This window comes from Drosophila gunungcola (assembly GCF_025200985.1).
Source record: "Drosophila gunungcola strain Sukarami chromosome 3L unlocalized genomic scaffold, Dgunungcola_SK_2 000003F, whole genome shotgun sequence".
In the NCBI taxonomy this organism is placed as follows: domain Eukaryota; kingdom Metazoa; phylum Arthropoda; class Insecta; order Diptera; family Drosophilidae; genus Drosophila; species Drosophila gunungcola.
The window spans coordinates 1,468,452-1,693,960 of record NW_026453179.1 but is presented as its reverse complement, the minus strand read 5'-3'; the positions used below and the strand labels follow the sequence as shown (position 1 = coordinate 1,693,960).

General features: G+C 38.6%; 12 protein-coding genes and 1 long non-coding RNA gene across 20 annotated transcripts; 6 read left to right on the top strand and 7 right to left on the bottom strand.

The window, feature by feature from the left end:
* Nucleotides 1–16,276: 16,276 nt before the first annotated feature.
* On the top strand, nt 16,277–28,412 carry LOC128258355 (WAG22 antigen-like). The gene is made up of 3 exons (XM_052989940.1): nt 16,277–16,291; nt 27,593–28,171; nt 28,239–28,412. Exons 1-3 carry the CDS (start codon nt 16,277–16,279, stop codon nt 28,410–28,412), a joined length of 768 nt encoding a protein of 255 aa, XP_052845900.1.
* On the top strand, nt 28,102–51,574 carry LOC128258792 (SCY1-like protein 2). The gene is given in 20 exon segments (XM_052990671.1): nt 28,102–28,603; nt 29,225–29,350; nt 29,438–29,536; nt 31,954–32,109; nt 32,176–32,296; nt 32,382–32,477; nt 33,107–33,252; nt 33,689–33,819; nt 36,530–36,644; nt 36,985–37,130; nt 38,148–38,247; nt 38,249–38,302; nt 39,128–39,304; nt 39,367–39,439; nt 40,140–40,276; nt 40,358–40,571; nt 43,043–43,296; nt 44,048–44,107; nt 47,038–47,217; nt 50,436–51,574. Coding segments are annotated over 20 exon segments (2,595 nt in total). The 5' UTR covers nt 28,102–28,420; the 3' UTR covers nt 50,463–51,574.
* Nucleotides 51,575–52,189: 615 nt separating this feature from the next.
* Nucleotides 52,190–53,971, bottom strand: LOC128258809 (uncharacterized). 4 transcript variants are annotated; one of them, XM_052990708.1, is made up of 6 exons: nt 53,740–53,971; nt 53,470–53,677; nt 53,059–53,152; nt 52,841–53,002; nt 52,673–52,700; nt 52,190–52,281 (listed from the first exon to the last, which is right to left on the bottom strand). In XM_052990708.1, the coding sequence occupies exons 1-4, from the start codon at nt 53,924–53,926 to the stop codon at nt 52,853–52,855; spliced, it is 639 nt and encodes a 212-aa protein (XP_052846668.1). In that variant the 5' UTR covers nt 53,927–53,971; the 3' UTR covers nt 52,190–52,281; nt 52,673–52,700; nt 52,841–52,852. The 4 variants fall into 4 exon arrangements, with proteins under 4 accessions (XP_052846668.1, XP_052846667.1, XP_052846670.1 ...); XM_052990707.1 differs by having other exon boundaries at nt 52,190–52,700; XM_052990710.1 differs by lacking the exon at nt 52,673–52,700.
* A 600-nt stretch (nt 53,972–54,571) lies between these two features.
* Nucleotides 54,572–57,725, top strand: LOC128258800 (caspase Dronc). The gene is made up of 2 exons (XM_052990691.1): nt 54,572–55,448; nt 56,347–57,725. The coding sequence occupies exons 1-2, from the start codon at nt 54,999–55,001 to the stop codon at nt 57,253–57,255; spliced, it is 1,359 nt and encodes a 452-aa protein (XP_052846651.1). The 5' UTR covers nt 54,572–54,998; the 3' UTR covers nt 57,256–57,725.
* A 34-nt stretch (nt 57,726–57,759) lies between these two features.
* LOC128258808 (protein TSSC4) lies at nt 57,760–58,780 on the bottom strand. Its single transcript, XM_052990705.1, has 2 exons — nt 58,301–58,780; nt 57,760–58,239 (listed from the first exon to the last, which is right to left on the bottom strand). The coding sequence occupies exons 1-2, from the start codon at nt 58,613–58,615 to the stop codon at nt 57,847–57,849; spliced, it is 708 nt and encodes a 235-aa protein (XP_052846665.1). The 5' UTR covers nt 58,616–58,780; the 3' UTR covers nt 57,760–57,846.
* A 769-nt stretch (nt 58,781–59,549) lies between these two features.
* Nucleotides 59,550–60,069, top strand: LOC128258819 (small integral membrane protein 13). The gene is made up of 2 exons (XM_052990721.1): nt 59,550–59,809; nt 59,903–60,069. The coding sequence occupies exons 1-2, from the start codon at nt 59,731–59,733 to the stop codon at nt 60,067–60,069; spliced, it is 246 nt and encodes an 81-aa protein (XP_052846681.1). The 5' UTR covers nt 59,550–59,730.
* A 44-nt stretch (nt 60,070–60,113) lies between these two features.
* Nucleotides 60,114–60,826, top strand: LOC128258810 (N-alpha-acetyltransferase daf-31). Its single transcript, XM_052990711.1, has one exon. The coding sequence runs from the start codon at nt 60,114–60,116 to the stop codon at nt 60,702–60,704; it is 591 nt and encodes a 196-aa protein (XP_052846671.1). The 3' UTR covers nt 60,705–60,826.
* An 803-nt stretch (nt 60,827–61,629) lies between these two features.
* On the top strand, nt 61,630–162,758 carry LOC128258802 (junctional adhesion molecule A). 3 transcript variants are annotated; one of them, XM_052990694.1, is made up of 7 exons: nt 61,630–62,755; nt 93,073–93,550; nt 126,453–126,700; nt 130,525–130,735; nt 131,113–131,240; nt 135,152–135,320; nt 162,168–162,758. In XM_052990694.1, the coding sequence occupies exons 2-7, from the start codon at nt 93,481–93,483 to the stop codon at nt 162,527–162,529; spliced, it is 1,188 nt and encodes a 395-aa protein (XP_052846654.1). In that variant the 5' UTR covers nt 61,630–62,755; nt 93,073–93,480; the 3' UTR covers nt 162,530–162,758. The 3 variants fall into 3 exon arrangements, with proteins under 3 accessions (XP_052846654.1, XP_052846652.1, XP_052846653.1); XM_052990692.1 differs by having other exon boundaries at nt 162,150–162,758; XM_052990693.1 differs by lacking the exon at nt 61,630–62,755 and adding an exon at nt 80,251–80,537 and having other exon boundaries at nt 162,150–162,758.
* A 17,234-nt stretch (nt 162,759–179,992) lies between these two features.
* Nucleotides 179,993–182,809, bottom strand: LOC128258643 (uncharacterized). Its single transcript, XM_052990361.1, has 3 exons — nt 182,469–182,809; nt 182,225–182,406; nt 179,993–181,554 (listed from the first exon to the last, which is right to left on the bottom strand). The coding sequence occupies exons 1-3, from the start codon at nt 182,560–182,562 to the stop codon at nt 180,379–180,381; spliced, it is 1,452 nt and encodes a 483-aa protein (XP_052846321.1). The 5' UTR covers nt 182,563–182,809; the 3' UTR covers nt 179,993–180,378.
* Nucleotides 182,810–183,710: 901 nt separating this feature from the next.
* Nucleotides 183,711–186,424, bottom strand: LOC128258648 (uncharacterized). Its single transcript, XM_052990367.1, has 3 exons — nt 186,010–186,424; nt 185,030–185,205; nt 183,711–184,916 (listed from the first exon to the last, which is right to left on the bottom strand). Exons 1-3 carry the CDS (start codon nt 186,188–186,190, stop codon nt 183,795–183,797), a joined length of 1,479 nt encoding a protein of 492 aa, XP_052846327.1. The 5' UTR covers nt 186,191–186,424; the 3' UTR covers nt 183,711–183,794.
* A 219-nt stretch (nt 186,425–186,643) lies between these two features.
* Nucleotides 186,644–199,767, bottom strand: LOC128258354 (uncharacterized). The gene is made up of 8 exons (XM_052989939.1): nt 199,494–199,767; nt 197,697–198,809; nt 195,518–195,749; nt 194,619–194,791; nt 193,428–194,553; nt 188,198–188,749; nt 187,911–188,083; nt 186,644–187,851 (listed from the first exon to the last, which is right to left on the bottom strand). The coding sequence occupies exons 1-8, from the start codon at nt 199,650–199,652 to the stop codon at nt 186,718–186,720; spliced, it is 4,662 nt and encodes a 1,553-aa protein (XP_052845899.1). The 5' UTR covers nt 199,653–199,767; the 3' UTR covers nt 186,644–186,717.
* LOC128258478 (solute carrier family 2, facilitated glucose transporter member 7) lies at nt 193,220–195,835 on the bottom strand. Its single transcript, XM_052990109.1, has 3 exons — nt 195,518–195,835; nt 194,619–194,791; nt 193,220–194,553 (listed from the first exon to the last, which is right to left on the bottom strand). The coding sequence occupies exons 1-3, from the start codon at nt 195,753–195,755 to the stop codon at nt 193,417–193,419; spliced, it is 1,548 nt and encodes a 515-aa protein (XP_052846069.1). The 5' UTR covers nt 195,756–195,835; the 3' UTR covers nt 193,220–193,416.
* LOC128258479 (uncharacterized) lies at nt 196,624–197,288 on the bottom strand. 3 transcript variants are annotated; one of them, XR_008267963.1, is made up of 3 exons: nt 197,068–197,279; nt 196,830–197,023; nt 196,624–196,767 (listed from the first exon to the last, which is right to left on the bottom strand). It is a non-coding gene; the product is annotated as an uncharacterized LOC128258479 (long non-coding RNA). The 3 variants fall into 3 exon arrangements; XR_008267964.1 differs by having other exon boundaries at nt 196,830–196,940; nt 197,068–197,268; XR_008267962.1 differs by having other exon boundaries at nt 196,830–197,288.
* Nucleotides 199,768–225,509: the final 25,742 nt, after the last annotated feature.

Here is a 225,509-nt window from a genome sequence, read left to right as displayed (position 1 = left end):
ATTGTATTGGATGGAGATGAGCCCGAAAAGTCCCTTAATGCCAAAAACACAGACAGGCGAAACGGGAGTGTTGCGCGGAAGTTAAGGGTCCAAAAACTGAACTGAACTGAACTGAGCTGGAGACCCGGGATCTCCAGAAGGGACAGGCGGCCAACCGTGCTGTCATTTTTTTTCCCTGCCGCCTTTCCTGTTGCCGCTTTCGGGACCTTCGCTTTTGGGTCGTTTTCGTTTAACGGTCTTATACCTGCAGCTGTTTATCATAATTTTGTTGATTTGCTGTCTGCTAACAGTAACAATAATAATCATAACAGCAACAAAAACAACAGCCATGGCGGCAAAATCAAAATAAAATAAAAAGGGAAAAAGTATGGCTAACAAAAAGTTCCACTTACCAAGGCGCGCCCAAAAAAAAAAAAAGGGAAAAAGGAGGCAAAAAAAAATGAAAAACTTTGGCAAGTAAATTTGAATGTTGAAAACTTGTTTTAGTCAACAGCTTCAACAAAAAGGAATGAGTGAAAAAATTCAGTTTCAATTTTACTTCAGGCTTCCGATGACCTTAAAGAGGAAAATTATAATAATATTTTTTTGAATTTTTTTGACGAAAGAACTTTGGAATTTTTTTTCCATAAATATAGAGTTTAACATTCTTCTACAATAAATTTCATGTTTATAAAAACCAACACATTGCGTTAAAAAAATAAATAAAAATATATATTTTTGTAAATCCGTTTTAACAAAAAATTGAATCCAAATATAAGCCACAATTGTGGGGCTGCCTAAATACTTAATGATTGTTGTGTATATTTGAGCTTAAATTAATATAAAGAGTTCTTAAAATTGCAAACACACCTAATTCCAAAGAGTTAACAAAGAAATTAAAGATTCAAAGTGTCAAAACTTGTAGTTTTAAGCCCTGCTAATCCTGTAATTCTTTTCCCAACAAGAGTGTTTGAATATATAAACAGATATTTATATACACATATATATGTATGAAACAGGGCGAAAAGTTTGTTTTTGTTTGACGACCAACGCGGCGTATGCGTCATGTCAAATGGGTCGCAAAGCTTTTCATAACTTTTCGGCAATGGCCCTCTGTCGTCCTTGGTGCCATTTTATAATGAATTGTTGTCACAATATAAAGTGGCCATTGTTGTTGCTATAGGTGCTTTTGCCTGCGTGTGCGAGTGCCTTTGTGCGTGAGTGCGAGTGGAAATTTAATGAAATATTCAATTGCCTTTTGGATGGTGTAGCATCGGTCCCCCAGGGACGCAAATGACCAGACTTGGGCTGCCAATTAAAAACATGGCGTCATGGCAACATCAACTGCCAACGGCCAGCACGCAAATGTTTATTAGCCGCAAAACGTTGCTCATTAAAAAAGTTCGTCACGGCGCCAAGGCCTCGGGCTTTAACCTGGCTGACAGACAGTTCGGTCCGCTGGATCTCTCTGCCTGATTAAAACTTTTACCAATGTTTACACTCGAAAATATATTTAGCTGAAAGTTATGTTATCCCATACTTTGTAATTTTTATTTATTAACGATTTTAAACAATTAAAATGGTATGAACAATTTTTATAAGAAAAGAATTTTTTTATTATCAAAATATTTTTTTTTTGTATAATTAATTAATAATTTATAATTTATATTTAAAATTTTTTAATGGTTTTTTAAAAAGTTAAAAAAATGTCTAAATATTTAACTTAAATAATTCACTCTTAGTTTCATGTTTTTCGTAATGTAATGTAAGATCATATATTCGTACAAAAATATTTATAAAAACGTTTTAATATTAAAATAAATTAAAGTTTATTTTCTAAACATGCTTTTTACGCTAAAATAAAAAAAAATTAATAGTGTATTATTAATAAAATTCTTAACATATCCTTTTTTGTGTGTCGGTACTTTTTTCGTGAAATTTCCAACTTGGCTTTAAAGTTCCGCTAGTGGCCGGCTTGTCTGGGTCTTTGCTTAAACTCGTTTGCCGACAGGCGATAGCCTAATTACGGCTGCCCGTCATCATGGGCATTATCCTTAACATCGTTTACATCGTTATGAATGTCGCCTGATTTTGTTTCTTTTTTCGTGTTTCTGGTGGCCAGATGTTTCAGTCTTGCCCGCCGGCCTTCGCTTTGATCTACTCGTCCTGATTATATGGCAACGATTTGAGTCCTTTTTTATTTGTTTTCGGTGTGTGTCTACGGATTGTATCCTTTTGCACAGGCCAATGCCTTTTATGACTTCATTCATCTTCTGGCTGGAGCATAAAAGGAAACAGGAGAGGTGTGTGAAAAGTTTCTCGAGAAGCCATCCCACATGACATACTATCCCCGCCGTATCATAACCAATGGCCATGTGCAACGCGGCTAAATTGACCGAGTATCTGCTGGTTGTCGCTCATCACTTGACACTGCTCCCTAATCAACAAGTGGAAAAGGGGATGGAAAATGGACAGGGAAAAGAAGGGTTGAGACAGGGATCGACTGAAGCCAAGTGCGTGGACGTGTGAAACTACAATCTAGTCATGTCCGACACTTCTTGTCTCTGTGCGGAAATGTCGAGTGGAATAGATTACCATAATCCCACTACATGTTGGTATCAATACCTTAGTTCAGAAATACAAAACATTTCAAGGATCTTTATTACTTTCATGGACAAGAGAAAAGCTGTGTTATAGCTTACTCACTTGCAAGCTTAGATAAATGTAGGCTTACTTCGAAAAATTTGTGTAAGGAACAATAACGTTGACATGTAATGTTGAATATATAGACATTCTATAATATATTTTGTATAAAACGTATTTAAATTACTACTTTATATAGTGAAATCAAGACTACATATTTATATTAAATTTTTAAAAACCTTTAGCTTAAATAAATATATAAGTAACCAACAAATTAAAAAATGGTAGTTTTGTATGTATTTGTATTGTATTTTATTATCTAATTTGTATATTATTTGTATGACACGCAAAAATATTTCTTAAAAAGTATAGAAATAATGAATTTATAAAAAAGGGAATAACATTGCTTTCTCTGATGCCAAATAGTATCGCAAAATGCCAAATAGTCTTGCAAGATCCGACTTAAGTAAACATTTTTCGTGTTTACCCTAGGGCACATTTCGTTAAAATCATTAAGAGACCAAACATAACCAGTCTTTGGGGAGGCAAAGAATATCTGAAACAATAACGACGTCAACGGTGATGTTAATCTCCAGATATGCGAGGCATCCGAGCACAACATACAATTATATAGACCGAGGCAGACACACGCCAGCTGAGTCGGAATACGAAGGCTATATCGCTTGTGCCTGTTGCAATGTTCCATTTAAATAATGCGTTCGTATAAGTAAAAGTGTCTGTGAGCCTGGAAAATGCATGGGAACATCCACATGGGACAGGAAAATGAGGGCGGAATGGGGCAAAGGAACACGACTTCTTGGCTGCGAAAGTTAAGCATGCTGTCACACGTTTCATTTATTATAAAATATGCAAACGTGCTGCCTTATAAATGATCAACATCTTCAATTTAATAATGTCATCGTCATCGTGAGCAGCGGCAAAGGCAATCAGTGGCGTTCGCATTCAGGGCCATGTAATGGCTCATCAATTGCAATTACCAGCCAAATGACGAACGAAATCACAGACCAACGGCGGATTAAAGCTCGCTTTTCCGCAATTAAGGAAAATTCGATTCCGGAAAATACCATTAATTGCCTGCATTGCATGCAGAAATATTTTGCAAATATGGATTTAAAAAGTTTGCAAATTTGCCAACATTTTTTATACCAAACTTCCTTTGGCTGAAAATTTAATAAAGCTCATTTAACAGGAGCTGAAAATATATTAAAATTTTAAAAATTTATATATGCTATTTCAAATAGCGAAGGGATTTTCAGCTAGTTTGAGTTGCATTTTAAATTAAAAAAGGATGTTATAAATACAATTTTTGTGCTACCTCCGTTTGCATTAAAGTTATTTTAGAAAAAACGTTCTGAACATTTTTTCCCCAGGCAATGGCATAACCAACAGTGGACATTCGGACTGACGGACAGCTTTGTACAGCTCAGTGTTGACAAATCATTTCAGTTGCACTGTCGACAGTCGGAGTGTGACAAAGATAAAAAGTGACAGATGAAGGAAAACGGGGGGGAATGCGAGTATATCCGCGTGATGACTGTCAACGCCATTTTGATAGACACCCAGTTGCAGTTGTGCCGCCATATCCGGCGCTTACATATACTTTACAGTGTGTGTGCACGAGTGTCGCCCTAAATGGTGTGCAAATTAGATACATCATATTCATACAGACAGTCAGCTAACAGATTATTTATGTAGCCTCTCAAAAACCATCGTCCTCCAATTGGACTATGAATCTTTCAGCATTGAGTTCCGTTCCACGCTGAAAAATATGCAAATTGTTGTGTCCTTGTGTACATAAAAAAATTGTGTGTAAAATAACATACTCGCACATTTCTCACTTTTTAAAGCTAAAACTATAATTTTTTGTTGTATTTTTTTTACATATTAATATATTTTAAAAGCTTTAATATTTAAAACTGAGGAGATATAAAAATCTCTTTATCTTAGTATAAAATATTCTTAATACTACAAAAAACATTTTTGGGGATTTCTAAGCGATATACTTTTTCTCAATAATCATAAGCAAAAGCAATGTTTTTTAATGATGAATACTTTTTGGTGGCAGTTGAATGCTTTAATAGAAGTTTAAATACTTAAAACTTAAAGGTGGCAAGATTTTATATATATTTTCATTTAATCGAAAAATATCTCAGATAGTACATTTTTGTTGCTTCCACTACTTTAATTTTTAGCACATACGTGCTTATATATTACTGTGTATATGGTGCCTGCAAAGCTTGTTGCTTATTGAAAAAGTTTTGAGCATTTGTCGTTATATTATGCAGGTCTCTGGTGCCGTGAACCCTTGCCCTCGACCGGCACCCAAATGGGCTTCATCGCAGTGTGAACTCTGCCATTGTCCTTTGGCCCACTCGACGGCTACGTAACGAGAGGGCCGAACACCTTTACTTTGCATTTGTTGGGTGTGTTTGTGTGTTCGTGTGTTCGTGTGACAGGGCGCAGGACAACAAAGCAAATGCTCCTGGTCCGGGTCCGGGTCCGGATCTGGGTTCCAACAGTTTCAGTGGATTTCTGGGTCGAGGGAAGCTCTTCAGGGGACCCTCGACGCGTTGATTGATTGCGTCAGGGAGGAGCGCTAAAACTGGGAGCAAAGGAGGCAGAGAAAGAGGATGTAAAGCGCACAGCAATTGCACATTGGTTGGGGAGGTGAAAATTTAACTTTAACTTATAAACAAATGCTGTAAAATTCCCTTAAATATACAAAACATACTTGTATGTAAATAAATAACTCATACTTTGAAAATTTATTATGTATATTTCATTAAATCTCATATTTTAATAAATTAATTCATTTTTCATTTCAAAATTATGCCGTAATGGTAAGACACTCGCCAGGCAACGCAACTATTAATCAATTAAATTTTAAAATCGCAAGGCAGCTTATACAAAATCAATCTTATTTGCCCTTAAATCGTTTGGGGATTTTTATTTTATGGCCCCATCCGGCATTGTGACAACCTTTCAGTCAGTGTAATTTCGATTTCCCTTTATTGTCCGCCTTCTTTGTACTAAACGGGATACGGGAAAACGACCTTAGATGGAATGGCGAGCGGTGTAAATTGGTTGTGTGTGTGTATACAAATCGAGAGGGCAATGGCAATGTAAATTGTTGACGCGCATTGAAAGGCTTTGGCTGCTCGAGTGACTGTGGCCTGTTTGCATAAGCCAGCCGAGCGGCCAAGTCAAATGAATCGAATGCCGAAGTGAGTGGCTTTAAATAATTGTTTTTTGCGAAAATGTGTAATGGTGGCTGAATAAACAGGCGCGACCCCGAAGGCGACGTGTCGGGCATGTTAAAGTTGCGACCGCATATTAAATTACGGCCCACAAAAATGGCAGCGGGTGATTGGTTGTGGAGGCGTGTGGAGGCGTGTCAACTGGGGGCCATGGCAGGTGGATTTGGATAGGACTTGTCTGTTGCCCCTAGAGTTTAAGCCCGGTCAACCGCAACAAGTGAACGCCCCTTGCAAATTGTTGCGCATACGCCATGTTGCCACAGATCGCGGGCTCCGCTGTTAACGCAAAAGTTTCCTTTTTTGTGGGTCATAAACGTAAAATATCTTTATTGTGAATGACGCTTTGAGGTTAAAAATAAATCAGTGCCCGACCACACGGCGTATGCGTAATGCGTAAATTTATATGCCGCAGTCTGCGCGGAGCATCTGTGTGTGTCTGTGTGTGTATTTGGCTTGGGTGGTTTTTGGTGGTGGCTTTTATGGCACTGTTGTGTCTTTGCTTTAATTTTTCGAGCCTCCTTTTCTTTTGTTTTTGTAGTCATTTGTGAAAATATTGCCTAACAATGCGTTAATAAATGAGGCGTTTAATTAATTGCCAGGCCAGCGCTGAAATTTAATTATGTAACCTTAGCACCTAGGGCATTCCAAGGATCTTTAACAGAATTTAAAGTGACTTATTGCAAAAATCTTTTATCAGCAGATGTACCTAAGAAATTACCTAACATTGTCTACCATTTTAACTAGCAATATATATTAGAAAGTACTATATATAAACGGAACATTTTTTCATAATAGTCTGCCCACTAATGGATTTGCTAGTTAAAATTTGTAAAATGTGTGGTCCCATTAGTGAAGGTTTAATAAAACTTAAAGGTATACTTATACTTATACTATTTAATAGTTGTCACGAGCAGAAAATGTAGCTAATTAAGTAACGACTTACTATGAATGTCGAAAGGTAATTAAGTTGTTAAGTATCTTTGTCTTTTAAAACAAAATTAAGTAAACTATATATAAAAATGAATAAACAAAAAAATTTCTATTTAAATAAATTTAAATTTAAATTTAATATAGATTTTAATAAATGGCTTAAGTTCCATATGTGGTAATTAACTCCATCCATTTCTTTGGCAAGTGTATGGCTTTGCAAATATGAGCGACACAAAAATAAATTGAATTGCATATAGAGATTAAGAGAAAAGAGATATAGAGAAAAGGCGTGCTGAACGAGGTAAGCTCCTCTTGACAGCTGGTCACAAAAGTTAAGCAAACAGAAGGTTTCAGGGCCTGGGGTCTTTTCTGGACTAGGGGTAGACTAAGGGTTGGGGTAATAAATGCAGACGTCAACACTCGACTCGATTGTTGTTTCTGGCTTTGCTTCGGCAAGGAAGTGAGCGAGTTTGCTGCCGCAATAAAGAGCAATAGAGCTGCTACCAAACAGCAATGTTTATTCTCAATTGCACACATAACGGAGCACAGAAAGAAACCATAAAATATTAAGCTTGGGGACTTAAAAAAAGGTTTTTAAACTAGGGCTCATATTTTGCATATATATTGAAGAAATAAAGTTAATGTTTTTTATTGTATTCAAATTTTTTTTTCAAATTTGATTCAAGAAAATACAAATTTAAATTTCAAATTTAAGAAGATCATTTGATTTATTAAAAAACTTTATAACTTCTCTGTAAAATTAAAAAAAATAGTTTAAAATTTAAAAGAGACATTTTTGCCACTCAGAAATATTTTTACGTGCAAAAGTGATTATTCAGGATGTTTAAAAGGTTTTTTCAGACTCAGTTTTAGGTTGTTTTAAAAAAAAAATATATATTTCAGACAAACGAAAAATAGAATACAAAAATTATAGATCGTGATATTAAGAAAAATATAGAATATAGCTAATTTGGTTCGCTCTATTTTTTTCTGACTTCTTTAATACAAATTTTTTTATATAAACTTGGTTTTTATTTAAATTAGTTTTCATAAAAATAATAAGAAATTAAATAATAATTTCATAAAACGACAGGATATAATATAAAGAATAAAGATCGTGATATAAAACGAAACATAACATGTGAGAACTTGGTTCGCTTTATTTTATCCAGTGAAGTTTTCACTCGCCAGCCAGTGAAATGGTTTTCACCAAAATCGCATACTAACACAGCAGGAGCAACAACCATGTTGACACCAACACCAATATAGAAGCTCTGCGGCAAGGAGTCGAATCGACCCGGGCTTAATGCTTAAGCCCGCTGCGACAGGACATTTAATCTCGTTGTATTAGAGGTGGTGTGAGGCTGAGCGGCACGGACGCCACACGACACGGGACTTAGGGGCAGGAAGACCCCAAATCGGATAGTGGGTGGGACCGGGACCGGGAACTCGTACTCAAACTCGAACTCGAACTGGGACTTAAAGTGCCTCGAGTGGAAGTCAACCGTGGCGCAGGACTCCAAAGGGTAATGCCTATACTTAGCCTGTTGCTGTTGCCTTTGCTTTTGCCACTTTTATTGTAATTCTAGGAATTGTTATTTCTACTTTAACAAGCCAAAACCGAATCTCGGTCCTCCATTTACGTGGTCTCCCATTGTTTGCCTGTGCGCCGGATTGAGAGATGTCATGGGGCTAATGTGAAATCCATCCCGACCCCTTTCATCTCCATCTTCCGGCGTCGTGTTTTTGAGGTCTGACGCAAATTGCCACTGCTCGTGTCTCAAGAAGAAGTCGAAAGGCCAATGTAAAATTCCGACAAACTCTCGATGGTTTTGTGCTCCATTTTCAAATGGAAAAATTTCGAGGGCCTGCCTTTAGTTGCCATCTGAGGAGCAACTGAAATTTAAATGCCTCTTGACTGCTGAGAAATTTACTTTTGGCTACGCATGTAAGTCAACTTTCTGTGCAAAATTTCAGCAAACATAGTTGCTTTATTCTTCGTCTTTTGTGTGATTTTCATTACCCTGAGTGCTCCTCTGCTGGCAAATGAAATATGAGCAGCTGTTCCGGCCATTGGTCACATATCAGTTGGCCAAAAGTGGCTTCGGTTTTAACACAAAGAAAAAAATATGATTTTTTGTTGAAAATTACTAAGGCGATTTAAAATTATGTATCTTTTTTCAAACAATTCTTTGAGTTTAACAAACAAATTTCTTTAAAGGGTTAACACAAAAGTTCTTACCTTTTGTGAATGATAAACATTCTGATTAAGTATTTGATTAAAATACTTATGTTATTTTTTTAATTGTGGCTTAACTTTTTAAAAACCTTTACATTTTGTTTCAATATCAATTCTATGATTCCTAATAGTACATGTTTTATCATATATTATTACTTAATTTAATTTAATTTTCTAATTAGTTATGGCTTAACTGTGAAAAATCTTTACTTAAAATTAAAGACTTTTTAAATTTTTAAAATATCAATTCAAATTTTTCAAAATAAAACCTATGTGCTTTTTATGCCAAACCTCAGCAGCAGGATGCTGGAATTTTCCTAAATTATTAAATTGTACGTTTTTCAATCAATTTTATTTATATATTTGACTTGTACATGCACATGTATGAATTGATGACCCATTTTGATTGAAATTTTTTCGTCTGTGAAGAAATTGATTGCAAGTTGGGCAAACAAATTTCAAGTCCAACTACTGGCAATGCAAATAGTCAAGGCTGGTGGACCAAATCAAATAAGAATTAAGCCAGCACACGCACACATCCGCAAACGAAAAAACCCGATCGCAAATAATGGCGTGAAGGAGAGAAGCAAAGGACAAACGAAACTAATTTCCGGTCACCGGCACATACAAAAGCGCAACGAACCGGAAATCGGGTTATCCCGCCAGATAAAAGCCCCAAAAGACGCAGTGCGTGAGTCTAATTAGAGACAAGGTGGTCGAAAAAGCGTCGAGGGGAAAACATCGGCATGATTTTGTGGGCGGGAAAGGTCCTGCATGATACTCTGCATATTATGCAGTGAAGTTTTTACAACCGCCTCCGCGCGAAGCTCCGCTTCATGGCTGCCAGCAAGTTTGTAAATAATGCAGTTGTTCGTTGCACGCCCACGTTACGTGGAGGGAATAGGACACAGATACGCACACACACTGGCAAACAGGCGAACCCCATGTGGCCAACATCCAAGTGCGAAACTAACGACGTGGCCGAAACAACCCAAAATGTTGCCGGAGTGCAGCTCAAACTGCGATTACGCTTTTTCCGTCCGCCGTTTGGTTGCACTCCATTTCCCTCGGCCCCCATTTCACTACTCTCTCTCTGTCTACTTTCTCCTTATTTACCTCGCCTTTTTTCCTTCCCTTTTTCCTTTCCTTTTTTTTGCCCAGTTTCCAGCCATGAAATATGCATATTGTTGTTATTGCTGGCTTACTGGTTGCACCTGGGAAAAGGAGGTTGTATTCGTTTGCATCGTGACGCCAACTGACTTAAGAATTTGTGGGCAAAGTGGTGGTTGCTAAATAAACATCATTTGAATTTACCTAACTGCAAAAGTTAATACCTGGTTACTGGCGAGCACAGGCATTTCTAGAGAGTTATTTCAAGTAATTTCATAGAATTTCTACTTTGTATTACAGCAATCCAAACAATTTGCTGCAATTTGCTTTTAATTTCTTTTCCTGAATTACTTACAGGTTATTTTTTTAATATAATTTTAAAGTTATTATTTAAAGCACATTTTTTATACATTTTTTAATTGTCCTCTACATAAACAAACTTCAAGCTTTTTAAAAGCAAAAAAAAACAAAATACTTAAGGATTTCTATATGTAGGGAACCAAAAAAAGTAAACAATTGTTTGTTTTTTCTTTTTAAATGCAATTGACTCATTCACGATACTAAAACATTCATCTTCAAACTTAATTTTAAATTTATTTCGATTTAATTTAATTCGAATGCCAAAAAAACTCTAATTACTACTCAAATTTATTTGCAGTTTAAAGGTTCGCTCTTTTTTATTGCCAAAAATTTAAAAAGAAAAGTGAAAAAAACGCGAGCTTTTAGTCAGCGAAGATTGATTGTTTTCAATTTTTATTCTCCGTATTTTCACTTAATCCCGGTAAATTGCCGTGCCCAAGCAAAAAAAGCTGTATCGCATTACACCGCATCGCGATGTCGAGTGGATCGAATTGTGTGCCGCAGTTACAAGAGCATTCTGGATGCAACTGCATTTGCATACACTTCGCACTCTTTTATGCATTTTGCAGCGGATAAACATCCATTTGGCCAGTGGGAAGAAATGTGATGTTAAAAATGCATTTCAATTTGGTGCCGTGCTTTAAAACAAAGGCTAATTAATGGTCGGTTCACGTCCCTATGGGCGTGGCTAGTATGCAACCCGCCCACAGCCACTCCCACATGCACTCATCCAAATGAAGAGTGGTCCGTTTTGAGCCAAGGTCCGGTGTAGCTAGGCATTTGCTCCCGCCGCTCCGGTCACCGAGTCCTTTATTAAAGTGTTTCCTGCATGAAAAGGACATCGGTGGGCGGGTCAGCCCACCCGTGAGTGGCTCTAAGTGTGTGTGAAGAGCCTGGAAAAACATAGCACACACGCCCACAAAATGTTCAGTGGCTTAATTTCCGGTCTGTTGTTCAGCCAGTGAACTAATTAAAAGTTCAGACTGCCTAAGATATTGAAGGTCTCCAGACGAAATTCAAGGCTCCAAACGAAATGTGTCCCTCAAATTAAATTTAATTCGCTTTCTGTATTCTGTATTGATTTAGATAAAAGTAATTATTTGGAATAATTAGATTACTTTTTGAAAATTAATTATTATATATAAATTTATACTTTTATTTTGTCATTAATTTTTTTAGAAGCACATATGTGGATACCAACTTACCCTACCTTTTATTAAATTTGTGAAGTCAGTATATGTAAAGTGCTATTGATTTAAGATATAGTTTGGCATATCCCTCATTATTGTGACTATTCAAAAAGTTTGTTTATAAGATGTTCATATATGATGATTTAGATTTACTTCATTCTGAAATATTTAACCATTACTATATCTCGAAGAACTAAAAAAAAAATTAGAAAACAGAAAAGTTATAATTTTTTTTCATTTATTTTTCCGATTGTTCCTATGGAAGCTATATGCTATAGTCGTCCGATCCGGCTCGTTCCGACTTATATACTACCTGCAATAGAAAGGACGGCCAGACGGACATGGCTAGATCGACTCGCCTAGTGATGCTGATCAAGAATATATATACTTTATAGGGTCGGAGATGTCTCCTTCACTGCGTTGCAAACTTCTGACTGAAATTATATTACCCTCTGCAAGTGTATAAAAATGCGAACCTTTTTGTGGGTAAACATTTTGTGGGTAAACATTTTTCCAATATCACTGTCAGCACTGAAAGTCTAGAACCCCCACCCTGACGCAATTGCCTGAGGCTGTTTTCCCCATCTAGTTTCCATAAACATTTCCACATTTTTCACAGACAAGGTAGAAGGGAGTGGCGGTTGGTAAAAGCCAGTTAAAACAACCGAAAACTCAATAGAATATGCTGGTGTTTGGTTTGGTTTGCTGCGGAGCCAGCTGAACATTTCTGCAGCTGCAGCAACGACAACCACAAAAACCTCGACATGGCAACCAAAAGTTTCGACACTGCCACACACGAACTCGTACATATTTTCATGTGGCCGTGGCAGCGGAAAAAAGTTAAATTATGAAAACGGAGAGGTATGCCATAAGGTTAGCTTAAGCCGATTAGCGAAAATTGAATTTTCAATTTGCAATTGATTGCACTCGCCACAAGGGCAGCGATATTGAGGGACTGAAAAAAGGTCCCTTACAATCCTTTTCAAGTCGGTCGGCCAAAACAAAAGTTATTGATTTAATAAGGTTAAGTGGGTTTATATATATTGATTGTCCTCGATTGGAGCTAGGTTTGCCCTAGTTCTTAATACTCTTGTAAATCCCATATAATATATTAGTTTAAATTTAATTGTGGGATTTCTTTCAAGAACCTTTTGTCAGAAATTTTATAGAAATATTAATATTTATTAGATGTATTATTATTATTAGTTGTCAATAAGATTGGTTGCTATTCGACAGCAAAAAAATAATAAAAATTGAAAAAAGAAAACCTTGTTAGGCAATGAGAAAATAATAAACCTAAGCTTAAACTATTTAAAACGAAATTATTTATATAAATTGTAAAATGTTTAGCACTCTTTAATATAATCGACATTTATTATTTATATTGGCAAAATCTTTTTTTGTCTCGTCAAATCTTGCAAAAAACTAAGATTTTCAGCATTTTTAAGGCAAATGCGAGTCACAGCTGCGTAATAATACTGTATATTTCAGAAAGGCTTTTATCACCGATGCGAATTTTGCACAATTTTTCAACTTTACCTGCCTCGCCCGCCTCGCAATAAAATCCTTCGCTTTGCTGCTAAAGTCGAGGGCTGTGTTTAGTTTGGTTTTAGTTTTAAAATGAGGACGAAAGAAAAACTTTTGTGCCGCAAATACTTTGACAACTGTGCTGACCGCCATAAGAAGCTGACAAGCTGACCGGAAAATCTGGGAGCGGTCGTCGTGCGGGGAAATTGTCAATTTGCTTTATCGCCTTAGAAAAACCTGAAACCACAAATTTATATGTATAGTATTTATTTGCGAAGTTTTCTTTGCCAGTGGCCGCATTCGGTCCGTCTGATTGTCTTATTATGCGTTATAAATCGCTTGACGGCTGTTATTAAACTGACTTTGAATGCTATCAAAATCAGAGTGTATGCAAACGAGCATAAAAAAGCTTTTTAAAAAGTCGCCAAGTCACTGGGATATACAGGCACATACATATTTTGGGCACTTTCTCTGTTCTTCTTTTCTCTGCTTTACGCGTCTGTCCCCTTTGAGCATATTTCCTTAATGCGTACATAAATATACATTTTTTCCACATTTCTTTTCCTTTTCTTAGAAATCAAATTAAAGGTATCCCATGTGTGCGTGTGTGTGTGTGGGTTTATTATGAAAATGCCATGAATTACTCGCGTATAAAAGTCATCATTAATTTCTCTGTGACGCTTTTTTGACAACCATTTTGGAATTTATTCACTCAGTCATGAAGAGACATCAGAAACAGACTTGTTATGATGTGGGCGGTATCCGCTTCTATTTCCGTTGCGTTTTTTTTTTGAGGATTTATTATCAGATTTTATTTGAATGTTTTAGTGTTATACCCCAAAGCCTTTAAATTGACGAATATTTATGCATACAATTTATAATTCGCAATAAATCGCATTATTTTTTAAAGTAACAAGTAAGTTTAAATATGACAACAAAATTGAAAAAAGAAAAGTCGGTCAGAATTATGAAAAATTATTTAATTATAATATATTGTTATACCATTATGTAAAGTCTTTGAAAATATAAAAAATATATTATAACCTGAGATCTAATAAACAATTTTATTTAAAATTGTATAAATTTAAAAGTTATTAAAGATAAATTTGTTTTTAAACAAAGTAAACTCCAAAATATTTGTCTACCTTTTATATGTTCTAAGTGCACATGGACCATTGAAAACATCTATAGCTCTTAATCGTATATCTTGTTTCACTCTTTTTAAACGCACTTGAGATTCAAACCAGTAATAACTGAGTAACTACTGTTCGACCCTCTACGCTAATTCATTTCCACTTATTCGTTATACTTTTTTACGAGTTCATCAAAGTTGTGGTTGGTTGTTAAAGACTTTGGGCCATGTGACAAGGATAAACAAGGTCATAAAATGGCGTTGGCATATAAAAATGCGCCGAAGATTGCCGCAAACGGCGCACAGATTCGTCCTGTGAGCCAGCAGCTGTTGTTGCAGTAAAAACGGAAACAATGCCTCGAACGGTGTCTGGAATTTATTATGCATACGCCCTGTAGTGCATATTTGTAGCGTGATAAAATCAGTTAATAGCTGCATGAATAAAACATCGCCGAAAGCGAAAGCAAAAAGCTCAAGCTCAAGCTGAGAATCGCCGTCAAAAAAAAAAATAAAAGACTACCGGAAACTCAAAGCCATATCGGTTCCGGCGGATCGCTGCGGCTAATAAAAAATTAGCAAGCAACATCCCACTCACTCGTTTTGCAATCAGTTGACGGCTGAAACTAATTTACTTGTCACTTTTAATTATTGTTTGCTATTTAGCGAAGCGTAAAGCCCGAGTAGAATGGGATGCCCACGAAGCGAAAGGGGATGCTGTTGCTTTTGCCTTTCAGCTGGAGGCATATTATTAGACCATATAAATTCCTGTCAGTCTACTTTCGGTTTAATTAACTTTCATGTTTGTATTAGCCGGGTCCGTGTTGGCTGGTCTAAAGTGTTGTTGCTGCCCGGCAACCAACCAACCAGCCAACCAGCCTGCTGATTGTTATTAGGCCATAGTAATAGTTGGCTTCTGTGGTCGCCCGTTGTCGTACGAAACCATGTCCGCAGCCTAATTGTCAGTACCCACAATTGTGCGACCGACGTTGGTCAATTAAGCCAGTGTACGTTTGCATAAACTTACCAGAATTTTGAATTGTTAAGCAAACATAGCTATGCACCTTAGGCCAAGACTGGATAATACTGTTTACTTCATATTTAAGCCAGGTCAGCAAATTGAACAGTATACATTTTGGGTGGCTTTGATTAAGTTATAGTTTGTAGCAGCTCTTCATGACACAAATACTAAGCCAACGTGCTGGAATGTGTGCACAATGATTGAATAGGTTACCTGTTGCTTGTTTCTGTGATTTTTTTGTTTTCAAATTATTAAAACAATGGGAATCATTTTCTTTTAATTTATTTTAGGTAGCATCAAAAAAGGAAGAAAGTAATTTTAATACGATTTTTAATCACTTAGATATTTTATTATAGTTATTAATGTATATTTTTGCGTTTAGCGTAGTATATTTTTGTATTAAAAATATAATATATAATATATGCTTTAAACATATGTATATGTTTGTACATGTTTGACATTTTGCCTCCAAACGAAAAATGTGACATTTTCGTATAAAAAAGATTGTTTAATAACTTTAAATTTTTGTAAAAATGGAATAACACGCCGTCATGATTTTTTTACAGCTCGGAGAATTACAACTACAGTTTCAGCATAGCGACAGGTCGAGTTGGCATACAGACAAAATATTATTGAAATATTTCAGGCTTGACTTGCTTTTATATAGGCGGAACACAACCGGATATGATTTGTTATTCGTTTTACATTGTGGCCGCCAACAGGAGCTTTCAGTTTTGATTTCCGTATTTTACTTATTTTGAATATTTTTGTGTGAGTTGTGGGCAGCCATTAAATATTCACATCAAAGCAGAGGAGAAGCCCTCAAAATTAAATCTGAAATCGGCACTTGAATTGCTGTGCTCCGCAAAAATGATTCCGACAAAGGTAGGTTTTATTTCATGGTTATTCCATCTGGTGAACTGTGCATCGATGCAGGCCATTAGCCAGTGCGATTTGCAATCGGAATCTGGGCTTTACGCCGGATTTATATATATTTATTCGCATGTGCATATGGCATGGCGGATGCCTTGGATCGGCCCGCTGAATGAACAAATGTTTCTCTTGCCGATTGTACGTGCGTGTAAGCAAAGCAAACAGACTAGGAAAAACATTGAAGGCAAACAGACTAGAATGGGAAAACGTGTGTGCTTTAGCCTGAATGGTTGCACCCCCCTTTTCCCATTTTCCGACCCACATTTTCCACCTCCGAGCTAACATTTTATACTGCATACTTGCCGGCGTTATTTATAAAGAAACAGAATAAAGTGCAGCAAGGATATCGCCAGAATGGAGAGCGACATAAGGGCAAGGGAAAGTGATTTTCCCAGCTCGTCTGCCTTCCCTGATGACCTTACCATTTAGCCATGTCATTCCTTTTTTGGTGCCTCTGCAAGTGTCTTATTAATAGCCAGCTCAATTATTAATTTTGATTATGACAACCCGCAACAAGGTTGCGAAAGTTATCGATTTATTATAAAATTATAACTTGGAGGGCGACCAACGAAAAAGCTTCGAGCTAAACGCAAATTAAACACAAACGAAAGGCTGATTAGGTTGGAGTGTCCTTGAACCTAGCTATTTTTGTTGTTAGCTGAAGCTATGAATGCTCTTAGAACATTTAGGAAAAATAGGGTAAACTCTTAGCTGAAACCTTTGCAAACTATTTGGTATATTAATCTAAAATCTGAGTTAAAATAAAATAATAATTAATTACTTCGAAAATTTATTAGAATCTCCATATTAGGAAAAAGTTTTTTAGCATGAAAAAATAAAAACAAATTTGCTTCGATTTGTAATAATAATTTTTAAAGCTCAATTAATTATAACTGCTAAACAATATCCCTTGTGTCTTTTTTTGGTTATAAATAATTAAAATATTGTTTCCGCCTTGCGAAAAAAACAAAAAATCAATATCTAAAAATAAATGCAAAATCTTAAATAAGACAAAGATTATTTATATATCGAACAAAATGCCTATTGCCATGATTTATAAAATCGAAAAATGGTATAAGCATTGAAATTTGAATGCCATTCAGAGGGATCGATTTGCAGCTGCCCATTGATCGCGTATTTATAGCCGATGCTTTGTCATCGAATTCAAAGGGCAGACGGTAATCAGTGCTGACTAATGGCAAACAATGGCCGCAAACTTTGGCGACACAGGACGCAGGGTATAGAGGGAGAGTGGTCTGGTCTGGAGGATATCAGATGCCCAAGGGCGCGGCAGTTCATGTGTGGCATAAAAATTGCCAACTAATTAAATACACAAGATATATGTGCGTCACGTGCGCGACGTAGTCTGGCCAGGTGGCGTTCGGGTCACCTGTTTAATGTGCAAATAAAATGAGGCGTCAGTGTGGAATACTAATTGCAGTAGACTCGTCCCGAAAATTCCCAGCCGTTAATTGCCCATTTTCTTGTTGAAGGGGCGCAACAAGCTTGAAAGTCTGAAATCAGCTGCCAAGAAAGTAGAAAATCCCCTTGCCCGAGCCCCACATTTGCATACCGAAAAACTCCATGAGTGTGACATTGACTGAGAGACCCACTTCTGCCAACCGGCAGCCCGTCCTTCACCCACTTTCCCCCTCTGGTCCCGCCACAACAAACTGTTGCTTCTCAGCTGTGTTTTTAGTCCTGTTATTACCCCTACTCGGCGTCTGCGCATTGGCCGCATCCTTTTTAGTTCCAATTTCTGTGGAATTTCTCCTGTTTTGCGCAACAGTTTGGGCCATTTTCTTATGTTGATTGGGACTTTTTCGAGCTGTTGCTTCGCGGCACGGAGCATTCGACTTTCCGGCGGAGTCGCAGCGGATTCAGTCTGTTTGGGGACTTTACGGTGTGCGAACGTGTACGCGCGAGTACTCTAAGGTCACAGCGATACTAAGAGCCAGCGGTGCGGATACGCAACGGACGGTCAGCGCACAAGCACCCTCGTACTCATACTCACACACACACGCACAAGCACACAGTCTCAGGTAAAGCACTCGCATGCTGTACACACCTGTTCTGTGTGTATGTGTATATGTGCTGCATATAAACGCGTTTAATTAATGTGAAAGTGTCGTCTGCACAGTCGTTTTTCTTTGTACTTTCGACGTACTCGCTTTTCTGAATCGCCTTGGTGTTAATCGTTAAATGTGCCGTTAATTTTCCTTTGCGCGATTATTAAGTGCTAAAAACTCTGAATTGATTTCACAAGTTTTTCCTTGCAATTTTGTGAAAATATTCAAGCAAGTGGTAAACCGAATAATATAAAATGAAACATAAACTTTTTTTAAATATCAGTGAAAATACTTTCTTTTCGATTAAGATAAATAAAAAAATTGTATTCTCTTTGTTAATATGAACACGAGAGAATTCATAAATGTATTAAAATTTGAACAGAACTTTTTTTTAATTTAGTTTTCATATACAATGTACATTTGCTTACAAAGTTTGTACATAGTTTGACATTCAAATAAGTTATTGATATATTTAAACAATTAAAGTTATAAAATGTTGTATATATAACAGGACTTTAAAAATAAACTTGTAGTTAGGAAAGCCACAACTGTGTTTAAGAACAAACCTTACAATTAAAATGGCAAAAACTTTAGACAGCAAATCGCAAAACCATTAAAAAAAATGTTTAAAATTCAAAGTTAAAGTTTATTTATGTTATACGCATTATTGTTAAACAACTAAATAAAATTGTTTTAATTTGGATTTGTACAAAAAAGGTAGCAACCTCGAAGCCAGGTTTAGTTTTGCACAAAAAAGTTTTATTTAAATCCTCCCTCTATATATGGCAGTCACAAAAGTGAAAATGTATTTTTTATTTGCCACAGCTCGGCGGTCTTGGTTTTGCATTGTGATCCGTGCGGCATACCTGGTCATTTCAGGTGAGTGAACAACTCGCATTTGGGGGAAAACTTCTAAAAAAACAAACCCTGAAAGATACACTTAAAATTTTTTCAACTTTCAAAGAGCTTTGAACATATAATTTTGATGTTGTCCTTTGCTTTACGCTGTCAAAATGCCATAAATGTAACTAATTAAAAAGTATTCGCAGGAATGTGTGGGTCTGCTTCTGATACGAGTCGTGTGCTGTGAGCATATAAAAGTGCAGGCAACTAATTAAATTGTGATTATTTCTGGAATTTCGAGTGAATTTAATGCTCGAACTAAAATATGTTTAATAGAAAATTTTGAAAATGTGTGAAGGGAAAATTGATTAACCTTGTGTGTGCCAGATTTCACCAGTCAATTAACTGGCCACAATTTAAGGTTGTTAAAATAAGTAAGAAGTGGTGTTTCTTTTGTGATTTAAGAATGGGAGTTCATATTACTTATAATATTATTTGTATTTCTCTTGCTGTTGCCCTGGACTCCAAGAACTCAACTTTGATTACAAAAATAGATTCAATGGAAATATCAATTGAAGTTGCCATTGATAGCAATCAAAAAAAATTAATAACAATTGAATTGTATAGTCAAGTAATATACTGAGTGGTTCTGAATATGCTTTTAGCGAGCATAATAAACTTTCCTTTTCTATTTTTTAAATTCAAATTTAAGCCAGCTTTTTAATATTAAATATCATAGTCTGTAATTAATTGGAAAGGAATTATAACCAACAAATTTCTACGTAATAGGTATACATTTAAAAACATTTAACTTATTAATGAACTTCAATGGAAGTCTGGTTTTTTTCAAGCACTTTTCCAGTGTATTTATGCAGCTCAATAATTTTTCTAAAAGGAAAACAATTTGCTTGAAATTTGCTCCAATTGCAGACAACCCTGTTGCAATTTTCCACCTCATTGCAATATTTTGTGCAACAACTTTAGCCACTTGTGTACTGGTCGGTTGTAGTTGATTTTTCTTTTCTTTTCCCCTGCATAAAATTTCACTTCAAACTTATGCAAATTTCTGACTTATAATTTCGCCTGAAACGCAATTCAAAAGTTATAAGTAGAAGGGAAAGCTGCGTGGAGAGGGCAAGGGAGAAACTTGAGCATGTTGCCAATTTTAAGTGATTTTAAATAACTGCAGGCAACTCAAAGTAAGGCAGGGGAAGTGAACTTATGAAAAACAAAAAAAAAACCGTGTAATGACATAATTTGTAATGCCTTTTGCCCGTCAACAAAGGACAATAACTCAACATCCGCGACAGCTACAAGGACGTCCTCCGAGTTCAGGCTTTGCAATTTAAAATATAATTTCCACCGTGCCCCCTAAATGCCATTAAGTATTAAGTCAACTGAGGAGGGGAAAAACTTTCTGCGTTGAGTGTATGTTTTTTTTTTGTGTGTGTGTGTGTGTCTCCATGGCTGCAGGCTTTGTTTGCTTTTTGTTTGTTTTGTTTATTTTTTTCTATGTATTTTTTGCTGCATTTATGCACATAATTGAGTGTTGAAAGTAATGGTAGAGACAGCAACGTTTTTGCTGACTTATGTTTCCTAGCAGAGATTTTACCCTTCTTATTTCACAGAGTTTCAAAACCAAGCTAATCTTTTTTTTTTACTCAAAAAATGGTCAAAGTTACAGATTAAATTGCAAGCATGTAAGAAAAAGAGTTATGATTTCAACCAAATATAACGATTCACTAAAGTGTTAACCATTTTAAAAGAAAACATAAACATATATATTTTTGTGTTTATTTTTAAGAAGTTGTTTCACACTTTTTTTATAGCAAGGCATTAGAAGTGACAGCAAACAGAAAACATAATTCAAATACAACAGTACAAATAAATGGTCTTGATTTAAATTTTTCTTAGCCATAAAACCTTTTTTTTTTGTGTATAAGTCTTGCGACAACATGCCAGGACACACCCTGCATTTATGTGTGCTTTTTTGTTGAGTAAATAACACAATTTTGAGCCACAATTCTGCTCGATTAGTTTTTGGCACACCCGCTCTCCAAACGCCCACGCATTTTGATTGCAAAAATTTATTTGCCACAATTGACAGTACGGAAATTTGCAACTCATTGTCGCCTGGCAAACTGAATCTCATCATTTTGCATTGAAATTTTTGGCAAGTATTTGCAATTTATTTTGCTGTGCTCACATAATTAATAAGGATGGTTTGTCGGTGAGGCTGTCAGTCATAAAATTAATTTGGCAAATTGTTGGGCCATTTGCAGCTCCAAAGGTATACGCCTAAGATTCATCAAATGATTTGTGGCTTTTTATTACGGTTTTGGCGATGTTTGTTACGGAAATTTGAAAGTGTGGTCGATTCAAATCACCTTTTTGTTAAGAACCTAGGACTGTTCCTGTTTTCTGGCCTAAATGTCAATTTGGTCATACTGGTAATAGAAACATTTATAAAAAATGCGTAGGTTATTTTACAAATTTTTAGGTACATTTAAAATGTGGGTTCAGATGAATTTTCTGTAATTTTCAGCGTTGTTTGTAATACAAAAATTGTTTCGCCCTTTATAAAAACTGAATTTTGTTCTCTGTTTTAAATAATAAATTTTATACATATTTGCTTAAATTTAGATACTCCAAAAATTTTGGATAATATAATATTTCCAACTTGAACTCCATACACTTTAACTCGCAGAAACTTCACCCCATTAAAAATGTTGTTAAAGGCTGCTTTATTGATATCAAATTAATATCGAATAAATGCGATTTCTGGCAAATGCGCAGTCACATTAAAATTCATATTGCGTGAGCAATCAAACTGGATTTCCTCAGCATATCCTTTCCCACTGAGTGCTTGTAAGCACGACTGTTGCTCTGGCCTAAGCCGTTAAATACCCAAACACAGCAGCTTTATTGAAAACTGATTACTCAAGCGAGGCTGGAACCTGGATAGCCGTGCCCAAAACAAACATATTAACGCACCGAGGCCTGACTTTGACGCATATTGGCCTGGAAATTAATCCGCCTAGCCAAACATGGAAACATATTGTGCTCACGCACGCATAAGAATAACAAAAACATCTGAGGAGCAACTCATGCCCGAACTAATTGCCCATTCCTCGGAATTTGATACTTTCTTTTCGGGGGTTTCCTCTATCTGCTGGGCATTAATTAGGTTTCCTTGTGGCGATAACTTCGTTTCGGTCGGTGGAAAACAGTTTACAATCCTTGGTGGTCACTGTGTAATTATGCCACGATTGTGTCTCTACTGCTGGCGTTGCATTTAGCATTTGCCCGCAATTCAATTATGAACGCACTTAAACGGGGGTCTTAAGCCGCTTTTGTTTGCCACACTCGATTCCATTCAATTTTCAAGTGGATACTGTGTAGAGGATAACTAAACAAATTACGCAAAAGATTTAATTAAGCAGCCCTAATGCCTCGGCGACAGCTCTGCTCCCTGGGCACGTTCACGTGCCGTATACGTAATATGCAAATGTGCGCACTCTGGCCGAGGGCAATGCCAACAGGGGTGTATCTGTCCGTCCGTGTATTGAAGTCTCCTCATTTTTTCTTGCGGGGCATGAACCCTTCCTAATGGACCGAGATTATTGCACTATCCCAACAGATCCTCCTCATCATCGCCGGGGGTAGGTAATTAGCATTGTAGCAGGTGCAACCGCACCAGTAGTAGTTGTCGCTGGTCGGCAAGGAATGCGAATGGAAATTTGCTGGAAAGTATGCAATGAATATTCCTTCTGGTCCTGTCTAGAAACGGAGCAAAAGTAGATGACTTGCACCGGGGTGCCAATTCTCCTGGTTTCCAGCCCGAAAACGAGTTTGCTTTTTCCTGGTAAAAACTAAACTCCGTTACACTTAGGGAAACACACAGATATTGAATCGAGAATATTTGAAAAAGAGTTTTTATACTTTAAAGCCAAAAACTAATTTTAAACAGAGATTCAGTACGCAGTAGAACACATTCTAGTTGATTTTGTTTACTCAAGAAACTTTTCGCATATACAAAGCCTTTTTATATACATTCAAAATATTTGTAGGTTTACTTTTTAAAATTCAAGATGAGATTATGTTATAAAAATGTATACAAAATATTTATTCTATTACTTATATATCCACTTTCATCAGTACAATGCAGTGTAAGCCCATATGAATAGCCACTTTATAAATATCTTTAATAATATATCTAAAATAGTTTTTCCCAAGACACCGGTTTGTTTGATTGAGTTTCAAATAAAACATTTTTCTCTTTTCGAAGTTTATTTGTTAGCCTAACTCGCTAAACTTGCTAAACATTTGATTTGTATTTTAAAAAAGTGATTAATGCATGGTCAATAAATTAATTCTATGAAGCTAGAAAAATAAATAAATAAATCATTTAAAGGGTATGTTCATACATTATGAGAATTTTGTAATAAATCTCTTGGAAATCAACTTTAAAATATTTTTCGTAAGACAGCAGAGCGTTTTATTAAGTTTGCACAAAAACTTTTTTGTATGCATTATATTATTTTTTATATAACCTAATCAAAAATGTTTAAACAATGAGTTCGCTGTTCATGGCGCAAGTTGAAAAAAAAAGAAATAAATCTTAGCAAAAAAAATAATTGATAAAATCAAGTTATTATTGTAAATAACATACAATCTCTGTTGTTTTTCGACGTAAAGCTTTAAAAATATCCCTGAGCCAGGAGCGAATTGTCGTGCTGTGCATGGCTTTTGTCCTGCTCGGCAGGCGAACAATAAATGAGGCAAGAGCAAACAAAACGATGGGCCGCATTGCCTTAACTACACACAGTTGTGCCATTGTCATTGCCATTGCCATTGGTGTGCCTATGTACGTGTGTGTTGGTGCGGCCAAAGGACCATCATATCTGTTCTTCTTTTTTTCTAATTGAGACATCTGTGTGCGTGCGTCTGCCATCGTTTGTTTTGGCCGCTGTGCGTGCTGTGCTGTGCTTGTATTGTGTGTCTGTGTTTGTGTGTTTGTCTTCAATCAGCGCTCGAGTTGGCAACATGTTGTTGTTTCTACAGCCTACTTTGTTGGTCGCTTGTTGCCCATCTTCGTCTGACTTTAGGCTAAAAATATTTAACTCACATTGCTCGTTGGGCGTAACATTTAATACACACGCACATACAGGCTCAATGTGTCTCCGTTTCTCGGGCGGTCCAAAAATAATTCCTGGAGTTTCAGAAGCCGTTGTGTTTGCGTTCCGCTTTTATCATTTAATTTTGGCTGCTTTAGTCGGCGTACGTGCCAAAGACGAAATCAATAAAACCGGCAAGAGTCCACGTGTCGAGGCCACGAGCGGTTCGCATTAACGGATTTCCACTGCCCCGGCAAAATGCCCCTATAGCATTTAGAAAATTCGAATCGAATGACATTTATTAGAAACCCGATGGCCGATCAATGGATTAGATATCGCCCCATTATTACTCCCATTAAATAGCTGATTAACGCTGATTAAAGCGGCCGGTCGCAGACTGAATAATGATGGGAAAATATTGCCTTTAAAACGATACCCACACTTCAGAGCCTGCATATTTTATGAAACACATTAAATTAAATTTATTCATAATGCTTACATCAGGCAGGCATATGATTTGATTTATTCCTGGTTTTAATGAACCTGATTTTGTTTTCGATTTAATTGCTTCGTGTAATTTCACAAACCATAATTAAATGGAAAAACAAATACGGCCTATTTCACTTGCGGTCTATTTATTTGTTTAATTGTATGCATTTTAAATTCGATTTTTGTATTTGTTTGCAAAGCAATTCATTCTGTACTTCCATACACAAACAAATTTAAACGTTTTAACCAAACAATGGTTGGTTGCCTACCTAATCAATCTCGCTGTGCTCAGTTTATTGATTCGGAAATATATATATTGGTATGGTTCTTATTAGATTAAATATAATTTCCAATAATTGAAGTACGTTTAATTTCAACGTTTTTAGTTAAAATACAAAGTAAGTTTAATTGCTTATTGCTGTAGTAAAAAAATGCAAAATGAAAAACTTTTAAAAATGTACAATAAAGTAATAAAGTTTGCTATTAGCACTTAAAGTACCGAAGGGTACTTTATCATACTCAATATTTAAAGAGAACAAACTTATTAAAATTTACCAATAGATTGTCTTTTGCAAATTGATAATTGTACTAAAAAAATCAAAAAATATTGATCTACCTGCGGTTGTTTTTAGAAGTTAGTTCAAAACGGAGCTATAACAAAATTCCATTAAAATAAACTCTAATTTACCCTCTGGGAGAATATCTTTTGGAATAAATTTGTATCTGTAAATTTTCGTAAGCTGACTTAACCCACTAGAAAATTCCAAGGCTCGTAGATTGCAAATAGAATGCCGTAAAAGCAAACCGCATTCATTCGGCACGCTTAACCGTCTTAAATATTAAAGCTTGTTTGCCCTCAATTGCAAAATGCTGACCTAGAAAGTTTCCTCAGCTCAACCGGCCGCCAATCGCCTTCCGGCGGACTTCTCTGACAGCCGTCATCAGTCCGTGTCCGGTGTCGCTAGTCCTTCGTTTGTCCATCTGTCCGTTTGTCCATTTGACCATTTGTCCGTTGGTCCATCTGTTGTTGGTGGATACTTTGTTCTCGGTGGCATAGTCTATATAGCCAACGTTAAGCACACAATGCGGTCTGGCTACTGGGCACTGATACTTTATTTATTTACCATCAACACAATTTATTTAACGAAAAAATTTCACGCAACACTGCAAAGGCAAAGGTCTGGCCGAGCGAACGTTTTGCACTAAATAGTTTTACGTTCGCTGGAAATTTATGTAGCCTCGTTGGATCTCAAAGTCCTTCTGCCACGAAAGTAAGATGTCTCAAGTCAATTTGTTGGCTTCACCCTGAGCTCCTGGGGCAAGTATCTTGCCAAAATGTTTACTTGCATTGAATAATTCAGTCGGCAAAGAATGTACACTCAAGAGCAGACAGGCCCCGGGGGGAAAAGTCGACGGAAAAGCCGGAAAAGTCGGGCAGGCAGCCCAGTGAGTGCAGTCGGTATGCTAGAAATGAGATGTGCCAGACACTTTGACACATGTTTGCCAAGTCAAATTGCATTAGGCTTCCATTTGGGCGATTGCCAAATAGTGAAGCAAAAATGCTTTGCGCGGCTGTCGCTATTTCCAGCAATTAGTAAAGAGATTATGCCTTAAGCGCATTTTCATGAATTTGCAAAAAAGTTGTCGCCAACAATCACAGGCTCTTCTACGTATTCATCCAGAATGAATGGCCGAGGCCAAGCTCATTTAACTTTTTAATTGTGCAGTTTTGTGTGAAGCAGCCAAAAGAGTGCCACCAACAGTAATTCCCCCAACTTTCGTCGCTATCACCGAAACTTAAGTGCTCTTTTAAAATAGAAGTTTAATTTAAAATGCTGTTAAGTCAACTAAAATAGTTTGGTAATTATATTTGATTTATTGCCATTTTATTCAACTAATTGGTTGACTTATTTGTATACTGATTTGGCTTACTTAATGGATGCCGTCAATTAAAGTTTAATATATTTATTTATATATTTAAAAATAAATAACGTTTCGACTAGCACATCAGACAGAGTTTATTTTTTTGCCATTTAATTTTCATTTCAATCAATCCGATTATGGTCGGCTTATGGTGTAGTAAATACAAGCATTTGGCACCACCATTTTTATATATCTCATAAAAATGCAAAATTGAAAATTGGCAGAAATTTAAATAACATAAAGAACAAATAAAGTAGAGCTTAAAAATGTTATGTCAATCACTATAATGTATTAAAATTGGCTGAATAAATTTTGTTTAATTCAATTTGTTATTGATGGATAGTCTTCATCGCTCACAAATGCACTCAATGCTTCGTTGAATTATGCGTAAAAATAGACCTTGCTAATTAGATACGATTAGGAGTATATTTTGCATTCATAGAGCTTGGCTACAATCCAGTGGTGCACATAAATTGCGAATACAGCCAAACGCTCTTATGAATAGAATTAGCCCACCACCTTGACTCTGACTTACCTGCAAATTTAAGCTCTCCCTTTTTGCCGGTGGTTAATGAGTGTATAAATTGAGCACAAAAGCCAAGCCAAGCCGAGCAATAAGCGCATTAATTGCCAGTGCCTTGGTCTCTTGGTCGCCAGGGCAACGGGTTAACGGGGCGTATGAGCGATGTGAAGTGGCCGCAATTAAAATGAAATTTACTTTCATTCTCTGGTGCTGTTTTTTTTCTCTCTCCTTGCAGAAAGCTAATAGCTATAAGCACCGTCTGAGGAGAGCACTCCTGGCCCCTTTTTAGACATCAAAGACGGCAACAACGGCGGCCAGAATTTTCTCACGTTTGGGTAGTGTTGAGGAGGTGCAACGCGGTCGCAGTGGCAGCGCTGTGGGAATAACGCCCCCGGGCGGACAGGGAGTGTTAGCTGGCGGAGTCGGAGTGGGAGGAGCGGGATCTGGAGCAGGAACGGTGGCAGCGGCAGTGGTGGCAACGGGTTCACCGGCCAGGAGTGGCCAGCAGCAGTTCGTCGGAGGAGGAGGAGGTGTCAGCATCGGCATCGGCGGAGTGGCGGGAGCGGCTGCTGTGGGCGTGGCAGGTGCGGGAGGAGTGGCAGCGGTACGACAGCGCAGCGCCAGCACAGTGCTCGACATTAATTTGCCGCAGCAGCGCAAGGTGTCCGTGGGCGGAGTAGGCGTGGGAGGGGGCGTCTTGGCAGGACCTCCGTCTCCAGTTATACGCACCATCAGCGGATCGAATGGCTTCAGTGGCTATGATCCGCCCTTGTCAGTGATTGCCAGTCGGCACGCCAACTTTAATGGCCAGGAAGTTGGCGGGGGCGTTTCGTCAGCAGGAGCACGAGGAGCACCCTCCGGCGCGGCAGTAGCGACCACCAATCGCGGACGACTGTCCATCAGCGCAGCAGGTGGACCACTCATCCCACAATCAGCATCGCCATCGACATCGTCATCCCAGCCAGCAGGAACTGGTGCACTTGCGACCGGCTCGACCCTCGGCGAACCAGTGGGCGGCAGTGGATCGGCGCCCACCATTGGCGGCACTGCACCGGTGCAGCCGGGCCCCAAGCGACAGGGCAGCTTCTCGAATGTCTTCTCAAAGCTAATCGATGGTATGCCCGCTGGCACAATGTTCGCAAAATTCAAGAGCACCAATGTGGCCGCCGCCACAGCCACACAGAGTGTTGCCGATGGCAATCCCATTACGCAGTACTTCGAAATCGGTAAGCCGGTGGCCTGTGCCGGCCCAGAATTGGTATGGCGCATCCACGACGCCTACCGCAAAAGTGACAACAAGGTGAGTGGAAGTAAGCTGAGGCCGAGGTAGAGAAAACATTATCTTTAAGGTCGATGAACATTTGTAAATATCTTTTAATTGCATTGGAACGTTCTCCTACTATACTTCTATTAATTACATTTAGGAGGGTTTTTTAAAAAAGTATTCATTCAAATTCCCAAAAATATTTAAGAAACAATATATATATATATATTTCTAAATTATAATTTTAATAAGCATCTAGAATCAAGTAACTCTTTCCTAAATTCAAATAATTTTGACGGTTAGAAAAAGTTTTTAATAATTTTAGACTATGGTAAACCGCAAAGAATGAAATCTTTAAAAAAAGTTAGTTTATAGTGTTTTTGGCTCTTTAGTGAATTAAGTTGTGCAAATGTTTGACTTGCAGAACAACAAATAAGAATCTTCATAAGAAATTTAAATTCAAATTCATCAAAAAGTTTTAAATCGGTTTATAAAATCTTTATTTTAGAATAGACATTAAAAAAAAGTACAAGACGTGAAAATCCCCATGACTTTAAACTACTTTTTTAATAAAATTTAAATTCATTCTTAGCAAGCTCTCAAAAAGCTTGATTCTTTCAACTCTTTTGTTAACGTAATTGCATCTCCGTTTTGCAGGAATGCTCCGTATTTATATTCGAGAAGAAAATTGCGGAGAAGCTGCACAAGCCGCGACGCAAGGAGACCATAACTGAGCTGCTGAAAAGTTCGGTGAAGACACTGGAACGTTTCCGCCATCCGCGGGTGAGTATGGTCCTGTGGCCCCCAGTCGATAATTACTTTTCCGTAAGACCATCCACCCTCTTTGTGCTCCGTTCTCTTGCCCCCCAGATACTCCAAATCTATCACACGGTCGAGGAGAGTGCTGATACACTGGCCTTCGCCTCCGAGCCCATCTTCGCCAGCCTCTCGAATGTGTTGGCCTTTCACGTGAGTTTTGGCCACAGTTTTAGTTACCAGTCGACAGTTGCTAGTTTGAGTTGCTGACAGCGACACGGACATGCAATTTGTGTTGTCGCCTGGTTGCCTTTCAGTTCATCATTGGTTGCGGCCTTTTTTCCGCTCTTTGACGCTTTTCATTTCTTTGGCACCGCAAAAAATAATTGAAAATTTGATTAAACTACCAATCAGCACATAAAAACAGATTTTTATTTTTGTTGTTCCCTTTTTTTTCAACGAGATTCCTATTTAAATGTTCGATTCCACAAAAAACCGAAAATCATAAAGACTCGAATAGCGAAGATAGAGATAGATTTTTAAATTTTCACCTATTTGCAATTTTTTATTATTTTTTTTTTTTTGTGAAATAGCTGGAGGGTTTAGTGACTAACAATAGCCTAAGATTCTTTAATGAATAATAAGGTCTAAAATATTTACCACGATACTTTTCTAAATATGTTTTCTGAAATACAAAAATTTTGTCATAAAGATCCACAAAAGTTTCATAAAAGCTAAGCTTGTTATTTTAAATTTAAAGTATATGTTAAAATTATTTGTCATTTTAGTCTAAAACAAATATAAAACTGATTAGTAAGGAAACATATACATTTTTTTGTTTTGTACTAAAAATTACAACACTAAAATTCATATATTTAGATACTTTAAAATATTAATTACAAACCTAGTAATAATTGGATGCTTAAACTATAAACTGAATAGATTAATTTGTTTGTCCAACTTTATCGAATTTCTTACACTTCTATAATTTTTTTTAAAGTTTTCTGATATTTGATATTTTTTGTTGTGCAACATGTCGTCCAGTATCGTCGTCTACCATTTGCCAGGTGTAGGCAAAACAATGTTTATACTGTTGGGTTGATTGTGGCACTGTTTTTGGTGTTGCTGCTGCAGTAGATGTTTCTGGTTGCTTGTTGCTGCTGTGTTTTGTTAAAGTTTTTGCAGGCCAGCCAAGTGCATAGTTTGACTTTGAGTACAATGCCAAGTGGGCGGGCAGGCGGCGTGGCTGTGGGCTAGTAGGAACTTGCGACTGCTGGATATGCATGACAGAAACACAAACGCCAGTCCTCGCACACAACAAAATAGAATTACACAGTGCGTGTCTGTGTGTGCTTGAGGATGTGTGTGTTTGGTGTGTGGGGATATGGGAAAGTTTACGCTACCAAGATTGAGTCAATAAAGAGCTCAGTTGGTCCGCACAGCTCAGAAATTGATACGCACACACACACACACACACACACACACACACACAGTGCGTGTCACAACTTAAAGGTGGTTTAAGCCAGGATATTGGATTATATTAGTTGGTGAACTCTAATTAATTTTGGCTATAGCGAAACGCACTGTTCTTCTTCTGCTTAAGGCTACACAACAGCAGCACTCATACCCACGAAAAAAGCTCAACAATAACCCATGGAACCTGAATTGTTTTTAGTTTCCAGAAAAGTCGATTCGAGTTAAATTACATTGAAAATTGCAGAAAAGGTAAAACTCAAAGCAATCACATGCACACACAAGGCAAACGAAAAATTGGAAAGGAAAAGCCATGGGAAAAACAAAAAACCCAGGGTCGAACAAATAGCAGAAACACGATAGATTCAAATGGCTTATCATCAAATGCAATGCTTTGAATGGTAGTTTTAAAGCCCTGAGCTGAATGTTGCCGAGGATGAAACAAATTTAAGGCCACCCGACCAGCTCAGTCCGGGATTAGCCCCCAACTCTTTATTACCTGGTCGCATTATGCACAGAACAAATTCGGCACGGTTTTTCTTATATTTTATTTGTAGGTTTAATTGATATCTTTTTGTCCGACACACTGAACTGTTTAAGTAATAAGGGCATGTGCAAAGCTTTTCATTGAACATTTGTTTTTAATCACAACAGGTTTTTTGAGCATTGTAATGATTTTAAGCCATTTGCTTCCGGTGATTATAAATTTTGAATTTGGGAAGCTACCCAAACCTTTAGAAACGCTGTAGATTTGTATCACGGCGGCCAGCGAAATGTGTGCTTATTTTTATCCTGAGACATTGTGCACTTTTAAGTGAAATTAATTAATAATAATAAAAATATACTGCATTTTAACCAAAAAAAGTGCTGAAAGCACTCTTTACAGGAGACTTTTATTTTTATGGAACTTCTGTTTTTGTTTATATACGTTCATAAGAAAAAAGATATGTCAAATTGTTGATTCCACAAATATACAAATTTAGGGTTTTAAATTTTTTTAAATACAAGTTACAAAAAAAGATTTATTTTTTTGGGACCGGTTATAAACTTACTTTTTTGAACTGATTTCCCACATGTATACCTTTTGCGGGAATAGATTTAAATGAAAACTCAAGGAACGGACGATGAAAAAATAAAAAAATGTTCTTTCTGTGTAGGAGTCGAAGACGTACGAGACCACCAATGTGACGCCGGCGGCGGGCGGAGCGGCAGCGGCCCAAGCGCAGGCGGCGGCGAACACTTTGCCCCAGCGACCGGCCCATGCCAAGGAATACAATTTCTTGGACATGGAGCTGAAGTACGGCTTTCTCCAGGTGAGTGGCAAACTGGCAGGTGGCAGTTTTCAGGACAGGCAGACATGTGACCCCCGTATTTTGCAGCTGACCGAGGCCCTGGCGTATCTTCACTATTCCGGTCACGTAATTCATCGCAATGTGTGTCCATCCTCTATACTAATAACCAAGCGCGGTATCTGGAAGCTGGCCGGCATGGAATATGTGGGTGAGTGCGGTCCGGGGGCCTCCAAATTGAAATGGATTGGCCGGGGTCGGCCATTTGTATTCATATTCGCATATTCGGATTGCAGAGCGAATGAACGAGAACGATTTGAACAGCTCCATTCCGTGCCCGCCGTGGAGCAACCGGGTGTCCAAGATGGCCCAGCCAAATCTCGACTTTATGGGTGAGTAAATCCAGATTGGTCATGTCCTTTTTCCTCTTCACTTCTTTCGCTATATCATCAATTCTGGAGCTTTCTTGTGCTAAAATTAATGATATATCATCAGAAAAATAGGAATTTAATAGTAGTTAATTATTGATAGTAAGTGCTTAGTATCTAATGCTTTTATTTAATGTTCATAATAATATTTCCAAACAGATAGAGATAACAAATTTAGAAAAACATCGAGAGCAAACAAAATTGAAAGGGATCTAAAGTACATATGCGGTTTAATAAAACAACCCTTATTATTTTTATAATCTAGTTCAATAAATTTAAATAGATCACAGTTAAACATATAGCATGTTTATAATTTTATAACTTGTTTAATGTATAATATTGCAAGACAAATTGATATTAGTTCTTGTAAATTATTGTGATTTTTAAATTAAAGAAAACATATTTATTTTCGAATTTAAACATAAATAGTAAATAAATAGTCTATTTATTTCTGCCTATCCTAGAAAATAAAAGCTTAATGAACTTTTATTTCATTGTTTTGATTAAATAGTCTATTTATTTCTGCCTATCCTAGAAAATAAAAGCTTAATGAACTTTTATCTCATTGTTTTGATTTAATCAACCTGGATTAGCTCCCGAAACTCAGTCAACGTCCAAATGCAGCCTGCTCAGCGACATGTTCTCGCTGGGAATGGTGATCTGTGCGGTGTTTAACAACGGCAGGCCGCTGATTCAGGCCGGGAACTCCACCTCCAACTATGCGAAGCAAATGGAATCGGTGGGTAAACAATTTCTAATTTCTGAACGGCCAGGAAACGGCGGACTGGGAGCGACAAGTGCCAATTGGATGGATGAAAAGTTTTGAGCCGAGCCACAACGCTTGGATGGGCTTGTTTGCGCTCCGTAATTAGATTCGCAGCTTTGTCAAACGCAAATGTAATCAAAAAGTCCACTTGAAACTCTAATTATTTTGCCACTTGTGCGGACAGGTGACGGAGCAGGAACAGCATCAGCAGCAGCAGCAGCAGCAGCAGCCATCCCGCGGGCGCTTGTCATTAAAACTTTTCGTCCAGTCCGGGGCATTTGGCCGTTTGGCCGTTTGCTTCCGACGTCGAAATCCCCAAGTGGTTTCTAATGTTGTGGCAAAGTTTGTTTCGTTTATGCTTATGGAGAGTTTAACCCCCCCCCCCCCCACTTTTTGCCCCCCATTCCAGCTGGATGATCTAGTCCACAAACTGATGCCCAGGCTACCAATCGCCCTGCAGGAGGCCACTTCACGGATGGCCAGTCGGGATGCAACGGCCAGACCCACCGCCCAACTGCTTCAGCTCATCAAGTACTTCATGTGAGTGGGCAAATTAATTAACTTCCAGCTAAGACGCAACAGGAAGCGCTACAAACATGGGCTATTTGCACAGCCACGCTCAAAGTTTCTGTTTGAGTTTCAAACGAAATTGACACCTGTTGGAAACACAAATAGCACACCACTGCGACACGCAATCTCTAAGCCAATTTGTACCTGTAGCTGAAATTCAATTGAAGGTTTCATTTTTTTTTTTTTTTGCACCCCAGTCAACCATCTATCCAACCACCTTTCCTCAACCAACACACGCACACTTTAATTACGTCTGTTTGCTAAATGAAAGCGGTAATCAGACCTGAAAGACATACACAATGCAAAGTGAATGGTAAAATTACTGCTCAGATCGTGAAAGTCGAAGAAAAAATTTAGTTCTTAAGAACTCAATTTTGCTAAAATACTGAACATATGAGGAACACCTGGAACTCGTCTCTACAATATTGCTCTTTTTCCTATTTCTAAAAATTAAAATTCTTATTTTCGCGATTCGTTTTTATTTTGATTTTTAAATTTTATATGCGTTGTGGAAATGTTTTGAAAAGGAAAAATATATTCTGGGAAAGCTGAACAACTCGTGTTTTTGTTCAAATACTAAAAATGGTTCATATTATTGAAAAAATACATTAATATAGAATTCGTGATTCAATTTTTGTATCATGACTTTATTTTTATGCATATGAGTCAGATAACATGTCTTTAAAAGAAAATATACTGGAACTCATATAAAGCTGAAGAATTCGCGTATTACAATATTTTAAGGCTACTTAGGCTAAAATTAATTAAAGTCAGGACTCTACAACTTTAAAACAATGGATTAATCTGAACAATTCCCAATTTATGATTGTCACCACATCAGTTACTTTCCCAGTGTAAGAAGTCGGTGCTTTTCAGCTGATTGCGCTGTGGTAGTTGAGCTGGAGTGGCACTGCTTCCCCAGCCCGGCTGCCTGAATCTGGGATTTATGACGACAGCAGCTGTTCGCCTGCCTCCCGTTGAGATCTGAAAAGAAGGACGAGGGAAAAGCTGGTGAAGGACGACGTGCCGCGTTTAGACAAACAAAGAAAATGACGATGGAAATGGCGATGGCAATGGCATTGGAGAAGTGGCGCCTGAAGTGGCTGCACAACCCAGGCATAAACTACATCGTTGCTCAGCTGGGGAATACCACTGCCTGTCTCTAGAATATATGCCCCATAGGTGAATTGCATGTAAAGTAGCGCAAAACGTTGCCAATTGTGTGGTAATGCTGCTGCTGCTGCTGGTGCTTTGTGAATTGAATTGAAATTGGCTTTTCATGGGGGCAATTTTTTAGAGTAATCGTTGGCGGGTCAAGCTAGTTATTGTTTATTTACTTACAAATTGTTATTGCTTGTTCTGTAAAATCCTACTTGAGCAGAATTATTTGTTGTATTGCCTCCAATCGTTTCTTTTTTAATTATTGAACAATTTCTCAGTTGATATTCGAAAATTCTAGCTACTCATTGCTAAAAAATCCAAAAATTACTTGTATTTTCTTAAAATTTATTTTTAAAATTATTTTAAAACTTGAACTCGATTTTAGCATATAACATTGTTTATTATCAAGGTATTTATATTTTAAAACATTATTTTATGTTTTATATATACTTCAGGATATATGTACATGTATTTACTTTTTTATTATACTATTATTGTTATTATCGGTTCTTACACCTTTTGAAAATATTTTTTAAAATTGTTTTTCCTAGTGATTAAGATTAACATCAAACTCATATACCTCCTGCTACCATTTACGCATCTAAACGCGCTGACAGCAGCGCAGCAGCTGCAAAACAGTGAAAGCAACAGCATGCTGTTGCTTCTGCTCCTCCAGTACGATCTGCTCCACCGGAAAAGCACCACTTTGACATCCCTCCTTTGCCGTTGTTAGCCAGACAGTCTGTTAGTCATTCAGTCAGGTTGGTTGGTGGCAGCACTTTGAAGTTAATTTAAATGTTGTCAACATTTTCCGCGTTTTTAGCAGCGTATGCAAATGGCTCGAGTGTCTTGGCAATCAGTGGAAAGCTAACTTTCCTCCTTTTAAGCTCAAGTAGCAGATTTGAAATAAGATTTTCCGCTTGGTCGATTGCCCTGATTAAGTCGAGAAGAGCGGAAATCAACTGGACTACGCGGCGAATACGCAATGTGATTTGGTTTCATTGCTTAACTAAGCGAAACTAAAACAGCATGGCATAGCTCACATTTATTTCCCATTTGTGGTCTGCTCGGTGCCAGATAACCGGGAACCACCACACCAAAAAAAAAAAAATACAAAATGGGGCGGGATACGGGTCGAAAGTAAACACTTTTGGCAATTGAATTTCAACAATTTGATTTACATAACAATGAAAAGATTTTAGAATTCCATTATAGAAAGTTGCGGAGCACTGTGGGGACTTTAAATTTTAATTGCTGTGCCACCTAGATAAATATTGCCTTTAGCTAATTTTTGCGGCTTTCCTGTGGCATTTTCATTTGATGTTGTTTAATTTTGTTCATTCGCACTTGCAGCTTATTATTTAATTGATGCCATTTACCAACTAATCCAGCTACAATTATACACAAAAAAAAATGGAATTAAGCACTTAAAGCGTTTAGACAATTTTAATACATTTCATAAAAATAAACGCGTGGCAGTAAGGAGATTTAATTTGCTGTCATTTATCGTTTTTCACAGCGATACGCCCATAAACGCTCTCAAATTCTTGGACGTGGTCAACATGAAGGACACGCAGCAGAAGTCCCAGTTCTACAAGACCACCTTGATAGAGGCCATGCCGTTGATACCACGGGTAAGTCCCAGTTCCCTCGTCCACCGGAAACGGATGCAGTCTGGTGGACAAATCTTTGGGCCAACGAACTGACAGAGCATTAATCATTAACGGCGCCAAGTTGTGCGCTTTACGGCCAAACAATTTGTGAATTACGAGCCGTTTTATGTCAGTTACAAAATTGTTGCGACTCTCCTTTGTTTTCTGTCACGGAAGGAGTCCCTTCCTCCATTTTCCTTTTTTTTTATTTGGCCATTGTCTGATGCCGTTAATGACGGCTCAGCATTGGCAATTGAAATGACATAGACTGGTTAATGACTTCCCCACAATCGTGCACCTTTTTCTCATTTTTTTTCTGTAGAAACTCTGGTGGCAGAACATCTGGCCCATGCTCAAGTCGGAGATCAACAATAACGAGGTCCTCGCCGCGGTCCTGCAGCCGGTCATGCTCTTTGTCCAGGAAGCCACGCACACGGAGTACGACAACCTCATGTCGGCCACCATGAAGTAAGTGGACCTATTTATAGCGTATTTGTTAAAGAATACAATGGAATTGAAAGCCAATCAGGTGACCACAAATGGAAACCGGGCTATAAGTCTTCACAGAACTAAAAGGGGCTTTATAGAAATAATGGTATGGCATTAATTCTAATTAGGTGATTAATAGTAAGGTATTTAAATCAATAGGAAGAGGAACAAATACAAATATATATAGTTGTTTGAAGGCCTCCTAGGTAACAATTAAAGACTGGATAAAAATTAACTAAGGAGGTATTTCAAATAAATTGTACATAAACTAACAACTAAAGGATCTAAATAATTTAACACTCATAAAACAAAACAAAAATCAGTAATCTACTTAAGATGGTTAGGCACTTATGAATAGCAATTAACAGGCAAATTTAAAATCATATTTCTGCGAAGTTTAAAAAGAAAAAAATCAAGTGTCGAAGTAATTTTTGTATTTTAAAATATTTATATATCTAAGGACAGTTATATAAATAAAAGTTTTTCAATCGTGTCATTGTTCATCCAGCATCCATTCTGTTCTTCTCTAGCGATCCGAACTTTATGTTTGAACAATTGAAAAACTTTCGCGACACTTCTTTCCCTGTTATTCAATTTTCATTACATTTTATTGCGCCACTGCGACAGGCGACAGTTCGTATTGTAATTTATAGAGCTCGCCCGGTTGGCAAACTTTCCCAGGACCCTGGAGAAAGGGGGCGTGGCGGGAAAGTGGGCGGCATTTGGGGGCCGGAGTGCTCACCTTTGGTGGTAGCCGTGCATAAATTAGTAAGACACACAAAGCCTGCGTGAGAGCTCACTACTTTGCCGAAACTTGGCGACAAACTTTGTGGCCACTTGTAAGATGCTTATTGACACCCGGCCCTGAAATAAAAGAAAACTTGGCCCTTCAAACTTTTCACACACACACCTATTTTTAGTAATTTCTCCGTGATACATATCGGCATGGAAAGTTTTCACTAATCAAATATCAAATCTGTGATACATCTCACTTAGAATCATCTACAATACACCGAAATCCATTCAGGCCAGCGTTACGATACTTGAGAATTTGCATTTGATTATCGAGAAGACGAAGCCGGAGGACGTCACCACAGGACATTATGCCGATGTTGTTCTACTCCTTCGACGGTTCCACGATACAAGTGCAGGTGAGTGCTCCACTCGGATATGCAAATCAGTCCAGACACCGCCGAATGGCAATGTCAATGCAAAGGAAACGGAAAATGGTAATGGAAACAGGAATGGGAATGGAAATGGGAATGGGTTGACTGTCGACGAAGCTGATTGTGTAATTACAGCAGCAATTTCTTAATTAACTGCGACTCAAGTGCTGACTCAGAGCACAAAAGTGCCCGACCAACTGAATTTGCATTTTCTTTCCGCAATTTTGACTGCTTAGAGATGGAGAAGAAAATTTAAATTCAATAAATGAAAACAAAATAAAAGCGAATTGAAAAGAAACTAATTATTCTTAAAGGTTATGGGGCAACATTCCTAAAAGAAAATATTTTTCATTTAAATTAATAACTTATATTTGCCAGTTACGATATTTTACAAGATCTTATAAAGACATCAATACCAATATGATAGGCCCAACATATTTTTAGAGAAATTCCAAATATAGTAGTGTTTTTTTTCTTAAATATATTTTAGAACTATTTATCATAAAAATATAAACTTGTAACTGGGAACCTTTGATTCAATTTTTCGTATTTTTTCGTAACAGTAGAGTTAAAAATACAACAAATTATAATAAAAGAACCTTATAATTTCTTTTAAAAATAAATGAACTCAAAATTAAGTAATAAAATACCGCCAATACAACATTTTTTCATATATTTGCTATTTATTTTCCAAATTCCAAAATTATGCTTTCTAAAATCATTCTAAATTTGTGCTAATCAAATTTTATATATGCCTCATACTGTCAACTATAATATAAATAAACTCATTAATAATTCAACCAAACATAGAGTGCTGCCGTTGTGGCTGTGGCCAATGTATTTGATAGCATCGACGAGCTCTCCATTCGCCGCATGGTCCTGCCCAAGGTGAAAATGGTGTTCGAGAAGAACATAACCGATCCGAAGATAGTGCAGAATGTGCTTATGTGCATCGAGCGAGTCATGGACCGCATGGAGCGGGCTCAGGTGGGTAATCTGGGTTCCATTCCTCGCCTCTAAGAACCACATTTATCACACTTGTATGCCAGGTCATGGATGAGGTTCTGCCGCTTCTGGCCAACATTCGCATTCCCGATCCCGATATCATCATGCGTACTGTTCGTAAGTTGAACCACAATGCCTACAGCAATTACACACGCCTTCAATCGCCATTGTTTTCATAGACCATTATCGAAAACTAATTAAACTGCACGAAACACATTTGAACAGCACAGATTTACTGCTGTAAAAGCTGACAACTTGATTATAATACCATTAAAAGAATGAGTTAAATTGTGAACAAATAGTTTGACTTATTTTACAAGCTAACCATTTTCTTTGTTTACGCTTTTAAGGGAAAACACTTGTGTGTCTTTAATTATGTTTTGGCTTGGAAATTTAGGTTAATGCTTTGAATTTACTTATTAAAACGGTACAAGAAAATTAAATGATATGTTTAAAAGCACCTTAAGATTGTGATATGCTTACTTATACTTCATTTAAAGCTAGGGGGGATAATAAGACTATAGAATGCTTTTACATATTTTGTTATCATATTTAATAGTTTTTAAAAATATCCAAATTAAATTTAAATTCACTTTGATTTGGTGTAATAAATTCATGTTTATGTGACGTATATATTAAATTTGCAACTATATGTATGCTTTAAAAAATACATAATATTTTGCAAAAGTTGTTCTCCTTTATTTGCTATTAAACCTGGAGCTTTTATTGAAATCCAATTGAAAACTTTAGTGCTTGAAAGCTAGTGCATTGTTACGAGCGGAGCAAGAAATACGATTTTATTAATTAAATTTCTCAGGCATCTATCATAAACTGTTCCTGGACAAAACGTACGGACTGACTGTGGAGACGATGGCCACCAATGTGCTGCCCCTGCTGATTCCGCACACCGTCAATCCGGCACTCAATTTCGAGCATTATTGCTACCTGCTGGAGGTGAGTGTTCCACCGAGAAGGGCTGCTATTTCAGGTGGGGAGTTCCGCGCTAAACTGCTGCTGTTGCTGCTATTTTTGCAGGTGTTGCAGCAAATGCTGGAGGCCATTGATCGGCAGCAGAGGAACAAGTTGAAGCTGGACAACCTGTCGATGGCCTCGCCGGAACGCCACCGAACCCTGCGCCACCAGTTCTCGACGGACAACATGAACGCACCGCCCTTCAACATCCCCAACTTGCGCATAGATCAACGCAAAACTTCCAGCGCCGAAGACATGGCCCGCAAGAATTCTGGCGGTAAGTGGATCCCAACAGCTCATTGTATATATATTTATTTAATGACAAATGCCGAAAAGCCAAAAATCAGTGATAAAAATATGAAAATTATATAGCCCAGAAGAAAAATGCCATAATTCATAAGATCTTAAATTTTTAACTGCTTAAGGTGTATTTTTTGAAAACTATTTAAAATCGCTTTTAAAAAGTAATTTAAAAAAGTTTAATTTTGACCAAGCTTTAATATTCTTTTAATACTCTTTTAAAATAATTTAATTTTTTTACTTAGAGCTTTAAAATACTAGGCTTTATGGTGGCTAAATATATACATGAAAAATAACGACCGCGTTTTGGGACCAACAACTTGCGAAGCGCTTTAAAATAAGTCAATTAATTTAGTAATAGGATAAAAGTAATTTTAACAATAGCAAAAATAAAAGGTGTATTTTCAGAAAACGACAATAAAAGGAAATTTTACGTATTCATAATATATTATATAATGCATACCTTTTGACTTGAACTATTTAACATCTTAGCAGCCAAATGGCTTGTTATTAATGTATGAAATAGTGAAAAGTAAACAGAATGATAAGACTTAGCATTTCGGATTACCTAAGAACATACTGAATCTGTATTTATGGGACTGGGATTATCTGTCCACTTGATTGGCAGTAAAGTGGCCGCCTGTGGCCATGTATAATTAAAATTTCGTTGTGATTTCAATTTGATATTCATCGCACGTGACAGGAGCCCTTTTGTCCTGGTCACTAATCAGAAGGCTTCTTCTAAATCGGGCCATTGTGCCGAGCATTTAATTGTATTATCCTCGCAATGATAATTTTATAATGACGAACATGAAAATCAAAAGCACCGCCCGGAGCCGAGTATTATCAGCCGTGGAAACACAGGCTGCAGTGCATAATGAACTTTCGCCCTAATGATGATTTATTATGATGGCCCTAATCGCCCGCAGACACGAGTCAGCTCAGCTCAGCGTGGCCATCTGTGCCACTGACAATTTGCCACAGCCGAGGTCAGAGCCACCTTGAACCCACCGACCCACTTGTTAATTTCCACCTTGCCACCTGTCTGCAGTCGCTTCTGCATATTGCCACTTGAAAGTTGCAAACAAACGAGGCCAAACCATTTTCAGGCATTCAGAAACATGCCAACCGAACCGAATACTCTTAAAAGTCTCAGCAAGCAGAAAAATTAAAGGTTTTTTAAAGAACCTATTGTTTTTTTATATAAATATTTAATAGTGTGTAGAAATTATGGGAGAAAAGTCGATCTATATAAGAAAATATATATAACTATTAGGCGGTTTAAACACTTAATAAATCACTTTAACCGCTTTGGCTTTCTTAAGTGAATATTTATCTACTTATGTTACTTATACGACACGTGGTAAAGCAAAACTCTTGTAAAAAAACCGTACAACATTTAAATTCTGAGTTAAATCCAAATTTAGTTACTTTTTTTCGAATCAATTTAAAGTGCTTCTTCATTAAAAATCTCTATCTTCAAAATTGCATAGTTGTTCAGCATTTGACTGAAAGCTACAAACGAAATTCTAGTTTTCATAAAGGCTGTTTGTGAAATTCGACTTTAACCGAATGGCGAATGCAAAATGGCTAAAGCAACCTTGACAATTTCCACGAATCGAAGTTAATAACTTTCGTCATAAATTGCCTTTGAATGGGAATGAAAATCGGGGCGGCGGGGGAAAGTCAGGTGCAGCGGCCGCAACCGCAAAATGTGCGAATGTCCTTGGCAGTGACAGAATCGCAGGCGAGAGAATCCTTGGGTAGCTGGTATTGGGTTTTCGGTTTGTCGGTTGTCGGCATTTGGCACTCACTGCGGTCCCTATGCCGCCGAAGGCTACGTGCCTGTGTTTTCGGTCCTGACCGCGACCATTATTAGACTTAATTAGCTTCACAACACACTACTGATGTGGCAGTTATTCGGGAAATAACAGCAAATGTATGTACTTATAACAATTAAACCAAATTATAAAAAACAATGCCTGAGAAATATGAAATCTTTTCCGAACTCTCATGTTAAAATCAAATTCTTAAATCAAATCAAAAATACTTATACTTAAATAGACTTATAGCATATTATACAGAGCAGTTATATTTTATTAATCCTGAAAATCATTGAAGAAGTAAGGCAAACTAATTGAAAAACACTAATTTGGATTCTTTGGCTTTTAGCAAATAATATTTAACGTATGTAAAAATAAGAAAGATGGGTAAATAAATTCGAAAATAAGGAAGTGATGAAAATATACTAATATCTAAAATGCTTATATTATTATTATTTTTTTTTTTTAGTTTGAAAAGTACTTTGTCTTAAGTCTGCGACAGTTGTTTATTAAGAGAATGCATTAGACAACTTCAGCTTAATTTAAATAATAAATTTTTAATTTTTTTGTGTATCTGTATCATTAATTTGCGACTTTTTTCTCTGTGTAATGTGGCTTTTCGTAGGCTCTGGCATGCTAGGCGGCTGGTGGTTCGGCTGCTCTCCCTCGTCGCCGGACAGCAATTTCCTGCGCGTGGGCAACGTGTTCCCCAACCGGCGGCTGTCGGACAACACACTGATGACTCCCAAGATCCGGATAGCGCCCTCATGCGCCTCCTCGCCAGGCGGAACTCCTGGCAGCGGGCTGCCGACGAGGCGCCACTCGAGCATTGGGCCACAGGAGCGGCGGGGCTCCACCATCAATTTGTCACCGCCAACTGTAAGTTGTTTGTGTCTGGCCCGGCACAGGGTTTCAGTTTCAGTTTCATTTTCAGTTTCGATTTGGTTTCCCTTTAATTTTCCATTGGCTTTTATTTTGTGGCCGCCATTGTTTGTTGTGGTTTCTCCCAGTGCCTCCCCTCTGTTTATTTTACTTTTCGCGCTGCCACTCAATTGGCCCACTCGACGGCCACCAAAAAGGCTTGCCATTATTTGATTTTTATTAATATTTAATTTGAGCGCGCCCTGTCGCTTCTTTGTTTCCTTGGTTTGGCTTTTCCAGCAGCTCATGTGCCATGTTTAACCCGCCGAACTACTCTGTATACTACTATATAGCCATCTAGCTATAGCGCCTAGCGTAGCGTTTATCGTGTTAACTACAGTCTACAGTTACAGTTACAGTTACAGTTCACAGTTAACAGTTCTCAGTTCTCAAGCAAGAACATTGCCTACATGACTACGAACAAAACCAAACAAGAAACATTCCGTTCTGGGTTAATTTCTCTATTTCTTTGGTATTTTGATTTCCGATCTAATAAGTTATGAATGCAATTATGTATTAGCTCATTTCCCCTCAACCCCGCAGCGAAGTCTACATACCACAGATGCTCTAACACACACTCTCTTATATCTTATCTCCCCGATCTAAACTGATCACACACTTTACAAAAAATATTTAAACAAAACAACCAAATCTGCGTTGTTTTCGGGGTCTCTCGATCGCCATGCATTTTCTCTATCCTTCAATATAGTACGGTGCTCGCGGTAGCTCTGGATCGAGTCTATCGGTGCCATCCACTTCGGTCTATGTTGTAAGTCTAAAAAACAAAGCAATCCCAGTTATGTGAATGCAGATTTACAGTGAACACTGCAAACTTCGACCGAGTCGAAGATATTGTTCCCTTGGAGGCGAAAGTTTAATTTACAAAATCTTTTTCTGAACTTCAGAATAATAAAAAAGTTATATGAAACAGAAGCGAGAAAATTAAAATAATCCTTTAAAGAATCTTCTGTTTTAAATAATTCAAATAAATATCTGTTAACCAATTTCTTAGAATTAGCAAATAATTTTTTGAAATCAAATGTATAAATCATATTCCATATAATATGCAATAATTACAATAATTTAAAAAGTTAAAACAATTAAAAATTAAAAAAGTATTGTTTAAAAAATATAAAATTAACATTACTATAATAACAAACATATATTAAAATTAATATTGCTGCACTATCAGAGATTGTAAACTCCATAATAGTTGTATTCAGAAAATTCTATTTTAAATGTTGAAATTATATTTCTAAAATTTCGAAAGCCTCTTAAAGGGTATAATACCACTCAAAACATAGCTAGGCCTATCTGAACGGATTCGTTTGCCATTTGTGTGCGAGTTGTCGGCAGCACCATAAGCCAACATCAAAATGGACTTTGTCTTGCCAAGTTGTTAATTGTCGTTTCATTGTTATCGCTGTCGTCTCGAAAAGCACTCCAAAGCTAACTTTCTGTCCTGTTTACCCACACACGAACATCACTTGAACAAAGCAACGATTGCCAGGCAAAATGGCGAAAGGAAGTCAGAGGATGCGCTTCCGTTTCAGCTTCTATTGCTCGCTCGCTCGCACCCGTCTCTCGCTGCCGTTTTTCAATATGTACTCGTTATTTGAGACTGCAACTGCAACTGCGTTTGAATATGAATTTGACTTGCTGCCTAAATCTCTCGTTCTCGTTCTCGTACTCGTACTTGTGCTGTTATTTGGATGGAAAATCTGTTGCAAGATTATTTGACATTTTAATTTAATGGTTATGTTTTGTATATTTTATTTACGTATTTCCGATTTCTTTTGTGCATTTGCTGCGCTGCTGCTTTTTGTTCCTGTACATGTACTCATCTCTGTTTGTTCTCGTTCTGTGGTTCCTCGTTCAGTTTGAAGTTTCAAGAGTGCTGTTCTTGAACTGTGTCTGCCTGTTCTTCCGTTCTCTGTCTCCTTTCTCTTGGGATTGGGCCAAAAAAAATCCTATGCTAATATCCAGTACGATGTATATATAATGCAGTCGACTCTGTCCCGTTTTTGTTGTCTTTGGTGTTCATGTTATTTTCATTACCTATCTACGTATCTATTATTTCTAAGTATATACAAAGTGCCTTCAGTGGGTAAGAGTACCGAGATAATGAAGTTCAGCGATGTAAATTTTGAGGAATGGAGGACTTTTCAGCGGAATAATCGAATTGATGGAGGCAAAATCAATCATAGCATACTTTTAAGGGCTTCAAGGAAATCATGTTTTTAAAACCAAAGAGAGAGTTTGTGGTCAAAGACGTCAAAAATGTAATGTTATCTTAGATAGTAAAGTATTTTACGGTCCACAACTCATGCAAAAAGTAGTAAATCATTTTTTAAAATGATAAAAACAAAAAATAACTACCACAGGCAAAGGAAGCTTCGAATTAACATCGTACTTTTAGGAAACATTTTTTTAAATTAATTTTATTCTAATAAAATAAAAGCTATAGACTTCCTAATTAAGAAAAAACAAGCCAATATTATAGCTAGTTTCAACAAGTCATTGGAAAGGCCATAAACTCTCTTAAAGTCAATGTTTAATACAACAGATACTACAACAATTTAAATTTATTATTCTGTACTATACCTATACTATATAAACCTGACTACTTCTTCATTAAATGTCCTGATCGTGCTCAGTGTTAATTTGATTTCGTTTCCATTTAACTCTGTTCATGTTGCGTTCGTATCAGAAAGAAACTAATAAAAAACCAAATACCACACACATCTGAACACGAACACTGCCACTATATGTATTTTAGAATGGCTGACAAAAAAAATAAATAAACACAAATGGAAAGCCAGATTTTTGTGTATTTTTGCTGTTAAATATTTGAACAACAGCGCTGAGAATTGATGTTGATTCAGAAGAAAACCAAAGAACACAAAACACAAGACTGCGTTTATTTCATGTGTGTATATTTCCGTTCTTCGTTTCATGTACGAACAAAAAATTATTGATACAAAAATCGAATATACGTATAAATAAAAAAAAATTCGCAGCTTGCACGGAGCATGATCGTGAGTACACGTTTCATAATTTCGGATTTTCCATTTAATTTTCTCTTTCAGTCTCTTCAGCTTACCCCCCTTTTTTCCGCTTCTCAACTATTTAAGGTCTAGACACGCACACACACTCAAGCACACAACCGAACTCACACACACACACACACGCACACGCACACGCAGTATGCTGATATTAAATTTTATGTTAATGTAATTTGATTTCATTTGCCCCGCCCCCAACGTTCCCACGCCCTCCTGCCTTTCATGTCTGCGAGGCCAAATTTGGTTTGGAATATATGCATAAATACCCAAGCGCATTCAGCCTCATGTGTACAGAACACACCTCTATCCGTATATATCCTATATATTCATATTCAGTTGGACTTTCTGTGTTCAGTAATTCGTTTATATCAATGTTTTGGCTTTGACCTTCTCCTGTCTGTTGATTGATTGAGTTCAAGTCGGTTGGTTTGTTTGATTGTTTGTTTGTTGCACCATCAGCTTAATGTATTATATCCGTCGGTAAGGCTTGGGTTCAACCAATACATATCACACATACTCACATCGCAGACCCTGTACATAGCACAAAACCAAACGAAAAACTATAATTCCGAAAGCATCCGTCTTAACGAACGAATCGCACTGCCAACAACTAGCCCCGACTAATCTTCCAAAGAAATCTCCTTTATTGTACTCCCAAAAACAGGGTGGCTCCATGCCGAACACCTCGAGCAGTGTTCCGTTCCTGCTGTCGTCCAGTATGCAGTCGATAAGGTCGCGCCGCCAGTCCACCGTCCTGTCATCGGGTCCACTCGGCTCCGGATCGGGACTGCTGCAGCAGCTGGGATCCGGCATGGTAAGACAATTAACTTCCGTATCCGGCACGGTTAGCCCGGTGCCGCTGTTGCGGGTCAATGGCACGCGCAACAGCCTCAGTCACAGCCACAGCAGCGTCCGAAAGTGTCCGTCACTCAATATCACATTCAGTCAATAATACGATCTGAACGAAATCGGCGAGGCTCCGGCCAACGCCGATTCCAGCAGATACGGTTCAGCCAGCACCAGCAATTACAATTCCGGCTGTCAGTTCAGTTCCGGCTACAATTACAATTACGGCCCCAGTTATGGCCTCAATTTCAATCAGAGCCTCAACAATGTGCGTTACAAGGCCAAGCTGCGGAGCATGAATCTCAATCTCAATCCGCCAAGGAATTAAAAGGCAGCTTTGAAAACAATCAGATCGAACTAAATGCGATGTACTGTATAGTATAACCTCCAATCGAATGGAAACAAATCCAAAGGAATATTTTGCAACAGGGGCAGAGGGTAAAATGTAGCAAACAAAAAAGTGAAAAATCAAAAGAATACATTCCAAATCAATGAATGAACGTACCTATTTGAGAACTACTATAGCATACTTACACAAAGTTGATACTAAACTAAAACCAATAACGAATTACTAATATTTATATGCATACCTACTAATAGATCGAATACACAACTGTTGTTTTTTGGAGAATTTATTCAAGTCTTATATTTGTATGTACCATAAGTGTTAATGTTTAAACATATCCGAAATCGTAACGAAGTTATCCATTCATAGCCCAAAATTGGATACTACTATTTACTATTTATCTTTATTATTGATTGATATTATTAATTATCTTAGTTGTTGCCACCCCAATCGATTTTAAGTCCCTGCCCCAAAAAAAACAAAAAAAAAAACAAAACGAAACTAAAGGCCATGTTAATTCTTAAATTCAATTCGCCATTGAAAAATCAAATATCAGAGAAAAGCCAGAATTTTTCAACCACACACAAACACTATTGCCACCGCTGCATGTGTGTGTATGTGTGTTTTTGTGCGGAACGTGATGTTAACTTAATTTGAATCCTTAATCATTGTCGTCGTGGTAATCGTGCTCGTAATCCCACGATAGTATTTTTATTGTTAAAGCCCACATTACCAGCTAGATTAGCTTAAGCACCTGCACTTTGAATTAATCGGTTTAATGTCGGATTAAAGGACTTTTTCCCGCTCACACTCTCATGAGTTAGTTAGTTCAACCTGGAGTTATATGATATGATAGGATAGTTATTATTATAGAAGTACATTAAGTTAATATAATTAAGTTTCTGTTTATTGCGGTAATCAAGGTACATTGTTTGTAAATTATTATTAAAATAATTTATTTTAGTTTAGTGTACAAATATTTTAAATTGTGATTTAAAAGTTGAAAATCAAATACTTGTGCATGGTTTCTTAGATTTGATTTCTGTTAATGTAATCTTGTTGGCAAGTAAGCAATTTTAAATTTATTTTCCCAATGTTTGCAAGTGTTCTACAAATCCTTAACATTTTACTGAGCCTACAGAAAACTCCTAAGCTATTTTTGAGCAGTTTTGTAAAAGGAAATTAATTAAAACTCTTAAAAACGTAATTTAAAATGTATATATTCAAATGTAAATGCCAAAATCTTTTTCCGTGTATATCCAACCTGAATTAATGAACAAAATATGCATGATACCTCGGATTGCCACCCTTTTTATGTTCCAATTTAGGTTTCACTGAACTTTAAAAATATCCAAATGCTGAAACAAAGGTGAAACAGATGCTTTTTCTGTAATCTAAACTCTAAGAAATAAAAGAACATAATCAACTTAAAACCAAAGCCCGTTGAAATGCATGCGCCTGCAAATTTTTGGTTTAAAAAAATTACAAATAGAATTCTTGTGGTGTATTTAAATGTTTTTGGAATTGACATTTCCCATGGCATTGTGATTGTGTCTCTCTAATTGACTTGCCATTTTACTTTCTGCCCATCTGAACTGCACTATATATTCAGGAAATACGACAAACGAAAATTGAGATAAACAAAATGAGAAAACTCAAGCTGAAAACCAATCGAATTACGCTGCTGATCATGGAGATAATGTAAAATAAACAACATATAATATGTGTAAACTTGATTGATTGACTGACACTGAAGGCTTCAGAAGGCTGCTTTACCTGCTATCTTGCTATCTATACCTATATCGATCTGAACTATATGAATCTGTTAACCGACTTACCAGATGTTGCTATGCATTTGTATTGTACTTTACTCCACTACGATTAAGTCATTGCGAATTTATTGTAATTGTTAAATGTATACTTGGCTATTGCACAATCAGTGTTGCTTTGACCTTCAACCCAATTAAACCCCCGCCCGCTTTTGCATTTTAAATTATAATTTGCTTTCGCCGTACCTATGATTATGATTATACTTCGAAATGTGCCTTAAGAGTTCAAAGGTTCTCGCATTCCAAGTGCGTAGTGCGTAGATTGTGCGACAAATCTGTAAGAATATACATACTATTTAGTAACTTGATGAGATCGAAAAGAGTAGCTACCGATACCTAGACAAGCAAAGCTCCGCTTGAACGTAAGTCAACCTACCAACCAACCAACCGGAGGTGAGAGGTCACCGGAAACTCCCGATAATACCCACACTCATCCACAACTGTACCTTAGTAGTAGTTTTGTAGTCACCCACATCCGGTGCAAATCCAACACAGACACGTACATTTAGCCGTAAGTTGACCCATAGATAAATGTTCGTAGTTTGCATTGCGTAACCAGTTGAACCCAAAAAAAACTCGTACAACCGATCCCAGATAATCCAGATAAACCGCCGCAAGAACCGGAAATAGGAAGCAAGCCCGAGAACCGAATTGATGCATGACAACCGAACCCGATGTTTGTCCCCCTCCTTTTTTTGCTGATACATACCTATATACTCTTTAAACTAAATAAAAAAAAAACAATATTGTGTGTGCCCCTTTCTCTCTTCTTGTCTCCAAGTATTTGGTGTTTTCCCGTATTCGTAATTCCCGTAATATACGTAATTTCCGTAAAGGAGTGCGAGATACCACGAATCCCGAGTAGCTGCAGCAGTTCCCAACGTAGCTAGATAATACCTACTTACCATATCTAACAGTACCACCCACCAATAGCTTTATGTATTTTGAAAACCGTTTGAAACCGAACAACCAGATTGATGGCCTAATTATCTTGCAACAACTCTATTACAGTATCAACTATTCTCCGGACGTAACTAAAGATACAGAAACGCAAACAGATAAATTCATTCAAAAGAATCCAATTACTTTTCAATGCAATTTCGGTCCATTTATGAAACACCAGTAATCAACTTATCTTAGCGGTACATAAATATATAACATTGTAAACGTATACCAAGAGCAAGCTTAACTAAGTATTTTCAGTCGAAACTCTAAATGTTGTTAGCCAATCCAATTCGATGTGACCAAAGCAACATAATAATCACAAATGAATTGTAATTTATCCAAAACAAACGTGTCAAACACATCCAACAATCAAAAAAGGAATTGCACGATCCAGAGATAAACAAAACCACTATGCAAAGTGCAATCAATTCATAGAAACCCCAACTATTCTTGAATATACATATTTATATTATAAATGTTTACGTTAGGCCAAAACACATGTCAAAAATATTCACTCACATATACATAGCATTAGAATGTTGTTTTAATTTAAACCATAACTGACCGAACATATCATAATACATCAGCAAGAGAAGAAAATATATAAATATTTGAATTATTTTGCCACCATCAATTACACGCTATCTCAGATAAAAATAAGCAAGCAAATAAGAGAAAATCGTGTACCTACTTCGTACCTAGCACCACAAAAAATCAAACTAATCACAGAGCTTTACAGCAAACGCAATCAAAATGAATATAAATAACCACGAATATAAAGAGAAGTTTATTTTTAGCCAAGAACCTCGAGGGTTCCCGCCTGCGCTTTACAGTGATGAATCACATATATGTTCCCCATCATTCAATCCATTAAATATACACTCTCTGTCCAAAGGGAATATCTCCAAGCACACCCAAAACTACTACTAAGGTAAATACACGAATGCAACCCAATGCAATCCACCGATCCAATATCTACCAATCCGCAATAGAACCAGAACAATTAATGAAGCCGATGTTCCTGAAGGCAATCTCAATCTCAAATTTATAGTCAATTTGTATAGTGTGGTATATGGTAAATGGTAAACTCTTGAAACTTTATAGTGAAGAAGTCATTAATGTTTTCATTACGTAAACTGCAATTAAAGCGATTATCGTTGTTGTGGTATATTTAGCGGAATAGAAGTGAAAAAACCAAAAACAAATATGAATTTATATATGTATACAAGCAAGAAGCAAGACGAACTCTACCTAGGACACGCTAAAATCTACTTTATAACATATACACGTATGGTCTATGCTCTGAATAATACGAACGGGAACGGGACAATCAAAATTCTACCGACGCTACTAATTCTTAATCAATTACGGAATTACGAATTTCCAAATACCAACTACCAATTACCAACTACAGTTTTTTGTTACGTTGTTGTCGTTGTGTTTGCTCGATCCCTTGGATCTGCGTTTAGTTGATGCCAGCTCATGATCTTGAAACTCCAGCATATCCTTGCCATGCACCTGAATTTGCTTTGCATTTTGTTCAGTCTGAGTTTTCCGTTTATTTCTGTTACACATTGCGATCTAAGACAAGGCATATCTGTATGGTTTTCTAGCGTTTAATCGTATGTATACATAATTAGATTTACTTAATTTTAATTAAAGTTTACGTGAAGACACACAACTAAACAAACCAAACAAAAAATATAAAAAGGGGAAAACCAAAAGCTCAAACTGGACTGAACATTTAATAATTATATTATGTACATTATTGAATTGCATTTGATTGTGTGAAAAGATCGTTTTAAATGAGAGTACTACGGTTAATATTAAAAGGTATTATATTTGTATTCGAATTTGTATGTAACTCTGATCGTATGTACGTTATGTTATCGTAAGTGTGACATCCTAGAACCTGTAATGAAATTGAAAAAAAAATAAAGCCAACTCTGTCTCTTGTGATTCTATTGTGATGCTGTGGGAGTCAAGCAGCACTCAACTGTTTTATGCCTCCTAAAGTTTAAAACAAAGCTAATCAAAGCAAAACCAAAACTAAACTACCTATCTCTACTCTAGTCTATGCAATGCAAATTGGCAACCACAACTATTGAAAACAATCATGCACAATAAATGTTATGCAATTGAGAGAATCCAAGGCCAAAGACCCTAAACTTTTTCTTATACTCGTACTTACACTACTTGAAGTAATTGTGTACAACTAAAGGAATTCTAGATTTTAAATGTGCTAAAACTGTTTATAGTCAAGTACTTAATTATGAATGTAATTATCGAATATTAATACGTACAAAGGTTGGGGCATTCGGCATAGTAATACTAATGTATAAATGTGGGATCGATGGTTGATTGAAGATGGAAAAGTGCAAATGCATGTGACAATGTACGTATATAACAAAAATTGAATTTAAATGTTTAATAAATGTGTGGAAATGAATAAATCATCTAATTATAATTACTCTTCACGTTCTCTACGTTCGCTTTTCGTCCAGGAAAAGTGGGTCCAAGCTGCATTTGTGGGGCTGTTCCATATAGTCCACGATCTGATGGTTAAATAGGCACTGTCCCATGCTGCGAGCCATATCATCTGACTCGTCGGTGTTGGCCTCCTGTATAAGGAGCTATAGAGTACAGATTTAAGATATTTATTTTTGGTTTGGGAGTTCCTTGTGCTCACCTCGATTTCCTTGGACAGAAATGCCTTGGTGGGCTCGCTCAGCTTCCGTTGGGGCTGGCCCATTAGAGCATTTTCCAAAAATTTATACGCTTCGCTAAAATACATTTAATAAACTTAATTTGATGTTGCGCGTTGATTACGCGCTTTGCAGCCCAAGGCCTTTTAAATTCACAATAAATTGTTTTAGAATTTAGCAGAATAGAAACAGGGCTAACGAATAGTCTAGTAACTAATAGCATAAAAACCTGTATACTATAATACTTAGTATAATAGTATACAGTTATTACAGTTTCGGAAAAATATAGGTTTTTGTATGTAAGTTATAATGAAATTAAAGGTAATAAACGGAATGGACGTTTTGAATGTATGATTTCAGGACCATTGTAGTCTGAATTTCTTGTTAGTTCTTACTTCAAGTCAATGCCATTCAGTTCATCTGGGAATGGCTTTTCCTCGTTATGGATTATGAAGTTCACAGCCGCAGCTGCCTCGAATTCGCAGAGTTCCGTGAGTTGGGCTTTTTTCATCAGTTCCAGCCACTGGCTGATGTTGTTCAGACTGACGGAGTCGCAATTTCTGACCATTTCCTGGCCCCTTTTAATCGTGGTGGACACATAGTCTGGGGAGGATTTATTCATTTATTTATCAAGTTCGTTAGTTATAGTAATGTTTGAGACTTACGGAAAGCGGCGTTCGTATGGTTTTGCTTGCCGTATTTGGATGCTTCCACCAGGTTTTTCTGCGAGTAGCCATGCTTGTTCAGATGTCTTTGAACCTTCAGTTTGACTTCCCTGGGAAGGTTGGGCGCCTTGGGCACGGTTTCCTCAACAGAATCCTTCGGTTTCGGCTGGAATTGGCTTTCCTCCATGACTTTTGTTTATGTTTTGCGAATGGCGCGTTTTGTTGTTGGACAAGTTGGTATTAGGGTGACCATTTTGTATTTAGTATGTTTTCCTCAGCGAAATGACGGTAATTTTTTATAATGAATAATTATAGTTTTAAAATGGATAAACTATAGTAAAATATTATTTAGTCTTTAAGTAAATATATCAAACTTTTTATACTTTGTAAACATTAATTTTCTATCTTTTGTCTAATTAGAAGAAATTTTATTTTTAAAATATTATTCGGTGGTATAATGTTTCATTATTTTATCAGCTTATTAACCTACATAAACATACAGTCGATCTTTCATAAGTCGAAACAATTGTCATAGAACATAATTCACCTGCCTCTTAACTCTCTATTGACAATAAAATAAGTTTTTAGGATTTGACTTGTGGAAGTTTAAATGTATATGTTATTCTGATTATTTTACAGTGCATTAAATACTTCAACTTAAGTTAAAGTCTTTTATCCCAAAAAGCATCAGCATAACATAAAACATTTACCTGGGTAGCAGTTTATGGTTTATATGATTATAAAAATATTAGCGGTATAATTTCGGTATATTTTTCGAGTTGCGCTTTGTGGGTTATTCAGCCCAGCTCGCCGTGGTCACACCAATCGCGCAGTTAGAACATAGAGTAGTGCGAGAGAGAACGGAGCGAACGCGTTGGCTGGCAGCGAAAGAGAGCCCGAACATCCTTTTGTTTCAAAAGAAATCTTATTCGAATATCCCTGATCCGCAACAGGATCGTCTAGTGCAATATATAGACTAGGTAATTTGCTTTTGGAAAAATAAGGACACTGCGCCGAGGCCGTCGATTGTTGTTTCCCCGCTATCGAGACAAAAACAGAACACCACAACAAAGCCGCAGACAAAGAAACGAAACGAAACCAGCGCCAAGCGAAGTCAGTCACGGAAAAACCTTGAAGTGACTCACTGCCAATATCACTGCCAATTGGAGATTGATCACTGCCAGTGCGAAACATTTATCCTTGGAGCCCCAAATAAGCGGAGTCCCCCACCCCCCCCCGAATTCAAAACCACATCCGGAATGCAGGCGTCGGAGCGCGAGATTGGAATGCTGAGAAAGCATCGCGAGCACATCAACAAGAATCTGGACTTCCTGGTGAAAGCGACCGACTATGATGAAGTCGCCAGGGAGTGCGTCCGCCAGGGCATCATGTCCAGCCAGATGCTGCGCAACACGGAGGACCTCAAGGGCAAGCGGTTCAACATGCTCGCGGAGGATGTGCTACTGGAGCAGCATCGTCGGCTGTTCTTAAAGGTCACCCAGCGGGGTCCAGCCGCCTACAACCAGCTCATAGCGGTCCTGAAGAATGTCAATTGCTTGGATGCCGCCCAGTTGCTGGAGTCGGTGGACGAGTCCAGTTCGCGGCCACCTTTCATCTCGCTGAACGAACGGAAAAGCAGCCGTCCCAAATCGGCAGATATCGTGGACACGCGATCGCCAGATGCCTGCGAAGGTGCCTGTGTCAGCAAGGTAAGCTCTTTAATATCCCCAACTGAAAACAAGGCTTTTCTGTCGTTGAAAAGATTGCAATTGTACAGGCTAAGAATGTTCTAATAATCATGGTTTTGTAGGTCAATGACCCAATGAGTCACAGAAAATCATGGTTTTTATACTAATTGTGGTCATAAGAAGCTTTTATCTTTAACTTAAAAGTACAGGCGAATGATAATATACACCGATTAGAACCAGTAATAATAGGTAGTCACTTTCTCTTATAACAATTGTATTGACAGTTTACAAATAACTCTTGCAGCGATCAATGCCCCAATGAATCATGCAATTGATCCACGTCACAAATCATTCATGTTTACCTTTCCCTTAAAACTGGTACCATTTATAGCTTGAGCACCTCAAACTTAAGTGACAGAATTTGTATGCGCAGATATTAGCAGTACGTTTTGATATGCTTATGTCATGGTTCCAAGTAATATAAACTTTGTTGAAAACAAATACCTCAGCTGTAGATGATTCAGTTTGGCATCTTTATGTTGTACATACCATTAATTGTTTCAAGATCACATTTTTCGTCTTTATATATATTTTTTAGCTATCTGTTCGTTTGTTCTGTGGAGTAGGGTTACTTACCTATCCCATTAATTTTCCCAGTGGTATAGGTTCTTTAACCTTGGGGGATTTAAATAACACATCGTCATTGCCAAAACCTTATCAACATTTTTTCATGTCGAATTTTATATGCGAACATAAAATAAAAGTAGTCCGATGCATTCCTTAATTGAGTGCATTAATTGAATTTCACCATAAGATGTAAGTTAGAAGCCATGTTTATTGAACCGAAGTCGGTAAACTGGAATATTAATCATGCAGCTGTCTAGAAGCTTATCTATTTTTATTTCCTCCTGCATTTCAGAGGCCCTTAAGCAAACCACTCGGACCACCTACGCCTTATCTGGAGCCCGTCGTTGGGAAACAGCGCGAAGTGAGGAAGTCAAACAAGATTCACACAGATGATATGGTGGGCACATACAAAATGCAATCGCGCCACAATCGCGGCGTTTTGCTTATGATAAACATCATCGACTTCCCAGATCCCAAGCGCAAACGAAATGGAGCCGAGTTGGACAGTAACTCGCTGATTCATCTGTACCGCGAACTGGGCTTTACGATTTTCGCCTATGGCAATATGAACCAGGAGCAGTTCTTCGACGTGCTGGGCCAGGTCACCTCGTCATCGTATGTGCAGAACACCGAGTGCTTCATGATGATCCTGATGACGCATGGTAATCGGGTGGATGAGAAGGACAAGGTGGAGTTCTGCGATGGATCCGTGGTGGATATGCACAAGATCAAGAACCACTTCCAAGCGAACATCAGTCCCTATTTGGTGCACAAGCCAAAGGTGCTATTCTTCCCATTTTGCCGTGGTGACCATGCCGATATGGGGCAGCCGAAGAATCGCTACGCCTCCAGGGAGCCTGTGTGCATGATCCCACAGCAGGCGGACACTCAGATCGAGACGGAGGGCACGTCCTCCGTCATCGCAAATGTGCCAACTCTGGCGGACACGCTGGTCTGCTATGCCAACACGCCGGGCTTTGTGACCCACAGGGACACCGAGACCGGCAGCTGGTACATCCAAAAGTTCTGCGACGTGATGGCCGAGCATGCCCACAACACGAACGTCGAGGACATCCTGAAGAAGACGAACGCCTCGGTGGGCAACATGCGCACCAAAAACGGCTCGATGCAGACCGGAGCCTTCGACAATCTCGGCTTTAACAAGAAACTCTACCTTAACCCGGGCTTCTACAGCGAGTAGCCGCAGCCACTGCCCATGATGAAAGCATTCCCGACTGAATATTTGCATTTCTAAACCGTATTTATGTTTGTATCGTCGCATTTATGTATGTCCTTTAGATTATGTGTTTTGTGCTCGCGTGCTATATATGACTATTTTGTACCCAATACTCCTCTACTTCTTCTTCAAGTACCTTTTTTGAAGGTACACAAATTAGGTCTTTCTATTTGATAAAAGCCAGAAGTGTTAAGATCAAATTAAGCAAACAATTATTTAAAATTAAGCAAATCCACCATCAACGGATATTAAAAATCGAAAAATTTAAGTAAAATGTAAAACAATTTTCCAGTCTGATCTTAAAGTTTGTACATTTACAGTATAAAAGATATCATTCTAAATGAAACAAAAAAGTACAATGTAACAATATTTTCCAGTCTGATTTTAGAGTTGATTTGTACATTTATAAATAAACTATGGCATTTTTTGACAAACCACTAACTTTTTCTAAAAGGTGAAGTCCAATGATTGTGTAGTAAAAGTCTATTTACATGCTTAAATCATTAGGGGAACGCTAAATGTTTAATGTGTAAGCCTAAGACAATGAGTTGTAACCTACTCATCCTGTTCATCTTCCTCTGCCAAGTGGGAAAGTTGAAGTTTTCCAGAGGCACGACTCTGGTTCGACTGGGTCTTGGATTTCTTCTGCTTCTGGGCCTTCTGACCAATAACATACTCGGGCATCACCAGCTTGGAGCCTCTCAACTTTGGTTTGTCCAGCTCCACATCCTCTACCTCCTGCTGTTGAAGCTTCTTGAGATTGCGGTTGAGTTTGCTGGTCTTCTTGAACTCTATTTTGCCATCCGAACTGGGGGATTCAATGTCATCTCCCTCAGCTTCGCGTTGTGCATCCATTTGCCGGAGGAATGACAAGGCGGCGGCGGAGTTGCTCTGATCGGAGATGTCCACATCGGACAGGGAGTACTTCTTCCATTTGTGGGGGTTTACCTTAGACGGAAATCAGGGGTTTTAAAGGAGACTTCATTGTAAGGAATAGGGCATCTCCTACCTGGTAATCTGGGGTCTTCCTGGGCTTCAAACAGCGACCAATGGGCAGTTCCGGCTTCTTGAAGATGCTCTCCTTGCCCCGCATCCGCCGTAATCGCCCATCCTCCGGATCGAGGTTGACATCAATGCTGCGGCCGTGGCGGTAGTTCATCACCTGTCCGGATCCGGATGAGTTTCCGGATCTGTTGCCCCGATCGAGAGCGTTGATGGATAACGACTTGGCCTTGCTCTGATCCAGGGCCGTTCCCCTCAATTCTTTGCTTGCATCGTCGAGACATGCAAACAACGCATCGCGTTTGGCCGAAAACTCTTGCATTTTGTTTAGTTTTAATGCACAAATCGCATTTGTTTAATCGGTTTGTGTTTGCCCAGGTAAATTAAAACCAACCAACAGCTGTTTTGGCATACATACAAACATACTTTTTGGTATTTCTGTAACTGATATAATTTAGTATTTCCTGATTGCAAAAATAAACAAATACCTTTGATAGACAAACAACAAAAATATTTTCATTAAAAAGCACAACAAACAAAATAGATAATACGTGTCTGTAATCGCTGTACAATATTTAAAGGCGTTTCAATACATTTTTATATTTAATAACATAATAATTTACAAAACCCTGTGTTCAGACCAAAAACAAGTTTAAATTTCGTTTTGAATGAGTAATTTGAAAAATTTTAAAGTAAACAATTTTGTTTGGTTAATTTGTGATCATAAAGTATATATATATTGTGTATATTCCAATTAGATTTTTACAACTATTGTAGTATTTTTTATTTTTGAATTTGGATAGGTATGTTTTGGTATATTTGGCTTTACCAGCCCTGGTCATACTGGTGCCGGTGTAAAAGTGTGCAAGAAGTGTGCTCTTTCGCGAATATAAATAAGTTGAACAGCCAGGTGGATATTAAATAAAACTAACCCAAATGCGGGACAATATGTATCGTTTGCTTACCTCAAAATGTATCTCAACGTGATCCAGCCCTCAAAGACAGTTTCATTAGATGTCTTAGTGAATTTTCTAACCCCATGTGGTTTTTTGGTGGCAACAAAAGTTACGAGTGCTGAACACCCTTCAAACAAAAGCTTAGCCGACAAAATAGTTGATGGGGCCCAAGAATGTTGTTTTAATAACTGGTTTTAAAGTTAAAAATTTGTATTTATTTCTTAATTTTTTATCATTTTCCAATTTGGCATATTATAGTAGAACCAAATTTCGCACCCCTGGTAATCTGCAAAGTTGCAAAACGGTCACACTTGAGTTACAGCTGTTTTTTATTGTGATAGTCTGCAATTCACAAAAAGGGGGAGAAAACATTTAATTCGCTGCCAGAGAAACCATTTACGAGCACTTTTACATTATAATTTTGCAATTCGAATTATAGTTTAATGTTTATAGTTTCCTAGTTTCGAGCTACCCCGTTAGAATGTCCCTGCAAACGGGCTTGGTTTTCATTTTCACCATATTAGCCTCTGTTAGTATCGTCGCAGCAATTATTTTGTTGGGTAAGCAGGCGCCCGCTGACGAACATAATGTCTTGGAGTCAAATTTCAATACTTCGAGCTGTAACTCATTCACAAAATTGACTCCCATTGCAGGCTGGTTCCTCATCTGGAAGGCGTTCCTATCGAAGTTTCGTCTGGTTCGGGAATTGTTGGGTCAAGAGGAGCCGGAGGAGCAGCAGCCACTCGCTTGGGATCACCAGCATCAGCAGCAGCATCTTCAGCAACAGCACGGAAGAGCCAGGAAAGCTCGCCGAGATTAGCAGTCAGTAAATCAACAAGGATATCCTAAAACTACAGCCCCACCATGAACATCCGCTGCGCCAAACCGGAGGACCTTATGACCATGCAGCACTGCAACCTGCTGTGCCTGCCCGAGAACTACCAGATGAAGTACTACTTTTACCACGGGCTCACCTGGCCTCAGCTCAGCTACGTGGCCGAGGACGACAAGGGCGGCATTGTCGGCTATGTCCTGGCCAAAATGGAGGAGCCGGAGCCCAATGAAGAGAGCCGCCATGGCCACATCACCTCGCTGGCCGTAAAACGTTCCTATCGGCGTTTGGGCCTGGCCCAGAAGCTCATGAACCAGGCCTCCCAGGCCATGGTCGAGTGCTTCAATGCCCAGTACGTGTCGCTGCATGTGAGAAAGAGCAACCGGGCTGCCCTGAACCTCTACACCAATGCCCTCAAGTTCAAGATCATCGAGGTGGAGCCCAAGTACTATGCCGATGGCGAGGATGCCTATGCCATGCGGCGCGACCTCAGCGAGTTCGCCGACGAGGATCAGGCCAAGTCCTCGAAGCAGGCGGGCGAGGAGGAGGACAAGGTAGCCCACAGAGCCAGCGGTCATGGTCACTCGCACAACCACAGCGGTCACGACGGCCACTGTTGCTGAACCAATTCGCTGCCGGCGCAGGCGGGTTTCGACGTTTTTTTTGCATTTTTGTGCATTAGGGTTTTGTAATTAATTAACTGATAAAACGTAACTACAATTAAAACAGAAGTAATGACAAAGAAGGTTGGTTTTTGCAACAGTTATGGGGCTTTTAGTTTTTAGCAATAGATGACTCCTCTCCGTTGCTTCATATTCTACTCTGTAATTTAAAATCCTTATTATTCAAAACTAATTTTTAAATCAAGCTACTTTTCGGCAAGACACATCAACTTTAAATATAACAATGGTAGAAAAAAACTTTTTAAATCTTATTTTACTTGGCAACTTAAGGGTTTTTGAACGTTTTATGTGTTGCTTACTCTCTTTAATATTATTCGTAACCAAAATCAAAACATTTACATACAGTGATATATTTATATTTTTAAAACTCGTAATTCACATACTGCAAATTAATTTCGAATTCTAGGAATGTTTCTCTTCTAAGAATTAGAGTTTCCTTAACCCATTGTAATGGGTCAAAGTAAATGTATGCGAAATTTGGGTTAAAAAATGTCGGCTTTTGGTAATGCGAAAAGTTTGTTGGCCCCAAAAGTTGGCCAAGCGGAAAGATGTCTTTATGTGTAAAGTGTTGACTTTCGCGCCAACTTTTGGCTTTCATTTTGGTGTGTTGACAACTTATATGGTGGAATAACTTTTATGGTTACGAAAAACTGTTCCCACACAGGCTATTTTCCAGTGGCGCAGCTTTTTGTTTCCCATTTTTTCCCAGAGAGCTCCTTTGCGCATGATCGGTGGGACATGTGAGGCAACAGCTGTTCGTTCGCCACGTGGAGAACGGTACTTTTCCGGATGGCGCCAAAAAGAGAGCGCTCGAGAGAGAAAGTACCATAATCACAGCTGAGCCGAGATGCTGGCATTTCGCGTATTTTCGCAGTTTTTAAGTTCAGTTCGTGAGTCGTTGGCTGAGAAAAAACGACATGTTCACGGGTGTTATATCCATTTTCTTTCAGCTACGTAAAACGTGCGCAAAACTTAAGCTATAATAGTGAAAAGTGCTAGAAACCTTAACGGTAATTCCGCTCTATTAAGTAGAAAGGAAAAAGAAAGCTTTTTAAAAAGTGACCCAGCTAACGGGAAATGACAATTTATGATTATTGTGTCGATAACGCCCTGCTAAATCAATAAACAAGCTGGAAAACACATAAATTCAAACAATTGGTTAAGCCCCATAAAGACTAACTGTAAAAGTATTCAGTGTTGCAAAGCTAAAAGTGCAAAGTGCTTAAACTACGGTAAATCCATTCTTTTTAGGGAAATGAAAATATTTTATATAAGCGTTACAGCTAATTGGTAAAAACAAATCAAAGTAAAAATGGTTGAATTTTATTATCATTGTGGCAATGCTAGATCAATAAAGCCTTAAGTTAAACAATTCGTGGTACCCCAAAAACAGTCACGGACATAACAGTAAACGCATTCAGTTTAAAAGCCAAAAAGCCGGCCACCAGTGCAAAAAGCCGGAGAACAGAAGCCTCTTCTATTCTCGTGTTGTTATTGTCGAAACGGGGTCAAAAGTTCGTGTCTCACTCGCAAATTCAACCACACAAAACACTCACACACACACACACACACACACATACGGTTCCTCAAGTGCAAGCGAAGACACTAAGTCGCCTGTCTGGCTGAAAAGCATGAAAAAAGCATAAGAAAAGCAGACAAAAGCATTAGACAAGTGCCAAGTAACTCAAAACTGCAGCCGGAGAGGAGTCTTAGGCCTACGAAACACACGGAAAACCCAACCCCGAGACGAAAAGCTACACCAAATACTAGACAAACTAGGCCAATTCGCGTGGACGCGGGGAAAACGTTGCAAAAGTGTTCTGGAAACGTAGAAAAATAAAATAAAATAAAAAAAAATAAAACAATAGCAGTTGAGCTCCCTGGCCATTTGTCAATGACTGGGCCACTCGCGTGACTGCCGATTCTTGGGAAAAGTGGAATTACTCTAGCCGAAACAGACTCCGGCCCAAGGACTACATCGGAAACATACAGTAAGTAGTCCACAAAAGCGGAATCAGACCAATGTGTTCTCTACTACATTGTATTTTTATCGCTTTTTTAAATTTTAAAACTCTTTAAAAAATATATGTATGGCAAACTTTTAGTTTTTCAAACATGATCTTTGGTTTCATAAAAATCTCTAGATATTTTTGGGAATGTTTACAATTACAATTTTGTTATCAATATCCTCTTTATTGTAAAACAAGGCAATTGATCGAGTAATAATAAGATTGCTAAAAATATTACAATTAATCTTTCAAATATTTTAAAGTGGTTCTGAGTAATACAACTACGAAAGTAACATTGATGATAATTGAGTTGTAGGAATAACTTAAAATATTTGGTGTTATTTTATCGTAAAAGTATCAATCATAAACATTAAAGTAAAATACTTAGTAAGCCCTAGCAACTAGCTTCTAAATCAAGAGTATAGTTTATTGTAAACTCTTAATTTTTATTTTGTTTAAATAAAATGTATGGATAACAATATTAATTGAAATGCCTAGTTTAAATGCGACTGTAATTTGCGCAAATATGTACATCTTGAAAACTAATTTTCACATAACATGGAAATACCCTGACTTCGCACAACTTTTTGAGTCAGCGGGAAGCGTATTTATTTATTTAAGCTTGCAGTGCCCCCTCCCCTGCTTGGAAAACTTCAAAAGGCAACTTCACTATGTAGATGTTGTAATGACATTTTGTCAGCAGGATTATGCCAAATGCTGGCCTCCATCTCCACATTCCCACAGCAGCATGATGAGCCCCAACATAACCATCGTCGTCATCATTGTCTTTGTCACTGTCAACGCGTCTTGCATCTGTCAGGAGCAGAAGAAGCATCCTTCCCATCCGAAAGCCATCCTTTTCCGCTCCGAAATTCTTCTTTTCGTGGGGCTCGCATCATTTTTAAGCAAACATTTGCTGTAGCTCCGGTCTTGCCATCTCTTTGGCACTAGTGTCGTCTGTCTGTTCGTGTTGTTTTTGCTGCTTCCGTCAAGTGTTTACTGCTTTTTGTGTGTTTTTGTTGGTGCCGGCGGTACGTGTTGGCTCAGAAGATGTCAACAACTTTGCCTGGCGCTCACTGCAAGCGCCAGCTCCTCCGCTCGCCACATCTGCTCTCCTTTTTTTGAAATGCTGATGAAATTTGCAATTTGATTAATTCCCTGCTTTCTCGAATTTCGTTAAGTTTTGTACACATCTCCGTGCACGAAAATATTTCCTGTCAAATAAAAGAAAAAATAAAAATCTTTCAATAAATAAGAAAGTATTTATTCAACTATCACATTAACAAAAAAAAATGTTATTTGAAAGTTTAAAACAGAGCAAATTTAAAATATGGTGTATTGTTTATACCAATGTTTGATTAGTCTAATTTCTCCACAAAATAAATAAGTATAATATTATTTGAGGATTTCAAAATAAAATAAATTTTTGTCAGTATTAATTTAAATTCTTAATTTGGGTTTAGATTAGTTTTCCTTACTGAAATTAAGTTTAAAGTCTTGCCTTAAATACAAAATTAATTCTAATCTGACAGCTTTTCGTATGTCATTCTGTTAATTCCATCATCAAAGAAATAATTGAATGGATTTCAAATAATTTACTTATTTCTTAAAAAGATTTAATTTAATCAAAAATAAATTCATTTAGCCATGTTTACAAATTTTAAATTTTGTTCAAAAATGATTTTTTTTTTGTAATTTTTTAGTCAAGAACTTTATCCCAAAATTTAGAACGATACTTTTCCTCGCAGTGCATGGGTTGTGTGTGCTTTGTTGCAAAAGCGACAGGCGCAGCTGTCAAAATGCTAAGCAATGGCCACGTGGCATCCGCTTTCGCTTCCGCTTGCCATTTCCGTTTCCTCTGGCTCTCTCGCTCTTTCTCTCGCAAAGGTGATTGATGGCCGCATTCGCACTACTAATTAAAGTTATTTAGCGAGTGCTCCTGGCCGGGGCAATTTTTCATTCCCAACGCGCTCACTCCCGTTTTGTTGGCTGCGGTCGTCCTACTCCCAGTGTTTATGGCTTCAATTCAATTAAACAACTGGGTCAGTTGTGGTCGCATTGGCACAAGGGCTTCCGGGTCCGGGTCCGCATCCGCATCCGCATCCTCATCCTCATCCTCATCCGCATCCGCATCCGCGTCCCCATCTATGGCAGGCATCAACTTTCAGCGGCGTAATTAATTCTCTGCCAGGGCCATCGGAGGACAAAGACGCATCATAAGTGAGGCGGAAGCAAAACAAGAAATAGAGCTGCCTGCAAATTGCATTTATAATTCATTTTCTCGAAATTAAATATTTCTTAAATGAGCACCAGAAAGGCGACTCGTAAAGGACAGCATGGAATGCCTTTTCGAGAAGGGAAAAAACTGGCATTCTCATTGTGAATATTAAATATTAAATACCTCTTGAATGGAAGGATTGCAAAGACGATTCCACTGAAACTCATCCAATTGATTTATTGCATCTCGCTCGTTCAGCTCCATAAGCAAGCTGTCAATAGTTTTCGTGAGGTACTTTAAAAGAAAATCAGCGATTTTCATTACTCTTTTCTGCCCCATTTATAAAGTTCTTAAACCAATTCCGCAATCGAAGCTCCAGAATGCACATGTGCTGCGCCCAAGGAACGATTGCCACAATCGAAAAGTTTTGCATTCTGCGCAAACATTTTCTCAGAACTTATTTACAGGAACAAACGAGGATGCTGCTCTGGCACAACATGAAAAGTTATTAACGAGTGGAAATGTGTGAGCCATGGAAATTGTGCTGCAAAAGACCACGGAACGGGGCATGTTCGTTGAAAGTTGACCTATACTTGAAGACGAATGAGGTTCTTATTTTATTAATAGGTGTATATGCTGTAAAAATAAATTACAACCAGTTTCTTTTTATACCATATAATTAAGTATTTAATTAGTTGTAAGCATTAATGAGATATTATCAATTATTAATAGGATTGGCGACTCAAATTTTTTGTCAGCTAATAATCATTTGTATTTAATTATGATGCAAAAATATTTGATTGTCGTTGAGTTAATTAAATACTCTGCTAGGAACTTTAAGGAATGAAAATGTTTTAATGGCTCACATGTTTTATGAAAACCTTGTAAGTAATACAACACCAAATTTATAAAAAAAAACGAATACCTAACAAAACCAATTTACCGACTTTGCCGCACTTACTTTAACTTCACAAGTAACTTACTTGTTTGGGTAGACCGCATGCCCCATTAATTTTTTCAATCACTGTCCTATTTTGTTCCAATTTATAAGCTTCCTTATCGGGTCCGAAGGAGCGAAAACTATACCCAATTGCCATTTATCCATTGTTTATTCGATGGCATTTATTTATTTTTCGGTTCCGCCATGTTTGTTCTTTGTACCCCCTGCGGCCATTGAAGATGTTGTTCACCATTAAATATGATTTTTTGTTGCTGCTCCGTCATGCGAAAAAAAGCGGGCAGCAGCTCTCGACCAACACATAATTTTGCAGCAATGAATTGGAAGTTTAAGTTTAATATTTATCTGCCATCGATTTAAATGTCAGGCAAAATATGTCCTAAGGGAGTCGAGTGCGAAACTTTCCTTGGGGCAAGCAAAAGTTTTGCCGGCCAAAGTTGATCAATGAAATTAAAAAGATTTATGATTTTTGGCCGCCCAAAGTTCCCGTTGAACGAATCCCCATACGAAGCCCGAAAATCCCGGGCGCCAATCAGAATCTTGGCAAAACAATCAGCGGCAATGTCCTGCTGGGAGCGAAAGTTTCTGGTTTCCGTTGAAAGTGTCATCCCAGTTGGATCCTTGGATATTATTTTGAATTGCACTCATTTCGGTTAATGGACGGACCCAGGTTGAGCAATAAAAAGGGCGGCCAAAGCGAAACTTATAATAATCATCATCGGGTCGAAACACAAAGCGCGTTACTTTCTATTACGATCGAAGGGTCTCCTTTTTGAAAAAAAATACTCTAAAATAGAAAAGGAGAAATTATGTTAATTTAAAGTGAAGTCTCAATAACGGGGGCAAACTCAAGTGTCCGAAAGTGTTTAAATCTGACAAAGGTCCCTTTTCGAGCAAGAGGCTGCAACAAAGGCCTTAACCCCTTGATGCCCCCGAATATTCGAGCGGTGTGAGCAGACTTCCGGCTGCCCCCTGACATGCTGCCTGTTTACACTGAATCTCAAGCGGATTGGGAGGCCCAAGTTGGCCAACAAAGACACCCAATCTTCGGCCTACAATTAAGGCTTGGTCACGCTAATTTCTGCTGCCGATGCTGTGTCAATGCCGCTCCAGCCACGCCCATAAATAGAGCCTACGCCCTATTTTAATTCTCTTGGCACTTGTTTGTCCGGCTTGAGCCTTTAAATTAAATTTAAGCAGGCTGAGGAAAAAGGCGTTGCCCCGGGCCAAAAAAAGGGCGGTCTGCCAGATGTTTCTTTAATACACTTCCACTCCCACTTTTGGGGACACACATCCGAAGCCACCCATTCCACCCACCGATAGCTGGAAGTGACAAAAAAAAGAAAGAAAATGGGAGCAGGAGTGGGTCTGAGGTGAAAAAAATAAACACGCAACTCTCTCGATGCTTCTGGGTTGAGCGCAAAACAAGCAAGGACTTCGGTTATCGCTGGTGTCACAGTTAACGTCAGCCACGCTGAGAAAAGTTTTGGAAAAAAAAAAATGGTTTGAGACATTCAAAACAATTAAAAAAATCAATTCTCAAAAATAGACTCTGAATTTTTACATTGGAAAGTTTTACTTAATTTTAAAATAACATTTTCAGGTTAAATTTTATGATATCTTGTTACTCATAAATTTAGTTTTCCGTTAAGACTTCAAATTCTTTTCTTGTAAAATAAAAAATGTATAATTTTTAGCCTCAGTTATTTTATTATATAAATATTTATGTATTTAAGTGATTTAATTTTACGGTGATCTAAAAGAAAATGGATAGATATATTTATACTTATTATACAAATATTTTTGTACTTCAATTGTAATTTATTTCTTAAATTTAAATCGATGTTAGATAAAAACAATTTTCATTTTTTAAAACTATCAATTTAAATCCATTTTTTTTTAAGTGCACATTTATCATATCTCTCAAACGAATCGTACCGTACAAACTTAATTTAAGCTATTTTCCAGACTAAGAGTCCCTAAGATGTGTCTGATTCAATGAATGGTTTAACCCACCCATGCAGGTCGGCTAAGTCTCCGGTTGACTTTATCTGCCACTGCTCATCCAGGGTGGGATGGATTTTCTCGCTGTGCATTATCTAGGCCCACCTATGCAACATGGCCGTGGCCATTACATGACCCGCATCGCATCCCATCGAGCGGCGGGTGTCGTTTGCCTTTTGGCAGCAAAAAACACGCCTTGGCAAAATGTAAACAACGTAAATGGAAATGGCGTTGAGCAAGAAAAAAAAGTGTCACATTGAAGCCTTTTTTCGCCCCTCTTTTATTCAGCTTTTACCCCCAAAACCTTTCCCTGCTTTCCCTGCTTTCTACTTCCTACTCTGCAATGCCTTATTCGATTCCTCTCGAGCTTGATGCCTTCTGTCAAAGGCAGTTCAGTTGGCGGCTACGTTTGCCAGTCAAATCAAATGCTCAATTTGAGCGAATATTGCTTATACGCCGCGTTGCCGGCCGGCTACAAATAACGGTTGGCGGAAAATGAGTGGAAAATTCGCAGCTTGGGTGGAGCAATTCCACATCCATCGACGAACCCAAATTAGTTGGTAACTTTTTGCCAAAAGTAATTGCGAAAATCAGTGTGAAAGTGATGACTCTGTAAGCTGAAACACCGAGAATTTGTTTGCGGTTCGTTCCGGTTGGGAATGTGTATTCGATTTATTGACACTTACCTGTCCGACATGTTGGAAAATTGTTTTGGCGGCAACCGCTTTGCAATTTCACCTTCTCTGACAGCAGTTAATTAAAATTTAGTTTTCGTTTCGCTTCTACCCCAGGCAAATATTGATTCGGCACTCGCCAAATATGCATGCAAATGCCTTGTCAATAGGTTTTATCTGGCCATTGAATGGAATTTGATTATGACCAAACATAGATAGAAATGCATTACCACCAGCACCTTTCACATCGCAGCAGGCAAAATATTTACATTAATTAAAAGAAGGCAGGCCACATGAGAAAAGTCAAATGTCAACTGGGCCACAAATTAATTTTGAAAATATATTTTAGTATGTGTTGGGTAAGGGCATTAATACCCTGGAAGCAGCGAATGAAAGTGTTTAATTAGGTTGATTAAGCTTTCAATTAAAATGGAAATTAAATCATAATTTCTTAACTAATTTAAAGTAATAGAAAATTAATTAATTAATTAATTAAAATTAAAATTATTTCAAATTAAATAATTACAAGTTTGAACTAATATAGTAAAGATAGATGAAAATTAGGTTCCAACCAAAACAGGGCCTAAGCTGTTTATTATTTAATATTGCCTAGCATTGAAAATTCTGTCTTATGTTGTAACTTGCCAAATTTGCAATCTCGAGTTTCGCCAATTAATGATGATGATGATTATAATGTCATAAAGGAAGTCTTATTTGCACATGAACGATAATCCAATTTAATTTGGCTCAATTCTCTCTGCCTTCAATGAATTAAGCTGGGCAACAATTTCAAATATACTGAGAAATATGTAATAAGATTTAAGTCCAGGAAATGTGCGGCGGTATCAAATATTCGAGACGTTCTCTAAGGGCCAAAATAATACGAACTTGTTTTATTTTATTCCTTTTGCCTTTTGTGTCTGCTTTATGCTAATGCCATGCTGGCTGTTGGCTGCGGACGCTGCCATAAAATGTGCTAATACACAGGAGAAGGGGGCGGGGCCGTAGGAAAGGGGCGTGGCAGCGGGCAACAAGCGAGTGTTTGTAACTTTGCATTTAAAAAAGCATTATGTTAAAATCAGCCTACGGCCTTACAGCCAGCATCCCAAAAGGCAAAGAGGAAAAATCGGGAAAGCGAGGAAAATCTGGGGAAATGCGGGAGTAGGAGATGATGTGCAATTAGATTTCCGCTAAAGCGGATTTCGCGATATCGCGTGACTTTGGCCACCCAACAATTCACAGTTAAATACATTGCCAGAAATGTCGGAAATGTAGTTTTTAATTGAAAAAATATTTACCAAAAATTAGTGCTTGAAAATTGAAAGTATTTAATAATATTATTTTGCAATTTCGAGTTCGAAATTAAATTTTGTAAAAAAAGGAAGGAATACATTTTAATAAATTCAAAAATCTTTGCTGTTTTAAAAAATAAGGAATCCAACCTTCAAAACTGCATTTTAAACTTGCTAGAATTATAATTCTAGATAGGATGAACTGCATTAAACATTTAAATTATAAATTCTTTTAGTGTATAGATGCAGATACAGAGCCCGCAGTAGCGTTGCTTTTGGATTATATTTAAAAATCAGAGCGCAAAATTGTACAAAATGACAACGGCAGCTGGTGGGTCGCTTAGAGGGGGCGTGGCAGGGCAGGTCCAGGGGGGAACGGCTGAAAGGCGGCAGGCAAGCGTAAAATGAAAACAAGTTGCTGGGCGCGCATGTAGGACGACGGCTGAAACCAGAATGGCAACAACAATTACAGCGACGACGACAATAGGAAATGACGACATGAATAACAAGAGCAGAGGAAAGGGGCGTGGTGCGGGTGCTTTCAGGGGGTAACTGGTGGGCGGGGCAGGCTAACAACTAGACACAGCAGGAGGCCCACAGGCGGCATCGCATCCATCGAATGATAACAGGCGCAAGTATCAGGGATATTAAAAAAAGTCAAGCTGGGTGCAAATGCCTCACCAAATGCGGAGTGACAAGTTAGATGCACTGAAGAAAAGTGGAAATACTAATTAATATTTAAGTTATATACTTTATACCATTTAGGTAATTAAAAATCTATTTAAGGCTCGTTATAAGGCTATAAATACAAACTAAATAATTCTAATAACTAGGAATTAATTTTTTCGAATTTTTATAAATACATATTTAAACACATTTAAATTTATCTAAATCAAATTTTCGATCAAAAAGAAAACCAAACCACTTCGAATGACTTTTTTAATACTCGTTTGAACGTTTACAATTTTAAATAAAATGAATTAAAACACAAGTTTTTTTCAAAAGTTAAAAGCAATAAAAGTATAAAATGAATAACATTTTGTAAGAATAATATATTTTTTAATTCTGACCATACAAATTTATGCTTTAAAGAACATTTAGATGAAAATCAAATTTAATAAAATATTAAATAAAGCTCAGATTTAAAATTAATTAATAGCCAAAAGTTTGAAATACTTTTAAACTTTGGGGGGTTCTGTTATAAGTATCGATTTCCAAGATTTTCGCTGCTAATTTTTTTGAGTGCCCCTGGTGTTAGAGAAGCCTGGTGTGAGAAACGAGAAACGAGAAACATAAGCAAACACTAAGGCTCCTTTTGTCTTAGCCAAGTGGGCGAGCGTGCCCTCCTTATTATGCCTTGTTGATGCGCGATAACATCGAGGCGGAGGATTGATGGTGGACCAGGAGCAGGACGAGATGAGGCAGGATCAGGATCAGAGGGGCCACAAGCACCAGAAGGGGCGACACTGTAAGCAACACTTTGCGTGACAATGCAAAACAAAGCGCGTCGAAACATAGGAGCACTGTCGAAGATACTGGCGCCCTACGCCATTCGCACAATGAGCGTAAATTAATGCGGATTCGAGATGAGACCGATGCTGATGCTGAAATCCAGCCAGCACTCCCAGCACCAAGGGTGCCGGCAAGTGCCTCCTTCAGATACGTTGACATGGACATAATGGCGCTCGAGGCACAACCCTCCTCTGCCGCAACACCAGAGATTTTTAATGGGCCGGGCCATTGGGTCAAGCAGCTATTTGAATGGCCCGGGGCATAAAGTTTGCCTAATCTGTCTTTCAGATGGATCAAAGATGGACTACGGGTAATGAGGCGGTGTGGGATATCGCCCGAGTGCCAACTAGTTTAAGGCTTGAACTGAGCTGATTTGAATTTTGAGATTTAATTAGGCCGGCTTTGGAAAATTCAACTTAAACGTGTAGGAAGGGAAATGGCTTTATAATTTACGACCTCTTATTTGAATGATTTACTTACCAGTCGTATACCGCTTTTTAAGCAAAGTTTTTTGACCTTACAGCGCCCTAGGGTGCTTTAAAATGTTCTTTTTTGTTAATACGCTTTTCTTATAATCCTCTTTCAGGGGTTCAATCACATTAAACCTTTAAATCAAAAATGGACCTAGGGCGCAGACACTAATACATATTTAAATAAAAAAAAATATCTTAAATTGATTGATTATCATGTTTTTTTTTTATAAATTTACCTATTTACCAAATGCATACCAAGCTTTTTGAGGAGTGATAAATATTTGTTTAACTTTTTATATCGATATTTAATTAATTTAAATTCTACAAACATCACAAAAACATTTATAATGTTTTTGTTTTTCAATATCTAATATTCTTTAAATATTTTTTTTGACTTATAAAACCGTAGGTTGGATTACCAGTGATGCCTTTAAGCAGTAAAAATGCTATAATTAGTTACCTCAAATGTCCTAATGCTCTCAAATTAGGCCTTGTCCGCTAATGAAATGTTTGGCAGTAAAGACCACGTAGATTGAGGACCGTTTGGAACATTCATCGCGTTGAATCGTTTAGGCTGCCGCAATTAACCCGCAAGTTGCACACGGCGTATGCGTGATGTGTGCAGGCGTCAATTGCAGCGCGAAAATTCACTTAGGCTGGAGTTAAAACGCGACGGTAAATGGCAACTGGAAGCTGAAAGCGGAAAACTGGTGAAATGTCGAATGGCGGAACCATCTGCGGATGGCAGTTGCCAATTTTTGTGGCGGTCGAGCGGTTCAAATGTCAAATGGGATGCATTGCGGGCGCCTTAATTTATGCAACACCAGGTCAGCAGCACATGTCCACGAATTTGTCTTTGTGTGGGTTGGTGTGTATGTGTTTCCCAATGTGTATGTGAGCGTGTGTGATGGTGTGTCTGTGTTAGGGACTCTGTAAATAAAGCATTCCGCGGCAGTCGCCAGTGAGCAATATTTTCGTATGCCATTGCCGAAAGTTTGTAACTGAATTTTATTAGCACACTTTCATTTGCATTTTATTTGCGTTCAAATTTGTTCGCTCTATTATAAATTGCTGCGAAAATACCCGACCAAGTCAAAACTAAAGACAAACAACCGTATTTGGCCAACAAAAAAAAATAGCCAACACAAGAAATAATGCAATTTTATCAGCTGGTTTTTGTCTTGTTTGCCAATTTTTTCCATAACTTTTTTAATGCAGTTTGTGTGGCTCTGATTTAATCATACTCTAACCCAGAGGGATCGCACTGAATATATATATATATTGTCACTCCGGGAACGTGCCAGTTTCAAAACTTTGACAAACCAAACGTCAAAGTTCCGCTGGCCAAAAGGGAATGGATGGACGGAAGGAGCCGGAGGTCCTCTGTCCGCACCAAATTGGCCATGTTGAAGACTGTTGCCAAGCGAAGGGGCCAGCGTGAAAATACAAATCGTTTCTGCTTTGCTCTCTTATAATGCCATAAAAGTAGAGCAAATGTTTTGACCGAAATTAAACAGTTCTTGTTGTTAACACAAACGAAAAGGCCAGCGAAAGCGGACTTCGGGACGTATAATTGAACTTATAATTGGGGAAAGTTTAAATATTGTGCGGTATTTCAAAGTTTCTGGCTCGAAGGCTAAGCGAACGCATAAAAACTTGTTCACTGAAATGAGGCTTAAAGGAAATGAAATAATATTATACTGAAGTGTTTGGATTGTGTTGGGGACAGAAGTTGGTTAACTTGGTTTTGTAAAAAATGTTGCATCATTTCAACACTGATAAAGCTAAAAAAAAAACTTGTTTGGCTGAAAATACAGAAAAAAATGGTTTACTTTTAATGATAATTTGTTATAATCGCTTACTAGTAAAGAAAGTTTTAAATATTCTGGTATTTAAAGTCAATCTGTAATCAAATCAATAAGTCTATTTGATTACCTTAACCATTGTTAGTCAAATTAAAATTAAATACTGCCTTAGCCCACAGAATGTAATCAAATCCCTGGCTGCGCTGGCTGGCTATAATTTATAAGGATTTTTATGACTAAATCTGGTTGATCCCCTACTTGATTCCACCTCCACTCCACTTTTGACCATATCCTGGTTGCGTGTTTGAGCAGGAAATTTACGAGGTCCCTTCGACCCCCCGTCAAAAGTCATAGAGTTTTATGCCCGAGTCATTAAGTCGGGCGCTTAAATTAGCAGCTGGTGTGAATTATATGTCGAGAAGTTTGCTCGATAAAAAGCCAAGGGGTCGTGAATGCCCATCTGCATACCTATAAATACACTAACACTTATATTATACACATTTATTTATTTATATGCATGCAAACAGTGAGGTATGCAGACCCTCGTGTGTGCATATAAATGCGAGCTGTTGTCGCGTACCTTATTTTATTGTCGTAATTTTATGCCATTTTCGGATTTTGTGTTGGCAAAACTAAGAGGTTTTTCCGACACTTCCTTTTTTGGTTGGAGCTTATCAACGTTCTATAAAAATTCGAATTGACATTTAACAACTGCTTCTGTGTACATTTACATTTAATTTGTATACGATTTTTGATGTTTCCACATTTTTATTTTACAATTCTCAAGATTGTAACTTAATTTTACGAATTCCTTTTTTATATTTCCCACTTGAAAGTGGGCGGATATCGGACGAATGTTGCGCGCTGTCGCTTAGCCAGCGTAAAGTCATTAAAACTTTTTGACTATTTTAAGCACAGCGCGGAAAAATAAATAAAACTGTCATTTCATGTTGTTTGAGTTTGAGTTTGTGCCGAGGATCATAGGGGGGATTTGCCCCAACCCAAATGAACAGGCTGCTCCTCTCGAGTTTAAGCTTGAATTGCTAAGCCACTGCACAGTTGCTTTAATTGCGCGGACAGTCGCCGTTGTTGGCCATTTTTTTGTGGCGTTTTTCTATGGGGTTTATGACTGCGGAACGAGTGGGCGAACGTAAAGCAAAACTTTCAGATTTGAGTTCCGCTTTTAATTGGGTCAAGGGGGAATCGCCGTGGTTGGGGGAGTGCTTTTGACACATAATGAGTTATTTTTTGCCCGATAAATTTCTATGCATTTTACAAGCTACAAGAAAAAGTTTTGGTGTTGGGCAAAGAGGTAAATGAATTAGGTAATCAAAAGACGTAGAATACCCGCCAAGATCAAAGGCTCTGCGGGGAGGGTATTAAAATTATGGCCGCAAGACGTGGTCAGAACACGAGCAAGAACAAAAACGAGGCAAACGAACATCAACCCGACTAATTACGGGCTAATTAATAATTCAAATTATATTCTGTCCCCAAGCAGCAAAGAAACAACATAAACGGAAATAAGACGAATGCCAATGATACAAACTGAAAGATTAAGACTACTTGATACCTTTCAAAGGGATTCTTAATTCAAAGAAATCCTTTAAGTTTGAATAGCGTTTCATTATGCTAAGGGTGCAGCTGAGCTCAAAATTATTAAAGAGAGTCTAAGAAAAATAGCTTGAAAACATTCTTTAAATATTCGTACGTATTATTTTTATAAAAATAGTTTACAAGAAAATCTAGAATGAAAATCAATTTTAAAAAAATTTTAAACAGGTAAACTGATCTATTTTAACATTTTTTTAAAATAGATTTTTCTGTTCATTTTAGCATAATTATTATTTGTGCAGAATTTAAAATGTTTTAGCTGCACAAATGTCAAAATGTTTACAAAATAAAATTTCTTTAACGTTCTTTAATTCAAATAATAGAATTGTATTAAAACAAAAAATAATAAAATATAGACAATATTATATTTTGGTTGGCATTATTAAAAATACTTAAATAGTATTGTTCTCTTAAACACATCTGTGTACTTTACTACTGTTTATCTTGATTAGAGATGGCGGAAAAAAGGGTTACATATTTTTTAATTTTCCTTTTCGGATCCAAATGAAAATGAATTAGTGAAGGAGTTTGATTTCCCGCTCTCTGCCTCCAGCAAGGTTGAGTTCTCGAAAATTCTACAATTTATCATCGGAGTAAACTTTGCTTTGGCTCCTAATGAATGAATGCAAAATGTTAATGCTGCTGCTAGCAAAGTGAAACTTTTCGCGCTTTGTTATTAATTGAAGTAACAGCAACGGATACAAAAGATACAGAAACACTTTCTTGGGGAAAAGGGGTTACGAGCGTCTCGGCTTCATCAATCAGTTTCAGCGTTCATTAGCCCGAAAGATTTAATATGCGCGCTGAGTGCAGGTTTTATGATTTATACAGCTCGAGAAGGAGCATCGCATCGCATCGCATAGCATCGCATCGTATCGTACCGGGCAACACTGCGTATGTGTAATATTAATTATTTAAGTCCTCGTTATGGCGCTTCTCACAGCCAGTGGGTCATGTGCCGTCCGTCCGTCTGTCGGTCTCTCCGTCTGTCTGTTTGTGGCACCCCAGTGCATTTGTCTGCCGGTGTCCGTTCCGGATTGGGCCATTTGTTAGCCACTGCCAGTGGCCATTGGCCTGCTTTTTGGCCCGTCCGGGGCTTCATAAAAAGCCATACATGTTCCTGGCCCCGAAAAAAAATTGTTTACATTTTTACTCAGCTCCGTTTCAATGCGCATAAATGTTCTCCACACATACATATATATATATATATATATATATATATATATAAATATATACTCTATATAGTTATGATATTTTTTTATAAGCCCGCAAATGTGCAGCTCCTCAGGCGAGTTCATTTCGGTTCTCATCCATGGCAGCACACGAAAAACAAATTAAAGTCGACTTGCCATTGCTTACCTTCTGTTGCCTCCTCTATATCTCTTTGGTATCATTCTCCAGCTTTTTATTTCTGGCCCGGTTATTGTTGTGCAGTTACAAACGCTCACTGGGGAGCCATTGGGGGCATAAAGAGCACTAAGCTGCTCTTGGCCATGAATTATGTTTTAATTGGGCGCGTATTTGGGCGAGTAAAGCCCGGGATGATAATAATGAAAAGTGCGATTGTTTCAAATTATATTTGTGTACCATTAGCTTTTTGTGCCTTCGTAATGAATTATTCAAGTTTATATTTCTCTCGCTTTTTGACCATGTTTAAATAGTTCAGGCTTATACCAAGTTTGCCATTATTAATTTATTTTTTTAATAACTGATTAAGTCAAAAAATTATTAGGTAATGGGTAACCGATTTAAATTTAGTAGCAAAAATTTAGAAAAGTTTTCCAGCCTCTGTCTACAACTCAATTTAAAAATTTTTCGCTTTGATTTTTTTTAAATATTTAAATATTCAAATTTGTGTAAATTTTTTTTTTGAATATTTTCGAAATTGACTTTAATATCTGAAAATTTAATTCAAATTTAAACCATATTCAACTTAAATAAAATGCCTTTAAATCAAAAATGTACTTATTTAGATCCTAAAATTAAAAATTAAAATATTTAAATATTAATTCATGTAATGTAATATGCTTTGTATTCAATATTATGATTTAATATTTAATTAAATATACAATTTTGAATTCAATAGTCAGATATTTGTTTTTATTGTTTCGTTTAAATAATTTATTAAATTTGAATATTCGCCAGGAACAGATTGTTATATTTTTCTTAGAAAAACTGACATTATGTATTACAATTTTGTATGTGAATTTCATCTTAAAAGAATACGACACACTTTCTCATTGTTTCACCGACTTTAGTCCTTTTGCCCTTCAGTAGTTAGCTACTGATAAATTTTTCGCCAAATGCGCTTTTTCGCTTAGCAGTTCGAGGGAATTGAAATTGGAATTCCTTTGTGCTTGGCTCAGACTTTCGGTTTTTTGCACAGGTTATGGGGGCGTGGCACGTGTTCAGTGTTAATATATGTAGGCTGAAGTCATTCACCTAATGAATGCGGCAAGGTGAAGTGAACAGTATTGGAACTGGAGGTGAGTCATAATAAAAAGGAGCAATGACAGGCAACAGGCGCAAATGCTGAATAAATAATGTTAAAAATCAGCAAACTCAGTGGCAAGGGGCGAAATATTGAAATGTTAATGAAGTTTACTTTCCGTTGATTTGTTCTGCTCCAGCCTGCAGAGTTTTTCAGCTTCTTTGCTTCCTGTTGATTCATCTCTCCGCAATCAACAAAAGATTTCAAGCCTCCCAAGAGGAGTTTTTGCCTCAATCAAATCAAATATTGATTTTAGCCAAGATTGTGTGCCATGTATTAGGAAAAATTTTAATTACATTACTGACAACATCTTGGTCTTATTAAATTCTTGGTCTTGGATTAAATTCTATACTTAGAGACAAGAAAATTATTCTTTATATGCTGTGATCAAAACTAATTTAATGGGTATTTAATTTTATTAAAATTAAATAAGATTTTAGCTTTACAGTTTTCAAAAATATGCATTAAAAAATATTTTTATGGGTTTTTACTTATCCTTTTCATATCTTAAATTTGTATTGAAAAAATAAGAAATAATTTCAATAGTTTGTTCTTAGTGAATTTCCATTTTTGGTAAATGAAGTATTCTTGCTATCTTGTCGAGTGTGCAGAATATATTGTGAAAAATTTTAATTACATTTTTGGCCCGAAAGTGGAAACATCTTGGTCTCATTAACCGTGTTCTTTGATGATCTTGCGTCTGTGTTTGTGTTGGAAAACGTGTTGCTTTGATATCTGATTTGATGGGTAAAACTTTGCCCCCCCCACTCCCCATGAAAGTGCCCTTTGTGGAAGTCAAACAAAAAGAAAGTTTTTGCATGTAAATCAAATGAATATTGATGTGTGTGTAGGTTCGCTTTTTGCCGCCTGGCCTGGGTGAGTGAGCAATTATAGTAATTGCTTTGACTGGAAGTCGAGGGAAAATGAATGGCCTCGTCCAGGGGCCGCTGTCGTCGGTTCATTAGCATAAATATCAGCTTACTTCTGGCCATAATGTGCATATTTTAAAATGTATGAATATATCTCCGGAGCGCGGCGAGTCTTGTCCTGCCTTGGCTTGTTGATTCAAATGAAATACATTATTATGGCAAACACGCAGGACATTGAACAGGATCCCTGGGGGCCTCTCGCCGCTCGCGCCTGCCAGCTTTATTAATTTATATTGTTGACTTTTATCAGCGGAGCGTCATGTCAATGTTGTTGTTGTTCTTTGTTGTTGTTCTTCGTTGTTGTTTGTTGGTCGTGGTCTTGTGTCCTTGTTTGTGGGAGGTCCTTCCACCCACCTGGCGGCTCTACGCCTTATCAGCAACACGTGTAATGAATGCCTAAACTGTCATTATCACCTTCTGTGTGCCAAGAGTATGTTTTTCGGTTGTCATGTCAGCAAATATTGTACCAAGAAAACCCCGGCTCTGTGCAAGATTTATGGCAGTGTTGGGATAAGGCCGTGTGGTAGCAGCCGCGGGCATCTGGCTCCTCCTCGGAATCGCATAATGTGACACATATCAACATTTATGTTGTTCTTAGCCCGGGTAGTTATGAATGTATTTGCGTTGAATGTTGTTTATCCTTCGCTGGCTGCAGCACTTCGCGATGGAGTTCTCTCTCTCTCTTTCTCTCTCTCTCTCTCTCTCTCTCTCTCTCGTCCGATTCTCATTCATTTTCCATTTGTATGCTGAAGTTGTTGGCGGTTTTCATGACGTACCTATGAGTGTGCTGGAAGAAAAACCACCTGACAGGCTACTTTCGATTCGCATAACTCATACGCTCTGTGGGCGTTGGCGCGGTTGGCGAATTTTAAGTTCCTATTTATATTTATGTCCAGGCACCGCTAGAATGGAAGCAGCAACAAACACAACTACAACTGCAGCGAGAATAATGATAATAAAAGTTCACGCTTAGGATCTCGCTGTATTCACTTCCTACACTTCGAAAAAATAATTTTAGCTTTATAGACTTACAATAAAACTTTTTAAAGAATAATTTTACTATAAATAACGACAAAAAAGACTTTGAAAAATCTAACTGCTTTATATAAATTTTCCACTTAATTGAAATTATTTATATATTAGCCATATTTTTTCTAAATTGTTTGGTTTTAGCTTTTTAAACTTTTAAAAAATAAATACAAATAATTCAACATGAAAAAACCAATTTGTGTTTAGCATTGGTTAGGTATAACAAATTTATAGAAATTCCAAAAACTTTAAAGACCAAAAATTTAATTTTCCTAAATGGTTTTCAAAAATAAATATTAATTTATTAAGAAAAACCTGTCATTTTTTTTCAATTTTCTAGTATTATAAAAATAATGTTAAAATGCATTTCATTGCATAATATAATTTGATAAAATAAGTTTAGCTATTTTGAATTGAAAGGGATCTGTATTAGTGACAAAATTTTTCTGCAAGTGCACCCTGTAGTCGCCTTCAAGAGCGCAATAAGTCATAAAAACGGAAGAAAGAAAGTTTTAAAGGGCTCTTAACTTTCACTTTCATCTCGAGCTCCTCATTGACTCACTGACTGACAGGCCGGCTGGCTGACGGTTCGACCGTCCCTATTGTGTGCCCACTGTACAGCGTTCGCCACTCACTGGCCGGCGCTTAACTTTTACGATTCCGGCCGGAGAATGGGCCAAGTGCGGTTGCAGAGCCAGAACGGAATATCATCGGGAAAGTCGAGAACGTCGACGGGCGGTCGGTCGCATAAATAAAAAGGCGACTGTAAGTGATGGACTTTATTTTTAATATTGGCCGCGAAGGCGAACGCAAGAGATAAGTTTATGCCATCGACGGACTGAATATTAAGAATTCGCGTCCTCCCTTCGGCAGCTTTATTTTTTAAATGAAATGAAATGATGGCCGGGAAGAGAGAATATCTTCAGGGCGCTAATGAAAATATGTTCGAAATGTAAATTGAGACATTCGGCCGGCTTTGGGGATCCAGCTTTTACGATATCCGGCGCCTAATGAATTTGTCCAGTGCTCCGTTGACCCACATCCCCATGCCGACAGTCGGTCATCTTATCGCTCGTCCTGTGCCAGTGTCCATCTATATCTAGTATATCTGGCATATCTGGGGGAGGATTGGCGTGGTCGCCTGAAAGTGGAGTGGACATTCTTACCCTTTTCAATTTGCTGATATTGTGGGAAATGGGTCCCAGTGTGATAATCACAAGGAATGCGGAAATGGAAAGTGGAAGGAGGTCGGACACGAGCAGATAGCTGGGTCCCTTGTTAACTTAGTGTCTCCCTTATACCGCTGTCTGACCAAGCTAAATACCCTGTAAAGCATCCGGACGGGGGTTTTATGGGTGGACATCAAATAAGTTAATTAATTACATTGTCTGCGGTTCTTGGATAGGGATTTTCGGTTTGTGGTGAGACAGATCTTAAACCGTTTTGGCACTTAACCAAATGGATTTCTGGTGCTTACGTGACTCGAACTATTTGATTGACGTAATGATGTCGTAAACCAATAAATTTATTAATTTATTTACGGTATATTTACATTGTACACGGCTATTAGCTTCGGGTATTAAAGTTATACATCCTAGGTAAAAGATTTATATTATTGTGCATGCTTTATGATTTGTTCATTCTACTATACTCTTTTCTGTTTTTAATATACTTTATTCTATTAAATTATAAATTAAATCCTTTCAAGCTGTTTTTATTTTTTTTTCCACAGGTCTACGTCAGGTAATTTAGTGATTTTATTATTCTTAGAAAATATCAAATAAATTTATACACTTGATGCAGTTAATGAACGAATTAATGAATTGTTTTTTTTTTTGTCCACTGGTCTTATTACGAGGTATTTATGATTTACATGACGTTTAATTAAGTTTTATATTTAATTATTTTCAGTAACGTCATAACTAAATCAAATAACAAATAGTAATGTCATAAAAATTTACTTTACTAACCTGCAAGGTATCCCGTAGCCTATAATTTGGCCAAGTGGCTTTTACTCATTATGAACTATGCTGGCTATGTCAGCCCGAGAGCAACAGTCGTTCCCGGATCAAGCCGCCTTGGTCGCATTCTTTGGGTCTTTATCGCGAACGCCAACTTGCGCAAATCGCCATAAATCTCTGGGCTGATTTATGTCGCCGCCCGGCATTGGCCTCCAAAATTTATCGCATCGTGATGACAGCTGCGCCCAAGTTAGCCCACGGCCACAGGCAACTCTCGGTCGAATGTCCGTTGTACGTTGTCCGCTGCCCGTTGTCCTCTGTCCTTTGGCCAGTGTCCTTTGTCGGTTAGCCGTGAGTTGGGAGGCCGGCGTTTGTCAGCGGCTACAATTTCTGGCTGTGGGTCTGGTGCGGATGGCTTTTCGCGGCAGACATCCTTTCGGCGGCCATGAGTGGCCGTCTTGAAGGCAAACAGCCAGTCAGACGTGTGGCCAGGATATGGATATGGAGGCGAGTGTGTGTGCGGGCTTAATTATCCTGGCTGCGCGTCTCGATGCCTTTGCTGTGTGACTTCTGTCGGAAATTAATTTCCTCGCGGCACGTTTGCACTCACAGACCGACATTCACTCACTGCTCTGGTTCTGCCCATTGTTTGCCGAGTGTGAGTGTCTGTGCAAACGCTCTTTGCGTTGTATTTGCGTTTAATTTTATATGAATAACGGAAATTTGCGGCTTTCCGACGTTTTAAATTGCCATTAAAGCCGCTGCAAATGCGGCGCGTTCTGGCCATTAAACAAACGGATACATGAAGGAGTTGCAGTTGTGGTTAGTGCGAACAGATACAATTGCGCTACCCGTTAAAGCTGAAACATAAATAAACCATTGGCAAATTGCACAAATGGCTGAGCTTGATTGATTTAAACGCGCGAAGGACTTTCGCTGTTGACCCACAGCTGTAGGCTACAGAAATTAATTTAAGGGGAAATGCACGCGATTTGTGCAAACGATTAATTGGCTCGGCTCACTTTTGGGTCGTGGAAATCATAAAGTTTTCCCATTGAGGAGCGTACTTCAGGGCTAATTAAATTGCGACTTAATCAGGCCTTTAAATGTTTATTTAAAGTAGTAGCAGCATATCAAACTTAAATTGTATGCAATTATATGAATTTGGCCTAAAGAAATAAATAAAGATTTACTGTGTAGTTAACAAAATATAAATATGAAATTTTTTTTTATTTAAATTTTTGTTAATCAGCATTAAAATAATTTGATATTGAAACTAATTATTAATTTATCAAAGTGCTTCGCTTATAAGCAGATTGACTAATTTAATGATTCAAAGTAAGATTCGAAATAATTTTACAAATTTAAACTTATATACATAAAACTAATGGTTTAATGAGACAACTAAAATTTTCTTTAAATTAAAGTTGTCTTATGATCTCTTAATTGGCTGTACTTTGCATTTTAGAAATGGATAACCAAATAATTGTTGGTAATTTAAAATTAATCTGAAATTACCACTTTCCTTATTGGGTTTCGCTTAGAAGTGGCTATTCAGCAATAATTTCGCATTCCACACTGAACCGGTAATCGTGTAAGCCATATAAATTTGGTTTTCCTGTTAAATATACGCACAGCGTTAGCCATTTGCTGGCATAAATCAGACTCAAGTCGAGGCAGAGAACAAAGACCAAATCTCTAGTGAATTATACCAACAATCCCGAGTCTGCCGCTTCAATTTAACTCTCGAGCAAATTGAGCTTGACTCCCAGTATATCCGACCATGCAAATGAAAGCAAAAACCACACATAAACGAAGTCCGATTCAGAATCAGAATATATAGTTGCAGAGTCGGAGGGTTTTATTATACGCAAAGTCGAGACACGACGACAGCTGTACGACTCTTATTGGCAATTATTGTCCATAAACTGCACATTTATGAGGGCGGGCAGGCACACATATGTGTGGGCGTTAGTTTACCTTTTTGTGAATGCCGCAAATGTGCTCGTATTTTGCGTCTAATGTGGTCCATTAAGAACCAGGCCTGACTTGCCATCTTCCCACCGATCCGGGCAAATATTTGGCCAACGGTTAGCCACTCATCCAGGAACTTGACTTTGTGGCCTGTGGCCAAGTTAGAGAGCAGGAGAAAACCAAACCAAACCAAACCAAACCAAATTCAGACTCGAAGGCGTTGGCTTAATTGCATTTCATAGCAGCTTTGTGTCGGCTTAAAGTCAACCAGGCCCCCGTCTTGATTTGTTTTTGCAACCCAACGCCGGGTCAAAGGGCATCAGGCAACTAAATCAATATGGCAAGTGTGCGAGTGGATGCCAACAAATCTACTTGGGGCACATTCTCGAAAGGGGAGTGAAAAAATCTATGCATGAATGCGATTTTCAACACATTTTTCACATTAACTGCCAGCAGCCTCGGATGTCGACAGCGTCGTCTGTAATTTTGTATGCACAGTCTGGTGGCGGGACAACAAATCACCATCACCATCACCAACACCATCCCCATCCGGCACCACAGTGGGTTATATCACTGGGTTGGATCCCTGCCCCACTGCAGTGTTATATAAATAAGCCAACACCCGCAGTTGCAATTGCAGTTTCGATCGGCACTCGATTGTCAGAGTTAAGCGAGAGCGATTGCCAAGTGGGGAGGGATATATATGATAATGCCAGGACACGCCCCGTCATCCAGCCGAGGTCGGAATAAAACAAAATAGTGATTTGGTACAAACAACAATGAATCTAGCTTATCCTTACTGTAAACGAAATACTTTTGATTTTAAATTGAAATTATGTGAAATTAAAAACCTGAAGAAATTTTAGAGATCGTAGAAATGGTTAAAACAAAGATTGTACTTGTTAATAAATATAGTATCTGTTTATAATTCTTTTATTTTTTAAGAACTATGTTTTGCTTACCAGTTTATTGGTTGTATTCGGTTCTTGTAAAGTATATATCTTGAAATAATTTTAAGTCAAGTGGTATGGAAACAACATTAAAATTCAATACAAAATTATGACTAGATTTAAACTTAACTTACTAAATTATAGCCCAGCTGATTTTAGTAATTAAACATTATTATAAAGTACTTAAGCAAGAACCGGCAATTTAAGTTTATATATCCCTGCAGCTATTGCATAATTAAATATTCTTTAAAACAAATATTTTTCGGTTTTTATGCGTATATGTTGATAATAAAATTAAAACCGTAATTCTGAAATTCCAAACCATTTGACTGAAATTGTAAAACCCTCTGTAAAGATCTATTTACATTTTTTTTAATATTCAGCTTTAAAACTTCTTTGTTCTCGTTTTATAGTAAACAAAATAAATTCAACTTTGAGAGATTTGAAACTTGACAATTGACATTTCCTTTTCTACAGTTTTTATTTGAAGTATTTGCCAAACAACTACATATCTATGTAACCCCGATTTTACCCAATATGCAGCCACAATAGCTCAGCACTTGACAATGCAGATGCTTCCCCTTGTGGAAAGGGTCTTTTCGTGTAAATAGGAAAAAAATTGACACGCATTTTTCACCTTTGCCATTTGACAGAATGAGGCACTGAGATTGAAAGGGGGGGCAGAACAGTAGGAGGATGGACTTGGCCAAGCCAACACAGACGCTTCCTGTTGTTCAAGTTGATTTCCTTCTTAGATAGAGCTCAACTTTCGATTTTCTGCTTTGTGTTTTGCATCGCAATCCTGCGGAGAAGGGGGGAAAAAAAAGAGGGAAGCTCGAAGGAAAAACGTTGCAACGACTCGCTTCTTCGATTTTTTCCCACAACGCTCAACTTTTATGCACTGTTTTTCCTTATCATTTTTGATTTATGTAACTGTTTTTATTATTTTCATATTGTTCACGAGCTGCGCGGTGGGTGGGCGGCGTCTGATTGCTGAAATCACAAGAGTTTTTCCTCACATCTCCGACTTTTTCCCATACCCAATTCGTATCATTTTTGTGTGCGTTGTGCCAAAAACTCGTATTCCATGGCTGAAAAGTTTACGGCAGTAAGAAGATGAGAAAGTGCCGAAGAAATGAGGGAAGTGAGGGAAAATGAGGGGGGTGTGGTGGTGGTGGTGGTGGCTATGTGCATGGCGTGCAAGATTTCTTGCGAGTTTTGGAAATTTGATTTCTGCTGTTTGTTGTGGAATTTGAAATGATTATGGGTGGCAGAGAGGCGTTTCTTTATAGGAAAGTTGCATTATGCGCATTGTTGGTCAACAAGAATTTTCTTTTGGCCAGCATTGCAAAAGTTCTTGCCCAACTCACACAAACACATAGCCTCCATGTATGAATTATGCATGGTTTGGGCCGACACTAAAACATTTTCGGGAGAAAAGTCGGGAGCGATCCACTTCCGGAGCGGAGATTGCTCCCGGGCTTTTTCGAGTACATGTTGGCCCGAATGCCAGAATGTCAGTCAGTCGGAAAATGTATTGTTAATGTCCCTTGGCAGCAGCAATTAGGCAAATCAGCCGTAAACACACGCTCCCCCTGAGTAATTGCCCTTTTACATTGATAAATACTCAGTCGGAAATGGGACCATCACTTTCGTTACCAATTTGTTTTTGTTGCAGTTTGATACTTTCGATTCTAGTTCAAGTCGATAATTACACAAGGGAAATGTAATGAAATATGATTTCGCCGTTTAGGTTCAAAAAGCCAATTGCTTTTGGTAGCTAAAAAGCTTTTTTGTATAAAAAGTATATTTATTTGTTTCTGCTTAAAAGGTAGTGACAAATCATAGCTTTTTTTCAAATCATTAGATAAAGAATACCAAATTTCTGAACATTTGCAGAATAGATAATCAATGACCAATATTCGTGACATATTTTCGCTCCGCAGGCAAAGTTTTCCGATTCATAACGGAAACCTCAAAAAGTACTTAACCGATGGAGTGAAAGCTACTTTTTTTTAGGGAACATTTCGACAGAAGTGAAGAGCGTCCGGGATGAATGGTTGAAGCATTCCAAGTGCTGGCAATTGTTGACATTCCTTAAAGTCAGCCACAAACTCGTGGGGAACCCAAGCTCGTTTCACTCCTCCTGCTGCGACTTTCACGGGCCCACACAATGAAATATTAATAAATTCCATTACTAAAGAAAACACACTCGAGTGCGCAGGAAAACATCAATGGTATCGGCATAGAGTTTGGGAATCTGGGGAGCGGGTTGGAGGAGGATCTGGAATCACCAGCGGAGACGCCGATTCGATTCTCCTACTCTACGCTGAAGCATTTCACTTTTGCCACGCAGACAATTTTCAATTGAAGTGGGATCGAAACACGGCCAGGGAATGGCAATGCGAACGGGAATGGGAATACGGTGGCTTTTCAATTCAATCTAGAAAATACATACAAAGTGTATAGCATATAGACATTTAGATGGCATTCGCTGCACACTTACAATATTTTCTGTGTCGCATTTTGTTATTTGCAAAGGCTTTATTGACAATAAATACTGTCGAGATGACGATGATGAGTATAGTTGGCGGTTTGAGTGTCTTCAGTTGGCCTTAAAGCCGCACTCATTGAAATGTCTGAAGCTTTAATGCCCATTATGGCCAAATTGGCACTTATCGACCGGAGTCCCCGGAGACTGGAACAACTGCAAATAGTCGAAATGGTATTAACAATAATATTTGATTTGCCAAATGAAATCCGAACTCACACTGTGTACGCAGTTTTAGGCAAATGCGCTTGTTAACAAGGCCAACATGGCAGGAATGTCGTAACCGATTTTCCCTTTCAGCTCTCGGCAGCTCGGCAACTTGGCAATTAAATGCAAATGGCGTGTGAAAGCCAATTTTGAAAAGTACACAGACAAAAACTAAGTGCAAGGCACTCGCACAGCTAATTTGTAAGGACTTGGTGGCGAAAAAGGGGGATCTCGAGAGCAGGATGGAAGGAACAATGACATTCAGACTCCACTCGACTGCCTTTCATTGCTGGCCAAAAGCCGTGGCACATTTTGTCCCGAATTGAGTTCGAGGGCTCGTCTGATTACTTTCGGAAGGCAGTGTGTCCATTTAGCATTCCCCCTTTCTTGCAAAGGTTTGAAATTCTTTAAGCTTCTTTTAATTGGGGATTAATTGTTAATTATTGAATGTTATACACCCAGGAACATACTTTCAAACTAAGTTAATATACATTCACATTTAATGGGTATACAAACTAAAACCAAACTAAAAAATTAAAAGTGTAATTTATTGTAATTGTAATAATACTCCCAACCAAAAATTGCTGTAAATAGTTATTACTAAGAAATGTCTTCAATAAATTCATAAATTTTGAGGTTCACTAATTTATTTGTATTTTTTTAACTTTTTAAGAAAACTGAAAATGAGAAAGCCCTTTAAGGAAAATTTAACAAACGTTTCAATTTATTTAAAAGCGTTTAAATGTTCCTTAAAGATATAGTAACTTCAATATAATTATAATATCTAGAAGTAAATATTAAAACGTTGCTAAACTGCATTGAATCAGAGATTATTTTACAAGTAGGTATTCCCACTATATGTAAATCGCTTAGAAATCTAAAGCCTCCAATGCAGATTTTCCTTTTAAATTGTCTGTGAATTATCCTTCAAATTTAACGATTTCTACTCACTGCCGTACCAACAATACAAGCCAGTGGTTTTTTGTCTATTCTTCTGACTTTAATTGCTCAAAGTGCTGAAGCGATATGCTAGTGGTCGCGATGGAAACCTTTTATTGTAATGTGGCCAAGACATGCGGCCAGTTGGATGAGCTGGAGCGGATGTTGGTTGACTGGTGCGTGCCTCTATTCATCGACGTTGACCCAAACTAAAAACCCAAAAAAACGCAAAACACAAACAATCAGTTACGATCCAGCAGCACGCCATGGCCAAAAATAAGAGGGTGGCGGAGTGGTCATGTCAAAATCCAAAGCCACAAACAATTAAACAAAATTGCAAATTAGACGTTATTTAGACCAGAAATACCGCCCGAAAAGTTGACAGCCACCGCAGAACTCAACCGAACCGACCTACTGTGTTTGTGCTGCACAGTGAAACGTGGAAAGGAAGGAAGTGTAGGAAATTGCCTATTTGCAATTGTAATTTATTCATTTTGCTTAATATGCCGTGAAGCGCAAGTCTTTCACTGCTGAACACTGCCCCCCACAAACAAAACAATAATTTTGTCATATTTTTTTTGTGTCGTGTTTCCAGCAGACTTGCCCGTCCGCCCACTTTTTTGGGGGTCACTGGCTGCTTGTCAATTGCAATGGTTTGACTAATGACTCGGTGCCAAGGTCATAGAGAACCCATTGTTGTCGATTTCAATTAGGAGCTGCGCCTAATTTGCATAATTATCATAAAGTTTGACAAGGGATAACGAGCCAGTCGAGTGGGAAATTGTCGTAGTCCAACTAGGATTTTATCTGATGGATGGATGTCGTACTCCTCGAGCATTCAAATTAGGTCTTGATTTGTCCCAAAATGAGCCCTTTTATGGATGGACCAAGTTTTTGCCCTGATAGATTGTGATTGCTGAAAGTGATTGAGTTCTGAGAAAATAAGTCCAATGATAAACCCATGACAAAACGTATTAAATAAAATAATCTGTAAAATAAAGATAATAACCATTTAAAATTCATTCATATATTAAATAATCGTGATTAGGGTTGGTAAACAATCAATGAAGGTAGGAGAAGTTACAAATTATTATCAATTTATTGTTTATTTAAACTTATTTTAGCACTTTCCTGTTTTGTGCAATTTAAAACGTTTTTGAATGCTTCACTATCGGTACTAGCCATTTTCTTTTCATATTTTATTATTTATCATCGGCAAAATCTTGTTTCAAGCGATTACAAGGCCTATATATATCAAAGCAACCAGGCCCATGTGGTCTTTGTTCTTTTTGTTCTGCCTTTCAAGTCCTTGCCGAACTTTCAATCCCCTTTTAACTTAATCCTTAAGCTGTTACTCTCCATTTGCGCAAGATCTTTGATTATTGAGCCACTGTCATCCACCCCGAGGTTCCTTTCATTAGGATACTTTGGCAAATAGACTGCAGAATCGGCTTGTTGCTGGTCGATGGAGCTATTTAGACAGATTTTCCTGGCCCGCTCACCTGGATCTCCCTCAGGAATGAGCCATAGATTGCAGTTTAATGTCGCAACATTCAAACAAATCGCCGGCCATTTAAAACGGTTTAAAAGCCATTGCTGCAGCCCGTAACAGCCGGTGTCGGTGTCCTGACTTTTCCAGCAGACACAACAGACAACCGCTGGGCTGAATGGGTTTTCCCCATTCCAGAGTTTTCCTTTTCCGGGGACGGCAATAAATGAGCGCCCATTTGCTTATGGGTATTTGGGGTATGGGCTATAGAGTCCTGGGAAATTGTTTTGGCTGTCGAATTACGTAAACATTGTCATAAATGAAAAATTTAGCAGTCGTAGCTGAGTCAAGCATTTCATTTGCTGTGGCAAATTTGTCAATCACGTCGAGCGTTTTTTGCCATCTCGACTTTGGCCCAATTCTCGTTTTCGGCCCAGACGCCGCAGGGACTCGTATGAGCCTCTCTTTTTGTTGGTCTGCCAACTTTGTTTTGTTTTCGGCCTCACAGGGCTTTCTTCTCTCATGATGGAAGTCGCAAGATGGAAGACTTTCTTCGTCTGCGGCAGGCGCGACATATTAATTATTCATTTCGATTTTGGTTGGTTGGCCAAAGTAGCAGCGGGATACCCGACTAATAAAACAAAAAAAAAAAAAACAGCGAGGCTCTTGGGCTGCTTGTGATTTATAAACACGCGCGTCGCTTTGGGTGATTTACTGCAAATTGCTTTATAATGTTATATACATTTTGTAGACGATTTTGCTGCTTTGCTCGGTGGCTTGCCTGCTTGCGAGTAATTATAAGGGGAAACGGAAAGAAAAATGAGCCACGATTTGGTGGGATTTGTTATCCAACGGTTTAGGCTCACGACCCATAGGCTTAGGCTTAAGGTTGTTAACAATTCAAAGATCAAAATATTACCAGGCTTGGAGTACAAATGCAGATTACCATATTTTAACACTCTTTATTGTACTTCGAATTGTTATAATTATATGATAATTGTAGCAAATAAATAAAATAAACTTTGTAAGATTCTAATCTAAAATTTATTTAAATAAAACATGACTGATTTGAACATGTAGTAAAAACAATTTAATTAAAAAAATAATAATTTTAAAAATAGTTTAAAAATTGTATTCTATTTGAAATGCTACACTGAAATAATAAAATAGTTAAATTAAATATCTAACTGCTTAATTCCAAATTAAATACACTTAATTAAATTGTCAAAAACTCTTAAACGAATTATTTCATGTATATGACCATGCATGTCCTTTTTAAATAACCAAAAAGGCAGTTCATCTTAATCAATTATTTAAAAACCATTTCTGTTCATTTGCATTAGTAATTTTAAAGCGGAGCTCTGCGTACCCGCAAAAAATTTTAATGATAATGGAAACGGAAGGAGGAATAATACTTTCACGAGATACGTAAAAGTAAAAGCAAGTCTTTGTACGATTCAATTTGCATTGCGCATCTGTGAGTGTAGTCCTGCTAATGTGTATCTGTGTGAATATGTGTATTTATGTAAATTTTGGCAGCTCGCTGTTTTTTTTTTTTGGTTGGCCAGCGCTTTTTGTTGTATACATTTTTCGTAGCTGAAAATTAGAATTGTTCCACTGCGTTCAACTTCACTGACAGTGCGTGGCAAATTGCTTTCCAAAGTCTGAAGTCTGCCATGTCTGTAGAATAGCAAGAACACACACGTTGCTGCACAGAAAAAAATGTTAAATAATTCAATACATATTTAGAAGTGTACACAAAAGTGAAAAAGTATTCATGATGTGGGCTCTTACAGTGTAAAATACTAAACATTAATTGTTGTCCTTATCATTTAAGTGGCAACATGTCTTTACATTTTTCTCCGTGCATAACCAATAACTAACAATAATGGTAAAAATGTTTTTTTTTTTGCTTTTTTGCCGTCTTTCCGTTTCCTAACAATAAGTGCGGCGTAGGGGAAAAGTTAGAAGTGAGTGGGATGATATAGGACCCTATATGGCTGTTCGTTGTAGCGGTATAGCACATAATATCCATGCATTAGAATTATGAAGCTCTACTTTCCCCTCGTTTCGAATAATGGTAACGAGTGCCGGAAAAATTTTAGTCTAGATAAATGCGCAAAAATCGAAATTCCCCTTGCATAATGCGGCGTGTGCACACGGCGTATGCGTAATAAATGTGCCTGATACTGCTATTATTATGACTTTAATGCCCACGAATCGATCATCCCCAATGGCAGGCAATAATTATAGTGTGTTTGAATCGTAATAGTAGTAAATAGTGACTCTAGTTCATTCCTAACTTAAATAAAGCAATCTAAGCAGAGCGGGACACAAGTAAGCTGCCTGGCAAACGGTCAATTAAGTTAATTACTGTTTAAACTTTCCAGCACTGCCTGTCGGCAGTCTGGGGGAGCAGAAAAAAAAAAGGAAAAAATTATATTTAGCAAATTAAATTCCCAAGTTGCTGCCAGAGATTGAGCACGTGGCCTGTCCGAAATTTTAAGTAGCCGAAAAATGAAAAGCAAAATGTACCTCCGACTGCAAGAATTGTGGGAGGAATAGTCAATTCTTTGGGAAAAAACGGAGGTGGCTTTCTCAAAAAGTGCATTTAGCTTGGAATGGCTTTAAGACTTAAAAAAGCTCCCTTAAACCTTTGCTGTAATATAATATAAAATTGATTTACGAAATATGTGAACTTCAAAAAATTTAAATTCGAAAAGCCAAGATAAACAGTTTTTTGTTTTTTAAATAGTAAACTTGTTTTAAGATTTTTCCTTCAAAACATTTCTGATCAAAACAATATGTATTTACTTTCAAACTTACAAACCTTAAGTGTAGTTTAATCATGTAAACCTCTTTAATTCAGGTCCAATTAGTCGATAGTCGATAGCTAGTTATTCAATAAACGCCAGTTTTGTCTTTAAATTTATGTTTTACCCCACTGTACTCCCCCTGCGCAGCCATCATTATGCAGGCGGCATGCTCCATTATCATTTTGCTCATTTCCGTTGTCGTTTTTGAATTTGTTGGAGTGGCAAGGCAGGAGCAGAAGAAGCTGCTCGAGAGTCTACCAATGAGTGCATTTGAGTTTGGGCTGATGGAGGTTTCGTGAGCCCTCAAAGTCCCCCTTTTACCATTTAGCCAGCTTTGTCAGTTGCAATAACTTTCGCGTCAGTCCAACCAACAGATCGTAATCCTCTGCTCCGCTCTGCTCTGCTCTTTACAGGCCACATTTCGTGTACGACGGCATAAAACAGAAGCGGCAAATAGAAAAGCCAAACGGCGGCTAAGTTGCTTTTGTCTGCCTGCGGAGGAGGAGGAGGAGGAGGAGGAGGAGTCCTGGCAATTGGCCAAGTTAATAGAGAGCCGGGAGGCTCGATAATGACGTTGCTGCTGCCGGAGCTGTTGCCGCCCATGCTGATGATGAGGCTGCTAACTTGGTTATTGCTGCCAGCCTAGACACACAGGACGAAAGACCAGCATCCAGCATTCAGCTTTCAGCTTGCAGCATCCCACATCCTCTGCCCAGACAGACAACAAAAACAAGGTCTGTTGGGGCTGCAACGCGGGGGCTTACTGCATTTCCGCATCTTGTTCCTGTCGCCGCCCAGTCATTTCCACAGCCTGAGTCACCATGACCATTGCCCACCCACTGCCGCTCTGCGTGGCCTGGCTGCTGCTCCTCGTCGTGATTGTGATGAGCGGTAAGTACCCATTCTAGCCAGCCATCTCCATAACCCATCTAGATCCTCAGGCGTTCCGCTTTCCACCATATTGTTGCCGCAGTTAATTGTTGGCATTTGTTTGGCGGCCCCTTAATTGTCCGCTCCAGCTGGGCACTTTTTTTTTGTTTCAATTAACAATTAGTTTTGCCAACTGCTGCACAAAGTTATGACCTGGCGGTTTTTGACAAAAACTCACAATGAAAGTTTACTCTTGCATACATCACAACAAAAGTGGTCTAAATAAATGAACAAATGTGTACACTCACCAAAGAGGAAAAATCCAATAAACTGCAGAAAGTTTTGGAGAAACTTAAATCGGCTTTGACTTGGCTAACCAAAGAAGTAGTTTAAGCTTTTCTTTTTGGAGAATCCCTAAGCTAGCTTTTGGTCTTAGCCCTTGCCCCTGGGAAAGTCTCAACAAGTTGTCTTGTCAACAATTAGTTTTTCTTTGGGTACTTTAAAATTGCAGCACTTATGGCTATACCTAAAAGTTCTCATTTGTCTAGGGACTTTCGCCAAATTGAATGTAACTGAGCAGCGATGCAATGTGGCCTGAAGCCAGGCTTAAAATGCTGCCCAAATATTATGCAAAAATATTTTTCCATAACTGCCAAAATTATGTTGCTAAACATTTCAACAGCAAGCGGTCATATCAACGGGAAAATTCGACAAATTAGGTAAAAGGCACGTGCCTACAGCATTTGAAAATAGTTTTCATTACAGGATTAATACAGTTTAAACGTAAATTTATTCAATTTCAATTGGCAAAACCATAAAACTGATTTAATTAACAATTGTCAAATAGCAGTGAGAAGGCGAGCAGAAGCCCTTAATGCATTTGATTTATTTTTAAAGCATCGGGAATTTATTGCAGAAATGGCAACAAATAACTCCCGCGGAGAAGGGTCATTGGAACAATTCAAAAAGTGCTCGAATTAATTGCATTTTTGGTGCAGCAAGTGAAACGGGAAAACGGAAAAAAACAAGTAAATCGACATAAAGTAAGCGACGGACGTGGACATATTTCAAAATTCAATTAAAATAAAACAAAAAGGCGGCAACAGCGCCAGCGACACTATGCAATTTCCGCTTAGGGCGTGGCACCAGTCAGGTGGGCGTAAAAATAATTAAAGTGCGACCAAATAAACATCGGACGTCGAGCCTTTGGTTATTTGGCCCAACAACCGAAATGCCAACACCAACACCAACCAACAATGGCGGCAATTTTTTGTGCGATTTTGCACTGACTTCTGCATCCGACATGCACAACATTTTCAATTGAATTACGCCAATATGTCGAAAGAGTTTAAAAATAGCCAGCGATCATTTGGTAAAATCCCATTCTAAAATTGCAGAAATAACACAAGATGAATTAGCATCGCTCTTACTTCGAGCTTAGCTAATAGTGATCAATCCATCCGTCAGTCAATCAATTTGCTCTTAGTGCATTTCCCTGTTCAACGGCGGTCAAATTAAAAAGGAAAACGAGAAAATGCCACCTGCCAATGGCCAGAATTTCATTACAGTGCTCACAAACAAATTATTTTCAGGCGCTTTGGTGCGCTTTCTAACAAAAAATTTTCCCATTTCCCCAATTTAAATATTGATTATGATTGATTTAGCGGAAAGGCCGCAACTAAATATTGGTTTTTGTTTGCCACTGCCAAACTTCAATTCAGTTAGCATTGCCCAATTGTAATTGCGATTGCAATTCGCTGCTATGTAAATTACACAAAGTAAAATTTACGAGTTGCTGCCACTTCATAGGAGTAATTTTAATATGAATATTTTTAAGTCTCGTGTGCATAGAAATTGCATATTTGAGTAGAACTTTTGGCCAGTGTTTGGGCAACGCAAAATAAAATCAAATAAATAATTGCACCTCCCGAGGGATGGGTCTGGCCACTGGTCAAATATTTGCAGCAAACTTTCGGCACTGGCCAAGTCATTGAACGTTGTTGTTGGCCTGGCCAGAAACTCAAACACACAGCGAAAAGCTGGCTGGCAGTGTACAAAAAAAAAAAAAGAAATAAAATTAAGGAGGAGCCAAGTGAAGTGGAGTGAAGCGGACTACCGCGCTGGGCCAACACTCCATGGCCAAAAAATCTTGGCCACGTGCAACTGGCTCGCCACCCACGTACGTAATTGAGTATGAATGGGGAATGTGTTGAAAGCGTTTTGTGATGTTTGCCAAACAAAACGCTGCAGGTTCAGCAGGCTCTACTCCTCCAGACACTGGCAAGCAAAGTAACTGGAAAACGAATTCGATACATTATCATGACGTGAAGTCGTGCGTGGTGGCGACTGGCGAAAAGTATAAATTACATCTAATGCTATCGACGGCAGCCGAGCAGGCCATTTCTTATGCGATACACCTGCAGCGGCAAAAGGACCTGGTCGTAGACCCAAGTCACCCATAACCACCCACATTTAACCACCCTTATCGAAGAAAAGGAGGTCTGAGTCGGTGGTATCCTGGCAAATGTGCGCATAAATGAATTACCAATGAACCGCATGGTTCACGTTTTCAATTTGAAAGGCTGGGCGCTAATTTTCGGGGAGGAGTCGGTCGACGGAAGAGGCCAGTCTAGAACAAAGACTGCATAACCATTTGACAGATGTGCTTCTCGGGCTTTGGCCCCAAGGATCTACAGTGCGGACTAGCTATGTAAAATGTCCTCATTAATAAATTAATAATATATTTTGGTCTTTCTTCGCAGTAATGATTTTAAAAAATATTTTAATAATATTGAATCTATTACCATTGCTAATTTTTTGGTAATTTGTTTTAGATGTATGTGATCTTCTTTAAGATTATTTTATTCAAAAAGCTTAGTCATTTTGTTGCTTTGGTATACCTTTAGTTATTGATCCCTAATTCTTATAAAACGGCACCTTCGAACCTTTTGCCCAAAGAAGGTAATCGAATAAGTTCTTAAATTATAACCTTTCTCATTTAAACCATTTTAAAATTGCTGAACATCTACTTGAGTACCCATTTTCATTTATTTGACAGTGTTTCTTCCGCAATAAAGTTAAGCCTGAAGCCAATTTAATTAATGCTCACCCAAAACGCACTTTTAGTGTGAAGGAGAAGTCCTTCTAGACAAAAGTAAACATTCGCTTTTGAAGGCTCCACTGTAGAGCCAAGGGTGAGAGAGTGAAAAAGTGAAGACGTGTGTGCGTGAAAGGGAACAAATCGACAGCCTACATAAAATCGCAATTTGCGCAATTCCAACGTCAAGTTCCATTTGATTACAACACGTTGACGAGGACATACGCACTTCTACAGGATTGGGTGGTGGATGTGCGTATACGTAATGTGTCTGCACCCGGTAAAAGCAATTTCAGCAAATCTGCAATTGTTATGTCCCCTGCTAAACAACTCACTTTGGAGGCAGGCGTTCTCGCACGTCAAATATTTATATTGCATTGCTATTCCTGTACCTATTCCTTGATAAATATATATAGATATCTCATGTTGCTCTCATTTCGGTTATTTCGGGTATTTCGGGTATTGATTAAGCGCCATCGGGGAGTTGGAACAATGGCCCGCCTCAATTACTGCAGCAGTTTATGTCCCCGTACGGACCCACATGTCGGTCTTGTTTTTTACTGCCTTTTTAGTATACTCTGTATAGATTGTTAACGTCACGAAGGGGTGGTAACAAAAAAAGGAACACCGGAAAGCATAAATCATGCAAACGACTTGATGGCCTCTATTAGTCTGTTTATAGACCTAGTTAAAATGTTTATAGAGCAAACTTTACGGTGAGCAGCAATTAAACATAACGATGGGATCCTGTTGATCGCATTTCGCAACCCACAACAAAAAGGCTGGGCCACATAAAAACAAAAGGACTCAGTTTACAATGTTGCAACCGCTATAAGATATATAAGAATACATTAAAACCCAATCAATTGTATGAGTAAGCCGAAGAAACTTTTAAAAATTATATAATGAAATTTAATATTATTTTTACCAATTTTGTAAACTACAAATTATTTTGAATAAGGGAGAAAAATAAATGGTACAAAAATTATATTTAAGTTATATATCCTTTTTTAAGTTATTTAGTTTTACAAACACGTGTTATCCGCTTTTATATGTCCTCTGTAAAAAATCTTTTACTTTGCTACATTTCTTTTTCAAAACCGGACATTATTTTAAAAGAGACCAGGGCGAAATAAAAACAAAGGCTGTTCGAGTTGCTGCAAACCAAAAGGCATATTCTCCTGAGGAAACAAACAGAAAAGCATTTAAAATACAATCAATTTGCTCAATAAGAGCATTGATAGCTGCTCGTATTTCCCCCCAGTGTAAACTTGATGAGCAGTGATTACACATACTCACATTTCTCGGCTACGTGAGGAAAACACGGGGCAAATAAGTAGGGATTCGTGGGATCCTTTGGCTTCGGCTGCTGTCAGGACTCCCAGGAGTGCACTTTACGCGCCACTTGTGCGGAATCCTCCACAAGAATCCTACGAAGGCGCAGCGGCAACAATTGAGAATTTATTCATTGAATTTTTCTCCTACCCTTTTTGCAGGCTTTTACAACCTCTCATTTAGACCTATTAAACGAGAAATTTCCGTGGCAATACAAATAATTTCCGCAACTAAAAACACCCCATGATGTGGCTCTCTGCGTCACGGTATATTTATGGCTCCGTACCTGGCCATTTATTGATGAATTTCATTTTATTTAATTTCATTCGATGCCCGGGCGAGCAGCTCTTCAAATTGCTTTATTTCCAGCGAGCTGGCCAGCTGAAACACAATTCCCAACTTTGTTGTTGTTTACTTTTAATTCTCCCGCTTTCGCTGCCACGCCCACCTTGGACTGAACGCCCAATCCGCATGCACATCCACATCCACATCCACCTATACCTCCACATCCAAAGAACCTGAAACGTTGCTGGCATCTAAAGTGGCTGCGATTAGTTTGCTAATGTTGTAATTTCATCATTGCCGGGCAGCGGCTCTCAGCCACGGAAAAGCTACGGCTACGGGCGAGATTACGGGTGAGACTACGGGTGAGACTACGGGTGGGACTACGGGTGAGACTACGGTTGGGGCCACGGTGAACCACTCAACGCAACGTACGCCGGGCGCTTAGCTAAACATTATCAGGTACTTGACAGCCGGTAGACCGCATTATGCTGACCATTGTGCCACCGAGCCCCTACGCACCGCAGCACAATGGCCGCAGTGCTGAAAATATCTGAGATAAACAGGATAATTTAGCGGGTGGAGAACTTAAGGGATGTATAACTTGAAAAGCTAGTTTTTTCATACAACCAATAGGGCGAATGGTTAATTTTCTAATTTATTTAATTGAAATATTGGAATCTTCATGTTTAACCAACAAATTAATATTTGTCATCAGTGAATAGTTTCAGCATGCTATTATTTTAAGTTGTAAAAATTCAAGATTTTATAAAAGTTCTAACAAGTAAACATTATTTATTTATACACAATAGTAAATTTATTTATTTTTTTGATTTTTCTACAAAATTTAATTAATGTAAATTACATTTGTTTTTTTAAGGCCCCTTTACACATTCCTTAATTCTAGAATATAAGATCTGGTCTGATTCTAAACTTTTTTGTAGTAAAATCTAAAAACTATACAGGTTTTAATACCTAATACCTTTTATAAAGGCCTCTAAGCAATTACACGTACAACTTTGGAAAAACACTCAAACACTATTCCAATAATGTTTATATTGATTTTTGTAAGAAAAAAAAATTGTAAAAATCATTCGACGTTTAGATTTTTATATGTATTATGTATTTTATATATAAAAGTTTTTCAAAGTCTTGCTTATTTTGCGACCTTTCTAGTAAGTAGTGAGAACTCGAAATAAAACTTGATGATTTTTTTTTACCATTTTCCTTTTATTTTTGCAGTACTTTATAAAGTAACAGGACTAAGAAAACGTGTACAAGTAATTGCTTACAGAGTTTCTTTAAACGAACACAAATCTATCCACCGTGCTCGGACGTCATCCACTCGGCCAACATTTGCTGAATTGTGTTGGCCGCTTTGCCTCAAGTTTTGTCGATTCATTGAAGTGAGTGGCTTTTTATTTGCGAGAAAATGGCAAACATTTTTTGCCATTTTTTTTTTCGTGTGCCGCTGCTATTGAATGCCGACTGCTGGCTCATTCTCTCTTATTTCCAATATTCCGGCTAGGTTTTCGACGTTTTTCGTGGCGGATTTTCGTATTGAAAAGGAAATGAACTCATAAAAAGTAATTTGGCCATAATGCTTTGGCCGAGTTAGTTACTTAATTTGCAGTTGCAAATAAAGTTTCGCTTTATTAATTTTGATGTCGAGTGGTGTTGTTGTTCCCGTTGCCGGGCACTTGATAAACTTGCCCTGGTCCAAAAGTTCTGGCAATAAAGCAGAAAAGTTACGCAGAAAAATTGTTTATTACAACGCAGCCAGAGCAAATTCTATTTTGAATTGAATTATTTTTGGTTTTTATAGCAGGTTTTTTTCCAGCCTTGAGCTTGGCATTAAAATAAAACGTGCCACGGCTTTGCAACGAAAACAAGAGCCGCAGGATACGCACACAAACACAAAAAAGCCAAATGGAAAAATAAAAATTGAAACCGAAAAACATAGATATGAGCAGACACATGGAAAGAAATTATATTTTCTGTTTTTAGATGCCCGCAGCGTTTCCAATTGAGTTTCTCAACTTGATATTTTTATATTCGAGAATTCAATTAGAAGGCAGACTTTGCACAGGTGTCCATATCGGATCCTTTTCCATCTAACAATCCCATACGCACATAGCAACGCCAATTGTGATAGACAGTGGAAAGTCGGAAAACTTTATTGTTTCTCCTTGGCTTCTGACTTCTGGCCCTGTTTCAGCGCGAGACAAAATTGCGAGTATAATGAAATTTCTTCCGTTCCGTCGGTTGTAATTGTAATTGGTCTGCAGCACCTGCAGCAGCAGCGGCAGCGGCAAATTGTTAGCTGGATTTTCCCCCAGGCGTAACTTTCAATGAGTGGAAATTTATAAAGCGGGAGATTCGGATATAAAAAAAAGAAGTGAGGGCACAGAAATAGAATTTCCCGAAAACTGAAAGCCTTTGAGCAACAACCGGACTTTGCAGCCGCCGCTTCGTTTGAGTTATTTATGGCAAAGTCCTTTCAAATTGATAGAAAAACACTCCAAGAACCTGGTGACATTTTCCCGTCTACCGCCTCATTGTTCTGTGTGAGAAAAGTGACGGGGAAATCGCTGCCAAGTCAACAGAAGCCAGCAGTGTGAACTCAACTGCGTTGGCCTGACAGGATGGTGCCCTTTGTGCCAAAAGTTTTTTGCACCCCAGCAGATTCATACTTTTTTTCTTACACATTCAAACATAAGCAGACAATGCATTTTCGCTAATGGCAGTCGACAGAAAAAACTTGCCAAGAATTTGAGACTGTTTAAAATTACATTTTTTTATTTTTGGGCAAACAATACCAAGATTTAAAAGAAAGGTTAAAAGGTTAACAAAATTAACAATTTTTGTATAATTTCTGATTAAAAAACACCTATCTGCTTACCACAATTATGTTTTTTGTCAGTAAAAATATTATTACATTATTGTGACTCTCAAACATAAAAAAAAAGTTGTTATAAACAGTTAGTGTGTATGGACATTTTGAATAAGCAAAATCACAAAACAGGTGTTTGACACGTAGCGTAAATATATTTAAGTGAAAAGCACTCTAGAATATTTCTGAATTATTTATTAATTCAGCTTGAGCTTGTTAAAGAACCCGCGTATCTATCCTGCCTTTAAATTAACTCTGCAGGCAAACAGATCTTTAAAACTTTCCTATTCCATCTGAGCTGGGTGGCATCCATTTGGATTTTCCGCTGTTTTAGCTTCCACTTGAGATCTGATTTCAATTTGTCCTGCCATCCTTCCTTCGCCTGATGCCGTTTGTTGTTGCCACACGTTCTGCTTTATTGCATTAGTTTCCCTTTGAGAAATTATTTTCTTTACCTTAATGATTTCCCGCTGCAGCTTTCCCGAGGATGAAGATAAGGTTTCCCGTTGCCGTTGACGTTGACGTTGCCGTTGCCAGTGCCATTGCAGTTGCAAATGTCCTTGCAGTCCGCTGAGTGGCTATGGAAATATTTATGTTAACTTGCAGTCGCCGCTGCTGATTGTTGACCTGCCTTTATTTCGTTGTTTTGCAACTGTTTGTCATTTGAGTCTTGGAATAAATTGAGAAATGCACGAAATGCCTGTGTTGTTGTCGCAAACTCGAACGCAAAAGCAGAAAAAAATAAAATCAATTCTCATTTTTGGTTTTTCCATTTAGCTTCTGTCTGTCTGGCTGTTTTTCATGCGGATTCAATGAACTATAAATTTGAAAGTGCCGGCACAGCCAGACGCGACGGCGTCTTTTCAGACTTTTCTGACATCCAAAAGAGCGCAGCAAAAAAAAGCACAAAATAAGAAACTAGTTAAGCTGGGCCAAGAGGAGGCAAAGTTTAAAGTTCCCCAAAGTATTTGGCTTTGCGGTAATCGCTTACCTGCTCAGAGCAATCGTACTCCGATTAGTTGGATGGCCACTTTCGTCCTTGCACACAAATAGCAACAATTCGAACGTGATTATCCCGAAGGCACAATAAAAATAAGTTTTCGAGCGGACGAAAAAAGAAAACAGCAAGGATAATACAATATTCAACATTGCACAAGAGGACGAAACGAAGAAAAGCGTTTTACTCGATGATATCTCTGTCTCGGTCGCTCATTTTCCGACTGTCTCACTCTTATCTAGCAAACAATTTTATGCTTCCGCCTGAGCGACAAACAATGGAGCGTAAATATCCCAAAAGCGGGACCAAGGCAAACGAAAGAATGAAAATGCTTCACATACAGCACAAATAAATGTGCAAATGAATGAGTGAAGGACTGAGTGTAAGCACGGGAAAAAAGGAGAACTAACCATAAGATTACTAAAATATTGTTATTTGTTCACAAAACTATTTGGCCCTTACTAAATTGCCTACCAACAAGTGATGGTACAAATAAATTAGTTTAAAAATTTATAAAATATTTTTAAACTTGGAAATCTATATTTTTCGTGCTTATTATCAAAAAATACAATTGGAAAAATACAATCGATAAAGATTTGAATTTTTAAATGTATTATTTTCTGAAAAGCTGAAAATTGTCTTTCAAATGTTATGTGCTAAAAGAAAATGAAAACAAAATTCACAAAGAAATCGTAATTTTTCAGCTTTATAATATCAATCCTAGAAGAATTATATTAACGTTTTTTTAAACCAAAAAATGGTACTTGACACCAAAGAAAATAATAAAATTCTACAAAATTTAATGTGTTGAGTTTGATAATTTTTTAAAAAAATATATTTTGTTTCAACTAAAACGAAAACTTTACCTAGCTAAGGTCCAGCTAAAAACTGTAATTGTATTAATCCAAGTCACTTTAAATTTGTTTATATAAACCAATTATTTTTAAATTATATAGAATTACCTTCAATTATAGTCAGTTCACAACGATTGGAAATTGGTCTGTTTTTTTCCTGTGCACATGAGTAAGTGACTGAGTGAAGGCCAGTTCTGATGCAAGCATGTCCGTTGCAGGGAATCCGGAGGTGGAGGAATCCAATGGCCAGGCCTCCGCATTGTTCCGACATGCATAATATACGAAGTGGAAATGGCAGCTCGAGTAGGGGATTAGACCAGCTGCTACCCTGTACCCTCCTGAGTCCCTCGATTGAAACCCGATGAAATGAAAGTGAAACGAAGGGGATTTACCAGCCGAAACAGGGCTATTCGCCTGATATCCCTACTCAAAGTGGGCTTACAGAATGGGAATTAGAAAGAAAAGGGTCCAAAGCAACAACAAACTGCCAGTGTAGTTGATAAGATTCGGATTTGTCTACAACATTTATTGTCCTCCAATGTTGTTGAGCAATTTTTCTTTTGGTTTTCCACTTTGTGTGGCCAGTAAAATGTGCTTTCTGCACAATTGTCATCATGACCCTCACGCAAATGTGTTTCTGTGTGGGTGACTCGACAGATACACACGCACAGACGCAGCAGTGTCAACAGCAATGGGCCCAATGTGTAGGTGTTAGTCAAAGCTATTTTGCATACTTTGCGGCGCTCTGACATTGGCAAATATTTGTCCCTTTTTTCGGTTCATGTTCTGGGCCAGAGCAAGAAAATAAGCGATAAATAAATACAATTTGCTTGGTCTCTTTATTTGCATTTAAGATCGTCCAGATAGAGCACGCAAATGATGGGCCCAATCCCTGGTCGAACCCATAGCGAAATAAACGACCAAACTACTGAAAAATTATGAGCGGTGAGACGATTTTTTATGGCCATAACGAAATTTAAAAGCCGCAGAAATCGGAAAACGGCTGAGGCACTGGTCCGGTGCCCTAAGAGTTCCGTCCGCTCTCTAATTTGCTTTGACATCCGACATGTGTTGAAGGCTTTGTCTTTGTGCGTTCGCGATTCGCAAACGCGCGCCAACTGCAAAAACCAGACCCAAATCCATCAGGGCGCAAACCTGAAGAGCCGGGCGAGGAGGAGCAGAGCCGGATAGGAGCTATGCTGATGACGAGCACTGTCGCAGGAGGCTTAGACATGCTCTTAATTAATTTGAACTCGCGATGGCTGCATTTGCTTTGTGACAGCCTGGATGTCAGCGTCTGTGAGCTCACCCCTTTCTTTCCAGACATTTTCCGACTGTCAAGTTCTGGGAAAGTAAATTAAACCAGAAGCTGGAGCAACTGTTGCCCGCCGAATCGTAGAAATTTGTGCCTCAGCCTATTGCTTTCGGGCAGAGAAAGAAAAATGTTCTCTTGCAATCTGCGACTGAATTAAAACACAGAAAATTTTAAATCATGGAAAATACAAATTTTAATAACCATTTATATTAAAAGCGAAATGTTTTAGTGATTTGTCATTGCTATGCAAGCATGCAGATCAAAGAGATTCTAATTGTAAGCTCCCTTAGAATGAATCAGTTACCATTTATTAACAATATAAAAATCGAAATATTGTTTCAAAAAAGCCCTGAAATTACTTATTTTCAGCTAGAATACTAGTTGATAAAATTGCTTTACTAATAGCTTAAGAAAATAGCCTGCAATCTTTACAAATAAATGCTTTCACTTGAACGGGTAAAATGCTCTTTTGTAAAGCCGCAACCTATAGTACAAATAATTAATTATAAATTAAGAGTTCTTAAAATGCTCTCACAAAATTTTGAATTTTTAAAATTGTATTTTATTGGACTCAAACAAAAAAAAATATATATATTTAAGAGCCCTTAAATGTAGTTTATTTTTATTTAGGTCTTTTAACTTGGTTCAGTCTTTGAAAAGACATGTCGCATTTTAATATGTCTTATATTCTATGTAGATTTTGAGTTCTGATGTTCACAAACTTCAAAAAAGACGTTTTCGAGAAAATCGATTTAAAGTTTTTCCTACATGAACATCATGGTAGCTCGGCCGGTCGTTTGAAACGCTTTAACTCCGTTAGTTTTACACGCATTGACTTGAAATTGGTAAAGAATATTTTCAACATATTGATTCAGAAATAAAAAACAATGAACCATTGAACCTATGGCATTAGGATAAAATGAAACCTAAACACAGTCGATTTATTGTTTTCACGGACAACGGGAACCACCCGTTAAGTTTGGCTTCACTTGTCTAACGATTTTTGAGCAAAGAGGCAAGACGAGTCGACTTTCGTTCAACGTACCGCTCGTCTTGCCATAAATGCCAACTTTTGCTGCCTATTTACATATTTAAATCTTGTCGGGGCGAGCAGCGTTGAAGGTGCTTTGTTCTTGGCCCCGTTGCTTTCATAATATACTTGTGATTTTCTGCCAGCGGGAAGGGCGTTCACTTTTTCGGATGATGTGCCATGCAAATCGTATGCAATGTGCAAATTTTGTGTTGCAACAACTAGGTGAAGTTACCCGAAGTGTTTGACTTGCCAGCGCGTGCCATATTGTCTTACCTTTGTTCATATTTTATTTTATCGCTTTAAGCATGCTTTTTTGTTGGCCTTCCGCCCGAGAGGCTAGCACATCTGTTCCCTGTTTGGTTGGTTAACTTTTCGCTTGCTTGCTTAACTTGCCAGTGCTCAGCTGCCAGTGTTCGGTATCCAGTTTCCAGTTGAGAGTCGCCCCGGATCAATGGATTGCTTTAATGGCATATGAGCAATGTGCTGCTGCCAATTCGCCTTTTGGGGGTCCACAACTATGGTCGATCGCCGTGTGTCCATATTCATCGTCTCCGGCACATGTCCTCAACGAGGACTCATGCATATAGAAAGCCGCCATTAAATATGTGCCAGTTGAAATCGTCCAAAGGCTCATGTGATGGCTTAAAGGGGGGGACAACGTGGCGCATTGACAACGCCAATACAGGTGCGCCCAATGCAAACGAGTGACATGCAAATGCTCTCAACAACAATTGCAATTCATGCACACCGCGCCCACCTGTGTGTGTGGGTATGTTTTTGGGTTGGGTGGTTTACGACAGGCAGCCGTCTCACGTTTCGTTTCATTTTTGAATGTCGATTTTTCGAGAATTCTCTACTTTTTTTATTGCCTTTGGATCGCTTTTTTTATAAGCAGGGTATGCAGGAGATGCGGGATATGCTGGTGTCACATAAATTCATTTCGTTCGAATTTGAATGGGAATCGAAAGTCTTTTGTCAAGGGACTTTATTACCAACGCATTTGTGAGTTAAAGCAGGAGAAATAGTTTTTTGAGAGTACTTATAATATTTCTTATTTAAAATTGTAGTAAATATTAAAGAAACATAAAAAATGAAACCCCAAAAGGGTTTGAAAAGGGGTTATAACTAATGAATTATGAAACCCAATGAATCTGTAATTTATTGAAAGTTAAAATTGTAGACCAGAATTAAAACAGTTATTAGTTTTCCAAATTCACTGAATTTTAGACTTGTGGACAAGAGTGAAAACGTTTAAAAAATCAAAGTAGCCTTTTTAAAACAAAAGTCCCAATTATCTGTGGTTTATGGTCCCGGCTTGAATCAAGTTTTTTTGTTTTAAGCCTGGAAAAATTGTAACTCTCATCTTTAAAATAATGATATCTCTAAAAGAGTAATTTATTAAGAAAATTGTAAACCAACAAATTTGTTAGTTTAATATTGTTGAACAGTTTTTCAAAAAAATCTTAACAAGCGAAACATTTTTTATTTTAAGCTAGTAGAATACCATTATTATTACAACTCCTTCACAAGCTTGACCAACATTTGATTTATTTTGCGCATCATCAAACTGTCGAATGACCGGACTTGTTTTCCGCTCAACACTCGGACATTTAAAATTCTCAACCATATGTGATGGCACTGGCCAAAGACGTCGATGACTCTAAATGCAACGACGACGGGAAACTTTTGCGGCAGCCTGTTTTTGTTTTCCGAACCGAACAAGGAGATCCAATGACGACCACAATTCTGCTGCTGATGCTGCTTGTTTTCCCCATTTTTCCATTTTCCTAGTGCTCCGTCTGCGGTGAAACTGCTGTTCGCGATCTCACTCACACCCACTCACTTATACATTCTCGTTCGTATTCGCATTCGCACTCGAACTCGCACGCGCTTTCGCACTGGCGTTGCGCCACAAAATTGCAATTTCCACTAAGATTGATGAAAAACGTTTCCAGTGCCACGCCCCCGATTTCTCAGTGCGATGGCTCACCTGTTCACCTGTTTCCCGCCTGCCAAATCATGTCATCAATTGAATTTCAAACGATTATTCTTGCACGTTCGCAAATCGCGGCAAAAATATTTGCCACGCAGCCGTGCGTTGTCAGCAATTCCCGATTTCTGGGTACGGGTTTTGCATATCATCGGCGGATCTCCACAATACGTTTCGATTACGCATTCAAATCAAATTGTTGTCGTCGAGGTTGCACCAGCTGCAAAATACGAATATGAAACGCCTACAGATTCAGTTAGCCCCAGCCTGCTAAAATATGTTTTTAAGAATTGAGAACTTCTAAAATAATTTTATTGGATGCATTTAAAAGACTTGTAATGAACAAATTTAAAGTTTGTAAAAGAAATAGCAGTTGAAGATTGCTTAATAATTAAAAAGAAATGCAATTTGTGGCAAGACCGTTTAGTGGTGATGCAATTAAAAGTGCATTTAAAAATACTTTGCTTATAAAGTACCATGAGCTAGAAAACAATTTTGAAGTTTTGCAAGGCGGTAGTTTTCGAAAATGTATTACAACAAAGCTTATTTATATCAATCTCTAAATCCAGGCCATCTTTTTTATAAGTTATACGACTAAATTCTTAACAATAGTTTATTTTTAAACGTTTTCCGATATTAATAAGGATTTAGTCGTCCGATCCTACTCATTCCGACTTATTTATTACCTGCAATAGGAACACAAACTTTGGAAAAGGGAAAATTTTTTAAGTCAAAAATAGTGACTTAACTACCAATTCACAATACAATTTGAATTTTTCTGAGTGCCCTTTTTGAACCTGCCTTCCGGCACATTTTTCGCCATGTAATCCCGCAGAGTGCATTCATGGAAAATTCACATTCCGCAGGTAGCTCAAAAATCATCGCCAAGCATCCGCCGCAGGGCCTTCCCCGAAATGATGGGGAAATCCAGCGAAGGGCTCGCATATTTCACAACTTAATTTAATGCACTTGCAATTGCATATTTTCGGTTGTGGGAAGGGGGCTATATCAACTAAACATTGTATACAAACTGTTCTGCAATTTGCTGATATTAATCTTGCAAATAAATTTTCTAGAAGCACTCAAACGGGAAATACCATTGCCCCGCATCCACCGCTGCTGCTCAAATATTTAATGAATATTAGTTTTCTTCAGCAATGCCTAGGTCTACGTCTTCTCTATATATTTACAACATGCCTCTGGCTGGACTATGTTCCTTTTGGTTTTGCCTTTTGCGGCTGTAGATGTATATATATATACGAGTACATCTGTATCTGCATCCGGGTAAGGTTAACGAGCTGCCTGGAGGCTCAAAACAGCGTAAAATGAGCAGATTTATATGCTTGATTTTTAGCATTTAACTGGCGCTTAGATATAGTTGGATTTACGAGGTTTCAGGAGGAGTTGAACCCAAATTTAAAAGCCCTAGAATTCTCTTCCTTCCAGGCAGTTGTGAGGTTTTAGTTACCATTCCCAAGTTCTCCTAATTGGAACTCGAAGCCGATAAATACCGCAGCCTTCTGCTGCAGCATTACAATTGTAAATAATTAGTGTATTCAATTACAACTTCATAACTCAAGTGCAGTCGGGGACGTAGTACTTGTGTTGGCCATGTTATCCCTTAATTAGTTGCGCTCCACGATACGACCATGCATCTTGATTAACCAGCGATTACACGTACTGCAAATTGTGGCAGCTGACAGTCGTTGGCCATGGCCAAGAAGTTCGCAGAACGGGTTTCAATTGTGTCGCTGATTGGCCCTAACAGGACCCAAACTGCGCCCAGCGTGCCTACGTTATAATGAAATAACAATGGGAATTTGGGCCAGACGGCGCATAATTTGGCTCTGGCTCAACATTAAATTCAATTTGAAGCCATACAAGTTTGCCAGTTAAATAAATTGAATGGAATTCATTTTAACAGATGTCAAATCACATAAAGAAATTCTCCCCACTAATGGCAAACAAATACAATTTATTTCTGGCCAAAAACCAAGCCAAATTGGATTTAAATTGGAAACACAATGAGAATAAGCCTAGGGCAGCTATACTCGTTTTATTTCCCGTTTTTGGTTAAATGTTTTAGTAAACATTTTTTAAAATATTCTTTCACAAATGATTTTTGAGGCTATTGAACAGCTTTTATAAAATGTAAAGCTTTATTTAAAGTTTATTTTTGTATTTTCCTTTAAATGCAATGGTTAGGCTATTTTAATTTTTAATTTTTTTTTCAGACCTCGTGATGTGACCCGTTTTAGTTTTTCCATTCCATAGAAAGCCATTTTAATTCTGATTATTTCTTTTTTGTCGCAATTTAATGAAAGAAAACTACATAGTTCAAAGTAAAATAAGAATCTTAAGCTTCAATATTTATTTTACATAGTTTGACACAAAAACTTAAGAGCAAGAACTCTTGCTGAGCTGCTCAAGTTTCTTTGTTGTCACTTTTTGTTAGCAAGGGCAAATAGAACCCCTCAAAAAGTCACAAATGCTAAAAGCGGAATTCGCAACATTTAAGACAGAATTTTCATAAAATATGCAGCTAATTACGTGTAAGTTACTTACAACCAAGTAACTACTCAGGAGCTTCAACAAGCCAGTGCCCTATAATACAATTTAATTACTGGAAAAATCAGAGCTAAAAGCGAGCTGCTGCTGCCACGACTAGGGTGGTGAAAAATGCGCCATGTCAAATGGAGCGGAGCAGGAATAGTGCGTAAATCTCGGTGCCTTAAGTAGCAACATCTCCTAACCCCAATTGACAATGACATTTTGCCGTCATTACGGAGCTGGAACAGAAACAGAGCGCAAACAGGGCGAGGGCAAGAACGCGGACGAGGACATTTTCAGCGACCCGGGAAGCTTGTTGGTTACTGGTTACTGGCTGTGTAGCTGTTGACTCGTTGTGTGCGCAATTACAGAAATTAGCTTTCGTTTTAATTTATTAGCGCCATTGTGCGTGCGCGTAATGGCGACAGGGGACCAACGAGAGGCGACAGACGACATCCAGCCAACGACAACCTAGGATATTTCTCCTACCAATCTCCATTATCACACTAAGAAAAATACATGCCACATTATTTTAATATCTAATGTTACTTCCACGTCAGAACAAATGTTGTAGTCGTTCCTACCTAAAGTGAATTGAATTCTATAGAATATGTGAGGGGTGCAACAGAAATCACTAGTGTTTTTAAATGGCTTAAAGGGCCGTCTAAAAGTATGCAACAGTTTATAATTTTTTTGTACGAAACTCTGTGCGATTCATGCCGAAAGGCTACATTATCATTGCAAACTTCAAGAAAGCATTTTAAGTTATTTCAAAACCATAGGTTTTTTCTGTTTAAATATACTTTTTAATTATCTAGTAGAAACATCTAGTAAGGGATTTCGATAGGTGTCTTGGAAATGGTATTGAAATCCAGAGAATCCAACAAAAATAAGCTTAAAATCCATTGTAGAATAGTATGAAGCATTTTATTGCAAATATCTGAAAAAATAAATGATTTAAAAACGGTAAATGTATTTTAACAGGCGATTTGAAATCTGCGTAGATTTCAAATCAACTTACATTTCATTGGCATTGGAATTCTTTGGGAGAGAACTTTAGAGGCACTCCTGAGTGAATTTATAAAGTATTAACCGGCAATTTATACCACCCATTCTATCGCGTAGCAAAGTACAAATTGTTTTCCGTGCACGAGCTTCACCAGTTTGGCAACAGTACCAACCTAACGTATGGCAAGACAAATGCTCCTGGCTGCTGCCGGCGCAAATTAATGTGCATATAACTTACGCCTTTAGTCCAAGGAGTGTCCCGAAGTTGGGGGCGCTGTGGGCGTGGCACCGGTTGGTGGAGGGGGCGGAAGGAGGGAGGGCCATTAAGGTTGCAGCATTTGTTTGCCTTGGTCGGGCAGAGTTTCATGCATTTTAAAGGACCACCTCTCCCAGAATGCTCGACCCTTCCCACGCATGGCCAATGAAGTGTGTGCAGGTTTTAAAAATTTCATGATGATTTAACAGGCAACACGGAGGTCATTTGTGTGCACATCGTCGGCCGTATATGTGAAAATATATTGTGGCATATGCATGTTGAAAGCCAAAAAACATGAAAAATCCAGGAACTTTCGTGAGGACAGGAACTTGCCGCTGGACAAGTATTTGGGTAACTATACGGTCCACTGGGCCACCAATGGCTAAGATTTATTTACTCAACAGGCAAATAGCGCATAATTGAAAGAAAATATATGAATAACGCCTAAAGGGTTTGCACTGACACAACAGAAAATATATTTGTTTCATAGAGTAAGAATTTATGGTGGCATTCTTTAATTAAATTGTAGTTGAAGGGTGCCTCTTTCCATACTGATTTGGGTATATGGAAAAGAAAAGGGGGTGCCACAGATATCAGTTGGGTTTTGAAATTTGTTTAAAACGTTTCCAAAAGTATGCACTAAAAAAATGAACCTTGATTTTATAATTAATCCCACTGACTTTCGGAACAACAAAAATTTTTGTTTTTCTAATTTAAAGTAAACGAAACAAACGTGATCGAAAATGTTGTATTATTGGAAACGCATTCAAGGTCATTGCTAAATACAGAATTATATGCAAATATTTTACATCTTAACACAAATTTAAGATGATGTGGCTTGATTTCTGACTATATTGAAAAAACTTTATTAACCACCGGCAGAGAGTTCATTGCCGTGTACTAATAAATGATGAAAGCTTTTATCTTCAGTACCTTTGGGAGTGCCGATGCTTTCGAGTCATTAATTATTTTGCTCGCGGATATTAAACTGTGCCGCGTTGCGCATACGCAGCGTGGTCCAGACGTGTTAGCGGTCATCGAGGTTAGCCAGGCGTTTCAAGCTGTTGCTGCTGCGGCGGCCGTTAATAAAATGCTCTCGTGCTATAAGGTGCCTGTGAACCAGGTCGTTGTCCGCTGTCAGTTTTACCTGGCTGCCTGGTGCATGTTGGCCACAAGTTGCGCATTAGTGTGATTGCATAACATTTGCCGAGGGGATGGTGCTTTGAAACATGAAGAGGCGCCTCCAAAAAACTAGTGAACAGCCAGAGCAACAACAACGAACAACTGAGCGAACGAAGCCAAACCAAATCCTTATATATGTGGCCCGCCGATGCAGCTGCTGTGGATTGTACGTGCTGGATTACCCCACTCCCCCTTGTATTTTTCGCCCACTCCTTTTGCACAAAAGTTTGCACAACACCACAAATTCTCGCAAATTTCCAGCTGCCGGCTCATAGTCGGTGATAATTTAAGTCGGAAATGTTCAAGGAGATCTCTGCTTTCGCTTCGTCCGCACGTAAACCAAATCCAAATCCAAACGAAGAAAAGTACTGCCTCCGCGTTTCTCCTGCTTGTGCTGTTTACCCTCCCCAAAATTACAAACGTAAATTGCAATTACAACAAGTGCAATTGCAATCGCAGCAAGGACACGGACACGAAATACGAAATACGTATGCGAATGCGAATCCGAATCCGAACAGTCATCAAAGCCAAGCAAAAATGTGAGAATGCAATTATGGCTGGGGAGAAAAGGAGGCCTGCATCCAGCTGCCATAAAGTAAATAAAACTACACACAATTTCTTGGCACAGTCATCGTGTCGTGAAAGTTTACACACGCACAGCCGACACAGGCTGGCTGTCAAACAAACCGAAAATGAAATCATTGTCAATTCATAAAACTGAGCAAAAATGTTACAAATTGCATTTACATATGCTGCAGCATCCCTTCTGACATACACACACACTCACACACGCACGTTTGGCCATTACGGCGTCCATTATGCTTCATTGCGAAAGGCGCCGCTTGACACATAAATGTGTATGTGTACTTTTTACATGGGGGAAAGTTGGGCGGCAAAAAGAGGGCGGGACAGCAAGTGGCATGGCAAAACTCTGGGCTAAGCCCCTGGCAGCCATGTCGTTTATTTAAGATGACAGCACCAGCAGAAGCAGAAGCAGCACCAGCGGCAGCAGCAGCTCTCGTTTTGGTCAAGTGTTCAAAACATATTGCAGTTACTGTGTTACAGTTGGTTTATGTCGTAAATTCATACCTACTCTTCGCATATAGAAAAGATCGGAGGAATATGAATAAGTGGTGCCCGGCAAATGTATTTATATGGCCAGAGGCATACAAATGATCGGCCATCAATAATCCGTTGATGCCATCTGGTCAATTAATTCGCCTATAAATATTAATTATGCACATAAAAAGTATTTCACTTTAAAATTACACATTTTTCAGTTCTTAGTCGCCATTATCGGGATTTATTATTACAAGTACTCGAAACCTACGTATTTGAAATGCGGTTTTTTCACACATATTTTCAAATTACCAGATTGTTAAGGGTCAACAATTTTCTTAATTAAATTTTTGTTAATGTATTACATAAATAAACTGAAACCTAATTTCCTTTTATATTAAAAAAATGAATATTTACAGACTTAATCTAGAAATATACCATAAAGCAGATTCTTTTTTGTTTTATTTTATTCCTTTTTAAAAGACAAGTTACTTAAGTAGCAAAAATTTTAGTTAATATTAATAGCCTGCTTTTTCATTATCTCCCCAATAAATTATCGTGAGTTTGGTAATAGCATGTACTCACTGTGTTGCAAGTGTTTTCGAACGCTGGCCTTGTTTTTGCCGCCTCGAGCGCAATTGACATTTATTAATTGGAAAACAATAATTCGCCTGCCAAAGTGGCAGGACCTGCCCCTCGTTAGCTGCTCGCCAAGTGGCATTCCTTGTTGCAGGATGATTTATATCCTTTCGAGCCGAATCGAGCGGCATGAAGCGACAACACGCTGCACGGGGCATCTGGTCGGTCGCCCGGTAATCAGTTATGCAGGCAGCGATTAAGGGCCGTCATCAGCAGGAAGCGCCAAAGATTTCCGCCAGCTGTGCCCAGCTATACTCACTCCCCCCCTCTATATCTCTCGTCCCATTAAAAGCTGTCAAACTTTAATGTTTTACATGGCAGGCCCAGAGTGGCAGCGGCAACATCATAATCGTCCACTGCCACATCCACATTTCCGGGCATGGTCATGGCACCTGTCCGTCCCAAAACACACCAGACATCTCCGTGTCTACCCAGGCAGTAAACATTAAAAGCACATAGTTTTAATGAAGCAGGCAAGCAGCATGCAGCAAGCAGCCAGCATGTCCTTGTACTTGGCGCATGCTTAACGGCTGCCTGACACACAGGGCGTATGTGGAACGTGGCCCCAACACGCGATAAATTCATTAAAGAACTGCGAGCGGTTCCGAAATCTGGCTGCCTAGTCCCGGGGGCAATGCAAAATAACATAGTGCCACAGTGTGAGAAAATAACATAATAAAATAATAATATAATCAAAGAAAAAACAGTTAAGAATAAAATCACGCGACTTAAAGTTGTTTAGATTAGAAATTTAAAATGTCTTTGGTCTCTGGAATTTAAAGAAGTGTTAACAGAGTTAAAAAGACTTTTTCGTTCTATAAATGGTATTAAGAAAGATTATACTTTAAACAAATCGTTTGTTTATAAATCAAATATGAATAAAAACACAATATTTAATGTTATGCTAGCTAAAATTAAGTTAATAAATAAAAATATGAGTTTTTATATTTGACTTTTGTAACGAAATAACTTTTATTGAATAATAAAAAATATATATATTTGTGTTGGTTTGTTGATTTGCGTGATATAAAAGATACTTTTATTATGCAAAATAAGAAACAGAATAAGGGCACACTTTAACTTTAACGTGATGATTAAGCTTAGATTGAAATAAAGTATTCCTAAATTTAATTAAAATATACCCCAATTTGTTTAGCCTAAGTAATTTTTTACTGTGCATGTTGCTGCATATACTTTTGGGCGGCGAGATGTGAGCAGTGAGCTGCGAGGCGTACACGTTTATAGATTAACACATTTTTACTGCTGAATGTACTAATAAGGCAAACATTTCCATTTTGAGTTGCCCCCAGGAGAAACTGGGGGCTTCAGCCGCAGATTCGGGAGTAGTTGAAAAGCAGCAGCGGTATGAGCAGGAGCAGGAGCAGGAGCAGGAGCAAAGAAGGACCAGCATTCAGCAGGACCTGCTATCTCGCACAGAGGCAAACACAGGAAAGCTCGTACGCGAGCACGTGTGTGTTCTTTTGAAATTTATAACACAACGTGGCGCTGGGAAAAGGAGAAAACTGGGAAAGTCAGGTGAAAACAAAGCAAAGCCAAGCGGCAAAAAATGTATTTCATTCAGTGCGCCGAGTCTCGCGGGGCTCAGTTCGCCCAGGCAGCCAGTCAGCCAGTTAAATGGCAAGTCCTTCGGGAGGAGAGCCCCCCTCCACACAATCCCACCAATAAACTCCGGCTACGGCTATGCATACGACTCATGTTCGTCGTGTTGCTGTTGTGATTTCGGCCGGGCAGGCAACATTCTCTGGGAATGCACACACCTGCTGGCTGTTCCTGGTTCCCAGCTCCCAGTTCCCGATTTCCGCTCCTGAATCCCGATTACTACTCCCGGATTCCGGGTGCAACGCGTGCCTGGCACTGGCAGCTGCTGTCCTTCATCGACGACGGACCCATTCTGCTATCTGGTTTGGTGGGACAAGTGCACGGAGAAAATAAATACCATACAAATTATGGCCTTAAATTTGAGATTGAAAAACTGAGAAACTCACCATATTTAATTAATTTTCTTTAATAATATAATTGTTAAATTTACATAAAATCGTATACTTTGCGTCTAATTTCAATTAATAAAGAGAAATGATTTATCAAGAGTGACACAGGAAAAACTAATGCCTATAAAGAAATAAAGAAATTTAAAATAGTTTCAAAATGAGTAAGGTTTAAAGTTTAACATACTTTAAGACACCATTACAAGATTTTTGGGAAACCCCAGTACTAAGTTGAATACTTTTATAACCGAATACTTTTTATTTGAATGGTATTCTTTTGAATACGGCAAACTATCATCTAAAATTAGTTGTTTTAATTTGTCGTCCAAATATTCAAAAAAATAACAATCGACATGCGACTAAAACAGTAGCTTATAAATATTCTTAATTTAAGCCATATTTAAATCTTAATGGATATATAAAATAAGTCACTTTGAAACTAACCTTTCAAACTAAAATATGTTAAAGCATATATCATTAACTTAACTTCTAATTATGGAATTAACATTTATTTTTTTCCTCAGCGTAAGAATCGACTCCCACTGAAAATTACCACTGCATTGTGGACTTTTATTTTCTTTGTTTCCCAGTCACTTTAAGTTCGGCCGGGGACCCGTGGGAGTCTGGTGCACATGACGTCAATTGAATTACTGCTTAAATATTATCAGAAAGGTCCGTGTTTTTTCAGAGCTGACTTATCGGCTGTTGAAAAAATATTGTCTAGTTGGTAGAAGGTTGGAGCACGTTTTCGGGCTAAAGGCTTTGAGATTAGCTTACCGCACACCTGAGCGGTTGAGTTTAACCAAGTGTAAAATTAACAGAGGGATTTTAAAAAGGGTGCACGAACTCTTAATGGATGACTTTTAGATGTCTGGTTCGTTTTAAGCTTGAAAATAAAAATAGAATTTTGGAGGCGCTGCAAAGCTATGCCATTAGTTTTATACATAAACTTAGTTGAATTTCATAAGCATAGATGTAGCCAAAAATATACTATTTAACATTCATCTGTAATCATTATTTTGCAACATTGTTATGGTTATATTCCCACATAATCGTTGGTTATAAAAAAGAATAAAGGCAACCATAAATTATTTAAACTATTCAATTTGCTGCGAGCATGTACAAATCATTCGCGCAGAAGAAAAAGCCATAAAATGGTTAAATGCTGTCATTTCAATGCATTTCAAGCAATAAACAAAAAGCACATAAATGTGGCATCATCAACTATACAGTTGAGAGTTTCAAGCAATAAGCAATATAGTAAAGAGTTGAGTGAAACTGTAGATAAAAAGCGTGAATACCGCTCATCAATGCAATCATGCACGCATAAAAATCCCAATTTAATTCAATCAATTTGTGCCCAGTTTTTTTGTTTGAATATTTCTTTGAGGTAAAACCCACTGAACGGAATACAAATTGCCGGCAACGAACTTAAGCTGGGTATAACCCAAAGGGACGAAGGATGAGCTGGAGTCTGAAGCTGAAGCTGAAGGAATGACTCTCTGTGTCGCAGTCGAAATTGTCTGATGAATTTCTTCAATTCAAAACGTGACTGACGCAATGATTGTGCACGTTCCTCCTCTTCCACATCGGTCTATAACTAAGTGCCACTATGTAAGTGAATAACTGTCACTGCACAGATCCCGACACATCCTCCTTCGCTTCGTCCTGATTGAACGTCATCAGTGCTGCTAACTGGAATATTTTCTATCATTTATCAAATTGTTAACTTAAAACAATCATTTAGGTAAAGCCTGCACTCAAAGGTTTATTTAAATATTTATCATTATTTAACTTTATTTCTTAATAACTTCTGATAGATTATAATTTAATGAATATTTAAAGAAAAAAAGTATTTTTCTTCAATGACTCTACAAATTTCACGATAGAGATTAACAGCTTATAAAATCAATATCAACATTTAAGTATGTAAAAATTAAAGTGATAGTTTTTAGCTCATAAAGTTTAATAAAACATTAGTTAACTACCGCAACTGTTAGCTAGTTTTCCTTGATACCAGTTTAGCAGCACTGGCTGACGTGTGTGCATGATGAAGATGGTCTGACGGACAGATAGAAGGGCCAAAAGCGAAAGAGACATGGCTAAGCATGCCATAGTTGGCACTTTTAAGTCATTTGCTACGTTTTAACTCAATTCCAAATGCGGCCATCAACCGAAGGGGCACTCCATCAAACTCGAAGCTGCGAATGGAACTTGCAGGCAAAACGCGTACGGCAAACAAGTTGAACTTGGTTTACCCCTCTTTTTCGACTCCTCTAAGCCACATGCATATGGGGAATGGCTGGCCGGGGAAAAAAAAAATCCGAGTGGGCCAGTTCCTAAAGCTCCAATCCTCTTCAGCGAGGGCAGCACGTTTTGCGGATCTGCCATCGAATTCGTGATAGTCTAAAGTGAAGCTGTGCTGAGCCGAAAGACCAGAAAAGCGACATTTTAGCCATTCTTTTTTTCCTTTTTACATTTTTTACACCCTCTGAAATACGGGGCTATGGGGCTCGACTTTAGTTGCACAGTGATACACACACTCGTGTTTGCTGGCCTGCCATTTGACCAGATTGTGAATTATTTAAAAATGATTTATTATATGTTTGTTTGCACTTTGCCATGCGGTTTTCCAGCAGTAGCAGCACCATCAGCAGCAGATGTTGCAGTTTACAGTGGCATTAAATGGGATGAAAAGTGTATAAAACAAGAAGGATGAGCTTTAGTCGAGTCTTGGGTCCTTGATTTTCGGGGGAAAAATCTAGAGAGCCCCACTGTGCTGCTAAATATTTCAATGGATGAAACGATAAAAGAAACAACAATCCTAGAGCTGAGCAAATCTATTGTGTTTTCATTTGAATTTAATATTTTATTGGAGCAGCCGGCTCGGAAAATGCAATCGAGTTGCCTTTTGCGGTTCGCCGCCAATTGTAAATATGCAATCCACCCCACATTTTGTTGTCTCCACCCCGACATGTTGTTACATGTCACTTGCCTGGCTTCAATTAAAATGTCTACATTGTGGTTTCCGGTTTGGCGAGAGCGAAAAACCCGAATCGCTTAACCGACATTTATCAAGATACCCAGCTGCTGATTGATTAAGTTGCAATGCATAATGCAGGAACCACAGAACACCTGGGCAATCGTTAAAGGATCCAATCCATTCCACTCCGGCGTAAGATACAATTTCCCCAGAAACCCGGCCATGATAATAAATTGTGCCTTTAAATTGCCCCGGCTGACTCACTTGAATTTATGGGTTCGGGTGTGTACCATAAATTTAAATTGAATGGAGGAACCCAAAAATTAACACACGCAATTAAAATTCTACAACAGTTCTGGCCTTCAATCGAGGCAATCCATTGGCCAAGTGACATTGTGACTGTCAGTCAGGCCTTTTTGGGTTCTTGGACGGGCCCAAGGCCATGGTCGACCCTTTTCCAAGTCATTGAATAGATTTCTTTCACACACCCATGGCGGTGGAAAAAGGGACCAAAGGGCGTGGTCCGTTGGGTGACCCCCATTAGGGCGCAAAGGCATTACACATTCTGATTGGAAAATCCATGGTGATCATTAATAAAATCCAGACTATTGCAAAATGCCAAACAATAATAGACGAACGGCATTAAGGCAGCTCTAATCAAGGACTCAGCAGGCAAATTTCTGGCCATAAACTTAGCCAGTTGCTAACCAGGTCCAAAAAAGTTCCATGAATTAAATTATAGTGCAAATGTTGCACAGCAAAAAATGGGAGTAGCAATAATTATTAATAATTAATAACGATATTGATCACTAGATTCAAGAAGTAGTCCTAAATATCCTAAAAAAATCTAAGAAAGGGACGTTGCACTATTAAAAAACCTAATGTGTATTGTATGGTATCATTAAAGCTTCTTAAAATAAAAAAGGTACTAACATATCATTAATAACAAAACAAAACCATTTGTAAACTTAATTACTTGAAACAGTAAAAGTCTAATGAGTACCTTGAAATACATCTTCAGCGACCTTTATGCAGTCATATTAAACTTACAAAAAAGTTATATTAGCAATTTTGAAAAGAATTTATACCGTTTAAGCAAATTACATTTGATTTCTCAAATCTGCTAAAAAAAAGACATCAAAAATATTGTTATAACGAATAAAATGTTTACATATAATATTTTCTCCAAAAATTTTGTATTTTTGTTTTTGTAAGATGAAGTTTTTATTTAGTTGGTATTTGTCTCAGTGTTCTTGCCAAATATTGTGATAATGTCCTTTGCTTTCTGGATAATACAGCTGCATGAATTTATTAGACCAACTTGATTCACGGCAAATATTGTTTTAATATCTGCTTGAAGAACCCGTTTTTGCCTTCCTTCGCTCCATTTTCCCTTAGGCTAGTCTTATTGTTGAAGCTGCAGCTGATTTTTGTTGTTGTTGTTGTTTTCCATTCTGGCCAAACTTTGAGCAGCAAACAATGCTTCATTATAAGCTTCAACCCGTGCCAGAGGTGATAAGCCATGCCAGAACCAGAACCGGCACCAAAGCAAGGACTTCCAGGAGTTTCAGGACCACCAGAAGCAGACGCAACTTCTTGTATAAACTTCACTTTATGCTTTCGGCCTTCAATGCCTGAAAAGCATACATAGCCAGCCATATAAACACACACTTACACACACACACACACACATACACACTTCTTTTAACTTTCCCACATGCCATTTGCTTGTACTTTGTATGAATTTTACGAATATTTCATAACAAGAATTATGCTTGTCTCTAAGCCAAGTGTGTATATATGTATACGCTGCTCCTGTGTAAGTTGTGGCCTGTTCTTGTTGTCGTGTCGTATCGCATGTTTTGTCATACGAAGTGGCTATGCAAAGACAAACAAGCCGGAGCAACAACAACGACCAGGACGCTGCACAAAAATGTTGTCAATCAAGGTTGAAGATAACAAGAGACAAAGGCAGCAAACAGGATGCTAAGCCCTTAAATTGCCTCAGACAGCCGGGAAATGTGTCTTGATTATAGCCCAGTGTGTGTGTGTGTGGTGTGTATGAGCGAGTGTGTGTACGGCGGTATCCCAAAACAAATTAAGTGGAACCAACAAATTCCTCATACACAAACTATTTCCTTTTCAGAGTGGGCAGATTTATTTTTCATAGCCTACTTTGGCGGGCCATGTGAAAAAGTTTGGTTTGGCGATAGCGTCTATTTTTTTAAGAAACAATTTTCATTTAAGATGGGAAACTTTTATTTGTGACCTATAAATTTGTTTCTTTACGAAGTGTATCCCAATACGAAAATATATCTGGGAAATTACGTGTTCTGTGCTTATTGAGAATTATAAACAATGCATGAGAATTAAATTTAATGTATTACTGTTATATCTTATGAACAAACAATATTATGAAGTTGGAAATATTTGACAATTCTTGAAAAAAAAAGTTCCACTATGACAAGCAATTTATGTACTCGTTATATCCGATTTGTGAGGTCAACTCTTCCGGAGAATATGATGAACTCTGGTGGAAAGTCGTGGAGCATCCTTTCATTGTGTTTCCAATTTGTTGGCTCCATTTTTCCTTCACTTTCTCAGGGGTAATCATGCGAGCAATTAAGCGGCTCTCGATTGACGATAATTAATGAACAGCATTAAAAATTATTATGTGTGAAGCAAAAAAGCTGCCCAAATATGACAGCCTTTTCAAGGGGATGCCACGCCCACAGTATTCCTCACACCGCCCACCGCCCATCCACATACACAATTTCAATTTTCGAGCCTTGTAATTTGCGTGGATAATTTATATGCATGGCGGGCGTATGTAGAAGATGCTCCAGCATATACCCCAGTTGGCGATATTGCTCATGGTGCGAGATGAAATAAATTTTGCAGCATCATTTAAGCTTAATTAAGACATCCCAGCCGCAGGCGATGATGGCCAAAGGGAGCAGCGAGCGAAGGCGGCCACAAAAGCCTCCCAATGCACCGTGCTCAACATAAATAAATGAGTGACTGGATGCTGCGGGGAGTGGTTCCTCGGTGGTTCGTCGGTTCAGGGTTGAGCTACTGATTGGCTGAGTGCTGGCCGCGTACATATTCGAGGGCCAAACATCTCAATGCCCATTTGATTTCCAGCCAACTCACGATTCCACGCATTAAACCGCTTAGACAATGTCAAAAGGCATCATTACTCAAGAAGCCGTGTTCAAGTCCCGTCCAATTGCCCTCGTCATCTCAAATGAGTGGTGCGATAAAGCAGTTAATAGACGGAAAGACGAGGAACAAGGCCTTGGAAGTGGGCCTCGACTTGGGGATACCTAATAATCATTCTCAAAAAAATAAATAACAATCCCTTTCCCACGTATCATAATATCAAAATCACCAAATACAATTCCGAAACTGCGAGTTTGGATTTTAGGGTTTTATATCAAATCTAATCTGCTGAATTCTAGTTTGATATTGTGTGTCCTCTTTATTGATAGCTAATGGATAAATAAAGTTATAATATATGATATAAGCCCTTAAGCAAATTTGAAATGTCTATCGTTTGTCCATCTATCAAAATATTTAAAAATACTAAATAGTACTTTTTTACTACATATTCTTCTCTGAGACAGTTTGCAAAAACGCTGATACAAAAAGAGAACTATCCTGTTAAATCCAAATATTTTCACTTTGAATTAAATATTTTTCGGTACTGACTTAACCTGAAAGGTGTAACATCAATTAAATATGTTGATAATTACATTATTTATAATTCATTTACATTTCATTATTATTAAGTAAGTTTATATTTTTAAAAATAATGTAACATTAAAATCATTAAAAAATATATACCCGAGAACCTACTACCATCACCAGGTACAATAAGAATTGGAAATGCCAAGAAGTGTGGACTCAAACAGAAAAGGAGGATTCCGTGTAACTCGATTCCCAGCCAATGTTGATTTTTAATTACCGCGAAGGCAACGAAATGAAACGATATTTACTATGAAATTCAATGCCATTAAACACAATTAAGTGCGTCGGGATGCCCTTCTTCCTAAATTAAAACCCCAACATGAGCAGGCAATTATGGATGGGGATGGCAGAGGGATTTTATCAGCTAAATTCATTGAGGCAGCGGTTCAAAGTGTTGCACATTACGCATCATTTGAACATTTCGACATTCAGGACCCGCGGCCCTTTTTCCATATTCCTCGTGCCTCTGCCAAGAAGTGAAAAGGGGGCAAAAAAAAAAAAAAAAAATGCCGAAACAAAAGCGTGAAAATTGCAAAAGTTTTCTTAATTGCTCCACGCGGCTCGTCAACGTTGTCGAAAATTAAGGGCAAATATGCAAAGTCATTGTGAGAGTGGGTGAAGTGGGTGGGTTGGGAAGTGGATGATGGGTGTTGGGAGGTGGTGGGTGGTAGGTGGTAGGTGGTAGGTCGACTGGTGAAATGGTGGAACGGCCTAGCCCGCGTAATGATTAATCCAACCCCAGTTACACGCACATGGGGAGAAAAAGTGGGAAAACTCGCACCACTCCCGCACCCAACATGCACACATGCCGCTTTCCCATCGCCCTTAAATGAGGAGAATTCAGCGGTGGCAATTGAATTCCAATTTACCGGTTCTTAAAGCTTGCCCAGGTTACGAATCTTAAATCAGATGAAATTGATAGTATTAACTTTTTGCAAAATGATGGTATTAATTGGTGTTATTCAAATTCTTATTAAGATTTACGATTTTGAAAGTTTACGAAATAAATAGTTTTTCAATCAATAAAAAGAATTTTCTATTATTAAAAACACATCTTTTGAAATAACTCTGGCGATTAAAAAAAATGTGTTATCCAGAAACAACATTCATGTGAAAGTTAAATGGTTTCAAATAATCAACAAGCTTGTAATGATGTCTCAAATTGAAAATTATCTAGCGTGTATAATCCAAAACTTAAATTCAACTGAAAATGTAATAATTGAAACTACAATAAATTAACATTTAATTGCTTCAAACAATAAACAAGTTTACAGAGGAAATTCTGATTATAATTGCATAAGCCTGCCACAAGGCAGTCTAAGCTATTGTTTTCGTATCCTCAAGGATCTTAGGAACTCACTCGATTGTCCTTAAATACGGGATATTTTATTACGGGAGTACCGCAAATTGATTGTCTTAAAGCTGCATTCTGGAACTAAGAGCAAAATTAAAATGAGTGCAGTTAATAGACCACTAAGCTAAACGGCTTCAAATGTACATGTTCAGCAAGTCAAAGGATGCAGGATTCTGGATGCCAGGATGCAACCAGACAGACCTACAGACAGGAGGAGCATTTGCCAGCTGGATAAGTGGTGACTGTGGTGCAGCAGACGCCAATTGCAGGGGAGCAGCTTGAATTAAATGTCACATTCACTCAAATTCATTCACATTAAGCATATTGAGCTTGCCACGCCCCCTTTTTGCTTGGAAAAGCGCGGTGGGGGGGTAGATTTTCTCAGCTGCCTTTTGTTTAATGAAGCTGATGTTGTGGGTAAGCATTTGTACGTTTATGAACACTGGGAGACTGGTAGTTCTTTTACAAAAAGAGGGACGGAATGAAACATTTTTTAACCAAAGTAAATATGGCCAAATATTCAATTTGAATCGAAATAATAATAATAATAATAATAATAACAAGAAAGTAAATTCATTTAGAAGCAAATAAAAATGCTCATATCATAATTTTTTTTGTTTAACTTATCATAAACTATTTTCATAAACATTTAAGTATTTAAAGAGATTTTCACGTCAAAACGTTTCTTTAAAAAATTATTTGTTATCCAAATCAAGAGTTGCTTTTGTAGAAAAATATTTTCTGTGTGTTTATTTGTGTGTGCGTTGGGCGCGTGCATGTGGAAAAACAGTTTTCGAAAGAATGCAAGTTTTAATCCTTGAAATATGATTTGAGTGCAAATATTTTGCATAACCATGAGCCCGACAGTGAAAAGGGTTGGCCGCAAAAAAAGAAAAGGAGACTTGTGGTTGCCATCAGTGTGTGTGTTCATGCTCGTATGTGTGAGCAGTGACACAATTCCGCTTGCAACATTGCAATATGTGTGTGTTGGTGTGTGTGCACTTGTACTTGCCAACCGCAAACACTTCACTCGCTTGAAGGTTGCCCTTTTCTCCTTTCTCCTTTCTTCTTGCCCCCAGCCCTTTTCCACAGCTCGAAATGAAGAGCAGTAACCACTGACAACGGTTGCAGCGCACAGTGCTTCCAGTTTTGGCAACAAAATACACAAAAATATATATTTTTATTATTGATGGGATTATCAATATTGCATATATCTTGATAATAAAAACAAACAGAAAGTAGTTAAGTAGGTTGAAATTCGTAACATGTCGGGGACTGCACGGATTTGGTTATATTCTTTTGCACAATCATTTTTTGTTGCTCTATAAAATTTACTTGTAATAAAAATTGACTTTTGGGATAACATTTTTTAAAATGTATAATGAAATTTTTTTCGAATTGTCTTTTCTGATTAAATAAAATACAATATACAAATCAGCCAAAGTGTAAACTAAAATTAATAAAAATACCAGATGTTTTTCTCAAATTTTTGTCCGTTCAACAAACGGTATTAACTTGTAACACTTTTTAAAAACAATTGTTTTTATAAAAAAGTTATAGAACTCTCTGGTGAACCCAAATTAAAAAAAAAAAATAAAATATATATATTACTCAACCATCGGTGACATATAATTAACTCAAATTTTAGTTTATTTTGAATCTATGATACTCCCAATAAATTTAAATAAATAATAGAAAACTAATAGAAATGATAGAATACTCAAAATACAAATACATACTTAAATATTTAAAGTATAAAGTTACTAAACATTTTCTAAAGCTAATTCGTTTTCCACAGTATGTTGGACTACATTTTTGACGCTGTCTGGGGATTTCAAAATGCATTTGCCCAAGCTCCAGCATTCAAATTAAGAGTAAAGGCTCACAGGCCTAATACCATTGGCCGTGGCCACTTGGACTCACCTTTCGACCACAGAGCTCAGCAACAGAGCACTTTTAATGAGCAAAGTTGCATGTTTGGGCGTTGCTCGAACCCGAATCCCCCAAGCCGTGACCCCTGACCCTTTTTCCCGTAACCCCATGACAACTTCATTCGAAGAGTGTTACTCAGCATGTAAGGGTTTTTGGGGAGGACCCGAGTGACTGAATGAATGTAAATGTCATTCTGTGTGCTGGGGCTGCACATTTCTTGCAGTCAGCTGCACCTTGGGTTTCTAATATTTTCGTGGTGAACCGCACAAAGATAAAAGGTTCACATTTGCATACACATACATGTGGCATGGGCGCTTAGGTGCCTGTGCGTTTGTGTCTATTTGCAGATTTTGACTTTTTTACACCGATATTCACTTCTCACCGCTGTTTTTCCCCCTTTTTTTTCAGACATAACTAACGGCGGTGTGCAGGGACCCATCGAGGGCTACAATTCGCTGGACGTGGACGACCTGCTGACAACCACTCCGACTCCCGGCCAGTCCGCCCTGCTCCTGCCCACCGGACCCACCGCCGCCTACACGCATCCCAAATGGATGGAGCCGTACTTCGATCCCTCGACGCCGCGCAATGTCACCGCCCTCATGGGCAAGTCCGCCTATCTCAGCTGCCGTGTGCGCAATTTGGCCAACAAAACGGTGAGTTTCGGCTCAAAGATGGTGCACTTTGGCAAAAAGATTAGTGCCAAAAAGTGAAAAAAAGCTTTGAGTTTAAAATAGTTTCAATTTTTAAATAGCTTTAAAACACTCTTGTTTAGGTATGTTTATTGTGAAGTAATCCAATTTTATAAAGATATATGAGTAATTTAAACTATAGTATTTGTGGGTTTAATATTTTGCATTCTTAGTTCAAAAACTAAATAAAATTGTATTAGTATTATTAAATTTTAAAAACGTATATAAGTAGAATTACTTGTATTTTAGATTTGTGTGTTTTTTACTCATGTTCAAATTTTATCCCACTTGCTGAGTTTTTGTGTTGTTTAAAGTGTATAGCTAAGAATAACTGTTTGAGTACGGGGTTTTCGGGGCTAACAGCGTACTCGTGTCGAAAAGTTTGTTGTCGTGCGTGACGACATTAAAGTTTGCGCCAACTTTCGTTTATTCTCCATGCGCGGAATAATTTATATTTTTTGTGGCCGCCTCTTGCGTTGATTTCTTGGCTGATTTCCTAACCTGGTCGCCGAAACGTAGACCAAAACGTAATTCCCCTAGCATGACGGCGAAATTTTTAATTAGTTCCTTTACCTCTCGGCCCGCCCTTTTGTTTGTTTTTGGCGGTAAGGCGACTTTCAAGTTGGCTCTAAGTTGTTTTCCGTTGTCTTCTGCAAATTTAACAATTTCATTTTTTGCCTCCTTTTTTCTCTGTTTTTGTTTTGCAATTGTTTCCTTTGTTTATCTGCTTTAATTGCTCCCTTCCCCGTTTTTTGGCGGGGTCACAAGACAAAGGTCGGCCGCAGGCAACCTGCTGCTCCTGCAGCTTAATCTTCAGTCCTTCCTGCTGTCACAAGCAGACGGCCAAAAAATTGCCAGATATATTCATGTGTTTTGTAAGCGTTTTGTAGCATTTAATTACGGACCTGCTGGGAGTTGGCTTCCTTTAAAATGTGTTTACTGAATTGCATATAAATGTCAAAGGTGACTTCTTTTTTAATACGACAGACAAATAGGTTTATGAATAATTAGGCAAACTTGAGTGGCAGGCGATTAACGAGTGAAACGCACGTCCTACCCCAGGGGATGCTTTATTTTCCTCCAAAAATTTGCATATAGATATGCCCGCCAATTCTCATTTTCCTTTTGGCCGAAGGGAAAATGCCATGCCGAAAACCAACAAACTTTCAACACGCTCGCGAGCACTTGACACAAATGCGCCACCAGGAAGTGGATCCCGCTGGCAGCCAGTGAAATGGAGATGCGGATGTGAATGCGGATGCGGATGGCGTTGCAGGATGCCGTTAGCAGGCGCAACTTTTAATTTCTTGCCAAACAAAAGAGAACGAGTGGCAGTCCCAGAAAACTCACCCATGTCGGCTAACACATACATCAACTGTTCAACCTCAAGTGGGCGCTCCTTTTTGAGTCCTGGCCCTGCCACGCCCACTTCCCCGCACCGCTCCAGCACTCTCAAATGCATTTGAGCGCAAAATTATTTAAACAATTTCATGAAATTGCTCTCGCCGCACGCGTCAACAGCACTTGGCTCACAGTCCGAGTTGCACGGAGCCAAAAGTTGCCCTGCCGCCACAGAGCACCACCCAGCACCCAGCAGCACTTTGCACCATCCAACACCACCTTTCACCATCCAGCACCACCCTAACCCACCCTACTCCACCCTGAGTTGCAACTTGAAGCGGAATGTCGAGCTGTTGTTGCTGTTCTGTATGTCGTACACAGAAAAAAAGGCTAGCAAATTAGATAATACAATTTTTTAATTTTGACAAGCTATGGCTTAATCGTATAAAATATTTAAAAAAACATCATCATTTTTATTTTATTACCCTTTAGAAATATAAGGGAAAATGTTCTTTAATAAATGTTTTTCTACTGAAACAGTTGATACTCATTTGTTGTAATCAATAAAGTTAAATAAATAAATTCTTATAATTTAAATTCTCTTGTCACTATTTATTTAACTTCTTTAACTTCTTCTTATAATTTAAATTCTAATGTCTCTTACTCATAAAACTATTATTTTAATGAAACTAAATCTGTGTTAGATAAATTAAAATTTTTTTTTTTTTGACGAAAACCTATAATTTGCAAAGATATTAATACTTTTAATAATCAAAACCATAAGTTTTATTAAGACCGTAAATGAAAGCAACAGTTTTAAATTAACAGGTTCTTATATATTATTTGTTCTAGATGCCCTTTTGGCATAAAAATGCATGTTTATGGACACTTTTGATATTGATTTGTGATACTATTTTCTGCCTCTGCATTTGCTGTTCATATTGCAGTGGCGTTGCTGCTAATATGAAACCCGCCCCCTTTTTTGGTGAGGAGTGTTTTGGGGGCAGGGGGCGTGGCTCCATTACAGAACCGCATGCAGCACAGCGTGCACTTGTTAATTACGCTTTAATTTGTTGCGTAAAATGTTTGTTTAATGGCGGCGTTGTCGTTGCGAGTGTGCGGGAGTTGTCAAAAGTGTGAGCGCCATGTTTTTCTCACTTTTATGCACTCTCAGTGCACTTTGCACAGAGCCACCAAAACCCAAAAGCGAACCCATCACAGATAGTCCCATACCATCCATACCGGAAAACTCTATGGAAATGCCATTGTTGAAGGCGGCCCTCGAAAGTATGCAACAACATTGCGTATAATTAAACGCACGCACGCTTCGTTTTGGAAGGCACTTTCTTTCACAGAGAGAGATTACCGCCATACGTGTGGCGATGCATGAGGGTAGCACTCGGCTGGCTGTCAAGTGCGATAATTTTGCATTTACATTTGACTTAATAAGTTTACGTAAGCCGCCTGTGCCGGCTTACAAACTTATCTCTCTGTGCACCGCAAAACTACTTAAAAAGTTTTTGATAATTAAGCAAAGCCAAAACAGCTCGAGCAAGACCATCTGCAGTGGATCCACCGTCACTAGTGATTCCGCTGAGATTCGGCGAAGTCAAGCCCGGATTTCCTCCCTCTATATTTTCTCGACCAAAAACTCACACGTTGCTCATACGTCACGTACGCCCAGCTAAAAAAAAGATGCTAAACTTTTATAACAACCACCCTTTAGCATCTTAAGCATCTCCTTCTAGCTGTGCGTTTTATTCGATTTTGATGGCACTGCGTCGGCAATTCGTTTTCAATTGCTGCATTTTTAATGGGGCAGCCGGCTGCTCAGGGAGCAGACAATCGGCGCGATTTTACGGGTTTCAAAATTATGTTATCGTTTTGTGTGCAACTCGCCTAATTGAATTAAACTTGAATCGTTTAAGCCTGAATGCCCGAAAGTTTTATTCATTTCTGCAGAATACATTTGTATTAAAGGCATATTTTACATGTTTTAAACATATTTTATTGCAATTGTAAATATATGTCAAAATTGTACATTTTAAACTATTTTAGTTGCATGACAACAGTGATAGTTAAACTATAAAAGAATAAAGCGGAAATATCAAACCATTATTTGAATTTTTTGTTATGCCCTATGCAATTTTGGTTCAAAGTGTAAGTAACTTCAAAATATTCTGGTTGATTATGTAAGAGAATTTTGATAAATAATTTATTTAATAAAAAAAAGGCCGCAAATAAAGCCATTTCGGTAATTGGTTAAAAAAAGAATTAATTATAAATATATAAAATTAACAACAGAAATTTTTGGCATTGAACTTCCCCACAAACAGTATGGGCTTTCCATTAAATGGATTGCCAATTGATGGGTCGCACGAGAGCACTCCCTTTGATTTGGTCCTTGCAAGAGTACAAATGTTCGGCATTGTTTTGTAATTTTGCAGGTGTCCTGGATCCGGCACCGCGACATCCACATACTGACGGTGGGCTCGTACACCTACACCTCCGACCAGCGGTTCCAGGCGACCCACCACCAGGACACGGAGGACTGGACCCTGCAGATAAAGTGGGCCCAGAAACGGGACGCCGGCATGTACGAGTGTCAGATATCGACGCAGCCGGTGCGCAGCTATTTCGTCCGGCTGAATGTTGTCGGTGAGTTGAAGGTGTCTGCGGATCGGCATTGCGATGCCGATGCCGATTCGGTTTCCAGAGCTGGGATTCATAAAAAATCCACCATTTGCCGTCGCAAATAACAAAGGGCACTCGGTGAGCGGCTGATGACAAAAAAAAAAAGAGAAAAACGAAGTTGTTGAGCAAATAAATTACATACAGCAAACGAGTGAGCAACACGCACGGCCAAGGCAAGGCGATGTCGATGGAACTTGGTTTTTATACGACAATAATTCCATTTTATCTCGTACTTTATTATTCTACAGTGTCAGCCAGCAAACAGCGCCCATTCTTCGTCCTCTTTTTTTCTCATGCACTCACTTTTCCTCGCCTTTCTCTATCTTTTTCGGTGTCTCCAGTGCCAACGGCCACCATCCTGGGAGGTCCTGACCTTCACGTTGATAAAGGCAGCACCATAAATCTCACTTGCACTGTAAAGTTCAGCCCCGAACCGCCGGCCTACATCTTTTGGTATCATCACGAGGAGGTAATTAAAGTTTATTGTTATATTCCCTTTCCCTGAAAAGAGCTCACTAGGAGTTGCCACACCTCAACTACTAAGAGGATTGAGCGGAAATTATTGAAATGCAATTTTTACAGTCCATTTTTGGTGGTCAAATCAGCTTAAAAGTGTAAATTAAACCTTTAATCAGGGGAAACATTTAAAAAAATAAAAACAAACAATATAACATCATATCCTCAACTTCTTTTGCTACAAAAACTTTATACATTAATTATTTAATAATGTTTTGTAATATATCATTTAGTTTCTCAAAAATATTTATTACAAGTGCACATTTTATTTTTAAATTGATAAAATTTAATTGTTCAAATGGCTTACAAAATGTTAATTATTTTTAGGAGAAATCGTAGAAAAAATCGTTAAAACTGCTCAAGTATTTTGAAACAATATGAGATTTTTCAACCAAATAAAACTCCATATAATTATCTGCCATCTTAAAGTTTTGTTAACATGTTCTTTTTTTCTTTACCATTCTAATTGCCCTTATAAGCAATATTTTATTCGCTTAACAATGACATGTGCCATTTGCAACATTCCCAATGTTGCTTCTCAAGCCAATGGAACTCTCGTCAAAAACTTCAATCCCCCCAAGCGACCTGCGTTGCTTATACGCCACCGGTTGTCAGCAAAAGTTATCCTCTCCATTCGCTTTCCCCCACTGGCACTTTCTCGCCACAACCTTTTCTGATTTTTCCGAAACCCTCATCAGCTTTTGGGCCCCAGCTGCCCACTTCTTGTCGGTAACCTTATTTAAATGTCAGCTGTTGTTATTTTAATGAGTGAATCAACGCGCCCGGTTATCCGCGTCCTTCACACATGCAAATGCAAATGCCAGGCGACGGATAACTGGGTCAGTGGCGTTTGGCGGACAGGTTATGTTTAAATTACCGCCGGTGGTGACAATCGACTGTAAGTGAAGTAAGGTAACGTAAAAAAAAGGAGCATTTTCAGATCATCCGCTGCTTAGTTGTCCTTTCGCTTCGACCAATTAGCCCTGTTGTCTCAGCCAAGTTAAGCAGGCTAATTGCAGAGTGCCAAATCCACAACAGTTGCACGCTAATTGCAATGCGAAAGCCAAACAAAATATCAACAAAAAAGGCTTGGAAAAAAAAGGTCGGTGTTAAATGCGCTGCGCACACAAATCCGGCCAACAACTGCTGCTCACTTCTTGCACAGCCACTTGGCGTATTTTAATGTATTCCTGGAATTTTCTAATTAAAATCCTTGCCACCTGTGTGTGTGTGTGTGTGTGTGTTTTCCGAAGAGTGGCCGCAACAACCTTACCGCGTCCTTGCTGCAGGCTTTTGTAAAGTCCTGTCCTGTCCTGTTCAGTCCTTTCCGTGCCGTTCGCCCTGCTCGGCACACGGATTATTTACGATCCATGCAAATTTGCTGTTAATTAGTTTAATGGATGGATAAACCCAGTTGATGCACTTCCACCACGCTCCAAATGTATGCAGCATTTTTTGCAGCGCACTTCCGCTCGCTGATTGTAATTAACGTGTTGCATATTTTCACCTTTTTTCCCAGCTGAGGTCGGGTCCTTGACAGCTTGGCTGGCATACGTCGGATGTTTTCCGGCTAATTCGTTGAAATTGCTGCCACACATTTACCTTTTTCTGCAGCTTATGGCCATCTTCTTAGCCCCTACTCAATATTCAAGTGGAATTTCAATCTTTCCTCCTTTGCGGCACTTGCCTCTTTTACATTTCTGTCAAGCTCTGAGCCGTTGACCGACTTTTATGTACATCAAACGGAATTTTTATGGCCCCTGGTCTGTTTGGTTTTTATGCTCCAAATATGCGGCCGATTATTGCGTTGGTGAGTGTCACATAAATCGGATATATGCGCATTTACAATGGGCTACTCCACATTTTACACAAATATTTTATTTACTTTTGCCATTGTTTGCCCGTGTTGTTATTTCCTTTTGTGTCTTTTGTGTGGCATTTCCCCACAAACAAACACAAACCCAATCAAAGTCCCAATCCCAATTCCATCCGATGCCCACGATTGAAGAAGTCAGGAGCAGCTGCAGTTGTCATGAAAATTGCAAGTGGCACGCCATGAATTTTTAAACTCAGAATGGTAGGATGTTTTTTTTTTTCAATTTGTCCAATGACAAACTGCAGATTCGCATTTATTCCGAATGGATGATATTCACCCCCTCTCCTCTCCACGGCCACATCCACACCATCAGGCTCATTAACTAATTTGTGCCGAGTTCAGAGATATTATAATACAAATATGAAATTTATGCAAGGAGTCAGCAATATTGGGGCCGTGATATCGTGTGCCGACTGATAGGCAAACTTTTCACTTGCCAAAAGTTTCTGCGACAAAGTTTGTGTCATTTTCATTGTTTTCATGACTGATATCCAGTATTAAGAGGGTATATAAGTCGTTAAATTACACACAAATCTAGACAATTTATTTAAAACTAAAAAATGTCTTGCAATAATACTTTAGTTTTTTTGCGATTCTCACCAATATTTTGTTTAAAGTTTAAATTTAACAACTGATATGTTCTCCCATAGAGGTTTCTTGATTTGACTTGGAATTAAAATATATTGGTTATGTAAGCATAGTAAATGTTTTTTGTTTTATGAAGCTGAGATAATTGTTTAAAAATAATAACCACCTTACTTCGTTAATAAAAATCTAGTTTAAATTTAGGATTAGTATAATTAATAAAGTAGTGGAGTGATCTTTTGACAAGATAAAAGTTATAAATATTTGCTTACAGCATAACATATAGTAATGCTACTTCAACAAAGAGTTTAGATACATTATAAAAATATAAAATTTACTTTAGAAAAACAAGAATAGTTAAGCAAATAAATTTAAATCAAAACAGAATCCTAATCTTTCTGTTAAACACTTCTATTGTGCAATCATACAATCAACAAATTTCCGTAATAGGCATCAATGGGCTGATTTTACTCAATTTCCTGTTGTATTTCTTGATGTCTATATCTGTTTAGCCGTCGTCATCATTATCAGTGACGCTAACTTTTCTTTCATTCTTCAAACTATCGCAAATGTCGTCGATTAGTTGGGATTAGATGGCAAATTATGCGCCAGACAGTTGGCCCGAGGTCCTTGGTTTCGGTTGGCCAAGGGTTGTGAGCCCTCTCATTTCCGACGCTGTTGTTTTCAGCATTTTTTCCGGCTTTGCTGGCAATGTCTTTGCCCTGTCAGCGGCATTATGTGTTAATATCAATTCCCTGTCAGCTATCTGTGTCATCGTGAACTTTGCCCCCTTTTGCCCTGGTGTATTGGCAAATTATTCCGGTATTTGTTTTTGTCAGCTGGTGGGGGCAACTTAATATGCATTCAGCTGGGAGAGCTGTATGAGGCACTCCTCGACAGGACCTGCCATCCTGCACAAATCGATAATCAAGTCGGCTGCGATGATGGCTGCCAGAAAGTAATAACCATAATGAGGAGCAGCCTTAAATCCGCTTGATTTGCATGACGTTTCACGCGATCTTTGATGTCGAGAGTTAACTTTAATCACGAATACACTCATCAAATTCCAATTAAAATCCCAATTTCCAGGAGTGTCAGTCAAGGGCAGCTGTTGCCACGTCTCGTGTATTCTGTGACACCTTTGATTATTTTGTAATTCAAATGTATATGTTTTTACGATGAGCGCTGAGGAAACATCAAAGATATATAATGCGACAATTTCCAGTTATTTACTAATTGCTGCCTGTGCCTTTTGTCAAATTTTTCCCTACCTTAAGGTGGGTCAAATATGAAATTAGGCACGACAGCCGTCGCAACAAGAAATTTGCTGTTTTGAACCCTCATTGTTTTTACATTATTGTGCGAATGTACTCACGATTCCACTGCTCCTCCTCCATTTGCAGGTCATTAATTATGATTCATCAAGGGGCGGCGTGTCGGTAATTACCGAAAAGGGCGATGTGACAACCTCATTTCTGCTCATACAGAATGCAGATCTGGCCGATTCGGGCAAATACTCCTGTGCGCCCTCCAATGCAGATGTGGCCAGTGTGCGTGTCCATGTCCTAAATGGTAAGTACCCACTCCCATTCCCCAAAATCCGGGCAGCCCAAATGGAGGGCCGTGCCCCCAAATTGTATCCATCCCCCCGGGCAAATACTCGACTGTCCCGCCCATGAAATGCTATTCGAAAGTGCGCTTACATTAACTGACAAACGAACCCGACAGCCATCCACTGCACTGCCATTTTGTTTTTTTTGTTGCGTTTCAGCTCCGGTGCACACAACAAAATGTAATGCTAAAATATTCAAACACTTAAAACTATGTTTTTCAACAAACTTTAATGCTAAAGAAATGCTTACAAAAGTTAGACAACCATTGTAAAATCCTTTACTTCCGTTTCCTTCAATTGCTTTTAAAATACTTAGGAATTAAATAAAAATGTTTTTAACATTACACTAAAAATACATGGATTAAACGGTATTTAATTTAAATATATTATACATCGTTATCTTTAAACATAGCTAACGACATTAACCAAAACGAGAACACTGTTAAATGATCTTTTTTTAATGTTAGGCAGATGCTTATATGTATTACTTACAGACTTTTTTTTTTCTTCAAGACATCGATTTTCTAAATTTATTTATATTTTCAGCTGACAAAAAAATAAGAATCTTCAAAAACATTGGCTGACATATATTAAAAGTATATATTTTAAATATTATTTCATATTTTCTTAAATAGGGTGGCTCATGAAAATTGTTTTCATATGATATCGTACTGGGGAAATCGATCAAATTGGAGACAAATAGAAACATTTGAAATTTTTAAATTCCACATTAATATATTAAAATCACGCATTGATTGATTTCTTGCTGTGTGACAAATTTTGGCCGCATTGCTTTTGCATCTGAATACATGTATCCGTGACAGGGCGTTGCCCAGCGGGACGTTTTATGAAGTCAAATGGACTTGGCCCCGGGACTGGACACCGGCCACCGACCATCGACCACCGACCTCTATCCCCCGATTCCTGATCCCCTGATTCCCTGATCCCTAACCGCTGACCGCCTTGACCCACTGAAAGCGAACAGAGCTTGGCTTTCGACTGCAATTTCGGCTCATTTCCGCCTGCATGCCAGGATGCGGATGCCCGTGACTCTTTCACAATTGACCGGGTCCTTAATAAATTGTGCAGGAACTTAGTTCGCTTGATTTCCACCCGGACCATCGCCACCAACAAGAGTGCAGCAGCTCCGACAACAATCCCGCCAATCGTAGCTGGATTCGGTCCAATTTCGGCTTCAAGTTTTGATGCGACCCACGGGACTGGAGGGCGACGGGCTGACTGGCTGACGGGCTGAATGTTTTGTAGCGGGCTCGCAGCACATAATCGCATCAATTATGAGCAAATTAATTAGCACACTGCGGTTAATTGCAGTTAAGTGAGTGCCAGACAGAGAGTTCCAGGCTCTCGGGAAAGGATTTCCACCCATAAGCCGCGCCAAAGACGGATGCCGGCGACATTTACAAATTGCGATTGGGAAGTGGGAACTGGGAACTGGGACCGGTTGGGCAGAGGAATGGCTGCAATTTGCCAGCATAATCGCTTTCGATCGTCGTGGATTTGACACAGTTAAAATAAATTACGTAATTGTAAAGGCCAGCAAAGTAAGGGCAACACAACTGCGGTGGGGGGGAGGTCGTGGGTGTGTCCCTTCGACAATGACAGCGAATGCCATACAATTTGAACTTTGAAGGGGTGGACAGGAAAAGGAAATGAGGGGGGCACGTTTTTCAATCATGCTAACAGCACCATGGTGACCCCGACACCACGCCAACCACCGCCCACCGCTTTCCGCAAATGGACCGCAAATGGTAACGTGCGGAAATCCATGCTGTTGCCATTGTAAACGTTTGCCAGCCATTATGCATGAATGCATAGAAATAGAAAATAGCGGGAAAAGCGGGAAATCGGGAAAGCGGCGAGCTGCTTTTCCCAGCAGCCAGGTGCTCCGGGGCGGGCACGCGCAGGGTCGATAGTGGGTTAACAAACAAAATAATAAAGCAACAGTGCCACCATACAAACGAGCGAAAAACCGCGTACCGTGAAAAAAAAACTAAAAATGGTCACGGGATATACGATATTGCACTTCTCCGGAACTTCTAAGCGAGCATGCGATTAGCTGTAGTGCGGAATCTGCTGTATGTTGCTATTCAGCAACTGTTTACAAAATTTAAGACATGGCTTTAATGGTTTGATATTTTAAATAAAGCGTTGACCACTTGTTAACACCATTTTACAACTTAATAACGACGGTAAACTACAAATTTCAATAATGTTAAATGGGTACATTTTTTTATCAACTTCTTTAAACACTTTAGAATAAGAATTGCTTGCTTTTTGAAAAGGGCCAATCATATTAATGAACATTTAATAACAAAAGGACCATTCAAAAGGACCATCAATTTAACATTTAATTGAACAAGAAAGGAAGGAAGCTTCGGCAAGCCAATATTTAAATTCTCGTTCACACCAATTATTCGATCGTTCGTATGGCAGTTTTATGATATGGTTTTCCGAATTAAATAAAATTAAATGCGTTAATCTAAACTATTAAACCATTACTATGTCAAAAAGAATTTTTCAAATAAAAATTGAAAATTAGAGAAAATGAAAAAGTAACAAGCAACGAATAAATTAAATAAAAAATTAAAAAACATCAAAACTATAGTTTTTTTTCTCTCGAAAGATAATTTTAGCATCGTTTGGATAGTTTAGATCGCGCGATAAATTTAATTGAGAGAATTAATTCAAACTCATTTTCACAGACGAGTAGTTGAAAACCTACCCACAATATTTTGGTAAATCTCTTGTTTTGCATGTTACACAATAAAGCAATAAAATATTTATGCTGAGATTAGCACTCAGCCACTTGGTTTTTAGCAAAGCGTGTGTCCTTTGTTTTTGTAACAATTAAGGATATTGAAAAACTATTTGTAATGCAGTTTAACAAATCGGAAATATGTTGTGAACAAAATGAGTTTTATTTGGCTGCTTTGCTTATTTGTTGTGGTGTGATGCCCCTTGGGCTGTTTGAACAAAAGCTTTGTCCAGTGTTATCTGGATAAAAATCAGATTATCTGAATGGATTTGGCTCCTCAAATTCGCCTTCGCCTGCGTTTGGCCTCAATGAGTCTCAATGGGTCGAAGGCCACTCGAATTCAAGCGTTAAGGACAGAAACAAGGGCCTCGTGTTGTGACAGGCAAACAAAACGCAGACGGGAAGTTGGCTCTAGGCATGGCCCTGTCAATTGTCCATTTACCAGTCCCAGTTGTCAGGCCCTAAGAAATGTCCATCAGACGTCACACACTCCTTCGGGCCAGGATATGCATAGATCATCGTAGCTATCCAGATGCATTTCTTTGTCGAGTCTCACACGGTTAAACGAAAAAGGCAGTGGTCAGCAGACCAAATTGGAGAAAAAAAAACTTTGAGGTGTCTTTAAAACTTATTAAATTTAATTTTTAATTTATTTATTACTTAAGAGTCGTGTGTTTACCTCTGAAATGATTTCGTATTAAACAATAAAACTTCAGGTTTGAAAGCTGGCCAGTCGTAAATCTGTACTCTGTTTTTCTAAATATTTTTTTTTTAAGAGATCAACAGGGTTGAGAAAAAGTATTGTACTGTTTCATTAACTTATTGATTTAAACTTTAACACAATAATATTTAAATTTAAAATATGGAATGGAAACAATTTTTTTTTTAATTACTTTTAATTGTAAAATAATTTTCTTTATACCTTTTAAAAATGTTTGGTACCATTGAGCTTATAAATCTGTAAAATAAATAAATATGATGGAAGGATTAGAAGGATGGAAGGATTAGAGACCTGTCAGAAGCACAACATGTGGAGCATCTTCCTAGGGGATCTGCCAAATTGAATTTCGCGGGAGCCACATTAGTGGTCATTCCGATAGCCCGGGTGCTTCCATTAAATTTGCCAGAGAAACCACAGCCGAAAAGCACTGTGCGTTCACCGCCTTTGGAGCGATTGCATTGGATGTGCCTGTCAATCAGGGAACAATTGGGTAAATCAGGACTGCGTGTGCTGTCCATCCACGCTGCGTAGTCGGAATGCCTAAGCAGGTTGTTTGCCTTATTTGCTGACGATGATTTCGATGCATCCTTGCAGGCTGGAGATTGGGAGGGGGGCGGCCGCCTGCTCCATCTGGCTCCATTCAATTATGGCCAAGCAGAGGAGGGGAGATCAGGTGACTCGTGGCTCGGCATATTGATATTTGTGCGACGCACAATGCTGCCTTCGCAGTTTACACTTGAGAAATCAAACGGAAGCCCCGACAAATGTCCTGCCATCTGAGCCCTCCCTGAAAACCTGCAAAAAAAAAAAGAAGACAGGAAAACCCCGAGAAAAGTAAGGTTCGAGTTTCGATTTATTTTCGCCAGTTTGAAAATTCGTTGGCTATTTGTGTAGCGCTATTGTTGGTTGCACATCAAATGGCAAGCGACTCAGGGCAGATCAAGGAAAGTGTGAGAAGTTAAGGCCTTGACCTGATTTCCGTTCGAAAAACACCAGGAAAATCCCCTAGTTCGCTGCACGTATCGAAAATTCACCGGAATGGAATGTCCTGCTAAACACACACACACACAAGCGACCAACTACCGACTAGGGACGCCCGAAATCCTTTAGTCAAGTTTCGCAGGATGGCGAACTTATTCCACTCCGTGTGCTCGACAGCGTTGTGTGCTGCAGATTAGCTTTGTATTTTGTCACAGGAAATTACATTGCGCCTTAAGGATGCCGTAGCGCAAAAATTTCGTTTCATTGTTTGCACGTTTGTAGTTGTGTCCGCCGCTGACTGAGTGCCCGACCTCTTGATCCTGGTCTTTGGTCCACATCCCATGGCTAGTCCGGGTCCTGGTCCGAGTCCTGTCTTCGCCAAACTCAATCCCCTGGCATGCACTGCTGCGAAATGCAGGTACACGAGTCTAGAAAAATCTTACTGATTAACGAATGCCTTCCATATTTTACATCTTTAAATGGAAAAGTTCTTTAAGTTTAAATATTATTAAAATCAAATAATAAATAGTACACAATTATAATAAGGATCCCTAAAAAGTCTCAAATTACTTAGGTAAGTTAGAAAACTTATGAGAGCTTTAATACAAGTGACATTATTTTACTAAAGCTTATTTTCGTGGTTATTGTAAATATTTGTTTGGTAATTCTTAAAAAATATTTTTCACATTTAAAATATTTATTAAAGAATGGCAACTCGAAATAATGAAATACTAGAGTTTTGTTTAAATAATGAAAAATAGTAATATGATAGAAAACAAAAAGACTTCTTGCCAAATTTAGTTGTTCTTGGCTGAGATATTCCTGATAAATTCCTTATATTTTGATGCTCAAACCCCCTTTTCTCGGTGTAGTTCTCAGGTATGCGCCTTTGCCTTCTTTCGCCTCTAATCGTGTGTACGTGTGCCACTGAAGTTGGTGTGAGTTCTCGGGTTCGAACACATGGAAAAGGAGAAGCCAGCCAACTGTCCACCTGCCCTCCATTCCTGCCCCATTAGTCTGTACATTAGGAGTCAACACTTCCTGTGTGGATGAGTCCGTGTGAATGTGACGCACTGTTGTTGCTGCAGCTAGTTTGGAATTCCGGTAACACAATTTAATACAAGCTACAGCAAATTGCACCGGCAAGATGTGTGTATTTAAATGGCAATGATGACTGTTTGCTGATAGTCGCTAACAATTACACTGAGAAAAATACGAGCTAGTCTTTAATTTTCTGTGTTAGAGATAGTGATGCTAACGGTGTTGAATGGCTGGCCTCTCATGATTAATTATTTTGTAAAGTCTTTATTTTTGAGCATGTTGGAATAATTTTTTATATACATTTAGCATTTTAAAAAAGGTTAAAGGGACTAAATAAGACAGAACTATTAATTTAAAAAGGTTAGTTAAATGAATAAATCCCTGAATTAAATTTTATAGAATGAGAATTTTAACCATTTGCATCAGAATTTAAGATAATTCAAATAACAAAACTACATTGACTGGAATTATTTAATCGGAAATCAAGTATTTTAAACCCTCCTTCAAAACTCATAAAATGAGTATCGTGAAATCTGTCATTAAAGATACGCACAAAGACTACCAATTTACTGATTTTTTTTTATGATTTATCCCCAGTGTACCTTACCAAATCTTATGCCTGGAAAAACTTTATCCATAACTTATGATAACATTTCCGTGTGTGCGTTTCCACATCGAAGCTTTGCCACCACCACACACTTAGAGCCTTCGCTTCATGCATAGTCAATCCTCAGAGATTGCCGAGTAACATAATTTGTGCCATGTTGAACAACGGGCAAAGCCAAGTAGGAAAATTGGAAGTTGGGAGACGAAGGAGACTGCGACCGCAGACCAACCCGAATTTTTGGCCACAGCCACTGGGAAAGTCGAGTTGGGAACTCTGGGTCGGCAGTTTAACTCCATCACTGCCCCCAAAAAAAGGGGCTAAAATCTGGGGGAGCTGGCAAGCAAATCCGCAGCTAATAATATACGGCTTTTGTTTATTAGATTCATACATTTTCTAGCCAAGTTTTGATGCATATGCGTACGTGGGTGGATATTCTACCATCGTGTGTTTCAGATTTCTCCCATTATGTTTACTTTTATGGCCGCACTGCGTGCCCGAGTACCCAAATTCCCGAAAAAAAATAATAAAATAGAATTCCATCTTCGAGCCGCCACTCGAAGTGATTTTAATAAAATTACCAAAGCGTGTAGGTAAAAACAACTTGGAGCAAAGCAGCTTGCTGAGCGGCATGTAAATCCTGGACAGAAATCGCTGCCGTTGGCAGAAAATCGCTGCCTTCGACCTATGATGAAATCGGGCCAAATTGCATGATTTACGTAATGGAATAAATAAAATAAATTGCTTAATTTACTGATAAATTACATGAGCAGCACAGCATACGTAAGTTTGCCGTGACATATGTGGGTGTTAGTAGTAGGCTGGTTTAGATGGTGATTGGGTAGTTCAGAGGATGAGTGACTCAGGGTGTCATAGTTACACATACAACATCGGGGGTTTTTTGAGCAGGGCCTTTGTTTTCCATTGTTTGTTCCTGCATTTTTACTTTGGCACATTTTACGAGATTAATTTCGTTGCCCGGGCAATACCTTTGGTAGGTGGCGGTGGGTCAGGTGGGTCAGGTGGGGGTTATTTGGGCCTAAGTGGGAGGCCAGTGGTCAGCTGCAGCCGCAATAACCACACACACACCCTCAGAAGAAAAATGGCAAACGGGACTACAGGCGTGTATACGACGACTACTTAGCCCACACAAACGTAAACGCACCTGGCTCCTCCGTCGGCCCTATCCTCATGCTCCTCCGCCTCCAATATTTACGAAAGATTTATGCCAAAAGCTAATTTCATGGAAAAACGTATTGTTCTCGTGTGTATTTTGAGGTCAGCATAAGCACTATTGCACTATTAGGCCGAAAGCGTTCAGTTCGCTGGCCAGGCCTTTGTTGTTTCGGCCACGTTATTGCCGCCCGACTTGACCCAAATCTAATTATTTATGTTAATCGCTCTCCGAAGCCTGTACAGCGCTATATATCAAAACCGAACATTTATTCCCTGCCCACGTTATCATAAGATTGCTTATATATATTTAATGAGGGAAACTGGTGCACTTGACAAAATTCAATTATTAGTGGCAGTCCTCTGCCAACTTTAAATCGTGGCTTAAGAAGTTCGGTGTAAATGAGCTCATAACAGAGTGGCTGCAATGATGGGAAACGTTCGAAGTTCCGAGCTGGGCAAACTAATCGAAAGTCAGGACACTCCAGGTCACTGGGCAAAAGTATAATCACACCAGTAGAAGAGTAAAGTAGCAGCGACACAGCCAACTTGTGCAATCTGGCAGGGCTAATCTCAAAGGATGCTGTGTGTCCTGGCAAAGTCATCCCAACATATTGGCCCTCTATCAATGTATCTGGTCGGTTGCACTCCCCCCTCTGCCCTCTGCCCTCTGCCGTGCCCCTTCTCCCCTCGAAACCCATTTGAATTTTCAATTGAAATCAAGTCTTAATGTTACCCAACTGTCCAGGGATCGAGACAGCCACCAAATCCTAACTAGCTGCCCAAAATTACAGCTGGACTCATTTATGGCCCGAACGGATATCAAAATTTAATTAAATTTTCATTTTCAATTTCGCAGCTGTCTCTTTCGTGTGTGGGTGTGCGGGTGTGCGGGGGTGGTGGTTTAAGTAGCCAGCAGAACTCAATTTTTTTTCAAAAACTAGAATTCAAATTGAGGACATGCACAAAACTCAATTATGACAACTGAAACGGGCCAGCAAAAAAACAAGATGAAAAAATCGACATAAAGACAAAGGGGTGCGGAATCGATGCAGAAAAATGTCGATTATCCAGCTTGGGGGTGAGCATTTTTCATCGTGTATTTTGTCATTTCCAAATTTGTCACATGACGTGAGGCAGCAACAACTTGCTCTGGCATAATGTTGACTCTGGCACTAATGTCACATTCCCCTTCCATATCCTAAATCCCAATTCCCTGCCAAATGCCATTCCCAATCCCAGCGAATTCCCTTTGGCAACCGAGTCGCCCTGTGTCGCTCTGGGGATTTTAACGAATGTGATTTGAAAATCAAGTTTTTGCGCAAATTGTGAAAACGAATAAAAGGCATCAATCATTCAGTCGAGCATCGAGTGAGCTGGAGTGTATAGTAAATGTCACTGCCATGGTTTGGCCAGCTGAATAATGCCGCAGTTTTGGCGAAGAGGAATCCTGGACAGGACTGGATGGGACAGAACATGACAGGAGTCGGTGGACTTCCGCTTGCCGGGCCATTTCCGCCGGCCACTAAGCGCCCTGCTCAATATGCCAGGTCCTGGGCCGCAGGTCCTTCGTCTATCTGTGAGTCCTTGTCCAGTAGTCGGTAGACGGTAGTCAGTAGTCCTGGAGTTCATGAGCGTGTGCATTTATGCGCTGATCCCCTTTTGCGAATTCCCTTTCACTGCAGTCTGCTCTGCCATATTAACGAAGTTAAGCCAGCACATCGGGTGCTAACGTATATTTACTCCGTTTCTAATGAGATTTCCAGGCACTAATAGAAACGAAGGTGCACACAGAGAAAATGGGACCTTAAGACCTTTATGGAAAAATAATTGAATTTTTACACTTATACTTCAATTTACTACTTTTAAACTTTAGAAATTAACTAACATTTCCAACGTTGCAAGAAGTCAATAAACGAGCTTATTAAACTTTTAATTTATTGATAGTATCATTAATTTGCTTATTAAAGTACCAAACAAATATTTATTAAACTAAAATATTCATTTTAATTATAACTACTTTAGATAATCAAAGTATTTTTTAAATTAAACCACGAAAAAATGTAAATAAAATAAATCAATTTTGTTAAATTAGTTATTCTTTTTAATATCTTAACTGTGTTAAAATTTTATTCATTTTTTATTTATAAATTCAAATGGAAATTAATATTTTTCCTAAGTTTTTTCTCTGTAACTTGTTCAGCTCATAAACAGCAAATTCATGAATACTCATTGCATAAACTTTAATTTGTTCTGCGAATAAATGTGTGTTTATTTGTGTGGCTTGTATGCCTCAATTTGTTGGCAGTCTTGTTTTGGGAGGATGATGTTTCTGCCGATGCCGGATTTGCCCTTCGGCTTTCACCTTTGGCTTTATTACCCAACTGGTTTCCATAGAATTTCCACTCTAAGGAAAAATACCTGCTGGGCGGCTTTGACTTTTTGCACAGGTGACACATTCGCTTGTAGGGCGCTTTGATTATACCAAACGAACCGAAAACCGTTAGTAAAGTCGGTATTTTGGCCCGGTCCAAGCTGCTCGCCAGATTATGTCTCTGTCAAATGGTAAATGGCAATTTGTCTGCCAGACTTTTTGGTGTTTATTGGATTTTATTTCGCTGCCCCTTGGGGGGTTCCAAAAATTGCATTTGCTTTATTAATTAAGTACCAATCTACGCTTGCAATTCAATTACGAAATGCACAGCCACTCTCTTGTTATTGAAAACACACACTTCTACCTTTTATTAATTGTTTGTTTGGTCACACACTGACACAAACAAAAGAGAAGACCAAATTCTGCTGAATACAGACAAATATTCCTGCTGAAATACTATCAGAAAACAATAAAATTCAATTCTAATTTGAATTCATCGTTTTCTAAGGAATTTGTTTGGCTCTTGCTTCTTTGACGGTACGTTTTCTCTTATATGTGAACTTTCAATTGTTGTAGAGTCAATAAAGGAGAGAATTCGAGCCAAAAGAATTTATTCATATTTTTGTTTATAGACACCATAAAATTGCAATTAAGAGCATTCCGTTTTTAAAGTTGTTGTTTGTAAGGGACGAGAATTTGAGTTATTTTAAATTTTAAATTTCTTAGCAAGCCATGGTTAATTATAAATTCAACTACTATTGGTCCTTTTGTGTTTTTTTTTGTGGGTAACAACAAAGAGTTCCAATGTGCTTTAAAATTTTCTAAGTTTATATTTAAGTTTATATACGCTAGATCGACTCGGCAATTGATCCTGATCAAGAATATGTATACTTTATATAGTTGGAAACGAGTCCTTCTACCTGTTACATACTTTTCAACAAATACAATATACCCTTTAACTCTATGAGTAGTGGGTATAAAAACCGTTTATTTCTGTGAAAAATTCTTTAAAAATATATAAATCAAATAAAGAAAATTATGGGTCCCTCTCTTAAATATTAAATATTTGATATAAAGGTTAAAAGTTCCTAAAATGAATGTATACTTGGCTATCCCTTATTCGTAGTTTAGAACGGGCTTACAACCAAAAATTGAAAAGCTTTGTTTGGTGGTCATATCAATTCCTGTGGCTTGCCATAATTAAATGGGCGATCCTTCTGTTAGCCCTTTGATTCTGGGAGAAAACAAGTTTGAATTGGAATATGAACTATTTTTTTTAGTTGTTTCCGCTTAGATTCGACTGCCTGCCATCTGCCCACCTGCCCGGTGTTTGTGTTCTCCTGTCTATTACCAGAACTCACACAGCTTGCATCGCCGCTGCAGTGATGCATGCTCACCATTTTGTTTTTTATTTTTTCACGAGTGCAATGCAGTTTTTGACGCCGCTTTCTGCCTGAAAAAAAGGGCAGTTTTTCACTGTACGTGCAACATATTCAAAATTGAAACATGCAGAGTTGCCAGGCACCGCAATATTTTTTTTCCATCTGCGAATATACATCTCACGTGGAGACGAGCATGACGTACGCCAGGATGCAGGATTCAGGGTGCAGGAGGCGGAAGCGTCATTGTGTTGCACAAACAAATGCTTATGTTTTTGCTTATCCCAGCCAGCAGTCGCTTGCGAACTGCAATCTTGCCCAGATTGAAGGCCATTCTCCCGCTGCTCTGCAGGTAGATTTTTGCCACAAAATGGGAGAGGTGAAAATCCCAACTTTTGGCGGTCAGTTGCTTAATTGAAGGTTGCTCGGCTTCGAAATAAAAACTTATACTATAAAAAAAGGGATAGGAATCCTTGCCACCACAATCTTGCACAACACCACAAGCGTTTCGGGCATGATACTGAAATGTGCTCAAACTCAAAGGCATTTGCTTTTAATTAAAAATTTCCACTTGGCGAACTTTGGCGACCCGCTGGAAATTACTTACTGCCATCTACAGATACTCGGCAATTTGCCGGCATGGCATCATAACCGAAAGAAATGGCTGTATTACATATATATATATATGTATGTATTATATACATAATCAATTTAGCTATGCAATTTTAATTACAATTTGGGGGCGGGTCAGTGCACACATGCCACGCCCACTCTCCAAAAGGAGCGTGAGTGTAAATAGCTGCATAATGGAAAAGCCGTCGAGTCCCCGAGTGCAACCACGCCCCCTGTGTCCTTCGGCCCATTTGACAGACAGTGTCTGCGAAAAGTTAATACACATGACGTGCAACAAATTATATTTATCGTGCATCGGCAAGCATCAAATTATCAGGGTACACCGCCAACCGCAGCGACTAGCGCAAGGATCCCGGTGTCTCATCGACATCCCCGTGATCCTTGTCGCCGTCGCAAATTGATGCTTAAGGACAATTTTCACTTCATTACGCGCTGCCTGTTCCATTCCTCTTCCATTCTTCTTTTTCGGAGCACTTCAAATGGGTATCAGGGGTGTAGTTGACCCAGGCAAAAGGTTTGCACCAGGTAAACTCTACCGTTTGGTTGCCTAAAATGAACGTTAAGAATAAACATTATAAAAATATAAATTTGGTAATCAATGAAACAATTACTACTATTTAATGCAAGTGCTCAAATATTTCAAATTTTAAAAACGTATTGCACTAAAGTTACTTGAAAGTCTATATATCTATATATATATATTATATAATAGTATTATATTTTTATAGACTTTTTCTTAATTTTCTTTTCTTATATATTAACTTTTAGCGATAGAAGCCACAATTTTCCTCCCATTCCTAAATCGAAAGTATCCACCAGTCCAATCCCTTGAATATCATATTTATTTATACAATTTACTTTGCTTGAACGAAATTTTTTTCCTGTGGCTGGCTTGATCCAAATTACTTAGCTTCTTGAGCAGCGCAAGTGTGGCTGGGAAAACCTTACAGCCCACAACAAAAAACATCAGCAACGGGAAACTCTTACTTGTAAATATGCAGAAGAAGCCGCTGCAGTTATTGCCACCGTGAAATTACACTTTGGAAGCCCGGAGGCAAGGAAATGTTGACGCGCTTTGCGTGCTTTGGCGCACCTTGGCATGAATAATCTAATAAGGAAAAATGTCAGGGCGTATATCATTTAAAGGCAACCCAGCCACACTCGCACACACGCTCGACTGGCTTGCATAATTAATTGTGATTGATATAAGAAATTATTCGCCGGTGGCCAAACAGATGGCTGTGCCAAGTCAGGCCAAGACATGCTGAGAAAAGCCAAAAAGGGCGCAGTGAAAAATCATCTCGCAAACTGTCCCTAAAACCAAAGCCCATACAGACATTTATTCCAAACCACACATATGCTTATACCATTGGGGTTAAAATAAAATGTCTATAAATAAGAAATAATACAACATTATGAATTACTTTAATTCAAATAACTTTTCATCTCGAGCCGGAAAGAAAGGTCGATAAAAAATCAAATTACCACTAAAATTATTATTATTTAGTGTTTTAATAGCTTGCATATCTCACCATCTGGGCACACCAAATTGTAAGCTATTTCTGTGCCCGCGACTGTTCATATGGGGCGAGTGATCCGCACACCTGCACACGGCAAATGGGACATCATAAAGAAACTCAATTTGTTGCCGCTCGAGCGATTTGTTTGCCACGCAAATGAACGAAACGAGTGGTGGTAAAGGTGTGCCCTTAAGAGTGTGTGTGTGTATGCGTGCACGTGTGTGGGTGAGCGGATGCAGCGGAAAAAGGGAAACAAACAGAAAGGCAGCGCTGGCCATTTTAATTTATGTCGGATGGCAGCACTGTGCTAAGCTGCTTAACGCCACCAGCGGAATAAGAACCGGCAACCAGAAAGCAGCAAGAATTGCCGGGAAAATACTGGTAAAATGCTAGGAAAATGGCAGTGAAAAGGTCGCGGACTTGGGTCTACAAATAACCATAAAATATAGCAGCCGGCTTAAACAATGGCTGAGGGCGAGGACATGTGTGTGTGAGTGTGTGTTTGAATGCAGGGGTGTGAGATAATTCGCTAGCAAATTGAAAATAAACGCTCGGCTCTAACTAAAAAAGCTCTGCACACTTTTTCCTCGTTTGTTCAAATGTTTTTTTGTGTGAGCTTGGTCGGGAGGTGCTTACTTTTCAACAAAATGGGACACACACACACTCGCTTTGGCCAAGGAATATACGTATAAATATGTGTGTAGACCCGCTACGAAACGTGGCTTACTTACATTTTGTGGCATAGATTTCGGAAGTATTTGGAAAATTTGCAGAATAACAATGGCTTCTTTTATCCCTTTATAGAGTTTAAAAATGTTTTGCAAGAGAGAAAGGTCTTATTTAAACTGAATAAAAAACATTGTTTTATTCTCAAAAAATTATTGAATTCGGAAGAAAAGAAAAGAAAAAAAAAAAGAAAATGGAGTTCAATTTTCAAAAATTTAAAGGAAAAATGTTCTGTTCTTTTCTATGAATACCAAATGCCAAATACCAAATACCAACGCATTTAAATATACAAATTTTAAATATTTTAAGCTAGTCCCGTAAGCAGATCGTGCTGTTCCAAAAGTTGATGTTCCAATTCGTCCACACTAATATCTCCATGAATGACAGAAACGACTGGGCGACGTTCTTTAGAATCCCTACCGAAGAGCATTAAAGCCGGGAGTTTGTCCAACATAATTCCTTTGCCCATATAAGATGATTCGTAGGGGAGAAGACTCTTCAGTTAATCGGAGAATTCATTGGCACATTTTTGCCTAGTCAGATCCGTACCATATACAATGAAGAGTTTAGATAACCTCAGTCTTAAGAACGTGATGGCAAAAAATGTTGGTTAGAATGGTGCAAGTAAATTGCCAAGAGTTTGCTCTAATAGAAAACTGTGATTAAAAGTGTTCAATGGACTATAAGCTAAAGATACAAACCTGCTCAGCTGGCTGATTGCAAATTTTCAGATCTTTCAATCTTCTGGATTGGTATTATCTTGTCAAGGTCTTTTTTATTTTGTAAATTTTTTTTTTCACCAGAGTCTCAGACTCTTTCAAAGTGCTGCCTAATTTATTTTCCATATCACTTATATCCTAAGCTTTTCTTTCAATTAATTTTGAAAATTAATATTTGGAAATAAAAATATTAGAGTTTTCTCGTAAGAGTCATAGTTGTCCCAGCTCACTTGTATTTTGAATCTAATTACTCACTTCAGTTAAAAAATTAAGTAAGGCAAGATAAGCACATTGAAACATGAGTAAAACATAAAATTATTAAAATCAAAACACAATTTTTTTTAAGCACATTACTGACTTATTTATATTAAGAGTTTTTTTAAGGATAATTCACAAGTACTTTTACTAAATTTGTAAATTATTTATTTAGAGTGGCAACCGGTCAAGCAGTTTGGAAGAAAAATAATTTTTGGTGCGATCCGGACAGCACACTAAACCAAAAAAAACTGTTGAAAATAATTAAAAGCAGTGGCTTGACAGAAATTAAAAAAAAAAATGTGATAAGAGAGTGAGCGGGGAGCGCAAAAAAAATAAGCTTTATAAATAAGCGATAAGAAATGTTGAAAATCAATATTGAATTGGAATTTGCTCTACATTGAATCTAATCCTATGGGCTGATGCTAAAGCTATGCAAAAAATGCACGATTTATTAAAATATTTTTCTCAATAATGGGTTTCGCACAAGAATGCGGAATTCGGCAGAAAATAGTGTATGTTTATTATAAAATCTACTCAACCCTGTGATATTTATTAAATTTCATAATTTAAAGTGAATAACTAAATTTAGAAAATATTTGTGCCGTTTATTTTTTTGTAGAGAAAACTAGAGGCCTTAATTAATTGTATGCGGCGTTTTACTTAATTCGCTTTCACACATTGTAGGAGTATTCTAAAAAGGCCATTCACAAAACTGGCAGCATTTATGCTTCTATAAATAATAACATTAAAATGATTTGAATTTTTTTTATCTGAGATTTCAACTGGTCCCGTCCAAATTCCTCATTTAACATGAAGAATAAAACTGGCACATTGCGAGGTTAACCTTCTAAAAGTAAGATCGATTTGCGAGAATGTTTCTTGGCCTTGTTCCAATTGATTCTCTCTTATCGTTTGTGACTACTTCTGGACTAACTTTCTCGGGAAAACCCAAGTCGAAGTGCTAGTGCCCGCCTTTTTTTTCTGCGTCAGTGGATATCGAAATGTCACCGCAGTTTTCGCTTTGAGCCTGCTGGCTATCCAGCCGAGCTTAACCCATTCAAAGTTGCGTTTCCAATTTGTCCGGGCTTTCAATTTCAGATGGTCCAGACATTTGTACTATTTTCAAGTTGGACAAGCTAAAGTCCATGATTAAGCGCCTTGATAATGAAGCGAACGGAAATGCTTGTATATTTGTTCTAGGAATTTCCAATTTAAAGTTGAAAAAATATAGCAAACTTAAATAAGCAAACAAATGGCTAAGCAGGGTATGCTCAAAGGTGGGCGGGGGTGGATGAGGCAGGACCACGCCCACTTCTGGGGGCTCTCATTACCCACAACCAATAGCCAAGTGCACTCGCACACACATTTACACACATGAGCCACACTTTGCCGGCAGCACTTAATTACGAAACGGTTTTTTGGCCACGAGGAGCATCTGCTCCTTTTTCGTCCTAGATTGGGGGATTGGTGGTCCACTGTGGGGTTAAGGAGCGGGCTGCCTTTTCCCAGTTGCCTCGCTTTTCTTCCGCATAAGTGTGTGTGTGTGTGTGTGTGTGGGTTGGGGAAAGCAGCTGCTCCTTTTGCCAGCCATTCCGCTGTCAATTGCAACATGCATTGTATGTGCGCCACTGACGACGGCACCGACGTGGCTTAAAAGGGTTTTATTTTCTATACTCTTACACAGAGTGTTTTGGAAGAAAGAATAATGTATAAATCATGAGCAGATGCGCTTAGAATAAACAAGAAACCTTGAAGAGGATAGCTTTAGAGTATAAGTATTTCAATAATTTAGAAAAGCAAATTCATAACAAGATTAGAGAATTAATATTAACATGCACGGCAAAAAAATCTAAACAAAATTAAAACCAAATTGTCACCATTTTATATGTTTATACATATGAAGCGGTGCCACTGAAATCACTAGGGATTTAAAATGACTCACTCGGACGTTTGGTCTCAAAGTATAATACTTCTTAATACCTTTTTAAGTAATGTCAAGATCCTAGTGATTTCTGTAACACCCCCAATATATTTTATTTATTTCTGTTAAAAAGCTCGTAAGCTTTTTTTTCCAAAAAATTTGTAAATCTGTTAGTTAAGCTGTTTACAAATCTGCCAGGGTATTTACTGCTTCGGTTCGCAGCTAATCCCTGTCCCTTGTTTTCAGTTTTTTGCCCGTAGACGTGGTAGCCAGCCCTCGCGCATTTAAAAAACAGCCCTTCTTGTGCTTCTTTTTGTTTGGTTCCTGCTCTCTTAAATTATTACATATTATTTACAATGTGCAAGTTGTCCCGGCTGCCGCCTATAAGGCGTGGCATTTGTTGCTGTTGTCGTTCCAGCACTCGTTGTCGGTTGTTGTGTTCTTGTGACAAAGAAATGTTGCAAATTAAGCGCTCGACTGCGTGTACTGCACAAAGTTTCAAGAGCGCTTCACGGAGCAACAACAAATGCAGATGCAACAAAATTAAATAAAAGTACTCACGTTTCCTTGTGTGCGGCAGGCAGCATGCAAACACAAACACACACACTCGTAATTGTATTCCCACGTTTTGCGATGCATATTCGTAATATTTCATTATGTTGCTGCACTTACTCTGGTTTTTCTCACCGCACTCGGTGCAGCTGTAAAAATGTCGTCATTTTGCCGCTTCAACCGCACAACTTTCTGCAATCAATTTGGACTCGTTTACCTGAAATTGTATTAAACTTTTTGCCTCGCCGGTGCTTTCTTTAAAGTCTTTAAAATCATTTTCATTCTGTGTTTCGTGTTTTTCTTTTTGTGCTAAGTGGCAAACTTTTGTATATCAAATAGCTACGATAAAACGGTTGTAATAAATGTAAAAACTCGAATTGATAATACCTTCTAGGTTTTAAGCAAAAACTTTGGAGATAATTACTAAACTTAATAATAATGCAGATAATAAATGAATAAACATAAAGGCATTTTACTATTTTAAATTTTAAAAATTCTTTAATTGATATAAATCCAAGGTTTTATACTTTGCGATACTTTTTCAGTTGATTGAAAATTTATTGAAATAGATTCTTCTTAGTGTACCTGACTTACCGCATCAATTTTTCGCTTCATAAAACCATTCACTGCAATGAAAAATGCTCCACTACATTTTTTGTGGGAGTCCTTGAATAAAGTTCGATACGCGAATGAATTCCCAGCATGCCATTCTGCAATGGTTCAATCGGCATACCCCAAACCGCTCGTTCCGATGTGGTTTGCCCACGATAACAAGTTGAAGTTGGCCCTAATACATGTCCAGTTGGCATGCAAGTGGCAGCAGACCCTCCTGGGTGGAGTGTCCTGTACACGGCAATATCGGTAAGAATGCTGGCAATAATATTTGAGGTGTACCGCAGCGATGCTCGTATAGAACACACTATACTATACGAGGGTACGTGCATCCGTATGCGGCACTTTGGCCATAGAGGACTGCACAGGAAAAAATTAAAATTGCTTACATTTTTTAAAATACAATTGGTAAAAAATGTAAACTAAATCATACTTAAGAACGAGGGGCATGCTGTGTAATCACCAAGGGTTTAAAATGAATTATAAAAGTTTCTAAAAGTATATAAATATTTTTTTTTCGAATTCACTTTTAGGCCCCCGTATAAGTGATTTAAAAGTAGAAACGATTTCAGTGCCGCCTCCGTATGACACTTGTATTAATTCAAAGCCTTGAATATATTGCTATAATTATAATTTTTTTCCCCGTCGTACACCTATTCTTTCTGTGTACTACAACCCCCCATTCTCCTCCCCGGAGGCCTGTCCTAAGATGACCCAGAATGCAACTTGTGCGGGTTAGTTGCCTGGTTTTCCCATCTGCACTCGTGTGCGTGTGTCATGTGACTCGAGGCTGCAATGTTTTACTTACCACAAAATTCTGTAACTAAACGCACAGGGGCGTGGCAAGAGGGGGGCGTTGGTGGGGGATATGGCGAATAGATACAGGATACAACGGGTCTACTTATGGAGCACTTGAGGCGGCACGCACACAGGTAAATGCTGCATCGGGCAGGATATATCCACTAGCAAGTTTTGCTCGCAAAAGTTGCCACGAAATACTGAGAGGCAGAGGGAGTGACAGTGGAGGATTCGCCCACAACATATTGTTACGGCCAACGGGAAAGTTCCTGGCCCCAAAATTGTCACCGTTTCAGGTTTCAATGGTGCGCACATTGACAGGGTAAACTTTAACTTAAATTCAAGTGGGCAGTGGGCTTGGGTTTTTGGCTCGAGGCTTGAATTTTAAATTACTATAAAATGTCCGATAATGAAAGGCAGGCTGACAGGTTTTGGTTACCAAGCATAGGGCCTTGAATAACAATGGCTTAAAATTACATTTCCAGTTTGGTTGGCTAAAGGAAACTTTTGCAAAATTTGTTGTAACTACCGGGCCCTGGATATTTAAGCATTTAATGTGAATTAGCTACAAGCCTTTTCCTTTTTTTATTGATGTGTAAAATGATATTTAAAATAAATGAATTTTAATACAGTTTATAACTTTTTTGACTTTAAATTGTTTTTAAAACAATAAAAGATTATTAATTTTGGCTGAGATATAGAAAATACCGACCCATGCCAGATAAAAAAATAGTTGAAATAATATTCTGAGTAATTAATAATTAAATCCAATTTATCTTTGCAACTTCTTTTCATAAAAACTTAACGTTTTTCAATGTGCATTAAAAACCATTAAACTGCTCATTGGAAAAAATTAAAAAAAAAATAAGTAATAAATAAATATTTAAATAAAATAGCCTCGCCAGTTTGTTTGAAATATTTTTCGTATTTAAATGAAAAAAAATAATTTAATTTCAAATGTACGACTGGCGTGTCATAAGTACTTTTAAATAGACTAATTTTGTGCAGACGGGGAAAACGTTAATGTATCGAATAGACTAATCTTTCCACTCCCACCCGCACCGAAGGAGCATTAATGCGAAGTATACCTTTGGTTAATTTGGCAATCATTAAGGCACTCAGCCTGCCATTCAGCTAGTCAGTCTGCCAGTCTGCAAGTCAGTCAGTCAATCAGTCAGTAAGTCAGTCAATAGTCTGCGTTGCGGCCTGAAATAGGATCGTAATTGGATTGCAGGCTGGATTGTTGTAATGGCCACGCTGATGAAACTCAATTGCAAAAGGCGCTCAGATTTGAGCTTTTCGGTTGCGGCTGCTTAATCAAGCGACAAAAATCAATAGGGACAAGACAGGGCAACACTGCGTATGTATGATTTTTGAAGTGTTGGCCATGTCTGGTGGTAGAACGATAAAAGCCCAGTAGATAAATCAGGAAACAAGTTCTATCTGCACTTAGCAGGATGTCATCTTCAAGGCAAAACTTGGCAGCCAGCTGGCAGCAATCTCAATTTGAATAATAAAATATTTGGCCAATCGATAAATATGAATTATGCTGAAGCTCGAGCTATTCACACATTTAATTAGAGCAAACAGACACTCTCTCATGTGTTTGCACTGGACAGCTCCTTGAAATCCCAGGACTCGGAAATCTAACAAATGCAACGCACACAAGACGGGAAATCGAAAGTTTCTTATTTCGCTTGGCCTGCATAATTTTTAGCCGTCCACTTTGGTAAATCCATTCGATAACGAAATAAATTGCTTTCAACAAATGCTCACTGCCGTGATTAATAGCTGAAGCTGAGAGGCAGGCAGCCAGCCAGCCAATGATGGGACTGCCAGGACGAATCCTTTTCCCCCGATCGTCCTTGGAGCATCCTGGCTGCTAGCTGATGAGCGCACATTTACTTAAATGTTCTTGGTTCGGTGGCTGCTCGGGTATTTCCTGTGTGTTTGCGCTGTACGAATTTAATTGAGTGCTAAATGGCACGTAAACTGATAGGTCAACACATACTGACACACAGGGCTACAGGACTCGGAGGCGTTAGGGCGCTGTGTGAACAAACTTTCGCTGGCCAACCCACAGGCCCCGTCCCCCAAAAACCCCGGAACAAGTCAAAGCCAAAGGCTAAGGCGCTGTCAAGGCCACTCACCCACCCCACCCATGGAGTTCGCCGCGAACGTGGCCTAATGTGCATCAACGTTTCAACAAATCAGCCAACACTTGCCACTCGTAAATTGCGTGGGCCAGCACATGGTGATGTAAACGATTTTATAAGGCAGTGGGCCGCAATGTTCAATTAATTTCATTAAAAGGCTAACTTTTGCATGTAAAAGAGAATGTGCAGTCCTCAAGTAGAGGCTTAAGAACCATTTTCTAATTCCAAAAACTTTAAAATACTCATGCATTTTAAAGTTTTAAACGTTTGAAAAACATTTTGAGAATTTATATCATATTTAAATAATAAAAAAAATACATTTTGTTCGAAAAAAACTTAAATATGTAAATAAAATGAATTTTACCAAAATCTGTAATTTACATTAGAAAGAAGTGTTTTGCTAAAGAACTTGGAAATATTTTAAAAAGTAGTGCAAAAGTATGCAATTAAAATTAAAAACGTCTCCTTTTAGACACCTTGACAAATTAAAATACGTTAGTTATGTTATTTACTTACAATTAACGACAAAATATGCTTTTGCTAAAAGGACGCCATGTTTAATGAGAAACCTTAGAATATTATTGAGCACCTCTTTTTTTTTGCAAATTGTTAATTGTTTTATTTTTTTAAATGTGATGAGGTGCTGCACTAAAGGATTTAAGAAAGCTTTAAAAAAGAGTAATTTTTTTGTCCAAAAAACAGGACACTATGTTTCACTTTTAGACTTTTTGATTTGCACCTCCCTTTCGCTCTGAGAGCGTCACATTAGCAGGACAATTTGTTGGGTAATATCCTTTTGGTCTAGCAAGTTCGGGCTCCATTTCCATTTCGCCTCGTGGCCTGGACGAACTTTTTTGGCCCGATAATCCAACGCCGTTTGCGAATGTATCCTGCGAGTCCTTTGAGCGTGTGTGCGAGTGCGAGCTGAGATAAACGTCAGCACGTGCAAATAAAGCATTAAAACAGCCGGCCACATATTAAACCAAAGACAGTGTAGCATTAGGCGGAGGGGTGGAGGGGTGGGCGCCTTGACCGCAATGACTCAAATGACGAACGGCAAAGGGCATCCTGCTCCAGGATCTCTATCCCTTGTTGTGGGTCCTGACTTACGCAAACAGTAAGTCAGCCGCCACCCACTCAAACACACACATACGGCGGCAAGGACGCACGTCTCAAGTTTATCAAAGAAAAACGAATGGAGAATAAAAAAAAAAGAAAAAAAAAAAAAAGAAAAGCGAGCACAAAAAGCTAAAAGAGCACGGGAAATCCAAGGAAAAGCGGTGGTAACAGGTCAGGCCGCACTTAATTCATTCGTGATTTATATGAGTCGCTTTCGGGGACTTAAAATGTGGTTACAGCTTTTGGCTTTAGCTTTGGCTTTGGCTTCGGCTTGGATTTCTGGCTTTGACTTTGGATTTTGGCTAAAAACTGACGAAACTATGTGTGCGGTCTGCTTTGGGCCAAAGATTTGCCTGCGCTCAATTAAAAATTCCCCTTGAGCTGCTCAAAATTCAATTGGAATTTTCCCCCGGCCTCGTCCTTTACCCTTAAAATATTCCCTGGTTCTCTCGACAAAGTCGAGCAAAAGCCAGCAAAACCGCTGATAAAATACATATATATTTCTGGGCAGCGACAGACACACAGCCAGAGACTTTTGGCTAAGCCTGTGAAAACAAGAAGTTTTTTGGCTAGCTGCCGCCGTTCGGCATTTTGTCACTTTGACAAAATTGTTTGGTAGTTTTCTCGCCGGATTCGGCTCTAGATCCTGGCTCTCAAGCCCAACTTGTCGTTCAAGTGACATTCAATTATTATTTCAGCCAGGCACTGCACAAAACTTTCCATCGAAACTGAACTAAACGAATCGAAACGAGACGCTGCGACAAACGACAATATTGTTTGAATGTATTTCAGTCAGACAAGTGTCCGACGGATATACAGATACATATCTATATAGTGGATAAGGGCGGGCGCGGGGACTAGGGCCCATAATACGTATTTGCGCATTAAATTCAAAACTTTTCAAATAGTTTTGTGCCAAATAAAACCAAAAAGGAAATCTACAAGAAAATAAAAACAAAACATTGCCCATAAGTATACAAGTCTTGTGCGTATATAATAAAATGAAAATGAAAACTTTGAAATTACATTTTCAATGAGAAAAGCTGAGACACCGAGACTCAGTATCTACTATTATACGGCTTAGACAGGCATTCTAACTGATTAAAACAAAATTGAGGGAGCACTAAGGAAAGTTTTGCTCAAGAAGGACATTTTGTACCTGCCTGCGATTTTCTTACAGTTTTAGCGCACTTAGCAGCAGAATGTCGATAAGAAATAAATTAATGAATGTCAAGTAAGATTTGATATTGTACAGCTTTTTGAAAGAGCTACGTTTTAAAACGCGTTAGAATGTGAAATAACTTCATTGATAAATAAATTAAAACAATAAGTTTTTAAGTGCCTGGTTAATCGACATAATAGTTTAAAAGAAAATAAAATGAACTGTTTATTAAAACAGATACGTTTATAATTTGTAAGCCGAGTTAAGTCCACGTAAAATATGAGCTCAAAACAATAATAAATATTTCACATTTGGAAAAACTTTAAGTCGTGTATTCGCGTTGCACAAAAATCACAGAAATGTTGAAAAGTTTGCGCTCGATTTTGCATAACATTTTCCCCTGGGGGAGTCAAGGTAAATTCCGGATTGCGAATGTAAATGCGAGTGGGAGTTTCTTATTTTTTTTGCCAGATAACTCGTAATTTGGACTCGAGGCTGCCGCCCAAAAAGCGTGCAGCTTAAAATTAATGACAGCGACGTAAATGTCAACGCAGGATGAAAAACAAGCACAACTTTTAGCCAGCCGCAACGTGTGGCAAAAACAATAATAAAGCCGAGTTGTTTGGAGGGCGGGGGGCTACTGAGGGGCGATGTATGGCTTCCGGTTTTTGTTCGCGCGCTGGTATTCGTTGCCACGCCCACTGCCTGGGGCCGCCCCTTTTGCCAACGGCATTGCGTGCTCGAGTGTCACATATGCACATTTTATTTATAAACTTGCAGCAAAGTGGAAAATAAAAAGCGACCGACTCCGCGTAATGCAATGCCACCTCAACGGGTAACTCCGCTTTTCGTTTTGTCCTTTTTTGTACAACTTTTTGCTCCTTGCATGCCCATGCCCGGCGATAAAGTCCGTGAAATGCTTATCATGCCCAAACCGGATGTGCACAGTGTCAAGCAGCAGCGGCTAAGCGTTTTTATATCCCACGATAGTTTAATGCATAATTGAAAAGCACGCAAAGTGAAACAATAGACCAAGCCGAACGAAGGCCATTTAACCCATTTCCGTCTGTTGGGCGGAGAAACGCACACAAGTGCATCGCCCTTAAAATATTTGCCAGAATTTAGGGTCCTCTAAATTCCTGGAAACAGAACAAACATTTCGCTTGGCAACCAGAGAATTAATGCTTGTACAAAACGCTTTTGATAAGGTAAATAAAGAGGTAGCTAGGTTTTTAATAGCTCTCACATTTCGGGGTTTCATTTTGTGAAACATGCAACACCACATTTGTATATCTTTTTGGTCCATCAAAAAGGATTTGTGATGATCCTTACCGACTATTAAAAACTTTTCGGTTTGCATTTTTCTAACATTTCCGACAAACATAGTGGGTTGGAAGGATATACATTTACTGCCATAAATTGTGTGAATTATTTAGAGATATCATGGGATAACTGATTTGTCTTACACTAAAAATATGCAAACTTATATATTTATCAAAGAAAATTAGATTTGTACGTTGTGGACTTAAATAGATGATTAAAATAATTAGTATTTGTTTTTAAAATAATTATATTTTAATCTCTAGGCATTGAGAAATAATAAGATTATCACTTGTCCACAACAACTTTCTCTATGGCCCCTTCGCCAGCCTGGGTCAATTTGAAACATCTTGGTACTAATTGAATTTTCTGCCTTGCTGGCAGCTTTCTAATGCCTTCTCATTGGCCATGTTAAACACAAATTAATGGCAATCAACATTTCTGCCCATTTGCACTTGTTTGCACTTGATAATGGAAGTTATTTAATATTTACGGGCTCAATTGGGCACGAAACAATCGTGCTAATGAACTGTGTAAAATTCATTTAGGCGGTGGAAAGAATTCGCATCGCATCAAGTGCCAAGAAGCGGAGGGCAATTGTGGCTGTAATTGAATGGCGCTTAGCGAAACCAAATCGCAGCTTTATGTCGCTCTTTAGGGGCACTTGCAAAGTGCGGAGAACAAGTGGCTGTCAGCCGCCATCCGGCATAAAATGCACAAACAAAGCGCGTTTAAGAAAATGTAAAAATACTGCCAAAGTATGCAAAGCGGCTCGTAAAAACACTCGAAACTACGTGCATGCAGCTCGTCGAGTTTCCTTCCTCCTGCGTCCCTCGTCCTTGAGCGAGAATTTTGTGTGAAGCTTGGTAGTTGCTTAGCTGCATCCTTCCATGACCGGCTTCCTTCCTGCGAATCCATCAGCGCTAATTTTGCATATTTCAGTTAGCATTTTTTTTTTCGGCTTCAAATACTAGCTTTCTTTTCGTTTCAGTGCACTTTACTCGCCTTTTGTTTGGCTAAGCCGGCTGGTGACTTGTGTTTTTCCAGCTTCAAAGCCTGGGGTTACTTAAGTTATGCAGCGTTTGAGGGGATAGGTCGGCGAGCTCTCGGTATCTCGGTATCTCGGTCCTGATGATGAATTATGTGCCCCACGTACGTTATTAATAATTCCTGTGCTGTCAACAAATACGTTGTCTTGTGCCGCACTGTCTGCTTCCCACGCTGGGGCCACATTGCGTATGCGTGATATGTTTGTATGGGCCCCAAACTAGGCATCATCCAAATTTATTGGCCATCTTGTTCTGCAGCAAACGAATTCGAATCGAGAGTCCCTCGACGACCTACGCAATCTGTTTACCACTCCGTATGGGGGATACCATACCATACCATACCATCACGCATACGCCGTGTATTGCGGCACAACCCATTCGCTCATCACGCATACGCCTTGTATTACATCATGGCCACTGTTTGTTTGCACATTGTATGTACACATTTTACAACGCACAATCAACATTGGCTGGAGTGGCAAGGTTAATGGGTGGAAAAATTGAACTCAATCAATTACCAGGACAACACACTTGGCCAGTTGAACATGTATTGATACGAGTCCTTAAAGGTGTTTTGTGTTATTTATGCTGGTACTCCTTTGCCCAGCATCGCGTGCCAACACTTTAGGCTTGAGTACCCAACGTGTTAACAGGTCCACTTCATTTCGGCAATTAAACGGTTGCATTGTGCTTTGACTACTTCTCGGGAATTCAGGGGAATTCTGGGGGAGCCGGCAGTCGAAAGATATATCATTCGGCAAATCAATTTATTAACAGGCATCAAAATGCTTAGGAGAAATTAGCTAATTATTCGGTGGTCGGCAAACTGGTGATTAAATATTTCATACGCTCCGACTGACACCGAGTTTGTCCAGGCAGAAATCACAAATGTCTGCCAGATTTCCCCGGCTCCGTTGGCCCAAAACTAAACACTGCAGCATTAATTAAATATTTATGCAACATACACAAGCAAAACAGACAAACAAACACACACACGGGCAAGGCCAAACAGAGCGCAACAAATAAAGACGGTCAATTCTGTTACGGCACGCTGACTCGAGGAGTAACAAGGATATATGTACAAACACAACATTCGTACTTGAACTGACATCACATTCGTATATGCTAGTAGTACTTGCTTTTATTTACCGCTTTAACATGTAAGCTCAAGACAATGCAATAAAGTTGAAATTAGTTCGGGCCATAATTTCAGGTGAACATCCGGAGGCAATGCAAACTGGTTCATCCGGTTGTCAGTACAACTGGCTGACAATCGTCCTGCTCCTGGGCCTTGTCCTTTGCTACAGTCAACGCTGCTGCTGCTCAGCGTCATTAACATCGCCATTATCATTACCATCACCATCAGCATCAGCATCATCATTGCCAGCGGCCGCAACGGGAGAAAGTGCATCCAGTGAAAGTGCGGCAGCCGCAACAGCAACAGCAACAACCACCACCACAACAACAACATCACCAACAACAGCAACTATGGCAACAAGGAAGCGGTGTCCTGCGGTCAAAAGCTGTCGCCAGGCCGCCAGTAATGTGTTGGCCAAAAGGTCCTGTCACAGATGATCAACTGAAGGCCACAACAGCCCCAACTAAATAGAGTAATTTAAAGAGCCGCATGAAATGTGTGCGAGTGAGTGTTGGGCTAAGTATTTCCGAGTGTGTGAATGAGCGTTTGCTAATCAGTCGTTTAGTATGTCAGTTATAAACTTGTACTCACAAAAAAAACACAATGCAAAGCAATGGCGCGGTAGTGGGTTTAAATTTATCAAACTGACTAACAACAATTTTTTAAAGATTCCCTGCACTAAATAACATAAATAATATAATAAATATAATAAAGTATTAAAACTAACTTTTCAAACTGTTACAATCTGAAATCAACTTCTAATTTTAATGATTACAATTTTGTAATAATTCAAATTCCATTTTTTAATTTTTTCCTAAAAAATCGATGAACTTTAGTTAAATCAAAACTATAGTTTATTATAAATTTAATACTTTTATTGTTCACTTTTTTGTATGAAATAACAAACACACGTTTATTTTAAAATCCTTAAAATGATTGTTTTGGAAAAAATCAACATATTATTAAAAGTCAACAATTTTTATTGACATGGTTACTTAAATAATGTGCAAGTGTTTCTTGTGGGTTATCAATCATTTTTCAATATTTCATGTGTTTAATTTGTATCTATTTCGTTAATTTATTCACCTGTCCCTAACAAAACCACAACATCTTCATTTAATACGCCCTAATTTAAATATTCATAATCAACCTTTCTCTACCGCCCAGGCCTTTGTAAAGCAATGTATTTATATAAATAATACTATATGTAAGCTAATTGATTACAATTTAATGTGTATATTTAAATAAAATCAAAATTTACTATAGGATGTGTGTAAATAACAAACTTAAACATAATTACGGCATAACTGAAGCGAGGCATTCAAAAAAGTATACCGCTAACATTATAGGAATGAGTAATCTATATGCCCAGCGGCGTTGACTCTTTTAATAAATTAATAAATAATCAAATAATGTGCAGTGTACAGTGCAATGGCGGGGCTCAATATTCAATAATTAGATAAAAACGTAGACAAACCAAATAGCAACAAAATGAGAGCAGCAGTGAGTCATAAAACATTTAAATTGATTGCCATATCATGCAAATATTTGCACTGCGCAATTTTCCATCCAAGCCAAATATAAATTCAATTTTATGTTTTATTCACCCGCACAGATTACAATTAATTTAATTTTTTGTTGCATTGATATTAATGTCACAATTTTATAATTGACGGTAAACCAGGCTGCCACAATTAAAAATGTTTAAAAAACTGATCGAAATATTTATCTAATAAGTTCTTTAAAACTGCTAAAATATAAGCATCACACCGTTTATTTGGGCTTTATTTAAATGCCATTCTCAGGTGGCATAATAACCTAAGCTAAGTAATGGTCTCACATTAGCTTAACAACCTTAATTAAAAATCTCGTTGCCGAGTAAAATGACCACCAACTATAACCTAAATATTATTAAATTTTCCAATAATTGGCAAAAGTATACAGTAAACATAAAAAAACAATAACCCATAAAAAAGATTTTCTGTTCCACCCAATAAATTTATTTAATTAAGCATTAAAATGTGAAGAATTAAAACATTAAAACTGATTTCAGACCCGATGAAAGAAATTAAGTATATTAACTCTGTTGACATAGCGCAAATAATATAATTCATAATTGAAATTATAATTATAAAACAACTTGTTCATTGGTCTTAGTTTAAAACCATTTATACAGGCCCGCAAATTAACCAACATTTGCTATTCAAATCAAGCAATAACCAATTTAAGCTTATTGAGGGCGCTTGGCCAATTAAAATGTGATGTCATTTTCCCATCTTGTGTTTGGACACAATTATAATGAAACATTATTCCGAATTATGCATTGCCATTTTGTTTGTTGCGGCCAGAGCAAGGTAGAATTAATTTTATTAATTTCCGTTAAGCTGTAAAATCTAATGTTAGTCATAAGCTGATTTTATGAGGGTGTTATCTGGCAATTTGTGTCGAATTTTTGTGTTGTTTTCCACAATAAAGCTGATGAAATTCATTTTTAATTGTATTAAACAATTTTCGAAGGATCAATAAAAAATAATGTTTTTTTAAGAAAATACTTAATATACCCGCAAATTTAGTTATCTTCTTCAATTCTTTATACTTCCAATTGCAATTGAAGCCATAACAATCGTTTAAATGTTAAATTCCCGGTTAAAATTACCATTTTCCCATCTTTGTGTTTCTGACTTCAGTTAATCTCCGAATTGTTAATGCAACCAATCAAAAATTTAAGGAGTCGCCTACAAATAAATAAATGTAATTGAGTTTAAGTGTGAATACAAACATATGCCAGCCAAATTGGAATTCTAACTGAACGGAATGCTAATGCCATGAGCCTACAAGCATTTGCCATAAACCCTTAAAGCGCAGTACATAAATCTACATGTGTAATCGTAGGTCATCAGCTAAGTAATTCCTGTATATTAAAGTTAATTAGTGAAACTCTAGAGTTATGCATTAGCAAAGTAAATTTACATTTACATTCTATGTGTGACTAACGACACATAGTTAAATAGTTGTAACAAAGCAATCGAACTGTGTAAAACGAACTACTTTTAACTGTTGAAATTTAACTAAATGGCAAACTAGTGAAAGCATAACATAAATATGACATCATAAAGAAACATAGCAAAACATTATAATAATAAACAAATAGCAACGCAAACAAAGGGCAAACAACAGGGCTGAAAAAGTGAGAACAGAATGTTTGTTTGTCTTTTGCACAATGATTGTCGTCACATTATTGTAAAACAACAAACAACAGCAAAAAGCGATACGATTAAAATTTTTTATTTAAAAATTAACCCATCCCTGGCGTTTTCATTCGGGGGCTTAGCCGTGTTAACTGTGCACTCCCCGTTCAATTATTTATGCAAACTACAAGGGAACCCAAACAGCTGGCTGCATCCTTCAGCGGCTCCGACTCGAAGAAATGAAAAATAAGCTGCAACGTATGCGTGTGTCACATGTAATCGCTGGATTATAGACAGCTCGGCCAGGAGTTCGAAATGGCAGGATGGCAGGCGTTGAAAACTGGGTCAGCAAATAAATCGAAAAGGCTTAAAACAAGGAAAAGGAGAGGCCATAGAAGAGCCATGGACAGCCGAAGCTTATGCACACAGAACAGATTGCTCCCGGGCAAGGAGTGGGAAGGACCATCCCATCGAAAAGGACATGGGTGTCGTAAGTATGCTGGGGTATGTATGTTAGCAACTCGAAACAATTTACATTTGTTGTCCTGCCAATGTGTTGCAAAAACACAGGACATTCTTCCTTTTCTAATTACTTTCAGCTCAATTCACGTGAGAGAAAATAAATGGAGCTCATGCCCGAGCTGTTCTGAAAGTATTTAAAAAGCATGTGGTTGCTTAATCAGCAAGGCCATGGCATATGAAATGTTCATTAGGGAATGTGCAATTTACTGATTAAGTTTGTTCATAAGGATTTAAATTTGCCCTGCTGAAAATGAAAAAGAAAACCATGAACTCGAGTTCTAAACTTCGAATTATGAAACAAGAAAACAAATGAAAGTTGTAAAAATAAAATACAGTTTTTTGATGCGCGTAGCCAATATATGTTAAAAATTATTCCAATACTGTATGCCACTTTATAAACTATGGTTTATAAACTAAAAAAAATTAAATTGTAGTAGTATAGTCTTTAAGCAAGTTTAATATTAATTACTGAATGTGAAAGGTTTGATATATTTATAATATATAATTATAATTGTAAAACTAGTTTCATTTTCTGAAGCTTGAGGAAACAACCATTTCATTAAAAGTAAAATTCGACTCACAAAATTTGTAATTAAAACTCCAAAGTTCTGACAGGCTGTCCAGCGAAACCGCAATTGAAAGCGAAATGTAAGTACATTTTGGACCAGCTCATTAATTAAGTATTTCTTGATGGGGCAGCTGTGAAACGCAGAAATGCAGCTGTAATTCCATTAAATTGCGCCGCAAATCCCAGCTTATCCGCATGCCTGTCTGCGTTCGAACTCAAAATAATAACAATAATGCGACCGCAGGCAGCCCAAATACCCGTAGTCCGTAGCCCGTACTCCGCCGGAATGCAATGAAACCCCAAAGTTGGTGCCTGATTTTAAGGCCATTTTGCGACTGTCGACTGCGTTGGCATAAAAATATTTATACGCTCACTTGAGTCCAATTCGATGCGCGCTGCTTATGCAAATTTCTGGTAGCCTAAGCAACCGCAGTGCCAAGCTGTTGTTGGCCGGATTTTGGATCCGTGGAATGGGCAGTGGAGTAGGCCCGAAATCCCGGACCTACAACCCGGGACATGGACATGTAATTTTGCCTGATAGATTCTGCCTAATGGCTGGCATTAGACACATTTGTTGCCAGTGTGCCACAGCCACAGAAACAGAAACAGCAGAGCAGCCATGGTTTTGGCCTGATATTGATTCGTGCCCAGCATGGGACCTGGCCTGCGAATTCGGTTTTAAACAGGCTTCACGGCGCCACAGACATCAGATTTTCGCATTCACATTTTCATTTGACAAAACATTTTGCACACACGCGTTTGACCGCATTCCTTGCCGGCATTTGCATGCTAATTTGACTGAAAATTTAGATGCCATGAACATACTATATGTGTAATCCGCATGAATTCCTCAAATGACATTTGCACCCTGAATGGAAGAGGGTATGCACGTATTCTGTAATATTGTTCTGCGAATATCCGCCAAAAAATATAGGTGCATTTCCTGAAAAATCAGCAAAAAAAAACTAATAAGAAGGATGAATGAAAAGGAATGGAATTTGCCAAGACTGTTAAAAATTTATTTTTATTTATAAGCAAAATATTATTATTTATTTTCGGTATTATTTTATGATCTTTGCTTAAATCCTTTCTAAGAAAACGTTGTTTTTTTTTCTTTACTAAAGATCTTTTATTGTCTTTTAAGCTTGTTTGTACAATTCAATTTACATAAGATTTATATATCAATACTTTCTATTTTATTGTCCAAACATAGACCGCAATAATGTTTTCTTTGAAAAATATTATTATGGCGAAACTTTTTTAACGCTTAGGATAGATATAAAAACAAATTAAACAATAGGTAATGGATTTTTTAATTTTGTTATTGAATAGTTATAAAAAATGAAATACTAAAAAACTTTTTTCGAACATAATAATTATTATTGTTATGTATTTATAAATGATAAACGTTAAGCTCTTTTAAAATATATTAGAATGCGAATGTTAAATTAAAAATAATTAACTTGAGTCAATAAAATTAAATTTTTTAACTTGACAAACCCTATTTACGCACTCCGAATACAGAGGATTCTAGGGCACAAAACATTATTTTTCGGGGCGCAAAATTTGACAACGATTGTTTGCGCCGCGAGGGCGTGGTCACGGCCAATGTGGTCAGGCATAAACTGGCCGCTACAGCAACCGCATGAAATGCCAGTTGAATTATAGACCATTTGAATGAAATTATTTTAATTGCGTAAATCACTTTGCAGCCAAACCGAAAATTCAACAATGCTGTGGTGCAACAGAGGGCGGGAGCGGGTGCGGGGGCGTGGCATTTGTGCAGAGCGGTACTGAGGGCGTGGCAGGGAAACATGCAGCGGGGTTGGTTGAAAGTAAAGTGTGAGCATGCCACTGGCACACTTATTGGCCAATCTCATTTAATGCTCGCCACTTTTGCGGACTTTGTGGGCTAACAAAGTAGAAATTGTGGGGAGCGGGTGAAAATAGGAAAGCGTGGTGGCCGAAATGGCATCTATAAAGGACTGAGCACCCTCCAAAAATTTAACAAAAATATTTCTGTTTGCATATTTGCACTCCATTCCACGGTAATTGTTTTTGGTAGGTCGACAATGGAAATAAATTCCGACAACAATTGCGCACAGCCTCATTCCCGGGGGAATGTGAGAGGGTGCCACTTGCAATTGCAACTATAATTTGTACAAATTATCGCCAATATTATGAAAGCATTTTGCACACACCGCAGCGAAATGCCCTCTTCTAATGGAGCACACGGCGTATGCGTGCTATCAATAAATGCTCATTTTAAATGTAGCGCGGCGCTTGAAGCGGCGATAAATGCATTGTTTCCATAAATTATGAATCGGCATGGACAGATGGGGCAAATATTTGCAAACACTCTTCGTGCATTACATTAATAAAACAATACAAAAGCGGGCTCAAAGGTGGCCCTTAATTTAAACTCCTGCAAGTGTTCGCTGCCTCAGCTAGCATTTTTGGTGAGTAAAGCATGATGTCCTGCGAAAATCACTGAACACGCACCCACACGCTTTATTAGTGTATTGGCCATTTACTGTGTAGCATATGAACAGCAGCGGTCAAAATAATAGTACAATGGTTGTACAGAGCACAATATGCTTTTTTATGTACAATCCATATGTTTACGTGTATATATGTTATTTTTGACATTATAGCACGAGTTTACTTGGCAAAAAAAAGTTGCTTCTTAAATTGTTTAATTTATGTTCCTTTTTAATTAAAAGTTAAATAAAAACTAAATAAGTTATATTTTGTTTTTAATGCCAACTAACAGCTCTATAGGTTCATTGCCAAAAACAGGAAATTATGAAAATATTTCGGAGCTGGCTTAAAAATAAGCTTGCATACGCCTATTTGTTTTCAATAATTTTATATTCTAGCGTTTGCCTCGTATAAGGTTTTGCTTGACTCTCGAGAGGTTATTGTTGTCAGCCGAGGGAATAGAAAATATATAGTCATTATACACCGTTCCCGTGCCCCCCAAATAAGTCTTTGTACGCTAAGCTCGTGGGCATGACTCCTAGAACTATGAACTATGAACTTATGGCATATTTGCTCGCCTTCAGCAGCAATCAACTGCACTTAAAGCTAAGTGGGCTCACTCCACTGCGTCGACTGATTTCAATGCCCGCCCAAGAGCCACTCGTCGACGTCTTCAATTGAAGACGGAGCCGTTGACACGACATGAGCCTCCAATACCAGCACTTGCAGGATCAGTGATAGCATGGACATGGACTTCCTGCCTTCCATCCCGACATCCTGCATTTGCCGCCGGATGCACTGACACCAGGTTCGGAAACAGCCTACTGGCTTGGAGGGCAACTATATGTCAAACGTAAGTAGTTTGACTAAAATACATATTGAATGAAATAAAATACGTGTCAATATTTTTCTGGAAATACGGATATTCGTAGCTTATTTACTTTCACAATAAACAGTAATCAAGATGCTCCGCATGCTAACAGTATCTACAGAGTACATAAATAATTGCCAAATTATATAGTAGGTTTTTTTTTCTAGAAAAAAAGCAAGCATTTACCAAGTATTATTTTTAATTTTAATTTATCTCACAGCGTTTTTTAATGATTTAATTTTTAAAATATTATTTTTACTTGAAGTCAAATGTTTTTTACATTCATAAATGGATTATGTTTTCTACATTGCCATTTAACATGGCATTTATGTATAAAAGCAAATCATCATGGTTTCATTAAACTAACTGCGGTGAAATTGCAACATTGAGAATACAAGTCTTTTAACACAATTTTGATTTTTTATTTATTTTTTTAGAGCTAAGTAACCAATTGAGAGGAAACATTTCTTACACCCACATGTTGCCTTGCCACTTGCAACATGTTTGAACAACACGTCGTATTAATATCGGTATAACAGCTTGTATACGGGATGTGAAACCGGGTTTGCTGGTATTTTACAATGTAAAAAATGTTCTAGCGTCAAAATTAATAAAATTTCAAAAATTCGATGTAAAAACGTTGTTTATTCATTTATAGTACTAAAGTTTTTTGCCATTTCGAACATTTTGTATAATATGATGTTATTTATTTAAATTTTTCAAAATCTAAGAAAAATGCTTTTGGGACATGACAATCACTGTTAGAATAAATTTGTAAAACAAAATTATGATCTTTGTGTAGAATTTTTGTAAATATTTCATAAAACCAGTTTAACTTTTTTATTTTGAGGACTTAGAAACCCTGCTGATATTTCCTTTGCCAAAACTAGTGTTTTGCAATAATCTAATTTATTTCTCTAAAGAAAATCAGAATTAGTCAAGAGGCCGCAAGTTGCACTTCACTTCACAAGTTCCGTTCACATTTCCATAATTTGATTAAATCTCTATTATTCAAATGAAGCCAATCGTGACTACTCCTAGATAATTCCTCAATTTGACTTGAAATGACTATATCCCTTTTTGATTTGTGCAGAAGGAAGCGCAGCGGGCTGCGAAATAATTGTCTTGTCAACTTATGGATCTCGTAATGTTTGGCCATTTCCCAAGGACATCATCAATCAGGCGGACAAAAGCGAACCACCTAAACACACACTCCAGGATTCCAGCTCACATGCCACTTATTGGTGTCACGACCATCATCAGAATGACGAATAACTTACAGTTTGGGGCTTACCTCTTACTTTGGCCAGGAAAAAAAAAGCAATGTCGATCAACTCCCGAGACATGACCAATAAAAAAGGGTTAGACAATGACAGACTATTTAAAATGCAAAACAGTTTTCTGTTTTTTAATTTTCACTATCCTTTTCTTTCAGCTTGCTGACTACGGGAATTTTGGCAGTGAAACAATTTTTATTAAAATTAAAGCAAATCTGTTATTTTTCTTTGAAAGACCTGCAGTGGAGACTAGTGACTGAAGTCCGAGTTGCAGCTTGGGAATTGGATTATTTTCCCAGATTGTTTTTACCGGCTGTCCACTGTACATGAGCTTGTATCTATTGGCATATTGGAAAAGTGCCATGCCTTGACCTTTTTGGGTCCTTTTTATACCGGCATTTTTTCCAAACAGCAATTTTCTTCGCTTCCGTTTTTGTTGCTTCAACGCCTGCTGGAGTCTCCTTCTTCGCAATTGGGTCCTGGTCAGTTGCCATTTTTACATATCCCAACGATATATACTCGAAAAAAAAACAATATGTTATTCTGAATAATTTTTTTAATCATTAGTGTATAATAGTTTCTAGCTGCAGCTTTGAAATAATTTTTTTTTTTAATAATTGTCACTTGAAGACGTTTATAATATATTTCTCATAACTTTTTGAATAAACTCGAACTATCTTAATTGAACTATTAACAGATTGGCAAACTTTACCAGTTCTGTAAAAACTGTAATTTTAGTTTTTGACCAAAAACCAAATTTTCCTTTTCAAAGCTTTATATTTTAATAAACTTGAAATAGTTGATTTAAAAAAAAAAACATTTAACAAGAGCAATATTTGTTCACTTGTTTTTATACACTAAGAGAAAAACTTAGTACAAATTAAACACTAAAATGTTTAAATGTAACATTGCTATTTAAAATATCGTATTAAAATATTTATTTGGTTTATCCAATACGAAAATTGTTAATTTTAAAATACTTTCATTTCAAATTTTATTTTTTCGTACTTAAAAATTAAAACGAAACCTCGGGGTCAAAACAGTAACAAAAAACTTAGTTCAAAGTGCCAATTTTTGGATTTGCCATGTTGACATTTAAATGAAATTTTTGTTTTGAAATCAATATTTTGAAAAGCTTATATTTGGTTTTCTTCCTACAATTATTACTGAATAGATATTAAAAAAATAAATTAGAGGACACTTTGGCTATGACAAAAAATGTGGTTAAATAAAATGTATTTGTAAAATGTATATTTCAATGTCTTTAATATTTTTTGTAAGTGCAGGTATATATACATTTTGGACATCCTTATAATCGCACGTGACCATAAGTGCGTCTGTCCGTTTGTCTTTACTTTGAGCAAAGATATTTTGTGTATTTCGGTCATGTAACGGTAAAAATTGTTTGCATATTGTTTCGGCCTGCCCAACACGGCCATTGTGATTTTGTGTCCCGTTCTCAATACACACATATCTTTATATATATATATATATATATTGTATATATGTAGAGACATATATTGGGGCACCGAAACGTGTGCCAGATTGAATGAGGCAAATGAAGCGATCGTGATGATGCCGAAGACGACGGCGGCAAACTTGCGTTTGCTGAACAAATTAAAATAAAATATATTTGTGGCGAGGTGGGTCACGCACGTGCGCCTGTGGCTATGCAACGATTTCTGCACCATTCCCCTGTAATGGACAAACAAACACATGCGTATAAACAGACTGAAATTAATGGCTGGCAGCGCCATAAGTTATGCAGCTGCATATTAAACACCAACAGCCGACTGCGATTTCGATACCGATTCCAAGTCGAAGCTTCTGGCCTCGATTCTAGCTATGTGGCATTTACACCAATTATCGCAACACACACCCGCCCCAGATGTGCGGGCCTGGAAGTTATATCAAAGCTGGGCCAAGAATATATGGCATTGCTAATGGTCGATTTTCACACGCCTGCTCAAACAGAGCCCAAAACCCTGCTTCTATGTGTATGCGTTGGCTGCATAAACAAATAACTAACTGGCCAGATAGATGGCTGGATAGAGATACCGGCCCTGAGACGAATAGTTGGCCCCATGGGGTCCGCACATTTGCATTGAGTGCGACCATAAATCAGTTTCATTCAATTCACTTAAGAACATTTTAGATGCTAATTTCGAGCTGCTCTACTGAGCTTCCGATGGGCCGACAGAAGTCAGTGACAAGTCGGTCAGATAAATGTTGTGAGATCGAAATGAATTGGCTTTGCGGGAGAATTTGGAACATTACTGGGGCAACCACATCGATAGGATAAGTTATTCACTTCACTAAGCCAGAAATAGTGCGGAATCTTAGCTACTTGGTACATCCTTTATAAAAAAACTGAAAATAAATTGGTCAGAAAAAATATAAGTTATACAAAGAAAAGATAATAAATGCTAAACTTCAAAAATTAACAATTTTTTTAAAAATATCACAGTACATCAATTGAAAATTGAAATTTGTTTGAAAGTGCTAGAATACTTTTCAAATTGTTTCAGAGCCTGTAAATGGTGCTGACTTCAAAGAAAATATAAAACTTTACTTGGGAAACCACACCAATGTATTTGGCTAACCCAAAAATACACCGCTTTCCCCTCACTGATTGCACTAAAATTGATTCCTGAATACATATTTGCATTTGATTATTTGTTGCTGGTGATTTCTATGCAAAATTAGACCTGGCGTTTTGCCAGTCCCTTTGAGCGATATTCTGCACTTGAGCCTGAAAGTGAGTGTGGTTGCTGGTGACACATTTCATTTGATTACATTTCCTTCCCCAAAATGGTTGGGCAAACACGGCATCCAGAGGTTGTCAAAAATGGCAAAAATTCACAACAGGTGGGGACGATTCGAAAATCATTGATGTTTTTCAAGTGCCGCTCCGATGGAACTGTTGATATGCAAATGCTTTCATTTTGCAGCTATAACGCGTAAAAATCTGTCTGATCCTGCCGAGAACTCCTGGCACTTCCGCGCTGACATCGGTTCACCCCACAGTCCGTTCTCGTGTAAGCCAGAACATATATGTCTGCGTTGAAAACAAGCAACCAAAAAAAAAAACTTGGAAATGGGGCAAAAAAAGTGCGAAGGGCGGAGGTTGCAAATGCGGGAAAGGACGTAGGGCAAAGTTGCACTTGCGTAAAAGTTTCTTCAACCTTTTGTGGCAAATAAATTAAGTGCAGGCGACACTGAGGCTTATTGGCACAGCTTTCGCTTATTTTGTAAACAGCATAGAAATAAACCGAGCAGGGCCACGAAGGCAAATGGAAAAGCGCAGGGGGTGAAAAACCCCACTGGAAGCGACGTTTCCGCTGTCAGTTAAGTCAAATAATGGTGAGAAGACACGGAGCTGTTGCCGCAACACTGAAACGATTTGTGTACACTAATAAAAGGATATAGCGAGAATAAGTTGAATTCTTGGTCTACTTTATTAAAAACCTACGAATGTTTTGGTTAAAGGAAAATGAATTTGATTGTCTGTCAGACTCTAAGTCTGAAAATATTTAAGAACGAAACATATATTTCAAAAGAAAACATACCATTAGGGTACCACAAAAATCACTAGAACTATGAAACGACTTAAAAATTGTTCGAAAAGTTTGTAATGAAAAAAGAACGTCGCCTTTCAGAATGAATCACATGAAATCAAAATACAAATACTTACAATACTTTTAGACACCTTTTGAGTAACGTTTAGTGGTTTATTTGGCACCCCTACATATGGAGTTAAAATTCCTTCAAAAACTTAACTTTTATATTTTAATATTACTTTTTTTCATACCAAAAAGTTTAATTTTTTAAGAATACCTTGTCTAAAATAAAAAAAAATATTTATTTAACTTTAACAATAAATGAATAATTATTTGGAAGATATATATATATTTTATATTTAGATCTAAAACACTAAAGTTTGTAAGACTAAGCAATTTGTATCTTTACGACAAAAAGAAGAAAAAACGCTTACATATATTGATTAATTTTTTCTTAAATATATTTTTTTTCAAATTTGTTTCCGGTGTACCAGTACGGGTAACTGTTTTGAGGCAGGTTGCAGGTTGCATTTTGCAGCGGTTGTCAATGGTCGGGTGGCAGACATTATCAGGACTTCCTCAACCTGGATTCGCGGCGTGGAAATAGGGGCGTGGCAGGGGGCTTGGCAACGGAACTTTGCCGAACAAAACGGAAGTGACTTGTTTCGTGTTCTCCCGCCCCAATCCGTGGCAGACGGAATCATTTCTAAAGGCGCTCAAAGGGGCCGATTGAATCGATTCCATTCCACCGCAAGCACAACTGGTAAACAAAAATTATGAAAAATCAGCCATGAATAATGCACAAGTCACTCATGCAAAATGCATGAATATATGCCGCACTTAATTAGCGCTCACTGATTTTTAATGGCGTTAATTGCGTGGCATAAATGACAGTCTCCAACAAACAACAAAAGACCGAAACGCCAATGCTCCATTGGTTGCGGGGATAATAATCTGGAAAAAAACAGAATTTAATTAGCAACAGTCGCAGACGCACAGCGAAAACAAAACAGTCGGTCGCCAAGCTTAAAACTCAACATTAAATTGTGAAAAAATCGTTGACGCCGCCATATATTGTATTGCATTTTTTACTGTTGCCACTGATCCGAATAAAACTTCAGCTTAAAGCCGCATTCCAATTATGTGCAGATATTTTTTCAGACCCCGAACGCATTGGCTCTCAATTGGGTTATATTGAATTCGCTTTTTGCCATGTCCGGTCTTTAGAGTGAATTATTAAAAAAGCCCTTACAGTTGACATATTTGTGCAATAACATTTTGAAATGCAACGTGCAATATATACATATTTCATTTTCCTACTTCAACTATTTTTGGGAGAAGAATTGCCTCCGTTTACTGCACTTTCTCACGCTTCCCCGATTTATTTTCTTCTGTGACACTTTCGGCGCAGTTAGCTGTTAAGTAAATTGTTGAAACCCATGCAGCTATCATAACTTGAATTCCACTGGCTCTGCTCCTGCTTCTGGATGTCCTTGCAGGACAAACTTTGCCGAGAGTAAGCGACAGTTGATTTAACACGAAGTCGCACACACTCACAAACATCAGAGTTGCAGACGCGTGTGCACCTGTCGTCAAAACTTGCATAAGTCATGAAAGCCCAGGAAAGGCCAGGAAAAACGAAGAGGAAAACCAGAGACTTCATCTGCCCAACCATGTTCCCCAACTACCCCGCCGTTTGCATTAAAAATGTCAACTCGAGTGATTTTCGTGCCCTGTGCAGAGTCCCAAAAGCCGAATCCTCGTTGGATTCCGAAACACAGCCAGACCTCGAAGCGGGATTTATGTGAGCTAATTAAATTTTATGCGCTTTGTGCGGCATCAGTCAATCTGGAATCTGCAAGGACTGACTTTAATTTTTTATCAACTTTTTCAGGCTTTTTCAAGCCCGACGGACTGGCTGGCAATTTAAGGCAAAGTTTTGCGCCGGAAAGGCGAGGAAAACTTTATAGGCTTGTTAGGGAAAAGTTTAGCAGGGCGGCGTTTATTTTCGGCAACTGCCAACGCGGAACTCAAAGGCCAGAACTCCAGGCCAGCAACAAATGAAACGAAAACGTGTCAATTTACTTTCTGACAGGCCACATACACAGAAACAAACGACCGTGTCAGTTGCTCGTTTTAATTTCCAATTAATTTCGTCTAGTTTTGAAATTTTTCAACACCAGGATCACTCGATTTCCGAACAGCAGCTTTTAGTTTTTTTTTCCTTTTGCCTGTGACCAATTGATTGGAGCTGGCTTATTGAACGGCTCACACTTTGTCTGTTTATGATCGCAACCCTTTCTTACGGTCTTATTTATTATTTCGCTTTTATATGCATGTATGAATGGCCCGAATCTTTGTGGTTTCGGATTTGGGTGCTTCGGTGCCAGCCCCCGTTTTTATGGCCATTTGACTCCGTTTTATTGTCACACCGCAGCGGAGTGGGTGGGCGAAACACTTGGCCATTTGGCCACTTGGCCACTTTAGAGTTGTCTTTCGGCGTCATAAATTTCGCCACGTCGGCCATTTTGCGGCATGCTGAGACATTAATTTGATGCCAGCAATGGCTGCTTACCGGGCTTCCGTTTCTCTTTCCTGCGGAGAGCAGAAAGAGCATAATTTATTTGCCATTATGGAAACTTCATAAGCTGTTGATTGGAAACCTGTAATACATATATATATATATATGCACTTTTCAATTTCGTTTGAGGTGGCAGCGGCGGCAGCAAAACATAATTCCAAGTGCAGTCGAAGTTATGGCAGCCTTGGCAGCTTCCAGAATCCCAAACATATATATATATATATGTATATATATACATATATATATATATATATATATATATACAGTGAGTAAAGGACGCAGCAAAATGCCAAACGCAAATGTCGCCAATATCCCAATGGCAATCGATGAAAATTTATAGAAAATTGCGCACAAATAAAATTTTACGTTTGTTTGCTTTTTTCATTTACGACGCCGGCAAGCAGCCTGTTTTCATTTGGCTTGCGGGAAAGTGAAAATGTGGAAATGCGAAAATGGGGAGATGCCTTTCCTTGACTTCTGGCCGTCGTTGAGTTTTCTCCGCTGCACCAAAGCGATTTGCATTGCGATTGTTGCTCCTGTTGCTCAGCGGGGAATCCCATTCCTGTTAATGTCTACAATTGTCGTTTTCAATTTCAGTTAATTGAAACAAGGGCAAAAGCAACGCATTAGATCCGCTCCAAAGGGAGTTCGTATGAGTCGTCTTACTGGTGAACATATAAGCACTGTTTTTCTTTGCCTTGCAGCTTGTGCAACCATTTTTCCATGACTTTTTGTTTGTTTGCAGTACTCTGCGTTGAGTGTTTCCCTCTGGCAGCCTTAGTTTATTCCGTTTGCTCTGAAATGTGTGCTACAGTTTCCAAACTTTAAGGTATAAAGGGAGTTATTTCGAATGGAAACTGTTTGGGTGGCTCAAATGACCAGTTAAGCGGCCAAAAGCAGGGAGCTTTTTGAGATGTTTTATTTAGCACACCACAAAATATTACGATGGCTTATACTCCACATTCCACCTGCTAATTGGTCGAGACTTAAAGCTTAAATGGTTTTTCGGCAACTGAAACCCCAGCCAATTTCGCCAACCCAGCGAGTAATGGAACATTTTTAGCACATCGGAAAAATATAAATTAAATCGGAAGTCAGCACGACACTTTTGATTATTTGCAATAGAGTCGGTTTTGTTTTTTCAATTGCTGGCAGTAAATAAGAATAAAAGAGAAAAATTATTTGGCAAAACACCCATCATATTCCTAGACTTATAGAGTTTTACAGAGTTTTTCGGCAACAGAACCCATAGGGAATTTTACCATCAAGCTGTTATCACAAAAACAAAAACTTCAAATAAAATCAAATGCATCGGAAGTCAAATTGCACTTACCAATTATATTGTTTGTAAACAAAAGTCAAAACAAAATAATTTGTTAAATTACATAATATTCAAAAATGTAAATGTATACAAAATTGTTTTTGTCAAAATTTGGGATATTCATATCAACTGTTGGAAATGAATTTATACAGAAAAATTTGTATCCCTGAAAAAGACAAGGAGAAATTTAAATCTCTACATTTTTCTATGTGTATTTTTGTTTGTTATTTCCCCATACTTTTTTGGTTGCTGTTGCTGCGGCATAAACAAAACACTTGTGCTACCAGTAATTAACTCAATTAAAAATTAAATAACATTAAATTGGATTCAATTGGAGCAGAACCTCGAGTTTGGTCGTTTGGCCGTTGACCGCATGCTATTGAATGGCCGGCAAGTGTTGGCCAGAATTGCTAATTGCGGCCACATACAATTGAGTTGCAACAAAGCAACCGCAGCATCCTAGCCACATACACACACATTCATATGATCAAACAAGGAGCATCTCCAAACATATTACGGAAAACAGAATGGCGAAGCAACCACTTCTGGGCAATGGCAGCCCAAAGTGCTTTTGTCTGGCTAAGCGGAATGTGGAACACAAAAATTGCATATCAATAAGTAGTAAAAGTATCTGGTATGGCAAAAAAGAGCCAAGCGAATTTTCCACATCATTAGATGGCCAGCTGGGGAGCTGGCTCGCTTTTCCCTTTCGTCGTTTTGGTGGCCAATGCATATTCATCACACGCCATATTAATCAACCTGATTTTGCCCTCTTCTCTGGTCTATTTGCCCGCTCTAAAATCCGCATTAAAGTCAGGAAAAGTGCCAGGATGCGTGGAAGGGTAAGCGGAGTTGTGGGAGCCTTTATGAATGAGCCGCCGAGCTTTCACTAGCCGGCAAGGGTAGCATAGTCGTAAAAAACACTTTGTTTACATAGGCCACGGCGTGGTTATTTTTGGACTGTCTTCCAGGAAAAGCTCTGGAAAGCCCATAGTGGTAACAGTTTTGCCAAAATTATGGTGGAAAAGCTTTCCAAAACAGATTGGGGACAGTAAAAGCCTTAGCTTGTCATTGAACCATATTTAGGCCATGGTAAAGTGCAATTAAAGCTTTTTTGTTTTAGGCTTGTAGGCTTGTTTAATACATGACATGTATTTATTCGTACAAAAGTTTCGACATTTTTTTCTAGGCCCCATTTAATCTTGCTTTTGATTTGAAATTATATAGATGATACCTTATTTTTTATCGTTTTGGGTTTATATATAATATAGTTATTGTGGTTTATTTTTATTTGTACTCAAAGTGTGTCTTTGATTTTTATTATATCGAAATGAAAAATGATTTTAATCAACAAAAATGAATTATTATTACTAATACTTTCAATGAAAACTTAAATATTACTGGTAATGTCATCGGAATGGAAGTGTCTTACCAAAATTATTATAAAAATTTGAAAAAAATAAGAAACATACCTGTTCATGTACCCCGAAGTATTCAAACTCAAATTGTTGCTTACATTTTTAAGTATATTTTAAATGCAGGGGAAGCTTTTACGAATAATACAGAAATTCGTTATCTTTGCGCTCACTTTTGAGTGCAATTAATGTGTTTTAAACGTGTTACTTAACATAGTAAAGACGGTGCATTATTGAATAGATTCTTAGATAACTTAAATAATTCACGATTATTGAATCTTTAGCTGGACTTTGTATTCACACATTACGTTCCTGGCATTAAATATAGATAATCACTTATTTTATGAGGCAAAATGAAATGGTTAAGGAAAAGTATATGATAGATAATGATATGCACACGAACAATCACTCCCGCGAGTGGAATATATAGAAGAGAACGTAAAAATAGATAACAGATAGGTACAGATAACCGATACTAGGCACTTAGAGAAACGGCGACGCCTTAAGGAACTTTCTTGAACTTAAACAGGCACTCGTAGAGTGTCAGTTGCCTGGTTTCTGGCATAAGCATAAACACCATTAAGCCGACTATAAAGCTGAGGCCACCGATCGTGAAGAAGAACACCGAAACGGTGATGCAGTGCTCGAAGGTGGCCACAAGCAGGCCTAAGTGTAGCAATTGTTCCAGGACCAAAATCCCAGCCAAACACCTGGCCTTGTGGGCTATGCTGAAAGCCTCCGCTGTGTAGATTAGGGCGGGCAATGCCACGCCCCCGGCCACTATCACCTCGAAAAGCAGCATTAGCAGCGCAATGGCTAGGAGATTTATGTCGTAGAATGTTCTCTTCACCGACTCCAGATGTTCGAATACGCCACCAACCATTACAATCACAATTCCTGCAAGAAAGAGGGACAAGGAACAGAGTTTCCTTCGACCCTGCCGATCCACAACGAAGGCCCCCAGAATACTGCCCCCGAGACCCGCGAATGCCAGCCAATACATGCAGTTCATATCGCATTCCAGGCCATGCCAACTGACCACCACGAATGCACGGTTGTAGCTCAAGGACACGGCCAAAGTAGCAAAGCACCGCAGTAGCAGGACCTTCAAGAAGGGCAGGAAGCGTCTGGCCCATATTTTCCAGCCAGCAATGGCCTCTTCCGGCTCCTCCACAAACCGCTCCCAATCTCGGGCACTGTGCAATTGCCTGCAGTCCTCCCTTAGACGCACCAACTCCGTGGTAGACTGTCCATGCAGAGCCTTTAGGGTGTCTCCCAGCGCCATGTCTCGTTCCTGGTGCAACAGCAGCAGCGGAGATTCCAGACGATGGGCCAGTGCCAGGATCACTGCCCCCAGTCCCAGGCCAGCCATCGCTATGCCATGCAGCTGGTCAATGTGCATTTCATAGCCCTGCGAGTCCAGCGGTCTCAAGTTGTGCCACACTCGGGTGTAGAACACCTGCACACAGACTCCCAGCCAAAGGAAGACCTTCTCACAACTGAGCAGCATCCCCCGAATGGACTTGTGGGCCACCTCGGAGCCCGTGACCAGAGCCTGAATCTGGGTCAATCCATAGGCCGCTCCCACACTCACGCTGCTGTAGCAGGCGGCAAGAAAGTGCTGCGGAAGGGCTATATTCAGAATGCCAGCCATGATCATCAGGAAGCCACTGGAGGTCTGTAAAGGAAATACAAAATTTAACAGAAAATTATTAAATCATAACACACATATGCCCATTAAAATATAAGCTAAGTATGCTAAATAAAAATCCCGTTAATTTGTGTGAAAGAAGATAGATAGAAATGTGTAAACTTACTGATTTTATAAGCCCTGTTGATTTTTCTAAAACAAAATTATAGTTTTTAAATAAATGAGCCTTATATAAAAAATATCATTTAAAGCCACACATTTGATTTCCAATTTTATATTTTGACATTTAATTACAATAATTTGTAATAAGTACTTACTATTGTCAACTTAGTTATTTTGATTACTTTCAATCGAGTGTAAAATAGTTGTAAATTGTTTTATTTATATTCATATTTTGAATATAACCTTTAAAACTTTAACTAATATCTACCAATATCCAATAATTACTTTTTTGTGTAGCACATTTTGCACTTGGTAAATTCCGACAATCGATCGATCAGCCCTCGCTTACCGCCCAGTGTTTATCGCCACTTAATGGCCAATGCAGGTTGAACGCGATCGCCTTATCAGTTTATTGGATTGATAAGCCCCTAATGGTTAAGTGCTAATGGCTGCAGAATCAATTATTGGTGGCATGAAAAAGGGCCAATCCAGTTGGAGTTTTGCGGGGGAGTAAGGTAATAAATAAAGCACTTACATAGGCCACATTTTTGGTGACACGCTGCACAAAGAGGGCCGCCAAAAGGGCGCCTAGTGCAGCTCCAATGAACCAGCTCATCATCAGGTTGTGGGTGTTGTTATTATTGAGGAACTTGCCGGCGGGGGTATCGAAAATTGACCAGGCCAAACGCATTCCACAGCCCACGAACACAATCGATGCTATGGGACATAAGAACAGGGTTAAATCTATGGATCTTCGACCAGTTTGCTTTGGTCATTACCCGAGGCCATGGACTGAAATTGCTGGCGATACTTCCACATGAGTCGGAGCCAAGACAACTTGGCCTCTTCCTCGATCGTTGGCAACATCGGCATATTTTGACTTCAATCACTTAGACACTGCGTAACGCAATTAGAAGCTTAAAGCGACGTTTCCGTTTTCAGTTATTTGTGCAGTTGATTTGTTGATTGTTTTGCTTGGCACTTTTCACTGGAACCGCTGCCTTGTTTGTCTACTCGAGCTTGTCATTATTTTTGCAGTTTGTGTCACAGATATTCAACTATAAATTTCGCACTTGTCGGACGGCCAACTCGTGAACGCGGCGAATCAAGTTAACCGACTGTTCAGACGCCGTTTGATAAACGGTAGGGCATCGAGCGGTTATTGAGCGAGCGCCTCGAAATGGCCAGCACGGCCGATAAGATAAGCGCGGGCTGAACACTTTTTGCCAACCCTCTTATCAGCCTGATTGGTGGATATAAATAAATTAATTAAATTTGAATATATATATAGGGTACAAAATCACATATGAACACAAGGCGGGCGAATCGCTTTACGACACAGAGTGGACACAATACACCGTAAAGTTTATTGACTGTTACGAGTGAAAGTTAAATTGCTAGTGATGCGAACAATAGTTCTGATAATGAGCTGGTTTATGGGTAGAAAAGTCATGTTGAAAATAAAAGAAAATTAGTAAAATAACATTTAACGTAAATACTATCCATACAGAATATAATCTTATAAACATTCATAGAATAGCTAACAAACAAATAAATTCTACGATATTTATTTATGAAGTTCACTTACAAATCATAAATATAATTATATATTATAAAGATATAACACTTAATACATGCCATAGAAATTAAAAGAAATTTTTAATTACATTTTTCAAATTGTTGTCTTTAATTAAATTGTTATTAAATTTTAAAATGATTTTTAAATTAAAATGGAACTAGTTTCAATTTTAAAATACTTGCAAGTGAGCTATATAAAGTCCACCAAACATTTATGAGGCCCCAATCTAATCAAAGATGTATGGGAACCGACTTAATTGCCGTTTGGAAATGAACCTTTTAACGCACTGGCCTTATCAAACCATATTATACGGCGGTGTTCCCCTAAGTCTTATAACCATTAGCTCTTCATAATGATCGGTACAAAAAAAGGGAGTGCAGAAAATACAAGCAAGTCTGCAGAGTCAATTTGCTACCGATAAGACAACGGCAAACACGCAGGGTTTCCCAAATGGATTTCAGGTTTATTTTCTAGCTATATCTACGGATCTAGGGGTTGGCTAGTCTTGTTTTCGAGGTGCCTACTTTCAGGCTGGGGGTATCACAAATTCCTGGAACTTGAACTGCGCTTGCAGGAGCGTGGTGTCCTTCGTTTCCGGCATATACCACACGCTGAAGAGGAATCCGGCCAGTAGAAGGCCGCCAAGGGCGAAGAAATAGACTGCCACAATGCTGATGTCATAGCCGAACTCCACTTGGCACACGGACAGCTGGACGATCATCTCCACTATGTAGGCAATGGCGATGCACTGCCGCTTGAATCGGCGGGGAAAGGCCTCCGAGAGAAACGCCGAGCTGGGGGCAAAGGCAATGCCGGCGAACAGTTGGTAGATGATGAGCAGCCACAGGGCCATTCGGTAGTCCGGGAATACCAGCAGCCCAGTGCCAGCAAATCTGCTGGCCAGGCCGAAGGACAGGCCACCGGCAATACCTAGTCCCAGGAGCAGCGGGATCTTCCGGCCCAGTGAGTCCAGGGCAAAGGCGCTCGAGAAGGTGCCCGTGAGTCGCAGGAATCCGAACAGCACAAGGGGTCCCAAACTGTCGCCGTACACAGCCGCACTCGTCCAGGCCAAGGTGCAGACCACCACCACGCTGAAGCTGGTCGCATAGAGGGCCCTCAGTACGGAGAGTCGAATGAGGGCGGGCATGGCCTTCCGCCAGCCGATGGAACTGTGGTGGCCCAGGTAGGTGCGATGGTCGCTCACCTGATCGTAGGTCTCAGCCGTCACAGCCCGGGGTCTCTGCAGCCGGCTCAGCGCCTCGATGGCGCCTTGTTCGTCGCCCTGCTCCAGCAGATCAACCGGAGATTCAACCGAGAGCAGGAAGGCCAGCAGCAGGGCTATGGTGCCCAAAACGGCACTCACCACTCCCGTAAACTGCTCCTCCGTGAAGTCATCCTGCATGTCCCACCTTGTAATGCAAACAATCTGCACAAAGATTCCAATCGTCGTGGCCCACTGCTCTATCGCCGACGTGATGGTGCCCCTCTTGTAGAAAACCGAGATTTCGCCGGCCATGGCCAAAGTGGGCGCAATGGCCAGACCATTGGCGAAACCATTCAAATATCTGCCCGCCAACAGGGCATCGAGATCCATTCTGTTCACCGCCATCACTATTCCGCCAGTGAGAGTGAGGAAGGAACAGAATTCCTGAAGTTATAAAATATAGTTATATATTTAAATTAATCAGTGGATCGCTTAATATTATATATGGCCACTTAAGAGGATATTTCTCAGTGTTATTAATTAACTTTTATTCTCACCATCAGTACTTTATAAGGGAACACCTTACTGAATAGTCCACCAAACAGGGCTCCAAAAATGGCAGCTATAAACCAGCAAATCCTCACATGTTTACTGACTTCCAGTTCGGCAAACAAACTGTTGAAGCCAATGCTCCAAGCAATGTGAATTCCACCAGTCACAAATATCAGAGCAGCTGCAAGAAAAATATAATATATTATATACATTTACCAAATTTTAATTGCAGTACGTACACATTCGTCGCTATCAATTAAATAAAAATAAAAAGGTTTCAAAGCCTTCGTAAAAGATAAGATTTTCGTTGACATTGAATGACATTTTAAGCGGCTGCATAATTTTTAGTTTGTTTTAGAGAAAATATTATTTTATAAATTATTTAATTATTATTTGGTGTATTCATTTATATTAATAGTTAAGTGGGAAGTCTTTACAATTCAATTCTACGTATTTTTAAGGAAAACACTTTATCATACTACATACTGCCCAAATTATAGTTTTTTTTATGAAATATTTCAGTTCCAGGACTTTAAAATCTGAGAATGACATCGATTTGGCTCACATTATAGTCCCAAAATTCTAGCGACCATGTAGAATATAATGAGCTGATTAAAGCTACAATTTTACTGATATTTATTAGCGGATGTCCGCTCAATAAAATGAAATTCTAACAAATTAATATTACTGACACATGGAGTGATTCATTATTGAGTGGGAGTTCCACATATCCAAAATGATATGACGCGTTTCACCTCCTTCAATGAATGATAATGAACAAAATGATTTATTGCTTCCAAAAAAAAAACTATTTATCAATATAAAAGTTAATATCACCTAATGTAATAAGAACTAACGTCTGACCATTTGAGGAGTATTCAGATCAATAGTGCGTTAATGATTTTCTAATTAGAAAGTACAATCTATTTGTTTGATTTGGTTTTTCTCTGGGTATTTTATTCTGGTAATTTTCCAGAGCTCTTACCAGCTCCCACTGCATTTGCTTGTGGCTGGTCCCTGTTGCAGCACGGACTTGTCTGCGAGTTCTGAAGGATCAGCTCCCGCTGGTGATCCGTGTTGCCGTGGATGTGGATGTGCTGCTCCGGGCCACTGTGAATGGGTACGGCGTGAAAGCCATCGTCTGGAGAAGGTCGATCGGTGGGCATGGGACCTTTTGTGGTCGAGCTAACGGAAGAAACTACGCGTCCGCGTTTTTCGGCTCTTGTAGGTGAGCGTGTTGAACAGGTCGCAGTGGGTTATCTATCGGCAGGGAACTAATCTTATCGGCTGGTATTGATTGATAAGTGGGTGCTTAGAACTTTCGGTTTTCGCTATCTCTTAGAGTCCGATTTTCCCTATCACGACTTGTTTGCATATGTCTGAGAGTCGGGCATGTGTTTGGCTGGATTTGTTTGTGCACCCTGGCAGGTAAAACTGCGTTGGCCAACCTTCACCCCCAAACATTTACCACTACTCTCACCATCTTTATGTTTTTGTTAGATGCTCTTTCAATAATTTACCAGTTCCCTTTGTCCAACACCTTAATGGCGATCGTTTTGTTGACAGTCGATAAATGTTATCAACATTCGAAATACGATTGGGAAATACAACGCCTGGAGTGCTTGTGTAGCAGCTATAAATATTTATTTATTATCTCTAGTGACTCATGGGTAAAACGAAAAGGATTTTCAGACTAGAAACCCAAGTTGATAAATCTACTGAACTTGTCCTGGGCTTCTCTCAAAGTCGTCCTTCTGGTCTCTGGCAGGCAGAGAAAGCTGAAGAAAAAGCCGAACATGTACATTCCTCCCATCGCAAAGAAGTATGTGGCACCAACAAGACCACTCCAGGTGACCAGGGTCAGCACTATGAAGACGAGCATCTCGGCGATGAAGGTGAAGGCGATGAAGGGCTGCTTTACTCCCAGGGGATATGCCTCCGAAAGGTACGGCGATGTGGCTGTGAAGGCGATTCCCGCAAAGAGTTCGAAGACCAGCAACATTATGGAGTTGCCCGTTGTATAGTACAAGTTGTACTGCCCTCCAATCACGAAGGCCATCACACTGCAAACAATCAGGCCGAGGAGAGTGAGCTTCTTGCGACCGACTGACTCCATGCAGAAGGTGGCTATGAAGTTGCCCATCCAGCGACAGACGCCGAACCCAATGAGCCAGCCCACATAGCCATTGTCATACTGAATGGCGACAGTGTACACGAGGGTGTAGTATACCAGCTTGCAGATGCTCATGGCATTCAGGCCCCTGAGGAAGGCCAGTCGCACGAAGGTGGGAATGGCCTGTCCGATGGTCTGCCACATCGAAAGATCCTTGTTCTGGGCCAAGTACTTCTTGTGCTCGGCCAGTTGCTCAAATGTCTCGTTGGTCAGAGTGTAGGGCCTCTGCAGTCGCCGCAGGGCATCGATGGCCCCCTGCTCATCATTTTTCTTGGCCAGCATTATCACCGGCGATTCGATGCACAGCAGTGAGCCAATTATCAAGGCCATCAGACCGTAGATAGAGCTCAGCAGCCCCTTCATGTTCTCAGCCGTAAAGGCGTAGATCGATGGGTGGGGGGTCGAAGCATTCCAGGATGTAGTGTAGATGATCTGCAGGAAGATGCCCAGGCCGAAGCACATCTGCTCAATGCTGGCCGCCGTCAGACCCCGCATATAGGACACGGAAACCTCGCCAGTCAGGGCCATAAATGGAGCAAATAGCAGTCCATTGGCTATGCCATCCATATAGGAACCCACTAAAGCGATACTGCCATTGCTTCTCGCGCAGGCTGTCACTATACCACCAATCATCACCATAACTGAACTGAAAATCTGTGAAAAGGGGATCGATTTAGTGCCTTAGTTAATTGTTGTGTATATTTTTTACTTACCAGCACATGCTTTTTGGCCACCATGTTGGTTAGAAAACAACTCAGTAACGCTCCAATGATGCCACCAATAAACCAGGCTATAAAATTGTGATTGCTTGTGCTATAGAAGAGCCATCCATGAAAGCCCATGCTCCACGCAATGTTCATTCCTCCAGAGATAAAGATGAGACTTGCTGCAAAAGGCAAGTCATTTACATGATCATTATAGCTAATATATGTATATATAAGTTGGCTTTGACTCCAGATTGACTTCTATATATTTCCCCGCACTTTGATCTGTGACTCACCTGCGCCAACGGCGTTTGATTGTGGTTTGTTCTTTTGGTTGCGACTGTACCAGCCACTGTTCACCACCACCGAGGTGGTGTGCTGGGGGGGATGTGGCGGTGGGTGTGGTGGCGGTGCTCCGTAGTTTGGTGGTGCACCGTAGTACTGTGGTGGAGGTGTCGGATAGGCCGAAAATCCAGCCTGTGGTTGAGCTGGATTCCAGGAATACCCAGGCTGCGGATATCCAGGCTGAGGATATCCTGGCTGGGGATATCCTGGCTGCGGATATCCTGGCTGGGGATATCCTGGCTGCGGATATCCTGGCTGGGGATATCCTGGCTGCTGATATCCTGGCTGGGGATATCCTGGCTGCTGATATCCTGGCTGGGGATATCCTGGCTGCGACGGTGCAGTTGCAAAGCCAGTGGCGGCTGGGTACGTTTCTGGTTGTGCTTCGTTCTTCATTTCGTTCGATTTTTCTTTTTTTAGGGAGCAACCGTCCCTGCGAGTGGGTAATTCGGTACTGATTGACGGAAAGACCGAGCGTATTATTTTAACCATTTGGCATGGGACTGAAATGATTATTGAGTGGGGCCAAGGCAACACGTTATTGATAAGCTGCTAATGGCGAGCGATAATAGCAAAGAATCTAATCGAAACATTTTTACGAACTGTAAAAACCCCCAAAAGGGGCCTCCCACGGATTATATCACTTTTATGCCGCAATAAATTGGATTACTTCGGATAATGTATGCTTTTAAGTACCTTGGACTTATTTCTAATTTATAATTCATCAAAAATGTTTTTATTTAATCAGTTAAATATTGTTTTTTATAATCTTAAGGACAAATCTAAAAACAATTGTTTTTATATTTCCAAAAAATATTTTAACACGATTTAAGACCACCAAATTATATTGTTGTTGCTTTCAATTACTATTTCTTAATGAAAAAAATCGGCTTACAAAATTTAGTATGAAATTGTTTATTGCTTATTTAATGATAATGTTTTGGAAAAAAAAACTAAAACCGAAATGTGTAATTGGCTGTGTGGTGCGATCATAATTTAAAAATTTATATTAAACATGAAAAAAATAATATAATGGATAATTTAATTTGACATTTTTTAATGGGAATTTCATTATTAACTGATAGGAATCTAAAATAACAAGAAAGGAAGCAAACTTCGGCAAGCCAAAGTTCATATACCCTTGCAGCTATTGCAAAAATTAAATAATAATAATAATAAAACATTAAAATTATGATTGACTTGCGTGTATGTTTACATTGAAGCTATTTGAAGCTTATTTGATAGTTCGTATGGTAGCTATATGATATCATTTTCCGATTTTAATAAATTAAAAGCGTAATTCTGAACTGTAAAATTATTAATTATTCATAAAGAATTTCTAAAAAAAATTACAAAATAAAAAAAGTTAAATTTCAAAAAGTTTTTTTTTTAATAGTTTTTATTGTTCCCAGGGGAGCTTTAATTTTAGTCGTCCGATTTTGATGAAATTTAAACCGTAATTCTGAAAAATTGAACCATTACTATATGTCGAAGAAATAAAAAAAAAAATTTTTAAACAGCAAAGTTATATTTTTTTCATTTATTTTTCCGATTGTTCCTATGGGCATTTAATTAAGGAGTTATGTCGTAAATATGTCAACCCAAACTTTCAAAACAGAATTTAAATGCAAATTTTTAGACGATAAAGCCACAAGACTTTGAAGATATACAACTTTGAAATCGGATGCGTGAAATAAATGTTATGGATTTAGAACTGCAAGTTTTTGGTCACTTTTCTGCAAAGACGATTTTGTTGGATATTTAGAAAGAGGTTACATCATAAAAATGACAAAAAATCGACCCGAAATCCCAAACCAATTTTTAAACGCAGAGTTTTAGAGTATGAAGCACCAATACATTAAAGATATGCCATTTTGAAATCGGATGTTTGCAAGAAAAGTTATGGAATTAAAACTGTAGGTTTTTAGTACCTTTATTAAAATGATTTTTTTTCGGAATTTAATGTTGTTAAAATTTCAACCCAAACTTTCAAAACAGAATTTATATGCTAATTTTTAGAGGACTAAGCCACAAGACTTTGAAGATATACAACTTTGAAATCGGATGCGTGAAATAAAAGTTATGGATTTAGAACTGCAGGTTTTTTGTCACTTTTCTGCAAAGACGATCTTTTCGGATATTTAAAAAGGGGTTACATCATAAAAATGACAAAAATCGACCCGAAATCCCAAACCAATTTTTAAACGCAGAGTTTTAGAGTATGAAGCAAAAATACATTAAAGATATGCCATTTTGAAATCGGATGTTTGCAAGAAAAGTTATGGAATTAAAACTGTAGGTTTTTGGTACCTTTATTAAAATGATTTTTTTTCGGAATTTAATGTCGTTAATATATCAACCCAAACTTTCAAAACAGACTTTATATGCAAATTTTTAGACGATAAAGCCACAAGACTTTGAAGATATACAACTTTGAAATCGGATGCGTGAAATAAATGTTATGGATTTGGAACTGCAAGTTTTTGGTCACTTTTCTGCAAAGACGATTTTGTCGGATATTTAGAAAGAGGTTACATCATAAAAATGACAAAAAATCGACCCGAAATCCCAAACCAATTTTTAAACGCAGAGTTTTAGAGTATGAAGCACCAATACATTAAAGATATGCCATTTTGAAATCGGATGTTTGCAAGAAAAGTTATGGAATTAAAACTGTAGGTTTTTAGTACCTTTATTAAAATGATTTTTTTTCGGAATTTAATGTTGTTAAAATTTCAACCCAAACTTTCAAAACAGAATTTATATGCTAATTTTTAGAGGACTAAGCCACAAGACTTTGAAGATATACAACTTTGAAATCGGATGCGTGAAATAAAAGTTATGGATTTAGAACTGCAGGTTTTTGGGCACTTTTCTGCAAAGACGATTTTTTCGTATATTTAGAAAGGGGTTACATCATAAAAATGACAAAAAATCGACCCGAAATTACAAACAAATTTTTAAACGCAGAGTTTTAGAGACTGAAGCCCCAATACATTAATGATATGCCATTTTGAAATCGGATTTTTGTAAGAAAAGTTATGGAATTAAAACTGAGGGTATGTGGTACCTTTTTTAAAATGATTTTTTTTCGGAATTTAATTAAGGAGTTATGTCGTAAAAATACCAACCCAAACTTTCAAAAAAAAATTTAAATGCAAATTTTTAGAGGATTAAGCAACAAGACTTTGAAGATATACAACTTTGAAATCGGATGCGTGAAATAATATGTTATGGATTTCGAACTGCAGGTTTTTGGTCACTTTTCTGCAAAGACGATTTTTTCGGATTATAAAAATGACAAAAAATCGACCCCAAATTACAAACCAATTTTTAAACGCAGAGTTTTAGAGACTGAAGCCCCAATACTATAAAGATATGCCATTTTGAAATCGGATGTTTGCAAGAAAAGTTATGGAATTAAAACTGGAGGTTTTTGGTACCTTTATTAAAATGATTTTTTTTCGGAATTTAATGTCGTTAATATATCAACCCAAACTTTCAAAACAGAATTTATATGCAAATTTTTAGACGATAAAGCCACAAGACTTTGAAGATATACAACTTTGAAATCGGATGCGTGAAATAAAAGTTATAGATTTAGAACTGCAGGTTTTTGGGCAATTTCTGCAAAGACGATTTTTTCGGATAATTAGAAAGGGGTTACATCATAAAAATGACAAAAAATCGACCAGAAATTACAAACAAATTTTTAAATGCAGAGTTTTAGAGACTGAAGCCCCAATACATTAATGATATGCCATTTTGAAATCGGATATTTGTAAGAAAAGTTATGGAATTAAAACTGAGGGTGTTTAGTACATTTTTTAAATTGATTTTTTTTCGGAATTTAATTAAGGAGCTATGTCGTAAAAATACCAACCCAAACTTGCAAAACAAAATTTAAATGCAAATTTTTAGAGGATTAAGCAACAAGGCATTGAAGATATACAAAATTGAAATCGGATGCGTGAAATTAATGTTATGGATTTAGAACTGCAGGTTTTTGGTCACTTTTCTGCAAAGACGATTTTTTCGGATATTTAGAAAGGGGTTACATCATAAAAATGACAAAAAATCGACCCGAAATTACAAATTTAGAGACTGAAGCCCCAATACTATAAAGATATGCCATTTTGAAATCGGATATTTGTAAGAAAAGTTATGGAATTAAGACTGAAGGTTTTTGGTAGTTTTTTATACCCTTGCAGAGGGTATTATAATTTCAGTCAGAAGCTTGCAGCGCAGTGAAGGAGACATTTCCGACCCTATAAAGAATATATATATTTTTGATCAGCATCATGTCAGGAGAGTCGTTCTAGCCATGTCCGTATGTCCGTCCGTTTCCACGCAAACTAGTCTCTCATCTTTAAAAATATCTTCATGAAACTTTCCCAAAAGTTGTCTTTCTATTGCAGGTAGTACATAAGTCGGAACGAGCCAGATCGGACGACTATAGCATAGGAACATTCGGAAAAAAAATGAAAAAATTATTATAAGTCTATAATTTCATCAAAAACATAAAAACATTAAAGCTCCCATGGCAATAACTGCTAGGGTATATGAACTTCGGGTTTCCGAAGTTTTCTTCCTTTCTTGTTTTATTATCTCATGGTAGGTAGTATTCAGATAATGCCTTTATTTATGACTGCAATAATTCATTATTACTTAACTGGAAAAAAATGGAAAGCAACTAGTATAGTTAACTAATTCTTAAAATAGCTGAAGACTGCAGTACAGAAGTTTTGAATAGATCGCTTTCACAGAACACAATAAAAAAGTCACTTAAAGTGGGTCTAAAAGGCCCTAAAAGTTTGAAAACTGTAAGTGCTTTTCATTTAATGTGAAAAGTAACTATGAACAGAATTTTCCACTTATTTTTCCTTAAAACGATATATATAAAAGCAAAAGGATCACCAGAGTTTTTCCTTACAAATGTAACGACACATTCGTAAATAACTACAATATATGTCTGGACTTATATGGTATTTCATATAGATCTCCCTTCCTTAATACAAGAGTGTTTTCCCGTTGGGACTTCCCCCACAACAAGTATTGTCCATTAAAAAAGAATTCGTTTTGTGATGAAATTTAAGACTCTATTGAGCACTGTAAATGTGTTAAGTTTCGTTTGTACAATTTAATTTGGTATAAGTGGAAGAGTCTTTGATTAATTGAAACGCAGGTTGACGAAACTGCTGAACCGCTGCTGGGCGCCTCGCAAGGTCAGCATTTTAGTTTCGGGCAGTGTCATGATGCCCAGCAAGAAGCCAGTCAGGTACATGCCGCCCATGACATAGAAGTAGTTGTATCCCTGCATTAGGTTGAAGTCGCACACGCTGATGATGAGGAAGACGAACATCTCGGTGACGAAGGTGAAGGCGATGAAGTGCTGCTTGACGCCCAGGGGATAGGCCTCCGAGAGGTAGGCTGAGGTGGCCGTGGAGGCCATTCCCGCGAAGAACTGGAACACCATCAGCAGGATGGTCACATTGCTCAGCAGGGTGTACAAATCGTACTGTGAGCCCAGGGCAAAGGACATTCCACAGCAGAGGAGCAGGCCAAACACAGTGGGATTCTTGCGGCCCAGGGACTCCATAAAGCAGGAGGGGATGAAAGTGCCCAGCCAGCGGCAGAGGGCGAATCCTATGTACCAACCCTGCGCACTTGCAAGTCCATACGACGCGTAGATGGACAGGGCCAAGGCGATGATCACATGGCTGGACAGGCTCATCGCATTCAGGACTCGCAGATAGGCGAGCCGGATGAAGGTGGGCAGGGCCTGGGAAATGGACTGACCCAACGACATGTCCTTGTTTTGGGCCAAGTAGCGCTTGTGCTCCGCCAGCTGATCGTAGGTTTCCTCGCTCAGCACGGAGGGTTTCTGCAGTCGACGCAGTGCGTCAATGGCGCCCTGCTCGTCGTTATTGACCAGCATCAGCACCGGCGACTCAATGGTCATGAACCAGCCCAAAATCAGGGCCATAAATCCGTATATGGCGCTCAGCACTCCCTTCATGTTCTCGGCGGTGAAATCCTTGTACGATGTGTACGTGGAATAGGTCCAGGAGCTGACGTACACGATCTGCAGCAGGATGCCGGTGCCAAAGCACAGCTGCTCCAAGCTGGCGCTGACCTTACCCCGCATATAGGGCACAGCGATCTCTCCAGCCAGGGCCACAAAAGGAGCAAAAATCAGACCGTTGGCCAGGCCATCCAAATAGCAAGCGGCAACGGTGGCAGGTCCATTATTGTGGCTGCAGGCAATGATCAATCCACCCACGGCGACCAGGACGGAGGCAAATAGCTGGGGGCAGACAAATGCCAGTGTCATTCAAGGTATTCATTTAACTAAAGTTATCATTCGCTTACCAGGACAAACTTCTTGGCCACCTTGTTGGCCAGAGCGCAGCTTATCAGCGCTCCAATAATGGCCGCAATGAACCAGGCTATGTAGTTGTGCTTGGTGGAATAGTAGGCGATGGGTCCTCGGAAGCCAACAGCCCACGCTATGTTCATACCTCCCGAGATGAAGATGATACCAGCTGAAAGCGGAGAAAATAGGGTTTGATTTAGTACTTTAATTAACATGGGAACGGGATTAAAAAAAGTGTATATTAAGAAAACAAACTTTCCTAAAAATTGCACACGAAATTGTTTTTATGCAATTGTGCTTGGTCTTTTGATAATTTTTTTAAAGTATAATATATAACGTCCTTTTTTGCTTAACTGTTTGATTAATGTGCATAAACACGTCTAAAATTGAGGAGTTCAAGTACACTAGAACTGAGATGTTTTTATTGTTAACTGCTTTATTGGCATTTCATATAAAAAAACTTAAGAAAACAATATTTTTTTAATTACTTTTTAATTATTATTTTTTAAATTTAATCTAAAATATAAATGAGTGGGTTTTTTTTATTTTTTAACTGCTCTACGTTCATACGTTCATATATGAACATCGAAATAAAAAGGCACTTACTTCTTTTTACATTTATAAGTTCATATAAAGCCCCTAGCAAAAGTATAAAGTTTCTTTTAAAAATTTGAAACCAAAAATCAAAAAACATAATCTAAAAAAAATCGTCTGAGTAAGACTCCACTTTATGTAGAATCTATTTCCAATATATTACGTCACTGTTGATAATCTACTTTGTTACCAAGAACAGTCAGCACTCTGTGAAGACCAGATAAGATTATCGTCATGGCCAAGCCTTCGGCTGGTGAAGTTTATGGATTTATGAATTTGTGGATTCCGAAATTAAACTAACCTGAGCCCACGGCATTCGATTGGGGCTTGTTCTTTTGGTTGCGCTTGAAACATCCTTCGCGTGGGCGATCCACCCTGGTGGGATGGTTCAGATTCGGCTCAGGTGGTGGTGGCGGAGGACCTCCGTAGGTGTCTGCTGGTGTGTAATCCGGCTGAGGATATCCTGACTGGGGATATCCTGGCTGTGGTGGTGCCGAAACAAAGCCCATCGGCGGTGGTGCAAACTTGTCGTTCTGCATGGTCGATCGCGATTTATTTCTCTCCACACGGAGGCAACCTGCTCCGTTTGAGGTCGATTCGAAACTGGCCAAAACGTCGATGGCCAGTGATTTTTATGTCTAACGAGATCGGGTCTGGCACAACTGATAATCGGGGGCGTTGCCTACGTTGATTAGAGCAATTGTTGGGAAACGCTTGATAACGATAAGGACTTTTATCGCAATGTTTGTTAACAATATTAACAGTATGTGGTATATACAAGCCTCTTCAGATGATGACTATTTAGATTTGGATGTGTCAGGTGTAGGAAACTCAACGAAATAAGTGGGCCGGAATATGGTTTTTCCCCGACTTTTTGTGCATGAACAGTCATATCATCTCACCAAAGTCCACAATAAAATCTGAATCACCCATTTAAGGAAATCGCCATATAAACGATTATTAGGGCAATTTTTGTTAGTTCTTTTATAATCAACCCCTACACAACTCCCAAACTGTAATGGTAAATAAAGAAAATATCATAATCTTCTTTTAGTATGCAAAATTTTAAGGAGCTTTGCGAAGTTCAATATCAAAACTGAATCAAAAAATAGGCAGATAATCGATTTCCGTTTAATTCTTGGAATTATGTGAATGGTAGTATTATTAGTACAGCCCTTATGATTCACATTATTAATAAATCATTTATGATTGATTATTGAAAATATTTTAGTAAAGTACGATTCATTTGAGTACTTTTTTAAAGCGCCCTTAAATCCCTAAATTTATCAAGAACTCTCTCAAAGAAAAGCATAGGTAAATTTCTAGATTTTATCAAAAACTCTCTTAAAGAAAAGCATAGGTTAATTTCTAGGTTTTATCAAGAACTCTCTCAAAGAAAAGCAAAGGTAAATTTCTAGATTTTATTTGCTTAGCAATTTATTTATTATTGTTGTGTTTTCGGTTACGTCCTCTGTACAAATTAGCACGACCGGTGTTTTTAAAGCAGGCCATTAACAAGTTTCCAATCGTCACCAGAATGGAACAAAGTTGCTGGAAAGAGGAATTTATGGTTTAAGTTAAGGATAATTACATTGTCCTGTTTATTTGCCTACCAGGATTTGTTTCCTAGCTTTCTTGTTTCTGATGAAGAAGTCAAAAACAGTTCCAATAATTCCGACAAGTAGCAAGGCAACATAATTCCATTTGCTATTTGAGTTTTCGAGCTGTTAAAATGGAGGTTCCTTGTCAGAGTGATTTCCCAAGCAGTTGATGAAATGTTCCAGAAATTTTCCTCGTTTCGACCAGGCTAGATAAGATTAGCTCTGCATTATTGTGCCGAAAATTACCCACCTGAATCCCATGCGTTGGGCTTTAATTTGTGTCCCTTCTTGGAACTGTGGCTGTCATTCCAGTTTGGCTTGTTGTGGTTCATTCGACTCATAATATCTTCATTGGGCTAGCCTTCGCTGACGGTGGTAAATATTAAACTAACCAAACTAGCTGATGTTTAAATAGTTTGCGCCACCGTTGCTGATATTGTTTATAGCAACCATTAGGTTGTTTATGGCCAGTTTTTGTTCACTATCAATGAATCACTTTAGAAGGAGAGTAACAGACATATGCTACCGATTATTTATTTAGCTAAAGAAGTGTACTGTATTTTCAATATTTCGAATGTATCGGATGGCTTTAATATAGTTATTCTTAAATTTAAAATGAATTTATATTTAAAATGAAGTAAAATATATCCCTGGGTATTTTCCAGCCTCGACTAAGAACTACATTGGCTTTGCCTTATCTTTTGCGATCGATACGGTTGTCAATCCATACAATAAGGGGATTACCCCTTATTTGACACGAATTTACCACCAGTTGGAAATGGCAAAGTATTCACTCAATAATCTTCACTCAATAATCACTCAATAAACTTGTTGTTTTAAACATATTTTGATTACCCCCCTTCTATAAACTTAAAAATCTTTGTTGAACCACTTGGAAAATTTAAGCTGTGCCTCTGCCAAAGTTATAAGTCTAGTCTCCGGCAGACAAAAGATTCCCAGAAGGAAGAAAACCATGGAAAGTGAGCCGAGTACATGAAAGTACGCCGTAATTCCAGCTATTGAAGGTGGAAAGCTGCACAGAAGCAGTCGTGTTACTAACTCTAGTATGTAAACCACAGCCACCAAGTGTGGTTTTATTCCCAGGGGAAATGCTTCCGTGAGGTAAACTGCCGAGGCACACTGTCCCAATCCCGCGAAGAATTGCAAACTGAAGAGCATCACCAGTGCGGTGATCATGTGAGGCGTTCTGCCAAACAAGTTGGCAAACGCAATGGCAAAGGCTCCGGTGGAAAAGGTGCCGAAGAGAGTGGGTTTCTTGCGACCAGTGGTGTCCATCGGCAGCACCACAAAAAAGCAGCCGCACCACCGCAGCACTCCGAAAACCACATAGGGCCAGGCAGGAAAGCAGCTCACCAACTGGCTGGCCGTTTCGTACAGAGCACAGCAGATGATGTAGTTCAGGCACAGGACTCCCAACAATCGAAGGACCAGGAGCTTAAGTAGCGGTGGAAGTCCCTTCTGTAGACTCAACCACACACACAACTCCCGATTCTCAGCCACATACAGTTTGTGTTCGTCCAGTCTCAGGAGTGTTTCACTAGTCACCATATAGGGTCGTTGCAGGTGTCTCAAAGCAGACACCGCCCTTTGTTCGTTGGACCGCATTAGCAGGTGCACCGGTGACTCCACACAGAGGGTTAGGGCTAGTGCCAAGGCTATCACTCCGTAGATAATGGAGAGAACCCCATGCACCTGGTCCGCAACAATGATCACGTTCCAGTCCGCCTGCCAAACGGCCGTGTAGATCAGCTGCATCAGGATGCCAGTGCTCGAGCTGAGTTGTTCCACCGTGGATGCCAGAAGACCTCGGATCTCGCTCACCGCAATCTCACCCACTGTACTCAGGGCAGGCACGAAAACCAGCCCATTGGCCAACCCATCCAGATATCGGGCGGCTATAATGGCTCCAGGACTCTCCGGACAAGCCAGGAATAATATTCCGGATGTGATCACCAAGCACGAGCCAAGTATCTGCAATAGAATCAGATTATGACACTACATTTAACTTTGTAGATTATTTCGTTTATACATTATATTTACTAAAATCACGGATGCACAAATCTAAATCGACAAAATCCTTCAGATTCAGCACTCCAAATGTTGTGTATGTAACCATTTTATACACTTTTATCAACTATTTTATTTTTTATCTCCTCAAGTAATAACTTTAACAGAACTTTAAGACATTTAAAGATTTGTTCGAAAAACTTACTTCTTCAACTTTTTGTAATAAACTCAAGGTTAGTGGCCAACTGATCTTTAAATAACCATATATTCTTTTTAATTTTCCCTTATACAGGGGTGGTTAAAAGTATTTACACAATTTATAAGCAGAGTTTAATTTAATTAGTAAAAATACTTTTGACTACCCCTGTGTGACTAATTGGAAGTTACATGTACTGAGATTTAAAAAGATTTATACAATTTTAAATGGTTTTTATATTTTTTGTACTTGTTTTAGATATTTTACATTTTTTATTTTATGACCTCTCCCCTATAATAATTTTTTTAATGAGCAGTTTAAGTACTTTGTAATTTGTATGTGCACTTTTTTATACACTATTTTGATTGGCTTATTACATAATATAATTACACTTATTTTGAAGCACTTGCCCTCATCAACTTTTAAGCACTGACTATTTTCTAACTACTCACGTAGATGGGTTGCTGTGGCAGTCGGTGGGTGTAAAAAGCGGCAAAAAGGGCTCCCAATATGGCAGTTGCGTACCAGGCGATTTGCATGTGCACTGTGAGCAGGAGCTGATCCCGATGGGCGGAGTGAACTGCGAAGCCTGCTCCCCAGGCCAAGCTCATTCCGCCCGAGATGAGGACGAAGGAGGCGGATCCCAAAGCAGTCCATTGCGAGTGATTCTTGTGGCCCAAACGGAGGAAGGTGGCCTTTGGGGGAATGGCAAGCGAATCCTGAGGCGGCGGCTCACGCTTCTTGGCCGACATTTGCGATCCGTTTACGAGGCGGCCGCACTATCCACTCCTATTTATAAGGGGTCGTGTATGGGATCGTTTATCAGCTTATCTCGCCTCATATCCATAACCATACCCGCGACCATAAAATCATCGACAGTAGCACCCATCAATCGAAACAGCGAAAATCAATATGCTCACTCCCCGCAGCGAAGTGAGGAGTTTTAATTAACAGAAATTCGGGTGAAATAAATCATATTCGGGGGTGTTATCGTTAGCTAATCAAAGTTTTGGATAGTGGTAAATAATTGGGTCTCAGCTTACTTAACTGCGATATAGTTATGCCATCTTGTAGAATAGCAGCATGGTGTCGAATTTAATTGGATGTTATAACAAGAAAGAAGGTTTCATTATATTTAATACAAAATATGTAATTAATTGCTTTTACCGACTGCTTCATCACAAAGTGATATGGATATAATTACTATTTATTAAAGGTATGTAATTAAATGGCATTATTTTGTTGGTTTTAATTTAATTTACACAAATCATAGAAGATTAGTGGGCTTACAAAGAACAATTAAAGAATTTAGAATAAAAGCTTAATAATATAACAATAAATTTAAGAAATTAATATTTGGCATTTTTAGTTATTTAAAGCAATCTCAGCTGTAGTTGATATTAAATTTAAATTTTAAACCAATTCAATCTTCAGTTCCTATTTTAGATTACATCTGATGCGGATATTTGCATCAATTTTCGGGAACAGTTTGTGGCTGTGCGAAAATTTCTGCCGACTGGCAAGAAAATGGGGGAAAACTCAGACCACTTTCGGCCCGTCTGCCACTGCATTGCGGCAGGCATATTAACTCCGGCTGGTAGATTAAACACGGCCACGAGCATTGGCAATATCATTGCATTTGCCGCCTGGTTTATGGGCTGCATTACTGTTTGCGACTGGAGCACCGGACTCCTGCGTATGCCCAAAAATGCCGGCAACAAACACTCAGACAAACACACACACATCTACATAGGAAAAGTGGAAAATGGCGCAGAAACTTTTATCGCAGGTGCTTTTCCCGGCATTTCCCTGCGATTCCAGCGATTTCCTGGCCAAGAAGTCAGAGGATAGTTTCCAAACAGAACTTGCCACCAAGTTGGCGATAGTGTTTGACTATGTGAGCACAACCAAAGGCCTTGCGACACCTTTTGCCCGGCGTTAAATAAATTTAATTTTATCGCTACATAAATACAGGCTCAGGGAAAAGAAAACGGATTGGAGTCCTGGGAGTTTCTGTTGGAGTTGTCTCGGCCCAATCCAAGTTGCCAAGTTGACACTTCCGGCCGGCTGCAGACCATAAATTCCCAGAGCAGCCTTTAAAGTATTATATTTCCTATCCCACCCACATATTAATTAGAGCACGCCACTTCACCGATCGTTTGAATGGCGCAACTCTTTTATGGCCACTCGAGCGAAAATATAAATAAATGTTATATTGATCTGTTGCCATTTTATGACCCAACACAAAATGGGCAATTTTCCATTTTTTTTCGACGCTTCTTCAAAGATTTACGAGTTTTGGGCGGAAAAAAGAGCAAATGCCAAAAGAGGAAATGGAAACGAAAATTGTATAACATAAACTTGGCTAGAAACAAAAGCCAAGTGGGTTCGCCTTGTGCACAACATTTTCTCTCAACAAAATAAAGAGTAAAAGAGCTCTGTGCTTGTGTATGTGTGTGTGTGTGTGGCAAGGAAATTTGCGGCGGCTGATGCTCGTCATATTGCGCATACGCCGCGTGTGCATACGTAATTTAAAATGCATATTATGACAGCCTTGTGATGCGATGACTGCAGAGGCTATACACATGAGCCGGCCCCAAGACAAAGCCCTTTCAATTGGGCTAAAGTTAAGGACGAGAAAAACTGCAGCCAAGGACAAGGCCCCACCTGTTTGCCTAAGGGTTTTCACTCAACTTTAAGCCAAAACTTTTCGGTCAACACTGCTGTGGAAACTTTGAATTTGGCCCATCGATGTTCGTGTCCGCTGAATGGCACACCCTGAACTGCCATAAACAATAAATCCCAAGTTAATGTACCGAAATAATAGAGTTTTTCTTGCTGCATGTTTACCCAACTTGTAGTTTATTCCGTTGTGTTTGCTTACTGCTTCACGATTTACTGACGGCCTCTCGGAAATTATGTTTATGCAAATTTCAATAAAATGTCAAGGAAGACGGGCCAGGGCACAAATTAATTTATCAGTGCGTGCGGGGATGAGTCACAAATCCTGATTAACTTCTGGGCCAAATAAAGAAGACAACAAATGTGCACTTTAGCCGGAGCCAGAAAGACAAAACAATTGCTGTGGCGCACACACGCTCTTATATTAATATATGGTGTATGCTGTATGGTGTATATCCCGGCGAGTCCTTGTGTCGGTTAATGCAAGCCAATAAATTTCGGCGACATTTGTACCTTTTGTTGAGGGGCGGCAGGCGGCAGGATGCGGAGAAGTGGGGCGTGGCATACTGCCATTGTTAACACGAGGCGGAGGCGTCACAAATTCCCAGCTTTTTTTCGCTTTGTCCTTTCCTTGCGAAACGTCGGCCGTCACGAGTCTGCCAAAGATGCCTGAAAAATGGCTACAATTCATTCGCAACAGCAGCTGGAGCTGGGGCTGGGAGAGCGCGGAAAAATCCCTTCAAGCTACAGCTCCTTCCGGCAGGACCTCCGAAATTTAGTTGTTGGATCGCTCCGTTCAAGCAAGTGATTTGTTTTGCTTCGTTTGGCAACAAATCAGAAGATAAACGACATCGATTGCGACCAACGACATGGCTGCCGGGCCCAAAAAGGATTCGCCTGCCGCAAATTATGAGTCCAGCCGGACTTTATTTATATATAGACAGCGTTTTATGTACCTGTAAATACGAATATAAACGGAACTGAACCAAACGAAACATTGTTTGCAATTAAAATTGCATTATGTGTGTGAGCGAGCAGAGGCAAATAGTTTTGGCAATTTATTTTTTGGTAAAATGTGCTTTTTGTTGCCCCTCTGTCCTGATGGCAATCGGTGTGTTTTATTAGTCCCCTGCCAGGAGCATTTAATTATGCTGCATTGCACAGCCATATGGAACGTAAAAGTTTTCATAAAATAATTGAAAACAATTTGCGCTTTAATTATTCACAGCCTTCGATTGCGAATATTTATACAGAGAACGTGGCTGCACGGTTAAGGGTCAATGATCTGGGGTTAACGCCATGACTTTAACTTTATTTATTTAAACCTATACTCTAGAGATTTACCATAATTAAGGCCAACTCATTTGCATACGCAATAACAAAACTTTGGCCCATAAAGGTTGGTAAACTTAACGCCCACAAAATGATAATGAGTTTGTTCGCCTCTTGATATCTGCGAAGCCATTTTACGCGCTCATATGGCCAATCTAATTAAATGTTATGTTTTCGTTTGAATACAAGACACTTACAATGTTAATTTTGAGGCGTATCTTAGTTGCCGAGATGTTGTACACTTTTAACGAGCTACTCAAACTTTGGCGCAAGACAGCAAGTGTGTATGTGCTGGGATAATAACTTTTATCACACCTGCCATTAAACTGGCCCCCACAAAACACAGAGCTGAACTGCGGTCATAAATCAATCATAACAGTCCTTGTTAACTGCAATCATGAATATTTCCTCGGCGTGTGCATAAAGCAAATGACAGTCATGCCATATACATAACCGCACGCATAACATAACATCACCATACCCCAAATATCCTTTGAAAGGAATTCCATGCGCTTGTGGATTTTAGGCCTAATTGTTGCTGCTTCGGCTTGTGATTTGTATTCGGATTTTGGCCATGGCTATGGATCCGGATCCGGACTCGGACTCGGACCCGGACCCGAATTGGGCCCGCTGAAAGATTGCATCAAATGAGGTTTAATTAATTTTCGGGCCCACAGCCGAAACGTCGAGCGTTTGACAGGACAGCAGAGCCGAGCAGCCATTGTGTTTGGCCACGCCCCGTGTTTGCTTTAGTTAATTGATTTTCTTTCAGTGCGTTCCATTTGCATAACAAACCCCCGGCTGCCCTTCCGAATCAAGAGTGGAAAGTGGAAAAGCGAGCGGTGAAAAGTGAAAACGATGAAAAGCCACCAAACAGTCGTCGGTCAACAGTTGCGGGTTTTTTGTTTGACGACGGCCAGCAACTAAAACGGGAATTAGAGCCCGACTAAATTGCCATTGGCACACTTAAATACGGGTTCAGTTTAATTGGCGGTTTTTTTGTTTTTGCGTTTTTCTGGGAAGGCAATAAAAGTGTCCCTAATAGTTGGTAGTTGAAGCTCGAGGGACTGATGGCTTAAGTGCACTCTAAGTGTTTAAATTATTGTAGAAAAGTTTTAATTAGTCAAGTGGGGCAGAATGAGTGCTTCTCCACTTTCATGCCATCATTTATATAGATAGTATATTTACGTATGCGAGTAATAACAAATGCGAAAACTAAATTGCTTCATAAATATGAAATTAGTTTAGGCTTTATTTGCGATTAGGGTCATTGCTCGGTGTGTAACCTTTTTTCATTATATATTTTGTGATTGTGTTTAAAGTGGTATAAGCTGGCTGCAAATATTTGCTATTAATTTGTAAGTAAATAAAATCTTAAATTTATAAGCCATATAAAAAATAATATTAAGTAAGTTTTTCATAATAATAAAACAAAAACTGAGTAGTGTATTTATTTTAAAATATTTAACTGTTACATTCTTAAGATATTTACTTTAAACTTTGACAGCACGCCTAGCTCCAGGGAGTATATGAATGGGTTAATCAGTCGCTGTTCATGACATTTAAGACTCGCCTACGCATCCTTCGTCCCCAGCTTGAATGTGCGTCCAAAAAGGACTCGTGCACGTACGCAAGGCCCACGATTTGCAGCTCATTAGCAGCCACAGACTGGACACATGTCCGAACTGCTAAGCGGGCTCTAAATCACTGGCACGGCGCTCGGCCTTCGATTCCTTTGCCTGGCTCAATTAGTCAACAATTACCAGCGACAATCCAAACCGACGAACAGGACATCGGCGGGCTGACCAAAGAGTGACATCAAGGACACGGGGCACTAAACGCAGGGAGGAATGACGACCTGTCTCAGGTCATCTGTGCCGGTGGTGGCTAATGGCTTATGAGTAGTCACGTGCCCAGGATGCCAAGGTACTCATTGCTCCAAATAGCTGCTCCCAACACTCGCTGTCTTTCATGACCTGAGACACGGCAACTTTTGAGCGAAAGTTTAAGCAATTATACAACAATTAAATGAACCAGCTCTCACTCAGGAAAAAACATTAACTAAATTATATGGATGCGGCCATTGGTAGATATATATATTTCAAAGAAATTAATATCAACAAGAAAATAAAAATAAAATCGAAAAAGAGTTTTATTCATGGCAGTAAAATATAATTTTTGATCAGCAATAAATTTAATTTAAATATGGTCTTAAATAGTTACAATGATTTTAACAAAAATGTCTAATTTTTCAGATTAGTATTATTCCTGTCAGACGTCGGCCCCAGCTTTTGCTGCACTACCTCCCTTGTTAATAAACTCAAGTGAATGCGCTTAATCAACACATGGAGAGTGGCATGTCTTCCTGGCTCGACTTCCTACAGGAAAGTCTGGCATGCCAGATGCACAAAAAGCGCACCTACATACGCCTTTTTCTGAAGAAAAATTAATTACAACACTCGTAAACTTTTGGGGCCCCGAAAAAATAAAAAGAAGACGGGACTTTTCTGAATTTCCAAAACAAAATTTGTGTTTCGTTTTGTTAACGATTTTTTTTTGGAGTTCTCTTGTTCTGTTTGTATTTAATGCCCGTCAAAAGCCGAAAAAAACGCGTCGGGCACACAAGCCAAGCTCATTGCCATTAAAAACGCATTATCCATTGTGCCTTTTTATGACTTTTCATTTGGAGAGCCGGTGGAGAGGTAGAGGTCCCTGGTGCTGGTTGCGTGTTTATTTGCTGTCGAGCCGTAAAAAGGACTCAATATGATAATGCATACATCCAGCTGGCTGGGATAACATCCAACAGCCATATACAGTCGGATAAATCTAATGAACAGCAATCCCATAGCTCATGGGCCACGAATTCTGCGGAAGACAATATTAAATGGCGCTTGCCAAAAACAGAAGGCAATTCGCCTAAGCAAAAGAAAAAATATTTACAAACAGAAACAAAATCTAAAAAAAAATTGAGGAAAAAACGAAGGCGCTGCGCCTGTTGTTGTTTTTCAGCTGGGATTTGCCAATTTGGGCGCCTCTCTTGCGATTTTCTGCCAAAAAAAGGCTTACATTGGGATTTTTATTTGATTGCTCAAATGAAAGCAGAAAGCCAAATGGAAAATTGCTTTGAATCCGAGAAGAATGTTTGCCCTAGGGGCGCCAAGGAGTGGGCATAACTGGAGTATAATCATTTACAATGCTGCCCAAATGGATTTCCATCGAGAATTGAATTATCTGGGAATGGGAATCACTCAAGGGTGTCGACGATAGCGCGTCGGGAATTATAGTTTGCTGATAGCAGATGACTGATTAATGCAGTTGAGTGCACGTGCTTGAGTTGCATTAAATCGGCAATCGAGGGAACTATCATATTTTATTGATTATTTTCGAGGAAGTAATGTATTCAAATATAGAATTCTGGGGAAATTCTGATTAAGAGAATTTATGTTATATGATGCACTGACAAATATATTTTATTTATATCGTATATTGTTGATATATCCTTATTATCATAGCTTTACCATTTGTATACACTAGACCCATGTGAATGTTGAAAACTAATTAACATACTTATTTTTAATACATCTATTTATTTCATATGAATGAGGTTACTAATCTAACACACCCTTTAAAGTTATTCAAAACAAAATTAAAACCCCACATAGCCATGTACAATGCATAACTATACTCATTCATCCCTTCAGAAAACAATCAAAATAATCCCCACAAACTACAAATCATGTTGTACGTTTGAAAATTCCATTAACTAAACTTCTTTTTTAAAGTGGATCCAATAGGGCAAGGGGTACATAATCCAAACCCTTTCGACTTTTGCCGTCATCTGGCAGAAAGGGTCTCCCAAATATTAAGGATGGGCGGCTTTGGGTCCCTTGTAGATTACGGTACCCATTGTAGTTTTAGTATTTATGCGTAAAAATTCTTTTTGGGGTTGTGGCACGTGCATTGAACCCAGAAAATTAAAAACAGCATAAGTAATGGGACCGAGGATGATGTGAGGGTGCCTGAGAAATGAGGGGAAAATGGAAATTAATCGACAACGCATATGAATTTATAATAATAAAAGAAAAACACAGCGAGCGAGAACATTTTCTGCAGCTGACTATCAAATAAATTCCCCGCAAGAAAGGGGCCAAGACGCCGTTTTCATTCATAATTCACAAGCATAAATTCTGTGAGAAACAGGTGGCGGAGCAAGGGTTAAGGGGCTGCTGCTGGCTTAGCTGGCTTAGCTGGCTGCTTTTTGGCAGACGGGTGTTAACGTGCCACGTAAATTTTGGCTAACGATGCACTTTGCACTGGCAATTCCACCTGTGCTGCCACAATCAAGTGCAATTCATTTTGGTCACGTCAGCAGGATCTGGACCAGCTACGCACCCACACTGCGGAGGTCTGTTCAACTTAAAGCCTGAGGAAGGACTTCAGAATAGGCTCAAAACTATGTTACTTTCTTTCATCTTTCAATCGCCGTTTTTGGGTAATTTTCCAGTGATGTTTTTCTTCTCTGAAGTCCGGCAAAGTAAATAATTTATTTTATTAACTCCCAAGTGGGATTAACACGGGAATATTCAGATTCGTTCGGCTCAACCCGAAAAGGGTCAAGTCAAATTTTTTGGGTCCTGTAAATGGGTTCGTCCTTGGGTCAGTTTGTCTGCTGGATTAGCAGTTTCACCGTGCTAAGCCTACGCATATTTATATAGTTCAAATGGCTGCAACTTTTTTGCCTCCTGTCAACTCGACGGGAAATTAAATTGAGTCTGTTTCCTTATAAATGGAAAAACATTTTCGGGCACTTGGCAAGACATTAGTCCGAACATGGGCAAAGTTCGCACACACATTTGCACATGTAAATTTGTTTTGTCTGTTGACAATTATTGAGCAGATGACAAATGTTGCTCGAGGCATGGGAAACATTTTTGAGACTCCTATGCGACAAAAGGCAATGTTGGGGAGTGATGGATTGACTTGGCAACTTTGGACTGGAACTTGGGTCAATTGATGCACTTTATCTGAGCGGATTGTCGAAGGGCTAAAGGGCTTTTACTACAATGGTCATAGGTAATGCGAATTTTGTGATTTAGAAAACAGTGTTAAAAGCTTTGATAAATGGAGTCCAATTGATTAAGTTGCTAAACAACATTTAAGTGTGAAGCTTAACAATTCAGCATGATTTTATCCCTTTCGGAAATATTTATATGGGCTTACATTTTAATAAAATTATAAATTAATTGAAACGAATTTCCTTTTAAAAAAAATGGTTTTAATACATGTCATATGTCATTAAAATAAAGCATTAATGGTATATTGACAGTGCAGATATATGGCCCCTTAATAACTATTTGTAATTGCAAGAGCGCAAATAACCTTAATGAGTTCTAGTAGTTATAGAACGGCTTGAAGTATTGCTAATAACGGTAAAGACATTAATATTCGTGCTCTTTTGTGTGTGTTGCTTATAATGAAACCGAAGGCTTTGCCTCAAAGTCCCAGTTACTTCGATAAACCAAACAACAAGTGATGGGTTTCATTTCGTGCTTGCACAAACAAATGATCATTGCATCTTATGTCAGTGGCAGTGCAGCAAACAAAACAGTCATGCCAACTATTATGTACATTTTACTTACACTTCCTCGTTACACGTCCTGCAACAAGACTCACACATGGGCTAACTACCGAAACAATGTCTATTTGTTCCTGTGTGTGGGTATGTGTCTGTGTGGGAAAAACCAGGGGCAACAACAGCACCGGCGATGACGATAACGATTTGCAGTTACATGTGTTTTTCACCATTTCCCGAACGAGTCTCGATTTTGGGCTGCCTGACACATTGACAGCACCGAACAAGAAAGACAGACTTCTATAGGTCCCTCGAATAGGAGATACCGCTTACATAAGTATATTAAGAACGCTTATATTAAAATATTATAATTTATGTGGAAAATGTATGATTTCAAATGGTTTCTTTTTGACTTAAACGCATTTTATTTCAGGTAAATATTTTTATATTTAAATAACTTAAAACCGCAATGTATGAAAATCAATACGAAAAATATTTAAATTGTGTACAACTTGTTAGGATATACTTCGTTTTTTAAGGTGTGTATCCATTGCCATGTTCAGGCAACAAAGAAAATATGTTCTATATTAGTATTTAATAGCAAAATAATGTTTTGCAAGGAAGTATTTATTGTCACAAAATATTGGATACCAATAAAAAATAAACAAATAAAAATAATAATTTTACCATAACTAATATACAATATCCCTGCTCTTCCGAATTTATTTAAATAAATTCAAGCAAATTCACCCTTTCAACCAACGATTACAGGGTATCAAGTGAATGAGTGAGCGGGATGGATAATAGAAAGCAAACTCTGGCAACTTTACGATAGCGTTAAATTAGACATCAACTTGGCAAAGTACACACACAGTGACACACACTTGCACTGCCGCAAACAACAACATTGATAGCCCGTCGAGTTGCCTGATGCCGTTGGCCCATGGTTATCAAATGATGGCTGGCAGCTACACTGTCATTAATACGGTAGAATAATATGGTACGATTTCTTATCAGTTATAAAACTAAGAATTAAGGAAGCTCACTATTTATTGTCACAATACAGTGTCAGCTATGAGCCTTTACTTAAAACCATAGTTAAAAGACATTTTATTAAAAGCTTGCTCATGTCATAAAAGAATGGATTTTTAAATTGATCTTATTAGATTAATAGTTACCTTTTTATTAAGCAGCTTTATGTCATTAACATGATTTTGACTATATTAAATTGTAACAGATATTAAATAAACTAATACAAATTTTTAGAAACTACTCTTAAATAATTAGTTTAGTTGTTCAGGATCAAAATTGAAACATTCATCGTCCAATTCAGTGACATAAAAATTAAATTTCTTATGTGCCTTTCGTAGCAGTAATTTTGGGCAGTGTTTTTGGCATACGGCGGCGCAGAGGCAGGAACAACATGCTCGCAATCGCTATTGCTATCGCAGCGCGTCATGTTGTTCAACGCCTTGCAGCTTGCTGCAGTCGACAACATTGCAGCAACATACAGTGGGCGTGGCACTTACCCCCAAACGTCGGCGGCACATGTTAAAGGCCGAAGAGCGATGGGCGTCACGCGTCTGGCCACCACGCCCACCATGCTCGTTTACATGACGCAACTGCCTGGCATTCATAAGCCATTATCAGAGCCAAGTCATCGGGCAAGTCTTACTCTTAAAGCAAACAATGCAGCTGCCATCCATCACCCGACTCCGACTCCGACTCCGACCATAACTACACCACGGACTTGGACGCCTATGGAAATGTGGTGCAGAGCCATTGCTTGCACAGTCTTATCATTTCCAGGACGACACAGATCTCTCGCCAAGATGTTTGACTTGCGGCAGTTTATGGCTTTATATACAGTACGAGTGCTGTTATGTTCTGAAATGTTCTGTTCCGAGCCCACCAAATTGGCTGCCTACGCATTCGTGAAACTTCAGCCCCCGCTTGGATTTTTAAATAGAACACAGATAAAACCAGAATTAAACGAGTACTTTGGTATAAGGTAGCTCCGGAAATGCCCTTTAAATTAAAATTTACACATATTAAAAGGCCCAAAATAATTTATTAATATTTATTTAGAATGTCTAAATACCGTTCAACGTTTTTTTAAGGACTCATTCCATTTAGTGTTTTACAATCGCTTGTTATTAATCACCGATTTTTACCAATACAGATAGTAACAACTAAAAAGTACAAGTTGAGCATAGCTATAAAAACCTTTGGGAAATGTTTTATTACCCAAGATAAGTTACCTTTAGCCAAGGTTAATGGCGCCTAATTCGTAGTGCTTTCCCTGACTCACCACATCAATATTTAAGTCTGCCATGCCAATAGATAACAATAATCACGTACTTTTTCTGAGCTGATATTTATCTATGACCAATCCACCCACTTATCAAATATGCCTTCGCTCGGCTACTGTATAAATATATTTAGAAATAAACTTTGCCATGCGTCAAAGTGGAAATTCAAAATGAAATTCTGTGCCAGAATCGAGGGGGCAGGCGGAAAAAGGTCCAAAAAGTGGCAACAGGACGCAGCATCAGCGAATAAAAACTTTTGGCTGTTTTTTTATAAATGTTTATTTAGCACAAAGGAGCGGAAAAAGAGCGTTGAAAGGGGGTGGCGGTGAAGAGCGGCGCGGACCAGAAAGGTGAATCAAGAGCACGAACAATGAGTTGGCCTTTTGTTGCTGCGCGGTATTTGTCTTAAACAACGAAAGCTTCAGCAAGGAAAGCGATTTCGTTGAGTCCTATTTTTTGCTGTCCTTTTTTTATTTTCGTGTGCGCTTTGTGCCTTCAACAGTAATTTTGCTACTTAGACGTATTTTCTATTTGTGTATTAACGTTTTATTTGCTGACAGGTGTAAAATTTCTTTAGCCCCGGACTTTTGGACAAGCCATCTTCAGTGAAAGTATCGACATTTTTTTTGTATGCCTTTCCTTTCCTTTCCTGTTCTCCTTTGTTTTGTTTTATGGCTTGATTTTGGGGCAGTTGTGGATGTGAGTCAAGGATAATTGCCAGTCGCAAGGCAACAAAAGCGATTAGTTTAATAGTTGGCCATTAATGCTGCTGCCTTCGATTTGTATCTCATTGCCACATTACGCATACGCCATGTTGGCCGCATTGAAGGCATTAATCAAAGCGAAACGCGTAAAAGGAGTGTCTGCCCGAGCTCTGTACATATTTTCCGCCTTTTCTCCCATTTTCCATAATAAATATTGTTTGCTGCACTTGCCGCGTGCCATATTCTGTGATGTGAAAAATATTTTACACATTTCTGGAGCGCCAGCAACGTCAACTGCAGATGGAGAGCCACCATATCCTACGTCCCGGACTTGGCTTACTCTTATTTTGTGTGTGTGTGTGTGTGTGTTAGGACTCCAGTGCCAACAATTTCCCCGTGTTTGCTCTTGGCATGCACGTGCAATTTTTTCCCATTTCCTCTATATATCTATCGAATATGTTTTGATAAATATGCACAACTTGAGTTTTGAAGTACGACAACTACGTCGTTCGCCCTCGTCCTCCCTCTTTGATGTTTGCCCAATTTGATTGCTCAAAGTTTGGTCCCGGCCATATGCAATTTCCAGCCAAGCCCTCCAATGTGAAGATGTTGCCAACTTCGGCCTGTAATGACCATATCAATAAATTGCTACGACGTAACGTTTGGGAGTTTTTTTCTCTAGGGATTCGATTTTCCAAGAAGTATTACCGAAAATTTTATATAAATTGCTCAAGAATCTGTGCAGACTCCAGATAATTGATCAGTATTGGTTTTTACATTTCGGCAAGCTTAAGGAATTTTCTTTAATATATAATTGGATACAGTTAAAAAAAACTTAAACAATAGCTAGCTCAGCAAAAACAATATTAAGATAAGTGATTTCCTTTATATGCCATCGATTTTATCCACTTAAGCAGCACTCACAAATTATGAGCCAATAAAAGAAAAGGCATAATACAAATAAACAGAATTATGAGCTCAGCTCAAGAGCAGCAGCAGAGCCAAGATGCAGCAGACGAAGCAATTTTGACTGAAATAATAAAATTAAATTAAATTCATTTCAGATTGCTGGCGCACAGCAAAAGCGGCAACATCAGAAGCCAAAAGAAAGCAAAACGGGGCAAGCAGCGCGTTCGGTGTTTATTTAAAAAAATAAATTACGTTTTAAAAGCATCATAATTCAACGAAAACATCACGAAGCAGGCAACCAGCAAGGAGCTGAGAGTCCTGCGGAGAAAGCTCGTCTTCGCCTCGCAGGAAATTCATTAAGCATGTTATAAATGCCTCAAATTTATAAGTAATTGCAGAGGTTTTATGCGGTTCGCAACGGTTTGAACGTGTTTATCATCCCAAAAACTGTGAAGGGCATTTACCGGAAATTTATTTAAGATCCAAATAAACCGAACGGCGTCCGCAGGCAACCGTTTATCGCAAATAATTGTGGGCAAATATTTGCTCAATTAAACCTCATTTGATACACCCAAAATTTGAGTTGGTTTTGCGGTTGCCTTAGTTTTTCTAATTGAAAACCTCATACCTAATCAAACGCCATCATCAAAGTTGATGTGTTCGCTTAAAGTGATTTGTTCGCTTTTATGTGGGGGAAAGTCGAATAACTTCCTTGACTTTTTCAGGGTTAATAAAATAGTTTCTGCATATTTTAAGTAAACGCCCTCTTGGCTATTGATTCACTCAATTTCAAATCAAAATATCAATATTTACTCGTCCAGTTTCCACCACACGCATATGTGTTTGAGGCTGTGTAAACTTATCTATTTGGATTTATTATGGCTTGTTGTTCATGGCTAGCTAGCAAAACTATTTGCTTATTTATTGGTCTCGTATTGCGACTGTAAATAATATGCCTGATTTGCATATTGGACAGCGCATTTCATGTGCGTTCTCCGTGAACATTAAGCTTAAGCGAAGGCGATAGATGATATCCTCAATAATAGTATATGCCATAGAGTCGAGTACCAAACAAATTAGAGAAATTCAAATCCTAAATTTCTAATTAATTTCTGATTGGAGTATCAATTTATTACATTTAGATAACTATCAATAATAACAAATGGAATACATTTCTGATTAAGAAATTCATTAGACAACTTTCGCCCTCAATCATACAATTCGCAACAAAGAGCATTTGATATATTTGCTTCTAACTTTGCCAAATTTATGTTGAAGCATTTCCCGAAACATTCCACAAATTAATGGCGTTACTTTTAAAACCTTTTGTACACGTCAGCAGCAAAGGCAGAAGACCGTAAATTTGCGAGCTATAAAAATCAATATGTTAATGGCAAAACTTCGCATGTGTTTGGGTATATATGTGAGCGGGTCCGACGAGGCCGTTGAAATATAAATCCCATTGTCAACAATGGCCAGCAGCATGACATGCGACGACGAAGGACGGATGACAGCCGGCAACGAATAACATCGGCCAACGAATGAGCTGCAGACGGAAGAACAGGCGGACTGGATGGATGGGTCGATGGATGGCTGGTTAATCGGGACGAAGGACTCGAAAGGAGCACGACCGCAGAGCGCCGAATAAATACAATAAATACACATGCGGACAGATGAATTCGTCCACAGATGTGAGCGGCAGTGAACGAAACCTCATTAAACTGTTAAATCTTTTCACAGGCCAACGACACTGATGAAGTTGCTCCTGCCGATCTGCTTCTGGCGATCCCAAATGCATCAAGTGCTCGGCACTCGAGCCCCGGCGGTGGGCTCAAAATATTGACCAAGCAAACACCCAAGGCCAGCCAAGCCAAGCCTCGCCGCTTCCAATCCGGAACCGAGCCAAGGACTGTCTGCGAAATTTATGCAAACTTATGCCAGGCCATCCTGTGCCCGCCCAGGCTTCAATTTAGACGAGACACTCAGCAGGGGGGGGGGGGCGCTGCTCGTAGAACTTGGAATCAACTCAAATTGATTTATGGATATTTTTAGCTGGCGAAACGAGGGGGGAAAGGGGGTAAAAGTTTAAATCGTGTTGCGTGCCAAACGCAAATATCAAAAATCGACATTCGACATTCGAGGCGTGGTCGCCCGAAACCGCTCGAAAATTATAGCTTTCAGTTTGCGCGCGAATTGTAATAAATTTAGGAAACTTATATACACACCCATCTGCACTGGAGTCGTTTTCATAAAGTTCGCCGCGCAATTGCAGTTTTACGTCCCTCCTCGGGCGCCATCAGTGGGCCAGACTGGAGTTATCCGCCAACGAGCCGCAACTAGCAAAGGTCGTTAACAGCTGGAACGGCTTAAGCCAACGGCAAACGGCCAACGGAACGGCTGCAGTGCCGGCTGGGAATCCGGCGAATAAAAAAAGGAAACCAAGGAGAGGTGCAAACAAGCGTGGCGCATGGAGTGTGGCAAAGGATGTGGCGGCAGGAAGCTGATCCGACCTCGACCATGGAATACACTGCCACGCCCCTGCGTTTCGAGGACCAGCCCGAGCCATCAAAATATGCTAATGTTAATATGATGGCGAAAGAGCCAATGCTGGTGGACTAAAGCCAGCAAGAGGAAAGTGCATAGCACCGGATGGAAAAATTATTGCAGGAGTGCACACATTAAAACAAGGAGGATGTGGCGGACTAGGATTTAACGAGAAAAGTGCTTCCAATCTATTAATTTAAGAAATCGTAAATTCATAAGTTTACTAAATAACTTATTTTAGACACAAGTTGTCTTGCCTAAAAGGATAAAGAAAATAAAGTTAGCAAAAAAAAAAATATAACATTTTTGAATATAGTCGTTTTTCAAAATAAGATTTCATAATATAAATAATTTTTTAAATGTCACGAAATCTTTAATTTATGAACTATACCATTACTATTTGTTAGCTTTTTTAAATACGAAATATATTTAATTCATTCATTAATCTTTAATGTGTATTAAAAATTTCCCTAAGTAAATTGTAGATATTTATTATTTTAAATATCTGGTTACAAAACACCTTTTATTTATTTATTGATTTTTGAAATATCTTGAAATATCCATGTTATACTCTAAGCCCGCAACATTTCGAAGCCTTTGGCCTTCAGTGAGACGATAATTACAGATACAAAACCGTCGAAATTGTTGTTTACCCCCATAGCCGTTCATTATCCTTTCACCGCTAATCCTAGACATCCTGAGAGCCCGTCTGAGCCGACTTAAGCATCGATGCCTCATTTTGCGGCCCAAAAGCGAGCCCGGGCTCAGTCACGCCCACTTCGCCTTGCTGCACTCGCTGCGAACAACATAATAACACCCCTGGCAGCGAACAAGAACAACTCGGCCAAGTTGGTTACTCCAACAAAACTTAGCACGCAATCCGAGGCAGGCTTAAAGGTTGAGCATTATAATTTGGCTTACCTTTTTCTTCACTTTTCTTGTTGTGTGCAGAGAAGTTGAAAATAGTTGGGACGGAGTAGGAACTTGGCTAAATTGAATTAAATGGAAGGCGCCTGCCGCCAAATCCTTTGGGGCATTTAAAGTGCCCACGATTTGGAGGGCCTCTAATTTATGACCCCTCCATCCCACCGAACACTACGGTCTGGTTATTTATTGTAAACTGCTGGCAAATTGTGTGTGCGAGAAACGAGAGGCGAGAAACACTGTTAGATCGATAGGGCCAATCGATGGCCAGGGCAATGGCTCGTATTTAATAAATCCAACATTTATTTGATGCCAACTTTGCTGTAATTGTAGCTTAAGCCCTGGCTCTGGGTTTCTCCAAGGGGTCGGGGATGATTGTCGATTGGGGCGGAATTGGGGAGGTCCTGTGAGTTCCGCTCGGAGCAATGGCGTGCCAAACAAAAATATTTAACACTTGTGCCATAAACTATTGTCAGGCTCGGGCTCGGTGGTTTGGGGTTGCATTTTTTTCTTCATTTCTCCCTCTTTTTGTTTTTGTTGTTCGCTTCAGGGGCAGGGAAATCCTTGCTGCGGTGGCCAGCACACCACAGTGTAATGTAGGTCGTGGTTTTCTCAACCGCTGCCGCCGCGGTATGTTAAACAATTTATATAATAGTGCTCAGAATTAAACACCAAATATAAAGATTAATATTTACAATTGCGTTCAAGCTGACGCTGGAATTGTTCCTCCTGGCTTAAGTCAATGCTCGCCGCGTTGCCATATTTGCGGATTGATCGCACTTTTTGTTTAACAACTGTATTAAATTGTAATTATGTTTGTTGTGCGCAAAAAAAAAAAATCAGTATCCAGCAATTGTGTTGAATAAATCTGAAACCTGCGCAAATTTGCATTGATTTCGCCAAAAAGATGCCTAGAGAGAGTTGAAAGTGGGAATGGGGGAAATGCAAACTACTGAAATTAATTCATTTGCCAAAAAATATTTTGCTTTTATTTATTCGCACTTTTCAGTGAATGTGGGTGCCCAAATATTGACACACATACGATTTAATTCCACTATAGATGTTCATATATACAAACGCATGTATACAAACTTGAATGTTAAGGGACGATGAAAAAAATGCATTGCAGGGTGGCTTAAGCGGTAAGTTCTTATGTATAAACCTTTAAAATATGAATACCTATACATGATTTATCAACCTTGATACTTTGCAGCTTTTATAAATTATTTTCCTCGCTCTTTGTGCCGCTTTTGCGAAACCCGATCACCCTGTTCAATGGTGATACATTTTTATGGACTGCCCACCTTTGTGGCACTCAATCGCAGCATGCAGTAACCATAGACGCAGCTGGATAAAAATGTCTGTACGCTTGTAATTATTTTGTCATTCGGCAAATAATCCAAACGGAATGGGTGCATTGCCATCTTCGATCAACGAATACCCTATCAGAATATTAACATACATGTCTTCAGCATTTGGCTTCAATAATTTATCAACATTTTTGAACGATTTAATTCAAATCTATGTTTGACTGACATAAATGGTCATTTCCCCTCCTGCATAATTGGTAATGAATTCATTATACCCGCTGCAACATTTGCCAATTGAGTACACAGAAAATTTATCCATCCATAAATATTTTCGCAGTTTTTTTCAGTTGTTGTCGCTGTCAAATATGTTTGCAATTGTGTAAATCGTTCGCCGTGTTTGCTGAGCACAAAGGAAAAGCAAACAATTTTTAATGGCGGCGAGATAAGCTCTTGGCAAACAAAAAAAAAAACGAAAGCAAACCAATAACAAGTCACAGAAAAATAATGACGAACGAGTGGAGCTTTTTCACAATTGCATCCTGAACGTAATTGTTTGTAGCTGTTCTGAGTGTTATTTTCCCAAATACAAGTTGTTCATGAGATACAGATGAACTATTGTAGCTCGAATCTTTATCTAAGTATAATATTATTTTCTGGTTAAAATAGAAGTAAAATTTAGCATGAGTAATATTTTGTTTTAAGACAATCAATTAATTTGTTATGAAAAATATTTTTTACAAATAAAATTATTATTTTTGTGCTGTAACCTTAAAGTTGAAATAAGAAATTTAAGTAAAATTTAATAATTAAATTTAATTGATCAATATAATGTGATCTAAGTTATGTATATACCACACTATTTTGATCTATTACAAATTTCGGTAAAGTAAAATACAAGTTATATTTTGTTTTACCATTGTCAGATTAAAAATAGAAATGAAACAGTAACACTGCAGTATTTACTCTACAAAAGCAATGAATTATTCAATTATCCTTGGTTAAGAGTACATTTAAATCTAATAATTGCCCCAGAGATATTATACCTTTAATAATTTTAAATTACCCAAAAAATAGTGAGAACAAACATTTGAACTAAAACTTTTGGCAAACACTTGCTCGTTCGAGTTAGGGAAGTTTGACTGTGGTACAAGCTGGCAAAAGGCTCTCCGAGGACCAAACCAAAATGACAATGAGTCGTGGGCGTTGAGTGCGAGTACAGACAGAGATTTCCACTGCAGTGGCCTCAAGCAGCTGCCAAGTGTGCCCCGTCTCTTTCCCCCATCCCTGATGCCGTCTCTTTCTTCTGCTGGTGGGTTCGTGTCTGGCAGGCGTGCTCATTACGTAATTAATTATACGCCATGTTGTGCAGCCTATGGCCAAAAAGTGGCAGTGCGACTAAAACCGCAAACATAATGAGATAATCTCTGTACAAATAGCGCATATGCAGGGCCACTGGCGCCCTCCATTTCCCAGCCACGCCCCCTTCCTGGCTCTGTCTCTTATTCTGACCCGGAAAAAAAAAAGCCGAGCATACGAAGTGAACTTTTGGCTTTAATGGCACTATGTGCTGTTTTTAATTAGCAGAGAAGGGTCGCGTAGAGTGTGAAAAGGGGCTGGGGAACAAGGAGCTACGGCAGCAGCAACTGCAAATGCAACACTTTATATGCATTTTTTCTTTTAATTCCCATTTTTATGCCAGTGCGACGACGACTGCGTCGGGGCCCGGAAATTTAGGTTGGCATTTCTTGGGCCGCCTTCTCCATGCGAATGCGTGCCATTGTGCCAGAGTGTGCGAGGAGGGCATATAACTCGTAATTAGAGTGGAAAAAAACACGCAATTACCATTATGTACGCCGAATTTCGCTTTACGATTCCGGCCAACTGCACTAAAAGCGAAAACAGTCAGGGAACAATTGCCAGCAATTGCCGGCAGCAACGAAATCAGCATTCCACACTGTCTCTTAGCTGACCTCAATTTATTTTTAAATCCAAGTCGTTTAGCTTAAAACATGCGCCAGAGATTTTTGCCCCACCGAACGGCAAGTGGCAAATGGCAAGTTGCATCTGCAACTGCCACTGCCACCGAAGAAATCCGTCCGGCTCTTTCATTTGCCATTTTCCTGGCTCTTTCTGTGTCCTTGAGGTCCTTTCAAGGGGCGAAGGTCGGAGAGCGGTGGGCGGTGGGCGGTGGACGGAGGGCGTGTCCGGGCACATTTGATACGGCTTTAAGGCTGGAAACGCTATTAAACGGTTGACTGTGTGGCGTTGAATATAATCATAGGTGCGGCAAAACGACCTGCTCTTGATAGCCTTCATTACCTAGTGTGCTAGCGCTTTGTATAAATAATGATGGCTAAGTTGTGCAATTGAAACTATTTTGTAATAAATTATTGTCTGGCTAAAATATTTATCTTTTCAATTACAAGGATACATATATTTAATTCCAATCTCTTAATCTCTTTTTAAAAGAAGTTAAATTAAAAAGCAGTTTGTAAAACTTATTTGATTTATGAGCTAATCAAACTGAAAACTTTTTTCTAGTTAAAATTTGTGCAAAGCCAAATTGTGAAAATTTGCCAAATTTGTTTTATGGCTTGTCAGTTTTAATTTCCTAATGGTTCATCAAATAACACACACTGTACTGATTTGTGGATCGTAATTAATGCTGCATTCAGAAAGCACATTTCTCTGACAGCTTACAAACAAGTACCTTAACATGGCATTGAGAACATGATTTTGGTTTAAGGAAGTAATTACTTACAATTATTTCATTTGCTTTTACTGACCTATTACATTTTGCCAACAAAAATGTATTTGTTAAGGCAAGCTCTTACGATATTCGATGTATTTTAGTACGATTAAAACTGTTTTGCATTATCCGGGAAATTGCTTGAAGTGATTCAATTTACATTTCCAGTTTTGCCAGTTTTACTACGCCATCTCAGCCAAGTCGAGTGGTCGAGTCCATTCGCCATTCCCTTCTGTTTTCGCCCGCAAGCTTAACTATTTCTTTATTTGCCAACATTTATCCATCACTTGTCTGCAGGGTCTCGCCCATAGTTTATGGTTGGCTGATGGATTCCGGCGCTTCCCTGCTTGGCAATCGGATTGTCAAGAGGCCGGACTAGTAGCCACTCGGAGCTACAAATCCGGATGACTCTCGGTGGCTCAAGGTCAAGCTGTGAGCGACATTTATGTGACTCGCGCCAGCATTACCTCCCACTTCCACTTCCACTACCACCCACACACCATCCAACGGATATTCATCTCGCATTCCACTTGGCCCGCATGCTTAACTATTCAGCACATGGTCTAGGGGTTTCTTGTGTTTTGGTTTTTGGCCATTTCGGTCATACGCAAAACGACTGGCCTCTGGCTCTGGCCCCCCGCCCTAAGTCCATTAAAGTGTCTCCATTGCCATGGCAGACCCACATCCCTTTTCGGCACCACTCGGCCACCAAATCCACCGCAAACTATCTTCTGGTCGCATGCTGCGCAATAAAAGTGTCCCAACTGGCCGCAGACACTTGTACGGCAGTCCATGTCCCAATCCTATAAAAAAGGGGCCAGACGGATGCGCTAAAATCTATGGGAATGAAAGCGAGCGACTTGTCAGCACTGCACAAAACAATTTTTAATGGTCCGTAGTAGAAAATTGGACTTATCCAAGGTTATTGAGTTCTCAATATTTTTTGCCAATTGAACTACACCCATATCACGAATTACTCATTTTAGGTATTTTTGTTTTATAAGATAGATTTTAAAAAATTTTACAAAAATCAATTTTAAATCGAGTAAATTCATTTTTCAAAATGAACATAAAAAACTAAATGTGAAAAAAGCCATTTAAGCCCATAAAATTTATAGGAAAAATTAAATAAGTGTGTAATGAGTTTGAGTAAAATTTGCCCAACATTTTTCTAGAAAAAATAATTTCTGCTAAAAATTATCTATAGTTTTCAAATAATAATGTCGATAATGAGTATGAGTCAGAAACAATTTTTAGGCAATGTTTTTCCCAGTGCACAAACACCCTTGCACACATGTAGTGGCAGGCTTGCAGGACACAGATGCTCCTGGCCAGGCTTATGTACTTATAAGAGCAGGACTGACAATTTCGGTTGGAAGAAATGTAGCCCGTCGTCCTCGTTGCAACAAAACATTCGAGGGGAAGTGAGGGATTCGGAGGGGAAGACATTTTCAAGTCTTTTTCCCTGCTTAGCAGTTTGCGGCTGTGGCTTTTGCGGATGCAACTCTAATATGTCAGCCAAAAAGTTTTAGCCCAACTGAGGGAGGGTAATAAAATGGCTGTGAGCACTCTGCCTGGCCAAACATTAAAAGAGCAAAATGCACGGACAAGAAATTACTTGGAGTGGACTCGAAATAAATCCCGGTGGCGGTGCAAATCAATCCAGTGCGCTACAAATTTCCATTTTACAAAATGCAGAAAGGGATAAAGCATTTGCAGTCATTTTGCCATTGGCAAATAACCGTTTTATGGCACAATAATTATGCTAATTCCGCACAAAGTTGTGTCCGTTATGAGCACGAAATCGAAAAAGTTTCAATCAACCAAAGTTACTATTGCCTTTGGAGTTGCAACTTCGATGCAACATCCCCATCATCATCATCATCGTCATCATTATTTCCGGTGCTTGCAATAAAGCAGTGGAAATGTTTTTTAATATGCTGCAGCTTAACCCAAATACGTGGCGAGTCTAACAGACACCCACTTGACCCACTCTGCGAGGTGGTACTGTACTGTACAGTACTGCACTGCACTGCACTGTACTCTGTACTCAGTACTCTAAAGCCAAGCCCCAAGTCGTCTTCAGATTTATCTGTTGATTGCACGTAATTAATTATAATTCCTCCCATGACAAACTCTTCCCCGGCATCTTGGCCCTCGAGACGTCAAAGTTACAGATCGAGCACTTCATTATACCGCCCGAATTGGCCACCCATCGAGGGCCGCCATTATAATTGAGTGCAAAATTATGCATTGAAGCCGCTGCCGGGCCACCGCCGATATCATCGAGGGGCCATAAAATAACTAATAGCCTGCCGCAGGCCGTAGGCTGGTAAGTTGGCAAGCCTTCCTGGGCCAGGTCCTTTCTGAGCAGTGGACAGTGGGCAGTGGGCAGTGGCCACATTATAAACAACACGGCCAGCCGGCGATAACATGGCCGCAACAACGGCGACAATCGTTGACCATAACAATGCTGGCTATGGCTAATAACCGACGGCGGTTATGTGCATGGCTGCTGCATATGGCGAGTGGTTCCCAAAACCAATTCCCACCGACACTTTCATCCACTTCAGGGTGACCCACATTTGGATTGGGGCACCTATTCTGAGTTTTTTGTGGCTAGCTTACCTTGAGTTATTCTCTGGCAAAATTTGCGGCAGCTTAAGAAGTTAGGTACTGAACAAATATAACATTTCGAACTTTAAGGATTTTTGAGGCTTTACTGAACTCTTTATTGCCTTTTAAAGTTTTCTATTAAATTTTCAAATAAGGTCGATATAAATTAATTTAATCTTCTGATTGAGTCAATACGAGCATTAAAGTTTTTAAATTCAATTTTACAATTTCAGATTAAGAGTTCAAGAGTTTGCAATATAAAATGTATTTAATTGTTATTAATTGAGCACTTTACACGTTTCTTGAGTTTAAGCTTATAACATTGTTCTAAATGGCAAAAAGTTAAAGAAAACAATAATAGTTTGTACTTAGTTTGTTTTCAGATAAAGCTGGTTTTAGTTTTTTAGTTTAAAACAAACTTTAACCTTACCGAAACTAAAAGAAAGTAAGTAAGTTTATAAAGAAATCAGTTTAATTTACTTCTTGATTAGTTTGCTTAAATTTTTTTCAATAAAATATACATATTAATTTAATCGTATGTTTTAAACTTAACAAATACCAAATCAAAAGATTATACATTTCGAATTTTTTTGTAAGTGTCCAAAATCAATGGCAGGAACGCAGTAAAAGTTTTTGTCAGCTCCCAAGTGAGCAAACTTTCGTTGGTTTGGCTTAAAGATGACAATATTTTCTCGGAATTTATAGTGCACACTTGCCGGGGAACACCTAGCTAAGAGCCCTGCGCCATCCCAAAGCCTTCCCCAGCCAAGATCCTTTGTGGCCTGGCAATCATAATGCAATTCATTTGCCTAGCGCTCCTTGGGGCACCGTTTTCGGTAAACGGCAAAGATTAGGCGGCATTAAAGTCGCTGGCAAAACAAACAAAGCAGATGAAGAGGCAATAAAAATGTAGCCGCACACAAAAGCCACAAAGGAAGTTAAGAGAAAATAAAGACCATGGGTTTTCGGACATTGTAAAAGCCAAGGATTCAGTGGAGCAGACTGTAATAAATTTACAATTACAGCGGCCACTTGAAAAATATAAGCTTCTGATTTCAGGCTGCTTTGCTGGCGAATGCAAATTGTTGGGCATTTTCTCTTTAGCTTATGTATACATATTATTGAAAGCATTTTAGCTTGGCTTTCGCATGGCAAACAAAATGAAGTCAATCAACATTTGCCAATGCAAGTCTAATGTATTATTAAGAGGTTCATCAGTATTAAACACTTTCGCAACTCAAAGATTTTATACTTACATTAAATGTTTCAAGTGAAATGCTCAAAATAATCTTTATTCTTTGCTTATGTCAACATTAAACAGAAAATAGTTAAATTTTGCTATTGGTATGCTTAGCCCAAACATATTCGAGTAAGACACTTCATGCAATTTCTCTCGAAAAGGTCTAAGATAATCCGGATTTCAAAGCAATTTAAATATCACAAAAGTGTTATTAACAATTTACCTAATCCTTAATACCTGCTGACCACTCACTTTTCACCCCACGGCGTATACGCAATGTTCATTGCCCCAAGCCGGCAATGTTAAGACATCTTATTTAGCCAATTAGCGCCGAGCTGGGTAAGTAAACAAATTTGCACAGCTCATCAGCGAGGGCGAAACTCTTGCCAAGAAGTTTTAGCCAGGTGCTTACAAGCGCTTTGCAATTATTACGCTGCTGCAAAGTACGCAACAATTTATGCACTTTCAGCTCGACTTTGAATCTCCCTTCTTGTATTTGCAGCCCAACCAGTTGGCTGTTTGTTTTGCACTTTTGAGCTGTGCCAAAGATTTGCATTTTCAATTTGTACTTGCTTCCCCGATTTTCCTCCGCCGTGATTGCCAGTGAAAGATAGAGATGAAGACGGATGGAGAAGGATTACTCAGGGAGGCAGGAAGGGTTCACAAAATCCCTGGGACTGAGCCCTGACAAAGCGGCCACTTAACATTCAAATGTGGAAACAACATCAAGTGCCGTGTTCAGAAATTCAACATTGTTATAGAAATCCGCAGGCTTACAGCACCTTTGCCTTGGCATTGGATTCGATATTGCTGGTTCCCTTTTTTTATTCATGTTTTTCCATGGCTCGAACCAGGCCTAATGGCATACCTAAGTGGCGTCTAAGCTGGGGCATTCTGTTTACTTGTCCCTCGAAGGTTCCCCAAAACTCTCAAGCCTTTTTCACAATTTCTACCTTTTCACCCCGACCTTTGCCAATGCAAATTGACATGTTATGCCAGAAATGAATGCGTATTTCAGCCATGATTCGAAAAGGGGAAAACTTTTTCGCATTTTTCGACATTTTCGACATTTCTGCCCAGGCAACCAAATGTGATTGTGTCAGTTTGTTTTGTGTTGTTGCGGGTTGCCACTTTGCTGCACTAAATTGCATTTAATTCTGAGATTTGCCCGTTGTGGTGGCTGCCTTTGGCTTTTCCCTTTTTTTTTTCTAGTTTTATTTTTTTTTTCGCCCATGGCCTTCACCCAAATAAACCAGCGCATGTGAGCATGTGTGTGCGTGTGCTGGCAGTGTTTGCCTAAAATTTATGTGCGAACACAATGCTCACCAACACCATCAAAGCAATGCTGGCTGCAGCGAGTCGCAACAAAAACGAAAATATAAACGTATACACAAATTTTGCATATTTCTGCGCGGCTTTAAAAAATGCGCGGACTCGAAAGAATTAAAAAACTTGTATGGAAACACAATCACACATTTCTACATAATAAAACGTTGGCATAATTATACCCTAGGGGGAAATGGGTTGTGGTGATCCTGGCACTTTATAAGCTAACTTATTTTAAGCGTTTTTAA

Excerpts from the sequence above, each read along its gene's own strand:
- LOC128258355 (XM_052989940.1), top strand. Across the intron at positions 28,172-28,238 it reads GAGCACCCTCCGGCGCGGCA|CATCGCCATCGACATCGTCA; the intron begins GTAGCGACCACC and ends TCCCACAATCAG.
- LOC128258809 (XM_052990706.1), bottom strand. The coding sequence starts at position 53,926 with ATGGAGGAAAGCCAATTCCAGCCGAAACCGAAGGATTCTGTTGAGGAA. Across the intron at positions 53,678-53,739 it reads CCATACGAACGCCGCTTTCC|ACTATGTGTCCACCACGATT; the intron begins GTAAGTCTCAAA and ends AATCCTCCCCAG. Across the intron at positions 53,003-53,058 it reads TTCTGTCCAAGGAAATCGAG|CTCCTTATACAGGAGGCCAA; the intron begins GTGAGCACAAGG and ends TGTACTCTATAG.
- LOC128258800 (XM_052990691.1), top strand. The coding sequence starts at position 54,999 with ATGCAGGCGTCGGAGCGCGAGATTGGAATGCTGAGAAAGCATCGCGAG. Across the intron at positions 55,449-56,346 it reads AAGGTGCCTGTGTCAGCAAG|AGGCCCTTAAGCAAACCACT; the intron begins GTAAGCTCTTTA and ends CCTGCATTTCAG.
- LOC128258808 (XM_052990705.1), bottom strand. The coding sequence starts at position 58,615 with ATGCAAGAGTTTTCGGCCAAACGCGATGCGTTGTTTGCATGTCTCGAC. Across the intron at positions 58,240-58,300 it reads GGAAGACCCCAGATTACCAG|GTAAACCCCCACAAATGGAA; the intron begins GTAGGAGATGCC and ends TTTCCGTCTAAG.
- LOC128258819 (XM_052990721.1), top strand. The coding sequence starts at position 59,731 with ATGTCCCTGCAAACGGGCTTGGTTTTCATTTTCACCATATTAGCCTCT. Across the intron at positions 59,810-59,902 it reads CGCAGCAATTATTTTGTTGG|GCTGGTTCCTCATCTGGAAG; the intron begins GTAAGCAGGCGC and ends CTCCCATTGCAG.
- LOC128258810 (XM_052990711.1), top strand. The coding sequence starts at position 60,114 with ATGAACATCCGCTGCGCCAAACCGGAGGACCTTATGACCATGCAGCAC.
- LOC128258802 (XM_052990692.1), top strand. The coding sequence starts at position 93,481 with ATGACCATTGCCCACCCACTGCCGCTCTGCGTGGCCTGGCTGCTGCTC. Across the intron at positions 93,551-126,452 it reads CGTCGTGATTGTGATGAGCG|ACATAACTAACGGCGGTGTG; the intron begins GTAAGTACCCAT and ends CTTTTTTTTCAG. Across the intron at positions 131,241-135,151 it reads TTTGGTATCATCACGAGGAG|GTCATTAATTATGATTCATC; the intron begins GTAATTAAAGTT and ends CTCCATTTGCAG.
- LOC128258643 (XM_052990361.1), bottom strand. The coding sequence starts at position 182,562 with ATGCCGATGTTGCCAACGATCGAGGAAGAGGCCAAGTTGTCTTGGCTC. Across the intron at positions 182,407-182,468 it reads ATTTCAGTCCATGGCCTCGG|CATCGATTGTGTTCGTGGGC; the intron begins GTAATGACCAAA and ends TATGTCCCATAG. Across the intron at positions 181,555-182,224 it reads TCACCAAAAATGTGGCCTAT|ACCTCCAGTGGCTTCCTGAT; the intron begins GTAAGTGCTTTA and ends TTTCCTTTACAG.
- LOC128258648 (XM_052990367.1), bottom strand. The coding sequence starts at position 186,190 with ATGCCCACCGATCGACCTTCTCCAGACGATGGCTTTCACGCCGTACCC. Across the intron at positions 185,206-186,009 it reads AGCAAATGCAGTGGGAGCTG|CTGCTCTGATATTTGTGACT; the intron begins GTAAGAGCTCTG and ends TTTTTCTTGCAG. Across the intron at positions 184,917-185,029 it reads TCCCTTATAAAGTACTGATG|GAATTCTGTTCCTTCCTCAC; the intron begins GTGAGAATAAAA and ends TTATAACTTCAG.
- LOC128258478 (XM_052990109.1), bottom strand. The coding sequence starts at position 195,755 with ATGCAGAACGACAAGTTTGCACCACCGCCGATGGGCTTTGTTTCGGCA. Across the intron at positions 194,792-195,517 it reads ATCGAATGCCGTGGGCTCAG|CTGGTATCATCTTCATCTCG; the intron begins GTTAGTTTAATT and ends CTCCGCTTTCAG. Across the intron at positions 194,554-194,618 it reads TGGCCAAGAAGTTTGTCCTG|CTATTTGCCTCCGTCCTGGT; the intron begins GTAAGCGAATGA and ends GTCTGCCCCCAG.
- LOC128258354 (XM_052989939.1), bottom strand. The coding sequence starts at position 199,652 with ATGAGCTTGGCCTGGGGAGCAGGCTTCGCAGTTCACTCCGCCCATCGG. Across the intron at positions 194,554-194,618 it reads TGGCCAAGAAGTTTGTCCTG|CTATTTGCCTCCGTCCTGGT; the intron begins GTAAGCGAATGA and ends GTCTGCCCCCAG. Across the intron at positions 188,084-188,197 it reads ATCAAACGCCGTTGGCGCAG|CAAGTCTCATCTTTATCTCT; the intron begins GTGAGTCACAGA and ends TGCCTTTTGCAG.